The 283179-nt window shown below is 37.6% G+C and overlaps 11 protein-coding genes and 1 long non-coding RNA gene across 20 annotated transcripts; 6 read left to right on the top strand and 6 right to left on the bottom strand.

The window, feature by feature from the left end:
- Positions 1-14166: 14166 nt before the first annotated feature.
- On the bottom strand, positions 14167-24503 carry brms1 (BRMS1 transcriptional repressor and anoikis regulator). 2 transcript variants are annotated; one of them, XM_056756218.1, is made up of 11 exons: positions 24400-24503; positions 20969-21170; positions 20657-20747; positions 20365-20492; positions 20063-20142; positions 18034-18130; positions 17826-17918; positions 16679-16743; positions 16556-16595; positions 15636-15744; positions 14167-15523 (listed from the first exon to the last, which is right to left on the bottom strand). In XM_056756218.1, the coding sequence occupies exons 2-11, from the start codon at positions 21162-21164 to the stop codon at positions 15406-15408; spliced, it is 1017 nt and encodes a 338-aa protein (XP_056612196.1). In that variant the 5' UTR covers positions 21165-21170; positions 24400-24503; the 3' UTR covers positions 14167-15405. The 2 variants fall into 2 exon arrangements, with proteins under 2 accessions (XP_056612196.1, XP_056612207.1); XM_056756229.1 differs by having other exon boundaries at positions 20969-21166.
- Positions 24504-24816: 313 nt separating this feature from the next.
- ppp1r14bb (protein phosphatase 1, regulatory (inhibitor) subunit 14Bb) lies at positions 24817-43191 on the bottom strand. Its single transcript, XM_056751133.1, has 5 exons — positions 43032-43191; positions 42448-42712; positions 27774-27857; positions 27573-27605; positions 24817-27071 (listed from the first exon to the last, which is right to left on the bottom strand). Exons 2-5 carry the CDS (start codon positions 42646-42648, stop codon positions 27003-27005), a joined length of 387 nt encoding a protein of 128 aa, XP_056607111.1. The 5' UTR covers positions 42649-42712; positions 43032-43191; the 3' UTR covers positions 24817-27002.
- A 3329-nt stretch (positions 43192-46520) lies between these two features.
- On the top strand, positions 46521-92758 carry plcb3 (phospholipase C, beta 3 (phosphatidylinositol-specific)). Its single transcript, XM_056744680.1, has 34 exons — positions 46521-47036; positions 56916-56999; positions 68144-68212; positions 68301-68444; positions 68657-68736; positions 69073-69126; positions 69266-69338; positions 70842-70942; positions 71309-71475; positions 71634-71780; positions 71901-72058; positions 72186-72268; positions 72351-72435; positions 73051-73201; positions 73425-73526; positions 73665-73741; positions 73824-73920; positions 74036-74120; positions 78823-78947; positions 79061-79215; positions 79339-79500; positions 79638-79737; positions 79830-79934; positions 84742-84836; positions 85801-85930; positions 86567-86602; positions 86715-86824; positions 86911-86993; positions 87144-87273; positions 87361-87437; positions 87520-87609; positions 88229-88289; positions 89374-89460; positions 89581-92758. The coding sequence occupies exons 1-34, from the start codon at positions 46938-46940 to the stop codon at positions 89869-89871; spliced, it is 3693 nt and encodes a 1230-aa protein (XP_056600658.1). The 5' UTR covers positions 46521-46937; the 3' UTR covers positions 89872-92758.
- A 4603-nt stretch (positions 92759-97361) lies between these two features.
- On the bottom strand, positions 97362-139137 carry slc8a4b (solute carrier family 8 member 4b). The gene is made up of 10 exons (XM_056757627.1): positions 138699-139137; positions 138092-138297; positions 121637-122734; positions 119262-119525; positions 116917-117401; positions 103554-103660; positions 101862-101986; positions 101676-101775; positions 101253-101525; positions 97362-98639 (listed from the first exon to the last, which is right to left on the bottom strand). Exons 3-10 carry the CDS (start codon positions 122675-122677, stop codon positions 98260-98262), a joined length of 2775 nt encoding a protein of 924 aa, XP_056613605.1. The 5' UTR covers positions 122678-122734; positions 138092-138297; positions 138699-139137; the 3' UTR covers positions 97362-98259.
- Positions 139138-142423: 3286 nt separating this feature from the next.
- cct7 (chaperonin containing TCP1, subunit 7 (eta)) lies at positions 142424-147566 on the top strand. Its single transcript, XM_056747025.1, has 11 exons — positions 142424-142498; positions 143161-143314; positions 143468-143574; positions 145024-145202; positions 145295-145466; positions 145570-145734; positions 145891-146079; positions 146182-146279; positions 146365-146497; positions 146596-146802; positions 146990-147566. Exons 1-11 carry the CDS (start codon positions 142493-142495, stop codon positions 147212-147214), a joined length of 1635 nt encoding a protein of 544 aa, XP_056603003.1. The 5' UTR covers positions 142424-142492; the 3' UTR covers positions 147215-147566.
- Positions 147567-147663: 97 nt separating this feature from the next.
- hspa12b (heat shock protein 12B) lies at positions 147664-160000 on the bottom strand. Of its 2 annotated transcripts, XM_056747014.1 has the most exons (13): positions 159682-160000; positions 158271-158341; positions 157397-157491; positions 156786-156910; positions 156051-156237; positions 155738-155842; positions 155138-155254; positions 153536-153713; positions 152163-152249; positions 151131-151235; positions 150615-150873; positions 150420-150523; positions 147664-150353 (listed from the first exon to the last, which is right to left on the bottom strand). In XM_056747014.1, the coding sequence occupies exons 2-13, from the start codon at positions 158314-158316 to the stop codon at positions 149707-149709; spliced, it is 2055 nt and encodes a 684-aa protein (XP_056602992.1). In that variant the 5' UTR covers positions 158317-158341; positions 159682-160000; the 3' UTR covers positions 147664-149706. The 2 variants fall into 2 exon arrangements, with proteins under 2 accessions (XP_056602992.1, XP_056602983.1); XM_056747005.1 differs by having other exon boundaries at positions 147664-150523.
- Positions 160001-162808: 2808 nt separating this feature from the next.
- LOC130422101 (polyadenylate-binding protein-interacting protein 2B-like) lies at positions 162809-170070 on the top strand. 2 transcript variants are annotated; one of them, XM_056749472.1, is made up of 4 exons: positions 162809-163393; positions 167468-167628; positions 168012-168182; positions 169383-170070. In XM_056749472.1, the coding sequence occupies exons 2-4, from the start codon at positions 167479-167481 to the stop codon at positions 169437-169439; spliced, it is 378 nt and encodes a 125-aa protein (XP_056605450.1). In that variant the 5' UTR covers positions 162809-163393; positions 167468-167478; the 3' UTR covers positions 169440-170070. The 2 variants fall into 2 exon arrangements, with proteins under 2 accessions (XP_056605450.1, XP_056605449.1); XM_056749471.1 differs by lacking the exon at positions 162809-163393 and adding an exon at positions 163476-163863.
- A 1220-nt stretch (positions 170071-171290) lies between these two features.
- Positions 171291-174194, bottom strand: nagk (N-acetylglucosamine kinase). Its single transcript, XM_056749469.1, has 10 exons — positions 174156-174194; positions 173831-173915; positions 173629-173727; positions 173406-173547; positions 173198-173308; positions 172504-172616; positions 172316-172403; positions 172141-172238; positions 171975-172053; positions 171291-171784 (listed from the first exon to the last, which is right to left on the bottom strand). Exons 1-10 carry the CDS (start codon positions 174182-174184, stop codon positions 171591-171593), a joined length of 1038 nt encoding a protein of 345 aa, XP_056605447.1. The 5' UTR covers positions 174185-174194; the 3' UTR covers positions 171291-171590.
- Positions 174195-176570: 2376 nt separating this feature from the next.
- Positions 176571-189904, top strand: dok1b (docking protein 1b). The gene is made up of 5 exons (XM_056756050.1): positions 176571-176913; positions 182927-183220; positions 184185-184275; positions 185665-185837; positions 188149-189904. Exons 1-5 carry the CDS (start codon positions 176857-176859, stop codon positions 189313-189315), a joined length of 1782 nt encoding a protein of 593 aa, XP_056612028.1. The 5' UTR covers positions 176571-176856; the 3' UTR covers positions 189316-189904.
- A 1242-nt stretch (positions 189905-191146) lies between these two features.
- m1ap (meiosis 1 associated protein) lies at positions 191147-215005 on the bottom strand. 4 transcript variants are annotated; one of them, XM_056748953.1, is made up of 11 exons: positions 212516-212613; positions 212147-212257; positions 211794-212049; positions 211511-211693; positions 210215-210404; positions 196875-197063; positions 196533-196686; positions 195439-195580; positions 194911-195108; positions 194536-194721; positions 191147-193367 (listed from the first exon to the last, which is right to left on the bottom strand). In XM_056748953.1, exons 3-11 carry the CDS (start codon positions 212040-212042, stop codon positions 193197-193199), a joined length of 1662 nt encoding a protein of 553 aa, XP_056604931.1. In that variant the 5' UTR covers positions 212043-212049; positions 212147-212257; positions 212516-212613; the 3' UTR covers positions 191147-193196. The 4 variants fall into 4 exon arrangements, with proteins under 4 accessions (XP_056604931.1, XP_056605079.1, XP_056605010.1 ...); XM_056749101.1 differs by lacking the exons at positions 212147-212257; positions 212516-212613 and adding an exon at positions 213476-215005; XM_056749032.1 differs by lacking the exons at positions 212147-212257; positions 212516-212613 and adding an exon at positions 213011-213203.
- Positions 212655-213513, top strand: LOC130421343 (uncharacterized). Its single transcript, XR_008906798.1, has 3 exons — positions 212655-212782; positions 213107-213206; positions 213380-213513. It is a non-coding gene; the product is annotated as an uncharacterized LOC130421343 (long non-coding RNA).
- Positions 215006-231316: 16311 nt separating the features above from the next.
- Positions 231317-279059, top strand: sema4f (sema domain, immunoglobulin domain (Ig), transmembrane domain (TM) and short cytoplasmic domain, (semaphorin) 4F). 3 transcript variants are annotated; one of them, XM_056748075.1, is made up of 14 exons: positions 231317-231976; positions 269158-269306; positions 271081-271140; positions 272665-272763; positions 272875-272986; positions 273717-273836; positions 273983-274137; positions 274242-274423; positions 274563-274704; positions 275839-276061; positions 276168-276277; positions 276427-276572; positions 277264-277310; positions 277479-279059. In XM_056748075.1, the coding sequence occupies exons 1-14, from the start codon at positions 231889-231891 to the stop codon at positions 278240-278242; spliced, it is 2397 nt and encodes a 798-aa protein (XP_056604053.1). In that variant the 5' UTR covers positions 231317-231888; the 3' UTR covers positions 278243-279059. The 3 variants fall into 3 exon arrangements, with proteins under 3 accessions (XP_056604053.1, XP_056604061.1, XP_056604069.1); XM_056748091.1 differs by lacking the exon at positions 231317-231976 and adding an exon at positions 257647-257771; XM_056748083.1 differs by lacking the exon at positions 271081-271140.
- The last annotated feature ends 4120 nt before the right edge of the window (positions 279060-283179 follow it).

The raw sequence follows: 283179 nt of genomic DNA, 5'->3' as shown, positions 1-283179 counted from the left end.
AACCTGTAATGAAGTTGACAAATACACATTTGGACCTGCATTTTAAAATACTCATCCCAAATTAAGTAGATGTACTTGTGCAGTTTGTTTAATGTTATAAATCCCACCTAAAGCTCAAACAAGATAAGTCTCTCGCTCAAATACATTTAAATGATGCTGAAAAGGATGCTTTCAATATAATCACAGTATTTTGAGTGTTGCATTTTTAAATACTTAGCCATTTTGTCTCAAATAACAATTTTAATCTTTTATATACTTATTTATTTACATTATCAAGCTATCAAGTACATGTTACATTCATAACACAGGCTGTTAAGATGCAGTAACTGTGCATTTATTGCATCAGTTTACATGTAAACAGCAAAATCTCCCCAAAAAAGTCACATAATGCGTATTACATGCACAATTATATGCAAATTAAGCCCATTATCCACACCAGATTATTTTTATCTGTACTTAATGCTCATCTTTAACACTTTTGTTGTGACAGTAGTAAAACCGCCCTAAAAACATGTATTTCTTGTGTGTTGTATTTTCTATTTCAGGGCTCTTTATAAACATTTTAAATGACTGTACAAAACGATACACACAAGAAAATAATGACACCTATAAGGAACTTTCCATATAAACCCTTTGTATATTGTATTTTAATATTGTATTACGTTTACAGTTTCTACACAAAACGCACAGTAAGAAATTAATATTAATATTAAAACAGTATATTATTTTGTTGATTACCTATTATCAATATTGAAAATATTCAGTCATTTTTACTGATATTGTTATATTAACGGTATGCAGCACACGATATTTCATGCTTGTCATCTTGAAATAAGCCTTAATTTGAGTCATTGTAGATTAAATGTACTGTGACATTTTAAAATGGATTTTAAGGATTCCCTATTGAAAACAGGACTGTAACAATAACAGGTCCAAAAGAAACGTGTTCAAACTGATACAATGCAAAGATAATGGAACCAGGAAATATCAGAGGACAAAGGTGATTGTATAAAGGCATTCGATCTACTTGATATTATGATTCAATTGGAAACAGTTTAATGAAAGTTTCTTTTAAATCATATAATCAACCAATGGTTCTCCCACATATTGAGCGCCTTATGTTCTCCCACATTTGTGTGCTTGTTTAAGGGAGATGAGAAAGAAAATGTTTAAATGTTCAGATTCGTGACCTCTCCTCAAGCCCGTGGAAACCCTCTGTGAATACATGAACATCTGCTGAAAAAGGATTTCGAGTTTGTGTGTAAGGCAAAAGAAAGCCAGAGAACCATAAAGTACATTCACAAACATACAGACACGGACGGTACCAAGGCTACCAGAAAGACACATATGAAATGGACTAGTGTTTTTATGAAGCTGCTTGGTAAAGTTAAACTCATCTATTATGTATTTGCGCATTATAGAAGGAAACTACAATGGTAACTAATGGGACTGTTAAATCTACAAGAAACTCTCATTTTTTTTAACTTTAACAAAGGTTTATAATTTAAAATCAACTACTTGACTATCAACACTTTTTTGAATGAATTATTGTTAAATTTGTATTTGCGGTTTATATATTCATGTACTGTAACTGTATGGTATTTAGCACACATGATGCATTTTTAAATGAAATGGTTTATTCAGTAGACTGTTTTCCTTTGAGGTTTCAATTACAGAAGTTAAAAGAAAATTCTATATAACCATTTAGACAAAAGTTTAAGTAAATTGTGTTTTGTTCAATTGCACATTATATTTTCCATTCAAAGTTTTGTAACGTGATTTTATTCATCTTAATTTTTTCGTTGATGTCTGTATCTTATCCTGCTTATCGATCTTAACATTCCCACTAATGGTCGTGACTTGTTTAATAAAATGGAAAGTAATACAATTAAATTCAAGAAACTGAAGATGTGTTACATTAAAGCCCTGACGCAAGTGAAAGCATCAAGAACATTGTGCATGTAACAAGCTTTCCTCAATAAGACCTTGAACGGGATTTGTGGCTGATTATAAAAGCAAAAGAGCTTTACAGCATTCATATGGAATCAATGAGAATGTGGCAACAACTACGTCATTGCATTCTGCTCACATTCTTTTCACTTAACTGTGCGCTGGCCAGGTCACCCGAGGATAAAACTCTCCTGGATGCTTAAACTCTCTCCATCAACTCTCCATTTCTCCCTTAGATCCTGCTTTCCCCACTTTGTGTGCGTTTCTCCATCTTGTTTGGCAACAACATCCGGAGCAAGGTAGTGATGAAGAGCTTTAGGCTGTACAATGATAGAGAGCGAGGGATTAAAGGACACGTGAAACAGATCTATCCCTGCAGGCCACACGCACTGCGTCTCGCTTCACCTCATTCCTTCATCTATCCAGAAAGAGATGGACGTTATTCCTCTCCTCCCTTTTAAAGGTTAAATTCTCTTTACCTTTCCTCACTGTCTGAGACTGCCTGTCCTCTCCCGGCCGCCCTCTCATTTTTCTTCTTTGCCTTTACCAGGGTCTGTCTTTTACATTCTCCCCCTCTCAAGCTGTCATACAATCCATTTGTTCTCATCATACTGTACAAGACAACCTGTAGTGCACCATGTTCTCCATCTGAACACATTCGGACACAACATTTGCTTGCGGACACAACTGCTTTGTTCTGGCCAGCTTTCTATATAGGTAGCACTTTGAGGAATTAAATTAAAATCTGGTGTGACGTTCTGGCGCCTTCGATTCAATTTTATTTACTGACGAAACCTTTAAAGTTCATCACTGTAAACATTATGTTGTGAGTGACGGAGCATACTAAAGGTTGCATTTATTCAACCTAGAATGGCTGTGGTTTTGGGGGAAGGGACATCATTTTCTGCACATGGTCAAATTTCTTTGTGGAAAAATACAATAACATTTTCATCGAAATATTGTTTCTAATAGTGTCATTAGAATTACTATTTACTTCATTTCGCGTATGGACTATATTTTAATCATTATAATTTTGTGCCGTGTATTCATGCGTATTCAAATATGTTGTTGCCATGGAAACATGCTAACATTTTACACTATGATAATCAATTTATGAGTCAATGCGTGTGCTATTTGTGTGTTGCACGAAGCCTGTAGGTGCTCCAAATTATTTACATGTTCTGTCATAGTTAGGATGTGCCCTAAAAGGCAGTTGCCTACATAGGAAGCATTGCAGATTTTGGAAAAAAGCTGGGCCCGTATTCCTAAAGCATCTAAGAATCCTCTAAGAATGATCTTAATTATACGTAGGAAAACGATTCAGGACCAATCTGAGAGCGACTCTTTGCAAGGAAAAGACAAAACTTTCATCTTTGTGAGAAGGCGGGGCTGACCCCGTTGCTATGTATGAAACAGTCTTTTAAAGAACTGGGATTGGTTGGTTGGCGCTTTTAAGTATATGGTCATTGGATTGAAATTGCACATGGATTTATCCTGTTTTTCCGTACTAACAGACAAACAAGTGCACACACCCTCGCGCCCACGCACTTTATATATATATATATATTTACTGTATATATTTTTTTTGTACCATGCTCTTAATGTCAACTTATTGAAGGAAGATGAACAGTGACACACTAAGTGTCTGTGTGATCACTATAGAAGGTTGTGACAGAAACAAATCATCTCTGCTGCAAAGCTGCATTTCTCCAGTTGCTAAATATGTTTATGTAGTGATTTCTTCTATTTCAGGCATTATGGAATTTCTGCGCTGTCTTGGAGATGTAAGCGTGTCTCTAGGATTGGTCACAAACATGAACCCTGCACAATCTTATGTGTCACTGTCATTCATTTCAATGTAATTTAATTTTATAGCGCTTTTACAATTTGCACTGCATCGAAGCAGCTATACAAGAAAACCAAAACCAAGATAAACAAAAGTTTAACACGCACAAAAAACAATTAAAAAAAGTCTGATAAACCTTCAAAGTAGTATCGAAATTGTCATGCATTGCAACACATTTCTCACTTTTCGTGTTTTGTCCATTTTCTCTGCTGCCAATGAAACTATAGGAAAAGTGCTCAGCGCTACTCCTAAAATGTTGGACATTGAGAGCTCTTTTAAGGGTTAAGATGCTTTATGAATTACTGTTTTCTTTACTCGGATCTTTTGTGTCATTTTAAGGTGAAACGCCCACATTTCTAATAATTTTCTTAGAGTTTTGCTTCTAGGAGCAACTCTTTGCGCTAAGATTGTTCATGAATACAATGCCCTGATGTTTTGTTTCTAAAACTCAGCCAAACTTACATCTAGAAAGCATCAGAACTGCTTAAAAGTATTTAGTGCAGATGAGAAAACATAATGAAGACAATACATGCGCAAACTGCAGTTAGGTTCACTGAAAGGCAGTGCTAAATACATTTGCGGACATGTTGGGGATGTACAGTATGAGTATGAAAGAAAACACAGTAGAATAAAAAAACAAAAACGGACAGCATTGGATAGAGAAGAAAACTCCTTTAATGGAGAAGCAAAAGAAGCATCATCTTTGGAAAGAAATAGGTCGTCTTTGCTGATAAAAGGAACAAAGAGAAAAACTGCAGAAATAGTGGCTTTGGTTTAATGCAGTGTTATAAATGATGGAGGTGGTGGTTCTGGTCTGTAATTTATCGTGGTTAGCTGAAGTGGTTCTACAAAATATAGTGGTTATTCTTTTATTATGGGTTGTCAAAAAAGAACACTCAGATATCCTGAATAAAGCTGACAATCAACAAACATTATTTTGGATCGGATCTTAAAGTAGTATTTATTCTACTCTTAATACAAATGATGATGTGAGGGATATACAGATATTGTTCTTGTGTTGTTCAGCTATTGAAACTCTTGAAATGAGTCTTTAAAATAAATTCCAGAGAAAACTTTGTTAAACTTGATTGTGAAATTAAATGACATTGAATTTTAAATCAGTACAACCTGAATGCAATATTGGTCCCTTATAAGCCATTTGCATGAAATTAAATTCACATTTATTCATCTGGCAGATGCTTTTATCCAATGCAACTTATTTTATTAGTAGGCCTGTATGTGTTCTCTGGGAATTGAAGCCATAACCTAGCACTTGTCAGGAAATATGATGTCATCATCTCTGACTTGAGGTCTATTGTCCTCATAAATGACACAGCAGAGGAGCTAAAAGGCTTGTCCCTCCATCCTTAGACGCTCATTCATCTCTCTGATAATTCATTGCACCAATCTATTCTCATCTAGATTGCATCATTTCCTTAATCTTTCTGGTCTTCATAACTCTTGTCATTCACAGCACAGCTCCTGCATGTGTTCAATCGCCCTTCCATTTCACCTCTCTCTTTCTGTCTCTCTCGCTCACTCACTCTCAATTTTCATTTCTCTTTAAGGCCAAATAACACTTTGCACTTTGTTGCACTTTGAATTATTGTGTTTGAGTTTAGTGCTCCAAAGGTTTTTCATATGATTGTTATGTGCTTTATTATTTTGAACACAGAGAAAGATGTTTAGAAGAATCCTTGTAAATAGTTCTTGGACCCCATTGAATACAATAATGGGAACATTTTCTTTATAAATGTCTCTGTTCTATTGAACACAAAAGAAGATATTTTGAAGAATGTAGGACAGCAAACAGTTCTGAGGTACTTTTGACTACAATTGTCATTTTTCCAACTATGGTAGTCAAAGGTGGCCAAAAACTCGTTGGTCACATTCACTTTGCTTTATTATTTTGGTTGTACTAACACGTTATCAGTTAATTTGAAACATCAGAAATGATTTAGGGGAGGACTGATTTACTCAACTCTTGATTAATATTTACATACTTAGTATATTATATTCAACTAATCCCCCCTACATCCATTATTGTGTGTATCTCTTGGTTGCTTATCATGGTAAATTCGCCCATGAGGCTGTGAGGTAGCAAGGACAGGTGGTCCAGTAGTGTGTGTCTGCGAGTGAGATGTGTAGATGACAGGTGAGTGTGCGTCTGCCGAGTCACGTGTGGATGTTTGTCATCTCAACGGTGCATGCTGGGGTTCTCACGGTGCCCTTTCAATTCCAGGAATGTTCTGTCATTCTGTGTTTGTGTCAGCGGCACTGTCACACTGTCACAACGGGGGGGGGGGGGGGGGGGGGAGAGAAAGGTGACGGAGAGAGAAAGAGAGAGAGGATGTAAGGTTGAACAGGAAGAAGAAATATGACCTTGCCAGTGAAAACCAGGCTAGAGTCTTACAATCTAACATTTCAAGATAATGAGCATCAAAGTTTGATTTCAAGCATTAATGTCGCTATGATTTAAATCTTTGGCCTGGCTTTCCTCGATCGATATTACACATATCAAGGTTATTTTCACTGAAAGTTCTTTACATTATTGTTTATATTGATTTTATGTGGAAAACAGTAAATCATAAAAATGACTGGAGCTAGTTTTTCGAAGGCAGGGTTACAAACAGTTTTCTCCAGCCACACACTGAGCTGAACTCGTGTTAACTGCATTTTATGGGCCTCAGGTAAAACTCTTAATGGCACGGTCATGTGTTTAAGGCATAAAGTTAATCTGCCTTTATTTTCGGAAAATGACCGGCTGTCTGTGAATTATCCTGCTTATTACTTGGCTGCTTAACAATAATGAAAACATGAGCATGAAATATTGACCCGATTTCAGCGCGTGGTGGTTCCCTTAAGGAACAATGTTTTTTTACTTCTTGCTTTTGCGGGGTGCTATAAATAACAATAAATCTGACTATGACAGAACTGAGCATTCCAGATCAACATTGAGCAGGGAACTCCTTCACAGACTCAGATTTTTCTCTCTCCACCTTCACGCCAATGTTTAATAACGTCTTTGTTTGCCCCCATCTTGTAAGGATCACAGACCTTACAGACCTTAGACTCTCTCCCTTAAACACCAAACATGACACAACCTGTGTGTATCTCTCTGACTCATACACACAAGCGCTGACTTATTCAACCGTGAAACCAACACTCACAGATTCGGTTACTTTCTGTCTGGTCGCCAGCGTTTTAATGTTGGAGTGTTAGGATGTATGCGTGTTTGCGGGGGGTTACTTGCCATTGGCGTGTCTACCACTAATGAAATGACGTGCACAAATGCAGATCAGTTATTAACATTAATGCCACCCTACAGACTTTTCTTTCAATTTCTTTTTTTAAATGTCAACTGGATAGCTTTTTAAGAAAATGTCATAGCATGACATTCATGATATGATATGAATTGGAATACCTGTACATTGGGTTGGTGTAGCCAAGGGGATATTTAAATAGATTTTAATTTTGCATTTACCGTGTTTACATGGACAACAATAATCTGATATATACACCATTAAGACAATACTCTGATTAAGAATGGACCATGTAAACAGAAGTTTTAGATTAGCTTAATCCGTCTAAAAACTCATAATTGTAGTAAACACAAATCGATTTTAGACGGGTGAAGGACTCGTATTTTTGTCACATTATCGAAGTTTGAAGACATGTACACATCTTAATCACACAATTACCAGCACGTAGGCACTTTGAGACAGGTTACACACACGCGCGGAAGTGGACAGCCGTTTCGTTTTAAGGCAAACGACATGGCTTCAAAAAAGAAAGCACATTTTTGGTCCGAACGTGAAACAGGAAAGATGCCAACAATTCTAGAAAATAAATGAAAGCCCAAACATTGTATGTGGTACCATGGCGAAGACGAACAGGTTGTTGATACATGAAATTATGGAGGGAACGTCGAACAGCCTCGCTTAGGGACGTAATGACGTATGCCATTAATCGAACTATGTAGTGTAACATGTAAAACGGGAACATGAAAGCTATATTCTTAAAGCAAGTCATGTAAACACCTTAATCGTAATATTAGCTTACTCAGAATAAGGCAAATAATTTGTTACTGACGTCCATGTAAACTTGGTCACTATTACACGTTCTTGTTGATAAAAATGTATAGCTTGAATGCATCTGCCTAATTCGTCAATGTAAATTTTTGTGATTTTTTTATTATCACTGAACAAAAAGGGTGACTATTGTTTAACATCTCAATTTCATCGAGAAAATTAGGTCTCAGGAAAGTTTCTCTATGATTGCGCCCAGAACTATTAAAACTTGTGAAACACAAACAAGCTCATTTCTTTTAAAGAAGCTATTTGATGAGTCCGTCTATTTCTCAGGGTATTGATTGTTTTTAGTTTAAAAGTGAATTGTCACAACAATGTCCACTTATATATAATACTAATGATATTGCAATACAATACCCAGAATAATATAAGTCGTATTGATGGCGCACATCAAAAAGATCTAGTTTGATCTAGTTTTGGAATCTTATACTCTCTGGTCACATTTTATTCCTGATATCCGTCCATTCGATTGCTTATGTTGCATATCTCATCTCGAAGAAAGCATAATTTCTTTCAAATAAAAACCCCAAACTGAAAATTCTGTCACCATTTACTCCTCCATAAGTTGTTCCAAATCTGTATAAATATCTTTGTTCTGATGAACACAGAGAAAGACTAGAAGAATGCTTATTACCAAACAGTTCTCGGCCACCATTTACTACCATATTAGGAAAAATTGCTTTATATAAATTTCTTGGTTCTGTTCAACACAAAAGAAGATATTTTGAGGAATGTAGTAAAGCAAACAGTTCTGGGGCACTTTTGACTACTATTGTAATTATTTCTACTATGGTAGTTAATGGTGGCCAAGAACTGTTTGGTTACAAGCATTCTTCCAAATATCTTTCTCTGTGTTCATCAGAACAAAGAAATTTACACAGATTTGGAAGAATTCAAGGATGAGTAAATAAAGACAGAGTTTTCATTTTTGTGTGGACTATCCCTTCAACAAATGTAGAAGCTGGATTGTCATACCCAGAGTAAATCTAGTCTTTCTAATGTGAGTTAGACCACCTGACAGCCCCCCTGCTCCATCTCTCACTCCTTCTCTGGCGGTGCGTTCCCCCAAGACTTTACATGGGTGCTTGGATTGGCTATGAGAGCATAAGACTCTGATTCTTATTTTAGCTGTTGCTCTGAGGCGGTGGGTGTGAGTTGTTACAGGGGATTAGCAGGTACGCTTGTGTGTTTGAGACCAAGAAGTGTGTCTGAGCTAAATTACTTTGTGTGTGGTTCGGTTATAATACTTGATGGAGAATTTATTTATTCTTAGATTAATAGTAGAAAAATCATCACTGATACTGATATCTGTATAACTGGATGTGTGTGGGTCGGCTTTGGGGTAAAGCGGTTGTAGTACTATAATAAATGCAGTTATTTCAAACCATATAAAAGATCCTCAGTAATACAGATAAAAAGATGTGTGTTAAACTCTTGCCATATGCTGAGGTCAAACTGTACAATGAAATGCCTCCACATGAATTGTAAATGAAGTATATGTGATTAATGTATCACAGGACAAAATTAGAAAATCTGTTGGAGGAACAAAATGCATTTCACAAGACTGTCGCTTATGCACAAACCTTTGGTCCGTAACTGAAGGAGAATCACTGGAGAATAGATGTGTGTGTCTGTGTGTCAATCAAACATTTACTCACGCACCTGATTTAAAGACCACATTAAGCTGCTAAGGGGAAAAAGTCTCTTCCCTCTGGTGAAATTTGTATCTGATTTAGTTAATTACTGTCATCACTGCTTTGTTAGTCCTTTCATATAACACATTTCACACACATGCACACCCCCACTCTCATGTAGCATACAAAATAGGTACAGAAATAACACAAAAACCGTACATGCTGCCAGATATCACACAGTATAATGTCTGTTAGCGTTTTTTTGTTTCATTCCCTAAATCTATATATACAATACATGCATATTTCAGAATCAGAAGGACCTTTATTGCCAAGTATGTTTACACACACAAGGAATTTGACTTGACAACAGGAGCTTAGTGCAGAAGAAAGTGTACACATGGTGCAAACATAGTGCAAATATATATTTAGTGAGAAAAATTTTGAAATTGAATTTCAATTCACAAAAAGTTAATTTAGAAAAAATTGACCAAAAACAACATAATTTTTTTAAAGACTGTATAGATGTGTTATTTACAGGTTTAACCTATTGTTTCTTACAATGTACAGTTTCCAGATGTAATGTGTAATGTGCAAGTGTGCAATATTTATTAAACAATTAAATAATGCATAAAGAATTCATTGTTAATTGTACATCAGCCTATGTTTAGTGTAAAGCTAATATGGGTGAAAATCATAGCAATCACATATAGTAATTTACAGATGTAAAATATTATTTTATTCCAAAGCACGAGAAAGCCAGTTATGAAATGGTGTGATAATGTGATGCAATACTTACTAGCTAAGGCTGGTTTTATTTTTTTAACAACCCTAAAAATTTAAACTATAAAATGTAATTCTGAATGTTTAGCCATCAGCACCAACATTCTTTTCAAATATGTTTTATTATCTGTAAGGATGCAGCCCTCCCCATGTGAGCTGCCCAAATAAAAAGCTATATTTACCTTCCTGAAACATTTGACGCTTTTTAATAAAGTTCTCTTATATGTATAAAATTGTGTATGAGACAGTGAGTTTCTTATAGCATCTTCACCACAGGCTGGTTTATTAAAGCAAATTGAAGAGAAGCACTAAGGAAAATCCAATATTCTCACACCATCTTCCTTATTCCCATGATTCACCTGCGCAGCCTTGGCCAACTGGGACAGACTGCCTATGACACAAACAAACACACACTTACACACACTTTACTGACACAACTGTCTGGATTACACTACCTGTCTGCCAGTGTCTTTCCCAGCCAGATCATAATGCTCCAATCTTTATGCCTCTCTCTATATACAGTATACGGTATCTCTCTCTCTATCTCTCTCTATTTCACTATAAAAACACATCTGTCAGTCTCAATAGATTATAACACATTAAACAGTTTATTTCCCTGAAATCACACAATAGATGGTTTCAAAGCAACAAAATAAACAAAGTTAAATTTTTGTGGTTGAAACTTCCGTGGATTAAGTGGATTACATTAGCTAGCAAGTTAAAAGTATGTCTAGCCAGTATTATTTTGGGTTACCAGCAGAATAACCGTTACTTGTTGACACTACCCATTCTAAAAATGGTTTATTTAATCAAATAAACCTACAATAAAATCAGCAAATTGTTTATTAAATACAATTATTATACAGTTCAATATTCATATAAATAAAATAAAATATAGGTATATTTTTACCCACTAGCCAGACCGATCAACAAACACAGACCTTGAGTTAACTTCAGGCCAAGCGTGTGCGTCCAATGAAACCATCTATAGCTCTTATCTAAAGGCTAGTGCACTCTTTGTTCAAGCTGCATTTTAACACATTGTGTGTGATTTCCCACACACACATGCGGATTCTAAAGGTTGACAGCATCACCATGTAACACTTTTTTTTGGCTTTATTTGGTTCATTTTAGGTCTGAAAAAAAATGACAATAACATAAACACAGTAAGATAGTATAAAAATGTATACATATATGCTATATTTGTTGTAACTAACTTTTTATTAGCACCTATTGTATTATTGCTCCTGTATGACATTTCGTTTGTTGCTCCCTGAACTCTCTGTAAGTCGCTTTGGATAAACGCCTCTGCTAAATGACTTAATGTAAATAGAAATAACATACATATACAACCGTATATATACATCAAATATATACAAATAATAGAACACTAGGCTAGCATAGTTTCACATACAAAGTAAAATATAATCAGATCAATAAATATTAAAAATAATGTTCTGAATATTAATAATAGATGGGTTGCTTCTCTCATTAAATATTGCAGAAAAGGACTCCAGACTTTTCAGAAAAAAATCTTCTCCATCCTAAGAGCGTATGAAAGGTTGAAAACCCATTGGCGATAAGGCGGGGAAACTGCAGTCTTCCAATTTAAAAGGATAAGTCGCCCTGGCCAGTAAAGTTGCAAAGGCTGCAATATCAGCCTGTAATGTATTTTAATTAACAGATTCTGGCAAAATACCAAACAATATTGTTAAGGGGTTTGGGTCTATTGGAATAGAAAAAATAACAGAAAGGCAGTTAAAGACTTTTCCTAAAAGTCAGACAGTTTCGGACAAAACCAGAATGAATGTGATAACGTGACTGGTTCAGCTGTGCAGCGAGAGCTTGGATTGGATAATCAGGGAATATTTTGTAACACATTTATTTAAAGCTGTGTTCCGCTTTTATTTTTACTGTTTCTTTATGAAGTTTACCATGCTGAACACGTACAAATTTACATTTCGGTGTTATTAGTCATACATAGAAATTACAAGGTACTGGGATAACATTGAGCTCAAAACAACAGTTTACCATAACAGTTAGTAAAAATGAGTCATCCGAAAGTGGACATTTGATTGTTTTTGTCTCTTATGACTAATACTGTCCTCACTAACCAAGTTCCAGACATATTCACCCCCATCATCGCTTTATCCCACCATCCCTGGACTACAGAAATTTCTAGAATTTTCTGACAGTGACAATTGGAAAATATTTTTTTTAATATGTGAAAACTTGGTTTGTAATATACTGATATATCGTAATTGATGATATAAGCTCAAAATTGACTTGAGCTAAATATACACTAAAACATTGATGCTACATGAAAATAAACCTTGACACAATGATTACCACCACAGAATTGTACGAGAACTATAAAAAGGTCGGACGAAACAACAATTTGTTACAGTGTGTAATTAAACATGTTGGCCAAAGCAAAGAAAATAGTTATTTTTACGTAACTATACTAGATTACTTACCTTTGCTCATACTACAACACCAGGCTACTGAAATGTTTTGCGAATCAAGTTTTATGTGCACTTCCCATAAGAAGCACAAACAATACGACAGAGTTGCTGCCTATGTAGTGTTGTAGTCACTTGCGATGTCAAAATGTACTTCACCTTGTCAATTTTAAATCATTTGTTTTGGTTCCATATCTACCTTCATTGTATGAGGTCTCATGCTGCCTTAGAAGGTAGCTGCCTACAGTATGTAGGTAGTAGACAGCAAGAGCGTTCAGCAGGTTTTGGAACTCTCTCCATCTTACAGCACATCTTCACACCATCTCTCTCTCTCTCTCTCTCTCTCTCTTTGTCTCCTCCTCACACCCACAAGCTGGGATAATAACGCTGCGTCTGCAGCTTGGCAAGATGGAGAATGTGCAGAGAGAGAGAGACAGAGAGACCATCTCCAGTGATGTGATATTTAGCTCAGCCAAAGCTTTCAGTGAAAAGAGGAGGTCACACAGCAGGAAGAAAATCAGGACAAGAAAGTTGAAATGAAAAGAGCTCAATTTCTTGTCTCCGAAGTATTTAGCGGGTATTTAGCTGTGAAAAAAAATGACACAATGAAGTGATCATGTTAAAACAGAACCGAGTGAGTGAGATGAAAACAAACACAGTTGAAGGAGAGACTGATAATAAATAGACACAGATAAACACAGATTGACTTTGCATTTGTAACAGGTTTTCCTGACTTTGTTTTTTTTACTCTGTTTCTCCTCTGCTTAACTCACTGGAGTGTCTGCTTCCTCTGGTCCTCACACCACAGCACATATGAATGATGGAGAGCACACAACTTGTAAAATGAAGTCCTCAAATATGGATTTCAATAATCTATTTCTTCACAACTTTTAAAGGTCTGTTCACTTAATTCCTCATTTAGAGATGGATCTCAGTTTTTCCACTTCCTTTTTCAAATCTTTTTGTACCTTCCCTCTCTTCAAACTGTAAATCAGGAATAACACACCCTCACACAGACTCTTGAATCTTTAAATTCATTAAAACCCAACGATCCAATAAATTAAATCAGGTGAAAGTTTGTTCTCGGATGCGCATCACGTCTATAGCCTTTCATTTTCAGATTTATAAATTATAACTTCTTGAGGTTTCTAATGCCTGTTGAGCATGCATCAGTTTTACAAAAAACTATTGTTTTCATTCCATAGTGCATCAGCTCCTAAAATGTAAAGACTAAGTGACATCTAGTGGCAATAAAAAAATGCAGAAATTATTTGTCACACCTAATACATGTACTACAGCGCCACATGGTGGACTGACATGGTATCAGTTTAAAACAAACCACGTGTTTTTGAAATAGCCCTGCAAGGCTTTGTTATAAAAATCCCCAGTCCTTACACAACAAATGTAATAAAAGATTAGATTTTAATAATGCTTCTTTTTATAAATACATGGTTATCGCAAACAATTCATAAATACGTCTTAAAAAGCACCCCTCATCATCAGATCCGTTTACAGATGTCTATAAATATTCGAACAACAGTCTTTCAAAATGTACAGAAAAAAACTGTTACAATTTGTATTTTTCTGATGTGCAGTGGTTGTGTGTTTTCTGCATTAAAACAGATCATTTAAAAGGAGCATGTTTTGCAACAAATGTGATCTTTTAAGCGTAGCCATGCTGGACTTTGAATTTCATATTATGCTTTAGGCTTCGACTTCATTTGAAACTATTGTGCTAATGGAGAAGAAAATGCACACTGATGTAAAAGGAACAGTTCACCCAAAAACGAAAATTCTGTCTCATTTACTCTAGTTACTCAAGCTGTTTCAAATCTGAATAAATGCCTTTGTTCTGATGAACAAGAAAGAAGTCAAAATAGATTTATAAATGTATTTGTTCTGTTGAACACATTATAAGATATTTTTAAGATCGTATGAAAGCAAATACTTCTTGGGAAATTTTGACTACCGTTGTCATTTTTCCAACTATGGTAGTCATTGGTAGCCAAGAACTGTTTGGTTACAATTTCTTTTCCCAATATCTTTCTCTGTGTTCATCTGAACAAATCATTTTATACAGATTTGGAACAACTAAGTAAATGATGACAGAATATTTCTGGGGAGGAATTGTCACTTTAAGTGAAACTATGAGGTGAATAATTATGTGCCTACAGCTGTGCTGATATTCAGTAGTTTTGCTCATGTCATATTGCTTAAATTAAGTTAATTATCCGACAAACCTTATGTTATCCTAGTGCATATCAAGACTTCATACAAGGTCATTATTATAAATATACTTGGTTTGGGGAAATCAAATGCAAGTCTAGAAATATATGGTCTGTTATCATTCAAAGCTGTTAAAATATTTGGTCAACAGTATTCACGTGTATTAGTTATTGAACTGCTGCACTAGAAATTTCTGTTGTTTTTTGTGCAGTAATAGTGCATATAATATATAATGTGTTTGTCATAGAGTAACAAATGTAAATTTGGTAATTTGGGACAGTCTCTGGTCTACGTAATACCAGTGCATAGAATCATATTATTCACAATTTTAAAGGTGTCTCTAAATGTGTGCATGTGTGTTATTTGGTAACTATTAAAAGTAGGTACACACGCTCTCCCAATGTCTGTTCTAGGCTCTAAGCCTTTCGTATGGTGTGTTTGCCTTTCTGAAGCTGGGAGACGTAGATTTTGGTTTTGCTGCCATCTGTGTGCTTGAACAAGATCTCTCCTGCGCTGATCCCTGTTATTACAGCCCTGAGAAAAACACACCAGACAGTCATGCGCCTTTCAATAAGAAATCGCGGCACATAGTAAAAGACAAATGAGGAAAGAACAAATAAAAAGTAGAGTCTCAGGCTGTACTGACTGTGCTGGGCTGTCATCGCTGACTTCTATAACGACGCTGCTGCCTTTGGAGAATCTCTCTCCATCATAGAATAGAGCCCCACCTTCACATCTCACTGAAACCTGTCTGTCTGAGAAACAAACACATTCATCCATAATCAGTCCACGTTTTCCTTCTATAAAGTTCTCTCCTCTCGTTCATACACTATTTTACAGGCCATTTAATCTGAACAACGCCAAGAATGTATAATAAAATCAAGAGCAACACTTCTGGTATGTGTGGTAGCAAAAAAATATGTAAAGCTGGCATATTTTATGAAAACCAGTTTCATGCATTTAATACATTTTAATGTTAAAAAAAATTCCAGGACACTTTATTATTTCCTTGTAGGTCAGGGATGAGGTTATACTCGATTCAGCTGTGAAGGCAATACAGTGGAGAACATGCTTTTGATGCCATTTATCCAAGAGCAGAGGTTCTCGACTAGTTTGCTTCAGAACCCGCATTTCGCATTACACAGCTGTTAAATCTCTTTATTCAGAGAATATCCCAATAACTAGTAATACTTATTAATTTACTTTTCAATGGTCCATGAAAACGATAACATAACCCTTAATGTAAGTATACTGTCCCCTTGATGGTATTACAGCGTCACAGAGTGAAATTGAGAGACAGCGGTACAACATCCTTCGTGCCATAAAATCCATCAATAGGTTATTGTAAGAGAAATGATTGGTTAAATATGCTGAACCAAACCTTATTTCGTTTCTACAATAAATTTTAAATATGTTCATGCTTGTAAGCCAACCGTTTTGACATACTGTATATTAACTAGGTTCACAGGACTACCCTTAAGTTCTTGGCCTTCCTGCCTAACTGTCTGAAAAATCAAGAGACGAATATGTTTAAATGAACACACAGACTATTAATAATTCACTTACTCTCTGCCTTCTTTTTCAAGGGAATCAGCGCTGCTTTAGCCTGAAAGACAGAAAGACAAATTGATAAAATGAGTGAGTGAGTGAGTGAGTGAGGGAGGGAGGGAGTGAGTATCCTGACTATACCTTCTTTATGGCCGTCCAGTCCTCCAATATATCAATGTCTCTCAGCATATACACTATGTACGGCCCTAAGAAACATAGAAATAATTAAATAAATAAAACAGATTTTTTTTTAGATAAGCAGTGTTAAAGCTTGAGGGTGAACAATCAACACAACAACAATGGCATAGCTTGATGCCGCTGTGCAGGAGCGCGTAATGATGGGATCTGTTGTCTTCAAATCCACCGCATGAGGTAAGGTAATAAAGTTTATAAATGTTGCGTATAATTGTGGTCTATAAATAAGTGACTGCTCAAAACAAGCTAGTTGCTCGCTAGACTCTAGACACCACTTCCGCATTTGTCCACGACCCTGTTGTCAACGGTTTCTACATCAGTAAAGGCGGTAACAAAGGGGAATTCGGATATGACGCCATTGACAGGCAACTGCACAGCCCTGTGTCACTGTTTAGAAGGGCGATTTTCTCACGATTAACAATTAGTTGGAATACATATGAGATATTGTAAGTACTTAGCTGAACAAAAATATAAACACTGGCCTAGTGGTTTTTGGATACTTTGGATTTTTTTACAAACTGTACCTTTAAGAACTATCTTGGTAACCGTAAGATTCCTGCTGCCCTTGAGTTAAAGTATGAATCTAGGGCAATGTGTGCTGCAAGCATTGTGTAGTCTGGTATTCAATTAAAGTTTAATGAGGTCCAGCCTTGAAATTCCTTTCTAAAACTGTGTAAATATAATAAATATGTTGTCTGGCAATTAAAAAAATATACACTTATTTTGTCGCCTCTGCACCACCATAAAACATGCCAGATGCGACTAGTGCTGTTTAGATAAAAAAAACTGTTCCTAATTCGATTAACTCACCAGAAATAACCAGAGGCAGACAATTAGCGGACAGATATTTAGCTTTGGACCCAAGGTACTTTCTAGACCGCAGCTAATTGTCTAATAAAGCTAATAAACCTCTCTGTAGGTGCACTGTAAGTCACTTCAGATAAAAGTATCAGCTTAATGACTAATTAGCAATTAGCGTGAAGAAGCCTGGTGCTGAAAACAGGATGTAATCAGAAAGGTGAGTCTTAAACGGTGATGGAAGTGTTAATGGAATGAGATGAAGGGACGGATGAATCTGAAGAGGGTCTATTACCTGACACTAGTGCTGCTTTCCTCTTCCTCTCCGGGCGAATCAGGTGACTTCTCCTCTTGCACTTCTTCATCTTCACTTCATCATTCCACCACTCTGATTCATAAAAATGGCGTTGGTGTGAGAATGGATAGTTAAATTTTTTTAATTAAAATCCACAACAAAAACAAAGCATATCCTACTGTTTACTCTCTGATAAACATGTGTTTACCTGATGTAATGTCTACGCTCTGTTTGTCCTCCTCAAGTCTGCGTATCTTCTCCAGCAGTTCTGCTTTTATGGCATCAAACAAGAGTGTCTTCTCACTCTATAGAGAAACAAACATCACATGCACACTGACTTACGCTCACTCCGTGTCACTGCACTGTCAGCGACCGTTTTGGCAAAGACGTCTTTACGGTGCGCACCTATTCATTGTGTGTTTAGTGTACTGACTGTAATTTATGACAGATAAATGCATAATATGACATATTTATTCTTTGGAAGGGATGTAACGATGCACCGTGAGCCGGTTGAAAATCAATTATAATACGTGATGATTTAAGTCGTGATGATTCAAATTTGAGACCCAAAGTTAACTCTCTCCATACTGTACCTTCTCCATTCTCTCTGCATCCTGTTTCTTGGGATGTATTTGAACCCAATACTTTACAATCACTCTGAGACATCACAGGTAATATCAAACCCTCTTTTTGCCCTTATGACTCTATACATCCTACATTTTTGTAGGAAACCTCCCTTCTCAGAGTATTGAATGATATTCTTTTAACCACAGATGCTGCTGATTCTGTGGTCCTGGATCTGTCAGATCTATCAGCAGCATTTGATACCTTTGGACCACTCTATTTTAATATCTCGACTAGAGTCTGATATGGGCATAAAAGCGATGGTCCAAAAGTGGTTTCAGTCGTCAGAAAATTTTCTGTCAAACTAGGCAACTTCCTCCACTGCTTAACTCACATGTGGCCTTCCTCAAGGATCGATATTGGCGCCCTCCCTTTCCTCCCTGTACATGCTTCCTCTTGGCTCCATTTTTAGACGGCATGGGGTGTCCTTTCCTTTTTATGCTGACGATACCCAGATTTATCTACCTATTAACCGGAACGATCCTTCAGCTCTGAGTACCCTTTTAAGATGCATAGATGAGGTTAAAATCTGTCTAGGGCAAAAAAAATTACGTTAAATGAAGATAAAACAGAGGAGATTGGTTTTAGCCCGTCTGCTCATTCTCAGGCTCCCAGCTTAGATTTGGGCAGCTTATCAGTCTTCAGATCTTCTTGTGTGTGCAATTTGGGTGTCCACTTTGATGAGTCATTCAAATTAGACAAGCATATCTCCACTGGCTGCCCATTCATAGCAGAATTTTTTTAATAAATAATTTTATTGGTTTACTAGTCTTTACATAACCAACCCCCTAGATATCTGTCAGAGCTACTGCACTTTTATGCCCCCACTAGAAGCCTACTTTCCTGCTCTCAAAATCTCCTATAGTCCCTCAGTACAGACTTCAATGTAGAGGAGATCGAGATTTTCCAGTGGCTGGCCCTATGATGTGGAACAATCTGCTACTGGATATCAGAGTGGCACCTTCTCTTCCCATTTTTAAATCTAGCTTGAAATAATTGATCTGGCCTTCCAATAACCCACCTTTATTCCATTTTATTTTGTATTTGTATGCTTATTCCTTTTTATTTTCCTGTTTATGTGTTTTTGGTTATTCATCCTAAAGTACAGCACTTTGGTGAGTCTTGAGTCTGTTTTAAATGAGCTCTATAAAAATTAACTTGAAGTTGGTTGAGAAGTTTAATCAATCGCGATACATGTTTTGAACTGCAGGGGCCGCTGTGTTCACTGCAAACTTGGTAAACGTGTTAATATTGATGTTTGTATTATTTATTGTTATTTTATTTGGAATTTGTATTAAAACTGCAATTTAGTTTTCACAAAAATATATTTTTATTTTACAAAGAAATGTGCAGCATTTGAGAAATAATAAAAGGGCAGTTGTTCATTTCTAATTTGCCTCAATTTATTCTGTAAAACCATATCATATCGTAAATCGCATCATGAGCTGAGTGAATCGTTACATCCCTATTCTTTGGACATGATAACTTGTTTTAAATTCTTAGGCGTTACCATAATACAGTAAAAGAAAATCTGAGGTTCAATATAGTCTTATGTACATGGATATGTCTGTATATAGTCTGGATATGTGTGCTAGTTCTGTTATATTTGTTACCTCTAGATGTTGTCTTGCCCCCTGCACCTCACATTCATGTTTGTGTCTGACCACCTGCAGACAGAGATCTCTGTATACACCTAGAGGGGGTGACAGAGAGAGAGTTTGTGTATCAGTAAAACTGCATAACAAATCATCCACTTCCTGCTGTTTAGAGGATGGCTATGAACTGAATTCTGGTCGATGAAGTCTTAACAGAAAAAGAATAGAATAGAATTTGCCTGACACTGTAATAGACACAGAGATACAAGGAAAAGCATGACAAACTCACTCATATTCTCACATATACTCACTCACATTACCTGCAACTTGTGTTCTCTGCTGTAGGTTTTGTTGCAGTGTTGCCAGAGGATCTCTGTACTCTCTTGCCTTCCCTGTTAAAACCTCATCCAGCTTCATTTTGACCTGGTTAAGGCGTTCTAGAAACAGTCTGTGATCAAAGTAATCAATATAAAAAATCATCCACAATTACCAAAACTCCAGAGTTAAGTTCCTGACATTAAACTGTCACTATTCCTCATCTTGTCTTTTATTGTGACAGCCATTGATCAAATTAATGTTACCAACGTTAAATCTGTTAAAGACTTGTCTTACTTGTCCTTTAGCTCCATGAATTGTTTTTCCAAGTCAGACATTTCGTCTAGGCATTGTGTTCGTCTTCTCTCGCAATCTTCATCGTCCATTTCTGACAGAGAAAAACAGACTCATCCTTCAATCTCTTTTCTTATCAGTACCTTTTTCAGACTAACACACAACTACATCATTCTCTAAAGCTTTAGATAATTTCATTCTTGCATTAATTCTGTATATCGCTGTTGTTTAGTGGCAGGACCAGGTCCATTTCATATTCACCGTAACAGTGGTCGGCCAAAACAGTGGTCACAATGTGTGATGATGTGAACAGACCTGAACTTTCTTCCTCTTCTTCTTCTTCCTCCTCTGCCTCAGTCTCCTCCAAATCACTATCCCGGTCTTCTCCACTCTCCTCCATTGTCTCCTCTTCTCTCTCTTGTTCCTCCTCTACCTCACCATTTGTCTGAGGAAACTCCGGTTCAGCCTCCATCTCCTCTTCTGATTCCCTCGCAGTGGGCTGTGCTGGCATGACTATCTAGAACAGTGTAACAAAAGCTGTATGAACTTATGATGCCGCAGTAAATGACATAACACCCATAGTAACCACCAGTAACATCAAATGCTTAAAATAACTCATTCTCAGTCATTAATGAAACATATATTTTTTCCTTAAAAAAAATTCTGGATTCTGTGTTTTCAGTTTTTTTGGATACAATGGTAATATTTTTGCCCACATGAAAAATACTTCAGCATACTATAGCATTTACTGATTTGCTGTACAGTGTTTTTAACTTAACTTAAAAAATATGGCAACAATGTTCATAAACCAGCATTTCTCCTGTGCATTTTCTGTTTTTAACACCTACTTAAATTAAGATTTTTATTTTACTAGTACATTTACCTAATAAAGGAAATAATATTATATATTATTGTTTATTCATATGGGTGTGTCATAGTTAATTTATTTAACAGAAATTTTATTTTGACGGGTTGTCACAAAGAACATTTTAGTGCATGTTTGATAGTAGCTTCACTCAGGCCCTGTCCCAAATGGCGCACTTCATGTGGACTTGCGGTCTCGTGTACTTAAATTGCGCATGTTTGCCAAGTCTACGAGTCCGTAGGGTGTCCCATTTTCTTTTAAGAGCTCAGAAGTCTGCTCACGAGGGCCTCTGTTGGACTCCCAGGACTCCACTGATGTAACCTAGCCAGGAATCCTTGCGATGCCCAATCACAGAACGGATGGGAGGAGCGTCCCGATGTCAGACATACACATAAACATGATGGATAACTTTTTGAATGCATGTTTTCATAAAATTCCATATTAAAATAGTTTCTTATTGAGATTATTGCTTATTTATTTAGCCAGCGTTTCAAGAATAAAAACTTTTAATGCAGTGCATTTTCATACTTAAGGTAATAAGCCTCTGATGAACAACACAGCTTCTTTATTATAGAGAAATTTTAAATAACGACATATATGTATATTGAGAGCACATTATGCACATGAAGTATAGTGTATAAAAATAAATAAATATACATAAGCAGTTACATTACAAACTTAAGTATCTATTGCATAATGCTCGGGTGACATATCAACATATGAAAGACATAACTATAAAAACCCGCAGCTCCTGACCCAAATAACAACAGTGTGGTCGCTTCATGCGGCGCTGCTCAGACTGATCGGCGTATGACAACAAAGTACTGCAAAAGTACTGAGTGATTAGAAAGCACGGTTTGCTCTTTACGGCATGATGACCTCAAGTTTTTGCCAAAATGCACTCCGATGTACCCTTGTGGACTCGCGCCAAGTACCCTATAGGTCTGCACTTCCTGACGTCACCAAGTGTGGACTCAGAGGAGGTCCACAAGACCGGAGTATGCCATTTGGAACAGGGCCTCAAATGAAGCGGTGAAAAACAGTTGCTGCTAGAAGGGATACAGCTACGGCCAGAAGTGGTGCAAAATCTTGCCATATAATTACAATAAATTACATTAGCTTACACCTACCCTAAACCTAACCTTACAATAATAAAAGATATTAATGTTAACTGTTCTCAGTGTGACAAAAATCATGTGGTATTGAAGTGAGCATGCCCAGTGGAGGTAGATGTATCCCTTCTGGTCAAAACCATGAAAAATTCATGATGAAGACTCTTAAAGCGGCTCTGGAGTGAAATGCTCATGATATAAACTCTCAGAGCAGCTCTTTGAGATGTGTTCGCATGTGCATCCGCAACCTTGTCCGCAGAAATCATATGACCCCACATTAGGGATTCAAGTTAACAATTTCATGGTATTGCAACAGCAAAATTGTCTCAATTATAGTGGTAACATCACATGACTATATGATATGATAGGTCTTCCGGGCCTTTAACATAGAGAATGTCAAACAATTTAATTCCAGCTGGTGCAGTTTTTTTATTTTATAAAACTATTTTTTTTCATAGCTGCAAAGCAACAGTTATGATTAGAGGATATGACATGGTTCATTTGTACATCATTGCAATGTTCAATAATTGTTTATCAAACACTTTTTACCAAGTCTTCATTTATCTTTTTAATTATCGCAATAAATATTGTACCACAGGCACCACACCGTGGTATTATCTTTTTGATTTTGATATCGTTACATTCCTAATTCGCGTGTATGTAAAAATATGAATATTCTAAATAACAATATGCACAAGCACAAATGACATCTACGAGATATGATGGAAATTTAACTTAAAGGGATGGTGAAAATTTTAATTTTAATCATTTACACACTTTGAGTTGTTCCAAATTTGTATAAATTTCCTTGTTCTGATGAACACAGAGAAAGATATTTGGAAGAATGCTTATAACAAACAGATCTTTCCCCGCATTGACTACCATAGAAAGAAAATCTAATACCCTTTTCTTTCTGTTGAACACAATTTTCACATTTTGAAGGCTGTAACACAGCAACAAATAAAAAATAATACTATGGTAGTCAATGGGGGGCAAAATCTGTCTTGTTATAAGCATTCATCCAATAATATTACACTGTGTTAATCAGAACAAACACATGTATCCAGATTTGAAACAACTCGAGGTGAGTAAATGATGACAGAATTTTCATTTTTGTGTGTGCTTTTAATGTGCATATAAATACAGCTGACCAGATAAAAGACCTCTAGATGATATAGTTCATAGACAACAAAATGCTGTTGTTAACAAGCTCTTATTAACAAATGTATATTTTAACTAGAGATAAGGTTGGTAATGTAACGCATTAGCACCATTTTCTAGACATATACGAGCACAGGTGTTTCATGTACATCCTCTAAAGGCCTCACTTTACTGTACTTACATTAACGTTACAAGCAAATAACTCCTTCTGCCGTCATATGGCTTATACATTATGTGCAATACGTAATAATAGTTAACACGTAATAATAGTTAACACACGCTCGTGCTGAGATACAATAGCGGATTAACAATGGTTACAACAACTCGCTTTCAATTGAAGTTTCAAACATGAACTTCGCACTTCATCCAGAGACAAAGTGTCCCAATCTATATAAAAGTCGGTACAGTGATGTTTCCTATGTACAAAAGACCTTTTGGGAACGTTACAATTATTATAATGTATTAATAATTCACATGGTAGTTTGTTTTGATGTAATGTATTTCCATCCAGATGCTCGATCTCCTCATGAATGTATCCCCGCAGATGAACCCATAATAATATGTTGCGAACTATATTAACTGCATATACAGTATATAAAATATCTTACCTTATAGACGATTATTGCTTAAGTCTTGAAAATGTGGCATAGTTTCCAATTCATTTGCTTTTCGAGGCAAAGTTGACATCGAGCAAGTCTACTTCCTGAGCATTTGTGCGTTTGAGTCAAAATAATGACGTTTTGAAACGCTGACCAATCAATGAAGAACTCGCTTCCTCAACGGACCAATAAAAAAGAAGAATGAAAAATCGCGGAGTCATCGATGTTAGTACAGTCATTGAACTGGCCAATAGTTGTCCGAGTACATACAACATAGCCTACACTACAAGGCTCCCTAATGCGTATAAAAAAATACAAAAATTACGAAAGATTATTACATTGATTATAAAATATGTTTAAACATTCAGTTACTACTTATTTCACATCCTTTTATTTAACAAGGAAGAACAACTGCCACACAATAAATGTAATTTAACAAATTTTTATTAAAGTTGCATAAAAGTGTAACAAAATTGGGCAAAAAATAACAAGTTAAGTATTGCTACGAGATACTTTTTTCTACAAAAAGGTGACCTTGAGCACAATTGTTTTTACATTTTATCCTAATTCTTACACTTGCGGTTCTTTATTTTTAATCCTCATTAGGGATGTAACGATTCACTCAGCTCCCGATGCGATTCACGATTCTGATCTCACGATGCGATTTATTCACGATTTTCTTACGATTTATTTTTACAAAAGGAGTCAAAACATTTAGAAATGAACAACTTCCCTTGCATTATTTTTTAAATGCTTCCCGTTTCTTCGTATGATAAAATTGTGTTTTATTTCAAATTACAAAACTAAACTGCAATTCTAAAACAAATGAATAATAGAAAAAGTTTCTTTAATATAAACAAACTAATACTATCTGTGCTTTTCTTGGATTTTTTCGCATTTATGAATTATCACCACGTCCACGTTAAGGTTTGCAGTGAACATGGCGACCCCTGCTGTTCAAGAATTGTATTGCGATTCAGCTCAAATCTCAACCGATTTGAATCGTCACACATTATAATCGATTTTCAATCTGCTCACTGTGAATCGTTACGTCCCTAATCCTCATGTTTCGATTGACAATGAAAGAGCAAAAAACATTATCATTACATGACAATGATAAAAACTGACAATTCCACTTCATGTCATCTAAAAATCCCTCTGTGCCCTAAAGCTAACTTTTTCTTCCTAAAAAAACTGAATTGAAAGTACAAGAGGATTTTGTATCCCACACCCTCAAAGAGTTTTCCCAAGTAATGTTTTCGTCATTTTTGTTGTATATTCCTCATACAAATGTTTAAATTCATTTGAATTTCATAACATAAATGTGACTTAAGGCAACATCTGAATGTTGAAAGTGTGATTATCAGGTAAAATAAAATGCTTGAGGAGCAGGTGAAACCAAAAGAGAAAATGAGAAGTGGGGGTAGAAGAAATAATAAGTGAGCAGATGGAAGAAAGATCGACGGTGTTGCAGAGAGAGCCGTGCAATAAAAGTGCTGAATAACTTTCATTGTACCTCCTGTCATGTGTTCCACCAATAAACTAGTTATGAGGATGGACATCTCACATATGATTTAATGTCAGCAAAAACCTTGTGTGTAGTGAGAACATCTCCATTTATACACTTGCTGGAAATGTTTAAATGGTACAAGCACAAAGCGTGAAAATTAGCCCTCTTATTATAGCATTTGAATGGCTGAGACAAAAAGACCAGATGGCTTCCTAAGATGATTTAGCAGAGTCACGTGAGAGGATTAATTCAGAATATACGCTTGGCAGCTTGAATTACGCACTGCCACTTGTCTTTCATGTGCACGTTGTTTCTCTCACCAACGTGCATATCCGAGATGTGTGTAAAGAAACACAGATGATGTGTGCACGTGTGGTTGTTTCTCTTGATCCCTGAGGGTGGTCATTCCCAGGAGTTTCAGAGGGTGGGCGTAGGGAAGAAAAAACAAGAAATTAAAAAGCCTTATATTTCCTTCTGCACAGCTTCCTCCCTCTGTAAAAACCACAAAGTAGCTTCATCCCTTTTACAACAGCGTCATTTGCTCACTTTACAAGAAATGAAAACGTTTCATGAATGTTGGTGCTTAAGCCCTTAACTGCGCAATAATCAATTTTAATAGGAACAGGAGAAGCAAAAACAAACAATAATTTATCAAGGCTCCTCTGACGTCATCAAATACCAAAGATCGTCACAGTTTTACAAACAACAGCAAAATTAAGTCCATGTGTCACTTGTGACATCACAGAGAGCTCTGAAACTAAATAAAAATTCTAAGAAAAAAAAACATTCTATGCATTGATACAAATATGCACAGAGATGCACAACAATATGAAAATATTATGTCTTAAACACTTCAAAACAATTAAATCTTTCCCCCTTTACAAAAAAGTGAAATAGAATAAAATAAAGTTAACAAAATGAGAAAAATAAGCCCTGCTTATAAGGATCCAATTGGCTAGACTTTCTTATAACTTAGCCTCCATATTCTCCCCAAGGGATGAGAAGGAGCGATGGGGTTGGAAGAGCACCTGCTCAGGGGTACTCACACCCCTTAAACTGGGATGAAGGGATGGGTCGGGGAGGACTGGAGGTGAGAGGAGCTTTATTTCTTCTGAGGTGTACTGAGCTTCTGCATGCCACGGATCCGGTCAAGCAATTCAGTTACAAACTCCTACAGTAAAAAAAGCATAGTTAAAAAAGAGTGGCAACAGAGACAATTTAACACCACTATTAGTAAGCGTGGCGTGGTATTAAAACTCACAGATGGATACATCAATACACACATTCTACACATTTTCCACCTCTTGGATGTTTATTTATTTTTTTGTTTTAATTCTTTCAGTTCAAATCAGGTGCGTTTAATTGTTTCAAACTTATAGGCACAAAATCTAATTTTTGCTGCTGGAAGTCGCAAAACAATGACAAAGGCGAGGGATGTTAGGAAGGGATGTTACGCTGGTTGAAACTACAAATTTCTTTGGATTCCAACATTGTTGGAATGTACGTACACAAGTTAATAAAATAACTCTTTGCTAGTGGTTTTAATGCACAAATTGAACATATTATGCATTTATAGTTATCAACAGTAGTGTAAAACTCCCATTTTTTCCTCCAAAATATAAAAAGAAAATTCAAGTTCAATGTGGGCTCTGCTATTATATCATGGACTTACTTCAGTTGGCTTATAACAGTCTACCAGCAGGTCCTGTTGGATAACAAAAGAAAGACTGTCATATAGATATAAAGTATTTGGAAAAACCACACCTTCAAATGTAGGTCATCCAACTGGAACTCGGAGTCGAAACTATAGTTTATAATTAAATGTTGAACAGGTTGTAATCTGTAGTCCTGAAGGTTTTATGTGAAAGGATACCTTGACACAAGCAGCACGGTCTGAATCATTCTCCATGTCCAACAGTTCATCCACATCAATCTCCAGCTCCGGAATCGCTTCCTCCTGTGACACAAACACATACAAATGCCATTATAAAACAGAAAACATCCATTTGGATAAGAAGATGGCTAACTGGTAGTCGCACAACTATTCTTGGAGATCTTCTACAGTATTCCTCTTGGAATATGTTTTAAATATCCTTTGGACATTTCTGCTCCCAGAGGACGCAGAAAACACGGAGGAAAAAGTAGCTAGGCAAAAACAAAGGAATCACAGTGTCATTGGTTACATGCATGAATCTGGAATGTATGTTTAAGTGAAAGGGTGGGTGAGTGTTTTTTTTTTTGCATCTAAAACTGTGGAACCGTCTTTAAAGAGGTTTAGTCTATTTAGAGTAGTTCCTTGTTAAATCACCACCGGGGTTGATGCAAGGTCAGTGCAGTTCTGCCATCTCACCACAAGGGTTCTCTCTTGTGTCACAAACACATTTAAACATCAGCCTTTGAGCACATTAGAGATACCCATAAATTGAGCACACACATGATAAAAAAAGATACAATAAAATGTTTTAACACTTATTTTTACTAGCAGATTAGGAGTGGAAACTTTACAGCCCGTTTCAGTTTTATGGAAGCATGTCTCCATTCGTCTTACTTTCCACTCGAGTGGAATTTATGAATCTCACCGTTCATAGCAATATTTGTTTTGTTACTCACTCGTGTGATGTTGAGATCAGTGTCTCCCCACCCGAGAGTTTATGTTGTTGTATTGAGCTTTCTCAAAAGCATGTGAATAACGCTTGACTAAAATGATTCATGCAACATTGCACATATATCCTGGAAAGGTCAAACTATTTTTTTGAGAACCACTTAAATATACTAATGATAGGAAAACGGGATAGAACATATATTTTTCCCCTAGTCCTACACCATTTTCACCGTTTGGAAAGCCAGGTTTAAAGTTAAATTGTTAGGAGGAAAATAAGTCTGGAATGATGTAGAAGTAAAAAAGTAGATTTAGGTAATAATCCCTTTATTGTCTTCCACAAAGTACTGACTGTTCAGAGCACAAAAGTCACCCTGATACAGCAGCACATCTTTAGGGAACCAAATGTAATTTTGACTTTCAGATAAGCATGTTTGTTTTGAGTAATGCTGCTTTGTTTGCCTATTTTTATCAGTCTATTTCACATATATGGCCTTGAGCCATTGGCACGGCGCTGGACGTGAAACAGATCCATCTGCTTTTCTTACCGCTGGTCTGCCTGTCAGTTTGCATTGTCACCCCGACTGCTCCCTGCTCGCAAGCTTCTACAATTCAAACTGCTTATGTTTCCTTATAAGTTTGAGTTCTATTCTGTATTTAAATGTAAAAATAGGTGGACGCACCAAAGCTCAATTATACGCTGCTGTATTTTTTCTTCATTTCGTCCCTTCAGTCTTTCTTTCAATAAAGTTGTCTCGTTCAATAAAGACTGGTTAGTGTCTCTCCCCACAATCCTCCCCCTCTCCACTCATCTTTCTATAAATGGCCTTCACAACACTTTCATCCCCACTTCACTCTCATGTTCCCTCTTTCTCCCTTCTACAAACATTCAATCCCTCAAGACCTTTTCCAAAACACTCTTTATATTCAACTTGCGCGCACACACACACACGACTTATGTACGCCACAAGCTCATTGTGGCTTTGATGCAGTGATTCATGCACCATATTAAAATACATTCTGTCTGGAGAAACAAGCAGTGCCACAGTGGCAGTGGAACATTAAAACTGGCCAATGTTTTACTATGGAAATCAAATAGCACTAGCCAAAGTAGAGCTGATGCTTTTGTTCATTAAAACACTTTCTCTCTTTTTCCCTGTGCCGCTATAAGCGTTTGAATGCTCTCTTCCTCCCCCTTGGTTTGGGCTGCCCAGACCAGCTGTCACTGCACCTGCCTGACTGCCCCTTGCCCAAATCTCAACACAAACACACATACTGATATTGCTGTGGCACCGTCACATTTGAATGGAGCCTTTAATTGTTCTTTTGAATTGACAAACCTTTAATTTGTGCATGTAACTCAGAAGGATTTATGACTAAAATCTGTGTGTGTGTGTGTGTGTCTGTGTAGGAATGAATGAGCTGTAAAAACCACTTGAGCTGACTGTCAGGAAGTGGAATGTGAGATGTGCATGTGTGAGTGTGTGAGTGTGGACAGTGAGAAAAGAATGCAAGGCACAACATGTGGCAACCATGTGCTACTAGTCATTCACAGAGAGAAAAATAAAGTGTTATGATAAAAAAATCAACATGAGAGCAGGAAATAGACAATAAGAACGAAATATAATCAAAACGTCTTAATACCGTATGATCAAACAGAAATTATTCTAACTCACTCACATAGAGATTAAAATATCCACGGATAAAGTCATATAACAAAGTATATTTACATGCACAGACAAAAATGACTAATAGGCTATGGATACGTCTTAAAACAAGATTGCTAAATCTGGTAAATGCATTAAAACCTCTTAAATATTTAATATCACAGACTACTACATAGTAGTCTGTTCTCATGTAGGGTTTCTTCAAAAGTGTGTGCTTGTATATTGCGGTGACTTTGCTGTTATATAACATTCAAAATGTTAAATTGTGATTCATTCTACATCTACATGAATTCGCAGAAAAATCTCACAGGAATTCATAACTATTTTTCGAGGGATTTCACACGACCTTATTAGTACTTTTTACTTTCGCACCAGTTATGTTAGATTAATGGGTAGGGCATCAGTATGGTCCTTTTTTAGGTTTCTCAGCAGAAGAAGTCTTCATTGTTGGGTACACTTACAGTATTTAGCGGTAAACAGGAGACCACAAATGTAGTTTGGCATTCTCATTTGCTAAAAAAGCAAAGGAAAACGTAACGATAATGTTTTCATCACTATCAACTAAATGACAAAAATGGAGAGAGTCTGATAACGGCACTTAAAAGAGAGAATGACGTTAAATTTTCCGTGTCTTCTATAGATGCTGTATAAAAAAACAAATAAGAAACCCTAGCGATAACTATTTTTTATTTGTTGCAAAGGTAATACAGTGTAATACAACGTATAGTGTTATAAAAGAACAAACGTTAATAAGAAGAGAATATAAAAAACTTTGGAGGTTTTACAATGCTGATGACCATTAACGCACTTTCCTACTAATGATACGTTATTGTACAAATTACATCATACGAATTCATTCGAATGAGCCACCTCATACAATATTAACAAATTCCAAAGAGATCAAGTTGGAAATCAATTTAGCTTGTGTAGTTAGTACAACATGCAGTTATTTGTCAAGACACAGGATAAACACTTTCGACTGTCATTATGTATGGCATAGAAATCATTATGCCAAACACAATTGTCAATATAGCAAACATGACATGAGAATTTTTAGCATTATTTCTGACTTTGCTGAATCACAAACTTTTCATACATTGAGTTTAAAGGTTAAACTGTATCTTTTCATTGTTACTGTTTAGTTCCACCCTGCAGTTTGGGTCTATATAATCTGAACTACCAGCCTATATTCTAAGAGCCTGAAAACCTGACAAAATGATGTTGTATAATACTGAAATGTGTCATTTAAGAACATAATAACTTGCTTTCCAAGCACACGTGTTGTGCTGAAGCTCTCAGACTGAACTTATTATGGATTGTAGTCTCATTGAGTCAGGCTTCTACGTATCATCGCGAAGTTCTATCAATTTTACAGCTTTGTTCTGACCAAAAACTGCCAATGTCCGACCAGCAACAGCAATATGGTTCATTTTATCAACTTAAGGGCACAAAGACAATAAAGACATTCAAACTCAAATAATGTGACAGAATAATTGTCCACAGTTGTTCAGAAAACGGTGAAAAATGTAGAAGTATTATTTCACAGATGTAACATTCAAAGGTGATACCACAAACTTGACAAACACTGGAAAATCTTTGTCTCCGTCTCATCCTAAATGGTGTGTATCAATGTGAGTCAACCTCTCGGTCAACATTCAGGTGTGTTAGTTTGCATTAGCAAGGGCAGACATGTCTACCCTGGATTTGTGGATGACTGCGTTCATGTCTTGAATTTCATGCTGATGCAAGTGTGCAGCATATGTGAGTTTGTGCATCTACATGTGTGTGTTACAGCACTACAGGTCTCAACAGTCAGGGTGAATCTGATGTGACAGTATGGGAGTATGACGGTCTCGGTCACAGCATTTGACCCACATAAACAGATGCCCTCATCACTGAGGATGGTGGCTGTATGACTCCTGACTGGGCCATTGAGGCGCCAGGCATTTCCTGAGCCAAAATGGTATGAATGGTATCTGGGCAATTTCAAAGTTTCAAACACAAAACTACACTTCTGTCATCGCATATTCATCTTAATATTGTTTCAAACTCGTATGACCTTCTTTATTGCATAAAGTGCAAAAATGATGTTTTGAAGACTACACATGGAGACCAAGGACATCAGTATTCTCTTTTTACATAGTATTGAAAAAGCATTCTTTACGCAATATGGAAAGTCATACTGGTCTTAAATGGCATGAGGGTGAGTAAACTATAAACAATTTTACCTTTAAGCTCATGTAATAAATGAGAAGAACAAAAACTGACGTCATGTTATAAAGGGCAAAACTGTCAAGCATCATTCAACAAGCTTTAACCGTAGAGAGATTTACACCTCATTCATCAAGTTATTCCAAACCTGTCCAAGTAAACAAAACTTGCTTAGTTGAGGTTCCAGTAAAGTGTCCTGACTCTCTTAGCATGTACTGTTTTGAGCTTCTCACGGATCGTTGGATGTGTGTATTCGCTCAGCGTTGACAGAGTTGCTTGATATCTGATCACATATTTAAGAGCCAGCTCTTTAACCTGTGGGTGATGGCTGGGGGGATTGCATGTGTTGGTTAATCTTTTCTTACGAAAAGATATGATCGTGGAAAGGAAGAGGACAAAGATAGGGAGAGAGAGAGAAATTTAGACAGGAAGAAGGAAATGAGTCAATAGCGGATTCAAAGATTTTCACCAGAAGCAATAGATCACTGAAACTGTAGAGCTTTACCCACATTTACTCTCTCTTCGGGTTACAACAAATATAATGAAAACCTTACTTTATATACCTTGGCGACAAATAAGGTTTGAGCCCAGGTGTGTGGATTCAACAGCTCTCTAGTGAAGTAATTTGGGTATTACCAACTTTAAACTGATGATAAGAAACCCACATCCTGACCAATAAGCAAAAATAAAATGATTCATATAGTGATTAACTGTTTCTCCGAAATAAGCAGGCACTTGTTTATACACTCAATTGAAAGTAATGGCTAATATGTTTAAACCCACATGGAAATAAAACAGCTCAGACAGATTTTTAGACGGGTAACATGTAACTGAGAACAGTGAACATTGCTGATGTTTTAGGTGTCCGAAACAGAAGCAAGAAGACACGGCTGCCTCTCTTCAGCAGCAGAGATGCATATCAAGAGTTGGCAAATCTAAACCTGGGAAGAATTTATCTTGAAAGATGCTAGACTTTAACACAGTGCAGGCCCTGCATAACTAAAACAGTAAGATGGCAACATGCGGGCACTTTGGACTTCATTCATAAATATCACGGTTTGAATGGAAAAACAGAGTTTGATCTGACTCTAAAAGTTTTGATCCAAGTTGGTCCGATGTCCTGTCCAGACATAATCCTACAAGAAACCCACATATAAATTTTTGATGGACTTTTGAGGCTGTTAAAGGCACAGTTCAATTGTCATCATTTACTTATCCTTAAATTGTTCCAAATCTGTATAAATGACTTCATTCTGCTGAACACAAAGAAAGATATTTGGAATTTTTTTAACAATTTTCAGATCTGGGACATGATTGACTACCATAACAGTTTCTTTTCCTACATTCTTCAAAATACGTCATTTTGTGTTCAACTATTGATAGTGAATTATTTCCCAGAACTTAAAATTGCTAAAATTCTCCCAAATATCTTCCTTCGTGTTTAGCAGAACAAAGAAATGTAGACAAATGTTCAAAAGCTAATAATATGTATAACGAAATGCTCTTTAGAACTGGTCCTTAAATATGCCCTGATCCAGAGTTACTTAAACATAAAATACGCCAAAGGAAATTGTGATTCAGACTTTTTCATGGAGCTTTCAATAATAAAAACATGCATACTGTTGAAAACAGTAAAGCACAAACTTTAACTTTCAGTTTAACTTCCAGTTAAATTAAAATGGGAAGGGACATAAGACATTAAATCATTTCACCTACTTTAAACCTCTCATTACCCTAACTAACCTATGATCTTTCTCATGCACATAATGCCCTAACATTGATTTTTTTTTCTTAGTAATTGCTGCAGTCTGACATTGTGACAGACAAAAGTGCTGGTAACAGAGCCAGTAGACCTGGGCTAGGGACACAAGCTGCCACATGAAAGAATATAGCTGGGGTGTATTGGGCCAGTGAGAGGTGGGGGTGTATCACACCCGCTGTCTCTCAAAATCCCCATGGGGTTATCAGCCATCAGCACACTGACGAATGACAAACAACACACACACAGAAGTGAAGGGGTGTTTTTAGCAATCATGTGTGTCAAAGTATGGGAACACTCACACACAAAACCAACAGGTCACTATGCCATCAACCTCTCACTTCCTTCTCAACAAATACAGCAAAAACTAAAAGGAAGAATGTGACATTTACATTAAGCAGACGCCTTTATCCAAAGCGACTTGCATATGAGGCAAACAATGGAAGCAATTGGAACATCATAAGGACAACAAAAAGCATAAGCGCATTAAAACTGGTCTCATATAGCCTACTACAGTATACACAGCTAAGATTTTTTTAAAGGATAGAAAGAGTAGAAAAGTAATAGAAGTCAGAACTAATCGGTCAGGTGCTGACAGAATCGATGTGTTTTCAACGATTCTGACAGATGGCTACAGAATCTACTGATCTTGTAGCAGCGGGCAGATCATTCCACAAATGTGGAACAGATCCAGAGATTGTACTTGAGAGTGATTTATTCCCTTTTTGGGATGGCACTGAAAGACGTCATTCATTTGCAGAGCGTAGGGATCTGGCCTGGACTAGGACTTGCATAGCATGCTCGGACAGGAAAGGTCTATTTTTCCTAATGTTGTAGACGATGAAACTACAGGACCAAGTGGTACTGGCAACATGATCCGTGAAGTTTAGCTGATCATCGACTACCACTCCCAGGTTTCTGGCCGTTCTGGAAGGTGTGATAGTCGATGAGCCTAGTTGAATGGAGACTCGGTTGTGATGAATCTTTGGGTCAGCCGGGATTACAAGCAGTTCTGTTTTTGCAAGGTTCAGCTGCAGGTGATGGTCCTTCATCCAGAGCGAAATGTCACTCAGGCATGTTGAAATGCATGCAGAAACAGTCAGATCATCAAGCTGAAATAACAGGTGGAGTTGCATACTGTATCATCCGCATAGCAGTGAATGGAAAAGCCATTTTTCTGAATGCCAGAACCTAGGGATGTCATGTATACGGAAAAGAGCAACGGTCCAAGCACTGAGCACTGAGGCACCCCTGTATTGAGATGTTGGGACTCAGAGACCTAACCTCTCCAGGATACTCTAAATGACCTACCTGAGAGGTAAAACTTGAACCATTGTAGCACCATTCCAGAGACACCCATAGCCTTGAGGGTCGACAGGAGGATGTGGTGGTGAGATGTGAGAATGACAAACATACATTAGAGGAAAGCATCTGGAAAAGTATTTAGTCTATAGCAGGAAAGACATATGCGATAGAGTAAGTCAGAAGTGTATTGATTGGAAAGACTGTTGAAAGCAGTCAGTAAAAGGCACACGGGGCTCATTAAGATAAGTGATAATGACCTCACACAATGAAACATTCGACAGTTAGTCTATAAGCTTAATTAACAAAGTCCACATTCTGTCAGTGATTTAAGACTTTGAGAGAAAAAGAGAGCAAGCAATATCCTTTGGCTCTATCTGAATCTCTTCCTCAGAATATCCCTGGCATCATTTTTTTCAATATATCTGCAACATAAGTTAAATGCCCTTTATTGTTTATCATATTGCAAGAATAGGTTGATGAGTTAATGTATGTTTGTATGCAAAGCCCTGAAGCGAGTTAGCACTTTTGCTCTCCCAGGCTCAATTGACTGAAATATGATTTTTTTTACATTCTTTTAATTTCTTTAAAATTTGGTTCTTTTACCTAAATAAAAAAATCTAAACAATCACATGTGAGATATTCAAATGTGTTTGCATTAGTGTGTTTACATGCACAAAATAAACGGATATCTATAAAAATGTTTTCATGTGTTAACATGCATAGTAATAAACTGGCTAGGCATAAAACTGGGTTTACATGGAAGATTGAGACCTGCCGGGTTCCTCGCATGCACTGATGTCAATTGTCCGTTCAGTAATAAAAAATTCAGCTGGAAAATGGTCAGAAGCCTTTTATTTTATATCTCTTCTCAATATTTCTTCATTTTGACGTTTCTACATCAACTGCATGATTCGAGAGCGGAACTTTATGCGTTATTTTACTATTACTTCTGTTTGGGAATTTTACTATTGCGCTGTCAGACATGCGCACATAAACAAAACTGAGAGAAAATTGGTAAAGGCGTTTACATGCAGCGCGAAAACAGAGTAATGGGCAAATAACTACCCCTACCAAGCGGGTTTTGCTTACACCGTATTATGCTGTTTTACGCGTTTACATGAACTATTGGTAATCAGCTTATTAAACATAATTGGAGTAAGATTGTGCATGTTAATGGACTCAATGTTGATAACTTCTTATCTCAATGGTTCTACGTGTTTCTTGACGAAATATCATATGACACTAGAAACTTGAGAACCACTGAGATTTGAAATGATCAATGACATGGCTAAAACTAATATTATGGATTGTTTTAGATGTAATACAATGTGTATACACGATTTAAGGTTCAAAAATGCTGTATTGTCCACATACAATGCATGTTTGTATCTCTTCTTTGCCCCGTTTCTCTGAAACGCACAGATTTTTCACAAAGCTCATCGCTGTGAAAAGCGAGGTGTGCTATAATTGGCCAGTTAACCAGTTTGTAGTGATTGGTCGAATACTGCAAGCGTGTGACGGAAAGGTAATGGCTCTGACCATATTTGGAACATCAGGTTCCAAAGCAATTGTACTGACTGTACTGACTTGCGTATACCTTTGGGCGGTCTAAGGCAACTCCTATCACGAACTGACGTGGATTTGTGGGGATGTGGTTACACAAGGTGTTTCATACTTGTCATATACATGCATGGGCAATTTATAACATGCGCCATATGACCCATTTAAATTTAACGATTCTTTGGTTTCAATTTTGCCTAATGTGCTCACAATACACACCTATTGTTTTAATCCACTGCAGTCATTTGGATTACTTTTATGATTTGTTTGAGGCTGGTATATGTACATAATAAAGTGACAGATAAATTTATGAGCAAATCTATCATAAAAGTTTGAGAGAAGTTTCATATTTTATTGAACCATTCCTTAATCTCCAAACTTCCTCCCCAGTCGAAAAAGACTACAAATCATCAACCTTTAAATGTGACTTTGAAACCGCAAAGCATTACCATACTGGCCCGATTTACACGTCAACAACATCTGTTTGGTGACCACAGACGTTCTCGGCCCAGTAACAGTGAGGAGGAAGAGGAAGTAGGATTAATCAATTAGTAAGAAGTGTAAAAAGTTCATCAAACATTGTACTGTTCCTGGCAGTGGAGCAACTCCTGGCCCTTTGCTATCATTGCAGAGAATCTCAACAAGAGTGGCTTAAGTTTATTTTTAACACAGTCCCAGATTACCTAGTCTGATTTTAACATTTTGTGCAACATTTAAAGTGGATTTTGTGTTATGAACTTCCTATGAAGGCTGTTAAACTGGAGTCAAACGCAAATGTTAAACTAGCATTTGATCTTTATAGGCACTGGAAGCCAGTTGAATACAAAAGGGTCGAAAATAGTCACAAAAACTAAATTACAATGCAGAAACCTTTAAATCTGAGTACAGTGGAGAATATAATTTATATGAAAGCTACAAGAGCATGTCCACTGCCCCCCGTCCGAACATAGAATGGACAAATCAGATCAATCACTGACAAATGAAGACAGACAGTCAATACGAGAGTACGAGACAAATCTACAGTTGCACTGAAACCAGATACAAAGAGATGGTTGATCAATGCCAGTCTTGGGCACTAAATAGATTTGTGATAGAAGACCGTCAGTCATATGAGCCCATTATGAGCATCTGAGAAACATATCAATCAATACTATGTAAGAGATATTGCATGTTCTCCAGTCTTTCACGTCCTGGCTCTGTGGTTCATACTTACTTAAGATAAGACATGTTGAAGGAGAGCGAAAGAGAGCAAAGGTGATAGAGAAAACACTAACAGGGGAACCCCTGCCATTCACAGACACACAATCTCTCTCCCCTGCTCTCGTCTGTTGTTTCTGGAGCGGAAAAAGCAGGCAAGCATTCATCATATTCCCTGGTTTCGAGCACTTTAGGATATTCAGTCTGGCTGCCTGGAAGTCAAGTGTGCATACGCATGTCTGTCCATGAGTGTTTCTATTTGTAGCGGATTCTAGCTCGAGTTATTTCTGAATTACCCAAAATTCTACTTATCCACAACAATATTTCCAAAACAGCGTGCTCACATTTCAAAAGAGCAAAGACGTTATTCACATTTATTTTAAAACATTTCACCTATAATACAGTCAGAAATGATATATGTTCTAGTTTCTGTAATTATAGGCTTCTGCCAGTTATTATTACCACAAAGAAAGCCATTTAGAAGCGTTTTACAATCATTAACGGACAGAAGAGAACATGTTAGTGTGACTACACCCTTTGACCTATTACATGGCTAGTGATGTCACAGGTGGAGTGCAGATGGACTTTCAATGATATGGATAAGACTAAATAGGATTCGACAAGGATGAAACAGAAATGAAGGAGATTGGTAGGCAGAAAACATTACATGTTCAGAACTACTTTATCCATGCATTTCAGAATTCAGATGACACTAAATAGCACTGTTACAAAGTTCACAGGCAAGTAAAACACGCTAAACCTATCTGTCACCTAAACACACCCTACTCCATTGAAAGTGCAGTACAGTTGTGCTACAATTTGTACATCTCTTGGCCTCCGTCTAGTGACTTTCGTAACACAGAAGGACTTAACTGGATTATTTAGCAGCTAAAGTGCCAGACAGTCTGTCTGTATATAGAAGTAGTTCACTTTGCTGAATCCTCTGCTCTTGAATTAGACTGTTTACAAGGGAAGGCTATTTTCATCCTTATTATGTATTCCCAGTGTAATAACTGCCGACTGATTCCCGAACAGGGATTTTCTTATTGCTGCTTGGTTTTAAGAAAGGACATCCTTCAGCCAATATTAAGAACAATCGATCTCCCTCTATCTAACTGGTCACCTTATGGTTCGTGGTTCTCTTTGAGAAAAGATCACAACCATATATTTAGATGATTTATAACATGGAAGATGCTTTAATTGAAGTCACCGAGAGGCTGCTCACTTTAAAGTGAGGATAGTACTCGTGTACACTGAATCAAGGCAAGTATACTTCTGTGATGTACATCTGTGTAAATATACAGATCACTTACGCAAACTGTTGAACATTTAAACGGATATAAAAGATTGAAGTTTTTTACCAAAAAAAAAAACAATGGCTGCGTCTCAACTACAACTAAGTATTTCATGAGTATTTATTTCAATAGGAAATTTTATGCAATAAAATAACATCATGATACTGCGCATGCACTTGTTGCATATTGTTTGCTTATGTTAGCGTTAACACTTAAAGGAATAACCTTAATTTCATTATTACCCTTTTTGCAACCTAATTTTTTTTTATTGAATAGTCACAAGTCCTCCTGTTTTGCTTTGACTCCATTTCTACATATTGTGCTTTTGCAAATCTCTAACAGAAATGCAAAGCTGACCATTTAAATATTACTGACTGCGCTCTCAGCAGTATAGGAGATGCACTGGGAGACAATGGACGCGTTTAAACCTGTTCTTTCCCTGCACACACAGTCACAAGCAAGGAAGTGCTTCATAATCAGTAGAAAGTGAGGAACTGATGTATGTAAATGAGGTTTGTGAGTGTGTTATGTGAAATGATGCATTGGAGATGGAGAAGATCTGAGAACTTCACACAAAGCAAATAGAAGAGTTCAACATCCTGTACACTGTTTATCAAGGCATGTGTGCACATGCAGAGCCAGACTGCTACAAAGCGGTGGTCACAAGACCTTTACTGCCCTCTGAAAACATCAGACAGTCACAACATACACACGCTTCCTGTAGTTTTGCCTGTAACTGGCATTTCCTAAGCACATGACTCACAGCTTAGCAGTCTCCATTGTGTAGCTTCAGCCCAAAGATGCCAGAAACTGAAATTAAGCCTCTCATTCTCTCATGCTATCTGTCCAAGTATGTCGAGAGATTCTGCATTCCCTCTCTTTTACCTTCATCTTCTTTGCTGATTCATTTCAAAGTAAACAAATCCGCAGCGGTTAACAGTTAACAGTCACAATGACATTTAAGTTTTTATAAACATATTATGTGCGAGACAGCACGTGCAGTTGTACGTGGCAAAGTGCAACACACTTTGTGGGTATCAATGAGAGGAAGGGGGAAAAAAACTCAACGCCATCCTTGTGCCTCTAGCCAAAGCCACAGCTGTCCCTCTCTACACTTCCCTCCCTCGATCTCTTTTCACAGACCGTCTGTTGGTCTCCATCAATGATTATCTGTTTCCTTCTCCCTTGATTTTTGCATCCTCATTTTAACTTCGTATATTTCTTTCTATAGTTCTCTATTTTAAACAACTCCACATCACCCATTGATATCTTGGCTAGTTGGCATATACAATGACTTATTACAACCATAATGGCGTAGCTTGATGACATTGTGAAGGAGTGTGGAATGATGGGATCTGTCGTCTTCAACTCCACCGCTGATGGCCACCAATCAGACGGGAACTAGAATTCATGTTAGCGGATGAGTAAAAGTAATAAAGTTTATAAATGTTGCGTATAATTGTGGTCCATATAAAAAAGTGACTGCTCGAAACAAGCTACTGGCTTGCTGGACCCTAGACACTTTTTCCGGAATAGACATGTGGTTTCTGCATCAGTAAAGGCGGTAACAAAGGGTAACCCGGATATGACGCCATTGACGGGCGACTGCACAGAATGCCGATTTTCTCACGATTTACAAGTAGATGGAAACATTTGAGATAATGCAAGTAGTACTTAGCTAAACATAATATATAACACTGGCCTAGAGGTTTTTGGATATTTTACTGCATAAGTGTTAAACACTACACCTTTAACACCCCATGAACTAAGATATCAAATATTTAGATTACATTGTCAGCAGTCTTTAAGAGCGCACTCGCATACAGAGCAAACAGAGGTTGACTTAAAAGCCATTAAACTCAGTTGGTGATTTCATAGGGTTTTAAAAAGTTTTTATGGGCTTCCCTTCCTCTCTGTATGTTTTCTCCTCCCTTTTATTATATGTATCAATTTTCCTTTACCACCAACCCACATCTGTAACATTGTTACTTAAGTGATTTGGACTAGTCTTCATAATAACACACAATCCATATCCAGGGAAACCAAATACTTGCTCTTGCTATTACTCTCTCTCTCTCTCTCTCTCTCTCTCTCTCTGGCACTATGCCACGCTGGCTCCCCGTGTGCCAACACTGTGATATGACGATTTAAGTCGTTTTTTTAATGAATAGGATTATGACTCTCAAGAGTCGCCACATCATTGCTGTTTGCTAAAAAGCTAGTAAATTTTGCCAAGCGGATTTAAAGCGCAGAGATATTGGAAAAGGCAAGGAAGCGAGTGTCTACGTTACTTTCTGTGGTTTGAAGTTTGGGGGAGGGTGCGAGAGACCAGAGTTTATTTTTGGGGTAGTGCTATATTCCCTGGGTATTGCTATATTCCCTTTTTGTTTATGGTCAGGCATCAATTGTCCTACGTAAACGAAAGTTGGGATCTGAATGATTTAATGAGTAAACAAAAGCTACTGAAAGTTGATCATGTAAAGATCACTTAATTGTTTCTTTTTATATATTTTGTTGCTAAACAATTAGACACTAATTTGTATATTGAAGTAAGCAACAACGATACAACAATGGTTAAACAAATATATAAAATAAAAACAACATGTTTGTATCGCTTTTTACGTGGGTGCGTACGTTCTGACGTCACGGCGCATTGTAACCGAATAACACGCAGGTAAAATAAGGGGTTCGAACTTAACTCTTAAAATCTCTGAGAACAAAAAGTGGGTCAATTTCAGATACAAATACATTATGTGCATTGTCTCGAAAAATGTAGCAATACAACTTGAGCAGTAAGGTTGGAAAGCGCACTACTCTTTGGGATCGTAACACACTGACGAAAATAACATGCATGGTTTGCCCTACAACAAGCTAAAACGGACTAAACGGATTGATACGGACTAAAGGTCCTGACACGGCTAATTTATATGTGTAAAGCCTTCACGAACTCTTACCTCACAGTCGTAGAGATCCGTTAGCTGGTCAATAATCCACTCTTCCAAATTAAGTCTCTTTCTCAACTCTTTCCTGTCGTATTTCACCGTGACCCGTCCTGCCTTTCGCACCGGGATTCCGGCTTCTTCAGTCGAGCCGGGTGGCGTCTGGAAATAAACGCGAGCTTGCTGGCTCGACTCTGGGCTTGTTGCCGCCGCCATAGTCCTCAAATATCCTCTGAATCACCGGCTGATAGAAGATCTGATTCTCTCCGTGTCTGATGAGCTGGACAGATCAGCGTGATTTAAAAGCCACTTCTTAATGTGTTATTGTTTTCTTATAGCAAAGCTTAATGGCATTTGGCAAGTATTTGATAGTATTTGTAGAGTCATATAAAGTTATTTCTAAAAACGTTTGTTTGATTCTCTTGTTCTTGTAGGTACAAATAACCGTATCGAGCAAACCGCGTGTCTCCTTTGACTTTCAAAAGTAACATAAATCACGTTAAACTCAAGAGTCCTCCCAGTGGCCTACTATAATCCAAATTAAGATGGAAGCCGTTCGCAAAGATTTATCCGTGCATTTAAATAGAAAGTGTACAGACCTTTAAATGTTATCCAATGTTTAAACAACGACAAAAGACAGTGCAGTGTCCCACGTCTTTCTTTTACTGTCTGTCTTTTTTGTACTTCCTTTCCCCCTCCTCTCTCTTCCCACTCTGCTTCCCTCACCCGAATGATGTGCGTGTGTAACCCCCTCGGAGACACGGCTGTCCTCTCTCTCTCTCTCTCTCTCTCTCTCTCTCTCTCTCTCCCCCGTCTCTCTCTTCCTTTCCCTCCCCCGTCTACGCTGACTTAATAAATTTACTTACCCTCACTGCGGGCTAAATGCAACCAGATAATCCTGTTGTTCTATTCAATAGTTGAAAAGATTGCTCATTTGAAGCTTTTTATTTAATTTTATTTGCTCATTACTCGTTTTATCTTAGATCTCACACACCAGGCCTGTTACATATAGAAATCTAGACGATATAAACTATTTTATTAGTCAATACAATAGCCATGACAAGTAAAACCCTTCCCTTTGTTTTTTGGATTACAAAAGTTAGATTGCAGGTAGTTTTATCCAAAGGTAACTTAAAGGCCATTCAAGCTATAAGTTTATGTACCATCTCTGGGACAGAACCAATGATGTTTTTATTGCTAACACAATTCTCTACTAAACAAATGAACACGTGAGAGTTGTTAGAATGCTTGCTTGATTACAGGGCCCACAGAGAATTCAGAATATGCGTTGTGACGTTTTACAAGTGGTATGAGGAAAAATAAGTTATTAAAAATACTGTCTTGGTCTTACAGTCTGTTTACCTCAATTTTCAGACTCGGACTGTATTATATTCATTCATGCAGTCGGACCTAGCACATGTCCAAATATTTCAACATGTCAAGACATTATTGTGGACCTACAGTTCTCCAGAAGAATGTGACTTGTGTGTTATCAAGTGATAAATGTGCTGAAATAAATGTTAAATGTAAAGAAGATGCGTATTTAGGAACTCTTTGTCTACTTTGGTCCATAATTAGCATTTTATGATCCATAGGTGATGTGCATAGGTTACATATATATATATATATATATATATATATATATATATATGTATTTTATTTGTGACCTAATCATTATGTGAACTGTCATACACTTATATCTTAAGACTTAAAGGGAAAGTTCACCTAGAAATGAATATTCTTTCATCATTTACTCACCATCATTCCAAACATGTAAACTTTATTCTGCAACACACAAAATAATATACCTATAATGTTGTTAAGCAAACAACATTGTAATGAAAATCACCAAAACCTTTATTTTTTTGTTCCACAGAAGAGTCATATATGGGTGAATAAGTGATGACAAAATTTTCAGTTTGGGGTGGACAAAAGGATGCAATTCGATTGACAAAACACTATAAATCGTCAGATCCTTGTCCGGTTACAGATTATTTTAGTGTTTAAAATCTGCTTCCTTGTGTAATAATAAATCTATTAATTTCCCCACATTGTGGGTGTGTTAATAGTTTTTTCATGTTAGATGAAAAGAGTGTGTCAGTTTGAAGAACAAAACTAGGAAGAAGAAATAGTCGAACATAACAAATAGGTTCTTTAACAGGTTCTTGAACTGCATTGTGCCACAGCCATTTACAAGATAAAATCTCCAGAAAAAAGATCAGGCACATGAAGTCCTTAGTAAACACAAATGCTAGGAGTACAAGGTTGAAAATAAATTGTGTGTAAAATATACATTTAATTCAGGAGTCCTAGTTAAAATATATCTAATTGTATGGATATTACATGTACAGTCCTCATGAAGTACTTGTCTGTATTTATCAAAACAAAGCCATTCCTGTCAGTGGACTTTCTGCTACTGCTGCCACCTGCCTGAACTGACAGAAGCGTAAACAACATTTAAGTGAATTACGTGCATTTTGTGAATTTAAAATGCATTATATAAGCAGTAACTTATAAGAACAGTCAGTCAGAAAGTGTTACAAATGTCTCCAGAGGAACCTGGATTGCAAGAGAAGAGAAGATAAACAAAAGATGAAAGGTTAATTTGATTAGAGCACAGCTGTGGCCCTTGAGAGAAACTGACAGAATGATCAGGAAACAGCATTAATAACACAACTGCTTTTATAAGCATTTGTGTTAGTCTACATCACAACATTTAGAGGCTTCTACAAAGGCTATTGAGAACTGATTTGTGCCCAAGTCAAATCATACTTGTTTGCATGCCAGTTTAATTTGATTAATGTGATGTAATATAATAATTATAAATATTACATGCATCCCCTGTTCCTTTTTAGAATTCATATCTGTGAGATATACTGTATCTTGATATAACATGTAGGCCTAGGCCTTTTCGTTTGATCAGTCTTAGTTATTTTAAGGCAATGATGAGCTAGCACCACTAGATGGCAACAGTGGACCGTTGGACTGGAGATAAGACCTTGAGCTAGCTACTCCCTGTAGTTTTAACAAAGAAGCCTTTGAAGAGGTTACAGGGCTCAGCATTTGGCCAAAAATGTGCTATCTAAAAGAAATGTGAGCGGGCTTTGCGGCTACTGTTGATGTGTCAGCGGTTTCACATTAGGTAAAGAATTAGGGTGAAACACAGACCTAAAGAACTGTCTATATAAAGTTCAGATGAAATGTGTTATTTTTAAAGGTTGTGTGTATGTTAAAATATGTCTGTGTGCTGAAAAACAATGTGTCTTTGTGACTGCTTGGCCTTCGTTCAGAAATAGTCTCTCTGATTAGAGTGACTTGGAGAGAGACCTCTCAGTTATCTCAGTTTCGGTCTCTCCTCTCCAGGCCCTAACAGTGTCATCTTTCTCACGCTTGCGGTGGATATTTTCTTCATCACCCTTTCGTTCAAGCCTTGCCAAAGCAATGTGCCCTCCTGAGTCCACAAATCTCATTCTTCACAGTCACAGCTTTAAGACACATTCAGAGCACAGAATGAGAGGCCCAGCTGGGCTTGACATTGAAAGTGTGTGCGTGTGTCCCAAAAAGTAATACAAGTTCTGTCGTACTGTCGAAGGGTCACTGTATTACCACCCCGGTGCTTTTCTTTTTGCCCAAGGCGAGTAGCTGTATATTTAAATCTGGGAAGAGAACACCTGCTCAGGAATGAAGGGAAACAGGGCCAGTATTGCTGGGTGCTGAAAAGCAGGACGTTCCATGTAGCACAAAGACGGGGTCAAGAAGACCCATTCCATCTGAATACCTGTATCACAAAACATTTTACTTATTTAAATATCCCTATAATTAACTCTTCTTGACGTTTATATAACTTTCAAGAAGAAAACAACCTGTGATCCATTTCTATACTCTTACAAGAAAAATCATGCATAGCCTACATTAATTCCCTTAAATCAAGAAACTTTAATTATTTGTATAACTCAAATAGGCTATAACTACAACATTCTGCGAAATCAGTTTGAAACACTGTCATCTCTCAAAGAATGAAAAACATACAAAGAAAAAAAGAGAATAATAAAACACTCCCTCGCCTGTTCGCTTTTTTCTTCACTTCCTTATTCCCTCCTTCTTTCTCTCTCCTGCCCTGTCCTTCTCGCTCTCCCTCTCTCCCGTTTATTTCAGAGAAAACATGAGGGAAAAGAAGAGCGAATTCCAGCAGCGGGGACCAAAGTCAACTGGAAGTTTCTCATGAGCGGGAATCTCATCATTATAGAGCGGATGGAAGAACAGGAAGGAAAATATCAATTCTAGTCGGCGATAAGAGACTAAACGAATAAACAATCGCGAAAGTCATTAACTGCCCTCGTGAATGTGTGACAGTCGGCTTTGCGTGTGCTGAGCCAGCCGGGTCTCGAGGCTTCGGGTCGGGCTCCGGAGATTCTGACCGTCTCATTAAAAGATCCGCTGGCCACTGAAGGTCAGAGACTTCAAGCCGAGAGCAGAGGCGTCGCCTACCGGTCGATTCGGCAGTCATGGCCGGGGCGAAACCTGGAGTACACGCTTTACAGCTGAAACCGGTGTCGGTCCCTGAGGAACTTATAAGGGGGAACAAGTTTATCAAATGGGACGAGGTAAGAAGATCGCGTGTGTCCGGAGAGCGTGTTTGAGATTGTATAAGTCGTGATAGTCGGCTTGTGTTACATGTTTAAGTAATTTGGGGTAACATCTGACACCCGATAGATCATAAACACTCTTTCGGTAGATCTCAGTCGCAGTTGAGAAACGTTAGTTGAACTCCGAAAAGAAGACAAAAAGGTTAAGTTTGCAGTTTGGTTTCATTACTGTGTTTAAATTAAACAATCTAAACAAAAAACGAAGAACTTTTAAGTTGTCCCGGTTGTTGTTTTGTACTTAAAACGCGTTAAACACGTATGGTACAATGTGAGGGCACGAGAGTCTGTCCCTTGCGGAGTTGCGTTTAATGTCAGCATGGGTCCATATGTTTGCAGAAAATCACCATCTCATCTGAATTCTTCCGCGTAGTTGCTCTCCTGGCAACAAGGGCCTGTGTACGTTTCAAATCTCGCATCGGAAAGGCATTACAGTAGTTATTATGTCGAAGGATTATGGGTAGAAAATCTCCTTTTCATTATTATTCGATCAAGTCTTGACTTCCCCACTGGTCCTTACTAGGATTTAAAGAGGCAACACCTCATTACGGATTGAGTAAGAGAAAGTGGGCCTGTAGGACTCGATGCATGCCATGTCTCAACACATTAATAATTAACCAAAGCAAGCTATAAATTTTGAGTGGTTAGTGTGGTGTCAGGTCTACTTACACATCATGAAGATGTGTGCGTTTGTGTTCCCTTACGAAAACTGATCGTGGTATCACTATAGTAACCACGCATTTATCATGTGATTGTATAACTATATAATATAACTAAATAACTATTTGGCAGTGGTACAAAATATGGTACTCAATCGGACACAATGGTTACGTCACATAGGCCTACTGTAATAAAAGCAGGTTTAATTGTATGGGTGCTGCTGTCACAAACTGTCAATATTTGAGAATTGAACTGATTTTTGTTTATTAAAAACCCTCATTTTGAGTGTGTTTGTATGCTGGCAGATGGTGTGTCTTTAAAGGCATCAATAAATAAATATATAGCTTTAATGGGATTTATGTCTTCTGTTAATAAAATGGAGCTTCCATCAAAAAGACAGTCGATGTCATAGTTAGTAGAAGAGCAAAGCAGCGTTTTTTCCTTTGTACCTTCAGAATGAAAAGTGCCTGGTGTTTGTGATGTCAATGGATTCGAAAATAACTTTAAATGACACTTATGTAGATGAAAGCAAAACTCACAATAGATATAATCACGTCATGTTAAGGGCACGTGAGGTGACTTTGTGATGTTGGAGCTTTTCTGTTATGTAAAATGATAACATTGATCATATTTTCTCTTTTGTGCCTTGCATGGTTCTCGTGTCACCAGTTACAACTATGTGTCTGTTTTCCTTATGGCTTTCACTTAAGAAACGAAACTGCAAAAAGGCGTAGTTTTGACATCCACGCAGTGCTGAATGCCAGACATCAATAGAAGAGGTCGATTGGTCTTCGTGTCTCCATCTTTACCCCCTCCTGTTATGTACCGATAACCTCTCTTTAAACAAAGCTGCTGATGTGTTGTACGATCTATAACGCATTACCCAGGTCTCAAAATGAACCTGTGTGAGCTGTGTAATGACTGTAAATTGTGATGCTTCAAAGCGCCTAGCAAGAGTCAACGAGACAGTTCCCAAAACTCCACTTGAATCCCGATTGATCTTTGACTGCAATAAACGTAATCCCTTCCATAAAGACCATGTTCACTCTAGTAAAGGGACATGCTGCAGCTAAATACAATTGTCCTTTCTTTTCCTGATCGCATGGTAGCATTCTGTACACTGATTCTGGTTATTTATGAGTGTGAAAATCACATTTTGAAAAATTAGTTTAGTGACAACAAGTGCCCTTTTTAGTCTGCATAATATGTACAGACACAAACAGATTGTTTGGCTTTTAATTCAATTATTGCTTTTTTAATTTTGTGCATCAAAAGGGGGGGTAGTGGGGTGGGGGCGTGGTAATGTAAACAAAGAGTAGAGACCAAATATTAAAAAAGGAAAAAATTATTTGTATATGTAATATAATATAGTATGTGTGTAGATGCGTATTAATATGAAATTGTTTGTGTGTGTTTATTGCTCTACGAGAGTATAAAATATTTTTCATGAGTAGACAGATTCAAGAAGTAAACGGTATGTATTTAGTTTTTGTCTGTATTTCACCGTATACACCATTACATATGTAATTCACTTCTGCATGAAATTCAGTTGTTACTACTAAACTTTGTCATGTGTCCTCGAGTAGCATTTGTAAATATTAATTGTCAAGCCCCTTATTCTATTTTGCAGAAGACATCATACTGATTCCCTCGATCCCATTAGCCAGCCTGAGCTTTGACTTGCAAATTTATCCCTAGACAGTGTCTACACCGGACGCGACAGGCGTGACATTGCAACCTGCTTGCCGCGTCCAGTGCGGATAAAATGTAAAATTATAATGGGTTCTAATGTGTTTCCAATGTCTTTGTTTGCGTTGCGCCCTGTATACTAGACACGGTGTTAAAGTTCCAGTTTTTGGAGGTCTTGAGTGTCTGCCTTGCAAGTCACCACATAGGGTCATTATGGGATTCGTATGTAGCCTTGGGTGAGATAAATTCATACACACACGACGCGATAGAATGACAGATATTCTGAGATTGAATAAAAGTAGTCGTCTTTCTTGCATAACTATAATGCGAGCCAGAATATAAATGTTGTTCTTCAAACCCCGTAAGGATGGTTTGGAATGAACATGCCCGCTGTCTAAACAAACCGATTTGAGGGAAGATTCACAGGGACTAGAATAGTCATCTCTCTCTCTCTCCCTCTCTCTCTCTGTCATTCTCTGAGGGAATTCCAAAGGAAGCGTTTAGGGTTGTGATTAAGCGTGTGAACTACAAAACCAAGATGTGTGTATTTCTCTCAATGGCTCAGGAGATCAGTGTTGACTGGTGTGAGAAAGAGATCGGCTGGTGTAGAAGGCTGAGAGAAAAACTTGGGATAGGCAACTGTGCGTGAGAGGAGAGAGGTTTCACACACAGTCCAAACAAGGAGATAACACGTGGCGAAAAATACTGAGAAGTGGCGCGAGGGACCCTGAAGCATGAAGGGACTATGACCAAAAAGACAGAAAAACTGACAAACCAAGAGTGCGCTGCTTTTCTGGCAACATTGGGTCCTTGTTCTTGTGCTAACTGTTCTGTTTACCACATTTGTGTGTGTCTAAAATTCTCATATGGAAATATGTCTCAAGGTGCATATTATTTTGACTATATTTATTCTGACGTAAGTGGTGTGTTTTGATTTTGTGTACTGCAGACCTTATTTGACTTTGATGAAGGAGGGAGTTTTGCATGTTTGGTCATGTCTGGTGTGCATGTGTACACAAGGGTACGGCGCTGCTTAACTGTGCGTGTTTGTGTACAAAGACATATCAATTTTGCAAAAAATCTGGAAGCACAGATTCGGTCTGGGCTTGTTCGTGATACCTGTGTGGCTTGTGGAAAAGAGTTTAGCCATTAGTTTTGCGATTCAATCTGACTTATGATTTGTACCAGGCGAAAGATAAACCGTGCTAAAAATCCCTTGCTTACATTGAGAGGACTAGAAAATACCGGAGGATATCCTAGCAACTGCTTAAAAACATGCTAAAACCACTCTGACCACCTTTAACGCATAGCGTTTCCCACTTGTCCCAAGTCATTAATTCCCTCCGTGAGTTTTGCCATTTTGTTTTTCCTCCAGCCAAACCTATCACAATCTTGTGACAAACACCAAATATACGTGTGAGAAAGCAAGAAGTTTGGCTGTTCAGTGTTTGTCATAAGCCCACACACTAACAGAACACATGTGCGTTCACACACACGGACGCACGCACAACAGAAGTGGTTGATGTGGTTTGCAAAACTCGACTGCCAACAGATCATGTTACCCGTCAACTGTCAACACAGCAATTCAGTTTAGTGCCAAAAAACAATTTGGTGATTTGGGAAAACATGTGGCAACGAAGGACTAAGCAGGTTTTGCATTCAGCTTGTGTGTGCCGATTCGCAAGTGTTGTCTGTGCAGTTTTCCTGGAAATGACTGTATGGGAAACACTCATTCAGGTGTCCCTCCGCAGCTGTACCGGGTTTGTTGACTCTTGCCATGCTGCTAATGGAGTCTCACCTCGCTGAGAAACAAGCGCCGGCACGCTTTCAGTATAAGGAGAAGTCAGAAGAGAACACAAGGGAAAGAGATGTCATTGGGCACTTAAGTTGTATGTCTACTGATGACCCACAGTTCACATATGGGTGTGTTTGACCTCTGCTCACTCCCTCCAGCCCTTCCTCTCCTTGTGTTTTGCCCTCTCGTTCAGGAAGGAGACCTTTGTGTGTGTGATTTAGAACCTTCTGAAAGGTTGCTGTTAATCAGTTTTTGTAGAGGTGCAAATCTATTCTAGCATTTATAGCATTATAGCAGTATACAGAACACTTTTAGCATGTAGTGTTTAACATTAAGAATAGACCCCTTGGCCCTTGGTCATTATAAGAGCATTTCAGGTCAGTTGATAGAATTGACTCTTGCCCTGTGGGGCTATGGCTGTCTGTCACGTTAAATCGTAAGTATTTTAACTTTGTGCTGTTTTCATCCCTTGCGGACTTAAACATGAGACTTTAACGTATTGAAAAATGTGGTTCCAATATTGCTGATTTCTGTTTGTTAGGGATGCACCGATCCGATACTCTGGATCGGAATTGAGGCCGATCCGGGTCTTTTTTGCTGGATCGGGTATCGGACTGACGGGTTCTCTTTAGTCCGATCCGTTGCGATACCCGTGGATGTTACTATAAAGCTTCATAAAGGACTTACTATCAGGAAATTACCATAAACGTTGTCATGCACTGTTTTCGATGTCATGTATTTCGATAGCTTTATGCGAGGAATAAACCAATATAGCATAATTATAAAACTCTGACCTCCGCTGGTGCGGTAATCTGTCAATCTCAATCCAGCATGCGTGTGTCCGGGAACAGTCAGGATGTTTCTCGTTCCAATGTTTTCAATATTCTTAATAATCACTAGATAATAGAGGGTGGTTTTGTTTAAAACACATTTTGCCGGAGACGGTACTCGCTGAGTGTAACGTTATTAGATTCAAGCACTGGAAGGGGTCTATGTTATGCGTCATTCATACATAACTTTAAACTTTAGGATGGATTCAATTTTCTATGATTTAAACACATAACATATATATTCTCTTTGTGTTATAACTGTTTTGAACTTGTGAAGCAAAGATCCCCGCGACAACAGGATCATCTCTATCCGGGATGCTCGTGAGTGAAGCGGGTGCTTTAAGCGCATCATTCTGCGTCCAATGCGCATGACTTTAAATAACGTAGAAGCGAATGTATTAAGCGCATCATTTTGTGTCCAGGATGTGCATGAGCGAGTTTGGACACTTTTATAATGTGATAGCTTTGTGTAATAAACAGAGATTTATTTGTTAAATATTTTGTAAGTATCTGTGCTTTATGAGACCACATTTTTGTTTTGTTTGTATTTTTAAGTTTAATACAGCACTTAATTACATACTTTTAAGTAAAAATACTTAAGTAAAGGAAAATGGTAGATTTTAATGTACTTATGGATTTAAAGTAAAAAAAAACAATTTATTTATGGACTGTAGTGGAATAAGTATGATGTGATTCATACTGTAGGAAAGCATTTTTTGTCCAAAGTACTCTGATAAAGTACAGATAGTTTAAAATGTACTTGAAAGTAAACATGCTTAACTATTCATCTCTGGCAATAAAAGTTAAAATATGCAGGTCTACTTTGATCATGAAAAACAGTGCTAGTATCGGATCAGAATCGGAATCGGCCGATACGCAGAATTCAGATATCGAAATCGGATCGGAAAGGAAAAAGTAGTATCGGTGCATCCCTAGTTACATTGTAAAGAAATTACAATAGATAGATGTTTCAATTACAGACCAGTTACTGATGTTTTGCATTGTATTCAGTTATTAAGCAGCTGTGTATTTATGAATGTAGCTAGATATTTGGATATAACGTATGAAGAGTGTTCAGAAAAGTTAAATTTTACTAGTAAACATACAACATTTCCCACTATATATAAATTTTGTACATTTTTGGTGTGGACAGTAAAAGTGTTAAAGGGATAGTTCATCCCAATATGAAAACTCTGTTCATGAATTCTTTGCTCTCTATTTGTTCCACACCTGTATAAATGTCCTTGTTTGGTTCTTTGACCCCATTGACTACCATAGTAGGAAAAATTACAATGGTAGTCAAAAGTGCCGCAGAACTGCAGAGTAAATGATGACAGAATTATTTATTTTGGGTGAACTATCCCTTTAACTAGGCCTGGTCCAGTCTGCATTAAAACAATCCTTATGCTTCTCAAAACAACTTTGTCAACTTTTTAAGCGAGCGTGCTCATACCCTGCTCAGTTCTGGAAGTATGAAAAGGAAAAAATAAACTGCATGTTGATAAAATGGCACAAATGAAAGCTAGAATATTCAGATGTAGTATGCCACAACACAGATTCAGTGGTCATAAATTATCCAGAATCACGAAATGTATTCACTCTTTTTCTGCATTCCTAGACTTTGAGGTGTTAAAGTCCGTTGTGTTGTAGTTTGTGTGTGTATTAAGTAATGCCTGTAAAAGCATGCGAGTACTGCAAGCCAAATGAACTGGCCACTCACGCACTGAAATAGCTGACATTGTTAATGCGTCAAAAGTGTCTTGAGTATTTATTCAACATTTTTACAAATGTGAAGTGTGTAATGGAAGTTACTAGATATAACTGTGTTCATGTGTCAGCGGGAGTCAAAGAAGCTTGAGAGTTTTTATAGGCCTGCTCTGTACACGCGTACACACACACACACACACTAATGAGACCCTTACAGGGTGAAGGTCACTTCATTCCTCCCCACACAAAAACAAACATACACACATTGACTGTAGGTTAATGGGTTCATGAAAGAAAATGTATCTTAATCTAATTAACTGTTGAGTTCTCTATGGAATGTTGATCTCTTGTATGACTACCGGTATGTTAAAATAAATATAGACCACTTCTGAAAACGTTAACAACGCTGGTCCAGAAGTACTTTCTGTTTTTTTTTACATTACACAACAGTTTTAAAAAAATGCAAACAACAGAACATTTGTATATGAATCAGAATGTCAAAGACATTTCTTTAAAGACCACGTTTCACAGGCGGTTTCTGCCAATCTCATTTTAATCTCGAGTGCCTATACAGTAGTAATGCATACTTCGTGTCTTCGAAGAAATATTTATCTAGAAGAATTTAATAGAGAGAGATACAGCTATACGTTTATTTCCGGAAAAACATGAGCTGCTAGAGGTGGGACTATGGGGAGAGTGGGATGGAACTACAGCACGAGCAAGCGACACATAATCACATTAATCCCTTCGTGTTTTGTACATTATGCACTTGAACGCAGATTGGCTTTAAAAATCAGATGTATGACTTAGTTTGCTGTTCATGTCGGGCATCTTTTAGCACCGGGTCCGCACCATCTATCAGTTTCTAATGATCTCCAAATCCAGTGTTATATCCATACAACATCCGTCACTGAAGTGCCGTGAACAAACTGACCCATCTTGATGTAGCACAGATAACCTTGATGGTAAGCGGGTCTCGCTCGTCGGTTGGCTCATGGCAGGGCTTTTTCTTTTGCCTTGCTTTTCTCGGAGAATGGCTAATAAAAGGAATAGGATCCCTGTGACGACACAAGGATCCAGAATTATAAAAAACTTTCCGAAACAAGTTGGAGTGCTGGGGGAGTGTATCAGGTACAGAAATACTATGTCATACGTCCAACTTGTTTTTAAAAAGTTGACCATCTTAAGCGGGGGGGGGCACGGTGGCTTAGTGGTTAGCACGTTCGCCTCACACCTCCAGGGTTGGGGGCTCGATTCCCGCTTCCGACTTGTGTGTGTGGAGTTTGCATGTTCTCCCCGTGCCTCGGGGGTTTCCTCCGGGTACTCCGGTTTCCTCCCCTGGTCCAAAGACATGCATGGTAGGTTGATTGGCATCTCTGGAAAAATTGTCCGTAGGGTGTGAGTGCGTGAGTGAATGAGTGAGTGTGTGTGCCCTGCGATGGGTTGGTACTCCATCCAGGGTGTATCCTGCCTTGATGCCCGATAACTCCTGAGATAGGCGCAGGCTCCCCGTGACCCGAGGTAGTTCGGATAAGCGGTAGAAAATGGATGGATGGACCATCTTAAGCATGAGAAGCCAGCGCGTTAAACCGTGTAAAGAAGTCAGAATGCATGACATAGCATGACACCGGATCTTTAAGTTGTAATTTTGTAAGATTTAAAAAGTTGTAAAAATGAGAACAGATGTGCTTCTGGACCAGAGTTTACATCTTGCAAAGTGGTCTATATCTATTCTGTTACCTTTTCCCCCACCTCTCTCGCTCTGCCTTTATCTTTTCCTCCTTTTAATTTTATATTATATATGCGCACCTGAAGCCACTGTGGCACAAAAATGTTTTCAGTGCGTGTGTTTTTAAATAAAGTTTGTTTAGCATTCGTCTTGCAACACTGTTTTGTTTAGGCAAACATGAAAAGCAGTCAGAATGCAAATGATATGATTGCGTTTCATGACAACCGCGACAGTTACCGTGAACCGGTGTGCCTGTGTATATACCTCCTGACACTGGGTGGAGATTTTACAGAGAAGTTGTAAAGTAAATCTGTGCGTGCAGATTATTTTAATCATTTGCAAACACTCCACAAGACTGTGTCTATAGACTAGCAGCCGCATTTCACTTTATCCTCTCTAAACCTACGTATGAGATTAGCTCTTAACCGGTTGTCTAAACAGATCAGATTAAGTGTTAGGCAAGTGAATTTGAATTAGTGTCTAGTGATTTGTGTACTTTAAAGATCTAGAACAAAGACATTTAAATAGAAATAAAAGCTTATTGTCTTTTTTGCTCTTAGGTGTGCCACAGGTTTGAAACGGGTGTCCATGGTGTCTTGTACCTTCTCTATAATTTAGATTTGACATTTTCATTTAAATTTTGTGCTTACATTTTAATGGTTGGTCAGTGGTCAGTTGCCGTTTTTGTGGTGTACAGCCTTCAACAGAATATAATCTTGTTATAAACAGAATTTTTTGGCACATGCAGCAAGCCATCCTGTTTTTTCATCCCTACAACATGCACGCATGCAAAGTACCTACTCTGCACATAATAGTCATACTGTACAAATATTATGGTTCGCTGCAATTGATGATTCTTATAATATACAGCCATTAAATGTTTTAGAAAGCCTTGTTCTGTGGCTTTTCTGATATGCGATATTATCTCTGTCTCTCTATCTCTCTGGGTCTTGAGGTTTTGGTTTCACTCATTACATTCATTTCTAAATCCCAGTATCCCCCAGGACCATCCACCCATTCCAAACAAATATCATTTATCTGACTTGCTTTCATGTCCTTATGTCAGCGTTTTGACTTCCAATCTGCTTATTCTTGGATTGATGTATGTACTACTGTACAATAATCACTAACATAACATGTCCAGTGGTGTCGGCTTCTGATGTCATCATGTTGCCATGGTTTCAGGTTAAGTCAACTAAATGAGCTGAATTATGTAGTAAAGGTTCTAAAAAGTCATTGTTTCGCAGAGGTTAAGCTTCATTAGAGCTGTTTCATGTCGCAGATGTAGGGAAATTTTATGCAAATCATTTATAGAAGGATCTTGTTTTCAAAACATTCTCCACAGAAATGTTGCACAGATATTGTTTGTTAAAGTGTATGGATTACTTGAATGCACACTGACACTTTTTTAAATTTGTTTATGTGTTTAGGATAGCAGTACCTCACTCACCCTTGTGACCCTTAAAGTGGACCCCGATGGATTCTTCCTGTACTGGTCCGAAGGGACCAAAATGGTCAGTGCTTCCTCTTTTTACATGTCTCCTTTATTAACAGCCATTGCTTGCAAATTCAGTACTTATAATGTGTACATAAAATTGAACAACCAGTGTTTAATAAAGTCAGGTATGGTCACTTGTGTCTTTTTGTATGAAACTTGCATGATGTTTCGGATGCCTTCATGTCCTTGATTAGTTGGACTTTAAAAGACAGACTTCATCCACTTTTTGACTTGGCCACCCAGAACACCCTACATTTAAAAATTAAAAGCTTTAATATCTGATTTTTGTTTCACAAAAGGCTCTTTGTGGCGAAAAAAGGTAAGAAAGAGATGGTTCTTTAAAAAACCCTTTGGCTGAATGGTTGTTTGTGAAACCAAAAATTGCTCTTCTTATATCATCACTGTGAAGAACCTTTTAAGCACCTTTATTTTTATGTATCAACCTCATAGCAATGTGCTAACCACTCAGAACACCTTAACAATTGGATCAAAATTCCCCTGTCAGCCTCGCTCTTTACCCCCAACGATTGTTCACATTTTATGCTACAGGGGTTTTCATCAGTACAAATGCACAAATGTATTTAGCCGCCCTGCCATTTCTTTAACATCTATTGTCATTCGCTCCTGCTTCCTGTCCCCCTGCCGCCCTCCCGTTCAATGAGGGCCACTTGCTTATCATGTGAGCGCCTATGAATCAAATCAAATTTTAGCCCGTGAAATTCAATCAAGGCATGCAGCCATTCTCTCATTCTATTAAGCGTTCAGATACGACGTTCACTTTCATCTCTCTTCTTATGATCGGTGTTGCATGTGTGGTATGAAGGACTCAAGCTGGTTCCATCAAATTTAGAAAAGGGACTTTCCGCGGTCCGGGGACACGCGTATTTGCGTGTCTGTCAGTCTCGCTTAAACATAGCAGTAAATTCACGCCATTTGCCAAGACAAATTATTTACAAGCCATGCGCTTTATTTGGAGAATACTGCATGCGTTAAGGGAGCATGTGCATTTACTTCATAAACAACAGACAGTGAGAAGCCGGGAGTAATTTCTTTTCACTGGCATATTTGAGACGACAAAGAAGTTGGCTGCATGTGTGCGAGAGTGTGTTGCAATACAGTATTAGGACACTAGGCCAGCCTTTGCCGCAGGAAATGCTGTAACCTTGTTTGGCATAGGCAGTAATGGCCCTAGGGAGCCCATCCTCTCCGTTTAATAGTAAAGAGGCCATCTCATCTCGTCTCTTCAGTAACTTACTCGCACATTTATATATCAAACACGCCTTTATTTCTCCTTCTAAGTATTAAAAGATTGTTTAAAGTCAGCCACACTTCCATGTTTTTTTAGAGTTAATTTGGGTGTGAATTTGGCAGATTTTAAGTCTTTCTAGAAGGCATGATCTGCATAAAATTTTGGTTATTGTCATGTTGTATTATGTTTACAAGGGCGTTTGTCATGGACGAACTTTATCACTTTTTCCTCTGGCATAAAAACCGATAAAACTTTGAAATTTGCAGGAACACACTCACACAAACGCTGTGGTAAAACAGGTTTAGCGTTGAGGAAAACACCATTGATCTACTGTCAGAACTAACTCTATTCTAACTCTGCTGCCTACTTAATGGACAGGGCAGGTTTGCATGTGTGTTTCTCACAATGCCCCCCTGTTATACTGTATACAGCGTCTGTGGGTGTATCGGTATGCGTGTCCTATTTTCAAGGCAAATCTAGTATCTGGTTACTAGATCCCACATGCAGCCTTCAGCCATACTGATGGAGAAATTAATAGCAATTCTTCTGTTATGGGATCAAAAGTTTTTTTAGAGCAAGCCACATAGGTAAGATATCTTCTGCACAGTGAGAAAAGTTATATCGGACAGAAACAAAGCTTATCGACTGCTTCACTGAGATGTGTGGTACACTTGAGGCACTTTAATTTCCCTAAGGGCAAAGTAATTTCGCAGGAAAGAAAGTATGAAATAACTTTGTCTGTCTGAACGTGTGTCTGGACTGCTTCCTTATAGACTACAAGTTGGCATTTTGTGTGCTTGTGCGAAAGCTTGTTGAAATGCAAGTCTTCCGTTACACATGAGGCATGTTGTGTAATCTTCACGAACCTGCGCTAGCAAGGCGGAATTCCTGTTTGCAAGAAAGCAAGTTTATTGTAACACCATGTATTTTAAGATGCAAGGCCAATCAAATGTTTACATTTTCTAGACACTAGATCTAAACCCATATACTCCAGTGGCATGAAGATGCATAAGCGTTCGAATAATGTCTATTAGACATATTAATGTATACGCTCTAAAAATGCTGGGTTAGTTTTAACCTATGGTTGGGTCAAAGTTTTATCCAGTAATCCATGGTTTGAAACAACCCAGGATTTTGGGCTGAATGTTTGTGCGAATTGAGTCACTATTGCCTTGGTTGTGTTCTTGCTACATTTTTGCAATCTGACAATTAATTAATTGTATATTCTTGCTACATTTTTGCGGTCTGACACTTAAATCATTTTATAACAACAACTAGTTCAGCAGCACTCTACTGTAAATGTATTATTTACATTTAGTTATTTAGCAGACGCTTATCCAAAGAGACTTACAAATGAGGTGAACAACAGAAGCAATTAGAACAACACAAGGACAGCAATTTATGAACACAATAACACTGATATCAGTAAGCCTATCGCAGTATACAAAGTACCAACAATTTTTTATTTAAAAAAAATCCTGTAGCTCAGTGTTAAGAGCATTGCGCTAACAACGCAAGGTTGTGGGTTCCATCCCCGTGGATTGCACATACCTAAGTATATATGTAAAGGTTTCTGCAATGTAAGTCATTTTGGATAAAAGCATCTGCCTAATGCGTAAATGTAAATGTTATAAGGAAATAAAAAGTAGAAAAGAAATAGAAGTCTGTGTTAATGGGTCAGGTGTTGGAGGAAGAGATGTGTTTTAGCCGATTCCTGAAGATGGCGACAGAAAGATTTTCAAGCATTTTTCTCTTTTTATTGGGTGTTTCAAAATGTAGCATGAACAAATGAAAAGCTGAAGTTTCCAATATCCCCTGTATGATTTGAGTGGAGAGCCATTTTAACATAATAACAGAAGGATTACGGAGAAAGTGAGGTGGTTTTATCAGCATGCAATCATAACGGATAAAGACAATTCGTGCTAGAGTAGCGATGACATTCTGAATAAATGACTTTACCCAAATCGCCAAAAGAAAGTACTCTTACCATAAACCAAAGCCATTATGAGGAATCAATAATAGATGAGCACTGACATTAAAAAGCTCCATCTGATTGGGTTTTAGTAAATTTGCGCTTCGCTAAATGATGTGGGATTGTGTGCATTGGTTTTGTTGCCTCTAATGACAGATTGCGGCGTGTGATGAGAGGGATAGCGACGCTATCGCATTTGCCATTCCCCAATTAGCACAATTGGTTGGTGATAATGCAGGATGAGGTCTCCATCTGCACTGGGGCTAATGGTTAATGATGGGGCACTGAGACTGCATTAGCCTCTCTGCTCTGGTTTACATAGACCACAGACTCATTTTCTCTGGTGAGTCTTCTCTCACCCTCTCCACATGTCTGCTTTCACTCTTCGGCCGTCTTCTCCTATAGCTCACTCTCTTTCATGATTCTTCTCCTGTGCATTTCTTGGTCTCCTTTAGCTCCCTCATGTTCTGTCACGGACAGCTGGCTGTCATCAGCCAGGAACTGAAAGGCGTCAACTCATCCGTTAATGTAAATGGAGAGATGACACTTCCTTTCTGTCTCTCTCTGTAATATCTCTCTTCGTCTCGTTCCTTTCACTTCTTATGGCTTTCCCCCTCTCACTTTCTGCAAGCGTGGGAAAGCGTACAGGAAATCGTTCATACTGTGAGGGTAGCATAACTTGCCCTGTGCCCTGGACCAATAGCGTGCCCTTCGACAGAATCTCTCTCCCCTTCAGCAAATGTCTTTTATCACATTTGTCCCCTTGATGCTCTCCATTCGTTATCAGTCTTAATACTGAATTTGGTAAGGTAAGGTATGGATGAGCATACTTGAGACTAGATGTGTGTTCAAATTTGTGCTACATTAGCGGTGTATAACCAGCACTGTTTTATGTTATGAACATGAATTCTATTTCACGCTATGCAACTTGATAGGAATAGGTGTGCTGTTTGGATATCATTGTTGTCTTCCTCCTAGAATATGCATTTTAGGAGATCTTTTATTTTTGAAAAAATACAATCAGTATATTATTAAATAAAATTATTAAACTATCTGTAAAATATCTGTTTAAAGGTAAAAATATACAGAACAATAAGACACTTTTTGCATGGTTTTACTACAGTTAAAATAAAACAAACAAACAAAAAACATGGTTGCTGAAGTAAAACAATGGTAATCAGTATACCAAAAAACAATGGTTACAACACTTCTACCACAAAAAATAACATGGTTAATGTTGTAAGGGTTGTGTTAGATTATACAGCTCCCTACAGTTGCTGTTGCAGTAGATAGCGATCAGTGTTCCAAATTTTGGAGTCAGCAGGATTGTTTTCTTTACTTACATTTACATTTAGTCATTTAGCAGACGCTTTTATCCAAATCGACTTACAAAGAGTTAGGAAGCAACAAGCGATATGTCATACAGGAGCCATAATACATTAGATTCCAATACAAATTTACTGGTTTCAACAAAAGCTAGACCACTACTTGTAGAAAGGGTTAGTGTTTATTTATTTTTATCATATTAGCTGCAAAATCAACAGAACTCTCCTCGAAGACAGAAAATACAAACCTCTCACACCTACACATCACACAATTACCTGTCTCATCATAATAGACATGCTGTAACTTGATGGGACTAAAAAAGATTATTATTCAATTTATCACAGATGTGACCCTGGACGACAAACCCTTCTTTGGGTCAATTTTCCAAAAGTACGATTTTTACATCACCTGAAAATTGAGTAAACAAGCTTTCTAGGCCAATATCTGGCGGAGATACAGCCATTTAAAACTCTGGAATCTGTGGGTGCAAAAAAATCGAAATATTGAGAAAATTGCCTTGAAGTTGTTAATCAGAGGCACTGTAGCAAGCAGTCCACTCACAAAAATAATGTTTTTATATATTAAGGGTAGGAAATTCACAAAATATCTTCATGGAACATGATCTTTACTTAATATCTAAGTGATTTTTTGGCATAAAAGAAAAATCAATAATTTTGATCCATACGATGTATTTTTGTCTTTTACTAAAAATGTTCCTGTTCTACTTAAGACTGGTTTTGTGATTCAGGGTCACAGATGATGCCCATAATGCAGGAATTCCATCAGTGACATTTCTTAACCTTCACTTCTGAAATTGCTGGCGAGTTGTTGCACTGAAGAAGGGACCCCAACTATATTTAGGTACCACTTTATGGTTTCATCAACCATTCTCGAAAGTTCACACTGGGACATTAGTGATGACCAAATATGACAATGTTGGTAACCCAATAATGGCGGAACCAATTCACTCCTATGAACATGAAACCAATGAAAGTCAATGGTGCCAACATTCTTTAAAAAGTCACACAGGTTTGAAATGACAAGAGGGTGAGTAAATGATGTCAGAATTTTCTTTTTTTGGGTGAATTATCCTGTCAAAGCAACTCTTGAATTGTTTTCAGAAAATGTTTTGAAAAGTTTTGTTTGGAAGAGTGGGAGAAGGCACGTAATAACTCAAAAGATAAAAACGTGGATGTGGAAAGACAAGTAGGCATTTGTGTGTCGTACCTTTCCAGAGTTGCGGTTTTAAACCACCCAGAGACGCAGCATTAACAAAGCCTGTGGACTGAGAAAAGATGAGAGCAAGTTTTCAAAATGCCTCAGAATAAAACAAAGGCCATTAACGAAACCAACCCACATAACCGCACGGACAGTGAGAGAGTATGAGAGATAATGGAGGACAGATATGTCAGAGCTCCTCAGGGCTGTTCGACCTTGTTCGGTTCGTACCGACTCTAATCTCTCCATTTCGTTATGCATTAATCTGAGTTCAGTGGCTTCCAGTCTGTGTTTATTACTAAAACATAGTTCATTCATAAAGAAAGCAGCTATAGTTGGTCAAAACTTCTGGTTATTAACTTATTTCGTTAAAGTGTAACATAGCCTAAAGAATAACTGATACAGTGACCTTAAAACATATTTGGAAACGCTTCCAAATGCATGAATGTTAGATGAGAGGCATTTGTTTACGAACAAATTAAAGACCTTTTCTCAGAACTATCTTTACTTTTATTTCAGACATTTCAATGTCATTTTAGTAGATGTAAGTTTGTTCTACTACTCAAGTTCACTCAGGTTTTATACCAAAATATAGACGGATGCATATATAGTTTGTCATGTTAAATATGGGCATGTTCCACTAAGTTTAAACCTCAGAAAAGTGTCCTCGTACTTTCTGTACAAAAACCTGTCCTCTTTATCTACTCTAAGCATTCCTCCTGCTTTATCTTTACTCTTCTGTCTTACTTCAGGAACTTGGCAGTGTGATATTACAGATACTAGCTGTTGTAGCAGTCTGGTTGTTCCTTGTTTGTGAGTCGCTGTAGATCAAACTCCTGCTGAACACATTTTTAGATGCACATTTCATTATTTTTAAGTTTTAAAGCTATTTTATATTTGTAATCCGTTCCTTTTTGCCTACTTTTACCTCTTTTTGAAACATAAGTTTGCAGCTTTATATATTTACCATAATGTAGTTTGTGGTTTGGTTAGTTCAATTTATCATTAATCTTATCGTTGCAAATCATGGTAAAGGTGACAGATTTGGACAATGTTTTTTTTATGTTTATTATTTTATAACCCATAACCGATTGCTGCTTTTACAAGCAACTTTATGTGGTTTATTATGCTTGGCGTTCGAATTGATTTTGTAATGCATTAATATGAATTAAATTTCACAAGGGCCTTACAGTAAATGCAGTTTGAGGCCACTGAAACGATATCCTCTGAAATTGACACACACATTTAACCACAGAGACAGGAAGTGTGTTGTCTGAATTGATAATGTAAAAGTTTCCTTTTCTTTTGTGTCCTTGTTTTTCTATCTTCCTCGCATAATTGCCTTATATTGCTGACATCTAATTTCCATTGATGGACGGACCTGGACACAAACCTCACACACTCTGTGTTTTCAGGTCTTCTACTAGTAATTTACATTTTTATGTCTCTATCGTCTCCTTCACTCTGTATAAAAATTACATTTACACGACTGCCCAGCTGAAAGAGTGTTTTCACCCTTGTGTGGCAATGGAATGACAAGAATCACAAACTCTTGACCCAGATCTATTCGATTATCTTCATAGAAGTAAGGAAAAGAGAGAGAGAACAATAAAGAGGGAGGCGTCTGGAGGGACTGTGCTTGACAAGGTAACAAAATGATAATGTTAAAGTATTCAAAAATATGTGAACTTGCAGCATGATGTGTTCACAGATATGCTGTATGAATACAATGGTGTACACAATTCTCTAATGTGCATTAGTTTATATTCATTTATCGCAACCTCTTTCACATTGAAGACTATCTGCCGTAAGTAAGGTTACTATTCCGTAAGAAAAAAGAAAGTCAGTCGTCTCTTGGGTGCAGGGGGAGAAAACGGCCCCTAAGGCTTTTGCAGCAGTAAAGTTTAAGTGGCAGTATCTGGCAGGGGACATGTGCATTTATCATGCATAGGGATCTGTGTAGTCACTCTCTTTTTAATTCTCAGAGTCAGTTATGATTATGTCATTTACCCTGTGGAAAGAACCCTCTTTATCTTTCTCACACACAGACAAGAACAGACAGTAAACTATAGGCCAGGGTGTGGTGCCTCGGTCACTATTGTGTTGTGTTGTGTTGTGTTGTGCTGAATTGCTTTGTAATACGTTGAATGACTGTACCCTGGAGATTCCTGCTTGCCTTCTCTCTTTCTGTTTTTCACCTGTCCTTTCTCGCCAAACTCACCTATTTCAAGCTGTCCTCTCAATTTATGTCAATATTCGGAAAAGTTGTGTTCTCAAAACCAACAGTGGTTGTTCACTTCTATTTTTTTACACACATCACTGCCAAAGAAGAAGAATAAACGCAATTAACTTTGTTTTGTCCAGATACTTAGCCTATTGGTTTTGATCGCTTGAGGGTGTGCGGTTCATATTTCAATATTGTCACCTGTTGCTTTACTAATAAAAACAGACAGGGACAATGTCAGTGCCGTTAAAGGAATAGTTCACCCAAACATGAAAATTCTTTCATGAACTACCCACGCTCTAGTGGTTCCAAACCAGTTTACATTTCTTTGTTTGTTTGCACACAAACAAAGATATTTGGATGAATGCTTGTAATCAAAGTTCTTGGAGCCCATTGAGTGCCATAGTGAAAATGACAATGGTAGTCAAAATTGGCCAAGAACTGTTTGCTGTCCTACATTATTCAAAATATTTTCTTTTGTGTTCAACAGAACAAAAATGATAAACATTTTTTTCCTACAATGGTATTCAATGAGGTCCACGATCTGTTTGGTTACAAGCATTCTTCCAAATTTCTCTGTGTTCATCACAACAAGGACATTTATACAGATTTGGAAATACTGGAAGGTGAGTTAATTATGACAGAATTTTTATTTTGGGTGAACTATCCCCTTAAAAGAAAGCAAGGCAGCTATAATCTAAATACCTTAATCCATTACAGAGTGAGTGAATCAAGTGTTAGTTCTATGTCTTTGGGAGTTCTGGATGATGAATAGAGAGCAGGATGTTTGATTTGGACTAAAGACACTATTCACAATGCCAGACACACTTGGGTCTCTAAGTATTTTGTGTATAGGTTATATTGGTGTATTTAGTTTCATTCACAGACCTTTACAAATGACATTATGCCACATACTATGATGATATTAAACTCCGTGTCAACAGTCTTCGTCTGCCAGGAATGAGGGTAATGTATGTATGCTAGGAACAGTGGCCACAGACTGGCATACACCCTTGTGCTAACAGTCTTGCTCAGTTTCAAAAAGATATTTCACAAGTCTAAGCATGTAGCGGTTAGTTGAATGCAACCTGATGATACCGTTGGTGTGTCACTGTTATACTGTAGTAAATGTAGATGTATGTAATCGTTGCATGGGATATACATCAGTGTTCACATCAATGATACTAGCACAGTGTTTAGTGAATGTGAACGGTATGGTTTTTTGTTTTGGTATGTTTGCATTCAGAAATTGTTTTTTTTTCGATTACTCCCATCCAGAGAAGCGAAAGATGATCTGAAACAAGGTTGACCGGTTTTCTCTCTCATCACACCCCTGTTTCCTATTTCTTTCAATTCGTGTTCTAAAATAATTTTCACTTCACATGAGAGTTGAAGGTGTGTGCACAAGAAAGGTTGAAAATTTGTTAAGGTTTGCAATTCGGTTTCATTCATTGACACAAGTTAATGCATTAGCTAACATGAACTAACAATGAGCAATATATTCTTCTTACAGCATTATCTTTGTTAATGTTAGTTAAAGCTAATTGACTTGTTCATCATTTGCTCATGTTAGTTCATTTCTGCATCGTTAACATATACAAGTTTTAAGAAACATAATAAAATGTTAATAGTGCTGTAAACATTGTTCGTGTTAGCTAATGTTGTTAAATTATTAAAGTCAGAGTAACTTTGATTCCCTGATGTTCCTTAGTATATGATTGGGCATATACACTCTATATAGATCCTCCTTACGTTAATTATATTATTATTCATTATCACATCCCTCGTCATCGTGTGACGTAGTTGTGTGTTTGTTTTGTTTGCTTTGGAAGATAAACACAGCAAAACTTGCATAAAACAAAACGACTATTGCATGATTAATAAATATCTCTGGGGGAAGATACCGAGGAGTTTGTATCTGGGCCTGTTTGGACTGGAACCAGTCCCTAGCAGACTTCGACCAGTAAGCCATGACCCCCGCGCACATTCTAGGGAACGTTCAACTCTGCAGCTTCATCTAGATTCTTGCTCGCTGTGGCGGGGGAGAGAGTAACAGTACAGGAAAGCAAAAGATGATAAAGAACGGGGAGGGGTCCCCAGCCACCGAGCAAGTATTTACAGTCCATATCTGCTTTGTTTATTGTGAAAGTTTGCGATCACATTTCTCTACCCACTATGCCAGCTCATGTACTGAGTTTCTCTCTTTACAGGATTAAAATCACGTTCGGTTCTCCTCGAGAAGGCATGGAGCACCAGAACTGAGAAATGCAGAAAGACATTCATCTTGGGGCTTTATCTTAGTTGGTCAAATGCTGAGTGAATCTGTCATAAAAATTAAACTTAGAGTTCCCCTTCGGCTTAGGGGTACTTAACTTCTTCAATGGTGGTGTGTGTCTGTCAGAGACTCGCTGGACCTCTGCTTAGTGTTATTTTAATCCAGATTGCTTTTAAGTGAGGACACAGCGAGAATACATCCTGCTTTTAGTGACTTACTGACAGTCCTCACATCGGTCACATTTGCTGGAATGATTTATTGAGGAAATGGAACTAAATGACATTTTTCCTTCAATGGAAATACGCTTTGTCTTTCGGTTGTGTTCTCATCATAACCATCGCTCAGAGTTGGCTGTTACTTTTACAAGCAGTCGGACAATTCCTTTCATGCTGCCAGATGAAGAAAGCACCTACCTTGACAGAGGAACCCGAACCGAATCTATGAACCGTAATATTGTTGGATGGAGGTTTCTGTAGCTTGGTTTGTAGAGGTTATGGGTGAGGGGTTTTGTATGAGGTATGTGTGTCCCAGGGGACACACATGCTGATAAAAAATGTATAGATTGAATGCACTGTAAATCACTTTTGATTAAAGTATCTGCCAAATGCATGAATGTAGGGGTTGGGTGTAGCAGGCTTTTTTGTCTTGGGCCAGTAGGCCTATAGAAACCATGCATAGAACCCTAGCAACCACAAGATCAGCAACACAGATCAGAACACCTTACCAACACCTTAGCAACGGGTTTCACGGGCAAGCACCACTCTCTCGCTTTACAATATGTCAAAATGCAACGACGTACTTTTTCTTTATTTGAAAGAATGCAAAAATCATATTCGAAGAAATATTTGTAATGTTTTGCATATAGCAATACTCACGAATCGGTCTCTCTTCAACAGGAAGCGGAAGTCCTGGACATCAGTCATATCAGGGACACCAGGACAGGAAAATATGCCAAGATTCCAAAGGTACTTGTGTTTAATGATGCGTTTAAGAGATTTACTATGAAGGTTGTTTATACATGAGGATAATGTGCATGGGTTGTAATGTTTTTAGGACCAGCGAGTTTGTGAACAATTGAAAACTCATAATGTAGAAGGCAAAGGTGAAAACCTAAGGTATCTGACCATTGTCCATGGCAACGACCTGGTCAATATCTCCTTCCACAATTTCCAAGCTGTGCAGGATGACCAAGCCAAGGTAACCACGACGACCACCGGGTCACCTAGATACCACGTCTGTGCTCTCTCTCTCTCTTTTTATGTGTTCACTGAATGAAATAAACATGTTTTTATATATTTTGGTTATATTTTTTTTAAGAATTGACACACAAAGTTATTTTATGTAAAGGTTTGTCGCTTTTTCATAATAAACACATTAATGTATGCAAGTTGACAAATGTGTTTTTGCAGGTGTGGGCAGATGAGCTGTTCAAGCTTGCCACAAACATATTGTCACAGAATTACTCCCGCAACACCTTCTTATTCAAAGCGTGAGTAATTCACGTTGAGTTTCAGTTCAGGGGGTTCATAGCTGAGAAACAACACAAAGAACTTGTCGAACAAGAGCTACACAATCTGTAGATGTATGTGTATGTCTGAATCTATTAAAGATAAAAAATGCTCCTATAAAACTATCAGATACTTTCAAATAAATGTTGTGTAGCTCTGTTCACGTGCTTTAATGACCAACACAGAACTGTGATTAATGTAAATAAAGACAAAACTTATCTTTTAAATACTTTTACATCCCACTGTATGTGCTGATACTGTTATTACAAATTACTCTAATCCGTGCAAATCTCTTACTGTCCTTTATATTTTTACAGTTACACAAAGCTGAAGCTACAGGTAAACCAGGATGGAAAAATCCCAGTTAAGAAGTAAGTAGACTTGAGCTGTTTTACTAAAACACAGTTTTGTTTCCACATCTTGAGGGTTTCATTGCTGATGTGCCACTTCTTCTTTCTTTACTCATTGTTTTCACTTCTCATTGTTTTATTTCTCTTTCACTTCTGTCAGTATCCTGAAGATGTTCTCAGATAGGAAGCGTGTGGAGATGGCGCTGGAAAACTGCGGTCTTGTCAGTACCAGGGTAATAATTTGTGCACCTGTCAACACATTATTACACATAAAAGCCCTATTTAAAATTGGATTGTTTTTAGCTTTAAAGCCATCTAAATGATGATTAATAAATCCACCAAACTAGCAGATTTCCTGTATGTATTTGAAATGTATAATCCTCGCCCTCCGGGAAAAAACTGGAAAAATATCTACGACACATTTTGCGCTGCACAGGTTTTTGTCCAATCAGCTGTTTAGAATAAGAATGTCTCTTAAACATCATCAGGAGTAGAAAATCATGTTTTTGGTTAATACTTTACTCTCAACTAAAACCAAACTGTCTCCTGAATGGATTTGAGTGTGTGAGCTTGGACCTCTCTTTTTATTTTTTATAAAAATAAATTGTTCTCCAAGTAACCCAAACTTCATAAAGCATTTTTCTCTTCATGAGAAAGTCTTGTTTTCTCTCACATGCAGCGTGTTGTTTTTTCTTCATTTTCTTTTCTTTGGAACTTTATATTGATCTTTAATAGTCACCTTCTCCTTTTATGGTTCAGTTTCGAGTTTGGACATATAGAGGCTGTTCTCAGATCAGTACTCTGAAATTGTGTCTCTGCTTAAACCTATGAACTGTATTACACTGCCATCTGCTGATTACTGAGAGAAATGCATGATTGTGGATAGACAGACAGTACCCAGGGGCCAGTCCTTCAAAAGTAATCTGATTGGATTTCGGGTTGGGATTATTCTGAGCAAAAGGGTGGATTTTAAGAAACTAACATTTTTTTTTTACAAAACTTTAAAACTGGTCAAAAATGCAATATTTGTCTCATGTAATACACACACAGACATATTTTTCCAAGATAGCAAAGGCTGGGATTTCCAAATCCTGATTATTCTGATCTAGTAAAAAAAATTAACAACTGGCCCATGATGATTTAAATTTGATGTATTTGTCATCAATTCAGCCATCTTTCTACATATAAACTAAGTACAATCTCACAGGGAATAGTTTTTACAGTTTGTACTACAAATATATATCTCACAAAAAAACGCAGCACTGACTAACACTACGAATAGAACAGCCCAATTCAAATCAAAGACAATTGTTGAGAAATAATAATAATCTGTTTTTATAATAGCATTTTTGTGTTACTACTATCTGTATGTATGTAAAGCATCTTTGCTACAATCCTTAATTGTAAGAAACGCTATAGAAATATACTTGACGTTTAGTGTATTGTGTATCATATAAAACTTTATATTTTTATAAAATTATTTTGTCCCGTCTGAATAAAAAAACATTCAAAATGTAATGATAATTTTCTTGGTGTATTTTAGTTCTATTCATAAAATTTCCAATTAGTATAAATACAATCAAAATGATTTCTTATTGGTATAAGGTCTTGAATAAAGGATACTAAATGTTGGAAACTTTTAATAATGTATCTAGTCTGCATTTCTTTTCACTTTTTATTCACCTGGCAGGTGTTGACTTAAATGAATATAATTGACATTTCATTTAATTCTTAAGGTGGAGAGTTTAAAGCCAGATAACTTCACCTGGGAAGTGTTTCAGAAATTTCTCGACAAACTGAGTACCAGACCAGACGTGGAGCGCATCTTTGTAGAGCTGTAAGAAAACCAATGCCTCAAGCAATTTAAAATATATGGTTCCAGCATTAAGATAATAAAATTAAGTTTCTGTTTTACCAAAAATATGATATTTTGAGAAAATTCTTGGTGGTTTGCAATTAATGCAACCAGAATACAATTTTGTGTTTACATATTATGTCTGTGTACTGTGCATATTTAACTTTGAATAATTTTTTTGGTAAAAAGACATACGCATATATTTAAGTAAAATATAAACATTAATAAACATTATATATTATTATTAGATAATTTAAATTAATGGTAAATGAATACCTAATTATGTATAGATGTAGATATCTTCAAGATAATAAAATTGAGTTTCTGTTTTACTGTGTTTTTCTGCAGTGGTTCTAAAGGGAAGCCCTTCTTGTCTTTGGATCAGTTAACGGGCTTTATAAACAACAAGCAGAGAGATTCACGATTAAATGAGGTTCTTTACCCTCCGCTCAAGCGTGAACAGGTCCGTCAGGTCTTGGAGAAATATGAGACCAACATCAGCCAGCTTGAGAGAGGTACAAATAAATAACACACACAAACTACTGTTTGACGTATTGCCTTCACAAGATCACATAGCTATTTAATGTGTGAAACTGAACAAAGTGATTTTATATATATTTTTTTTATGTTTATGATATAATAATAATGGAAGTTTGTTTGTGTCCATGTGCAGATCAGTTCTCCATGATGGCTTTCATAAAGTATCTTGGTGGCGATGATAATTTTGTGGTTCCTCCTGAGAGACTGGATATCATTGATGACATGAATCAACCCTTGTCTCACTATTTTATCAACTCTTCACACAACACCTACCTTACGGGTACTGTCATCTTTTTCCCTTATGTCTTTTCAAATCTGTGTGGTTTTCTCACACATGATGAGAGGATGAATAATGACAGAATCATTTTCGGGTTAAGAACGGCCTGTTTTTCTCTCACAGTGGGTCAGTTGACGGGTCTGTCGTCAGTAGAGATGTACAGGCAGGTGTTGCTGACAGGGTGCCGCTGTATCGAACTGGATTGCTGGAAGGGCCGCCCAATTGACGAAGAGCCAATCATCACGCATGGGTTCACCATGACAACTGAAATTTCATTTAAGGTGTTTTAAACCTTAAACCTTGTTTTAGAAAGACTTTTCCCTGGAACCGGACCATTTGTATACCCTACGCACAAAAAGTGTGTTTGCTGAGTTTAAAATGTTTTTATTTTATTTTAATTTGTTTTAGGAAGTCATTGATGCCATTGCTGAAAGTGCGTTCAAAACTTCCCAGTACCCTCTTATTCTCTCCTTTGAGAATCACGTGGACTCGTAAGTACACGGCTTGAGTTTAATCTCAGTCTGAGCGTGAGCTTCATTCACACACACAATCTCTATTTCTCTGTCGTCTCAGATCAAGGCAGCAGGAGAAAATGGCCGATTACTGCAGATCAATGTTCGGGGATGCTTTGCTCATCGACCCTCTGGATAAGTACCCGGTGAGTCAGGAATAATGAGAATGGTAGTCAAAAGTGCCCCAGAACTGTTTGCTTATGTCCTACATTCTTCAAATTATCTTCTTAAAATATATTACAAATCAATTTTTACTTTGTTAGTCAATGATGGCCAATAACTGTTTAATTATAAGCATTCTTCCAAATATCTTTCTCTGTGTTCAACCAAACAAAGGTAATTATCCTAACCCCCCAAAATTTTTCATTTACTCACCTTCTTGCCATTCAAAACCTGTACATGTCTCAAAACAATGGAGGTCAATCAATGGGCAGGCACTGTTGTTAAGGTAACAACATTCTTCAAAATATCTTCTTTTGTGTTCCGCAAAAGATAAAGTCACACAGGTTTAGAATGATGCGAGGGTGGTTAAATGGTGAAAGAATTTATATTTTGGGGGGTTTTCTCCAAACCCTTTTATTGAAATAATGGTAACTGAATTTGCCTTGCTTTCTCTGAGGCTTGGCAATCGTTATATAAATCTAGAAATAAAGTATTTGGTTGACCAATCTGAGGTATTTAAGAGAACCGTACCGAATTAGAAAACTACATAATCATATATTTGCGTGTAGACTAGCAGACTTTAAATGCTGTTTTTGCAGCTGGTTCCTGGGCAACCACTGCCAACCCCTAATGAGCTGAAGGGGAAGATTCTCATCAAGAACAAGAAGAAACATCACAAAAGGGACTCAAAAGGAGGAGGGAGCATCAAACGCAAAGATGGGACGGGTGGTCAGTCCTCACCTTTAAATGGTGCGTGGCCATAAAAAAGAGCTTGAAAGATCTGTGTTTAGCCTTTTACTTACCAAAATTGTTGGCTGAACTAATTTAGGTTGTTTACTTACTGTCACTGCCCATTTTATTTGATATATAAATTAATTTTATATATATTTATATATGTGTGTGTCTGTCTGTGTGTCATTTTTGTTATTGCCCATTTCATTTCAAACCCATTCATAATCAGATTTGTGTTTAGATTTATCATTGTCTGATGGGGACGCGGGCCAGAACCTGTCTAATGGGGGCAAGAGGCTTGCAGGGAGGATGACCAAAGACCTTGATATTTGCAAATCGATTGGTGGGTTTGTGCCTAGTTAACATCAGTTCTCAGCCAATCATGGTGAAGACTGATGTCAAATTAGGCACCAGCACGGCGGTTTATGGGGTGTATTCATTTTCGTCTTTCTGTTTGTATTATTGTTTCATGACTTGATAGATCGGGGGGATGGAGAAACTGATGATGAGGAGGAGGAGCTGGGTCCAGATCCAGAACCCCAAAAAGACACTGATGAGGTAAACATTGCGATACTTGATTTCTTACTCTTTCTCCCTTTCTCTCTCTCTCATGAGGCATTAAAGTGTCCCTGTCTTTCAGGGTACTGCATATAGTGAGGTGAACGCTACGGAGGAAATGTCCACATTGGTCAACTACATAGAACCAGTCAAATTCAAATCGTTTGAAGTGGCAAGAAGTGAGTAAAAATGCTGTAATACTGTGCGTGTGTGTCTTTGTTTCTAGGTTTCTATACATTCCCCACAATGTAAATTGATTATTAAACCATAAAAAATCTGTCTTTCTCTTTTTAGAGAGAAACAAGTATTTTGAGATGTCCTCTTTTGTGGAGACCAAAGGCATGGAAACTTTGAAGAACTTTCCCAGCGATTTTGTAGAGTATCCTTTCATGCACTTTCTAGACATCTCTGTATATTCACACGTGGAAAAAAATCCAAAGATTCTAAATTTGTAATTAATCAGCATTTCTTGATGTGTTGTGGCCATCCAGTCAATTTTCTGTTGAATTTCAACGAAATCTAGCCCCAGGAGTGACATAAAGCCATCCAACAGCAATGTGAAAGACTTACAGCATGACAACTGGTCATGTGTCTGGAGGTTATCACATCAAATTTTAATTTCAGAACTTTTCCCAAATACATTTACAAATATTACTGTTGTATTGCTTTAAAGCGAATATGAACTTCAATTCAATTTTATTAATATAGCGCTTTTCACAATGTGCATTGTTCCAAAGCAGCTTTACAGGAGAAAATAAGAAACCAAGAAAAGGTATTAACACAGCGCATGGTGTTTATAGAGCAAGCAAGATCATTTTAATAAATAGTATATAATAAAAGCAGTCTCCCGCTGAGCAAGCCGACACGGCCCTGTGGCGAGGGACCCAAACTCCAATGATAAATGAATGGAGAAAAAAACCTCTGGAGAAACCAGTCTCAGCCGGGAGGGCCAGGTCCCCTCTGACATGTCACATCTGCACTCAGTGATTTTGATTAAAAGTTACTGAGTAAATGTTTATGGAGAAAAAAAAAAAAAAAAATGGAGAGCTTATTAGTTGTGATTTTTTTTTTTTAGCATTTATATGACAAGAAGTCTGTCTTTGCTCTTGGTTGGGGATGCAATTGCCTGAAACTGGAGCGGGGATGGTCTGTCAGTCCGCAGGCTCTCGCTGGAGGATGGCACGGGATGTCCAGCTGGAGCTGGCGTAATCTCTAGTTAGGGATGGGCATGTGATGTTTATCTGGGCCTGCATAATCTCTCTCTACCTCAGGATAGGCTTCCCGAGGCGGTCGAGGAAGGCAGAAAAGACTAATTAAAGTAGTTTCTGTGTGATAGAAGCTCTGTTATGTTGGTAGGGGCTAAACCGTTTAAGGCTTTATAAGTAATGAAAAGAACTTTGTCAATACGATACTTAATGGGTAGCCAGTGAAGGGATGATGAAATTGGGGTAATGTGATCGTATTTTCTGGACCTGGTGAGAACTCTGGCAGCTGCATTCTGAACTAGCTGCTGTTTGTTTATTGATGATGCAGGACAACCACTAAGTAGTGCATTACAATAGTCAAGTCTTGAGGTCACAAATGCATGAATAAGCTTTTCTGCGTCAGCAAGAATATTTCGTAATTAGGCAACATTTCTATGGTTGAAGCAGGCTGTTATTGTGACATTTGAGATGTGATTTCCAAATGACAGGTTGTACTGTACGCCTAGGTCTTTAACTGTATTTGTTGGAGTTACAGTGCAGCCTTCGATTTGCAGGTTATATACAGAAATATACTGCTTACGTGTCTTTGGTCCAATAAGTAATATTTCTGTTTTATTGGAATTTAAAAGAAAATGACTAGTCATACACTGTTTTATATCTTGGATGCACTCTGCCAATTTGGAAAGCTGGAAGGAATCATGTGCTTTTGATGAGATGTATAGCTGATATATATATATATATATATAACTAATTCCATGTTTTCTCATAATGTTGCCAAGAGCAGCATGTATATGGAGTATAGCAAGGTTCCTAAAACCAAACCCTGAGGTAATCCATAATTTACTTGCGTTAGATTTGACGATTCCCCATTTATAACAAATGATATCTATCTGATAAGTAAGATCTGAACCATTGTAGTGCCTGTTCCTGAATACCAGTAAAATTGTGTAAGCGATCTAAAAGTATTTCATGGTAAACAGTATAGAACGCAGCACTCGAGGACAAGGTCAAGCAGGACTAGGAGTGAGATGTTGCCTTTATCTGATGCTCTAAGCAGGTCGTTTGTCATTTTAACAAGTGCAGATCAGTGCTGTGATGCGGTCTAAAGTCTGATTAAAATTTTTCGTGCATGTCATAATTTTGTAAGAATGAGCACAACTGAGTGGACACTACTTTTCCTAGTATTTTAGGAATTGAATTAGGTCTATAGCTTCCTAGTTCACTGGGATATAAGTTTGGTTTCCTGATAAGCGGCTTAATGACGGCCAGCGTAAAGGGTCCTGGTACATGGTCTAGATTGATTGACGAGTTGATAATTTTATAAATGGGCTCAACTGCAACATCTAGTAGTAACTCTTTTAATAATTTGGTGGGTATTGGGTCTAATAAGCATGTTGTCAGGTTTAGATGTTGCAGTTAGTTTAATTAAAACTTCCTGTTTTATAGGTGAAAACACAGTAGCTTTTCTTTTGGGGCGATGGTTGATACTAGTGAGAGATGGTGGTCTAGTGGGTTAAACCACTGAACTGGTAAATCAAAGGTTGCTGGTTCGATCCCAGAAGCCACCACCAGTGTGTCCTTGAGCAAGACACTTTACTCCATGTTGCTCCAGGGGGATTGTCCCTGTAATAAGTGCACTGTAAGTCGCTTTGGATAAAAGCGTCTGCCAAATTACTAAATTATAAATTATTATAAATTATACAAATTCATAGGGCAGATTTGGAGGTTGAGTTTTTACTATTTTGTCTCGTATATGTTTACGATTCTCTCAAGAAAATGAATGAATTCATTGCTACCAAGGTGCGGCGGAATAACCAGGTCATGTTATGTCTGTTTATTTGTTAATTTGGCTACTGTACTAAACAAAAACCTTGGAATGTTTTTGTTAGCTGCTTTAAGTGCCTTTTTATAAACAGTTTGCACTCTCTTTCCACTCAATTTTAAAGCCCTCTAATTGGGTTTTTGTTTCCATCTGCGCTCCAGATTACGGGTTTCTCTTTTAAAGGCATGGTTGGTGCTGTTGTACCATGATGCTATGTTTTTCACACTAATCTTTTTTGACTTCATAGGTGCGACAGTTTCTAGAGTGTTAGAGAAAATAGTGCCAATTTTTCTGGTCATGTCATCTAGCGATTCTGCATTTATTGGTATGGTTATTAAAGGAGTCAGATCTGGCAATCTCTTTGCAAAACAATCTTTAGTAGTCGAGGTAATTGTTCTATCCTGTCAATAAGGAGTTATACGGCTGATTTCTGCAGTGCTCAGTGTTCATGTTATAAGATGGTGATCGGTGACATTGTCGCTTTGAGGTATAATATTTATATTGGTTAGATCGGCTCCATGTAATATAATCAAGTCTAGTGTATGATTAAATCGACGAGTGGGTCTATGAATGTGTTGTGTTACTCCAAAAGATTGTAGTAGCTCTGTTAACGGCAATACGTTAACAAATAGGTCCGATATGTATTTTTGGTGTTTAACAATGGATGTTCATGTTTCTAATTTAAAAAATCGCTTTATATTTTACATATATCTATTGTTCATCGCTGTCCCACTTCTAACAAAATGACTGGATTTCTTGCGGTCTATATAAAGTCCCTCGTTCCGAAACGCTCAAATTGGTTAAGCTGACCAGGTTCTCTCGTGATTGGCTTCTGCTTCTCAGGCTGTTGTGATTGGTCAGTTCCCCTCTCATGTGTGTTCATAAACTTTGGGTTTTAGCAATAAACAGTAACGATGGCGTCAATTTCACTTTATCAGTTAAAAACATGCAGATCGATCGAAGTGTAACGGAGGTCTATTAGTGCATGAGCAAACGTCAATCTATGTTAGAGATCACACATTTTTTCCCTACTATTGTGAGGGGAATGACACCGGGCTGAATGGCGTCACACCGGTTTTATTAAATAACACTAATAACAGAAACATTAGTTTTGCTTTCTTATTTTGGGCCCGAGTTGTATAATAAAACAAGCAGATTGAGCAGGAGACATTTGCAAGCAGGACTTCAAATAATTTTCATAGAATTGTTTAAGAGGTAAGCCACACTTCCCCTTAGGAAGACTTTGCCCCTTTTTTGCCGTATTCCTTTAGACGGAGGTTATTAAAAGCACTCGGAATGGTGACATCGTGTAACTGGGTTCACACCTGATGTTTAAGTTATGGAAGCTGTTATTTGAAAGTTGGTTATCTTAGAATGTGTGTAGCTGAATTCTCTGATAACCGAACACTACTCCAGCGGCTCTTCCACTTCCCTAAGGAAGACTTTGCCCCTTTTTTGCCGTATTCCTTTAGACGGAGGTTATTAAAAGCACTCGGAATGGTGACATTGTGTAACTGGGTAGTAAAGGGCTGTAGTCCGATCCAGTCCTTGAAAAGCGAATTCTGTGAAAGACAATATCTGGCACTGAACTTTGAGCTTTATCATTTTGCAGGTATTCTTTATGCTCTAACAGCAAAATTACACACATACTAAAGGTTGAAAAATTGGATCGCTGGGAACGTGCTATTTAAATTCTCTGTTCTCCTAGTTACATTAAGAAAGTCTTTAAAGATTGTTGCGACACCACCACATCGACCAACCGGACTTGTTTTCCTAGTATTTGAGCTCTGAAAAAAAGAGCATCTTTGCTGTTATTTTAACCTGTTTCTCCAGTTTTCATTTTATGCAAATAAATGCAAATAGAAAAAAAAAAATGAAATTTGGGAGAAATATTCTTGGTAGTTCACAGAATGAAACAAAATGATCATTTTACCTAAACACAGATCTATAAACCAAGTTTAGAAAATTTTTAATGGTCACTTATTTTTTTTTCAGCGGCTTTATGTGTGTGTTTTTGAGTTTTATTGTCTTCCTTAAGGGTTGTGTGTATTCAGATACAATAAGAAGCAGCTGAGTCGAATCTACCCCAAAGGGACTCGAGTTGACTCCAGTAATTACATGCCTCAGCTCTTCTGGAACGTGGGCTGCCAGATGGTGGCACTAAACTTTCAAACTCTAGGTCAGATATTTCAATTCCCGTAACATTTCTTGATTTTTTTATTTATTAATATAATTTAATTTGATTTCAAAGGCACCTTTATTGACACTCTCATGTATCGGTTTGCTTCTCAGACCTGCCAATGCAGTTGAACATGGGGGTGTTTGAATACAATGGGCACTGTGGTTATATGCTTAAACCAGAGTTCATGAGACGCACCGACAAACACTTTGACCCCTTTACTATGGACATTGTAGATGGGATCGTAGCCAATACGGTTAAGATCAAGGTATTGTGTCCATAATGCAACGTATTGTTTTCGGTACTAATGTAGCAATCTTCTGTTATTTTACTATGTAAGTGTAATGTAGCGTATAAGATCAGACCAACATGTGCTCATTCTCATACACAGATAATCTCAGGCCAGTTTCTGAGTGATAAGAAGGTTGGCGTTTATGTGGAGGTGGACATGTTTGGACTTCCCACCGACACTAAAAGGAAATACCGAACGAAAACATCTAACAACAACTCTCTGGACCCGGTGTGGGACGAGGACACCTTTTTGTTCAACAAGGTGACAAATGACAGAAATAGTTCGTCCACAATTACAGTTTTGACAGCAATTGTGTTCGTCTCATCATAAAGGATTTATTGTCATAACTAATAAACCTTTAAGCAAAATAAGTATCCCTCTGACCACTGTCTCTCTAGGTGGTGTTACCCACCCTGGCATCCCTGAGAGTAGCGGTGTATGAGGAAAGTGGAAAGTTTATCGGCCATCGCGTCTTACCAGTTTCAGCATTGCGTCCAGGTTTGAAGATCTATCACTCATCATCCTGCCACTCCGATACTGTAAAGAAGATCTATTGGTTCATCTCATCTGTGTGTGTGAATGTGTTGTAGGATATCACTACATTTGTCTGAAGAATGAGCTTAACCAGCCGCTCATGTTGCCCTCACTCCTGGTGTACACCGATGCAACGGACTACATCCCCAATGAGCACCAAGGTAGGAGAGGAATCTATGATACTACAAATCAGGGATGTGATTTTATCGTATAAATACGGATTTCCATATTTTTGACCTCGCTGGGATCACCCGCGTAAGTTGTATAAATTCGATTTATTTTAATTTCTGGGGGGTTTGGGGATGTACGCGTGATAATCATACAGCTGGCCAACAGAATCCTTTCTATGCTCTACGTCATGCACACGCTTGTTATAAATGCAGAGCGACCGCTTCATTCAGAAGAACATCATTTTGGGAGTTAACTTTATGTTTCCAGAGGGTCCAAACAGACTAATGGAAGCCAAAAACGGCTGTATTGGTACTCAAAAATGTGTGTGGTGTCATGTCATTTTTAATTAAGTGGGGAACTGAAAAGCGTTTTGTAACATATACGGAATGTCCTGAGTCTGGAAGTTGAGGTGTCTATATGATTTAACATTAAAACACGATCTTTCTATAGAGACTAAAATAGGCCATTCCGTGATTCGATGGCTTGAAACTATAGAAATGGCCGATCTAGTCACTGTAATTTAAACGCGTTAAAGTTTCTACTAAAAGCATACAGTTGAATTAACTTAAACCATAAGATGCATAGTTTGCAAAACGCTGTATAAATGACGTAGATTGCGCCATCTAGTGGCTATGTATGGAAGTCTCTTGATGCCACAATATTCTTTACATTGTGTTCAATTATTGTTTAAGGAATTGTTGCTGATTACAATAAAATGTATAGTAGGCCTAGTATTAACTACTCAATTGCCATTTGTAAATGCCATCTTATTTGACATTAGCATAAGATATTTCCACAAACCATCATTTTATTTTATTAAATATTGTTTAGGTGACTGTTAAACTAATAAACATTTGAACTGATATTTCCAAAATTGACAGACGGAATTGGGAAGTTTTAATAGTTTGGTTTTGGGTTGCTAAGTGAAAAATATCTTCTTTTGTCCAACAGGGTCCGTGTACTTTTGCGTCCATTCGTTTTTCTTTTTTTAACCATGACGATAAAAATAAAATATAAACGGTTGTTGTATTTTAAGCAAAAAAAGTTACATTCAAAATTTTGAATTAGAACTGTATTCAGAACATTCTACGAAAAAAATGTATATTGACTTATTTTCAGATTTTTGTTTATGACTTTTTGCACCTTACTTTACATTTATAAAATACACAAATTAATATCGAATAAAAGCGAATTGTACTAGTTTTCTGAGGCCAAATTAGTGACCCGGAAATATTTTTTCCCGCACCATTGAATGCGAAGCACCATGTCTCTGGAACCGTACAGACATGATTTTAAAACATCACACACACAAGGACGTTGCTGAGCATCTGTCTCAAATTGGTGTTGGACGAGGTTGTTCGGCGAGGACTGTTAGAAGATTTAGATTTTTGAAGCCATGATCCCGAGCTATCCGTAGTGCAACTAACACAAATTGCATATACATTACATTAAATATCCAGAAGTTAGACAAGAATTATTTTAAAAAATTGCATTTTTGTAAAACTGAAAAAATAGTTGTATACCAATAATTTGATTTTCATTTATAAAATAATTTTAAATAAGAAAATGTACTTTGTTTGTGGTTAATCTCTCCATTAACTTGAAAACAAATATAAAGAAAAGCACATTTTTTGTTTTTTATATAGTTGTTAAAAAAAGAAAAACGAATGGACGCAAAAGTACACGGACCCAACAGCTTCCAGTTTTTCATCTTGTAACATTTTATTAGTGACATTAAAGACTATTTTTGGGGGGGACTGGTGTTGGGCAAGGGTGCGTGCGGTCTTCCTTCTTTTTTGACCTTGGCTGAACACATGCCTGATAAATGCAATGTTTATTAGACAGTGGTTCCGTGTTTACCCTGCTACATATGTGTAGTCACCAGCTGGAGGATGAGTAGAGCAACGCTGAACCTTTAAGCAAATGTTTAAAGCTATAGCAGTGTTTATTTACGGGAGTAAATTCCCCAGTGTGTACGGAATAAATGAGTCACTTCTGAACTCGGGATGGTTGACGTGGTGATAACCATAGTTAGGTTACCCAGAAACATGGATGCTGAAAGTTTATCCCTTTGAGTGTAGTCTTATTTTTACCTATGGTAGGTCTTACATTTTATAAGAGACCTTTAGTTAAATATTTTAATGCTTCATATAACCTTAAATATAGTTTTCATTTGGTGACGTATTATTTTATTCTTTGCGAATTCGCTCGCTCACGTGACAATCTGCAGGTCGTGTCATTACGACAGTGTTTTGTGTACCGTCTCCTCGTGTGCGCGCAAACAGAAGAGATGGGTTGATGTAAGATGAATGTGATTTCCCTTCTTTGGCTCTAATATATGAAATATAGAGATTGGCGAGCCTTTGGAAGCAATGAGTATGAGGCTACCTGCAAGATTGACAAAAAAACCTTTAAACTCGATGGGAATTACTTTGATTTATTTGTAATATCTTAGCGCTTTTTGTCGCTGAACGCGCTCTTATGAGCTTTTTGTCTGCTAAACCTTTTATTTTGCTTTCTCGTCTTTCACGAAGCGAACTCTAAAAGATTGTTTGTTATTGTTATGTTCGTTTATAATGAGGCAATCCATATTCTGACTAAACCTTTCTTTTTCCCACGTGAGTTTGGGTGACGCGGTGTTGGGTGGAGCTTAAGTAGCAACGCTATTAACTAACTTAACAACATTTTTCAGTAGCTTGATAGTAGCTCAACAAAGAGTAAAAGAATGTAGCTTTTCCAGTAGTTTATAACTTTTTTAAGAAAGTTGCGGTGTAGCGCGACCAAAAGCTACATCCCGTTCTGCTTGTCGCTACCCGATCCGTCCCGGAAACACGATTTGTTCCGCGCATGCGCGAAAGTGCGTCTACTTCCGGTAATTACCATTTTCACGACAGTCGACTCGATGCGTTCTAATTGGCGCCACTTCCTGTTATCTTAGATGTTTTACGACAGTCTGTTAGTGGCGATGTTGGAGAGTACAAAAATGGTTGACAGCGCTATGGATTCGTTTATGAACGACTTCAGAAATTTCTCTTAAAAGGAGAGATTCCTGACTGTCCTTCAGAGCGTCGTTAGGTTGAGTGAGTGAGTGGGTGGGGTTTGGGTGGTTGTTTGGAATAACCAAATGTGTAAATAAATGTAATAAATACATAAATAACTTTTTCTGTGTGTTTCTTAAATGCAGACATTTGTTAAAATATTAGAAAAGTAAGGTCAATGCCCTGTTCCTTAATCTGCAAGTTAAGTAAACGAATAGATGTTTGATTGTGTGACTGAGAGAGGCTGGGTGGGAGGTTGAGATTTAGTGAATGACTAAAGAAAATAAGGAACAAATGTAAAAATAAATTGGATGAATTCTGAAAATCCTGCTTGTCAAGGGCAACCATGTAAGGATTTCAATAATCTTATTAGGTTATCAATTTGTGCCACATATTAACCTTGACATATTTTGCCAAAAAAAGGTTTTAAGAGAATCACTAATAAACATATTCATTTTAAGTTTTATAGTTTTTCTATAAATAAAGAAGTATTTTTATATATAAAAATCAGTTTCTCACTCCTGACATATAATATTTTGTCATATTGTATTTTCTTGGAATCAAAAAATATAATAAAAAGAAACATAAAGATTATTAGAGAAAAACTACTTTCCACTCTTTACAGGATTAATTGCTCTTTTTTTATACAGAGTTTATTTAAAAAAATATTTCCGGTATGGACAAACAACTTTTTTATTAAAACTGCCGTAAATTGTTTCGAACAGAAGTAGACGGAGTTTCACGCATGCGCGGAACAAATCGTGTTTGCCGTAAATTATTTCGGCCGGAAGTAGACGCACTTTCGCGCATGCGCGGAACAAATCGTGTTTCCGGGACGGATCGGGTAGCGACACTGCTTTCAGAGCAGCGCTTCCGTATGACGTCTTCTTCTTCATCGTGTATCACAAACTGAAATAGTTAAATATCGCCATCTAGCGCACTAACTGTATTATGGCATTACCTTTCATTGAGAAGGACGAAAACGAGCGGATAAATATTTAAAGTTCGACACCCCCATCCTTTTAAGTATTAAATATGAATCTTATGTAATGAAAACAATAAATAAACAATACAAAGTATACTGGTATTGAATGACATTATTTTAAACTTCTAATTTAAAACACCTAGTGTGTCACATCACATAAAATACTGTTGTATACTTTAATATACTACATACTACAGTTGTAGAATATTAAGGTAAAGATCACACTCTATTAACATACACTACAGTATTATTCTGTAGGATTAGCTATAGTTAATTTATACACTTCGTAGTATACTTTAATATTGAATGTGGTAAAGTAAAAAAGGGTACAGGAAATTTACTATACATTTTCATTTAATTAATACTAGGCTGTACTTCTGTATTTTAGTAAGTAAGTAGTTTAAAAGAAGCTTGCTAAGTTTTATTGTGTGGCGGAACAAAGTCAAACACACTGAGAAGACACCAGAAGTGCAGGAGCTAGACGAGATGGATGAGGAAATTTAGAAAAGGCTTCTGACAAATATGATGCACCTATTTGGATGTATCTGTTTAGATTATCTCATCTTTTGAGTTAAAATTTGGACATACTGCATGTTAAACGTGTGTCAAAGGTTGTTTGTTCTGCTATAAAAAATCAGGTCTTCCACAGGACTTAAAAAGTCTTACATTTGATTTTACAAAGTGTGCAGTAGATGATTTCAACCAAAAATATTAGTAATAGTAATAGTAATTCAGATGTTTTCCTTACATCTTGTTTGTTTTTTATGCATGTAGAGTACGCTGACGCTCTGGCAAACCCCATCAAACATCTCTCTGATTTGGCTCGGAGGAACGCATTACTTCAGGGACTTATGGTGGACTCCACAGAGGTCAGTCACATTTGTCTCATGTTATATACAGTATACAATACACTCCCGGTCAACATGCCTACTCATTACTATTTCTTACTTTTAGTCTAACAGTAGTGAATTGACAACAGAAATGGAAGTTTGGGAATTATGCAGTGAACAAAATGATAAATTTCAAACGATTAATCAAATCCCAAATAAAATATTGTGTTTATATAGTCTGTGTACTCTGCATATTCATTATGTTTTTATAAACACATAAACATAACATGGGTCGTTGACAGACCAATTAGCAAATTCGTCCTATAATTTAGGAAAAATAAAAATGAAGATAAATCTCTTTATGCTATTTATATGATAAATATGAATAATATAAAACAGTGTGATATTAAATGTTTGTTTTCATACCATAGGACTGTACGATTCATTCATCAACTACCCACATATTTAGGAATCATAAAGGTTTATTCATTTAATAACAATAATAATTGGATATTTTTCTAAGATATATTCTTGTATGTGTATGGTTTTAGTAATACAAATAAAAAATCCACAGTACACAGACACATATTATACATGGGCGGCTCGTCCATTAGTGCGATTGGGGCGACACACCACCAAAGTGCGAAAACGAGGGATTTTTCTGTGACATTCAACCACAGTAATATGCTTGCTCTGACCATTCTGAACTGTAGAAGTACAGCCCAATCAGCAACAACTAGTTTTCTGTACAGTACCGCCCCTTTTTAGAGTCCTCCCAATGACTTTCATTCAAAGAGTTTTTTTCCGAACTTCAGGCCTTTCAATGCAGGTCAGGGAATTTTTAATTGATATTTAGAAACTGTATATCGGCCAATATATTGGTTATCAGCTTCCAATGTTAAAGAATGATTGGCTATCGTTATCGGCCAATATCTACATATCGGTGCATCCCTACTATTAACCCATTGTTTGATTAATAATTATACAATGTGTGTCTGTGCAGGGTGGTGCTGTAAAACCAGAGGAAGGAGTAAAGTCTGATCCTAGTTGTGTGAACTCCTTTGACCCAATCTGCTCTCTGCCTTCTCCAACACTTCCTCCTCCATTGAATGAGATCGTGAGCCCTGCATCAGGTTCGGTGCACCTCTGAAAATAAACTCTCTCCTATCATGTTCTCATTTCCATGTTCTTTACCATATGTGACCCTGGACCACAAAACCAGTCATAAGGGAATGTATAATAACATGTATACATGACCTGAAAGCCGAATAAATAAGCTTTCCATCGATGTACTGTATGGTTTGTTGGGATAGGACAATATTTACCCGAGTAACAACTATTTGAGAATCTGAGGGTGCAAAAGAATCAAAATATTGAGAAAATTGCTTCTAAAGATGTCCATCAGAGGCTGTTGCTGTCATAACGCTCTCTATTGGCTTACCGCTGTAATGACGATGTGGAGAGTATATAAATCCGAATCAAAGCTTAATATAGATGCTAAACTTGAGTGAGTACTGTACTTGAGTAAGCAAAGTTTATAGCCGTGTTTCTGGCTATTTTTGTTCGCGATTTTGCTGCATCCGCTCGCAAAAATAAAGTTTTGATATATTTACGGTAAGAAATTTACAAAATATCTTAATAGAACATAATCTTATGACTGGTTTCGTGGTCCAGGGTCACATGTTACACACATCTGTTCTGTTTTGATGTTTGGTTTCCATATCATGTCCATTTACTTGACCCATATGTCCATGTGCAATATATTTTAGCCCCGAAAGAAGATCTAGTCAACAATATTCTTAAAGGTAAGGTCCACCATCATCTAATTGTCATACCCTCATCTTCAGCACTCACGTGACCCTCACGGAGAACTAAGATGTGTTGTAAATCATGTAAAATGATTTGTGTGTTTTACAGTTATTGAACCTCAGTCTATTGAAGAGCTCAAACAGCACAGTTCCTACCTGAAGTTGTTAAAGAAGCAGTGCAAGGAACTCAAGGAGCTACGAAAGAAACATCTCAAAAAGGTTAAAAATCGTTCAAGCACTTCAACACCGCAGTGTTATATTGAGCTGCGTATGACAGATAACCTCTTTGTTTGTGTGCGTTACAGGTGTGGGCTTTTAGTAAGGAACAGAGGGCACTGAGCAAACAGAGTCAGACAGACAAACGTTTTCGGCCCAGTCTGAAGAAAAAGTGAGGAAATTACATGCAAACTCAAACTGCGCCTTTGGCGACTGTTTTCTAGTTTCGAGTAATCAAAGACTACTTAGGACAATTTGTGTTTCAGGTTTAAAGAATATTGTTAATCACATTAAGTCCATTTTTTTATATTTGTGTATGCAGTGGAGCAGAAGAGCCTGTGCAGAGGGATCACACGGAGCAGTTTAAAGAGGAGCAGATGCAGAAACATCTCAGTCTCAGACAGTCACAATTTCAGATTGAGACTGAGACCAAACAAGCTCATCTATTAGAGGTACCACACGCACACAACTATCACATACGATACACTACACACGCTTTAAAGAAATATTTCTTATTTTGCAAATATTGTCTCTTTCAGACTACTCAGAAGCTGCGGGATATTGCCCTGGATTGTCAAGCTGCCCAGATAAAGAAACTCAAGGACGTGTGTGACAAGTAAGAAATGATTTTGTGACGATTTGAGGTGTAAATTTGTGTATGTGTACTTTGACACATTTTGATATGTTCATACTGACAGAGAAAAGAAAGAGCTTCAGAAGATTCTGGAACGGAAAAGGCTGAACAGCATCACTGAGGCCAGGAAGTCAGAAAAAGATAAGGCCGAAAAGTGAGTGTGTTTCCCCCATCCTTGTGTACTCACATTTACAGTCTAGTCTGCGTGGTCTGTCGATGGGAATAAAACGTTGAAATTTGAATTGAATAATTGTTTTTTTAATTATAAAAATTCATATTATTCGACCTGCTGAGATTCTTTTCTGCACCACCATTTCCCTTTTTTTGTTTAGCAGATGTTAATTGAAAGCACCTCACAGTGAACTCATTTTAGGGACAGTCCCGGTAGCTGTCTGGGGTTAAGTGCTATGCTAAGAAGCCTACTGGTTTTAGGACATCACTGTACTTCTATGTTTCACAGGTTGGCTTGGTGTCAGCCTCTGAGTACACTCCCACAGATAACCCACAGATCCACCGGCACATCGACATGACATACACAAGCAGATATATATGTATAAATATACCAAATTTTATAAGAGAGGGTTCTGTAACGAAAAGGAAATATGCATTTCACTTTCGTCGTTAGAAACTGTGTCTGGTGAAACGCAACGTCAAGTTAGAGACTGAGATAAATGAGACCATTTGTGTCTAGAGTACTTGAATGCTTTCCACATCTAAGTGACGTCCATTGAAAGTAACCTTGTTCTTTTTTTCTCTCGTTCCACCTCTTTCAGCAAGGAGTTGAGTGAGATCAATAGAAAACACATCAACGAGTCTGTCGCCTTAATCCGTATGGTGAGTTGAGCTGTGTGGCAAACACAGTTATTTGGATTTCTGTCTGAATGATCTGCATTCAAGTCACATGAATAAAAAACAGCAGTAGCATTTAGTATTATTTCACTTCATAAACTGTGCATGTACTAAAGCACTCTTTTGGCTCCAGCAGGTTATATTACTGGGCTATACTAATAGTTCAAACTAGATTCTGAGGTTGCAGTTGGTAGTTAGCCGTTAGCGCAATAGCATGCTAGCTACATAGCAGCTTACTTGCTTTGTGTAATGGGTGCAATCAATAACTTACACTAAACTCGCTATGGGAATAGTGCCAAGCACAGTAACTATAGATACCGATTACATTAGTCTACATGCATGGTAAGGAATCAGCAACTTTTAACCTTAAAACATTTATTTTTGTTTGGTAGTCATCATTTACAAGCATAAGAGTAAATTTGTGATGAGGCACGGTCATGCTACGTAAGCTAATGTTAAATTAAGTTAAATTATCTCTATTCTACCTTACGGTTATAAATTGTGAAGCAGTTACGTTAGTGCGCCAGTAAACAACCTGAGCACAGTCAAATTACAATAAACTCAAAAGTACAGGACCCATCCGTTTTGCAACCCATTGCCTCTTGGAGCTGACGTCGTCGATTGTAAGTCCATCAGATATTGAATCGTGTCTGGTCACTCTCTCTCTCCTAGTCTTTGTTTTATTTGCTGGCTCTACCACGGTGATGGTTTGGAGATCTGCGTTGAACTAGATCGTTTCGTCTTATTGTTATCTGTTCGCTAACTTTTCCCAGTATAACGTGAGCAGGGGATAGGCGGGGCTTGTACCGGCCCGAACACCAAAGTTACAAGAGCAATTTCAGCCGATAGGAGGCTGCTTAGGTAGCAACGCCAGTAAAATACGTCCAGTTAAACGTTCTCCTACCACTACCAATCAATTTAGAGACATTCATTTAAGGTCAAAAAGTTGCTCGTTATCGCTTTAACTCAAAGCTTTATGCTGCGTTAACATGTAATGATTATGCGTCTGTTACATTGAAATTATAACGCTGTGTTGTCGTCACACGCATATCGTTTCTCTCTTGGGTAGCTGGAATTGTCTCAAGGGAAGCGTCAGGAGAAGCTGAAAGCCCTTCACAAAGACATCCTCCAGAGGATAGAGGAGGAGATCCCTCTGGTCAGTAAATACACAAATCCCATCATTCATTTTTGAAGAGTTATTTAAAACGGATGTATCTTTTTCTCCCTACTGAATCACTCTTGTCAAATAACCCAACATTTTATTCCATCTGTTCAGAATCAGGCTCGTCTAACATCCGACTGCGAAGCGGAGCTGAAGTGCTTACCGGAGGAAATCTCTCTTTACCTACAGGGGGAGCTTGAGAGAAAAGGCTCTCATAAAGACCTCTTCAGTCAGGTCAATTATGACAGCTCTGGCTCCGGCCCGTCTTCTAACTGCAGCACGCCCCCTTTCTCTTCCCCCAATCGCAGCTGGAGCAACATCGGAAGCATCTCCGCCTCACTGCTGGACTCGCCCCCCTCGGACGGCCCTGTCAAATCAGACACGGACAATACAGGAATATACTAGCGTTACTACGCTTTTCTTTAGCTTTTTTGTTTTTACCACTAATTCTCACCTCTGGAATCTAAGAATAGATATAGTATTACAAGTTGTAAGAATTGAAATGTACCAACGTTTTACGTTTTCATTTTTAAACCAAAGTCTTGTTTTAAATGGTTACAATGGTTTTTATCTAGCTTTACAAACGTGGGCTCTGGTACATATTGATGCCTGTACGGGACACCTGTGGAAACAAGAGGGAGGCGGTACACCTTTGACTAGGTTCTCTATTTATTTCTGTTGTATATTTGTGCACTGTAGAGCTTTAAGTGTAGTGCTTTACATGTAGTGCTTGGAATTGCCCTAAAGGTGGCAGTGTAATTTTGCCAATGGCACATTGATCTGTAAGGCGAATGCTAGGCTAGTGCTTAATCTGAACGGTACGTGTTTACATGAAAATGCACAGATGGACTGTTGCTTGCCCAACTCCCAACAATTAATTTCTCATAATGTGTCTCCATAGAAGTAAAAACATCCTGACGTGTGAATACTTAGACGAGGGCCGGTCATTTATTTTGTGTATACGATAATTGCCTTTTCTCTGTCACCCAGATTACGCTTTCTAAATCCTGTAATCCCCTCCTGTATCTCAATGTTGGTTGGTTTAATCGAATCGATTCTAATCCCGTCTCTGTAATTGGCTGTGATCCCATACATCACACTCTCTCAAATGCACTGATGTCTAGGAAACTTGGACCTTATTCCTGTGCCACGCCACATTTAAATCCGATTGAACCGTGGTCCTGGCACAGTTTCATGATAGACACCGGCACACACCTACGACGTGTGGTTTTATAAAGTCAGATTCCAAGTCACAACATGTTGCATAACATACAACGAGGCTGAGCATAATTTGAGATTGAATGAAGACACGTAAAGCTCCGATCACAGCATTCCAGGCCTTTTTTAATCCATTAGATTGTTGGATTTCTCTTTGTAATCTGATTTGATTCTATCATTTTTCATTCATCTCTGGTTGACCTTCATCTGGGTCCATAACCTCTCCTCGCTCATCCTTTTTTTGATGCTTCTCTCTCTCTGGATTTTGACATGCATACAGTGCTCCCTCGCACCGCCCGCTTGGGCGTTCTAGCTTGACTCGCACCAAAGCTCCCGTCAGCGCGCTGATCTGCTGTAGCGTGCAGCGTCTACATCATTATAATACCGAGGGATGACAGTGTGCTTGGTGCTTAATGATCTTTATCGAAGGACTTTTAAAATAAAATCAATTACAGCACTTATGACTATCAGACAAATACATTGGACGCAGGCCGTGACGTCTACTCTCAGTGCATGGATGAAAAGATAAAGACGAGATGTATAATTTAAGTTTGCTGGGTATATGAATGGATTAGCGCTGTGGAGTCTAGAAAGCCAGAAGGGATAGGTCTGCGATGGACAATTCCATCTTTCTCAATGGGAAACGAGTCTCGAGTTTGTTATGTTTGTCTCGTCTGCATGTCAATTCAACAGCTTTATACCAATATGAGCAGGGATTAATGATATGTGCATGTAAGCATATCCTCTTTTCAGACTTCTTTAGCTTCGAAAAGGACTGTAAGGGCCAATATTGTTGTACTAGGAAATATTAATGTGTGTATTTAAGCAGAAACCAGATTATAGATTGTCTTGTAATTCACTCCTTTTAGGAATTTAAGGAATTCTACTACTGACTTAAGCAGAGTAAAGTCTGTCTTTGTGTTTTGGGCTAAATTCCTAAAAACATATCAAATTGGAGTTGTGTGTTGTTGATGGTGCATTTTTTACTTTATGGCCTGAAGTTTTCGTTTTAATACAAACAATTTTCAAAGATCATTTAAGTACCTTTTTAAACGTGATTGTCACATTACCACTGTTGTTTTGCATGTAGCCCATGGAAACAAGGACATTTCATATGTTCATTGATTTTTCATTTATACCCCACGTTTTTGCGTCTTGAAATGGGATAAAATCCAGGTTGATTACATTTTTTTTAAACCTTTATTTTGAAATACATTGGAAAATCATGTCCTTTAAGTTCAATTCTGCATGGTTGGTAGGTTGAAGTCAGGAAGACATTTGCATGCTAATTCCTGTCTATAATCAGACATCCTCAGGGGAGATCAGAGTCGTGTGAATCAAATCACAGCACTTCTCTCATTAATGCTATTTATCGATGACAGACTGCTCTATAATACAGTATATATGGATCCAGGACCTGACTTAAACCTTATGCAAGCTAATATTGGTGTTTGTACTGAAATGTCTTTAAGGGAGAATATATAGGGCTAACTTCTGCTGCCTCATTTATAGCTTTAACCAAGTACATATGTCATAGTTCTTGAGAACATATTTGTTCACACTTTCTGGATCTGTCTTTTTATCACCTTCCTACTGAAACATTTTTGTTAACACTGTATGTAGATAAAGTACTTGTCTGCCTTGTAAAAGGGAACATTATTACTCTGGATGTAATTTTTATTCGATAAATAATATAACTGTACATTCAATAAATGCAGGACGTTGTCAAAAATGTCCCGTTTCCGCTCCTATTTTTCAGTGCTCTCTTTGAAATGGAAAATGTCTGCGGATTAGGAAATTGTTGTGCAAGTTTTGTCCAGAAAGGCAGAGTATGTGACTTTATGAAGATATTATTTAATACATGTACAGTACATTATCAAATCCATCCTGGTGGCAGATTCCAAACACTGATTTTAAGTAAAAAAAATTGACAGACCTGATGACCTGATGATGTCACCATTTCTTTGTGGGAATTTTCTGGTCTAGAAATTCTTACACGAAAATATATGGGTATACATTATGGAATATAATGCAATAAAAAAATCTTGCTATATAGCACTAAAAGCGGTTCTTGGCACGTAATCATAGGGAACCACTTTACCACACCACTCTTAAACCCCTAGTAAATACATTTTAACCTTATTATATTAGTGTTTGTAACTATTTGTGTTTAAATATGTGGAATTATGAGTGTGGTCTGATTTTGTATATTCAATTTGACTAGGGTATATTATGTGGCCTGCTCCATTATTTTGAGTCCATGAAATATAGTACATATATTGAGTTTATGCACTAGTTTCCATTAAAAACCATTTAATAAATGCTGAATATAAATTTGAGACGTCTTCAGACGTTATTATTATTGATCCCAACAGATAATACTTTACAACATAAAGAACAGATTAAATGAAAAATGAGTGGGTGTAATCCATACACAGCTAAACTTCATGCATTACCATTTTATGGCACAGATGTCGTGACCTAAGGTAAAAGTTACCAAAAACAACATTTAACATTGCTTCACAGAAAATACTTATGTATATTTAAAACAGCTTTGACATGTAGCCAAGTATATTTTCCATTTCTGTCAGAAAGTGGGATTGAAGTACGATTTGTCTCCTTTTAAATGAAACTGAAAGAAAACAGTGATTGCAAAGCTTATGAAACTGTTCAATATGATTCTTATACCATACAAGAGCTTGCAAACACACACACTCTCAATGTGGCTTCAGTGCATTTCTTTGGAGATGGTGGCAAAAATTTTAAAGGATTGCCAAGACTTTTTATCGTCGTGTTGGCATGAAGTCTACACTCAAGATGGAGCTCCGCTTCTGATGTTAAAAAGGACTGAGCAAATATTCAAGATAAGTAAAAAATAAAAGCAAAAACAAACGTTTTGTATACGCTGATCCAATTTTTCACCTTTTCCTTGCTGACCTGTGCAAAGGAGTTAATGTAGTAAATGTCACAATGCATATTAAGCTTCTAGAGGATGTGCAGATTTGTGACTATATGTCTTGTTTTGCATTGTAACATTTCTTTGGTTTAAATTTTAAAGTCCCCATGAACCTGAAGTTTTGTTTAGACTAGAAGGGATACCGCTACCTCCACTGGGCATGCGCACTTCAAATACACATAATTTTTGTCACGCTGAAAACAGTTTATTAATATTTTTTATCATTGTACGATTATGTTTAGGGTTGGGGTAAGTGAAGGCGTTAGCTAATGTAAAATATTGTAATTATATGGCGAGACTTTGCACCACTTCCGGCTGTAGCTGTATCCCTTCTAGCAACAACTCTGAAGATGCGATTGTTTTTTGCATTTCCGAGAAAAACTATGGCCGTGGCTTGTTTTTTAACTACGATTTGATTGGATACATCCATTTTAAAATAAAAATGTGAGCAGACTGACAGTTGAAGGGGAGGGGATGCTCTGCCCAAACCGTCTAAATTACATCATTTGAAATGGATAGCCACTATAGGGCGGAAGCGTATATTAAGATTTTAATTGAGGATTATGAGGGCACATGAATTTTAAAAAGAGAATGACCCACATTGGTAAGCGCTATACTATAAACGCTGTAATATTTCATGAAAAAAATAGGAATTGTCATTTTCTATTTCACTTGGACTTTAAAGTGCAAAAATATAGTCCTTCAATTTAAAGTAAATTATAATTACCATATTTATGGACTGACTATATGAACTTTTGAACCTCATTTCCCTCCATATCTGAGGCAAATAAACCAGCACATTAAAGTACTTTTCAAGTCTTTTCAGCTTCTCAACGGCCGGCCAGTAGTCAGACTTTAACTATTCTTCAATTCATTTGTCTATTCTAAACCTTTCACATTCTCTCTTTTGCCCTCTCTTATCTCCAGGAATTGTATTTCAAGCGCCATACTCTTCTCTTCGTTGTCTTGTTCTCCGGAGCGCCTGCTTTCATTTTCTGTCTTCCTGCTCTCGTTCTGTCGTTTTTTTAGTTGTCAGGGGCATGAGAGAGGGTGAATGACGGCAGGAACAGTCGGTGCCTGACTGTCACGCCAGACATCCATCAACCATCATTTATCAAAACGTCTCTTGCATCCTATCAGATCTTTGATTTTTCCTCTGAACTTCTTTGAGGACTTGTGGAATATTGTCAATAGAATTTGTCAGTTATGTCTAATGACAGTAAGGTAAATTGTCAACTCAATACAATAACATAAAGGCTAGTATTTCATTCTTAAAAATATGTTATTTAGGTCTTCGTTTTAAAGACGGTTGTGGATATCAAAATGGAACGTGAAATGATCATATCCAGTTTTTATTCTGCTGACACCAGTGTTAAACTGAGGACTGAATTCATATACCCACTAAACATAGTGTTGATGAAAATAAATTGCTCTGTTGGTTTAATACATAGTTACTGAATACTGTACGTTGACAAATTGTGGCTGTGTGACATCTGGGTCCTCTGTACAGTATAAAGCTTCTTGTTCGCAGATATGAACTTGAACAAATGAATCACAAAGCTGGGAAAGTCGCCAGACTGTGGACAAAACTGAAAGGAATTATGCGTCTAAGAACTATATAAGATTCAAAGAAACTGATGTTTAGACACAACCTCCTGTGTTTCAATGTCAATGCCAATAACAGATTACATCTGTTCAAATATAAATATGGTGAATAGAAACAACGTCTATTCATGAATGAAATGTGATGAAAAATAAAATGAAATAAAAAAATTGCTGTTTTTGAAATGTAGTGATGTTGCTACTTTTGGGACATGCTCAATTCATGTTCAAAATGAGGGAAAACATTTAAAATAAAATATTTTGACATTATTTGGTTTTGTCAGTAAACACACTTATAAAGCAAAAAATGATCTTCTTCAGAATGAAGGCTGGCTTTGATTTTTCCTGATTTTTAAAAGGTTTTCATAAATATCTAAACTAGGATCACAAGTGTGTCTGAGGACAGTTAGTATGATTGGTAGTGAGTAATAATGTCACGTCATTTTAATAAAACAGAGAGTAAATCAAATAAAATGGAACATTCTAATTATAATCTCTGATAATTTTCAATATACAAATGCTGCTATTTGAAAAACTACTGGCAGGTATATTTGACATTTTGTCCCATGTCTCAGAACATGTCTTTGATATGCCACAAACACTCTTTACACTTAATACGAGATCATCTATACGTGATTGTCTCAAGGTGAAGGTCATCTCAAGGTTCAAGTCAAGTCAGCAGTGATTCTCTCTCGCTCTCTCTCTCTCTCGACAGCTTAATCCAATTACGATAGCTGCTTCTCAGCATGACATTCGGGATTGCACATCAATTGTATGTGCTCCAAGTGTAGCCTGGCACAGAGAGAGAAAAACAGTGACCCTGTAAACCGATGAAATGCACTCTCTCCATCTCGCACCCATGTTTACTCTAATATAAACTAGTATTTGTGTCCTAATGACTTGGCTTCAATATAATTTCTATAAAACCAGTTACTGTACATGGTCATTATTACTAAACTCTTAACACATAAACACTTATTAAATGCAATTGTTAAGTAAAATGGTCACATAATTTACAGCAGGTTAGTATAAGAGGTTAAGTTGGTATAAGATGGTTTGTTGTGTGCTATTTCAAAGCTTTAAATAGACTTGTGGTGAGTGGGTGTAACACATAAGGCAACACCCACATACACACACTCTCGTCATCCGGCCCAGACAAGACAATTACTCTCCGGATGGATCGCCTAGCAACAAGATAATCCTAAAAATACTCTGGGCGCAATCTTTTCACTCCAAACACTGTACCAGACAGAGGGCAGAAGCTACTTCAAAGAGCTAAAAATCAACACAACTGCAAAATCTGTGTCATTCGGTGTTTTTCATTCAGCAACTTCTCTCCACCCACTGCAGTCACAGACAGATGATAACTGACAGCAAACACTGACAACTGATAACAACGGACACTTCATAACTGTGAATCACTGCTTGACAAACAGAAATCATAACTGAACAACAAATTTAATCAATAAAGTACTTTTGTGTGTGTTTAGGCTATACAGTATTTATTAGAAATGCATGGATACAACATTTCTCCACCGATACTGATGGCCGATTATTCAGAGTGATTTCTGCCAATACACCGATTCTGAAGATTAAATTAATATATCTAAACTTACTGAATGTTATGAATTCATATAATGACTATTAATATTCAACACCAAATTGGTGATGTTTCTTAACATTTTCATTTACAAAGTCATAGCATTTTCCTGTCCTCTTTTGATTGACAGGATATATCCGCCCTGATCTTTGGTTGTTTTTAAATCAGCCAATAGTGTGAAAAATTACTTTTATTGAACGATTATTGCCCGATATATCGTGCATCCCCAATATTTATATATAATATATTCATTTTTGATTATACTGCATTTAAAATTGTTTTTTCCAAAGATGAACAATGTGAATATTAAGTTCTTGATGCTGTATTATCGCAAGCTGTGCTTTTTAATGATGATCAACTATGCAACAGTATAAAGTATATCTTTTTAACTACCAACTGTTAACTGTTTACAGTCTTTTTAAGTCTAGATCATGAAATATTCAGGAGCAAGAGCTTCCAATCCCTTTGTCTTATGAGCCACTGTGACTGTAACATCAAATACAGGCAGTTCTATTCTAACATGAGTCAAGTTTATTATTAGTTGAGTGGTCTCCAACACACACAAACACACACAGATACACACTCACACACAACATATACGCGTTTACAAATGTATACATTTATGAATGATATTCAGCACCATCACTTTTGTTTCATTCCTTACTATTCCAGTTGTTCCTCTGTATTCATGATCACTCCAGTTCATGTGTAAGTTCAATTCCGTTTTGTTATTTGACATCCCATTACTGTCAACACTACGTCATTACATATTAGTTATGAGTTCTTCGACATGCTTCAGTCAACAGCCATATTTATTTTTGTCGTGAAACATGCTTCTACTTCCTCCACGAGCAAATTAAATCCATCTTGTTGCTACACCTGGCTCTTAAGGATATAGTTCCAGTAAGGTCATTCAGTTCATTTAAACATATTTTTAAATATTATCATAACAGTAACATGAGAGTAATCCCGACACACACAGTAACAAAAAAAGTAAACCCCTTCATTCAGTAACCGAAGGCTTGGATTGGCTCAAACGGGAATATGAAAAAGACAGGAGTCATTGGTTACTGGTAAGATTTAAGACAGCACTGAGAGACGAGTACAAGTGTAAGGCAAGTAAACAGGGAATGACTGCATTCAAACTAATCTAAAGATGCACTCAGTGATGTTTGCTTTGCATTGCATTGGCTGATCTGGCAGCAGTCTGGTGACATATAGTTTCATCAGAGTATGAGATGATTTTAACATATTTTCAATTCTTCTGGGGTAGACCTTCAATGTATAATGCATTACTGAGTGCACTTTCAAATTATTAAAAGGGCACAGGATAAATATCCTATAAATACTAATAAAAGCTCATTTACTGGCCACGTTCAGATTCCACTTCGAGAAGCTGAAATATGCTCTTTTTTTCTCAGAATCCAGGAATGTGGCAGTACGCTTCCAGTGAGGACAACAAGATGTAGATCAGCCATAAGGAAATAAACAGCAAGGATGTCAATATCTTGCAAGTCCGTGGACCGCCGAGTTCTCCTCCTGCCACTGAGGGGCGCCGGCGAAACAGCAGCACGCTGATACACACCACAGCCATGGCCGTGTAGAGTGTGACGGAGAAAGCCAGAGAGCCTGGATTCACAAGAAACGGTTTGCCCTTAGTGCGCCAGTATATGGCAGCTATGGTCCACGCCACGCCAATACCCAGGAAAACATTTACTGCGTTGCTCCCAGTCACGTTGCCAATGGAGGCGTCTGCATATTGATCTTGGATCGCAGCGACCTTGCTGGCAAAAGTGTCTGTACAGAGGAGAGAGACAGAGAAAAAAAAGAGACAGTGTTTATCACCGAGTGATTGTGGAAGTAAAAATTTGCATAAAAATGTAGCCTACATGAGTCAATGTCCAATGTTGAGGTTGCCAGGTTTATTGCTAGCAGTCACACTGGCCCTCATTTATCAAGCGAACGTAGAAACCAGCTTACATTCAGCGCGAAAAAATCCAGAATGTGATTCTTTAAACTTTCGTATTCGGCCAACTCAGCGTACAAACAATCGTACCGTTATAAATGTGGGGGCTGAAATCGATCGTATTTACATATCACGCCCCTATAAATAGCTTCCCTGTAGCTCAGTGGTAAGAGCATTGCGTTAACAACACAAGGTTGTGGGTTCGATCCCAGGGGATTGCGAATACCTATGTAAAATGTATAGGATAAAGCAATGTAAGTCGCTTTGGATAAAAGCGTCTGCCAAATGCATAAATGTAAATGTAAATTCAGGGTGTAGACACCTCACCCCTAGATATTACGACATGGAGAAACAAAATCTGGGCAAAAAGAGGAACTTTTCCGATTCAGAATTGAAACTTTGACCTTGAAAAGAGGAATTAAAGGATGTTTGGTATGCTTTGTAAATATCACCGCAAATTATTATTCTTTCGCTATTATTTTTACACTGAAAGTTTTGTTGTTTTAAATTACTTTGGTTGTATTGTGCATCTAAACAAAATTATAATCTGACTTAAGTCTTGAACTTTGTTTGAGTTGTCCTATATTAATGCGTTAATGTAAAAACGATTGTAGATAGAAATGAATGATCATTTTTGCGGCACGATTATAGAATAATGTTTATATGTAAAAATAAATAAAAAATTTCTTCACTTAGGTGAAGATAAAATGATATGTGGCAGAGGAGATAGATGCATGTTTCTAAAGAGGATTAAAGTTTCAAATCCAACCCTGCTAATCTTGCATTTCAGGCTGCTTAAATCAAGCACACGCAGTTTTCTGTCTGCTTCATTTATTTTTTTTCTCTTTCAAATCTGTTGGAGGCAAGAACCAGAGGTCTTCAGCCCCCATAAAACTGCCTGGAGCCTGCCAAACAAAGCCAGACAACCTCGAGCGGTGACCCAGTGCACATCTTTCACACACACCCAAGCAGAAATAAACATTGGAAAAAACATAAAAAAAACATTAAAGCATGCGTGCTTGTCAGTTTTCACTAGAATGCCTATTTGTCAAAAAAAAGAGACTTGCACCATGCAAATAAATACTTACCTATTGCTTGTAGGCCTAATTATATTGATTATATTAGTTTGTAATGTTTTACTTTTAATTGTGTATTTTAAATGTTGTAAATTATCTAAGAAGTAGGCTTGACTGTTAACCTTGTTATTTCAAACAATTAAATGTTCATATAATTAAGCTAGAAAAGATAGGCCTACTTTATAAATCGATTTGCAATCTATTTTTACATTTGATACACTAAGCGAAAAAAAAATATATATATATTTGTCATTATTCCTCTTCAGTTATCAAAAGGGTAAAGCTTTCACGGACCTTCACCTTATCTCAAAACTTGCGTACACGAGCCAACCCTTGATCGCACCAACCCGCTCACGTCCATATTGATAAATACAGAGTTTTCTGGCGTACGGTCGTTTGATAAATGAGGGCCATTGTGTTTTAGTGGGTTGCAGTGTGGTTGCCAGGGCAATGCTTACTGGTTGCTAGGTTGTTCTGGGTGAGGTAAATGAACATTTTAAGAGAGACCGAGATAAATAAAATACTTTTAAACTGTGAACAGAAGTGGGGAAGTATAACAAAGGGGGTCACGAAAATGGCAAATGCAAGACAAATCATGAGGAAGTCTGAAGAAGTGTGAGAAAGGAAAAAAGAGGAAGAGAGAAAAGGGTGCACTTAACCCTCAGGACCCTTAATGTACTTTGTGATCCATATGACATTTTAAATGAATATTTTTTCATATTTCTTTTCACAAATAATCCTTTTTAAATAAATGTAACAACAGTCAAATTCTGCTTTATTTTTGTTTAACTTTTTATCCAGTTAACCTTAACAATTATTCCAATACGCCAATCATTTGAATGAAAAATAAGTCCTGGACAAGCAAGCATCATTCACAATTTTTTTCTAAATCAACCATAGAAATCTTTAGTAATTTAACTGCACCTTTTTTATTTATGGGCCTATGAAAATGACTTTAACGACATGAAAAGTCAAGAGAGAAATAAAACCCCTGAGGGGGGAGAAGTGAAACTTATGTCCTCAAGAAGAGCTCCATGTGAGTAGGGAAGCATTTTTTCCCATTAAGTTTTTTACAGAGATGTGAAGAACATCATACAAAACTAAGTAAACCAGCTCAGACATAAATCACAACAATGAAATACAATCCCATGAAGCACTGTGATTAATAATAAAAATAATATCAAAATAGAAAACAATTGATTTCAAGCCGTCTGATTAATTTGATGGATTTAACAACCTCTGAGCTCACGCAAGATCTATTAATAAAAGTATACGTTACTGTGAAAAATCAATCAGACTTACATTATATATTTGTATAATTTGAAATATGTCCACAAGCAATTGCATTTGTATACATTTATCACTAACCTGGAACAGAGGTCCCCAGAGCAACAAATACCACAGCGGTGACTGAATCCTTAAGTCCAACGGTGCAGCCAAAGTGGGAAGCGAGATCACCCGTGATCGCCGTCAACACGCCAATCAGACCGATGGACACGATGAAGCACGCCCATCCGTTCCAATACTCCGTGGGTGGCACGAATGCAAAGAGAACCTTCCAGAAGACGGTGAGGAAGTGCATGATGTAGTCAAAGCAGGATGGAAGACGCTCTTCACCGCTCTCCTCTTCATCGTCATCCCCTGATGGGTCAAAGTGAAACAGACGTGACTTGAAATGAAATAATGCTTGAATGATTGTAGAGTAGATTGTATGTTTAATCAAAAAATATTTCATAGCTATACTGGAACATTGAACAGGGTGTAAGAATGAACAAACAGGAAGTCGCATACCTGCGCTCACAGTAACAGCATTAACAAACTGCTCTCGCCAGCTACTGCTGCCCACAACCAGAGCCAGGTTAGTCTTCTTAAGAAGCTTATCCACTGTATTCTACAACACACACCGAACCAAATAAAGCGTTTGGTTTTCATTATGAACTTTATCAATTATTTTCATCGCACATTTATCTGTTTTACCTTGAACTCATAGGACTCTTCAATCACCACCTCCAGCCTGGTATGCTCTCCCAGACTGGGACATCCCATCTTTGCCACTTCCTCATCCTCCGCCCCAAACTCTGGCTTATTCTCATTTGAGTCTCCTAAAGTACACAAACATAAACCAAAATGGGAAAATATAATAATATATATTATTGTTTGTTAAGCTACATCTAGGGGGCCATATTGGACCACTTTTTCATTTATTAGGGTATCAACTTAAGTTAATTATTAAGTAGTGCTTGGTCATATACTCAAAATGATACTTAAAATAACTCAATATATACAGTATATAGATTTTCACAAGAATTTGGAAAGATGTTATCAAAATGTAATAAATACAGTTGTTTATGCTCTAGAATCTTTGAAACGGGTGATTTTTTGCTGTCCATTTTGATAATGTTGAGTAATGACAAGCGATGTTTTCGCTACTCGTGAGGCGTAAAAAAGGAGCGAAATTGCCTATTCATCTTAATTTTCAGCAATATTCAATATGTACGATATTCTGTCATTGTGAAATCTTCATCACAGTTTCAATAATATCTAATATGCACATACGTAATATATCACCAGGACTTATTATGAATTTGGTCAGAGTGAATAAAAAAACAGAGGAACTGTAACAATGACTAAAGGCAACGAGCAAAATTGCTTGATGGAGAGATACGCTTTCCTCAACCTCTAAAACTGACAGGCAGGAAATTCCATAAATCTTATGAATGTCATTATGATAATTGAATTCTGAAGTAAGGATTTTGAGATGGAGGGGGTCTTTGCCGGAAAAAGGCTGCATAAATAACATAGGGAATAGCGATAGCCTCCGGTCACACTGCTAACGTGAGCTGACACAGAGACGGGCGATTATTTCTGGAGGTCACGTACTTCACAGTTTGCAGGTATTAGTGAATAATGCTTTACTGTAAAAATATAGAGCCACGGAAAAATGTAAGAAACTATTTCCAAATAATTTTCAGTTTTTCTGAATTTATTTGTATAGGCACGTATTTAGGTAAAAGGATCATTTTGTTGATGAAACCACCAACAATATTTTGCCTAAATTGCAATAAAAAAAATATATTTTATTAAATATTAGAAGGTGTGAATGCATGAGATTGATGGGTGGTGATATAAGAAGGCAGCCCTAACACACTAACATCTAACTTACTTAAAAAGAGTCATTTAACCAGTTCTTGTATGTTTACCAAATGTTTCGCATATCTATGCATTTTTGCTGATTCTATATTATTTATTTGAATTGCAGTGATCGATATAAATAAGATTCAGTTGTATTCCTGTAAAATAATAATTGCAACAATACATTTAAATCTTTTTATCTTTTTCTGTACTTTTTCGTGTTTGTAGAAGAGAGTTGAACTGAGAGTTGTGAATTATTTTCCATTAAGTTTCACTCATTGTAATCAATGCTATCTTTCATTATAATTGTATTCATCAACATAAGAATTTCCTAATTTAAAATGATACATGTAATTTATTTTATTTATTTATGAGATGAAGGTGATAAACATCAATAAAATGGAGCATGATTAATTGAATGCATAAGTATTAATTGACAGTGCAATTTTGAAAAGCTCTACAGTACCGTATATAATACATACAAGTACATTTATGCACAAACATAATTCACACAGACATATTCACGTGTCACTTTACCATGTTTTTGTCCAATCTCAAGTAACACCGGCTCTCCTAACTCAATGCTGAAGGTCTTGTTCTTTTCATACTCTTCATCATCTATAATCTTCACCTCGATTATCTTCCTGTAGACAGATAAGCAGTGACAGAGGTTCAAATATACTTCATCAACACTGTGTCATACAATTAATTTGATATCTGAATCCCTTTCAAACTATAAACCCAAACCGTAAACCCAAGTTCATTAACACATGAGAACATGTCATTCTGTAACACACTTACATAATCTCCGTTTTAATTTCTTTTGCACATGCCTGTATCAACCGTGACCGTGAATACCAAAGATTTCTATTTAAGTAACTGTAATTAATGGGAGGATTTGCATAACCCTGACATAACAACACACCCGATGCATCATAACTCGTGCATTATTAATGACGATATGTGGTGCCAATGTAAACAATGCCATTGAAGGTGGAAACTGTAAATACAGGCATTAGTGAAATTGCTTTAATTGAAAAACAAAGTGAGAGAGACGTGCAGCAGTGGTCCTTCAGTACCCATGGTTCAGAGGTCAGGTTCACATAAGGGACAGGGTGGTGCTTGTCCACCCAGATTGAAGAGGTGGTCCAACCAATCATCATTGTAAAAGGTTTTAATAAACATTTACATAATTACTTTATAGTACAAATAAATGTATTGCATTTTGAGATTTTAGTTTCAGGTATAAAAACTTTGAATGTTTATGATGATTTTAAAAGGGTTGCAGACACATGCATTCTGTTTTCTTTCATTAATAACATGGATATAGGTTTAGGTTTATTTCTTATAAAGCACATTTCTACTGCCACTAGGAGAATCCAAAGTGCTGTACGATACATCAAACAACCATAAAACAACAAAAAAGAACACAATACAAAGATAAAAAACAAAATAAAAAAGCTAAATAAAAACATAATAAATATTACAACCCTCTTAATCAGGCTCAAACGCCAACCCAAGGAAATGCTTTGTCACAGCAGATTTAAAAGCAGGTAAAGAGGGGGCGGATCCAATGGCTGGCAGAAGATTATTCCATAATCGTGGCCTGGCTATTGAGAAGGCCAGATGACCTTTTCGCTTAAATCGGGACAACGGAACCTGGAGCAGTAATTTATCAGCAGATCGTAGGTTTCTTACTGGCGTATATAGAGTGACTAGATACTGACAGTATCTGACAGATACTCCGGTGAGAGACCATTTAAGATTTAAAAAATCATTACTAGTGCCTTTAGATCGATCCTATAAAACACTGGTAGCCATTTTCAATTTGCTAATATTGGGGTTATTATATTTCTCCTCCTTCCAGTCAATAATCTGGCAGCTGCATTTTAAACAAGCAGTAATCTATCCACCACTGACTGAGTCCTAAATACAAGACGTTGCAATAGTCCAGCCTGCTTGATACAAATGCACGGATTATCGTCTCCAGATTACTAGGGGACAGCATTGGTTTTATTTGAGCTATTAACCGATTAAAGTAAAATCTGGTTTTCACCACAGTATTGACTTGTTTTGGATCTTTCAACTCGGAGACAAAAAATACACCCAAGTCAAAATGGTTGCTGACGCATGCTTTCTATGTTTTCTTTCTTCAATAACGTGTATATTACAGAGGGCCATTAGTTAAATCCTTGGGGGCGGTTTCCCGGACAGGCTATAAATCTAGTCCCAGACTAATTTAAAAATGTAGAGCTGTCTGGATCAAAAACTATTTACACTGACATATCTTAAAATATTTCAGTGCAATTGTTTTATCTCAAGATGCACACAGTAATTTCTTTGCTGAGTATGTTTTTTTTTTTATTATTTCTTAAACTAAGGCCTATTCCTGATTAAAAATAATCCCTGTCTGGGAAACCACCCATTGATATTCTACTTTTAGGTTAAATTCAGTATGTTATGTAAAATGCCATAAATAAATTGCTGCACAAAAAAGAAGTCCAGGTTTTTGATCAAAACCTAATAGAAGACTTCTGGCCCTTACCATAAGTGTATATATATATATATATATATATATATATTTAAAAAGTGGTTCTTAAAGTTTTTCGTTAGAAGGCCCCCTTTGTTTGGAGTCGTTTGCCCCCCAAAATATATAATTTGAGAATTTTAATTAAACCAGAAACATATTCAGTAATACAATGCTAGAACATAAAATTTTGTTTGGTGGTCTTATGTTTCTGATGTTTGATTGCATAAAATCTATGATCAATTTCCATATTTTATAAAATATCACAAAATCTGTGGTCCCCCAAGATCTTCCTTGGGCCCCCCAGTATGAGAACCACTGTATTAAACTACCACCATGGTACAAAAAGCACAGAAGGGAAAATATTATGTATTACTACCCAACTTAGTCCGCAATATACACACACGCAACGTATCTGTATATGCAAGTCAGTGGTCACAAACGTATAATTCACTTTTATAACGGCTGTAATACCTCACAGTCTCCCTTCTGCTGACTTCATTACCCAGAGAAATTGATTCATCTTTGTTCAATTAAAATTGACAGATACTTTACATTAAAGCAGGTTTGATCAATAGCCTCTCATATTTTTGTATTAAAACCACACTGTGAAAGAGACATACAGAGCAAGAGAAAGTAACAAAAATTTGCAAATACATTTTTAAAGAGGTGGAAAAACCTTCGGTTGACGTTGAGATTTACAAAAAGACATATGTTAAGTCCTCTATGAGAACAAGCAAACATTCACACTTCCATCTCTTTATAAATCATAATCCATAAGTGCTTTTCACAGTTAATCTTCCTCTGCAGCACTTCTGAGTGGTTTTCCTCTCATCGTGTTTCTCTCCATCCAGATCAAGCTTTACTGTACCTCAGGTTATTCATGAGTTGAGATCAGAAATTCTCCAGAGAAAACACACTTCAGTCCCTCACCTTTCCCTGCCCTCTGGAATTGAAAAGTCCGGTTCTCCACTTAACTTCTGCTCCAACTCACTCTTGCTATTCCTCTCGCCATGATTCTGTCACTCCATCTCTCTGTCACCCTCTCATACCGCTAGTAAATTTTCCATGCCCTCCATTTCATTCCATCTCTTTGCTGTGCTCTTACTAGATTTGTTGTGTGTGTTCTTGAACTGAATCCAGACGTTCAATTAAGATCTTGTCAGCTATGTGTTTTATTGCCTTTGCCTCACACAAAGGCACACACACACACACACACACGGAAGAGGAAAGCTAAAGAGAATGTAGAAGAGGAAGGACACAGGAAACATGAGAAATGGGAAATAAACCCACTTTCGTTTATGTACTTTATGTTGTTTAATTAGAAAAACGTTGCAAATTGCGCAACTAATTTTTTATTTAAAACATATTATATTATAGCATCACTGCGATCCAGCCTTCAGAACGGTCTTATTTAAAATACAGAAACACATGCACTGACATGTTCATCATAATGCTCTCCTCCATCATTTGATGGATTACTGCTGCCATGATCAATAGAAAACATACACTTCACCTGAAATTACAAATTAAAGAAGCAACGTGTAGATTTTGCAGCATCTAGTGGTGAGGTTGCGAATTGCAACCAATGGCTCACTCCACCCCTCCCCCTCCCTTTTGATGCGCTACTGTGGCTGACACAGAACTAAGATGTCTTAGTATGTGGATAGAAAAAGCAAATTCTAAGGTAAAAAAACATAACGCTTCATTATATAATGTTTGTATACACTTCTAAGGACCTAATCATGTATATTATATTGCATTTCTGTCAAAAGATCCTCGGAAAAACTCCTCTTTGTTTCATGCTCTCAATACTGGTGTGTTAACCTTCCATGAGTGCAGGGAGAAACACCTTCTCATCACCTGCACAAACACACACACACCTCAATCAGGGTCTAATATAAACTCCACATTTAATGCCCCGTAGCTCTTGCTTATGATGATTAGCAGGTTGTGGATCGTGCTAATTGAAATGAAGCGAGGACCAACGTGTTCAGAATGTTGAACCGGGTACATGGTTTCATTAATGCCACTCGCACACTAACACAGGCTGATTAATAAAGATGAATGCTACATGCCAACATATAATTACACGATCAGAGGGAAGGATGGATGAATTCCATTAATGTTAGCATTTCATTATTTAAGACTTCATTAGTGCTGCTTGTGAAGCAAAGCATCAGTGTTACAATTTCTCATACTACTACAGATTCTTGACAAATCTTTGTATCTTAAGCCCACCCATGTGTCTAGACACTGGAAGAACTTGGAACTGGGATCTTTTCCAATGGGCCAGTAAACAATATTTATTTTTTATTTATTTAACCCATCCAAAATATGTTTTTGCAGGGATTGAAAAGAATAGTTCACCCAAAAATCTATTATCATTACCTTTTGTCAAATTAAACCTTTATTTCTTCTTTAGATCAGAAAAAAACAAATGACAGTGCCCATTGACTTGCATTGGTTTTGTGTCTATACAATAGAAGTGAATGGAGACCACCATTGTTAGGCTACCAACATTTTTCAAAATATCTCCTTTTGTGTTCTGAAGATGAAAGAAAGTCATACAGTTGCTTGAAATGACAAAAGAGTGAGTAAATGAAAGAATTAAAATTTTGGGGTGAAATATCACTTCAATGAACCTAAATTAAGAAAAAAAACTTTGGACCAAAGACCACACACACACCTGTTTGTTTTTGTACATTGAGACGACTTTTCATAGACCTAATGATAACACCATACAAACTGTATATTCTATCCCCTAATCCTCATTCTACCCCTGCCCCAAGCCTTAACAAAAACCTTTTTGCATTTTAATATTTATATTTAAATTCAGTCCCAATACAGACACTTACACACACACACACACACACACACACGAGTTCATGCACCATGGTTTTATATGAAAGTGATAAGCACACCAATGTATTTAAACTTCAGATACTGAGGTCACAGAATACACAAACAAATATATATAATCCATCCCATGTACAGTAATCCTCAAAGCAGTTACGCAATGTTATATCTCATGGCCATCAAATTGAAAACATTTCAATGAGCATTACAACATCAGTAATGCAATCTATATAATCATCCTACACACACTAAATGCACTGAGATTAGACAGCTTTAATTTAATCACAGAAGAGAGATTCCATCTCAGTCTAGAATCTGATATGCCTTCGCCTGTTTATGCACTTGAGTGTAGATTGACTGTTGGTTATTGTCTTGTAAGTGTCTCAAGCATCTGTTTGTTTGTTAGGCTAAACAAACTGTGTGTGAGAGACAGCCGAGGGTGTGCGGCAATATACATCATAGCCGTGATGCATTCAGCAAGGCAACGGTACGAAGACGTTCATCATTTATGAGCTGCTCTTGTTCTCCATATTTCACTACTTGCTCTCTACTCTAAACACACACACACACACGAGACAGTGAAAGCAGAACAGAGCAGCTTGGTGCACAGACATAGGCATGTTGGCTCTCCTCCCTAATGATGAATGGTGACACCAACACATTTTGGGTGGAGTTATCAATCAAATAAGGTCAGGCGTGTAATGCTCAGTCATAATTTTGGCTGTTGAAAAGCAAGCACGTGTTTCGATCTGGCACTCCCTAGACAACAGCTTTCTAATTAAAGAACAATGATGAGCAGCTTATGGGCGGCACGGGCAGCAAATCTGAACGCTGGGCTAATATGAAGAAATTAGCATTGCGGCCTCTCAGACACAAGCAACACATTATGAAAAAATAAAATGACAAGTATGTACTGTAGTAGGCATTGACTTTGTTTAAAAATATGCTCTAACTATTAAGCCTGTGGAATAAGCACTTGATGGGCTTTTGCAAAACTACATATCAGAATCTGTACAAAGACCTTACATAATGAAGCGTGATGTTTTTATTTCCGTAGAATGAGCTATCTACATACACCGCGTGTCCTCTAACTTAAAAATCACCATGTTATTTCTCTACAGAGCGTGTTTTGAAAATACGTCATCTCCTTCAACAAAGAAGGAAAAATGTGACGACATCTTAGTGCTGTGACAGCACAGTAGTGCTTAGAAAGGGAGGGGGAGAGAAAGCCGTCGCTTACAATTCGCAACCTCACTACTAAATGCCGCTAAATTTCATCGACTGGACCTTTAATGTTTTCAAAATAAATCAAAGTTCTCGGAGACGAATGAGGAAGATGGAAGAGGACCTTGAAGTTGAATGAGAAAGTGGAGGATAGCTCGACTGAGAACTGATGTTTTGGCAGATTTGAAGGATCTGGCATGTGTTCAGACAGGGTACAGCAAATTCGTTCTTTTCTCATTTCCTCTCTATTGGAATATCATTATAATGACAGGCTTGTCATAAAGCAACGGATATTATCGACTACTTTGGAGAACACCTCAGATTTTATTGAGAGGGTCGAGTGTAGTACATTAGTACATTATGAGGCCTGATCATTATGAACAGATTATTTATAGAAGGAAGTTACTATAATGATACAACAACACATACAGTACTCATTGCTTAATAACCGTTTGTTTGGTCATTTACATTTTGCAATTTACATAACAAGTATAGTAAGAAATTTGGGATTAAGCACTTTGTTTAAGGGCCCAATAGGAGGCAGATTAAAATTGAGTCATTATTCAAAACCTCACTAATCATAAAACGATACCATACTATACAATAAACTTCCATACTCCCACTTACACTTGAATTTACAGAATTAATGTTGTATGCTATCACTGGATGGAGCTCCCATCAGTGGTTTAGATCAATGGGGTGGAAAACATCTATACTGTTGTTTGCTGAGAAAGTACTTTCTGTCCAAATATATTTACATCTATAACCATTTTGCGGGTTCAGTGCTTGAGAAAAACAGGGTTGGGGAATAATTAAATACCTTTTCTTGGTAGTAAAATGGTGAGTGTTTTGACAATTGAGTGTTATATTAATAAATGGCAATATATAGCCGGGGGGGGGGAAATTAAGAGACCCCTCCTATTTTGATTTATTCTGCGTTTCTGGATGTATTGTGGCAATTCACGTCCAGTGTCTGTTGATTTTCCACAAAATCAATTCTCAGGAGTGACAAAAAGGCATCCAACACTAATGTGAAAGACTGACAGTGTGACAAGACAGATGAAAACTGTGTGAAAAATCAAGAGTGTCACTTAAAAATATATTTTTGTAACGTTTCTTAAATAGATGAACAAATGTTGTATTGATTAAAAGTAAACATTTTTTTTGCAAAAAAACCTTTGCAGTATTTGAGGTCTAATAAAATACAGAACATCTTTACTGTTGTTTTGACTTTTTTCTGCAGTTTTTATTTCCTGCAAATAAACGCAAATAGAAAAAAACAATATTTTTATTTGAAATTTGGGAGAAATAATGAAATAATATTTTTATTTGAAATTTGGGAGAAATAATGAAATAATATTTTTATTTTAAGCGAAGCACATAAACACATAAAATTGTTTGTGAATTTTGAAATGCTCTCTTAATTTTTTTCTGTGGCTGTATAATCTAAATGTAGGAAAAAGATGATATGGTTGCCAGAACATAACTGCATTTGAGTTGTAAGGAAACAAAGAGATAGAGAACAGAATGTCTCAAATATTGTTTTCTATGAAGCACGCTATTGTGTTTTTGTATTCTCAAGCTGTCCCCTTTTTTCTTTCTCCCTTTCTATTTCTTCTGAGATCTTTCTGTCAATTCTAACCTGCGAAAGCTCTAACAGGTCTGATAACCCCATAATCACATCTGCAACCGTTTCTATCACACATATAAACACTAACAGATGGCCTGACTCTTTCAATATCTCAGTAAATATAGAGTAAAAAAATCCCTTTTCCAAACCCAAGGATAAAGATGCATGTTAGACCTGCCACAACATTACATCCACCCTATTCTTCATTAACCATTTAACTCGATTTATCCATCTTTATCACATAAAAAATGTGTTGTCCAACCTCTCATGTACCATGTAAAATCTCCCAGTTCTTTTCTCTACTCATGTATGTTTAAACACCCTTAAATCACTCATTATGCCATTTCTTCATTACCTATTTAGCTTACCGTGCATGTTAAAACTCATGTATTACACTCGTTGTAATGCTTGATTCTGATTGGCCATGCAGTCGCGGCATTTGCAGGTTCATTACTCCCAGATAACTACCTCTCAAAAATAATTTTGACAGATTTTTTTGACTAATTAAATATAAATATATCTTTTAATAACATATATGACATCATATTTACAAATTATTATTAAACCAAATTGCCTGTTCGTGACATCTGAACGTCGTTTCTGACTAAAAACGAAATGGCTTTTAATCGCCGAAGGTCTGCATTCTGTAAAAATTAGCTAATAACATATTTCAAATTCACATTTCATGTCCAATTTTTTTCTAATAAGGAAAGTAGTTGTGTAATAAGCAAGATAATGTACAAGCAACCTGCAGTTATCACGAAATAATCAATCACACTGTCGGGGCTTATTTCTACAATAACAACCTGCTGCCTATACATTATCCCTTACTTACCACCCATGTGCCCTGGAGGACCATTAGCGCTTTCAGAAGTTGAAGGTAAGCATGTGATTGGCTAAAGTCATTACCGTTCCAGGTCCCGGAGCCAAAATGTGGCACCTGAAACCATTCTCTTTGTCTAACATCTCACACAAAATCTAAGTAAATTAAATCTTAAATCACATTCAGCCTTTCATATATTAAAATCTATGACGTAATTTTATGCCAAATAATGACAAAATGAAAAAAAATGTAAACACATTTTGCATCTCCTTCCTAATCTACAGTATCTGGCGAATACTGAAGCTCAACTTGTTTTACGAGCAGACAATTTTTTTCGTCTCTCTCTCTCTCTCTTGCTCTCTCTATCCTGATATTTCTTTGTGTTTCTTTTATTAATTCAACCCTCCACATGTCTGCTGTCTCTTTCAGTCTGATATCTACTTTAAACACAAAAGAGCTCACACAAGAACACACTGTCACTTTAGGTTAATCATTAGGGAAACGGCTCAGTGATCTGTTGTCTCTACAATGCTAGTTAGCCACTTCCAATTTAGAAGTGGAGGATTTAGATGACAAACGAGAAAAAGAGAAACATCCACAAAGGCAGTGAGCAAAGCGGAAATAGATTTTTCGGGGTGTAAGCTTCTTAAGGAAATTTTCAAAGTACAAATCTAGGGACGCTAGACTATGTTTAAGACATACGACATTAAGCTGAGCATGGCGCAAGCAACAAGATTGAAGAATTGATTGCAAGGGAATGCTTTTACAGGTAAAATGCATAACGTAAATGTGCTTAAAGTATCTTTGTACTCGTATGCAAATATGACTCCAGTTAAGCAGGTTTTAGATCACAGATAATAAGGATGAAATTCTCTTGGAGGAAATGAACTTTCAGAAAGAGCCAATACAGAATAATTCATTACACACTGAAACAAAAGAGCAGTGGTGTCAAATGAATATTAACGCTTTGCATTCTGGGAAGGCAAAATAATGTTGCCTTATTGGCTGCATCTTTGGCTGTGATTTATGCCTAGTGCTAAAAGCTTTGTTTTAAGCATCTAATGAAATAATCCCATGATAGCAAAGCGCTTGCTGTGCCATGCTGGAGACCAAGAATGCTGACGAACATTTAGTCTATGAATAAGTAGACAAATGTATGAGCAACAAAGCAGAATACATGAAACAGAAAGTATAGGCAGAGAGAACAGAAGAGATGGGTTGTACATACTGTACCACAGACAGCCTTCAGAGTTTATACTGGTGCAGATATTGAAATACTCTTGAAACCTTTTGTTGTGTGAATGTTAACTGAGTCAAAATTTCAAACTTGTGCATTGGGTTTCAATTTTGTTCTTTGATTCTACATGTTTATTTATGAATACTTAAAGTGATAGTTCACAAAACAAAATCTGTCATCATTTACTCACCCTCATGTCATTTCAAAATTTTGACTTTCTTCCGCAAAACACAAAGATATTTTGAAGAATGTTTCTTATTGGCACCCATTCACTTGCAATGGTTTTGTGTCCATAAAATAGAAGTGAATGGGCGCCAGTGCTGTTTGGTCAACTTTCTTCAGCATATCTTCTTTTTCTTCTGCGTAAAACAACTTGATCAGATTGTGAAGCATTATTTCAGTTCATTGAGAAATGATTTGAGGCTACATGCATTGCATCATTTATTTTATTGCAAATATGTACGACGTATCGAAATTGAACTGAATTGAGTCCTAGATTAGGCTAAACGGTGAATGCATGAATGAGAGAGAAACAAAGATAGTAAGAACGTAAAGGAGACGTAAAAAGCCTGTTCACACTTGCAGCATTTCTTGTCATTCTGAAAGTAAACTTTGCAATACTGGCCTTAACAATTATAATTTCTGTTTCCTTCTAAACATAAACCAGATTGCATTTTGCTTTTGCTTAACAAATTGGCACGGGAGTCATTGTTATGGCAACAGGCCTGGTCCTCTCGTCCCACCATCACCTAAAAGTAAACTCCTCGTACAATGTTTCATATCGGTGTGCAATTTAATTTAGATGCATTTTAATAAAGCAGTCCAATCATGTATAGTAGTTTGAGACACAGAGACATTTCAAAAGCTATGCCAACTCTACTCATAAACGTAATGCAGTAGAGGATGCGATGCTGTCATGAACAGTATAAGAGGCTGAATTTGAGGAGAAGGCTCATGCCCTCAGCGGGGGCTCCTGAGGGCCGAGCGAGCACTGAGCCAGCTGTAAAGCATCTAATCATGGCTTGGACAATTGGCCTCCAGTCTCCCTCTGTTTGGACATCTGCCCTCTAATTAAAACTCTCTATAGCGTATGTGCATGATGGGAGTATCTGCATGAAAGCAGGTGTGTCTGTGAATGTGGGTGTTTATCCTAATAGCACAGAATAAACATACAAGAGGAAGGCAGAAACAACCTTCACATTTCGCCTGAAAGACAAACAGAAATAGAAATACAAATTTAAAGTAATATTTAATTAGTTAAAAATGAAGCCATAAGCACATGAAAATAAAATAAACAGACCTCATACTGTTTTACGTTTTCTGCAAAGCTTTGAAATTACAAACTAGTAGCTAGTAGTTTTTTCAGGCTTAGTCAATTACAGCTTTCGAAATCCTACATTGGTCAGAAACCTAGCAGATGTCAGTTTTTTTGTAATGTGGTTTTACATTTAGAGAACCTGTATTGCAGCATGAGGTTAGGACAGGGTACACCCATAGTAAGATTAGTGATGACAGGCTCTACTGCAGCATAAAATAGAGTAAAACCACAAAATGAACAGGCATACAGGGAGGTAGGAGGCCATGCTGATAAAAAAAGCTATATATTAGACAAATTACATATTAGATCCTGTCCAATATGTGTCCTGTTAAAAAACGTAAACCTATCTATTATGGTCTATATGCAAAATGGTCTATATTAGATTTGTATTGCTGTGCATATCAGTGTGCATGAGTGCATATTATTTTTTAAATATTTACTGTTTTGGCATAAATTCTGTTATAATCCAACTAAATTTTATTTTTCATTTTATTTTATTTTTAACATGAATAAATTGTATGTTATCATTTGAAGCTGTTCTCTTCACACACCCCCTCAGAGCTCAAAAGATAGAATTGGAGAGAAAAACATTTTTATATAGATAAGAGTCTAAATGTTGTGGAGTCTAGAACAGCAGGATTCCCAAAAACCGTGTTCACAGGGGCAGTGATCTACTTTAAACTCACACATACACTTTACACTCTAGAAGACATTTCTAAACATTTAAATGTGCTTCAGTTGGAACGACTGTCGCGAGAGAAAGATGTGTGATATGGATTGCAAAATGATTTAAATTAAATATAACATAGTCATTAGATATATTGTTAAAGAAGAAACAAATCTGAAAACAGAGAAGGTGACTGTAATAGATTCAAAAGGGAAAATGAAATCTACTGTGTGAAATATAGAAACGCGTGCAAGCGAAGCTGCAGAAAATCCTGTTAAAAGACAGATTGAGTGGAAAGTACTGGAATAATACAAAGAGACAGCATGGAGAGACCGTTCAAATGAGAGTGTGCGTAAGTGAGAGCGCTTCTCTGTATCTCATAAATCCTTCAGAAAATATGAGCAATAAATCAGCATGAATACGACAGAACGGCACTAAAGCGGGACCCTTTTCTACAGAGCATCTCCAAAACGACATAAAAACACAAAATATTTGGTGTGAATGATGTAAATAATACCACAAGATTTCATGTTGTGAGGTAAATTTGCATTTGACCTTGAAACAGTGTAAACATCAACTGAAAATAGAAAATGAATTTATATTGAGTCAACGAAAAACAAAAGGCACAGAGGGGACCCAGCCTTCTTATTTCAGACCTCCATCACACACTGCTGCACTAAAGCACAGACCTCGACATATCACATGCATTAAGTTAACAGGCAACGACACAATCAGACATACACAAACGAATCCTCCAGACCTCCTTGTCTTTTCTCATCTCTTCTGTCTTCAGTAACCTCTTCTGACCCCTCTCTGTATTTCATTAACTCTGTCCTGTCACCTATTCACCCGTCCCCTACTCTTTACGTCTACGCCGAGCCCACGGGTCTGCACAGCTCCACACGGCCCAAACCAATATTAACCTACCTAAACCTTTTTCGCATAGTCCCGCACACGAGCATTTATATTTTATGAGGCTGAGGTGTTGCAATATACAAAGCGTGAAAAGCAATATATTCAAAGAGATTAAATCAGTCAGTACTTATGGATGAATGAAAAAGGGAAGTTATTAAACAGGGGAGGATTGAAAAAGTTGGAGTAAACAGGAGTGATTACGGTTGGGTTGGAATGCAGTGTGCATGAGAAGTTTCAGTACAGAAGAGGAGAAATTACACTCTTAAAAACTGAAACCAACAAAAATGTACTGTTCTTTATACAAATTCTGACTTTTGTCTCACCCCAAAAATCACTGCAAAGTAAAACTTCTCACGTTTTAGGCTTTACTCTTCGGGGTGCAGATTAAAGCAATGTCAGAGCATGCCTATCTATCCGACAGGCTTTTTACAAATGACACATTCTGTTTGACAAGTACATAATCTAAAGAAAATGAATACCTTGCAGCGTTTCACTTGCCTTGAAATCAGTCGAGACAGATGCGCAAAACAATCAAATCCCAATCTAACAGCTTTTCTGCAGGCCTAAATGCTGTAATTTTTACTGTGAGGTTTCAATAAAAATTGGACAATCTTTGAACACAAACATCGTTGACAGACCCTGACAGACAGATGCATTATCTCTCTCTATCACACACATAAATAAGACAGAAATCTCTTACGTAGTCTCGTCATTCTTGAACTCCAGTTTTCCAGACACTTCCTGATAGTCCTCTCCTCCGTGAGCGGTCCCGTCCACCGTATTGTACGGTACAGCCACCAGACCACGTGCTCCAGATGTCCTCTGGACCTTCACCTGCATGATTCCGATACTCTCGCTAACTCGCGTCAATTCGCTCTCGAATGTGAAAATTCCAGCATGGTCGTCATCGTAGATTGTGACGGTAGCGGTGTGGGCTTCGCCGAGGGCTGCGATGGGGGCCGCTGCTCCGGTTTCCAAAGCAATAGGATGTCCATCAGACCACCCGACTATGCGGGGGTTGCTCAGGCGGACATGGAAGTATTCATCTTCTTCAAAGATGTCATCATCAATAATACCAACGGTTACCTCTTTAAGGTTTTCGTTGGGTTTGAAAACCAGTGTGCCCTCCGCAAATTCGTAGTCGGAACCAGCGTTGGCTGTGCCATCCTCTGTGCGGTAGTCAACCTGTACGTGAACGAATGTTTAAAAAGCTCAAAAGTTAGTCAAATGTCTTTGATCTTTCTTCTTTGTTATTATAACAAGTTGTATCAAGGTGTTTCAAATCTGTATGAATTTCTTTCTTTCGATTAACAGAGAGAAAATATTTGGAAGAATGCTTGTAACCAAACAGTAACCATTGACTACAATAGTAGTCAAAAAGTGCCCCAGAACTGTTTGCTTTTCCACATTCTTCCAAAGATCTTCTCTTGCGTTCAACAGAACAAACTAATTTATAAAGCAATTTTTCCTACTACGGTAGTCAATAGCCGCCAAGAAATGTTTGGTTACAAGTATTCTTCCAAAGGCATTATCTTCTTTGAGAATTATCTTATTTCAAATTGATGATTTAAGCATGATTAACTCCAACCTTTTCTGATACAGAAAGTAGAGAATAATTCATGGTTTAAAGTCTCTAATGAATGCTTAGACTCTCTCTTCCTGCTAGGTCTGTGTGACTGTGAAAATTAACTTCTTATCATCATCTACCTATGTGTGATTGTATTGTTTCAGGAAAGTGAGAAAGAGTGGAAAATCACGAGACAGACATGACGTCATGTTTTAATTTGTGTTAGAGTACATGGCTGTCATCTTTCATAATCTATAGGACTATATGTACAGTCTCATGATTCCAAAAGTGTTTGAGAGCTTTGTGTTAATGTTTATCTATTGATAATTAATCACGTCAGCTTGATTTACCCAAGTAATGACGTAGTAAGTTGGTTCTGTTAGCTTAAATACTACTGTATTTCAAATGTAAAGCAGGTCGGCCTGTGGAACTCCTTGAGAGTGCTGAAGCTGACTTCTGCTGGCAAAACTACAAACTATTTTTCTTCACAAAATTTTAATCTATTAATTATATTCCTGACTCTGAGTCTTCTTTCATCGTAACTGTTGCACGGGTCTTTTACTGTAAATCCCTTACATCATGTTGACGGAGGAAAGAGAGCACGAGCAATGTCGTATTTATTACATAAAAGTAAAAGGTCTGTGGATTTTAAGTCAGAATGCTTAAAGTCAGGTAGGAGCTAGGCGTGTGTTAATATCATAAAGACTTTCCAGCGAAGAGATAGGATCCAAATACTATGGTGAAGGCCTTTAGTAGAGATACGCTAGAACCCTCTATGCTATCATACTATGGTAAAGGCTTTCCAGCAGAGAGACATTGAAGATCAAGATCGTATAAAAATCACCCCCAAAGCTTTGATTCATATCAGTATGGGAGTAAGATAAGTTTTGTTTTTTGTCAGAACCAGGATATGTAGTTGTTGTTGTAATATTAGCTGTGTAACGGATTAGTTTTGAGTGTCTTTGTTTTTCTGGAACCATTGTGTTGCTTGTACTCATGTCGTCTTCACTTATTAGATTAATTTGCCTTATTATTTGTTTGGTCTAAGCTATGATAAAGCTATGTATTTCATGCCTGCGTTGCGGCTGAGAGCGAAGCAATGCAGGAAGGAGGGTGTTCCTTTCGCGAAGAAGTGGGTTGGTTTTATTGTCGATTTCGAATACTAACAACAGTTTTCAGAAATTAATTACGGCACCTTTAATGAAAACTTTCAATAATTTCCCAAGATCATTCGCCCCTCGCAGTACAGTTTGGCAATAAGCAAATAAATGTGCATCAGGAAATAAATTTAAATAAATATTTTTTTGTACTTAATTGTACATTGGAAATGTTTAAATGCAATTTGTCCACAGTTATATTAATATATTTCAGATATAGCCATGTGCTTTGGTATCAAATTTTGCGTCAAGAATCATAAAATTGAACACCTTCAGTTTCATGACATAACAACAGACAACTAATGCATTGTTGGAACTTACCTTAACAGTACACCCAGCATCTCCTCCATGCCTCTGCACAGTGAGTTTTAAAGAACCGCAGTTTTCAAAGCACTGATATAGAGCAGGTTCGAACTCTATCCGTGTTATATGAGGCTCATAATCCTGCTCTTGAGTTTCCCCGCCGCTGACAACCTTACGAGCCTGATCTGCCGCATGTTTCTTTAAGATGTTTCCTGCACCGATCATCATCCTTGTGGCCTGAATCCGGTAGAAAGCTCTGCTCTTCTGCTGCTGTATAAGAACCTGCAAACGTTAGGTTGAGGAAAGTTAGCTTAGCTGCAGTTAAGTTGCAGACCGATTTCTTTTTTTTTTACGAATCGGCCTAAAAATACTGTAACTTTAAGTAATTTCAGGTTCAATTAGCAGATTCTGGATAAATTAAGAAAAAGTGTCCTGTGAGATATGGTCTTTTACACAATACAACGTAATAATTTCTCATTTACTATATATTAATGCATTTGTCAGACACGTTCGTCCAAAGCGATTTACAGTGCATTTATTGTTTTCCGGTTCAAAACCTATTACAATTGCCATGTTAATGCAATGCTCTTTAAATTGAGCTACAGTAACATTTTAGATCTCGTGGTTTATATAAATCCCATGGTTGCTTTTAAAATGTACTCACTGCAAAAAATATATTCTGACTCTGTTTTTTCACTTGTTTTCACAACTAAAATAATCATCACAACCTCTTCATTCAACTAGGCTCATCGACCATTACAAATTCCAGAAACCTGGGAGTGGTGATTGATGATCAGCTAAACGGATCATGTTGCCAGCACCACTCGGTCCTGTAGATTCATCCTCTACGACATTAGGAAAATAAGACCTTTCCGAGCATGCTACACAATTCGTAGACCAGGCTCTTGTCCTGTCCAGACTGGACTATTGCAATCCGCTACTGGGTAAACTCCCAGATTGCACAACCAAACTATACAGATGATCCAGGATGCAGCGGCAAGAGTGGTCTTTAATGAAGTGAAGAGAGCAAACATCACTCCTCTCTTCATTAAGTTACATTGGCTCCCAATAGTCGCTCGCATCAAATTCAGAGCTCTGCTCTGAGCCTACAAAACCACGACTGGTTTGGCATCCCCATATCTTCACTCGCTAAACAGACTTATGTACCCACAGGATCCCCACGCTCTGCAAACGAACAACGTCTTGTAGTCCCATTCCAAATAGGGAAAAAAAAAAATCACTCTAAGGTCCCTTTTCTGGATCTGCTCCACATTTGTGGAATGATCTGCCCGCTGCTACAAGATCAGTAGATCACCTAGATTTTTTTCGCCACTATATATTATGTGATTTTGCTTCTCATGTACATGTCTTTTGATTTAAGAATCCTTAGATATTTATACTGGAAAACAAGACAAAAATATTAAGTGAGAAATGTGTCTTTTGCAGTGTTGTGACAAGTGCTGGGTAAGTAATAAGTTACTGTAATTTAATTACTTTTCACTTGAAAAGTAATGTAAGGGATTACTGTTATTTTTTTCTGTAATTTAATTACAGATACAGTATTTCTGATGTAATTGAACTAAAATACTGTGTAATATATACAATAGTGGAAATGGCATCAAATTAAATGGACCAGTCAGTGAAATCTAGCGGCAAGGTTGCGAATTGCAACCAACTGCTCACTCCCCCTCTCCCTTTCGAAACACTTTGACGGCTGACAGAACATGGCGAATTACATGCGTATGTAGATAGAAATATCTCATTCAAAGTTAATAAAAAAAACTATTCATTGTATACAGTCTTTATACACCTCTGAAGGCATACCTATGTGTAATATATTGCATTTCTATCAATAAATAATCTCAATTACACACAGGACCTTTAAAAGCTACAGGCTTTCCTGTAGCTCAGTGGTAAGAGCATTGCGTTAACAACGCAAGGTTGTGGGTTCCATCCCAGGGGATTGCAAATACCTATGTAAAATGTATAGGGTAAAGCAATGTAAGTTGCTTTGGATAAAAGCGTCTGCCAAATGCCTAAATGTAAATGTAAAATGCATGCTTTAATGTATCCTATTTGTGATAATTTTTGGTCATTTAATAAGAATAGTGTATGTAGTTTAATATTATTTATTTAAATTAAATTAAATTAAATAAAAGAGCCGTTTTGCCTATATCCTTGAATCACTTTATTAATCAAGGTTAATACAGGATATGGAAAGTAACAAGCAATTCATTTCTTTTTTAGAAAGTTATTTGTACATTGATCTAATTGCACTATTGACTATGTAATTTTTAACTAGTAATTAATTACTTTTTCATAGTAATTTACCCAGCATTAGTTGTGACTATACAATTTAGTCATCGTGATAGTAAATATAGTGATTTTTTTACCTGATAATTCGCCATTTCTATAAGCTGCTCCGTGTCCTTGTCAGGGTGCCTCTGCTTAAGCTCCTTCAGCGTTCTTGCCATATCTCTCCTGGCCTCCTCGTCTTGGTTGCGTCCACCAAGCCGACTTTCCGCTGCCAGCATTCCATCCAGATGTGTTGTTATTCCATCGATTTCCAACATGTCCATCTTTGTGAATCCCGTATCCTTCCCAAGCTCCTCCCCTCCCTCAGACACAATGATTCCACGTCCCTTGTCAGCCCTGTAACGTTTGCGCACGTACTTGTAAAAGAGCAAACGGCGGTCAGCGACCCAGGCCTGGACCACGCAAAGAGGGAAGAAGAGGAACGTCACGACCGCCTCCCACACTTCCACCTCACCGGGAGAGATCACAGAGAGGATCAGATAGAGCCAGACGTAGGCGAACATGCTCCATGCTGCAGTCACGAAAAATACTCGAAGATGTTTGACCTTCCGCGTTTCGTAGTTGGGTACCACATAGACGCAGAGGCCAATGATCACAAACATGTTAAAGGCAGCACTGCCCACGATGGTGCTAGGACCGAGATCACCGGCTTCAAAGTTGTGTCCACAGACCTCAATGACAGAAAGCAGAATCTCAGGTGCCGAGGAACCCAAAGCCATGAGGGTTAGATTGGAGACGGTCTCGTTCCAAATACGAACTGTGGTCGTGACCGTTTCGCCATTGGGTCTCTTTGTAGTGATCTCCTTTTCCTGTGACGTTATGACTTCGATAGCAGTCATAAAGCGGTCGGCAATGATAGACATGCCTAAGAACATGTAGACTAGCGCCACCAGGTACACAATGGCACGGGCTACTTTGTCTCCAACTGATGGATTCTGGGGGTTCCAAACGGGGAGAAGGACTCCGTCTACACAAACCGCTTTTTTGGAACAGTTGGAGGCTGACTGGGGTTCATCATGGGAGTCAGCTTGAGAAGGGATGGAGAAGGAAAGGAGGAGAAGGAGGGGGAGGATCAGGGGAGTGAAGGAGAGATGAGATGGACTGAAGCAAAAAGGCATGGCAAGTTGGCGTTGGTTTTTGGTGATTCGTACTAGAATTTTTTAACTTCACACCACCTGAAGAGAAATACAGAGAAAGAGATTGAGTGAAGGAAAACTATCAGATTACATACGGACACACCTAAAGTCCATGTACACTTACACCACACATTTACTGATACACATTTGTGACAGAAAGCTGAAAATATAATAAATTCAACATAAACAATACTGGAAAGCATGTAGTCTTGACGTTTTGACCCCAAAAGAATTTTAGCTGCCCAAACATGTATACACCACACATACACACACACAGAGAAATGAGGTAATAAATTGTGAATTCTGTGTTAGTAACCTAATGGACTGGCTTGTGTGTGTGTGTGTGTGTGTGTGTGTGCCCACAGGGTGAGACGTCTAAAAAAGTTTATAGGCTTGTGGAGTCAGATCTGGAATATATGTCTGTGTGGGCACTGAGATTTCCAATGCTTATAGCACAATGCTGACTCAGGACACACACACACATACACTGACACATGAGATTAAATAGGCCATTTACAGTGTGTACATGTACTCAAAAGGAAAGGAAAACGGAACCCTTAATATAAGTTTGTTGGGAAATCAACAAAGGAGTATTACTGTATACACATGTAAAATACACAGGCATCAGAGGATTTATTTATTTATGTTTATATTATTTATATCATAATAAAAACATTTCTGCCATATCCCAAATATCCGGTTTGATTAAATTACACTTTGTGGTGGAAATGATGCAGAAGACATTTTTCGACAATTTTCGTGATAAAATGAAAATATATGTACTGAAAAACCACATCATAAATAGACAAGTTAATATTATTTTGAAGAAAAAAAAATGTACAAAGTACAAACTATACAAACAGCTATAAGTGGCACAATTAGTGAAGGTTGTGCTAGAAACTAAGAGACAGTCGTGAAATTTACATACATCAATTTCAAGAACAACTGTCAAAAGTTTATTTTACATTGAGTTTGAAATAAAATATAAAAGATATATATTTTCTACTGTTACAATTACAAAATAAATCCTTAGGGATGCACTGTCTCTTGATCAAACAATAAAACCACAAAAACCTCAAATTTCGAAGACGTTTTATATAACCTTGAAATCTTTTCTTTTTAATAAAAGACAACCCCTGGTAAATATAATGTCTCAGGCTGAAAGAAACATATTACCATTGTATGTGAGTGTATACCTGTAATCTCTGTTCATGCGGAGAAATAATCTAAACACCACACGCTACTTTTATTAATATCAGCATGAAGTCTAGTATTGATTCTACATGTCATCAATAAACACCTACAGTGTAGTTTCTCTGATACCCCACAGACACTTTTACCACCACAGACAACATAAATGGAATTGTTGAATAAGTGTAATCATATAGACCCCTTTTGCGCCGACGTGACGATACTGTCACAACCAGTGCTTGGAGGCAAACCAAGGGGGAAAATGGAGGCTGATAAACCAGCACAGATTATGCTACACAATAAATTAAAAATATCATCTGGCTGTTTTGTTAAATGCAATCTGATATTTTATCACATACCTGTTACCTGCTGCAACTAAACACAATAAAACGAGCGGACCGGTAGAAATGATCATAATAAATGCTGCCGTTTTCACAGTACACTTTATATCACTCAAACTTAAGTAAACTCCTGTCTTTTGTAAATATGGATTATGGTTTGGGTATGTCTCTAAAAACTTCTCATGTTTGCACACCTAATCACAGTTATTTTGAAAGGGGGTATGAAACTACCTCTGTACACTTTTTACAGTGCCACAAAATATGTACCATCACGTACATATTGCTAGTTTTGAGACACAAAAGTCTACTTGGTGAGAACTGCTACTTGGAGAGAACTGTATTAGTCCACTAGAGCAGTGGTTCTCAAACTGGGCCACATATTTTGAGGTGTTATATGAATTTTAAATTATATAATTTTATGCAATTAAACATCGGAAAAATAGACCACCAACCAGTATTGATGTTCCAGCATTGTATAACAGAATTTGGTTTCATTCAAATTGGAAGATTCTACGTTTTTTGGGGGGAGCAGTAAAGCAATGCACTCTACACAAAGAGGGCTTTAAAACGAAAAAGTTTGAGAACCACTGCGCTAGAAAATGCGTGTCAGTGTCACGATATGCCTCTTTAATAGATATTTTAGAGCACCTAACCACACTCCCACCCTAAACCTAAAACCGCCCACATCCCAACCACATAAACATGCAACAAGGAAATAGAAGTCAGATACGGGTATTGACCAAAAACCGTACCAAAGCATTACAAATAGGTTGCTTTGAGTTTCGAGTCTTCTGGACCCGTACGATATTGTTATGTGAAAACAGCAGGTTTTAATCATTGACGATCGCCCGTTAGATCTTGGAATGCCTAGGTAACGTTTTATATGAAAGTATGCGCTCAAGGTTAGCGTGTGATGCAACAGTTTTTGAATTTGTACGCAACTGAAGTTTTATGGCGGACGGAGAAGGGGATCACTTTTAGGTCTGTTCTTTGGCCTCGGAACATTTGAAATAATTGCACTTTTTTAATAAACAGCAAATGTAGCTTTATCTTCCCGTTACGCACTGTGTTTTATATAGTATAATAGTATACAAACGATTTAGGGTTGGCTCGGTTTACATGCTCAAATACTTCTAAATACTTATGAAATAATAAACGTACACAAAACACAACATCTGATTAAATTCAAACTCATTACACCCCAATATAATATTATATGGTGTTGTTAATGTTACAGTTATTAGAAATTGTGATACAGGGTTGCAATATGTACCTGATGGTAGGTGCACCTTCAGCCTCCTCTATAGGCAAGTCTCTTACAACATGACCTGATTGTGGGATTAGAAACAAAGCCAAGATTCACAGAACCTAACCCCCCCCATTAGTTTGAGGGATTTAGCTTGCCACAAGACCAACATACTAATAGGAACTACCATTTATTTTTTAATTGGACAATGTCTGCTACTTTCATGACTTTCAACTAAAGGGATGCTCAATTGTTTGCCACTGAATTCAACCCAAAACAAAATCTTAAAACATGACAATGTTTTGAAACCATATGCACCATAAAACCTCTCACAATGGCAACTCTTGTGAGTAAAGAATGATGGTTTAAACTGAAAACATGACAGGAAAAAAATGGGATTGAGGATTATAAATTGTCTTCACTTAAATATGACTTCACTGAAAACATTGATCATGAGCAAACTGATAAGAGTTCTTATCTTAGATAATCCATTAGTGCTAATCGACAGAAGTTTATTATTAATAGTAAAATGTAGTGTAGAGAAAAAATTAGATTAAGTGAAGTCTTTCTAGCTGATGTGCATCTGGTATTACTTTCATTAGCCTGTAATTTAGTGAAGGTTTTTCAAAGGGCAGCCATCATGGCTGACCTTGAAGAAACAGGGAGAGGAGACTTTTTATTTGTACTTTACTCTCAGCTAACCCAAAATTTCCCTTGCCTATTTGATCTTCTTTCTAGACCAACTGCACTTCCTTCTTTAATAGTTTGCACTGTAAGAGACTGCAGGGTCACACCTGTCCCACACTGGCACTGTTTGATCTGACCCAGGAACAGCCTCTGACAGTACAGTCAGCTAAACCCGAATCATACCAGCTGGCTCATGTTCAGATTCAAGACCTGTCGGCCAGTCACAGCACCTGCTCTTTTCTATACACAGTGTGAGACCTTGAAAAATACGAAAATGATAATTTTTGTGTCTTGTTTACATTATGTAACAAAAGCTGCAGTACTTATAAGCAGTCATATGTTGTAATTTTGCTTGGTAAAACAACATGTTAAGATAAGGATTTATACCTGGATCCATCCAAAATGTATACACCATCAGACTGTCCTTTCCTTACAGAATTAGAAAGCTGTAATAAAAACCTTCGAAAACCTGACTGTTATAAATTCATATTTTGTGGAATAAGCCGCATTATGTCCTCCGGGCAATGCAAAATCATATATCTTTACTTTCTGCAATATTTATTTTATTAGCAAACTTGATAAAGAAAGTATTGCTGTGCAGGGTCTATTTAAAGCTAAAGGATTAAACTCACATTCCCATAGGGGCAACAGAAAACATTAGTGATGCATACATAACATTTTCTGTTACTAAAAAAGCACCAAAACGCATGAGTCATTGCTATCTAAAATGTTAAATACAGCCGCAGGTCAACACAGTGTTTCTTACTGTGATCCCCGCTGACTCCTGAAGGCAAACTCAATGGTGTGTAGAGGAAAAACATAATAGTGAAGAGACCAAATGTACTACATATCTTCAAGCATATCCCTCAAAAATGAAGATAAAGGACTCACCCCATCAGTGTCACAGTAAGACATTGTAAAAGAGACAGGCTATTATATTTCATAATTAATTAATTGCACGCTTGGTAGCTAATGATGAACGCCAATGGTCTTGTGCTGTGCTTGTGGTCGTGCATGTTAATTAGATATAAATGCGTGTGGTTAATTGTTGAGAACCACTGTAACATGAGAATGGACAGGAGATAAATGCCTTCTTGGTCATGACTTTCATTCTCAAAATAAACTCAAAAAAGCAGTTTAAAATGTGAAAATTTGTATGTGTACACCTTGTTTGAAATGCTGGTGAGGCCTCTGGAGCATGGACGGACAGACAGACGAACAAACGGAGAGAAAGAAAGACAGACCGACGGACAAACAGACAGGCCTCTATTCACGATCTTAGATCAGTAAACATGGTGACCTTCAGCAGCTAAATCCAGAGTCTGTTTGGACAGGAACAGCAAGTGTAGAACCAGGCAGTTCACAACTACTGAAACAAGCATCTGGCAGCTCAGCAGGAAGTTGGCTATCTATAGTGTGAAGTTGAACACAAACTTCACACCAATGTATAATCAATGATACCTTTTTGACAATACTTTTATTGTGAGGGACCAAATAAAAACCCTACTAATTCCTAAATAAATGTTGTAGCATCGTTTGACACAAAATACCTCATAAAGAGATGGGTAAGTTCACCCCAAAATTCTGTCATCATTTACCCTGTTGTCATTTCAAACATATATGACTTTATTTTGCAGAACTCAAAAGAAGATATTTTGAGGAAAGTTGGTAATTGAACAGCAATGGTATCCACTCACTTATCGTGAGGATGCAAGTCAATGGGTATCGCTGTTGTTCAGTTACCAACATTCTTTAAAGGGGGAATGCAATAGTGTTTCATGCTTTCTGACTTATTTACAATGTTAAACATGCCGGCTTCTCATCCATAACATAGTTAACTTGTCAAAAATTGAGTTGGACGTATTACGTAGTATTTCTGTGCTCGATGCACTCCCCAGCGTTCATATAGGTGTCTGAAATCTGTTTCGTAAAAAATATTCTTAGTCTCTTATTGCAGCGATTCCCAAACTATTTTATTCCACGACCCACCTAGACAGCTGTAATCTATCTTGAGACCCACCAAAATATCTTTAAATGGAAATATGGGGAGAAAATATACATTCATCCTCCATAAATAGAATAAATGAAATTTAAGCTGCAATACCAAACTATCTAATGGTAAAATATCAAATTTATTGTTATTCCCAGTCATTTATTGGACTAAACTGTATTTTTCTGTGTCATTCAAAAGCCAAGTCCCACAAGTGCGACCCACAGTTTGAAAACCCCTGCCTTATTATACAATTCTTAACTCGCTTTAATATCTGATAAGAACACAGCACAAACACAGCACAAAATTTAAGTGCCATAAAAACTTAAAACACAGACTAAACAGTCAAGGAAGAGCTTGTGCCTTTTGTTAATATTCTGGAAACAAAATTCAACTCAACTGACATACAAAAAAAAATAAGTCTTCTGTAAAGACCACAACTATCAATTTAGGCAAATTATCATCTAAATTAGATTGACAATGGAGATTATAATTCATATAGTAAAAGTTTACACAATGGAATGGCGCTCACATTAACTAAATAGAGAAGTTACCTTCAGCATTAATAGCAGATGACCTGCTTGACTCACTTGTTGTTGCTGTGTCGCCAAGTAGTAGTGTATCAAACACGCGACAGTCCTGCAAATGAATTGCGTGCTGTGTGGCCAGATGTTTCTGCATATTGGAGGTAGTTCCTCCCTTTGCCGAAATTAAACTTTTACAGTTGTTGCAAATGACCGCATTTTCTTCTTTTCTAGCCTCGATGACATGTTTGCTGCGTAACCAAAACAACGCAGCGCGTGTGTGACGTGCAACGAGCGGAACCGATAAGCGGAATCGTTAAGCAGGTAAGCTAACGGTTCCAAGGAATCGATTCACTGGGCACCGGTTTTAAAGAAGAACCGGTTCTCGGTTCTCATCCCTAGCGGTAAGTGAAACGGAGTCTTACGTCTGTGTTTTGTTGGCAATGGATGCACACGTGCTTTAGTTCCGCCCACCCCTTTTTGGGTGAACTATGACTTTAACTAGACAAAAGTCTATGGATATTGTATAAATGTGTTTCAATGCATACCAGCTCAAGCATCTAGGTTTCCGCCATTTCTTGCTAACTGAATATTTATATTCTGAATCTGATATTCCACATGTATCGTAGACTGTTTTTTAGAAAAATTATAATAAGCAGACTTTTAACGCTACAGTTTTAAAATGATCTTAGAGATTGCATTGGGATCAGTCATCCAGCGAATGCTTTCGCCCCTACCGCTGCAATCTCATTATTCTTGCGACGGGGTGAGCCATGCGCAGCCGATAAGAGAATTGATCAGTCCTAGTCTTGCGGTTCCAGCTAATGGCAGGAGCAAGAACAGCCCTGAAGGCATATTACAAGATTGATTAACCATTGTACTTGTAAATTTCGGCACACAACATCACTATGAGGGAGGTGAGGGATTTGTGACTGGATTTGTAGACGATATTATTGATCTCCATTTCCTGAAGGAGATACAAGTTCAGGCTTTAGGCCTTAGACTAGCTTTAGTTTTAGAGATGGGATAATACTTTGAAGCAACTGTCAATAAATTGGATAACACCCAATAAGCAACATGCAATATAAACAGTGCTTATGTGTATTGTGTATGTTGTACTTACGCCTTAGTGTGTAAGAAGGGGAAATGCCGTTTAGTATACAACTACTACCATCAGCTGCTGTAGATTATGAATGAAGAATTGGTGCCAAATTGAGAAAAAACAAACATGCCCAAAGGCTTCCCAGCCATAATTCCATTTTTTTGCCTCACTGTAATTTTGGACAGTATTTATAGCAGAAGCTCACCTCTGAACCGCAGTAGTTCAGCACTCCTCAGACTGATGAGGTGTATGCGCTGCATTCTTAGTGTTTTGGCTCACAAGACATTACTGATGGCCAAACTTCCACATGAATACGAGCTCATCAATTGGCAGCTGTAGGCGGTCTGACAGCTCTGAGATGCCAGCAGTTTATAGCCTTTGCTGTTTTCTTGATTAATTTGCTACAGAAAGGTAAAGGTTATGGCTTTCTAGTGCCCTTCAAAGGAGCATACAAACTATTACTCTCTCCGTCCCTCAACACCACCTATCCGAAACTCAGGTTTTCTTCTAAAGAACAAAAAAGTGCACACTGAAAATGAAATTACTGGTGACCTAACGCAGTAAATCATTCTCACAACAGCAACCACAAAACACAGCTTAACGTTCTGCTCTCACACAGTCATTATTTTAATACAAATCCCACTGACATTTCAAATTGCTCATGGGAGAGCTTAAGGGTAGGATCTGTTACCGCCTAGGAGTAAATATCGCTGTATTTATTCAACCGATACACCAGATTTGATGGACTTCAGATTTATCATTAGATATGCTGCATTTCACCCTAACCATGACATTCACAAGCATGTCATTTCTTAACCTGATGTCCTTCTATATTATTGTCAGCACTGCCATGTTTTTTTGTGTTGATGATCAGGCCTATTTTATTGATGTCACGGTATATCCTATTGATGGATGTCTGTAATGTTATTAAAGTGATACTTCACCCAAAAATGAATGTTCTGTCATCATTTACTCACCTTCAAATTGTTCCAAATGTGTATAAATTTCTTTGTTCTGATGAACACCAAGAAATATATTTGGAATAATGCTAATAACCAAACAGATCTCGACACCCATTGACTCCCATAGAAGGAAAATGTCCTGAACGAGTTACCTCCCGGTCTGTATCCACAGATTGATTGGTGTATGACATCAGTACGACGATCATCAGCACAACGCTGCGAGAAATCAAACATACCAGATGTTATCGGATTTCGCGATGATTCTAAAGTCTGTTATCGTACATTTTTACATTTACATTTTAAGGTGAGTAAATGTTGACCAACTTTTTTATTTGGAACCAATGTTTCCAGCTTTTATTTCGTGTCAGTTCTCATAAGTGTGATCGACTTCAATATTAGGGATTTCGTGTGTCACTTCATATAGGCCAACAGGCCAATATTTATAATTATTATTTTTTGTGTTTGCATCTGTAACCATAACTGTCCATGAGCGAACACACTCCCTCTATAACCCATTTAATGAAATATACCCCAAATCCTAAAACTACACCCCTGCATTAACAAATAAATAAATTGGTAAAATTGTTCACATCGTGAATAGTTATTTTATATTTTCTCTACTATTTGTCATTAATCTCTAAACTGAGTGAAAAATGCTGAAGATTTCACAACCACACACACAAGCTCAAATATTTAAAGGAGAGATTTTTTTCTCCTTTTACACAAATGTAATATAAATCATAGGGGTCCACAGAATGTGTCTGTGAAGTTTTAGCACAAAATACACCACAGATATTTTATTGTATCATGCTCTCTAACTGCCCAGTTTTGCATGCGAGGAGAAACGCTGATTCTCATTTTAAACTCCAAACTCATTGTTTTCTAAAAGCGAACAGACTCCTAACAAAGGCGACACAACAAAAGAACAGTTAGCATGCTTTGCTCTACTTTGCTTACTTTTGCCATTATGTCCCAGAACTAATTCATGTATGTCTCTTGCGAAAATGTCTGCACCGCCATGGTTGGACACTTTCAGGTAAAGGGGCAGTATTATTATACTAAGAATGGCTATCTACGTCAGAAAGGGAGAAAAATCTGAACGGCTCGTTTTCTCACAGGCTTGCAGATATAGACTTACATAAACAAATTTACTGGGTTGTCATTTTTCACGTTTTCTGAGTTGGCAGATGCACCAGAGACTCATTTATAGCCCTTAAACATGGAAAAAGTCTGATTTTCATGAAATAGCCCCTTTAAATATAGACTGCCAGTAGTAATACAAGCAAAAAACAGCCTGCTCACCATGTATGTTCACCATGCTATATCTGTTTCTAAGATTAACATAATCTACATCACAAGAAAATTATCGATTTTCCTTTTATGCCAAAAATCATTAGGATATTAGGTAAAGATCATGTTCCATGAAAATATTTTGTAAATTTCCTACCGTATATATATATATATATATATATATATTTATAAAATAATTTTTGTGAGTGGATGCAAAATGGTGAAAAAAAATGGCCAGAAACACGCCTGCAAACTTCGCTCGCTGCTGCTTGCTCTTTTAGAATAAACCACTCAAGTTTGGTATCTATCTAAAGCTTAGAATTTCCACTTTTGGGCTTATCAACTCCCCACAATGTCACTGCAGCAGTAAGCCAATAGAGAGCAAGAGCACTAAAACAAACCTGCTTCTTCTAAGCAACGGCCTGCTGTGGCTGATGGACAACTTAAAAGGGCGTTATTCTCAATTTATTTATTTTTGCACATCGGGTTCCACATTTCTAAATAGTTGTATCTCGGCCAAATATTGTCCTATCTTAACAACACATATACATCAATGGAAAGCTCATGTGTGTGTATAGATCTCAATTTATGAAATGGCCCCTTTAAAATATAGATTGCCAGGAGTTTAACATGCAAAAAACAGCGTCATCCACAACACACACAGTGGATGTTCACCTTGCTACATCTGTTTCTAAGATTTACATAACCTCTGACATCACAATGCCCAAGACTGACACTATTATGCCGAGGCCAAGAAATCAAATTAGCAAGACTTAATAATTACAAACAGCATCAAAACAACCTCTGGAAAGACTTAAGAGAGGTGTAAGAGAAAGAAAAGAAGACAGAAACAAAATTTGTGGTACTGCTGAAAAAAGAACAGGACACTTTAACAACGGAAAAAAAATCCCATGCGACTTTCTGCCCAATGTGACGTAAAACAAACAAACTTACTATCTGAAGAAAGAAAAAAAGAGAATTTCAGATTCCTTTTCATTTTAATATTTAACCCATTTAATGCTGCAACACATCTTTGTTAGGATTAAGAGTACATTAATCATAGCCGACTGCAGATTTTGCATGGCATTTCTATAAAGGTGTTGATAACTGAAAATTATTGTATTGCTTTTTTGTGACGAAGCAAAATCTGCCAAGTGTCCAGAATGTCCACCGTATGGTGTGCAAAAAAAAAATAAGTCAATGGTTTGTCTCTTTAGATCACTTGTGTCCGTCTCATGTGGTAGGTTCTTATATGCCAGATGACCGAGGGCTGAATGGAGTAAAGGATGATCTCTGTTTATGATGAGGATAGAAGGTCTCTAAAATGTCTGCTTATAAAACGTGATAAAAAACATCATATGAAAAAGCAGTAGAGTGAGACTGAGAGGTGTCAGAAAGAAATCTATTGTAAGGCTATGTTAGACGGTGAGAAAATGGGATCACTAAAGCACTAAGGCTAAGATGCCATTTTTGGATCTCTCTCACAGGTACTTGATGTAAGATGTCACTCTCGCACACTTGAGAGGAACTGGTTTTGAATCGAAGACATACATCTCTCTGACAACTCTTAAACAACGGTAACACACAAACCACTGAGACAATGCAAGTATATAGGATAGGCTTTTTTCAAGAACAGTTGTCAGCAGCAGAGCTTTTCTAGATGTGGTTTCTGCTTCATGTAAACACTTTCATACCTCCAGATTCTAAATGTCACACCTGCAGATTGTATTCAACATAATAAAACAAGACCATTAGATTGAATCCAGATGCTGTAGGATTAAGATAAAAAAATTATATTGAGGATCTATTGACATAAATGCAATATATTTCAAACCGAGCTTTCTTCAGAGCTGTATGAAGACCTTACATAATGAAGCGTTATGTTTTTATTAGCTTAGAATGAGCCATTTCTATCTACATACACCCATTTACATTGAATTCGCCATAATGTTTCTACAGTAGCCCTAAATGGTCAAACTGCTCTACATAGCGCGTTTTGTAAGCATGTTATCTCCTTCAGCAAAGAAGAGAAAACATGAGGACATCTTAGTCCCGTGTCAGTCACCGTTGTGCTTCAAAAGAGAGGTGGGAGTGGTGGTGGGAGCACAACACTGCTAGATGTCGCTAAATTTCATACACTGGACCTTTAATATGAACACATTGTTTTTAATATACTATTCAACACATGATGTGTTATTTTACCACATTTTGTGTGGAATATAAGAAAAGGAACAACACAAGTTGTCTTAAAAGTAACATAATGTGTTGTCCCAAGAAATACCACAAAGATGTGTTGAAAAATGGTTTTGTTAAAACAACACATTTTGCGTTCAAAACGTCTTGTTTTAACACAACCATTTTTAGAGTCTAGTACTTCAAACATACATTATTTCAGCCTTATGCCAAGATGAACATCTGATCAACATCTTTTACATTTATATTCTAAATAAATTATAGAAGATGTGGCTGCTGTGGACTGTGTGTGACGTTGCTGCACATTGATGGTTTACCTCATAAATATGAAGTAAGTCATGCTGACATTCCAGGTAATCTTCCAGAACCTCTCACTCACTTAAAATACTAAATATTAATAAATCAAGATTATTTTACATTTTGCTCATATATGTGTTCATATCTGACAGATGGGAGATTTTAAAATGGAAGCTTAATCAAAAGTGTTGGTTAGCACTGTGTGCTGCTTTAAAATCTCCGTCAGGATCACAATCAGCAGATGCCTTTACATCTTTCAGAGATGAATCTATTCTTTGTTTTTCTTAATTTCTCACATTCTTATTGCTTATTACCCAATGCAATAATGTTACTAAGTGCTACTGTAGGTGAGCTAATAGGTTAGTCACAGACATACAGTTCTCTTCCAAAAATGTATAACCTGTCGGCACCAATAGCCATGTGGTTAGTAGACAAAAACATTTTTTTTATTGCCAACCATAAAACTCTAGATATTCCTATAGCTTAAATAGATACAGTTTTTTTGCTACAACCTGATTTGCTGTCTGAAGAATCAGGTGATGCCCAGATAAACTTATCAATCTATCTTATCAACATTAGTGTATGATCAATATAAAGTTGAAACAAGTCAAAGTATAAAACACTCACAAATCAAAAGTCAAAAGACTAAAAGTCTTGCCAATGAATTCTGCATCCACACAAGATATTACATAACAAATGTTAGCACAACATTTCACATTTACAATAGCCAAATATGGCAAGTCTTTTTAAAGTAACAAACATTTACGCTCAAAGTTTGTTTTTATCATCCACAACTCATTTCCATGATGGCACTGGCAAAAGTTCATAAGAAGCAAATTTATGATTTTGGACTGAACGATCAATAGTAATTCATTGAGTGATAAAGTCTAGACAAGAGTTTCCCAAAAAACTCTAGACTCACACGTATAGACCACTGCCATACAACATAAAGTACAATATGTGACACTGGACCACAAAACAAGTCATAGCCAACAGTCCAGTTTTATGTGTCAAAATTATCGATTTTCCATTTATGCCAAAAATCATTAGGATATTAGGTAAAGATCATGTTCCATGAAAATATTTAGTCCTACCTAAAATATATATATCAAAATAATTTTTGGATGCAAAATCGTGAACAAAAATGACCAGAAACAAACCATACATCAATGGAAAGCTCATGGTGAATAGATAGAAAAAAATTAACCCTTATAATGGTTTTATGGTTTAGGTTCACATATGAAATACATTTTACACTCAAATAAACTATATCTTAGTCCTTATAAAATATTATTTTGAAACTACTAGTACTGATCTAGTCTTGTTGCTGGCTTAGTTTAAACTTTAATATTGTAAATATCTCCAAAATAGTCTATATATACACAATTATATACACTAAATGGAGTTTGTTTGTTAAATGCAGTTTAGCCAATCCAGTCTAGGAAAATCGCCTGTCTCGTTTGATTTAATAATATGCCACATACAGAACAGAACACATAAATTTTTTTAATTCATTATGATGTGACATTCCCAACTCATAAGAGCATTGAATAAGCTTCCGCTTTCTATTATAAACATAACATTCAACACAGTCACAGTGAATGCTACCACACCTAACCTTCTGACTCTCCTTGCAGAAAAAGACTAAAGACAGTGTTAGTTTTGACAAGTGAGTTCATAATGTTAGCTCCTCTTAGAAATCTCAATTTCCTCAACCCATCTATTTTAATTACCACGCTCACTCCAACCACTAATCCAGGAGGTCAAATAAGACATGTTTAACGGAAAAAAGTGAATTGAGAAACTTTAACCCACGTTCATATGAAAAAAATATTTTGCTAATGCTGGTCAATGGCGAATGGAATTTCTAATGTAGTGGGGGGACAGTTTGAAAGTTTAGCAGGGGGGCTACCCCATATCCTTGCCCCTTGCTAACCCCAGGGGATTCTCATTCTGAACAAAAATGTGTGTGCCGCCTGTAGTCTAAAGTTATGTAGTAAGAAAGGCAATATAATTGCTCACTAAAACAGCATGTTTTTTTTGTTCTGCCTATGAATAAGCTGCCAAATTTGTTTAACTTGTGAATTGTTGACAGTTTAGTACTGGTAATCTTATCTAGAATAACTGGACGATTGGCTATGACTAATGACGCTTTCTTAAGTAAGACTATTGTAATAATGATACAGCAATTATGTTCTATTTTCATTCTTAATACATTAACAGTATGGGCCACATCATACAATCAGGTTTTCGTAGAAATGAGACATGAAACAAACCCATGTTGTTGTTTTTCCATTCCTATGATCTGTCATCTAAAATGGGTTTGCTCCACACGCAGGTTGTGTTCATCTAACTACATCATGACCGGCATAACTAATGCGTAACGCGGTTTCAAATTAGGGGTGGGCGGATCGATCTTGAAATATCGATACTTCCGATGCTGAGGTTGTATCGAAAAGGATCGATCCTAACATAAAAACATTGATACTACTGTGTTTTTTCTACAGATTTTATTTTATTTACTAATGTAGCTAATAATTGTATAATTTGTATAATTGTAACTATTTATTTCCCATACACCTAGTTTTGCACACGTTGCTCCTCCCTGCCTTGCTATGTTTTGAAGTCCCCCATCACGTGACTCAGCAGCACCAAGCGCAAGCACGCAGACGCAGCTGCAGTCAGCGAAAAGAATAAAAACACAGCGAACTGCGTTGTATGCCAGTGGGCTTTTGGGGGTAAAAGCCAAAGATTAAAAGTACTTTATTATTAAAACACTTTATTTACTTTATTTCTCAAACAATTGTGTGCACTTTGTTCATGAATTCACTTTAAAATGTAACAAAAGGGAAATGTTATTGTTATATTATTGAGTCTAAACATAACACTGAACAAAACGGAAAAGCAGTTTTAAAAGCTTTGTTCTTCAGTAATAATTTTGTAGACTTTTTTTAAAGCTAAAGAAGTAGTACTAGGATAGGGATAAATAGTTTTGTTGTATATTGATTTTCTGTTCTGTTAATCTGTTATTGTTACTGTTTTCCAGTAATAATTTGGTGTAAAGTTCATGGATGCAAATTTTATTACACAAATAAATAACTAAATAAATATATTTATTTGGCTTAAATTATGTCCCGTGTTTTAACATCTACATGATTAATTAGCCTATAGGCACATTAAGAGCACAAATCACAAAATATTTTAGTGGTCATGAAAATGTATTCAGATTTAGCAAATGAATGATGCATTCATCTGATAAATCATGGCATTTCATCCACTGGAAAGTTAAGTATCGGTATCGATATCGGCAATACTGGCCCTGCATTTACATGGTATCGGGGAGAGAGAGAGAGAGAGAGAGAGAGAGAAATACACGGCTGAACGAGCACATGGAGTAGCCTATTTGACATCGAAATGCATTTATTTGTTATGCGTTGCAATCTATGACATCGCATCCGTCACATTATCATCGCGTTTCGTAGCGTTTATTGAAACACCAATAAACATCAAAGAGACGCATGCATTTCGTCAAGTATTGTGTTTACACTACAATAAATAAACTAAAGCTCTTACCTTCCAATCACTGTGTCAGCTGGAAACAGGTTGTCGCTCACAGGGGTTGTGCTGATTTGCTGGTGTATTGTTGTGTGGCGATAGCGTTACTCGGTCATCTCATATCTCGGATCTGTTTCCCCAACGGGGACGAGCAGTGGCGGTGAATTCGCAAGTTGTCTGTCCGACCACAAGCTCCCATACACAATGTGAGCGTGTATGACACACTGCAACGCAAACAAACAACTTAATGACTCTTACACCTCATACAGGTTGAAGACGTTCAATACGCTGAGCCGCGTGCGCCACGCGCCTTGGACGAGGTGTGTAGCACGCTGAAAGAATCTGTCACCATGCGCCTGTTACATTAATTGTATCAAGATTTATTTTATATTTTTTCCTCAAGATTATCGTGTACATTTGACGTGTAACACATTTCAACAAACACTGTCACATTAGGCTATGCAAGCACAATTTACATTAAGCAAACAGATTTACCAAACTCGTGTCTTGCCAGCGCATAAATGACCAGCAGCAACGCTTAAGTGCCCAAAAATCGACCATTTATAATGACCATTGATCACATAAAACATTACTCGATACACTTAAGTTTAAGTTGACAACTGACCTTCACAATTCAAAGTAGATGACGCTTGTTTTCTTGTTGAATATTGTGGGTAATAAATTGCAAGCGGTCTTCTCCAAGTCCGGTAATAAAGGATTCTCCCAGTGCTGGTATATGGAGAAATATCTGTAGGCTACATGGTCTTCATCCACCACTTCGCTCTCAATGATCTTTATCCCATCAATTCCCGTTTGGCACTGATTTGAACGGGCAGGAATGTCGGGAAATAGAGTCTGCTCAAAACCTCTGTGCCCTCAGCTCAAGCTGATCTATTGTCTACTTCACGTCCTCGTAGCATTTTGCCAAGCCCCCTCGTGAGTGGTAAAAGAGACTTGTGATGTTGTCATGTCTCCAATGACGTCAGGCCATTTAATGGTGTATGAACGCGCTGTTCAAAGTTCAGTGAAAGAATAAGAGGAGCGGATGACAGTGGGTGTCGTCGCTCAGGATGCGAGAGTCAGAGTGGAGAGCAGCTACTCGCATCAGCACCAGCGCGGCTGTGTGGAGAGAAAGAGGGGAGGGGGCGGGTGCCACACATATATGCATTGATTCACATAATTCTCAAGCAGGTAGTCAAAGCCTTGTAGACTACTGTTTAGGGTTGGAACAATTAAGTGTGAATCATTTTCTTATAAGGATGAATGCTTGTGTTTACAGCTAATATTCCATGTGTATTTGGAGGTATTGTTTTTTTAATTTCATGTGAATTAATGTATACACATAACAAAAATACTTTATTATTTAAGAAACTTTCGCATGGCACGTGATGTTTCGAGCACACAAGCTCTTAAAGTATTTTTGATATTTTTGGAGCTCTGGTGTGCCGACTTTTGTTACTACTTGGATTTACTCTCTTGGTGGAGCACCCATTTGAGATTGATGTGCGTGTTTTGTCCTCACTTTAATGTATGACACATACCCATTATGAAATATAATAGACTCATGAATAACTCATTGAATAACATACTTGAAGTGCAGCTTTCAGTCAAGTTACCTGGACAGTTAAGTATTTTCCATTAACCATTTAGGATAAGACGTGACCTTGAATCTGGCATTCAAAAGGAGTTGAAGCTCACTTCTTATCAAAATTGCCAGGATGTTGGTGAGCACTGCTTCATGGGGACAACATGATTTAGACTATCTCAGAAACAAGATAAGGATGTGCGGAACAATTATATTATAGAAATTCTCCGAACCGGAATGTAGAGATAAAAAATGCCATAGGATGTAAATGTAAATTTAAGAGGAATATAAAATATTTGTGTTTATTTAAGCAAGATAAGTGTTTTGCTTATCCTTACACATTCAAATGACCCACAACCCCAATTTTCAAATAAGCAGTCAATTGATTTGACAATGGTCATTTATATTTGATCTGCACTTGATTATTTGGTTACATTACTTGTTGGAACTAAACTTTTTTAATTTATTAAGAATTACTTTGTTGGAGACGATAGCCTTTTTGGCATTGCACCGACATGTTGACCTGAAGCGCATCGGTCGACCCGAGTTCGATTCCCATCTTGTGGTCCTTTCCCGAACCCACCCCCTTCTCTCTCCCACTTCGCTTCCTGTCCTCTCTACAACTGAGCTTTACGATTAAAGGCAAAACTCAAAAAACAAATCTTCTTCATAAGATTTGCTTAGTCTTAAAATATTCCTAGTTGATCTCAAGACTGTTCCATCTGTTATTTCACTTATGTCATGAGACTTCTATGGATCTGCTGATCATGGGACTTTTGTAGATGCATGTTTGCCAGAGTAACTTCCTGTGTGTACAGCTGAGGTTTTTGGAAGAACACTGTAACGTCCTGTTATTCTTTTATGTAGTACAAATAATAAAATAAAGAGTTTGTTTTAACACTCGCACTTACATTTAAACTCTATGTCGATTGTGGAAAGAATAATGACGGCTCCCAAAACTTTTACAAGGACCAGCAACACCCTCACCTGAAGGTGAGATAGTATTGATGAATCTGCTTTTTCAGATGTAAATCTATAGATGAATGGCTCACCTAGTGCTATACATGCAGAACTCTTCTGGTGGTCGTAGATTTTCCTGTTACGAATGTTTATACACTCGTATATACCATTAATTAAATAATGGTTAATGGGAATGTAGAAACACTTTTGTAATTGTAAGGATAAGCAAAACACTTATTGCTAATACAATATTTAATATTCCTCTTAAATTTACATTTACATCCCATGGCCTTTTTATCTCTACATTCCTCTTTGAAGAATTTCTGTAATTGAATTCTTTGTCCCATCCGTATTTGACTTCTGAGATTGTCTTAATCATGTTGTCCCCATGAAGCAAAGCTTGGTGGTCCGAATAATGGACTGGATATGGGGAAGAAATTACAGATGCCAAAAGCCGACAACATTCATGACTTGTGTTTGTGATTACAGCCTGAGCTCTGTCACATAGAGGATACATACAGAGTGTCATGGCCACATTAAAGTCTACAGTAAAGTAGGAAAGATTGGAAAGAGAGGCTAGATAATGACAGAGGAATAGACAGGGAGGAGAGCCGAATGAGATATGTGGTAGATCTCTTTTGAGATCTAGTTCAAACTGTAAAGACTGTCAGGCAGGGTATATCAGAATAGTTGAAAGGGTTTGGGCTCCATGCCCTGAACGACTGACAGTTTGAATCATAATTTCACCTGACCATTCCAGACAAGACTTTGCTCTGGAACATGGCAGGTCGCTCTCTCTATGCCTGGCTGAAGCCTGGACGAGCAAGTAAAAACATCTACAAATTGAAGATTAAAACATACATACTGTATGGAACATGTTTCCTTAAATGATTTCCAAACATACCCTTAAAATATGATTATATAGCACTTTTACAAGAACATGGTTTTCAACTGCAACACAGTCTCGCAAATGGGTGGGTTGACTGCCACAGATGCTGGAAATATCGCAGTTAAAAGGTACCCTCAATAAGGGCGAGGCCGGGTGCATATGTATATATAACCATCTGATAATTACATGTGTCTAAAAGCAGGGAACCCTGAGAGCCTTGAGTTCAACCACAGACTGCAGGCACATCACAGAGGGAGGCACATGCCACCCTTGCTATCCAGAACCACTTGCAAACCACGACAGCACAAGCCTGTAGTTAGACTGGTTTAAAAAAATAACATAAGCATACTCTTACTGATATAGACATCTTAAATATACAGAGTTTTCTTCAGTGCACAAACCAGGTTGTGTTGAACATGATGACTGTGTGGATTTGGTAAAGCATGGCATGGAGACAGAAACAGTACAGACAAGTGTACACATTTTCATTTTATGCATTTATATTATATTTGTATATTTTGTTTGTATCTGTGAAGTCTTCTTGTATCTTGTGTGTTGTGACGTGGACTGCATCTTTCAGCAGAATAATCTCTTTGGCCTCAGAAAATGATAATAACATTTATGCACCTAAACAATAAAATGTGAAAGTGAATAAATCAATTTGTATATCTCAAAAAAGTGTCATCCAAAATGTCATAATTTTAACTTATTGCAATTTATGCATCAAAATGTATATTTTACCCTTCATCCCCCTATACTGTAGCATTCAACTCTGTTAAAGTGTTTTTTATTGTTTAAGCATCCGTTTATAGCTTAAGTTAAATTATATTAAGTTATATTCAAAAACAACTGCCGTTATGAAAACTTTAATAAGAGCGCCCTCTGCTGGCCATCATTAGTCAAGCAGCAGACGCGCCTTGTTCTAGAGAGTTCCAGATGCATTGTGGGTACGTCACCCGGCACGGTCCTCCTCAAGTCTGCAATCATGATGGTGAGTGTTTTCTCGTGTCTGTTTTACCACAAATCCATTGTCATCTGTGTATATAACAGTCTTTCCAATGCTGTGAAATAAACATTCAAAACGCAAAAAACACAATAAACACGTCTGAGGGATTATTTCGCATGTAAATAGAAAGCGGTTCGTAAAGATTTAGAATAATGCTAGTTAGCTCGGAGGCTAACTATTCATTTTACTGACTCGGTGCATTTGAGATTTGTATTACAAAGCGATATATATGTAAGTGTTTTTTTCGTCATGTGTGCATATTTGGCTTTCTTGCTTAGTTTAGTCGGGGTGGTTGCTAATTGATGCTAAAGGCGGAGTTAGCATCTTTATGTCTAAGGACCGGTTAACACCCTTTATTGTTGTTCGTCTCTAAGATAAACAATGTTAACTGCAGTGTTTTCAGTGTGATTTAAAGTGATGTTTGTTAACAACACGGTTATTGGAGAATCATATTAATAAGTCGATCCAAGTACAATCAGAACAGGCGTTAATGCGATTAACACTAGTGTGATCTTTGTTAAAAGGAATGTTATGTTGTTTATATAAAAACATCATTAGATAGCTACTGTCAGCACTGATTTTAATGTATTCAAATACTTTTTATGGCGATTATTATTCTCCTCTAATTTCTGAACATCTCTGCTCAGCCCACACCAGTCATCCTCCTGAAGGAGGGCACAGACTCCTCACAGGGGGTCCCACAGCTTGTCAGTAACATCAATGCCTGCCAGGTTGTGGCAGAGGCTGTGCGGACCACTCTCGGTCCCCGTGGCATGGACAAACTTGTGGTGGATAACAGAGGTAAGCTTGAATTGCACATCTTGGAGAGTGTCAGTTGTTCTTGACTTGGTGTCAAAATAGTCAAGCTAATGCATTTTTGAAAACAAAGTTTAACTGTGATGCATGCTGCGCAGTTTCATGCCGAGTTTCAAATCTGATGATGCGTTTCTCTAGGCAAAGCCACTATTTCCAATGACGGAGCCACTATTTTGAAGCTTTTGGATGTTGTACACCCTGCAGCCAAGACTTTGGTGGACATCGCCCGGTCTCAAGATGCCGAGGTAAAAAAAATTCAACATCTTTAAAGAGATTGTGCATACCAAAATGAAACCCGTAGTAGTATTCACCCTTGTGCCATCTTCATTGAAACTAGGGATGAGTCACGAATTTCGAATATTCGAATAGTATATTTAATTATCGAATTTCGAATAGTGTGTGCATCTTAAAAAAACTCGCCGTGTTTTCACGTGTAACGTGTTCATGTAACCAAAGGGTGGCGCTGCCAATAACGACGCACCTAAAACCTAAAGGCTGTCAATCAAGAGACGGTAGACAAAACATTTTCCCACAAGAATTGGTAACGAAGTTACGCACACTGTAGACCCGCGTGGCATAACGGAAACGGTACATTGATATCAAAAATGTGTTCTTTGTGTGGGGGTCCTTTAATAAAATGAAGGAGAATAAAGTGCAGTTCAAACTCTGCAATGCAAAGCTGACTTATCATGGATCAGCAACTACGATGCACAATCATTTCAGGGCGAAACACCCAGCAGGTCCATCCACAGGTCAGCAATCAGTTGCTAGTTTATGGTCAGACCAACCAATTTGGATCCCAAACGGGCGGAGCAAATAACGGCTCTAACTAGCAAGATGATCGCTAAAGATATGCTTCCGATCGGCTTGTCAAAGGAGAGGGTTTTAAAAGTCTTATGGAGTTTGTACAGCCCGAGTTTACTGCTCGTCTAGAAAAACGATCACTGCCAGACTGCAGAAACTTTTTCAGGACAATAGAAACTGAAGCCTTTTGAACTATTAATGCATGAAATCGCTCCGAACTGTTAATAAATGCCGTCATTCGGTTAATATGTTTTAACGCGTTTTAAGTCTGGTCTTAAATCTTTATGACTTTAATTTATTTTCTTTGATCAATAACAAAGTTTTTTTAGTTGGTATAAATGAGCATGCTCATATTTTACACTGAAATGTCCTAGCATTATGAGCGGTTGATTCTGATCGACGTACTGTTAATAAGTGCCGTCATTCGATTGTTAATATTTTAATGTTTCAGCACGTTATTTTAATGTATTGCTTAATGTTAGATTGCATATTCCATAATGCATAGAGAAGTGTGCCGTCACGTAAACCTAAATGTTCTCTCTCTCTCCGTTTGTGTGTGTGTAATACTGTAAATGCGTCCATGTGAGGGAGGGGTGCAAATTTCGAATAATTTTCGAATAGTTCTCATCGATCTTCGAATATTATTTTTGCTTTAAATGCCCATCCCTAATTCAAACACCGTCATAGTAAATAATGTTCGGACACTTTTAGCATGGTAATGCCATTGAATGAGGGGAGTATGTATGTGTACGGGGATTTTCATCTTTGGGTGAACTATTATTTTAATATTATACTGTGTCATAGTTCGCCTTAAACAAATGGAGAGGGCAGTATTCGAACTTTGAAATATTAAGGTAAAATGTACCCACATTTTGTGTGTGTGTTTTAAGGTTGGTGATGGAACCACCTCTGTGACTCTGCTTGCGGCAGAGTTTTTGAAGCAGTTGAAACCGTATGTGGAGGAGGGGCTTCACCCCCAGACCATCATCAAAGCGTTCCGCATCGCCACCCAGCTTGCTGTCAAAAAGATCAAAGAAATTGCTGTTACGATCAAAAAGGATGACAAGCAGTAAGTCCACCCCTTGTGTACTATTTTATAATCACGTATTAGTATTTTATTAAATCACAGATGCAATCACGCGTCCTCTGTTGCCACCCCAGGGAGCAGAGGAAGTTGTTGGAGAAGTGTGCGGCTACAGCGCTGAACTCTAAGCTGATTGCCGGACAGAAGGATTTCTTCTCCAAGATAGTGGTGGATGCAGTTATGATGCTGGATGAACTGCTGCCTCTGAAGATGATCGGAGTGAAGAAGGTGCAGGGCGGAGCTCTTGAGGTAAGAAACGGTTTAGGGATTTGTAGCTTGGCTTTGTTCACACGGCAAACACAAATCAGATTTGGTTTCCACCACTGAATTCTATCCATTTTTTACTTCTCAGGACTCTCAACTTGTGGCTGGAGTGGCATTCAAAAAGACTTTCTCTTATGCCGGCTTTGAGATGCAGCCCAAGCGCTATGTGGACCTAAAGATTGCCCTGCTCAACATCGAGCTGGAGTTAAAGGCTGAGAAGGATAACGCAGAAGTCCGTGTCAACAACGTGGAGGTCCGTTCCACTGTTTCTATAATAATCCAAGTTTTTATAGAGAGAAGGATGGCTTGTTGCAATTGAAACTGCATTAAATGCCTTTTGAGATTCATTTAGCTGTAAACCTTTGTTGCATAAAGTAGCTGTTCATGTTCTTGTTGTGGTTGTTTTCAGGACTATCAGGCCATTGTAGACGCTGAATGGAACATCCTGTATGATAAGCTGGAGAAGATCTACAAATCTGGGGCTAAAGTTGTGCTGTCCAAGCTGCCCATTGGAGACGTGGCCACACAATATTTTGCAGACAGAGATCTTTTCTGCGCAGGCCGTGTTGTGGAGGAAGACCTTAAGAGAACTATGATGGTACGTTTCTTTTGTAACCATTGATTCTTTTCCATGTCATTCTAAATGTGAAGTGTGACTTTGTGGCGTATATGTGTTAAGCAGCTGTAATGTGTCGTTTAGGCCTGCGGAGGCTCTATTCAGACCAGTGTTAATGCTATGACTGATGATGTACTGGGACGGTGTGAGCTCTTTGAAGAAGTGCAGGTTGGAGGAGAGAGGTATTGTCTTCTTTTTACCTATGTAGGCCACATTTGCATATAAGCAATAAAGCCTTTAAACTTTGAATGTGTTTGTTTCTTCTAGATACAACTTCTTCAAAGGCTGTCCGAAGGCAATGACTTGCACCATCATCCTCAGAGGCGGAGCTGAGCAGTTCATGGAGGAGACAGAGCGCTCGCTGCACGATGCCATCATGATTGTGCGCAGAGCTATTAAGGTGGATGAACTTTTCACTATTTGCGTAATGCTTTTTGGTGTATAGGTAAAGAGATAAACGAAAGTAACATTGTTGCCTTTTTTCTACCAATACCACAGAATGACTCCATTGTGGCTGGAGGTGGCGCTATAGAGATGGAGCTGTCAAAATATCTGAGGGATTATTCCCGAACAATTCCAGGGAAGCAGCAGCTGCTGATCGGAGCCTACGCCAAAGCTCTTGAAATTATTCCCAGACAGCTTTGTGACAACGCAGGCTTTGATGCTACCAATATCTTAAATAAACTGAGGGCCAAGCATGCACAGGTACATGTACACACAACCTTGCCCATTTTGGGAAGTGAAAAGACGTATTAACATTCTAAGTTACATTTATAAAGGACACCTGGAAGGGGGGGGGGTCATCGAGACTTGCATTTTCATATTTATTGTTTAATAGATCACATCTAGATACTATTACGAATGCATAAATCTCTTCGTATTCTTCTCTCAGGGTGGTATGTGGTATGGAGTGGATGTAAACAATGAAGACATTGCCGATAACTTCCAGGCGTGTGTGTGGGAGCCCTCTATTGTGCGTATCAATGCCCTGACCGCTGCGTCTGAGGCCGCATGTCTTATTCTCTCAGTGGATGAGACCATCAAGAACCCTCGCTCTTCTGCTGAGGCACCCGCTGGAAGAGGCAGAGGGCGTGGTAGACCCCAACATGCCCATTAAACAACACCCATCTCCAACAGTGTCTCGGGCAGAGCCTCTGGACTTTAAGATCTAAACAAATGCTGGCTGGTAAGAGCCTTGATTTGTGTCATTGACCGGTTTTGTTATTCAAACATTTCTGTGTGTTTTAATTTGGCTAAAGCAGAATAGCATCTGTTGGATAGTTGGAGATTTGAATGTTGTTCTGTGATAGTCTGAGAACACACACAAACCGTTCATGCTTAAAGTATGATTGGTTTGTAGATCTGTATAAGCACTGATATGCAGGCAGTCTGCTCTGATATGTTCCTGTGTTGATCATTTGGTGGAACTATTTATTGGACCATTAAAAACCAATACTTTTGCTTCTCAATCTTGTGTTGACTTTTTTCTAACTTTGCAATTTAATATTTATGACTGCATACCTTAGGGTAAAGAAGAGGTTAAATGAAAATAACTTAATTTTTCAGCCACATGGATTGGTATACAATATCGTAGTATGTTAAGTATATATTTTGAGAAATTATTAGATTACTGTGAGATATATCATTTACCCCTTCCCTAATGCCAAAATAATGGAATGACTTGTGATTTTTCGGAGAAAAAAAAAATTTCTATATAAAATATACAACAGACAGATTTGAAATTAAAGCCAAAATAAGTTAGGTTTTAGGAGGTAGAGTTAACATGAGAATCTAAATGCAAGAAAACTGAAAACATTTTTTTTAACAAACTAAAATGGATAAAACTGGCGTGTAGCTGGTAAGACCACAATTTAAAAAAACACGCCAAACTTTTAAAAACATTCTTACAGAACATTTCACCACGTAAATACTTGTCATGTACCTGCGAGAAAACAAGAAAGTTAATCGAAGCATTTTTCTGTTTATCTTTAACTAGATATATTCCAACTTATCACTCCTTAATATACCACCAGGTGGCATAACAACCTTCCCATTCTTTAGATAAATCTTTAGTTGTAGAATAATGTTTACAAGAATAATGGCTTTTTTAAGAAATCTGATTAAAGACAACTGTGTATAAAGTTGGAAACTAATATTTTGTATAATGTAACGTTAACCTAACGTTTACTAACCGCATGTGGGGCATTCATCACCAGAAAAAAATAATTCAGTGTCTACAAACAAATCGAAATGCAGAGCTACAGCAAAGTGTTACAGTTTATGTATTTACTCCATCTCTTAAGTTACATACGCCTTAAATCTGTGAGGCTTTTTGGTGGGGACTTCTTCCAATAGGGGCTGGCTGCAGCCTATGGGACGAGTACGTCACCTCCACTCGAAGCTCGAGCGGATATACTTCACCTAATTCTGACCTTAACGCGAAAGTCATTTATGAAATGGCGCTGTTTTTATGTCAAGAAATACTTGTAATGTTTTAATTCTGCAAAATTATTGTTTAAATGTTATTAAATCTAGACATTGCTTCCAGGTTTCTATTTAGAAATTAAACATTATAATAGTTACCAGTGAACAATAAATGAAACATCAAATTCATAAAAATGAAAAATGTGAACACAAATAATTTAGGAATTTTATATTTAAAGCAAAATAACTTAGAAATCAACCACAGTAAATGTTGAATAATTTCCACAAATTAAGTTTTAATTGTGTTGAGTAAAAAACACAAACTATATTTACAAAACACATCAACTGCAAGTAACAGTAAATAGCGATCAACAGACGTCTTCTTCTATCCTTTTAATGGCTCGCAACCAACATGTTTAGGTGTATATCGGCACCAATGGTAATGGGGTGTGTAACATCAGGGTTTTCAGGACTTTGGTGGATTTTATAAAAAAGCAGATTTTCTAAACCTGAATTTTAAAGAAATTCATGCAACATCAGCTAACATTCGCGAGACATCAATATTTTAATGGTTTAAAATATATAAATACATTGTGTTTATTCATCATTTTTGAATAATTTCACCGTAGCCATATGCGTTGTGCTTGCATTGCACGTTAAGACAGCATCAGTCTGCAAGTAGTGTAGGGATACTGAGATAAAATTAAGCCTACGAGTTAAAGTTTGAACTTCGGAGAGCTCAGTGACCCCATTTTACACCACCTTTATTATTGAGTGGAGGTGACATATTTCCTGTTCAAGAGTGGACCTCCACTCGCCCCATCGGCTGCAGCTAGACCTCCCGTTGTGATGTAGGTTTTGTGGGTAGAGTTTGATAGAATTGCTCTACGTAAAAATGTTTGATTCAAAAGTTCACATTTTTTTCTAGTAATTGAAAGCCCAGACATGTACATCTAATATGATAATATTTCCAAAATCCCTTTAGGCAATTTAACCTGTAACCTGCATTGCTAATCATTTTTACTCTTATCCATAGCAATTCAATACAAAGACAGTTCTCATGGAGAAAGTTGGCACCTTGCTTAAAAACAATAGGAAATTTCAGTAACCTTCCAGTTAATGAGTCATTATGAATGTGATATTACATTTTACACAGTTCTCCACAAACAGCTCAGCTCAACAGGTTCAATTGGACAGAAAGTCAATCGACGCCCTCACCAGTTGCCCAGTGGACACATCAACAGCTGTCACTTTAATTTCCGTATCTCCAAACTGCATGGTGGCACGAATCTCTCTGCGTTCTTTATCACCAACGCAAGCTGCTGTCGCCCCCTCGAGGAGATCTAGAGTTATGGCACCACACTTCCTCACCCCAGGGTCAGTAATGTAGATAACATCGTCAGTGTCGCTGCAGTAGATGTTGATGATAATCTTCCTCTGTCCCACTCTTGCTGGAGTGTAGCTCCGCCTCACCATCTCACCCAAAGCCACCGACTGATCGACGCTCACGAAGCGGTCTAGGATGTCAGTGCACCATTCTCGGCCTTCTTTGATGAGTAGCTTATCACGGGGGTGTCGGCGTTCAACGAAACGGTTTAAAACACCAACGCCGTAAGTTAACGGACAACGGCGTACACGGACTACGGTGGGGTCTAGACCAAACAAGACGGCACCCTTCAGGATGGTAAGACCCACATCGTGTGGAATTATGATGCGGCAGGTTCGCCCCAGTGCATTCTGGGCCGCTCGCTGAAGCATGGGCGACTCTGCGAATCCGCCGACCAAGAAGAGAAAGCGCACGCCTTTTACCTCTTCCTTCTGCATCAATTCCTCTGTCGATAAAATGTCAGAAAATGAATCAATAATCCTTGGCTTTATATCACTGTTAACAATCTTACCAATATGTTTGATGATATTGTTGATGGTCGGCTGAAAGAGTTCATTCAATGCCTCTGCTGACAGTCTCAGCATCCCTTGAGATGACCACTTTATGAAATTCATACTGACAGAAATATACAAAGTTAGACACATTCTTATTATAAAAGATGTCTATTATCTTTACCATAACGAAGTAATCAGCGAGTGAGCCATACTTGCTTTTGCGCAGGGCGGTCTCCACACTCTGCCCCCGCTGTCGTTTATAAAAGTCAATAAAGGAGAAGGGCAGCAAGATGTTTAAGGAGTTGGCCCGGCCAGGAGCTGCAGTGCGCTTGCGTGCTTCAAACGCAATTGTGAGGTCCACCCAAGCTGCTGGACGTTTCGCTTTGAAACTCTCAATGAAGTCAGTACCAAAGATCCGGCATAACATGGCCTCAAAAGCAAGATCGACACCAACTGCTCCATAAGGACCCCCTGAAAGACGTGGCATTTAGATAAAAGTCAAACTTAGTCTCACCTCACCTGTGTTTCAAATCTAAATTCAAATACATTGTTGTGGCTCTGATGTGCCCGGAAGGATGCAAAGGGAATTTTTTCACCATCATCATTTTTGTGGTATAAGAAATTAGATTGAGAAAACATTGTGTTATGATTTCCTTTGTCATTTAACTTAATTCCTGAAAAAACGTATCAAGATAGGCAGTTATACAGGAATTTGATTCTCAACTCACCCGAGGCTTTGTAAAGCTCCTTCAAACTGCCCTGCGGCTGCTCGATCTGATGCACAGTAAGATCCACTGTCCCACCGCCACAGTCTACCACAATATACCGATCACCTTAAACAACAAACATGCTTCACTTTAATCTTCACAGATCGCTTATCACAAAATAATTCTTACCAGAAACAACATGACTTGTTTTAATAACACCCCTGTTCTCCTCTCTCTGACCTGTTCCGTTCAGGAAGATTGTCTTTTACCAAACAGCCCTCAGACGTTTACGATACATTCTGAGATAAGAATGGTTTAGCTTGGCTCTTGCCAAACAACTTTACTTAACTACTTAGGAGAGGAAAGTATTTCTTGTTTGTTTACAGTGCAGCAATACTGGCACAATTTCAAAGGGAATGCTTTTTTGGAAGTTTATTGCATGTCTGCACCATTAAGAACAGCAAGAGATCTACCAAATGAGATCTGCAATGGGAGTATTGAATGAGTTAGATCCCAATAAACTCTCTCTCTCTCTCAATCCTTTATTCTACCTCACGTCTCCCTTTCTCTCCAGGAAACATCTGGAGCTAAAGATCTGATTATTTTGACCCTGCACCTTGTCGTTGTGCCAGGCATGCAGAGAGCCTTACACATACACACACTGTAACCACGTTCTTCATAATGAAGATCCTTGTACACACGTGCATAGGAATTAGTGTCAAATAAACAATCTTACATACATTTACATGCGCACAAAGAAAAACAGAGTGAGGCGGCGGGAAAGGTTTCACTTCACTGAGAAAATACAAAGTAATGCATTACAAAACCCAACAAATATGCGCGTGTGGGCTTAAACATGGTGGCTTTGGATTGTGATTTTTGGCCTTCTCTCGCTTGAAATCTCTACCACCATTTTTTGTTTGTTTTTAACATCATCGTGTTTTGTTACAGTGTAAGCGTTTTGCATGTTGGCTCAAATATTACCTGACGTCCGAACATCTCCAGTGAATTGTGTGTGCATGTTACTGTTTACAGTATGTTCCCGACCCTTACCCGTCTGCATCTCAGACCACAACTCTCCAGTACCACTCTCCACCAGAAAGGTTCGGCTATGCCTGGACCTGCGGAGCTGTTCGCGAGCTGAAACACAAAATGACTCCCTTAAATCTCCGAAACACTCACACATGGGAAGCATTCATCAAAATCCCTTCATGTGAGAGTCGAGGAGAGCGAGAGAAACATACAGAGATTGTAAGTACCTGGATCAATCACAAAGCAGCCTGGTTAAATAAACTTAAGGGCTTTGTTTGTAAAACTTGATCTGGATGTAAGCATGCTTTACGCTAAGCCTTGCGTTTATGCCTCATAAAATAAGCTTGTTTCATGGCTGTAGTTTTATAGGGGGTGTTTTTAGTGAATAATTACCTGCTAGCTCATCTAAGAATGATCTTTGCTTTCTTGAGGGGTTCCTTAAGCTATCATATTTCTTGGGGTACTTTTTATGGTCTTTAACATTTCCTCTTAGGTACAGTCTGTACGAAAACACAGGAGGATTTAAGCGCATTACTGAGAAATCATACCGTTTCTAACAAACACTGAAAGAGCAGAAACGTTACAATGCTTTAGGGACAGTCTGGAACCCATTAGAATGTGAAACAGAGAGAGAGAGAGAGAGAGAGAGAGTATAGTAAAAAGAATCAGTCCCAATGTGATCTGATGAGCAATGATGTTTCTATATAAGCTCAATGAGAGACCTGAATTGGCCATTCAAGAATGAAGTTACATTTTAAAAGAAGTTTTGGATACATCTGACTACCATATAGAACAGTGTGTGACCATTAGAAAAAATGAAAGAAAAAAGAATCATCTAAGGGGAAACTAATGTAAACAAGCCTGAGTAGAGAATGAGATCATGGTACACCAGCACCTTGTTCCAATTATAATACGATCCGTGTGTAGAAGTGTGTACGTATATTTTGTTTGAGTACAAAAACAGGAATGAATGATTAGTGTCTACATCCCCCCCCCGTTCTATTTGTATAAAATGTGAAATGTGAGACCCCTATTCTTGCTTTTGACAAGCATTCAAAGCCAAAACAGTGCCATCCTTCAAAGAGGTTGCTTTCTTAGCTCTGTGACCTCAAGGGACAACCTTACCAAGAAAATACCCCAAACCCAGAAAATGTCACGTCGATCTCTTTGTCTTAACCGAAACCACATGCTTTTATACCCAATCCTGCATCTAATGGAGCAATCTGACCCACATCTAACCACATAAAGCCACACATAGCCACACAAAGCAAAAACAGAGTTCCATTTTCAAGGAATGAAAGCAAACTTTATTCCTCAGGATTTAAACATGGTTCTCATTTATTGTTTTTGAAAATGTCATACCAAAAACATGAACCAAAAGAAGGTTTTTTTACCTTGTCTGAAACTAGAATCGAAGGGGCGGGACCCATCTAGATCGAGACCATTAGTCATTGGCCGTAGACTGAGGTCAATGACCTGGTGTAGACGAAGCTTCCTGCAGTAGATGGAGGCAGCCTCTGGTTCAAGGGCTATGAGAAGCTGTTCGGGAGACTCTGAAGTGGCCAGACCTGCCTGCAATGACAAAAATATCATAAATATCAAAAAGATATCATAAACCATTACTATTAAAATTCCTCATTATTAAACATTAAATTTATGACATGTTCAACACATTATATTGTGTTGGGAAAGGTGTGTAGGGAAAGACTTTTCATATGATTGATGATAAAACGGCGGCCGACTTCACCCAAAAATGAATTCATGCTCTTGTCATTCCAAAGCTCCAGAACACAGAAGAAGATATTTTAGATAACATCGGTGACCAAACAATATTAGTACCCACTGACTTTCATTGTATGGACACAAAACCACTGAGACATTTCTCAAAATATCTTCTTTTGTGTTTCAAAAAAGAAAAAGAAATGACAAGCAATTATTTTTATTTGAAATTAAAACTATTTAAATGAAAGCACATTGTCAACATCCAGACCATACTGCACAAACACAACTCACATTTCCTTTTGGAAATATCCAAATTCCACTGTACACCATTCTGTACACCATTTTCACACAATAGACAGTGTACTGTGTACAACAGGTGTGTTCACAAGGTTACCAAGAAAATATCATGACATCTTGGAAAGTAATATTAAACTGGTCCACTTGGTCTGATAAAGTAATGGAGGGAGGTGGGGTGACGGGGTCTCTCTCTCTCTCTCTCTCTCTCGCTGGGACAGGCGTGGTTTTCCTGTGTTTGTGTGCTGCTCTCCTGCATTGTTTAACCTCTGTGACATTGAAAGGAGGAAATTATCCTCAACCTGCCTCACTTCAAGTGAGAGATAGCAGGAGTAGCAATGAGATCCAGAGCTACTGGACAAATACAGTCCTGACCAGGTCATTAATCTAGACCATTGATAGGTATAAAATACAGGGAAATTTCAGTGGTTTTAACAGGCCAAAGCTGAAATTAAAAGAACCATAGAAAATTGTTGATTGTTATACCTTTAAATGTATTTTTTTATTATTACTGAACTATACTTATTTCTATGCAGGAAAAAACATGTAGACATGCATTGCACACACAGACACATATAATTGATATCAGGTTCAGTCATTTCTTGACACACAATCTCTTTTACACACATGCACAAACATCTTTCAACGTTCCTTTTTCCGTGTGCAATGAATGACTTTTAAAATTGTACAATTTTACAGATTTCCTGAATTGCACTTGAAGGCTGCGGCACATTATAAGCATTGCAAGATTGTATGTGTGTGCATTTTGTGCACACTTTTTAAGGTAAGATGTGTCTATGAGGTCCCTACTTATATAACGTCAAAAGTGTGTCAATGTTTTTTGTCCATACTTCAGTGGAGCGTTTAGGTCTATTGAAGACATTGTTGAGTTAAAGGTAAGTAAATTGTGAACTATCCTTTCTCCTTTACTGTGTCAGTGTGTGCTGAATGCACTAAAAAGTGCTTGGTTATGCTGTTACCAGATATGCGGCTTCTCGCATGAACTGCTTGGCCGGTTGCCTCCACACAGCAGGAACTGTGATGACCCATCGTACTTCATTACCTTCCAGCACTGAAGATGACTGGTCCTTCACCTCCTGAAACACACACACTTTACTATTTTTCCAGCTCTTATCTAAACTGCATTCCACAGATAACATTTTTGTATGTGTATTAGCTATTGATATCCTGCACATTCTGTGCACTAATATGTATCTTAAGAATCTGCCCCGAATTAATAACCCACAGGATACATGGCCGGAGGTGTGGGAGAAATCTCCATGCTGGTGTTTTCTCACAAGCCTTTAGGGGCTGGAGGAAGCGAGAGGAAGGGTTTGGATCCGGCCAAGACTGACTAATGATTGGCCCAGAACCATCAGAGTCTAAAGAGTGGATGTGTTCTTGTTTGTATTTTTCTCTTCATGTTCAGAAGGAGCTTTAATCTGGTTAAAATAGTCACCATATCCTTTTCACACAATGGAAAGAATAACCATGCAGACAATAATGGTGAGTGAGATCGAGTTATTTGACTTTATTAGAATATCTGTCCATTAATTTGTGTATATGTAATTTGTCTATACCTTTAAAGCATGTTCTCTGAAGAATTTCAAAGCATGAGCGAACACCTCAATGGCTCGAACTCTTCTTCCACTAACAGAAACCAGCTCTGTCTCCATAGTGAGATCCTGAAGCAAACCAAGAGAAATTACAGCAAAACTGCTCACATAAATAAAATCCTTTTCATCAAGTGTAAAGTAGATCTGGCTTTTCTGACAGTGTTGTGATATGTTATCGCCCCTAAACTGAACAGATCTTAAATCTCAATAATAATAACCTAATAATAATCTATTATAATCAAAATCCTAGAAATGTCAATATAAGTATTGTGTTTACACTGGTGCTGTGGATTTTCATTTTGAATTTGTCAAAGTAGAGCCAGTGCTTGGCTTCCTCGGGGTCGAGGTCGTGGTAGCTGTCTCGGGCTGCAAAGCCAAAACTGTGGAACCGGAGGTCAGGGGTCAGCAGCAGACATGTTGGACTTTTCTGATTGGCTACTCCAGGGTCCCCTCCCTCCCATCGTCTGTTGGAAGAAATAAGTAGATGTCTCAAAGTCAAAGTCATTTTTTCAGACCATGTCCATTAGGGATACCCAAAAATTAAAATATACTGACCCTTGAGTTATTCCAAATCTGTATAAATTTCTTTGTTCTGATGAACACAATGAAAGCTTAACCAAACAGTTTTTGGACCCCATTGACTACCATAGTAGGAAAAATTACAGTGGCAGTCAAAACTGCTTCAGGACTGTTTGCTGTCCTACAATCTTCAAAATATTTTATTTTGTTTTCAACAGAACAAAAACAATTATAAAGTAATTTTCCTACTATGGTAGTTAACGGGGTCCAAGAACTATTTGGTTATAACCATCCTTTAAAAATCTTTCTCTGTGTTCATCAGACCAATGAAATGTATACAGATTTGAAACAATTGAATGTGAGTTAATAATGACAATTTTTTTAGTTTTTTGTGAACTGTCCCTTTTAAGGGATACATATTAGCATCTTGAGGCCAAAATATCTCATTATAATTCCAAGTTAGAATGTGTTGTTATGCTGATATCACAAATACCTCATCATGTGAATGGTCTCAGGATCCTCTGTGAAACTGAAGGCATACCCACTGGAGGTGGTCCCAAAATCTATTGCAACAACTACAGAGAATGGACGAGCCACGCCTGGTCTCACTTCAGTCCTCTGGATAGAAAAAGTTAAATAATGCAAAAAAATTCAGATGAGTGGATTTTGAAGAGAAGGAAAAAAACAATGTCTCCTGGTACAGAGAGTAACTGACTCCTCCCTCTCTCTCTTTTCTCTTTTGAGTGTAATGTTCAGAGATGCAGACCTTTCATCTAAAACCACCTTTTTGTAAACTTTAATAAAACAAATTCAAAGTTTGAGTTTAAGGTTAATAGTCTACTCACTAAAATTGAAATAAAGCTTTAAAAAAAATCAAACTGCCATGAACGTCTCACTTTTTCGTATATCATAAGTTTTTATCCCTGCGGGAGAAAGTCTGCTCTCAAACAAAATATATTTGGCCTGCCACAGAATGCAGAGTGCTTTGATTAAAGATCAGTTCCTTCCTCAGTCACTGTCTAAGCTTCAGGTTTTCTGCACGTCCGAGTAGAGTCTGGATATTTATTGTATACAGGATACATCAAGTCAAGTGTATGACCTTACCGGAGATGGGGAGGGAGTTAAAGGTGCGATACTGCACTCATTCCTGGAAGGAGAAGGGGAACCAGAGGGAGATGTGGATGTTGATCTATCTTCACCTGAAAGAGAATGAGACATGGCATGAACAGCGTACATTGGTAAGCAGCCCACACAAGATCTGGACGCCCTGTGCCTGAAAACTCTGAGACCAATTAATAGATGTCAGAATTTCTGCCAAATTCCATTATTGGTTGCCCAGGCAATTACACCCAGCTGGATGGTTTTGTTGGAAAAACACTGCACTGTAAAACACACTTTGTGCATGTGAAATAACCCAAAACCTTTTGTGGCATTGGTAAGTTTTCAAGGATATTTAAGGCATGGAAATTCATCAACATGACATATAAAGGCTGTTCTGGAGGTCTTTGACTAACATTGGAGATGATATAAGGAGTCAACACTCTCAGCAAACACACTGATAACACTTGCATTGTGGACGTCTCATATCTGCTGCAACACTGGCAAAGAATTTCAGAAGCAAAATTCCAATAACTTCACTATTCATATGCAAAATGTATGCATGAAATTTTCCTAGATAAAAATGATAGCGAATACATCATCAACATGTAGTGATCACATCTCACAAGGTCATTCTAACATGCCTATGAAACTCTTAAACATGGGTGGAATTTACTCAAGGGTATGACAGGAATGTTATCCAAGCGTACAGATATTCTCAAGAGTACAGAGCGTAGATAAGAGAGGGTCACACCCCTGTCCAGTATTGTTGATGGAATTGACAGTATTTCACACGAAATTGTTTCTATTCATCTATAGAATTGAATAGAATAGAACAGAATAGTAATAAAATAAAGAATCAGATGCTATGAAGTGTTACCTTTGATTTGTAGATCATTGGCATTAAGATGCAGGAGGGTGGCCATTGTGATTTGACAGGGCTTTCACAGCCTAATAAAAAAAACATCTTAGAATTAATTTTAAACAGTGTATGATTAATAAAAGAAGAGCAAAAACTAAAGAAATGATCAATGGCATTAGGACAACCTAGCTGCAACAACAAAAACATGACCTAATGGTCAAGATGTGTACAGATCGGTGCGCGCTAAACACATGTTTTACTAGAGCTGAAATTTCTCCAAGCTGTAGTTGGGCTCTGTTGTCCTAGACAAATCTTGTGAAAAGAGACATAATAAACAGAGCTTACAGAGTAAACAGAAACAATACACAAGACTGATATCAAACAAATACTACAGTAATATCAGAAATACAGAAAATCACTTCTCTATGCTGTGTTCTGAAACCCAAACTCCCGTGTCCCCCCAGATTTTCTCTTTTTCTCTCCTACCTCAAACCTTTTGGAGTCTGTCCCAACTTAGTCATTTTTCACTGTTAGTTTAAACATTCTTAGTGTTTGTAAATGTGTAAGCAGGAATAGGCAGCACATCACAGGACTTCATTAGTAGTATATAAACAAGGAACACTTATTGTGCATGTTTCTCAGTAAAAAAGGTTTACAGAAAAAATAGCGAAGGTGGATAGAGAGAGAGAGAGAGAGAGAGAGAGAGGGGGGTGACTTGGGGCCTCCCACAATGCTTGTTTAGTAAAGGGATCTGACTGAAATATATTCTCCAGATGCTTATACTGTATTTGAGCTACGATGGAGAACAGAATACCACATTTGGCTCTGAGTGACTTGCAAACATTTGTGAAACAAAGACCATTTAGTGTATGCTGGCATGTTTTACTGAAACGATCGTAAAAAATGCTTTGTATAGTTATACACATATAAAGATCCATCTTTTTCAGTGAGACAAAGAAATTGGATTGTTTCATTTCAGTTGATTCAGATACAGTTTATCCAGTTTTAGTGCACAGTGTGAAAAGTTTCCAAAAATAACAATATGTTCTTTTTAATCTATGCAGAATTGTTTCAAAATACTTATCCACACACAGTATAACTTTTAAATTAAACGATGATAAAAATGTGAAAAAAATTGGATAATGCATGTCATTACTACTACAGTTGTTTGATTGAGATTATCTATAAAAACACTTAAGTGGGTTAATCAGCAGTTAATCCTCATACCCAACATAAAATATATCTAAAAAAGCAATCTTCTAGACATTCTTGATATTTTAGAGAATGACTAAATATAAAATAACTCATTATTAGTTAAGCAATCATAATTTTATCCCACACAGGTTACAAATGCGATGCTCCATCAATACAGCACAGAAGACAAATCACCACACCTGATCCTTTCAATGTGCATTGTGTTTTAACTCACCCGTTTAAACAGGAAACAATGTTTTAATGTTCAGGGTTGTTTATTCGCTGATCAAAGTCCACAGTCCCAAAAGGAAAATCAGATCCAGCCGTTGCAGTAAACACAGACTTGTAATGATGCCTTTGTAAAGAACTTTCAATCAAGAAAAGTTCTGAAGGATTGATCCAAAGTGTTTCAGATAAAATGTATTCCTTTAACTTTCTCTGTGTCCATAGTCAAGCAGTCAATCCCTCATCTTTTTTGGAATGTTAGGGAGGAATGGTTGAGAGAGGCAATCGTGCACATGGACAGGGGCTGGATGTGCAGGTTTCTGTAATGAACCGATGAAGGGAGGGGGCTCTGACTTAAAGCTGAAATTCAATGACCATGTTTTGGAGTGTGTTGGTTGGCGAGAGAAAGAGAGAGAGAGAGAGAGAGAGAGAGAGAGAGAGTTTAGAATGGCAGTCTGTTCGGATTAAGTCATCTGACCCCCTCCCTCTTTTCCTTCATCCCACCCCCTGCATCCAATTCTTTCTTCCTTCTCACTTCTCTTCTAGCTTAATCTTTTTTCTTTCTTTCCTTCCTGCATTTTCTTTTAATTCATTCTTTCTTTCTAACAAAACAAAACTTCCATAAACTTCCATAAATAGTTATACACGCATACAAATGCACAAAAAAACTTTGTCTTGGAAGAAGATGTTGGCATCATTATTTATCATTATTCTGCAAAATGTTGTGGTTTTAGCATGCCGTATAAGTAGCATGCAATATTGCTGTGCTGTTGTAAAAGGGATAGGAAAAGGACCTTCAAAATGAAAATTTGTCATTATTGAAACGCCTCTTGACATTTCAAACCTGTATGACTTTTTCACCTGCAGAACACAAATGAATTTATTTTGAAAAATGTTGGTAACAGGTAATGGGTTTTTGGTTAACCAACCTTTTCAAAATACCTTCTTTTGTGTTTTTCAGAAGAAAATCACACAGGTTTAAAATAACAACAGAATGACAGAATTTTATTTTGAAGGTGAACTTTTCCTTTAAGGTATTGCTTATGTTGGATGTTCTTGGTGGTTGCTTACTAGCCTGAAAATCAAAAGAGCTGACTTTAAACTTTCCATTATATTGAAAATGTCCCAGTATGGGACATGAGTTTCCCCTTTAATGGTCTTGAATTTTTACCCTTTTTATTATGAGGAATAATTTAACAACTATTAGTCTGATAGCAAAACACAAAGCACATTTCGTTTGGAAGTCTGGGGTATATTAAGAATGGCATTTACATCACTGAGCATTAAGGGCCAGTCTCAAAGTCATAAAAAGGCCGTTTTAAACAGTTTTAATCACCTCACTTTCTTTTGTCCATTCTGCCACTTTTAACTCACTGAATCTTTCCATATAATCCATATTTCACTTTATGTTCATGGACTCAATCCCAATATCCACCGTGTCATGCATCTTTTTACAGATTAAAACTGATACACTTATCAGAAAGAAAAAAAGAAAGAAACATTTTCTGTTTTAAAATGATACAGAAGTTGCAACCTGACTGTCCAAATATGGAAACATTTTAAATATATTTTTTTATAATACGGCAACTAAATTATTAAATAAACTTATTTTCTTAAGAGGATGCCAAAACTATCCATCAAGCTTAAGGGGCTAGTTCACATAAAAACTAAAATACCTTCATCATTTACTCATCCTCATGTCATTTAAAACCTGGATGACTTTCTTTCTTCTGCAGAACACAAAAGATATTCTGAAGAACGTTGATAGCCCAACACCGTTGGAACCCATTGACTTCCACTGTATGAAAACATACAAGTCATATGCAGTGAAATTCAGGTTTTGAATGAAATGACTCAAGAGGATGAAAAATCACTTTTTATTCTGGTTGATTTAACAGTTTGAATAAGCATGCTTCGGCAGCTATCAACCCACCAACTTTGTAGTATTCTTGACAGTCTATGAGTACAAACACAGCAAACCACCCAATGCTTTCTTTGTCAGACAGGAAGTAACCAAGTGAGTTGACAGGAAGTGAACAACCCTAAAACTAAGTTACTCGTGCTGCACACTGAACCAGGAAGTGCTTTGGCGCTGATGGCGAACACACCTCTGAATTTCCCCTTGTAGACACCACCCTTCCCCTTTCGAAAGAGCTGCCCATTACCATGCTACGTGTCGGCCTTTGGCGATGAAGATTGCAAATTGTAACGATTGTACTAACTCCACCAACAGATCTCTCTTATTAAGATAACGAATAGAGATCTGTCTGCTTTGCCATTTTATTTTTTCACCAGTTCTTTGATAGCATGCCCATGCGTGTGTCGCGTGTGTGATAGCGTGCGTGCGTGCGTGCACTATCTACATACGAGAGTAAACCAACCCATGTCTTTCCTGTGACTGTTGTCTGTACTTGAGGAAAAGGTGGGCCCAACTTAATCACATCCAAATTCCTGTATTCAGTGGGACAATTAGAGTATGTTAAGTCTATTAAAACACCAGAAAACTGGACCTCTGGCCTATTTGAGACTGTGACCCAGACTGAAACAGAATCTCTAGATGGAAAGTTTATTAGTGTGAGAGGTTTGGCAATATGATCATATTCATTAACAGCTCTATTACACCACCTACTGGTGTTGTAAAAATAAATATATTCTATCATTTTTCTCTTTATTCAAGCAACACCTTCGCACATGTAATTAGTATACAAAAATGGGTCAAAAAACTATATAGAAAAAAAAGAAGTTTATTAAAATAATATAAGAATTAAGAATAAATTGATATGCAGTTATAAACATAGCAAAAACAAACTTTGTAAAGTTCACAAATATTTGAAGTCTTGATTGCTTTCATATTCAAAGAATCTCTTATACTGTTAATGTACAACCTTAAAAGTACAAATAACCTGATTAACGTAAATAAACAGCACTATTTGATCTTATTTGATCGATTTTCATTAAAGCCAAACAGTACATTTCAAAAGAGAGAACTCGGACATTCGTTCATAAATTTAATAAATATTTTAATTTAATATTTTAAACAAAAAATAATTTATTAAAACAAACATGTTAGTGCTTTTATCCACTAGTACAAAAAAGGACCGGAAGTTTCAGTCAGTGGCTGTGTCTGGGAGGCACGAGCTCGCCCTCGTTTGTCCAGACTGTAGAAACACAGGTGACGTCAAAATGTCGTTCGTGTTAAATACACATTGCTCAAATTAGAGCATGAACTACGAACCTAACACATATTAATAATAATCTCACTTGCGTAAAACGTTCAATTTTGAATGCATGTACGTATACACATTCAACCGAACCGACAAATACGCATCAAACTGAAGTACCAATATCATCCCCGGAAGTTACTAAACAATCTCCCACCATTATTATCCCATGTGTGTCACTGCAGTTTACAAAAACGTGATTTTATCAAATGCAAACATACCAATCAATAAAGTATGAGAGTGGTCAGCTGTTGTCACGTGACGAGCACGTTTGGTGATTTACGCAGCACACTGAAAACATCAGGACAAGCGACACGCGTCTTTCATTTCGACTTTTTCATCTTGCTTTGTAGTTTTTAAAGGTCAAAATACAAAAAGAGTTGGACACGTGTTTTCTACGCTCATTTTGCCCATATAAATATTCCCGTTGGTTCTGGTTTAACTTAACATTACAGGTTTAACAGTTACCTCCCTCTCGACCATCGGAGGAATACGTTGAAAGTAAGTGGCAAATACGTATACATTTTACGAGACTTAATTGCCTTACAAAGTAACGTTAATAGTAAAACGTTTAATGTTACAAACTTTGGCACGTTTGCTGCTTGACATCATAACCATGTGTTTATCGTGAACTTGATAGTATTTTTTAAACAATAACATGAGATGCATAGTAGTGTTACTACGTAACTATCGTCGCGAAAATCTTCCTAAACAATCGTCTTGTTTTAATAAAAAGAAATGTACAGATGCATGTGTTTTGACAAAGAGGGAGGGGGGTGATGCATGTTTGTTTAAACAGGAACCACATGACCAAATCGCTCGTAATGTGTTTTTCTAATGGCAGTCAGCCATCTCATCTTCACACAACTAACGTTCCCTTGCAAATTAAAGATCGCTCGTTCCGCGCGGTGTTAACTTAAACTCTTAGTGAGATCTGACGGATATCACGACACGAGCACCAGCGATGCCAGGTAACGTGACGATGTTTCGAGTCTGTTTCTGTCTTGTGTTTTCATCTCGATGTGTGTTTGTGTACGCACGCCTCGACCAGACTTGCCTGCGTCTGTGTCACACAATCTGTCCGAAAAGCAGCGAAGACCGCAACAAAAATGGCCGTGCAAACGGGGTCTTTGTTGGGTTGCAAATCTATATAAAGTGGTGGCTTGTGTTTGTTTAGGGGGCGTTAGGTTTTCTCCTCTCATGAAGTTTTGTTTTAGATGATCTGAAAACTCGGATGTCACGTCACGGGTGTTTGAGGCCCACTTGAACCGATCACGAACACTAAACGCAAAGGTTGTCATTGCATATATTTGTATGCGCAAAACAAGAATTGAACTCGCGGTGTTTATACGTTTGCGTGTACTTTTAAGTCACTCGGGTCTGTGTAATACTGCAAAAGTAGATTTACACAATTGGCTTAAAGTGGTTATGTTCGGACGTGTCTCCTCGCGGTGCATTCGCGCTTGACGCGTTGAGGACAATGTGTTTAGTTTCGTACATTAAACGAAGGCTTTGTAACAAAAATATATATACATTACCAGTGTTCTGAAATACACACAAAGAGAGGTAACTGTATATCTGCTTTTGTGTTGTTATTTTAGGACTGTTTATCTTAACACATGTATACAGTGACGTAGTCAAACGGGTTTATGTTGTTGCATAAGCTCTGTGGGTTCTTAGTCTGACATGTAGCACATTAGTGCACTTGTCTTACAACTGCTATATTGTTATCAGCTTCTTATCGCCGACGACCGGTTTTATGACATTTGTCTGTTTTTGTGTAGAGTTTATATAGACTAGTTAATAAAGTTAATTTATTTAGCAAGTCTGATGATAATTACGTCTTGGTAAATGTTTTTGATACTGTAGTTTTTTTTTTAACCTGATACTTGTTCTGTATATTGCTTAACATTGGGGCCATAAAATGATTTTATAGTAGGACATTGTATTTATGTGGACTATGATCCGATTATGTTTTGGACTGCTTTGATAATCGGCCTTGGCTGTCCCATAGTTTAAAACGAGGCGATGTAGTTTTTAAAGTACGAATGTTTTTTAAGTGTGTACAGGGATACAGGGATTCATTTGTTGATTTAATCATATTAAATACTTTATGGTGATGGATGTTGTAGTGTATTGTATTGTATGTGTTTGCATATGTGCAATAAAAACATATTTGTAGAGAAATAGTTGATCGTAAAATGATATCATGGTTCATAATCTTCTAACTTTAATCGTGTGTCTGTGCAGTCAAACGTTTGCTGTTTTTCTAAGCACAAACATTTTTATCTGTGGATCTGTCAGACACAAAATAGGCTCCACGCCTCACAAAATGTTTAGTTTAGTTAGAAAGTATACTATCTTTCTGGTCATAACCAGCTTTTTAGTCAAATGCATAAAGGCCCGGTCACGTGTAGGTCATGTACCAAAACAGGTTGTCGGGACACATATCAAGATTTCCAGGTTTGTGTTTCAGGAACAGATTGCAACATTCATTTATAAAGCATTGTCAATTTAAACAATATGCATAACACCAGTAGGGAGTGTGTGAGTTTGAATCCCTTTCCCCTCCCCCTAGGCCTCTCGGTGCCTTTTCACGTCATCAGAGATGAGCGTTATACGCAGGGGTTAAATTGGGCCGGTGTCGTCCAGGGCGCAGGCGGAGCCCCGGCACGCAGGCTGATCATCTCGCTCTGCTCCCCGCCTGTGTGCGACTCATCCGGTGTTATTGAGCGCCACTCAGTCGTGCGTAGGGATGGGTACCGAGAACCGGTCGTTTTTGGACCGGTACATAATTGGGTCGATACCAGAGTATCGATAAGCTTCATGACAAACGATACTGCAATCGATATTTGCGTTGTTTTATCTTTGTGTATTTGGGTGTTAAATGGCGAATTAGAGGCTGCTGCTGCTGGTTGTCATTTTCCATCACTGAATGATGTCCGAATGGCCGAAGTTTGCTCGACGTATGTAGGATGTCTAGTAATTTCCGGGATGTTTTTGTAATCTGCTTGTTTAGCGGGTTTATGAGTGAACGAGTGGCATGGTTGCTCTTGTGGAGCTTTTTATCGTTCGCGTTTCACAACGAGGAAGCTTCCGTCAAACACCCCTTTGCGGCAACCCATCAAAATAAAAGTAATTTTTTTTGAGAACAAGTTATAACATTGTTTTTAATAATTCGGCCACGGAGTACATTTACTTTCTTTTAGTAAATTGAAGTTAATTTGCTAATAAAATTGTAACCATACTAAATATAATTAAAAGAAATACTTGCTTAGAAAAAATTTATGTGGACCTAAAACCAGAATGGAAAAAAGAAATATGGTCTACCAGACAAATTACTATAGTGATGTAACGTAAATATGTTGAATTACATTTTGTTGTGCTCCTATCCACATGCTATTTGCCGTCAGGATTATGCCAAGGTGGAACACACATGTTTTATGTGGCATTTTCTGTTTGGTCAGAAGCATTTGTAAACTGCATTTGTAAAACTCAGGTGTAATAAAGAAACTTAAAATGTTTAACATCTTTTCATGCGTTTTTGCATCAAATTATAGAGCGTAGTATTGATAACATTATTGATAAGTACCGGTATCGATATCGATAAAATCTTAACAATACCCATCCCTAGTCGTGACCCAGTATTAATCTCAAGTTTAAGTAACAAGTTACCTTTTTTTGTCAGTGTATACACTTACATTGATAATAGCGCAAAAAAAGAATTATGTGCGTAACGTAGTAGTAATCCAACTCGCAATCGTAAATTAACCATGTGCCCGCTGAAATGGTTTCATGCGTTCCATTCCAAAGTAACATAGACATGTGCACGATTAATCGGGGTTACAACTAAATCCTGCTTAAATCGAGCTGGCTGCGATTGTGCAAGGTATTGATTATTTTATTTATGCATAGCATGTCCGTGAAGCACGGCTCTGGGATCAGAAGGAAATACTGCTCAATCTAAAAGTAGTGCAAGTTTGAGTCAGTTATGAAGTGCATTTAAAAATTTACACCCGTCAAACATAATTATAAATATACTTTACTATCATGAAAATACCTGAGGTGCTTTGAGGAACAGTGATAAAAACATGTCCTTAGGCATTTCCTAGATTGTTTTTATTCCAAGGTTATGGTCTTCTTCTGTAGTGCGTATTTGGAGTTTCTGCACGAGAGTGCCCTCTTGGCTTTCAGATGCAGCAGCATTTTACCGTACTTCATTCACAAGTTGTGCATAAATCACATGACATATATTTTCGGTGAATTGTCCAGATGTCTATTCCAAAGAGATCGTCTCTATGCCCTACTCTCTTCAAAAAGTAAAGCTCTTGATGTGGAGCTTTGGAGCTTTGTGAATTGCTGGCATCTAGAATGACTTTGATCAGCATTTTATTTTTCATAACGAAGGGCTCTCTCAACTTATATTTTACAGTTTGTCAGTTAACAAGATTATAAACTTGGTATACGCACCCCTCAAAATTCAAATTTAACCCTTATACGTACAAATACATAAAAAAATATCTTTGTATTCTGCTTGCGCACAATAATTAAAATGTGTATATAATTTATTCTTAGAGCCAACAGAAATGAATGGACCTGACCTAGGGAAGATGCCGGTGGGTGGGGCTCCAGGAACTGATGGAAAGGACTCTGTAGCCAATGGGCACAAAGAAAATGAATCCAACCCTTTTGCAGAATATATGTGGATGGAGAATGAAGAGGAGTACAATCAGCAGGTACAGCCCATTTAATATGTAAAAATACCAGCCGCCACACCATCCATGCAAATATGCTGAAAGTCACTAGTTGATCAAGTTGGGTTTCATACCTTTGGCAAAGTATGTGTTAGTAAACAAAAGTCTGTTTTTCTAGGGCAAAACCTAATAAACACTTTAACACACCGCACCCACGTTTTAACACTCATGTTTTTTTTTCCCCTAAACTTTTATTGTCTGACTTGCCTTGGGCCGCAATCACAGATGACATGTTTTTTTTGTGGCATTTGGGTTAATACACGTCAATTATGCATGTACTGTATAGTTCAGTATGGCACCTTCTAAATCAAGACAAATGTGATTTTAATTATTCCTGGAAGTGAACTCTGTTGCTGTTCCCACAGGTGGAGGAGGAATTGCTTGAACAAGAGTTCTTGGAGCGCTGTTTCCAGGAGATGTTGGATGAAGAAGATCAGGATTGGTTTATTCCTGAAAGGGATCTTCCCTCTGTGGGACAAATACAACAACAGCTCAATGGACTTTCTGTCAGCAACGGCAATGGAGACGAAATCTTGGTAAGCTTCAAACCTGAATGGCATGAAATGAAAATTAATCTTATGGCCTTTATTTTTTGTTTTCCCCGTGAATTAAAGCTCAACCAACATCTTTAAAGAGCACGTTCCCCGCGATCCCAATTTTTCAACCTTCAACACCTAGTTAGTATGTAATGTTGCTGTTAGAGCATAAATAATACCTGCGAAATGATAAAGCTCAAAGTTCAGTGCCAAGCAAGACATTGTCTGTAACAGAATTTGCTTTTCAAGGAATACAGAGAACGGCTGTAATTGACTACAGCCCTCTACTTCCCGGGTACATTATGTCACCATTCCGAGTGCTTTTAATAACCTCCGCCCAAAGGAATATGCCTAAAAAGGGTTGGGGCCTTCCTTAGAGAAGAGGAAGAGCTGCTGGAGCAGTGTTCAGTTATCAGAGATTGTAAACATTTGACTGAGCTAAACTACTTTCACTTCAGCTGGTAATAAGATTTCAGCTACACACATTCTAAGATAGCCAACGGTCAAATAACAGCTTCCATAACTTCAACATCGGCTGTGAAAGCTGTTCTGTGTAATACACTGATATTGTGCAGGTGTGCGCATACCTTTGTCTAAAACACTTCTATGAAACGTCCTCTGAAGTCCTGCTTGCAGTCTCCTAGTCTGTCTGCTTGTTTTATTACCCAACTCGGGTCCAATATAAAAAAGCAAAACTAACGCTTCTGTTATTAGTGTTAATTAATATACAAAGATCGATGTTTGCACATGCACTAGCAGACCTCTGTTACACTTCGATCGATCTGCATGTTCTTACCTGATGAAGTTAAACTGACGCCATTGTTACTGTTTATTGCTAAAAGCCCAAACAGCATGAGAAGCGTAAGCCAATCACGAAAGACCTGGTCAGCTTTACCAATCAGAGCGTTTTGGAAGGAGGGACTTTATATAGACTGCAATAAATCCAGTCGTTTTGGTAGAAGTGGGACAGCAATGAACAATAGCCTTGAAATATGTGAAATATAAAGTGTTTTTTTAAATTAGAAACATGAAAATCCATTGTTAAACACCCAAAAAACATAATCAAAGCCTCTAAAACAGGCAAAGACTGGGTTCTTTAAGTCCACTTATACACTCATTTTTATTCTGCTGATCTCCTAATAGAAGTTTTGTGATGTTACATGTTGTCCAATAGCTCACACTGGTTTCTCTTTGTTTCAGCGGAAGAGCATCTTAAACCCCGAGGCAAAGGAGTTTGTGCCAGGGGTGAAATACTGAGGATCATTATTCTCATCTGCATCATTCTTCACCCTCGCACCCGCATTCATTTGACCATATACTCATAGACTGTTGTGGCCATATTTAGTGGTCACATAAATGCACTCTTTACACACTTCTGAAGGGGCCGGAGTACAAATGTGGATAATGTATCGGGTGGGAGGGAAGTTACGGGTGATTGTCTATAAGCTTTATATTTCTGTTGTGTACAAACCAAGGGTATTAAGTTGAAACACTGCCTCTAGGAGGTGCTATCACAAGCTGATATCATTGCAAAGCTGTTTATTTTCCTCTACCCTTACTGAAAGGGCTGTTTTTGTCAGCTTGTTTCACAGTGTGTGCCTGATCAGGTCTTTGCGTTCCTTCCCATTTTGTTTTGTGTTTTTTTTATTGGTCTTTTTTAGAGGGAGGTTTTGATATCTTGTATATATGTTCACATTTCTTGGTTTCAAGGGGTGTGGCCATACTTGATTGGAGCGGCTGTGGGCGGGGCCTCTTGTGTTGGATGCTGAGGAAAGGGGAATTCACATGAATTCAGTTTTTATTTTGAATTGAGATCGTTACATGCAGGACTGAATTTCATTTAAAAATGGAAGGAAAAAGGCAAATAAAGATTAAAAGTTCATACTCATTTTGGTTTTGACTCCACAAATTGATTCAGATCAAAAAGTGTCAGGTCTCCCAAAAAGGAAAATTCTGTCATCACTTACTCTTGTCATTTTTAACCTTTATGACTTTCTTCTGCAGAACTCAAAAAATACATTTTATGAACGTTGGTAACCGATTGACAGAAAGCCATTGAATGACAGAATTATCCTTAAACATGCCCTCAGCTGTGCGTACATTTTAAAGTAAGTGAAAATATAATCTAAAAAAGCCTTTTTAGTATCCAGTCAGTTATTATCTTTGCCATTTTGATCCTTATTTTAAAATGAATTTGATAAATAAAAAAGACTGACAGCTATAAGGGATTGAATGGAGTTGCTTGTTGGTAGCAAACCTCACAACAATGAGCTTTTAAAGCAATATTACAGAAACTCCTAAACCTGAATCCTATTTTAGATTTTGACAAGTTCAGTGATCTCAGTGGGTTCCAAACGAAAATCAATATGTTACCAAACAAATATGACTGGATTCTGAGTTGGAATAATTCTGTAATACAGCCCCAGGAGTATGCATGAAGATGCAGAAATGTTGAAACTTCTACACATGCTTTTAGTTGCAGTTGCACCCATTTCTGCTCTCGCTAGTGAGAAAAACAATGACACATAATCCGTGGTTGACGCTTGACTCCAATTAAATTTGCATTATGCATTGCCACAGATCTTTTTCTGCATACTCTCATGTTCACACTGTTCTGTTATTTCTGAGCCTGTGCTATTTACTGTAGACAGAGGCCATGCACACAATAGGCACATCAGATGAAAAAAGCAGATAGTTCACTCTTACCTCGAGAGGTTCTTTGTAAAGTAGGCTAAATTAACAGACATGAAAAAGAAGTTGATTAAAAGATACACTTATGAGGACTTGATCTTGTCCACTCTTAAGTGGATGGATGCTCTGTGATAATAAATACGTTCCTCCTGCTGTCAATTCTTTCATTAGGCCACATAGTAGTTGTACAGACGGGTCTATGGCAGATGTTATACGGTCACATGCAGGATGTGGGCGAGTGAGGGGTGGAGTGACGAATTTGGGGTTTGGACTGACTGACACAACTGCCTTTAAAATTTCTCACTTCCTTGTTCAGTGTAATGCTATTTTTTCAATGTTGAAACATGAGTCAATTCCAGTCTAATGTAAATTAAAATCTAACCTAAATCATGTCCACACACAGAAACTACAAAAAAGCTCTTTTTGGTTTTTATTTTGTCATGCAAATGATTTTACAAAAATCTAAACATTAAACTACGATCATGAAATAATAAAAAAAAAAAAATTTTGATATTTACTAAGTGTAAACTTTCAACATTTAATGCTTTTGTTACAACATTTAAACCTTATTAAAAAGATACAGCATGTCACTTTTGAAACAGCACCCCAAGGGGAATGTTTGAAAACACCTGTGCCCATCACTAAAAAATCATAGCTCCCACTTGGGTTTTTTATTAAAACAAGAATTTAGTGTCATCTCAGGCCTGTTTCATCTGGTCACTGATTGTTAAAGGTATGGCTATAAAATACATTGACATTTGCGGAGTAGTCCAGTGGGAGGGTGGCGCCAGCGTTCTGCGCCCCCAGTTTGGCTCCTCCAAGAGCAGAAGACTGGCGTAAAATGAGCAGGCTGTACTTACAGAAGTGGCTGTAACCATAAGACTGAGCCTGTGAGATGACCTGAGTGAAACCTGCAGCACAGAAGACCACATTCACACCGCATTCTATACTTAATCTGTTACCGATAATCGAGTAACATTACGGTGGCTACGGAAGATGGGTATACTAAATTGGTCTTTTACAAGCAAGTTCCTGTGTAGGGAGCGTGACTAATAATTTAACGCGGTTGAGACTAAAGCCTTTAAGGATTTTGTTACGTACCAGACATCATGAGCTCCCAGCTGCGCCACACAGAACCGACACACAGGATAGGCAATCCAAGCTCACCGGAAAACAGATCCTGGACAAACAAGAAGCAATAGTAAGAAATGATTATGATATGGGAATAAAATGAGAATTGGATATGTGTGTGTGTTTGTTTTTTTACATGATGCACTTTAGGTAAGACAGCTACAATGTGCTGCGCAAGGGCTTTTCCAGCCTCGGTAAACACGTGTTTGCACAACGCATCCCCAGCTTTAGCCCCTGTTGCAAACATAAACACACAAATAGTGAAAAATGCAACATGTAATGCACACACAATCTCACTGCATTGAACATACCTTCAGCCAGTTTCCTACAGAACCCTGCAAAGTGTGCCTTCTGAAAGTTTCTGTACAAATGAGGAAGCATCCCCATAAGATCAGACACCTGTGAATGAACACACTGAAAATTAAACTCCACTAACACAAATATAACATTTATCTCAAATAATAAACTGATCAAATGAACTGAGAAAGTGTGTTGTAACCTGGAAGTATTCTTCCATGGCCTTCTTAACCAAGGTGACATCATGAGGGGGTCTGACAAGGTTGTCTTTGGCATCAAAAACTGTTTTAACAGCAAGGTGAGAAATCCAGTATGCTAGAGAAAAACGGCAATAGAGAAAATAATGCCTTGTTTACACCTAATCTTTAAAATGTCTTTTATAAATGAACGTTTAAAAATCAATTAACTTCATCATTGTGTTGCTTTTCGTTGCTTACGAGCACATTTTGTACGTTTTTTGGAATGTAGTATATAATATGTAATATGGGCTTTTCAAAATGTTCCTATCAAATGTCTTTCAAAGCTGTATTGAGCAATATTGTAAACAATTTTTTGATGCAATATTATGTGCGCAAAACATTGTGTTGGTACTTTCTGAATTTTTATGCTTTTTAGGAAGGATGGTATGCAAATTGTGTTACCCTTACTGCTCATGGAGCCAAAGATTCTTATGATAAATGTCTAAGATGAGATAAGATAAGAATGCTGTTTGTTGCAAAACAGCCCCATAAAGTCATCAGACTTGTTCAAATTGATGCGCCTCCAGAGCGATTAAAAATATCATAAAAAAGTGTGCTTTCGAATAGCTCTCGCGGTACTTTGATGTCATCCGCCTGTCGGATCTTGCAGCGTCGCATCAAGTCTTACAAGCCTATTAGGTTTCTGTCAAATTTTACCTGAACCCTCATCTCCCAACATGTGACCCCATCCACCACAGCCAACCTGCGTGCCATCAGGATTCACCAGTTTACAGTTGGAACCAGTGCCTGAGATGACCACTATACCACCTACAGAGAGAAAGCGAGTAAGTGCATGTCATATCCATCGGCATAAGGATTTTTTGTCATTAAAATCCATTGCATTTAATGACAAACTATACAGTACCATGATCACCGGCAGTTTCCACCGCACCAATGGCATCAGTGGTAATAAAATAACTTTGGCTCAGGTTAGGATATCTTTCCTTCATATCATCAATAAGCTTCTGTATAGCAGCCTTCTGCTCTCCGCCACTCAAAGACATTCCCTGTGAACAAAAACACACAATGTCAAAGTACTTAAAGCCTTATGTAGGTGAAATGTAATGTGCATGAACGCATCAACTTACCAATGAACAAAGTGGAGTGTTTGGGTCCAGCCCAGCCTTGATTTTAGCTCTCTGGACCATATCGTTGATACCATTGATGCAGTTATCGACACCAACCAACTACAATCAGAATGCACAGGAGACAAAATAACACAACAGAAGACTCCAAACTACACGACTTCAGACGATACTGAGGTTTTGGGTTAAGGATGCTGACTCTCACCCAGTGATTGGTGCATGGTCCTTCTGTTTCAGCAAGGATATGTCCATCAGCAGAAAGCAGGACTGCTTTAGAGTGTGTCCCACCACTGTCGATAATGTCAAGTAAAAACAAATAGTGTCTAAATTCATTTCTCTGGATATGCAAACTTCTCAATGAAAGTCAATAGAAGTTTCACTTTGCAATCATTCGGAAAAACACTGGCTGAATGAACACCGACCGCGTGCTGTTTTAATGCAAGGTTTTGTTTTAAAACGACTGCGACGAAAATGTCTTTCAAAACTGAGCGACTTTGTTTAAATAATAGTGACTTTTGTGAGAAACTCACCCCTCCACTCCGCCGTACACAGCGCTCATCTCTATTCTCTTCCGCCGCTTCCTCTTTGGTCACATGACTCGCGATCAGCTGGTTAACGTTAGTCTTTCAGCGACATAGAATTTGGACTTTGACAAACATCTAAAATACGTTTTATTACTTGAATCAACATAAAATCCCGATCCACACCCATTTTTATTCTTGCACTATTTATGAAAAGATAAGGTAGTGCATTTTTTCTTTCTTGTTTATGCTTTTATTCAGTACATATGTCTGCCCAGGGTTGAGTTAAATACGCTCTAAACACTATAAATATAAATAAATAGATATTTTAAATAGATAGAAAATATAATTTAAAGACATTTTAATTTGCTTAAGTGTTCGGTTATAAACACTCTTGCCAATAGGTGGCAGTATTACAAAAGAAAAGCGGTCAAGTTCATTAACTTACTTTCTTGTAAATAAACTATTCAACATTGAGATTTTTTTTACATGTACGTTTTTTTTTATTCTTAAAATAATATGATAATATATATATACATTAAACCAAACTAATCTGACTCCACAGAACACACAACTACAAAAATATACATATTTAAAAACTGAGAATACAATGAAACTGTCAACAATATCTACAAAAGTAGAACTTTACTAGATACTAGAACTAGTATTGAATGTCAATGTGAAGGTCAAGTTGACATTATAGGGACACGCTTATGTCAAGCAGTGATTGTGTTAACTTCCTTTCCTCCCACTGCATTTGTGATTCAACCTTTTGCAGACCCACAAACTGTCTCACTTACTGATGGAGAGAAAATCATTTTACATCAAGAGTTGATGACACGCACCGAAGGTTAAGCTTTTCTTGTATTGTCTTCTTCAAGTTTCACATGACAGCCACCACTCGTCTGGGAGATTAAAGGGTGAGACAAGGCTGCCACAAACGGTATCACACTATAATTAGATCATGTTAATATTCACATTCATAAATTCACATTCACGATAGTTCATATAGACATAATTATACTATGCCAAATATGAGAGCTGATTATGAGTTCACCTGTTTCCGACCACACCCAATTAGCATATAGATCAGCAGCACCAGACCGCAGAACTATATACAGTAACTAGTTATAGGTCTCCAGGCAGCTATAGCTGGTTTAAAATACATAAATTACCACATAGACACAAAGTTGGGGTCACTGGAAATATCGTGAATGTCTGACTAATGGTCGTTTTTGTTCAGACACCAATATAGACATCTGAGCTGTGGCTTTATGTGACTGTCACTCAAGGTTCCATGTCAGTCTGAAGAAGAAAATAAATGGTCTCCCCCAAAGACTTGAAGTGAAGTAAACCGTTGCTGGACCATGTTACCTTAAGCCAATCCTTCTATATGGTTCAACTCTACATAACTCAATATATAATACAAGTCACCAACAGTCAATGTCATGTATTTTGTTTGTGTTGCTGAGACATTACGCACAATATAAAGAGTTATAAACGTGGTGGATCTACAATGTGCACACATATGGCACCAAGTCCTATGAAGGACAGATCAAATGCTAGACCAAACATTACATTCCACTCTAAAAATAAAAAGACTTATCATGTGAGTCAAAATGTCTCACTAGATGTGGCCTCACCATGAACCTTTAAAATGTTATTGTAGTTTTTAGAAACGCTGAAGAAGCATAATGTTATAAATGCCTATATGCATTGCATTGCATTGTAACTGCATTGCATTGCATTGCATCTGCACTGTAACTTCAATAACTGCACTAACTCATCTACTGCACTGTAACTTCAATAACTGCATTAACTCATCTACTGCACTGTAAATGTATAACTGCATCTACTCATGTATTGCATTATAACTTCAATAACTGCATTAACTCATGTACTGCACCGAACCTTTAATAACCGCATCAACTCATCTACTGCACTGTAACTTTAATAGCTAATGTCTGTAACTAATGCACACTCAAGTCACTTGCACTATTGTATAGTCTATATATTGTTATCTGTTCGTAACCACCTGCACATTAATGTTCACAGTATATAGCCTTCTGTTTATATTGTTCATAGTACATACCGACTGTCATATTTTCATAGTACATGCCCATTGTAAAGTATTTTCCTAATATTGTATTCTGTATTTATTCACACTGTATATCCTGCACTTGCTAATTGCACTTCTGGTTAGACCTAAACTACATTTCGTTACACTGTACTTGGCAAATTGAATCTAATCTAAAATTGCATTAACTAACCAAACTGAAACCCTTTCCACACCTTCGTTCAAATTCTTCACAGACTGTAATAATAATGCATCGAGTCCATAAGTAAAACTGCTCAATAGTTGCACGAGCACGAGCGCTGTTTGACGCGCGTCATGGTTAGGGAGTAGGTGGGAGGAAAGAGAAACACGCTTGTGAGTGCGCCTCCTCTAACGCGGGTAGTTAGAGATGAAACGCACGCCGTCGGGTTTCAAGCTTCAGGACCATAAGTACGCAAACACGCTCCTGTTTAATCGCGTTTTCCCACGAAACCGTTTTTGACTCGCAGACTCATCTTAATGAATTCCCGTCGAAACGCACTTGAAGTAGAAGTTCGGCAAGCGGAAGTTCGTGCGGTTGGAAATCTGAAAAAAAGAGTCGAAATAACACATTTATTGTTGGTCTCGTTCTGGAGCGGTGCAGCGTTTTAAAAAATGGACACGCATGTTAAGGACGGACAACTGTACGTCCAGCACCAGAAGTTTGGAAAGGTAAGACATGCACGCGCTTGATTTGGGTTGTTTGATTTAAAATGATGCGCACTGCACGCGCAGCAGTGGCATCAGTGAAGTCATGCACTGAAGTAAGTTAATATAATCATAGTAGCAAAAAAAAGCATACAACATTCGTAAAAGTGTAATAATGTTTGTAAATAATTTGTTTAAATAGTTTTATGTTTTTAAATGAAAATAATTCGACTTAAAACGGAATAAGATTGTCTTCACTGCGCTGTGATGGGGTGACTCTTATCTCTCCTGTGTGACATGAGATGGTCACATGAATGTGTGTCCTACATCAGCTATATTCAGTTACACAGCACGCACATCATTAGATTTTAACTTATTCAGACAGCTGCGTGTCTAAACCTTTAATATTCACCGGTTACATCTTTGTTTATTCATGCACATAGTCAGCTGTGTCTCTACAAATATTTTCCACTCTCATAACTGTCCATGTGCGATGGAAAATGCTACATCACAGATACTTGACCACAAACGGGTCTATTTGTTTGATTTAATATGCAAGGCATTTATTTTTATCATTCTCCTGATATGAGTCACATGTCTTCTTCAGACGTTTGTGTGATTAAAAATAGCGTTTCTCTTTTAACTGTGGATCTGGAGTTTGTCATTAATTCATTATTCACTTCCTCAGTCTATCTGTGAAACGTCTTTGTGCTTTGGAAGTAGGCAAATTATATGAGCAGATATGTCTTCAGCCCCAGGCAAATGCAGAAATTCAAATCGGACAATTTGGAGTTCAGTAGCCTTCTGTAAGTCATTCAGATCCTGTTTGCAGAATCGGACACAGTTTTTTTCTACAATAAAAAATAAGCGCAACACAAAGGCACCTTGTTAGCTAGAAAACGAATAGTCCAGTACTATAAAAATAATCTTGTGTTCCTTCATGATGACTTCGTTTTATGGTACAGTGATGATAATGTGACCGCTGAATCACCTAGAATAGTTTTTGTTGACAGCCTCACTGAACAGTGCTGTGTACACCAATACAAAGTAAGCAGAAGGTGTATTAGTAAGTACCGCCAACATAACATACAGAAAAAGAAATGAGTACATCTGTGCGTGCAGTATTTTTAGAAAGCATGAAGCTCAAGAAATTAGTTACAATCCCTGGCATCATAAAATCAGCCTTTGGCTGCACTTCTTGTTTTATTAGGTGGCCTTCAGGGGACCTGAACCTCAAACCCAGTGTAATGTGTCTTATTCGTGTGGGGAAAAAAGATAAAGAAAAGAGAAACAGCTTTTTCATCAAATAATATATGCATTTAAATAGATAAAGTTTACATGTCTATTCTATGCCTCCATCCGGGACACTTGGAATGTTTGGCATGCATTGCATGGATTTATTTTATAAAGTTTTCGCAGTCTTTTTTAAGCTTGAGAAGAGGAGGTCACAATCCATTCCCATTGTAAACAGAAAATCAACAATAAAATGTTTGTGTTTCGGGCCTAACCAACAAAGCCATAGGGGGTTTGATCGATGTGTGGGTGAGCGAGTAATAACACTGACATTCAAGGTGACAAAAATGGCATGTGTTCACTGTTAACACAAATTCTGTGTTAGTTGACTTTTGAAGTGTCCAAAATGTGACAGCTGGTGAAAAAACAGTTAAACTATCTTGTTGTGTGATTTCAATTAGGGCTGTGCAATATATTGAAATATCGCAAATGTGCATATCGCAATGGTTTGCAATAAATGAGCTATTTAATTCTTCTAAAGTTGTGTATGGTCAAAGTTTTAGGTCGATGCGGATAGTAGTATCTATCTGGCACTCGGATGTTAGTTGGGATATATGTGCGTCCGAATGCTATGTGCATGTACTCTGACGCAAATCAATCAACAATCCGCGTCGCAAAGCTTCATAGCGAGCAAAGATGAGCCATCCCGAGACAACCGCAGCTGCTGCTGACGATTAAGTATTTTTCAGCAATCTTTCAGAAGTTGTAGTGATACTTCCTTTTCCCTAAAATAATGTGAAACATATGTTGGTTATATCATTTTTTAAATATATTTTAGTACAATTTAAATTGATATTAGAAAAATAAATATCATATCGCATATCGAATTATTTAGCATGCTATCGCATTTTTCCTAATTTCTACATAAAACCATCCTACATACTGCACAGTATGATTTTGGTGATGATTTGGCCAAGCTGGTGAAATGTGACAAGCTCTGTCCCTGCAAGTTCAGTTTGTTTAGGTGAGTGGAGAGATATTGGTTTGGGCCTGGCCCACAACGGCCTTTGATCCTACATTTACTACACCTGAACCTTAACTGTGACTTATGAAACTATTGTTCTCAGCAAACATCTTTAGACACACCTCTCAAGTGTAACTTACATATTTCAAATGAAACTGACACAAACACATTCATAAATGGCTAGTTATGGCACACTTTGACAAATTAATGATCCTCTCCAAGCACTATGTTTGGTTTAGCATTTGTGTCTTGCTTTAATTGTATAACTAAAGGTGCTACAGAATAATACTTACTTTAAATATATGCACCAGGTTTGAGTTTTGTAATGCTGAATAGACAAATTATAGTTTGAAGTTTGACCCAGACTATTCTGATTTGATAAAGTAACTAGAAGTTATTTTCGCTTCCTTATACAATAATATATGATTCAAGATTGTTTTGTCAAACATGCATATATATGTTTCTCTCTTGTTTCTCTGTGGTCCCCGGCACTACATTTAGGAGAATCAAAAAGTTACCCTCTCTCTATTTATATATAGATATACATACACACTGTATTTATATATTTAGTGTGATCAAGTGTCTGGTGGGTTCAAGAGCTGTGTTATTAAGTTGGGAAGTAAAATGCTTGGTGCAGAAAATGTCTGAACTTGACACCAGACATATGTATAAGGAGGTTTCCATATAAATATGAAACCATAAAATAGGCTTGAGAGTTTATTGACAGTTTAACGCGTTTGGGATCTTTTATGAAAAAGCCGAACTGTTTGAACTTTCTGAATTATTGAAATCTTACTGTGACACTGGCTACACATTAACAAAATCAAGTCACTATGGATTATGTGTTTCTGGGTTTACAAAATTTACTTGTGTACTATATATGTCGGCACCTTTGTTTACTGTTTATGTTTTGCATTTATGCTTTGCACTCGATAAGGTTGGACCGTTAAGAAAATGAAATAATGTTTATCTAAACTTCCTTATCATTTTCAGGTCTGCGATCCAATTGAACACTTAACTGCTATAATATTATTGTTATTATTATTATTGCATGTTTTTCTTGTGAACATATACAAGCAAATATACACATTGGGCATAAGTTGAGGAAGTTATCATTCCCTCTCTGTCTCTTTGATTATTTGCATACATTTCCATGCTACACAGTATGTTTATCAAGTGATGCCTTATATGGATGTACAAAGTACTTTACACTCATTACAGTCTCATTTAATTGGTTTTTATTAAATGGAAATTAGCACTAAAGTATTATCAGATGACTTTTCCCTGCAATAAACATGTAATGGGACTACTTTAAATATACTATAATTAGGAGTTCTACATTGAATTGAACAAAAACAACTATGATAACTTTAATTAAACAGGGAACAATTTTAAAGTCCACAGATACATTTGATCGACATGCATTGATTTTGAAGCTTACATTACCTTGTTGGTAATGATCTGATACGAGAAACCTCTCAGCCACACTGCACAGACAAGCAATTTTGGTGACTATCACAGTATAACTAATATAATATATACTATTTAAATATATACTTAAATACCGGGAGAAAGACAAGTCCAGGTGTAGTCTCATAATAATTCATTTTATCCGTACATTGGATGATCAGATTGAATGAAAAGAAAAAGCCAAACGACCACAACACAGATAAAACTCAAATGGTTTTTGCCACGGAACTTCCTGTTTGTCAAGTTATAAATAGCAATTGTTAAAAACATTTTACTGCTTGATAAAAATAGAGCATGGTGGAAAATTTACAACCAAGACTGCCATAGTGACAGATAACGATTTTTTGTGGTGCAGACTATTTAGATGTTATGTTGTGTATGATTGTTAATATTTGTACTTTAAGACATGGTAACTTTTTGATATAATATTTATGAAAATGTTTTATAATTTTTGTATTGTTCAACGTTTTTTAACTACTTTTTACTTATTTATTTTTTACAATCCAATTGCTCTTTGAACATGTTTCATATCTGATAGTCCCACATTGACTATTTTCTTTAAATTTGATGCCAATATACCGTGCCAAAAGCCATTTTTATTACATTTTATATTGAATTCTAAGGTACTTTTTGCTGTAGCTTAATATTTTTCCTTGATGTTATTGTATTATTGAAATATCTTTATCATTATCAAATAATCAATGACTATGTGGTTTTAGAGTCTAGTTTAGTTAAAGCAGGGTTTGTGTATCGGTTGGAGTCATGTGCACCAATTAGTCAAAAGGAAATGGGCAGCTTTACATGGGAGCGAGATACACTCACACATGCACCTGCAGAATGGTGGAGGAAGCAAAGCATGCTGTGTAGTCCCACACATATCCTCCGTGCCACATTGTCATCTGCTCTCTGTACAATAGCCATCATATGTTGTAAATGATCTATATAGTAGTTTGGTGCTTGTCTTTCTGTGATGTGTTTCTGATATTTTCAGTTGTTTTATCTTTTGCTTATCTTTACTTTCTGCATAACAACAACATGATTCACAGTAGTCAACTGACCATGCTCCAGTGCACTCATATTAAAGTTTGTTGAACTGTTGGAATAGGACACGGAGTATTGAACCTTCACTATAGGCATGCTAAGACATGCTATGAACTGAAAGGACAGTATAGTGTACAAAAAGAGATGGATGCTCAAATAGCCCAACCAATCTTCAGTAGAAGTACCAATGAGGAATGTAGTGAATTGTTTGTGAGGGATAGTAAAAGTACATTTGCAACAAAGACACATTACGTTTACAGTAAATGGCTTACAGATACCATTTGAACAGGCCTAGTTCACCCCAAAATGAAAATTATTTTATCATTTACTCACCCTCATGTCTGACTTACTGCTGAATCTTAAGAAGATTTTTTAACAATGCCCCCATTATAACACACTTTTTATTTTAGAGTGAACTACCTCTATAATGTCACAGATCTTACTATGCATTGAACTGGCCATGGGCCTGTGTGTAAATGAATACAAGCTATTATGAAACACAATAGTAGATCAGTTTGGAGGGATCAAGCATTGTTAATCAGCAAATCATCCCAAGTTTTGATTGTTTGGATGGAGTTTTTAAGGAAGGAAGTTATTTTTCTTGTTGCGCTGCAGTGTGAGGAACTGAATCTATCACCCACATACACATCTTTTGTTTGGTCCAGAATCTTGTCTTTGTTGTACATCTGGAGGAAGGGGCTTGATAGTTATTTTTACTGACAGTGGCATTGTCCTGTTCCTCTTGTTGTTATCATTTACTCACCCTCTTGTCATTTCAAACCTGTGACTTTCTTTATTCTGCAGAACACAAAAGAAGATATTTTGAAGAAAGTTGATAACCCAACAGCACTGGACCCCATTCGCTTCTATTGTATGGAGACAAAACCAATGCAAGTGAATGGGGTCCAATTTATAATTTTTTTTTAACATATCCTCTTTTCTGTTCTATGGAAGAATTGAAGTCATGCAGTTTTGAAAAGACCAAAGGGTGAGTAAATGATGACAGAATTTTTATTTTTGGGTGAACTATCCTTTTAAGTTACCTGGTCCCTGCCGTTTCCAGTATTTATCCACATAATTTAATTACACATTTTATATACTGTGTTTATATATATTTGTGTGTGTGTGTTTGTTTTATATATATATATATATATATATATATATATATATATATATATATATATGTGTGTGTTATGTATATACATGTGTTTTAAGTAATACACACTCAGTTCTGTTCACACTGTAAGTCCTCTATCTCTCTCTCTTTAGAAATGGAAGAAGAACTGGTTTGTGTTGTACCCAGCAAGTCAAAACGGCATCGCACGGCTTGAGTTTTATGATTGTTCGGGTAGTGCAAGCGATAAACCTAGCACTAAGAAACTGGACAAGAAGATAATTCGTCTCTCAGAATGCATCAGCATTCTCCCTGCTGTCACCGAAACCTGCCCTAAAGAAAACATGTCCGCTTTCTGTGTTGAGACCAATGACAAGATGTATGTCTTCGCAGCAGACAAATACGTTACCAATGAGTGGGTGGAGAAGATGTGTGAGATTGCTTTTCAGGTAAGACATGGAAACTTGAAAAATAGTACATTAATGAAGCATATTTGAAACAAGGATTTATATTGCTGATGTCCTTCTTATACCCTGTTTCTCCATATTTCGCGATTTTTAGTTTTTGCCATAAATCATTATTATAAGTCACCCTTTATATTTCTCACTGGGTTTTTGCGAATATCTAATCACTACATGAAAAAAGTAACACAGTATTTCCTTTAAAAAAGGCTGTGTTTTTTGAATTTCCTAAAAAAGAACGAATTTGGACATCCAATGTTTTGGAAGGACAGCGACAATATTATTTATTACATTTACATTTAGGCATTTAGCGAGTTACATTGCTTTATCCTATACATTTTACCTAGGTATTTGCAATCCCCTGGGATCGAACCCACAACCTATCTCTTACCACTGAGCTACAGGAAAGCTTATTAGTTTTATTTATATTAGAAGCACTGTATGTATCATAGTATGCTTTGTTGTACTATATTTAATATTTGCGGATTTTATTAACAATAAGTTATAATCATGACTGTATAACATAAACAAAAAATTGTGTTTAATTTCAGTAATGAGAATTTTATGTAAAATGTTCTTAATTGTCAAGAAAATATTGAAAAATATATTTACCCTCGGTCTCTTTTTATGTGGAGTTATATATAACCCAGTCCTTTCTTCATAAAATACAGCCTTTAAAACCCCTTTAGCATCTCTTATCATAACAATGATGAAACTTACAATATTTAAAGTTTTACATAAACCTATGTTGCAAGGATTGTATGTTCCTTTGATGTAACAATAAATGCAAAAAACAACCTTTTTAACATTTCTAATGCGTTAAAGCATTTAAGGAAATTCAACTTTGTTTTTTATAAAAGACATACAGGAATTGGGACTTTTTAAAGATAGTTCAAAGCAGGTGCTCTCCATATTTAAACATTACTCTCTCTCTCTCTCTGTCTCTCCTAAGGGAGGGAGTTTTTCTCTTGGTAGTTCTGACTCAAATGGACAGAAAGAGCTTCAGATGGCAGAGAATCTCATCTATTACTCCAGAGAAGAAGGTAAGAATGGACACATTGCAAAGTGTACAGCAATTTCTCATCCTCTAAACAATTTCAAGCAGTTGTTTGAAAAGACTTAAAGGATGCTTTTCCATAACATTTGGAAAACATTCGCTTTTTTCATAACATTTTTTCCTTCGATCTCATTTTATACCATCGTGCCATTGTGATTTTTCATAAATGTGAGTCACTTATATTTTCCTTCTTAATCATGCAATCTCCCTTAGTCCTTTTATAAACATATCACCAGTAATTTTGTTTGACAAGGCAAATACAGCAACACAAACGCACCAGCTCATGTGCAACACCAAACGGCTGTGCTGGTGCTTTCCATAATAGGTAATGAGTCCTTAAAGTTTAGGCTGTGCAATGTCACTTCCACTGTCAGTTAAATACGTTGTAAAGAATGTTTGTTTGCTAGATAGATGTTGCTATTATACAGATTTATAGACGTCATCCCGTGGCAAAACTCCAACCAACCATGACCAATGTGTCAGACGGAAAAGTCTATTGACATCATCCTGTTAGATGCAAATGGACTGGATGCAAATATTCTCCTTGTGTTAGTCATTTAACTTGTTAATAATGGTAAGGGAAAGATGTTTCCGGATAGATAGTTGGTTGTGTCCATTCATTTTAAAATTAACAGTCACAGAATGAGGCTAACAAGTGAAATGAAAGACAGAAAGTAGAGCAGTATCTCAGGCATTTGCTTTAACCTCTCTTTCATGGCAGGCACTTCCTACTTCATCAAGTGCTATGAGAGATAAACATTCAAGGAGCAACAGCGTACAAGTTCTGATCCTGCTTTGCATTCTCAGTTTCTGAACCCTTTCTTTTTTTAGTAAGGCTAATGCTAACTTCCTCAGAGGGTGGGAGGCGACATTTACAAAAGCTTTGGCATCCGATTCAAATATCTGCTGCATATACCTTTTATTGCATGAAAGCACAGCGGCGGGTAACAGAACAGGGTATAACATTTTGGGGTAATTGTTGGGATTTTGGTTAAAAGCCAATGCAGAGATAGACCGGACAATGAATGTAGATTAGATTCTGGTTGCACGGCAGCATTTAGTATAAAGTAGTCTATTCGCTTACTGTCTCTGATAAGCAGGGAAATACTGTAGCATCAAATGAGATACGTCCCGGTTGTTCTTTTAATGTGTAAATTGTTATATGTGATTTAAAAAAGCCCAGTGTTGGCCAATTTCCTGAGATTTACAGAACTTCCAGTTTTACTTGTGGGCCACAGAAGTTGAAGTACTTAACTGAGAAATATTCATTTATTATATGTATTCAAACATACAAACATACTATTTCAGTCAATGATAAGCTTGGTGCCATGCACACTTGCAGTATTTTAATTTGAATGTGTCCTATATTTTGCAGTTAATGAATTTTGGGTTAGCGTCCAGAGGACAGAAGCATCAGAACGCTGTGGTCTCTCTGGTAACTACTGGCTTAAAGCGAATCTAGACAGTCTTATCCTGAAAGAGCCCAAGACTAAAAAGGATCTACTGGTATGGCCCTACAAGCTTCTCCGTCGCTATGGAAGAGATCGGGTGAGTTAATTTTATTTCTTTAATCTGTTAAACTCCTCTGTAGGTGAATGAGTGATAAATCTTCAATGTTGGTTGTTTGATGTCTTTGGACGTGACTTTGTAGATAGCTCTCAGACACCCACACGTAAACATGGGGACTGTTTGTGCCTAAAATAATCGAATGGCAGTTTGCATTATTACAGAACCGCGCACCACTGAAGCGTATGTTCGGGGCTTTAATGATAAAGAGCAACGAACATTTCGGCTTGTTTTCCAACGCGAGCGCTGAACGTGACAATAGACTATAGATATCATATACAGAAATGTGCGATGCGTGTGCGGTGCAGACAGAGTGGTGTGCTTAGTTGAGTGCATCTCTGGGTCTGCTCTCCCTTCTCTGCATGACATCTACAACAGGCAATACAAAGCCAACGGTGTCAAAATCATTAAAGACCGTGAAAATGATCTTTTCTGTCTATTGCAGTCTGGTTTCCGCAGTCGGTTGGCCAAAACAGAGAGGCTCAAGAAGAGATTTGATGAACATTTCACCGCAAGTTGTGCAATGTTTACAAAGTGTAGGGAGACAGACTTACTTGTGCAGGGATGTTTAAAATTGATGATGGAACGCATCGTGATGCATTGGGATATCGAATCGTTGACATAATAATCGTAATCGAATCGTGAGACCAGTGACCTACCTAACATTGGGTTGAAAATAACCCAGAGTGCAGGGTTAATCAATACCAGTAAACTGTGACACAGTAGTTAAAAAATATTCACAAAATAAAACCAAGCACACTTAAATAACCTTTATAAACCATCATGACCCTAACTCAGTAGTCATCCGCCGCATTAGTCCTGCCTTCCACCCACCCGTAAGGGAGAGAGGAAGGCCAACTTCCTGTAGCAATTCGGTTTCTATGGTAATGACAGGAAGCCTAGTTGGAAACAAGTGGTCTAAGTTCCTGCCTTGCATGTCATGTCTAATATGTGGTTATAACGCTTTTAGACACAGTGTGGAATCTTTAACATGTCGATCGAGTGCTTCACATCTTAAATAACTTTAAACAGCGGTCCAAGTAAAAAAATAGAGAGATAGAGAGAAGCGCGCGCAAGCTCTGGTCGCACAGTCTGAAAGATGTATTTATATGCTTTTTGTCAAAAGCAACGTCAAGATAAGACACATTCTATTTACAATAGATTAACAACAGGCACATATGATGTTTAATTGCCTGTTTTAAAAATCGATTATGTTTGTATGCATCAATGCATAATCGTTCACATCTGCACCGCGCATCGTAAAATCGACAGCGCCACTGTTAGGTCAAAAAGGAACAAACCCAGTCGTTGGGCTAAATTACATTTATGATCCAATAATGGATTAAAATATCCCAGCTTTTTGGGTTGAAACAACCCAGCATATGTTTATTTATATTCCAACGGTTGGGTTCATCTCTTTCTGACCCAGTTTTGGGTTGAATAATCAAGAATTTTTAAAGTTTAATGTAAATAACTGAGATTTTTTATATTGTGTACACATGTGATGATATCAGAAATAATTTAGGGCACCTTCTCATGCTTTCTCATTTTGTCCGATGGCAAAAAATTATACATTGTAGCATATTTCAGCGGCGTCGGTTCCTTTTCACAGCACACAGTTGCTTTGGTCTAGACCAGTTGAAACAGTCTCGTGACGACATCCATATCACTTGTTGGCGAGAGAATATATTTCCTAAACTGCTTTATTTATTTCCTAAACTGCTTTTTTAGATGAGATAACCTCAACATTGTGTGTCAGTTGTGGTAACATTAGCCCGGTCAATTGTGCTTACATCAGTCGCATCATTGTTAGTAGTGATGGCGATCTCAACTACTTGGATGAACTGCTTGCGGAGTTTCTTTAACTTAACCCGGCTTTGTTCCACAGATCTATTAAAGATCTATTAAGATCTATTGAGTTGTTTGCTAAACAATTAAACTTGGGATGTAATATGGTCATCAAGTTTTTGGCGAGCTGCCATACTAGTGCAAACTGTCAACAAATACAACAAACACTGCTCAAAGCAGCTGACTACAGCAGCTTGTTTAGTCCAAAAAAGTGCAATACTTTTTGCATTTGCGTCGGATAAACATCGGTACATTTATTTGGTCTGCTTTTGGTGCACACTCGAGTGCGATTGTTGCATTCACACCTGCCCAAACGAACCGCACCAAGAAGAAAAACAAAAAGCTGTGTCTAGTCTTAAGTAATAAGTCTATTAAATTAAATCGGGCATTATCTGTAAGAAATAGTAAAATATGACTAATATATGATTTCTAATATGTTCCGCAGGTTATGTTCTCTTTTGAAGCCGGACGACGCTGTGAATCTGGCCCAGGAAACTTTACTTTTGAGACAAAGCAGGGGAATGAGCTATTCCACATCATTGAGAAAGCCATTCGGGAGCAGAAAGCCCAAGCTGAAGAAAGACACCAAAGCTGTCCATCATTAGACTCTGACTGCCCAACTCTCCAGCAGATTCGTGCTGCTATCGCAGATGCTACCAGTCGCGAACCAGACGGAGATTCAGGCGGTAGCAAGCCTGGATCGGCGGACGGCATCTTCAGTCGAAGGGATAATGATGGGAAAAATTTAAAGGGACGGAGTCTTCCAGAGCCACCGCCTCCAGTTGAGCCACCGCCGAGATCTGCCATGCCTCGTGGGAACAAAAGTGGACCGCTGTTAGGGGACCAGGGGAGCCTATACTCCGAGCCTGCTGACTCCGTTCGTGCGCCACCCATTTTAGGAGATTCTCTGTATTCTGACCCAGTGGATAGCATCAAAACTGCCATGCCCACTCCCAACCCACGCCTCAGGCCACCTGGGGATGACGGGGTAGGCCGCCACCTAGACCCGTTCTACTCGGACATCTACGATCAGATCAGTCTGGATTTGGTGCAGAGAACCGCAGCGTTGGGAATTGACAGCAGAAGCAGGCATCCTGCAGATGGAGGCCCTAAAGATCACATCTACGATGAACCAGAGGGACGGGCAGGACTTGGACAGCTTAGTTCCACAATTTACGATGACGCACGCTTGGAAACATACCCTTGGAGAACTAGAGGAGTGGTGGAGGCTCAAGGCCACGAGGTACCTTACATTCCCAATATGGATGATACCATCCCTCCATTTGGAAAGTCTCACCAACCCTTGCCTGTGCCCAGACCAAAAGGCCCCAAACCTGTAACGGCACCCAAGCCGGGCAAAGCAGCACTGACTAAAAAAGACACTCCTTTAGTGCCTCAAAATAAGAGCAATGCAAACCTGAATAACAATAATAGCAGCAACAGCCACAACGGCAGGGAAGAAGGAGCAGGTAGACGAAGTGGTGGTGCGGAAAGGGCAGGTCACAAAGGGGAGCTGTACAGTAAAGTATCTAGACACAAGCCTCCAGCGAATGCTTGGCATCCAGCGATGCAAACTCCAGACATTATCTACGACAACTTAGGTGACATTTGACCGCGGCTTCATTTTTGTTTTTTTATGTCCACGTATTTTTTAAGGGAACACTCAATGACAGCTCAGATTGGAAAACGTGAGTGACAACGGTGTACCTGAACATTACATGAGTCATTCAGTCATTGAATGTAGCTAATACCACTATGAGAAACAACTACGAACTGTAGAAACTGTCTTTGCCATAATGGTAGGCTGTGGAACTACAGACATTGTCTTCTGAAATGGCTTGAACTGGAATATGCCACAATTTTGCACTTCTCGCACAAATTTTGTATATCTGAGTCTGTGACTTGCGTAAGAAACTGTAAAGGACTAAGAAGCACTTTTCATAAATCATAATCCCAACATGCAAGGAAGTTTATTGTTAAAGTGTAAATGTATTCTGACTGATCTGATTTGGCTGACATGCAAAGACAAAAATGGTGAATTGTTTTGCATTGAGATTGAAGCAAAAGTTGTACATGTGTTTGTTTGTGTGTGTGTGTGTGTGTGTGTGTTTGTGTGTGTGTGTTTGTGTGTGTGTTGGTGAGAGAGAGTCAGCAGCTGTGCTGTTGTTCAACAAAACGATAATAAAATATTATAGTAAAGAGTCCCAATACTCCACTCACTCATATTTTTCCTCTTGCAAAACTGTACGAGGAATTGCACTTCCAATGAAAATCTGGACTTGGTTTGTTGTCTCTTGAGTCACTACAGGGCAATGAAATCACCCAGAATGCCCTGTCCTTCACCCGCTATGCCTTATTCATCTTGTGCTCTGTCGTCTTGAACCGAGTTTGACAACTGAGGGATAATCCTGATGCACAGTGAATATTAACCAGCTGTGTAAAATAGGGGTCTTACATAAAGTGCGTGAATGTTGGCTGAGTTGATATGTGTCTGGCTGGCAATGTTTAAAGGTACAGACTGTTCCCTGTCCTGCTTTTTCTCACTGGCCCTCTCACTCATTTCCTTTTGTCCTCTTTCTCAGTCTTTTCTGACGCCGCTTAAGTTTTTTTTTTCTTGAGTAGCCGCCAAAATCTGATCTATTCATCACATTCAGCTATATAACGTCTGTGTGCTCTTAAAGAGATAGTTTACCCCAAATTTAAGGTGAATTTATTCACCCTCATGTCATTCAAAATCTGAATATAATTCTTGCTTCTGAGGAACACAAAAGAAGATATTTAGTCTCAGTGGTCCATGTTGTTTGGTTACAAATAACATATCTTTTGTGTTTTGCATAAGTCATACGGGTTTGAAATGACATGATAGTTTATACTTGTTTTATCAGACTGCACATGGACTGGAAGCTTTACATAGTGTTTTTAAAAGAGTTCATGTTATCAAAGTTTCACTTTTAGCATCATGTGCCTAAAAAAAGGTGCACAACGCTTCAGTTTGAATGCACTTTACATGCTAGTTCCTGTTTTCTAGAATGTTCCGTTTGTTTTTGTTCCGCTGGCCACTCAACGCTTGGATAACCAAACGGAAAACAGAACTAAGCTGTCGTTCTCTCAAGTATGAGGCAAATGATGGGGAAGTGCACGTTACTTGAAATTTCTTAGGTTTACTAACAAGGTTCAACCAAATTAATCTTAATATCTTAAAACACCATTATTTCTGTACAGTTTTATTTTTGGCAACTAATTAAATATACAACATCTGGACAAAATAATTCGTACTGTAAATGAATGCATAATTATTAAATGCATTATTATTATGTTAAAATTGAATTATCATCCCTGTCATTCTGAAACCTGGGATGTCAAAAGTCGCTCATTTTCAGGAAATGCTAAAAACAATGTACTTTTGAAATCATCAAATACTGTGTTGTCAAAATTGACAAGGATGTTTTAATACTTTTTATTGGTTTGATTTTTGCAAAATGGTGCAACTTCATAAAATGTGCACATCCAAAAACATTAAGGACAGGTGGACGATCAGCCAAAATACACACTGTGTCATTGCTGCTCCCAAGGTTTTTTCATTTAGATTTTTGTAAACCCCAGTGACATACATAAAGGGTGACTAATAATAATAACATATGGCAAAAATAAAAAATAATTTAATATATGGAGATTCAAGGTTTCAGAATGATAGCAGGGATATGACTATATGTTCATTATACAAAGTGAGTTTTAAATATTGTAAAATAGTACAGTATTAAATGGCCCCGGTTAAATCATGAAAGTTTTATACACCCCAAAAAATCTGATAGATTTTGACACAGAAAATGGATTAGGGCTATTTATTTGGTTAGTTTGTTCCATTGAAAAGGACAACAGTAAACATCAAAAAACATTAATGAATAACGGTAATGAAAAAAAGTCCATCCAAACAACACCAACTGCAGCATTTGCAATAACATTGTGTACAAGAATTTCTCTTTCATTGAATAGTTTATAAAGTATTAAGGAGAACTTAAGAGGAATGCTGTAGTTATTATAAACCCCTGGCCCCTAAGACAACACATGCTTAAGACATTAGTTGGCCAGAGTAAGAAAGACATTTGAAGAACAATATAAACCTACTAATACACAAGTAAGGGAACTGCGAACGTAAAATACGATAGAAGCGATAGAAGATCTGACGTCTGCTTTCTGTCGAGTTTGCACAATGCCAAACCTCAAAATGATGTCATAAGGCGTAGGCAGTGCCAGGTGGGTGGAATGGCGGAGAGCTTAATGAGGCAATACTGATGAGCTTCAGTAAGAGAGCCCCATTGAGTAACATTATAGCTATGACCTCAGTCTGGTTTCAGAATCATTTTTCTCAGCTCTTACAACTCGACCTAAACCAGCGCCTCAAGAGCTGAACCTTGTTCCACAGGGTCGCGGGGGCTACGCAGAGCGACCTCTATTTCATTTCTCCTCTCTGGGTTCCCTGTGGCTCTTTGAAGGCCTTGAATTCTTACTCTGCTGTGTACAGTCTCCAGAGGGGCTTGTAGTGGAGGCTTCCATAAAGGAAGACAATGGCTCTACTTTACTTCCCTCATCCTCCCTAAATCTCCACAGAGTCCTCCAGCTCGAACATTTGCAGAAAGTGGGCAGTGCTCAAAACAGCCTCTCTGGTCTTTTGGTGGTTTTATGTTGAATTATTCCTTTTCAGCAGCCTCGGCAGTTCACAGCGATGTTCTTCCAGTTGCGGTGCAGCCTTTGTTAAATTGCACGGCCCGACGGTTACTTTAATTACTCAACCAAGAATAAAATCACGTAAAAGACGTTTTGATGAGGCCAAGAATTTGGGTAGCTCAACAGATTTTATGGATTCTGGGTGTTTTGCAATGCACGTCTCAAAGTTGCAGAGTTTTTTTTTAGGAATAAGCATATTTGATCTGCGCTCTAATGGTTTTCAGATGTGAGAGGACAAACGGAAGTGCAGTGAACTGTTGCGCTCCTAAATTATCAACACTCATCTCAGTATCAAAGAATGGGTGTAATGTTGTAATGTTTTGTTTTAACACTTTCCTTTTTTAAGTGTCAACCAACATTAGCATAGCAACTTTTTCGATACAGCTAGCTGCAGTTGTGTCCGAGTTTAAAAACATGCTTGTTATCATTTGATGCAAATTGCCACAGCTAAACAGGGCTCCGCATAGCACACCGTATTAAAATTTTGTGATGTTGTCTGTTGTTTCAGTATACTACCCAAAGATAATGCAGTGTGTGCCCTTTCAATAGTAAACCTTGCAGACATCTATAGCGTACACATGTCTGGTAAACTCTATATATCTACATGTAATAGTGGAGATCCGGTCATGTGCAAGTATAATGTGTCACATAACATCCTGTCTAAGGGAGTTCAGAAATGAGTGCGTTTCTGGATGTGCACATCGGTAAGTGTCAGTGCAGTGTGTTAATGTGTGATTTCCTCTCACAGTTAAAGAATTTTGACCCCTCTCACTTTCTCTGGACCATCAGACGATCTTCCTCTTCATAGTCTTGGAAAAAGTGAGCAGAGCCACGGGGTCGGGAGTGGCTGAGGGTGAGCGAGGGGCGGGGTATCTTGTTCGGAGGAGTGGAGGAGAGAGGGGCCACCGTGGCCCGCACACGACTCTGAGACTGTCGAACCTAGCCATCAAAAAGAAAAAAGGGAAAGGAGGCCAAAGAAAAGTGAAAAAGTGTGAAACAAGGACGGCTCTGGCACTATCACAGGATTTTTCACATGTTTTTTCCATGAATACCGTATTGAAGACATAACCCAAGAAATGAGTTTTGAATTCTGTTTGGAAAATGAAAGGGGTGGAAAATGACTTCATATTGCTCCTCCTACAAGTCATAAGTGTCACTGTGACCTGGGAGTTGCTCTACAATGGTCACATGTTCAAAGCCATCCTTTTTAGACACAATATAATTTAAGGGCCCTCTTACTCTTCTCAAAAGAGGTATGGAGCTTTGAAATACCCTCTTTTAGCAAATGCTTTCTTCATAAAGTATGCATCTCAAGACGTGTGAAAATCATGCACTTATTCATTTTTGAAGTAGTCATGTTCTGTGTCAACTAAATGAACAGACATGCTATCAATTACTTTTTCACAAACATGATATATCCTCTTGCCAAATTTGAGCGGTTAAATTTGCATTTTATCTTTAACCTATTAATGCACGTGACATTACAACGTGCCTGTGGTCGGAAAAACAGAAACCAGTCATGTTGAGTCTGATCGTGGACAGTTTCAAAATTACCCCACTGTGTCTCATTATCTCTCTCATTCTCCCTTTTGCTCTTTTCACCTTCCCTTTGTGTTGGTGTTTAAATTGTAGGCCAGTGGCTGGTTTCATTTTTGCTCTCTGGGGCAATAACTTCCCTGATTTAATCTAACATAAACACATACTTTTATTAATTCTGCTTTTGCAGGCAGAAAGTTAATAGAAAGAAAATGTTCTTTACAGATATGGCTCATGTCACATTTCGAGCTCAACTAAAATGTTGTGTAAGTTGTTGATGCTCGACTTTGCATATAATCGGATTACATTCTATCTAATTAGGTCATGATGACTTAAAATTACAGACACAATGTCAACATTCTTCTCATACCACCATTTTGAAGATTTAGATTTGATTAAAAAAATTCTACTACTCTACACTACATCGATAATCATACAATGATAATGCTGACAATAATGCAGACTTTAATAAACCACATTTACCTTGAATAAAGTTTCAAAAATTTACGATCATTTAAATGCTGTTCAACTGTATCTTAGACAGTTTGTCCCTGTCTCCCCCTACTCTAACCTGACGCTGCGTGGAGCCCTCTGGTGGCCGACTAGCATCTCTGCGAAGGCCACGACCCTGACTGTGTCCTCCAGCTTGTTGTGATGTGCGGGTGAGCAAACCTCGCATTCTCAGATGCAGGTAAAAGTTGGTGTCCAGGCAGAGGGGGTTAAAGACAGGGTCTCTCTCAAGCTGCTCCAGGGAGCTCTGGACACAGTGATCACAAGCAAACCTTAGTGCAATAAATGACATCATTACAAAAATATTACAGCGGTGATGTAACCAGTTAAATACCAGACATTAGTTGTTTGCATGCCATTTCGATGTCTTTAATGGCTGTTTGGAGTCTATTAGATCAGGGACATGTGCTGTACATATGTGCTTATGTAATGGTACCTCCACAGTGGCAAGTGCATGGAGTGGGGGTTCCTCCGTTGAAGGAAGTAAAGTGCAGGGAAGCATTAGTTCTCGAGTCAACACTGGTTTCAAAAGCAGAGAGAGTGAATCCGTGGACTGAAGTATGTAGTAGGAGAATACACAAGAACCGGAACCTGAGCTCGACTCTGAACGCACCAACAGGAACCAATCACGTGTCTGACAAACAGACATTTATATAAAGTGTAAAGTGAATGTCATAAAAATATCCCTTTTCACATCCCTCAGGCAACAAAAAATAATGGATAATTGTTATGATTACAACTGCCAATTTTCTTGTTGAACTAATTTCTTTATGATGCACTAATTCTTATTTCATCTACTATGTTTACTTTTTTATTTAAATACTTCACGAGAGTCTATAAGAAGCTAACCAAGTTTACATTTCACTACAAGTTGTACTTTGTATAACTGTATAAACCTTGAATCTCTTAAAACAGCAGTTCATCGGATCTTACAGTACACAGAAAGGCACAGTCAGGCACTGACTTCAAGTGTGTGGCAGAGAGCATGAAACATCTGGTGGTTTGATTCTATCTCATCCCAGTCCAGCTGCCAGCAGGAGGTTGGTCTGATAACAAGAGGCAGTCCATACAGCACAGACTGACACACTCCATCGGCATGAAGAACTCTGCGTGACACACATACAGTAAAAACAACTTTCAGCTCAGACAGCTAGATCTTCATCTAGATCTGTAGGATTGAATGGAACATTTAAAACCATTTGTGGTTTGACTAAAAAAAGGCAAATAATAATGATTAATACAAAATAAATAAAAATTGCAAACTGGCAAAAAGAAAAACATTGACGTGTGAGAAGTGCATTTCAAATTGGCCCGTAATGACTTGGTGAGGAAAAGTGGTACAGTATGAATGTACTGTTTCACATTGCCAGGAAGAATGACCTCATGAGCATGCAAATCATATGCAAAATAGCCAGAGAGGAATACAATGTATGACTGTGTTCTGTCTGAAAGGAGGCCTAAAACATAGAGCTCTCTGTTTGACAGATGAAAACCCGACTCTGTCTTATTGACTTACACATTCTATTTTACTACAAGCGTCTCACTTTTAATTCAGCTTGCTTTTACATTTAGTAAGTTTTAGAGTCTACGTATAACAAAGTCACATGTGTTCATGTTGCGAAGATTAACGTCATGTATACTTGATATTGCAATTGAATGTCTGAACATTATGCAACGTTTTGTTTTACATTGTACAGCACTGTGGACTTAAAACACAATATTGCAATCAGTTTTCAATAGTATTACTTTTGATGATTTATAAATGAAAATTGATAAATGAAAAAAGCCATTTCATGTGTATATGGCTTTCATCAAATTAGGGGTTATGGATATACTGGATTTTCCTAACTTTGTAATGTTACTGAAATGTTATTTAGAGAACATATTTGAATTTTGGCTGAACTATTCCTTTAAGTTTTAAGAACTAGAAATGTCAAGAATTACAAACACAATGTATGGTCAAAATTCCCAAAATTATTCCTTCTCCGCAGCTAACATGCTTTGTTCTAATACTCTCGTTTGATGGCATGTAAGCAATACCTAAGGATGTGACCTTACTTGACAACTTGTAGACGTTTTGGTGAAAGATTCTGGTTGGCCTTATTTGGAGGTTGGTAATCTTGCATGCTTTCTGTTTTCACTCCAAGGTCAGCAGTGCTGGGAAACAGAACCGGGCTTAGAAGCCTCTCCTGCATGTCACACTTTAAACAGACTGCAGAGGGAGACGTAAACATAAGAAATAAATTATCATCACAGATTCAATTGCATAAACATAAGCATCACTGAAATATTTGTTTTGGAGATGTGAACAGAAAGAGTGGTAGTTAATAATAATATTTCACTGAAAAACTGTGATTAGCCCACAAGCTCTCAGTATACTGTATGCATGTGTTTGCATACCAGGGCCCGGTTTGTTGTTGGCAGGGTTGGGTGTGGAACCTTGTGCTGTTAGAGAGGGGGGCAACAACAGGTGGAGGTGCTCCCGGTCTCCACCTTGTTCATGCAGCCACATCTTCAAAGCATTTTCCACAGCCAGAACTGTACCCTCCACCAGCTGCAGGTCCATCTCTGTGCCCAACATCAGGCTCTCTATGAAACAAAGGAAAGCACATGACAAATCAATCATCCATCTGCTTTATAACTACTAAGGCTTCTTAAATGCATGATATTAAACACCATTTTGCTCAGTTTAGCATGCTTTACGTTGCTAGGAAAGCATAGTATTCGCAAATTATCCAAATTGTCCATTTCCTGGAGATGCTGTGACAGTAAACGGTCACTATTGCACTATTGTTGTGATATCCAGCCAGAACAAGTTGCAGTACTCTGAGATCATCAGCAGAGGCTGCTGTAAAACTGATAAAAGAGTAACTTTCTTGAATCCTGAAGTGTCAAAATGTGATTTTTAATTGTGATATTTAATTTAGCTAATGTTATTATACATTTTGGCATTATGGCTCAGAGTACTTTAAATACGACATGTGTGTAAACCAGTTTTCCCTGTATATGGAATTTCTAGTATCAAACAATTACTTATAAAGAATAACAATCATCATTCAAAATGATCAAGTGAATTATAGTCTTTATAGACTTTCATACCTGACTGTATACCATTCAATCAAATGTTTGTATACACGGCAAGAGTTCAAGTGGAAAATGAAACCTATGTGTTCAAACGCGGACGGTCTTTGGACTCCCAGTTCTTCTAAATTATTCATGTTTCTTCAGAACTCTATAGGGTGTTAAGAGGGTAATAGGGGTTATACAAAACATCTTTAATCTTTCATTCCCAAACAAACTCAATAACCGAGAGAAAAGCCCAACAGCTACATTAAGAGAAGGAAAACATTCAAGTCCATCTCAACTATGACAATCTCTGTCATGGGAATGAGAATGGGAAAGCATCTAGGGCATTTCGGGACAGATTTACACAATACAATGTGTGATAATTGCTTTTTGTGGTTCTTAAGGGGGATAATGCACATCATAGTCCATATCCCATCTACATTTCAGATCAATGTTGTAAACATCTACACCACATATATGGTGTCAACATACATTTTGCAAAGTCATTTCTGTGTTTTGAAGGTTAAACATAAATCCTAAGAGTCAAATCCCTTCTTTCAAATCAATCAGATGCAATGTATTAAAGAGTACATAACTAGGGATTTTTAAGGTCCTAATTTGGTTTATGGAGTGTCCAACAACAAGTTAATGTACAGCAAGGGTGTAAAACAGTATTATTTCGTAATAGTAGGTAATTATTTTGACCTTACTTCTTGACTGACTCTCAAATGGTTCGCTGTGCGATTCATCCGTCTTATCCCCTCCTTTCCGCTAGCCTAGTCTGATGTGATTGATCAGATGGTCTAGTCTGCTGTGATTGGTCTACCGCGAATGGGGCTCAAGAGCTACAGTGTTTGGGAGAGGAGATTGAAGTTTTTGCAGGCAGTCCTAGCAAAATGTAGGCCGGGACTATAAAGTGACGTAAATCCGTGGCAGTTTGCGAATCGGAATAGGGACATCTCGTTTGTGTGATTCAGAGTCGACTTCCTTTTTTCCAAGGCAATAACTTTGTTATTAATTCACCTTCAGAGTTGCAACTTGGCAGACTGCTGACATTCACACACAGCAACATTACACACTGCATGAAATGTAATTTCATAAGCTTTCCTGTAGCTCAGTGGTAAGAGCATTGCGTTAACAATGAGAGGTTGTGGGTTTGATCCCAGGGGATAGCAAATACCTATTTAAAATGTTTAGGATAAAGCAATGTAAGTCTCTTTGGATAAAAGCGTCTGCCAAATGCATAAATGTAAATGTAATTTTCATGATCTCGTATTATGTACATTTTTAAAACTAATTGCTTAACACATTTTAACCCATTTTAACTATATGACAGATTCAAATTCTGCACAAATGAAGCGTGTATGAGTTTAGCAACCTTTTAAACTAAAGCCAAAGTGTGCCCAGTACCATGCTGTGATCCAGTAAATGTGGCCCAGATGGAGAGAGTGAGAAAAAGACAAAGTGTGATTGGAGAGTGTGAAAGGCTCATAGAGTAAAAGGCAAATAACACTGACACACACTGTCAACCCCCCGTATCACTCATTTTGACACATAGATTACATCTCATTATGCCACTTCTGTCGCTATCTGCATTCCTTTTTCCTATCAAAACATAAGCCTATTGGGGTAACAATCCAACATTGAGCTTTTCAATTTATCATATAGAGCTATTTAAAAAGTGCTTGTCCCGAATTTATAGTTATAGTTCATACAAAACTGAACATATCTGTTTTACCCTCATATTACTCCAAACTTAGGGTGACCATATGAGCCATTTCCTGGAGTTGCATTTGTCGACCACATACGTCATCCAGGTTTATTATTTCAGGTTTTATTTTATAAAGGCAGCCGTTTTATTTCAAGGTAAAAATGACTACAATGATTATACGTCTTAAGTGATGTAAATGTTAATTTTATAATGCTTTTTTTATTGAAATATTAGAACCTCGATGACGTGTGAGGTTGACAAATGTGACTCGCAGAAGACGCACCCAAATCCTGGCAAGGACGTGTCCCGGAGAAATGGATCATAAGGTCACCCTATCCAAACTGCTTTCTTCCATATAACACAAAAGGTTAAATGTATTTATGACATCTGAGTCACCATGTAGTTAAATTTTGGGGTATAACATGCCTTCAAGTGTCTCTCCCCTTTTGTCCTCATCTTATATCTGAAATCTAGTGAAGTAATGCACTATTAAGATAGTCTATAAGTATGAACTATAAAGTTGTTGACTCCTTCATTACCAGTGCTGCTATGGCTTTGATTTGTTCAAGGGTGCACTGTGGGACCCATTTTTCTCTTTATTGGATAAAACGACACATAAGTTCTGCATAAAACGAAACTGCTGTGCGAACTTGTGTGCAGTCATAACCCAAAATGAAGACATTAACCTACGGCCTCATAATATTTTAGTGGCCTTAAAAAACTATTTTCTTTTGTAGACAACCTGGGGTGTCGACCGTGCCGTGCTAATGATCTCATTAGCATGGCACTGTAAGAGCCTCAGTCACTTTTCTAATTCTGAAACAGACATGCTTGAGGCCTTTGCCAAGTTTATTTAGCTAAATGTCTGATTTCAATATAAAGATTTGAATTCAATGCATACTAATTAGGCTTCTTCTTTCAACTAAATCAATGGGTCAACTCTCAGACAGTGAAACAACCATATTCCAGTATGTTGATGGGTGGACCTCGCTAAAAGCTTTTAGTAATGATAGTGATCAGACAGGCAATGGCCTGCACTGGACATTGCTCCTCTGTGCCATTCATCAATCCACTAATCCTGATTAAAACTAACAGACTGTAGTTGATAATTTTTTCATCAAAATCATGGCAAGTTTGACATGCATCAAACTATAACTAAGTATTACATCATAAATCCTAATAAGCCTTTCTGGAAAAAAATTAGGGGGTACTTGATTTCATTCATCGAGTACTGATTGGATCATTAAAAGTTGGGTGTTGCCAACAAAAAGGAGCAATCTGTCAGTCATTGGAGCTCTGCCCGCGCGCCATTCCTAGTGTATTGAAGAGAGCTATTTGAGGGGGGAAGGAGGTTAACGTTTTTGATTAAAAATTACAAGTGCAAATGAATTTATAAGGAATAATATTAGGCACAGATAAAATTTTTTTAATGAATACTGCTTCACTGTGTAAAACAATTTGAATTGGCATTTTTAACTGCATGCTGATCGGTAATGGCATCAGTAAATATCACTCTGAATGATTGACTATTGGTATCAGTGGAGAAATTTAGAATCGGTGCATTACATCCATTATCACAATCTTGCCAATCAATAAATTTGACTATCATTCACTCATTTTATAAAAATCCTGAAAACAAAAGATTAAAGACTGGAAAACGCCACGCCTGCATGAACAAAACCATTAATAAAAGGTGATGACTGATGATCACCTGTACACACACAACATATTTATGGCACCAGCTGTGACCTGCTGACCTTTTACACTGCTAGCAATGAGAGTAGTTTCCTGAAATACAGACTGCTGAGTTCAGCTTCTGTACAGGATGGAGATTCGTCCACCGTAGCATGTGGAAAAACAACAAAATGGAAAATCAAAACATCTACGATTCCTATGAGCTGAAAAGCTTGGTCACATTCTACAATATTCCATTTTGGAATGTCACATGGACACTCAAAATCCTCCCAGGATGTCTTTAGCCAATCACTTTTACCAAAATGTGTCAAAGAAATATACCTACTGGACAGAAAAAGGTTTATGTGGAGTTTAGGGAGGTAAATCTCGAATTGATGGCACCGCAATAAAAGATGCAAACTGGCAGCCGATTCAGATAATGACAGGGCAGTCATTTACATTTAGCAGACGCTTTTATCCAAAGCGAATCCAGAGAAAATTAGGAAACAATAAAGCGATTTGTCATAAAAAGGGAATCACACAGTAAGTGCTTACGAAGATAATCTTCATAAACAGTTTTTTAAAGCTTTGTCTGCATACTATATTCAGATATAGTGGTCACATTACGAGAACAGACACATCAAACAGCAAGGTCAACAAGCAGAGTCGGTTTGAAACAACTTGTTCTTTCATTGCTGCATTAAACAGGTAAGAACTACACACTCAAAACAGCTCTTCCGTTTGTAAGAGACGGAGTCAAAGAGAGACCAAGATCAAAAGAAAAGAAAGGGAAAAGGAGAGCATTTTACGTTGAAGTCCTCTACAAACAGAATCACAGCCGTAGTCACGTTCTCATGGGAAATGAACGCTTAATGATGAAATGGAGTGTGAGGACTGACCACCGTGCCAGCCAGATACTCCCATGCACACACACACTACCACATACACCTACACGGATCCATAATCTTATTTCAAAGAGCAACATTTTCTCCAGTTTAGAAAGAGACACAGAAGTACAGAGAAAGCAACAATGGCACTTTTGCACAATGTGTTGCTTTTCAAAATGATGCTCATCATAGTGCATAACCACAAAAGGTAAGAGAAACAACTAAGAAGCAATTTGTCAGAGTTTGAATGTCATATATATACATATATAAATACATATATGGCCATCAAATTTCTGTGTGTGAATTTTCATGTTTACATATTCAAATAAGTTTATATATGTGAATATATACAGTTGAAAGAAAAAGTATGTGAACCCTTTGGGCTTACTTGGATTTCTTCATAAATTGGTCATAAAATGTGTTCTGATCTTCATCTAAGTCACAACAATAGAGAAACACAGTCTGCTTAAACTAATACCGCACAAACATTATACGTTTTCATGTTTTTATTAAACACAACATGTAAACATTCATAGTGCAGGGTGGAAAAAGTATGTGAAACCCTAGGCTAATGACTTCTCCAACAGCAAATTGGAGCCAGGAGTCAGCCAACCTGGGGTCCAATCAATGTGATGAGATTGGATGTGTTGATTAAAGCTGGCCTGTCCAATAAAAAACACACACCAGTTTTGAGTTTGCTGTTCTGAAGAAGCGTTGTCTGATGTGAACCATGCCTCGCACAAAAGAGCTCTCAGAAGACCTACTATCAAGAATTGTTGACTTACATAAAGCTGGAAAGGGCTACAAAAGTATATCTAAAAGTCTTGATGTCCATGTGTCCACGGTAAGACAGATTGTCTACAAATGGAGAAAGTTCAGCACTGTTGCTACACTCCCTAGGCGTGGTCGTCCTGTAAAGATGACTGCAAGAGCACATCGCAGAATGCTCAATGAGGTGAAGAAGAATCCTAGAGTGTCAGCTAAACACTTACAGAAATCTCTGGCACATGCTAACATTTTTGTTGCCAAATCTACAATAAGGAAAACATTAAACAAGAATGGACTTCATGGGAGGACACCACGGAGGAAGCCACTGCTGTCCAAAAAAAACATTGCAGCACGTTTGAAGTTTGCAAAAGAGCACCTGGATGTTCCACAGCACTACTGGCAAAACATTCTGTGGACAGATGAAACCAAAATTGAGTTGTTTGGAAAGAACACACAACGCTATGTGTGGAGAACAAAAGGCGCAGCACACCAACATCAAAACCTCATCCCAACTGTGAAATATGGTGGAGGGGGCATCATGGTTTGGGGCTGCTTTGCTGCCTCAGGCCCTGGACGGATTACTGTCATCGATGGAAAAATGAATTCCAAAGTTTATCAAGACATTTTGCAGGAAAACTTAAGACCATCTGTCCGCCAACTGAAGCTTAAGGATGGACGATGCAACAGGACAACGACCCAAAGCATAGAAGTAAATCAACAACAGAATGGCTTCAACAGAAGAAAATACGCCTTCTGGAGTGGCCCAGTCAGAGTCCTGACCTCAACCCGATTGAGATGCTGTGGCATGACCTCAAGAGAGCGATTCACACCAGACATCCCAAGAATATTGCTGAACTGAAACACTTTTGTAAAGAGGAATGGTCAAAAATTTCTCCTGACCGTTGTGAAGGTCTGATCTGCAACTATAGGAAACGTTAGGTTGAGGTTATTGCTGCCAAAGGAGGGTCAACCAGTTATTAAACCCAAAGGTTCACATACTTTTTCCACCCTGCACTATGAATGTTTACATGTTGTGGTCAATAAAAACAGGAAAACGTATAATGTTTGTGCGGTATTAGTTTAAGCAGACTGTGTTTCTCTATTGTTGTGACTTAGATGAAGATCAGAACACATTTTATGACCAATTTATGAAGAAATCCAAGTAAGCCCAAAGGGTTCACATACTTTTTCTTCCAACTGTATATAACATTCCAATAGAGCTTGTTAATCTATGTCACGCCGCGTTAAATATTGCGCCATGTTGGGAGGATGGTTGCCAGAGCGTTCAATGCAGTGTTTTGTTTTTCTTGTTTGATAAGGAAATATAACTATAGTTGGTCGATCTTGCTGTGTTAGAAAATGCAATAGCATTACGCAGAGTCTTTCAGGAAAAGTCCATGGTTCTTTTACTTTCGATTTCACCATATATCAAAGTAACAGTACATTTCAAAACAATGCTAGCAGTGGAGCATTATCCTCCCAAGATGGCGGCGCGACTGCAACATGCAACATAGGGCGTGACGTCAGCATCACATTCTCTATATTTGTTTTGGACATATATTGTAATGTATATGTGCAAACTTTAAGCAGAGAAATATTTTTTTCCTTGTATAATCTAATGCTCTTCTCCTCTGATGTTTCAGGATGTGGGCAGAGGACACTGATTCTCTATGATCTATCTGAAGAGCCAGATGAATGTCTGCATCCTCAGACAAAGAATGCTTCTGATGACTCATAGTAAATCTGTCATGCTACTTTGCATGGATAAATGGAAGTTATGGATATGCTTTGTTTTGCAGATTCCCTTCAGGCAAAAGACGCTTTCGACATCTCCCTGCTTACTACGTTCTGTTTCCTTTTATTGCAAGCCTAAGTTAAGCTCTCAATTTCTATACTCGCTGATTTAGACATCATTCTTTATATATATCCAAACAACAGTTGCACATGCGAGCTTAGCTACTGAAATGCTCAGGTTTACATGAAGATTCAAATTTAAAAGTATACTTGGGTGCTTTTCCGAGCTTATGTGTAAAAAAAACGACAACTACACTCTGTTGCATTAAGTTATATAAGTAGTCATAAAACCACAGATCCTAGGTGAATGCATGTGTATGCACGTGCAAACAAGACACCTTAAAGAAGTAGTTTACCCCAAAATGAACATTCTCTCTTCATTTACTCATCCAAGGATTTTCTTTCCTCACCTAAAGATACACAGACTTATGAGAAAAAAATGGTACCAGCTCTCTTTGTCTTTGTTATGCTATTGGATGGTCTCCAAGTTTCAGAACCTCCAGGTGATCCACACAATAAATATGAGGTTTGTACAAGAAAACGTTTTGAACATTGGCTGTTGCCCATGCATTGACGAGTCTAGTTCTGACTCAAACTTGACCTCTGACCTTTTGCGTACATATTGAAGAGTTCCTGCAAGAAACAATAAATCCTGATTGTGCTAATCAATTAACTTTTATTTGGTTTAGGATAAAATGAAGGAAAAGTAATGTAGAACTGGGATGGCATGAGGGTTAGTAAATGATAAAACACTTCATTTTGGGCTGTATGGTTCCTTTAAACAGACCCTATGTTTCTTTTCCACTTCATGGAAAGTGTTTGCCAACAGGTTAGAGCTTAAAAAGATTTTGTGCACTTATAATCAGTTTTTTTTGTTACCTGATTAATTTATAAACTGCTCTCTGGGACCACAGCTTATAAGGAAAGGCACACATAGAGATATAGTGTAATTAAAGTTCTGATGAATGGGTAGACTTTACCCTGGAGCAATAAAGAGGCAAAATACTGCTGAGTCAACAAGATAGTGGAAGAGCACTAAAGACTGCTAGACACTAACAGCTAAAGAAATCAGATGAGGATATAGTTTAATAGAAAAGCTCAAGCAAGTACATTATATCTAAAAGCATACCCTGAATGTCTGAACAAACAACATCCAGCCCCCCTGGATTGATTACATTTGACTTTCTTCAAGTACTGGAACTAGGTTCTGTTAGAAAAGTGTTTAAAATGGCTTTAGTGAGTCAGAAGTGTCTGTGCATCTGTTTATTTAAGGAGGTTAATGATAAAGACTATTTTCATTAGATATAACTTCACTTATTTCTTATCAATAAATAATAATTAACAACATTCTCTATTGGGCAAAAAATGAAATGAGCCAGATGGTGAAGCAGAAATAATTTTTTCATCCCAATGCAGTCCACTATAGAGTGTAACTGCTTAAAAGTATCCCACAATATACACCCCCCACCAACAATTAATGCAAATATTAAACAAAATTTTTTATAATCAACCATATAGTTTATGTACTACTGCAGTAGTTTATTATAGGTAAATGTTAAATAAACAAATTTATGTTAAATAAAAGTTAATGTGAAAACACATTCTTAAATAAATAGACGTGGCAATGCAGTAATTTTTTTTGAATTTTTCTGCTTTTCATTCTTTGACTATTATTACAGCTAACGTATATTGGCCTTCCAGAAAATATTGAGCAATACACATCAAAATTTCAATGATTTTTAGGTTTATGATTATTTGGCTGTACTGCGGTGAATGACTTGGTATAATTTAAAAAGAACAGCTTAAAACCGAGAATGAGAATTTTCATAGCAATAGCAACAGATGGTTGGTGTACGAACACAGAGAACGCAGCCTTTCAGCACAATTAACAATGAAAAACAGCACATCATTCTGTCTGTTGTAATGGCCGGCAGCAGCATGACGCTAAAGACCTATTTTGCCGCAAGCTACCTAACGACTGCCAACATATCCCAAAAATTCCACACGCTCACACCCACTCGCACTTTATTTTAATAACAAACCGCCTGAGTGACATTAACATATGTCCTGCTTTTCACATCAGCATGTTACCCTAATCACGCCATGCAATTACCATGGCAACACTACAGGCCTAAAGGAGGGTGAGATGGAGATTAAGAGACCTAGGTGGTACAACAGGATTCTTTGCTCCCATGTTTCTCCCAAACCACACAGCTAAATAAGCCACTTTTGAAAATAAATTAAGTATGAGAGGTAAAAAGAAGCAGATATAAGAAAAAGTACAAAATGATTGAGATGTTGAGAGGTAACATAGAGAATGACATGTAGAGATAGAGAGACACCATCAGGATATGCTTTTTTAGCCACGGAATGATGGAGCATGAAGCAAAAATCCATAATGAAAGAGGTGGTAACTTGTTTAAGATTCCTGGTTGGACAAACCTGGAATCATACAGGAATTCATGAACATTTCAGAAAATTGTACCAATTACTAGAAGAATACAGTTTGGAAAATGTAGGCATATTTGTGTAATCCTATAAATGAATAACTAATGCATATACTCAAGTCACTCTCAACTCAATTTTATGTATAGCGCTTTTTACAATTTTCATTGTTACAAAGCAGCTGTGCATGAGACATATTGCCTATTAGCAAATAAATTAAAATGATATACCTGTGAAAACAAGAAAAAAGTTGAAAACACAGAAGACCGAAATACGCTCCACACACACAATATGCACACGCACTAACACACATAGACAGACACACATGCATGCACAGTGAAAGCACACAGTAGCCTGTTAATTGTCACCCATTACGTTTATGGGAAACCTGAGTTTGCTTCAATATTGTGCATGTAATTTCTAATCGAATCATGACAATCTATATATCATTGGAAAGGTCTAAGACTCCAGAATACAGATTTCTTTGGTGATTTTTAAAATAATTTATGTAGAAAGAGAGATTGATTCTTTTTTTATAAAGAGTGTGCTTAGTTTTTTTGTTATCCTTTTTTATTCCCTCATTTTTTTAATGTATTTTTTAATCAAAGAAAAACATAAACATTTTTCTTTTTTATAATAAACCTAACAACATACCTTTATTTTTGTGGGTTTTTTTGTTGCAATGATCAGCTACTTTTCTTTTTTCAAACAAGACCAACAAGAAGTCTGTATTCCAAAGAATTCATGAGTTACCGCCATTTTAGTCCAACATGCGTTTTCATGTGTAGGCTCAAAAAGGGCTCCGACAGTTTTAAAGATTAAAAAAAAGAGAAACACTGGTCAAATATTAAACAGACTATAAATACTATATGCAATACTAATCATGGTAAATTATGTAAACTTACTACAGCTATAGAATTCTATACCCCATCATTTAGATGTGTATATTTATTTTACCTGCAGACTTCTTCCTGCAAATTTATTTATGCATTCAATTTTCTTTTTTTTGGGGACAAATTATTCACTTAAACTACTGTGGAAGCAATCTGAAAGGCAAAGGTCAAATATTCAGAGGTTCAAACAGTCTTATTCTTCACTACATAAACACACTTTAACGTAATGATCATTTGGTCACTTTTGGTAGAAATTGATCTCTCTTCAGGTCAAGAGTTCGACCACATACTGCCAATAGTCTATGATTACAAGAGCTTTTATAATAACAACAACAAAACCCACAGTTCTCCAGCACAGCGTCCTAAAATAGGATTGAAGTAGTGAACCTGAACTACGTGTAGGCCTAACATACAGCATCTGTCCTGGGAAAAGCAACAATTGTTTCAATCTAATTATTATTTTGCCGATCCTTACCATTTGCATATCTAGAAGGATTTATTTTGTAGACTTATTAAAGTATTTTTCTTGTGGGGACCACTCACTGGCCACAACAAAATTACGTCAGATTTTAATAACTTTGTAAGGATGTCTGGTTCCCAAAAAGTTGGCAAACCTGACCCATAAACATGCTTATGGATCTATTTATACAAAGTTGTCCATCCCACAAATATTTCGAACAATAAAACTGCACAGCCGAGTTAAAGGATATTTCAAATTATAATAATTGGTTTGCAATCGCCAAGTTTTGCTTATGATGCTTCAAACTGCCAATTCTCATGAAAATGAATGACTGCTGACTGTAAAGTCCATTTACTGTCACTATTGTGTTTTGACAAAAGGGCAAATATTCAAATCAATTCCAAGTTTAATACAGAAAACAGGAATGAAGTGGTCTACATAGGCTTTGGAAAGCACTGTTTAAAGAACCTGACCCAGAAACTGAAAATCAGTTCAGCCAAATAAACGTACTCTTTCATGCATTTTACGCACCATCTCTCTCACGCAGACCAACTCTAAAGTCTTATTTCCTTCCTCCTCCCTCCCTCCTCCTTACCAAAGTTATTCGGCTGGTTATTTATTCACAACTCCTTCCTGGTGGAACTTTCTTCCTATCTCTGTCCGTTCAAGCACATCTCTCACAACATTTAAAAAACGACTTAAAACCCATCTCTTCTGTGAATACTTCACAAAAAAAAAAAATACACTAACCCTTTCTCTAAATAGGTAGTGGTCTAGCTTTTGTTGAAACCAGTAACTTTGTATTGGCACCTAATGTATTATGGCTCCTGTATGAACTATCGCTTATTGCTCCTAAACTCTTTGCAAGTCGCTTTGGATAAAAGCGTCTGCTAAATGTCTAAATGTAAATGGAAGCTAAAAACAGGATGTCAGAGAGGGAGGGATGCGAGACCTCAGTGTTAGTCTAGCTGCTCACACCTGAAATTATGGGAAATTATCAGTCAGGGTCAAAACTAGGGAGTTGTGCTTACAGTGTTTGTGTACAGTCGACTGACATGAAGCTGTTATCCCATCAGCCTCTCCCCTGAGAACTATCAATAATAAATCTGCTTTGGACTTGATCCAGTCTTACACAATGGACTACATGACCTCAAACTTCCCTTTACTAGACATGCTGCTAGATAAAATTCTGATGTTCAGTGATCCGATGATGACTATACAGTAGTTCAGTTTACATAACTGTTAATTCAAGAATACGATTTACTGTTACTATTCTCTTAAAATATGTCATGTTAACTGCTCTGTTTCATTAAAAAGACGTTTTTCAAGTTTTCGAAGGAACTGTTGTGATTTATTACAAAGCTGAAATGTTTTCCGCTTCCTCAGACATAATACACCGTCCAGCCCATCCTACTTTCCAGGGATGTAACCTCTTTGGGTTCATGGCAGTGGGACAAAAAATCAGTGGTTCCCAAACTTTTTGAAGGCATGGCATCCCTTTCTAGTAATTAGTTTACAAGCATTCTAGTAATTAAACTTAGATGCATACTTACACAAACATATAAATATAAAATCATTTATTTCAGATACCGCACTCAACTCATCACCACCGGTCATCCCTTACGATAATTATCAGATCACATACAGATTCAAGTGTTTGGCTCTGTTTTATAAAATTGACGACTTGTTTGTTCTTTCACCCAGAGAATCACATTTCACTATGATGAGACACCCTGAGACAACTATAAAACCTTAAATAAAATAATTGTGCGGAAAACAAGAAAGGTCTCAGAGTCTTGGCAGAAACCCAAATGCAAAACAATACTTCACACAAAAGCCGTTTCGGACTAAAATTGGTTTGCACATGTCAGCCATGTCTTATAATTTCCTCTTTTGAATACTAAAAGCAAAGTATCCCTGTATCCCTGCTGAACTTTCCATTATTCCACTTTGGTAAATGTTGTATAGGTATAAAAAGCAAAAGGGTTTGTTTAGTTAACATCGACTTCCCTTTCTAATTTTAACTACATGAGTCTCGTTACCTTCATGGTCATTGTGATCTTCTGATGACGTCATCTCTAGGCTACATGTTGGGGATTGGTCGGAGAGGTTCTGCTGTAGGCTGATATGAATAACCAAAAGTCTGCGTAGACTCATCAGATCAAAGCTTTTGAGATCCTTCTCGAGCTGTCTCAGGACCATGTGACCTGATTGGCAAGTCAATACAGTCACCTTATAAAACCAAAATGCATCAATGTTAGTGATTACTAAAGCATGCAGTGAAGCTTAAACAACAGCTAAAAAGGCATGTGTATATACAATACATCAACCTTGTGTACTCTTAATGGATTTAAAATACGATTAGCAACAGAAATTGTGGTTTCCGAGAAAATACGCTTGATTTGTTTTTCAGTAAATCTCAGTTTCCAAACAGTACTTAACACAATGTACCCTACACACCCAAATGTACTATAATGGCTCTGGTTTACGACTGCAAAAATGAAAGCTGCTGATGGTCATTTGCTGTCTATCACGTTGAAATGCATTCCAACTCAAAGTATGGGTGAAATGTTCCTCACAAACAACAGAGAACCTCTCTCTGAAGATTAATTGTATGAAGAATAAGACAAAGCAGATAAGCAGAACTAATGTCATGATAAAAATAACCATCAAAGCCATCCCCTCATCCACAAAAATCTTTCATAAAATGTTACAAATATTTCTTCATGATCTGTTGCCTATTTGAACAAAGACAGTCCCGCAGATCATTTAAGAGACATCTTTCGTATAATGACAAAAGCTTTGTTGTACTCTCGCTGCAAAGTGCAAAGAGAATGAGCCCATAGGCACCATATAATCCCATTTAGGGCACAAAAAATATTCTGTATAATCTGATTAAATGCACTTGTCCTCCGCTCTGCTTCCTGTGGGGAGGACATTAGTGCTAGGTTTAAATGAAGACTGCTGAGAGAAGAGTGGCTGCTGAGGGCCATGTGGTGTCTGCTAGTGCACCAACATCTTCATTTAGTGCTGATAGTGTAGGTTAAATGATCTTTGAATTCAATGGTATAGGAAATCTGAATGTGAATGCCTGTGCGTTTTTTCCTTGTGATGTGAGGTGTAACGAAAGCATCAAGCTCTTAAACGTAGCCGGGGGCAAATGCGTATATCAAAAGAGCACCATCACCAGGCTCAAACACCATTGATTTATAAAAAATAAAGAGTAAACAGGCCAGGTCCTCATTAAGTAACAAGGCCGATTATCATATAGGAATTTAAGATTCAGAAATTCAATAAGCCTCAGATTTTCTTTCAGTATTAGAGATCCAAGCTGTTACCTCCACACAGTTGCTGTTTATGTCCCCAAGAGCTGTATGACACATGTATTGTTTAAACTGCTGCAGGCTGTCCAGTACTGCCTGTTTAAGGAGTGCCCCCCGCTGCCGAATACAGCCCTCCTGAGGCAGAGAACGCAGCTCCTCCACACAGCACAGAAGACGTGTCAAATTCCCTTTCACTTGCTGCAGAAGCAAAAGAGATTAGGGAAGAAATAAGTGAATGGAAGATGATTTATATAGAGGTATGTAGTTGAATGTCCTATTCAATTATGCCTATCCTTACCACGAAGGGTAGAAGGCACTCAAGCTGTGCGCTGATGGCAAAGATGCTGAGCAGAGGCAGGCGGACAGGCCCTGCCAGACTGCTGGCGATGAAAAAGAAGTTTTCCAAGGCCTGACACAGAACAGAGCATATTTCTGACCACCAGGGGGGCGATGCGTCCACTATCAACACACGGGATGGCTGTCTGGTAAAAGCTGAACTGCACGCTTGAAGGATGGAGGAAGAGCAGGATCTGTTTCTCACACTCATGGTTCTTCTACACACAGAGAGGAAGACATTAATGTGTGGATGCAGTTACAGAGATTGGGGAGACGTAGAGAAAAATTACATAAGCTATTCAACTCTCAATTTACAACTTTTCCTGGTCAGTTGTCAGCACTGATTAGTTTTTGTGGGCGTGTCATTGTCTGTCGTGACATGTCAATCTTTCCTCAAAAGAATAACGCCAGATTGCATTTCGAAATCTGTAAAGAGTAAAACCCACGATTTCATGCATCATATGGATAGAAATTAATGTGTTTAACAACCGAGTGATGATATGTTTACTACAACAAAAACAGAACACAATTCCCGCAATTTCACATCAGCATCTTCCGCGAGACACCGGTCGGTGGTGTAATATCACGTGACCAAAAATGCTCTTCTGAGAAAAGAATAAAGATCGGGCAGCATGTTCTTTCCTTTAAGCTGTTAAACACAAAGGGTGATATTGTGGGCCATACCAGGGCAGATGGGGCAAATTGGTTAAATAAGGCATCGGTTCATCAATGCTATCCCACTTGACAAGAGAGCTCTTTGAGGGCACTAATGCTGCGCCTCGGGCTTTCCCTCCGTTTCAAGCACGACACAGGCGACAAAAGACACTTTGTCCGCTCCGTAAACAGCTCCACAGACTCGCTGTCCTGGGACGAGGAGCAGATAGTGCTGCTGATGAGAAAGCTGAGGAAGAACGAGGACCAGAGAAGAAAACAGGGGTCTCTTCAGTATTCGTGAGTCGTGACGTGCGGCCCGTTAGCAGATGTCACTCAGAGACACGCACGCGCTCTAGTGATCTACCTGTTAAAATGTATTTTTGTTCAAATTCAATTTCTGTGTATATATTAGATGACAAATATCAATTTAAATGCAAATTAACCGTATATTAAGAGTATTTAATAAATATTTATACATGGTGTTAAGTGAAATCTCGCGCGATCTGGGCTATTATCGAACGTTACCTTGAAGTGATGCTAAAAATAGTTGTTGCTGTTTCGTTGAGTAGGTGTTGGGTCTTCACAGGCTTTGTATTAATACTTTATGTAATGTTTTAACAGAAAGAAGATTAAGCAAAAGGCTTACTAAATCACACCATAAATATCCGGTTTCACAGTTCACGTGATCTAAAGGAAATTGCACGTGACTCGCCACAAGCAGGTGAATAATAGGCTGTGATACAACTTCATATAATACACAACAATACATTATGGGCAATGAACTTTCTGTATTACTTTAATAAGTTACATCTAGTTTAACAACCATTTCATGCATTTCTTTTACATTTTTATGGTTTAAGGTGGTCACCGAAATTTTGCTTAATTGTTGCCCAGGTGCAGTTTTACAGCTTGTGAAATAAAATCTGAGCTGTTCAGTTTCCTGCATGAATAAAATGATTCCAGCAATGGCACAGTTGCAGACTCACTTACCGGGGTCTTAAGAGGCTTAAGCTGAAGGCTGTGTTGTGAAATCAGACCTGACACATGAAGACGCATCACCTCTGCAGGAATCAGCGTGAAGCTTCCACATCTGTTTCTTAAAGATAAGGGGAGCAGGCCGAAGGCTTCAATCCCAGTAGTGACGCTGCCTGACAAAATTGGCAAAACAGAAATCCAAGCTCTGGAATGCTTGGGGATGTTTCATCTCAAAACAGTGTCTACAAGTTAAGAAGGAAACAGGAACACAAACCAAAAAACACTTATGGTTCACCGAGTTTGTTTAAATGCTTTTCAATCTCGGGCCTGAATGCCTAGACTGAACATGCCAATTGTTGTTACATGTGCATGATAAGTATATTTCACTGGAAAGGTGAAACAATGGAGTTAAAATACATCCATTTGTTTTATGGATTTGTGTGCATTAAGATCCTGAGGAATCTCTGTATTATTTTGCATGACCTATTTTGCATTTCCTTTTCCATTTTCACATTCTGTGAGTTTGATTAGCTCTTTCTCGGTACCCCTAAGCCTCTTAATCTAAAATCTGTTCAGTCATGAACAAAACCGCTATTTATATAACATTCTTGTGCCTGTGAATCAGTGATTAGATCAACACTTCTTATTCTAATGGTGATGTGCATGGAGAACAAATGCAGTTTGATTCTGTGGATTTATCCGTCTTCTAGTTCAATGTTAATGCAATCTGAATTTATTGAAGGTTTTTTGACTGCCTCCGTCCCAGCTTTTTTTAATTTCATTTTGCTGAGATGTTTGACCTTGGGTACATTACACAGGCAAAATCTGAAAGACTGAATGCGACAAAAGTAAAACCTTCAGCTGTGAAATCATGATGGGCAGTGACTTTAGGTCCTTGGTCCAGAATCCCATCCCCCCATTCAATCATGTACTTATCGACCCTTAACTGTGTGATTTACTGTACTTTGACCTCATTTTCCAGCCTATGCTGCATGGCCGCCTGTTTGATTCCAATATTGCAATGTTTTTAAATCAAGGTCTTTCCAAAGATGAGTCATAAGATTATGTCTGGGGACCTATGTACCTAAGTGACATATTTTGCAATAACAGGTCATTCTCAAAAATAATTGTTTGCAGCATGCGTATATGTATGTGTAATAATCAGAACTTACTGTATGAGGCAGAGTCACTTAACTTTCTTTGTGATGTGCTGGTTTGTGAGTTTTCTTTCATTGATTGAATACATTGAATACAGACTGCAGATACAGGTTATATAATTGTATGTTTGACAGCTACATTGAAGCATTATATAGCTCTGTATAGAATGAATGGTAGTGCTAACAAGAATGTCAATTAAATAGCAAGCTTAAGGGGTTCCCTCATTATCCTATTCATGAGTTTATCGCATGCTGCCTTATTATGTCGTTTGAGAATGGAGGTGAGAAGGCAGAACTTAATGGAAGACAGAAAATCTTCACACCTCTTCCGCTGAATAGGATTTTTTTTCTCCAAAATCCTGTCTTTAAGTAGATGGCCTAAATGAGAACTGGGTTTAACAGAGACAAATACAGTGCCCAAATTCTATCCGAAAAATTGACATGAATTTTCCACTATCTAGTTTTCCTTTGTGTTCTTTTTTCAGTCACCCTCTGCTAGCTCCCATCAGAAATCTACAAGTGCCTTTGAGAATCAAAGGTCTTCCCAATTGCAATTGGTGCAAGTATTTTTTTAAACCTAATCCAGTCCTGTTGTCATGGAAATGGTCCTCTCGAATAGAGCTTTTGAAAAGTCTCGCATGAAATACAAATTTTTGAGGGGGCTGGATTTGAGTCGCAATCTTCTTACACATGGAAAAGGAGAGCAAAGGTGGAAAACCGGGACGACAATTTTTCTCACTCAGAATAAAGAAAGTCTCTTCTACAAAGAGTATTTAATTTAGTGAGAGCAACTCAAATTTTGCTTACATATTGAGGTTTATATATTTTATACAGTACATTTCTAGATTTTAGTAACTGTATTTTCACAATGTAGAATCATGAATCTCTTTTCTTGATCCAGAATATACAGACAGGTAAAGATCAGAAGTGCACATGCCAACACAAAACACAACATCAGTCTCAAAATATTTTACATTCATTTACATTATTACATTTTATTGTAATACTCTTTGTTTGATCTCAGTGTCATGTGTTGCCGGTGACCTTTATCATCACATGGAATTGTTTGATATAGTTTTTTTTCCACAGCTGTGTTTTTTCGAAGCTGCTCCAAAACCTGTCACAACATGGAACAATATTCCATATTGGACAGGAAATGATTGGACGGACACAGGAAAAAGTCTGACGGCTTGTTTTTAATATTGCTCATGTTTTTCAGTCGAAATAGAATAGTGCCTTCAATTCAGTGGTCTATGTATTTTTCTTATCTTTAAATTTTATCAGCTTTGGTTGAAAGCAGACATCCCAAAGCAGTGTGTTTCGAATTAAACTGTTGAATCACTGTGCAACACATGTTGATGTTCTCTATAATGTTCTCTATAATTCAACAGCCCTATCTGTTGTGTCCCCTGAAGAGTCTACCGGCCTGTCTCGAGAGAAGATAAGACAATGTTGATTGGGGAATCCTTCCTTTGTTACAACTGTGTTCTTGATTGAAGTATGGAGAATGAGAGCAGCAGGCCATGGCTAATGACTAATTACTGTACTGAAACAGCCCATGACGCGTTGAATGCACTCCGGGTACAAAACACAATACCGAGCACATTTGAAATGAACATCATGCAGATAGTCGATGCGTTCAGAAACTCGAAATGACTTTCATACAGTATTCACTTAGTTTTTTCCCATAAGGCTAAATGGCATTTCTCTCTGTTGCACGCTCACTTACTCACTCACTCTCTTTCTCTCCTTGCATCCTCACCCTGTACTTCTTGAACTGTAACGGTTGGTTTCCGCCATGATGTCTCCTGTTGTTAGCATACAGGAAGCGTAGTGATGCTGTGTGGCCAGAGGTCAGGAAGAACAGGAACAGGACGTAAACCTTGAAAAGAAATCTCAATCTGGTGAAACAGAAAAGAAACCAATAGGCCTATGGCCAGCGGCTAAATGTAGGCTACATATTTAGCTGCTATAAGTTCTGAGACATATGCAAAACATATAAATTATTAAATGATCAACGTTTCCAAAAATGTATTATAAATTACATTGATTTCGAAAGCAGAGATAAAAACTACCAATTGATTGTTTTTTTCCCCAAAATTCTGACACCACATGTCACATTACATATAAGATCATACCATTAAATAATAAGACATTTAAATTACAACATAACAGCTTTCTCCTGACAAAAGTAGGGGGGTCTATGTAAAAAAATGTGTTATATCCACAATATAAAATATAATACACTTGTGTCCCTACTTTTTGTAAGCAGTTTTGACAAAATCATGCTAAGGCTACTTAATTTAAGTCGAAGAATCTTTCACTGAAGCATAAACCTATCAGAGGATTTAAAGCTAAAGATCAGTTCTTGATACATACGCTTTTTATCAATTTTGCATTAAATGCACTGTAAATTGGGTTTTTTTCAAATGTAACCATGTCTATATATGAGATTAAACATGTATCGGTAAACAGGTTCGTTGTCTATGATGGATGGTTTTGCACAACACGTGGATTTCAATGACCCCTGGATTACATATTCACTGAATATAATTTAAATGGATATACATAAATCTGTTGAGATGGTTGAGGCATACCAGAATTACCCTCACAAATGAGAGCTAACAATTTGTTGATGTACGCTTGCAATGAATGGATTAGATGAACATGCTCCTCCCAAACTCACACCACCGCGTCTTCTCGAGACAGATTTCCTCAGACTTCAAACAGCGTTTACGTCATGATCGGATGTAAACAAAACAAGATGACTCAACATGTTAGTAATAAAAACCGTGAAAGTGAATTAAATATCGATATTATATTTCCATAGGCAGATAGATATGGTGCATGGATGGATCTATTAGGCCTATTTCCAATGAATTTCAAATGAATGTTTATATAACTTGGCTTTTTATGCTTATTTTCAAAACTGATACACAGGTACTGTAAATGTGATTATAAATGATCTGCGGGCCTGTGGTTCAGCTATTTCCTAGGAAAACAGATGGCCTTGATGGTTCCCTGCAAAAGAAAACAGTCACCTGGCTTGCTTAGATGTTTTTCATGAAAGCAAGCTTAAAAGAATAGCTCACCCAAAAAAGAAAATATGTCATTGTTTATTCCCTGTGTTGTTCCTGACCAGTATGTTCTTTTGTTGATGCTGCACTTTTTTCGTACAATGAAAGAAGATAGTGGCTGAAGCTGTCAGTTACGTCCTGCCTAATGTCTCAGTTTGTTCTGCAAAGACTCAGACAGGTTTGAAACAACATGAGAGGTGAATAATTACGTTTAATTTATGCGTAAGCCATCTATTTGAAAGCCTGAATAATGCACTTTAAAAGTTATGCCCTCACTTCTGTCATGTGCACTCTCTAAAATGAAATGGCAGGAGAGAGACACTGCCAACTGGTACTAAGCATTCTAATGCAGTGTCGTATCGCACCATTCCGCCCGCAAGCTGTGAGGCCTTATGGTTGTTTCAGAGAGATGCATGCTAGAACTGTGGACTTGTCTGGTCAGGCTTGACTGCACAGATGAGGGAGAGAGTCAAGCTTCCTCTCTGTCCCCTTCATCTTGGAACTCTCACTGGGACGTCACTCTGTAAGGGTCTGTCGGTTTTACCTGCTATATATTTATATTTCGAGAGGCCTGGCCTTATAATATTTCTCCTTTAAGGCTTGAGAGTGAATATGTTGTTTTTGCATAAAAATGCATAATGTTCAAAGTAAAATAAGGTGCTTTGCTTAATCTCCAGTGTTTTATGTGTCTGTAATGTTGCTCCCAGGGGCATTGATGTGTATCTGGTCTGCCGTGGCGATGCTGTGTCATAGATGTCTCTGAATAAGTGGGTTGCATGAATTTGAAAAAATTCATTGTTGATAATTCACCTCAATATTGTTATTGCGATTATTATTGTTGATTCATACATTTTACTTTGAAGCTTTGGAATGTTTTATAACCATCCGTGAGAAAGCTGCATGCAATATTCTTTCTATAAACATCCCAAACTAAAAAATATATTGTAAATAACTAATAATTATGGGAGTTATGTTCTTGGTAAAATATCCAAAACGAATGGCTAAAGGACATGTTAACACATCAATGATCTGATTCGCCAATGTACTCTGTCCCCAAACACAGTGCCGATACGGACAGAAATGAGCGCAAATGGACAGCTGTTATTGAGGCTTTCGGCGATTATGTAAATGTTTCACCTGGTAATTTGAACCCTGATTAGTTTTCCAAATAAATTGAAAGTAGAGTTTTCCAGCTCTACTCTCAATGGTTGTGTTTTGTTTGTTTCGGGATATAGTGATGGTCAGGAGCTTTAGTCCATAAACCAATATTTATCTCTTAGACATTTGTTTTATTGTGTAAAATACCAATAGTTTATCTAACTCAAAGTATAATGGACAAAATACTATCATCTGATCGTTATTGCATTACCCCAAGGCTTTCACAAGTTCACCTCCCAGATAATAAGTACGTATAATAAGGGATGGATGGTATGCGTATTTGGAGTGCTGTCCTGGGGAGAGGGCTCTGAGCTTGAAAGTTTCTCCGAACTCGGAGCGCCCACCCCTTGCCCTGGAGAGGGCCCAGGGTCAGGTATTTGGCAGGTGTCGCTCCCGCCCCATTATATGGCAGTAAAAATGGGCTGATGGTGAGAGGTGGAGGAGGGATGCTGCGAGAATGTAGAGAGAATGAGGGTAAGGCGTCTTGTCTATTTGTTGTGGTCTTCTCCCGAGCTAAAAGGATGATTGGTTATATGAACCCAGCCGGGATAATTATCTGATTGGTGAGATTAGTAATAGCAAGCCAGCCTGGTTAGTTTTCTGCACGTGCTCCTCCCGAACTTTGTTAATAAATCGCTATTTTTTTTAAAATATCATCCCAAATGGGTTAAAGGGTGTGTGATTATGCTCTACTCTTGCCACCGGTCTGATGCACAAAGTTGTCTGTGAAAGCATTTATAATGCCAAGACCCATGCAATCATTTTTGCTTTACCCTGAGGGTCACTGAGTGCAGAACCTCTCTTCTCATTTTCTCTCTGTCTCTCTTTATCTCTCTCTTTTTCCCAGTCTCGCTCAGTCTCACACATAGACCGGCTTAATATGTCCCAAGCGAGACCCAGTGCCACATCAATTAATCATGTTGCACTCTCGCATTAAAGTGGAGTGACAGTTATAATTGAACTCTTTTTATGAGAAACCCAAAAGAGAGACAGACATTTACTGTTGTCCCATCTACCGTAATCCAAATTCACCACTTACACTATTAGAAATATTGAAAGAATATAATTTTGCATCTATTCAATATACTGTCTATGTATATAGAACAAGAAAAGACTAACAGAGGGAGGTTTGGATGAAATTTTGTTTATTCGGTGCCAGAAACAGCAAGAGGGCATTGCATCGCTTGCATCTCGAAGCCCGGTTGGCTGAGAGCCACAGTCTGTGACGTGACTTTATTCAGTGGATCACCACAGCGCTTAAGCTTATGTGTCTGTTCTAGCTATACAGTATGCATGTCATTGGCATTGTCGTCTTGTTTGATTATTTCAGGTGTCCCTGAAGGCTTGGCGTGTTACCATTGACCGTTACACAAGAGGACTAGTCGTTTTATCATTCTTCATCTTTGTTTGTATTGCTTGTTTTGGTTCACTTGTAGTTTGGCCCAATTTATATCACACATTTAAAAGCCCCGGAGAAAAGTTATTACTTAAATGTTGGTCTTCATAGATTTTCATTGTGGATTCGAATCAACTTAGTCTTATACAGTAAGTTTCATCTAAAATTTCTATCGAAAAACAGTGATGAGGAAAGAGGCCTAAATGTTGGCACACTGTAAGTGTATGGAACTATATTATAGCATAGCTCAGAAAAGTTAGTAGAAATATTGCTTTTTATAAGCTTAGTTTACTACATTGTGAGATCATTTTAAAACCTTAAAGTAGACATCAGGTTTGTTTATCAGCAAAAAAGCCACTTTTTCTCTTTAATTTATCTCATTGCTTTCTTAAAGAAACAAATTAGATTATAAAGAGATCTTACTTCAATTTGCCTTCCCATGTCTGGGAATACCTTGATCAAGTTCAAGTTGGGTTTGTTACAGAGCTCTGGGTACTGTCGATGGGCTGTAGCAGATGGTGACAAAGCAGATGCTTTGTCAGAATCTCTCTGTGCCAATTAAAAGCCTAGGTTCCTGTTTAAGGGTCCTGATAGACATGGCATTTACTCAGCGTTGAGTAAGTGGATTAGTTACCTCCCCACTTGGACGAGTAAAAGAAGGGAAATAGAAATCAGGCCATTAATCCTATTGTACGAAAAGAGGAGTGAAAAGAGAGAGGGGAAGAAAGAGGGAGAGCGCCATTGTGTCTCCATCAGATAGAGAAGGTCAGCTTTTCAAGGAAAAAGTGCTGCACTTCTCTGTGCCCTCCCATTCTGAGTTACAGAAGAGTGGGAATGCTTTTGATAACCAGGCAAAGAGCGAGGAAAAGATTTCCATTATTATGCCTCCATGGGTGGTTCAATTATTTCTTCTCTGCAGCAAAGTATGTTTTGGATTCCCGCTAACTTTCTGCATAGCCATTCGACCACAGATGTCTTTCCATTCTTTCAGCCTCTCAGTTTTCATTAAGTTTCATAAATGTAAAAATATATATTCACATCAATGAAATGGAGGGAAGAATTACATCAACATCTTTTTGATATAAAACCCAGTGGAATTTCCCATTTACACAAATGTTGTTTTCATTACATTGCTTTTGTGATATTGACAAGCATTTACCTCTTTTGGTTTTTAACTGAGCTAAAAAAAGTGTAGTTTTTCGGCACTATATTGAGATTGAGTGAACAATATTCGACATTCTGTCCCCTTAATGTAGGCAAAACCTAACCCACTCATAGATATAAACAGCTTTGCTTGGCAACACGCTCATTGATCTTTAATGATTTTCTAATGGCTGTCATTCTTGTGTTGTCCTACTAATCTTTAATGTAACACCCCTCCAAAGAAGGATGGAGTTTAACGCTTTTTATTTTTATCTGAGTGTTCCATATGTGTGTTTATTTTAAGGGAGTTTAGACGGAAAAGTACACATGTGTTTCTAATCCCATAATGTTGGTGGTACACATCCAGTACTTTGGCATCACTTCCTGTTCCCAGCCTGTTTGGAGACAACAAACCACTTTACTTAATGATGATCTCACCTCAAATCGCATCATTTCTCTGTTAAAAGCAAATTCCACCTTTGGGACTGTGTGAGACAGCATAGATTTTAAAAAGATAGTTCACCCCAAGATTTTAATTCTGCCATCATTTACACACTATCACATTATTTCAAAACCTCATGACTTGCACTCTACACCAAAGATGATATTTTTGAAGAATGTTGGTAACCGAACCATATCGACCCCCCTTGACTTCCATTATGTGAACACAAAATGACTGTCACGGTTCACAATATATACCTTTTCTGTTGCACATAAACCCAAACCTGTATTTGACTCTTTTTTAAAATGAAACTAGTGTGAATAAACAATGAGATATTTTATATTTTAGGTTCAATTATACCGTTAAAGGCAACACAACTGCAGATCTTTATGCACAGTATATGTTCACCAAAAACAACATTTTTTCTTGAAGATGCTGCCACATTTCTTATGGATTTAGACTTTATCTGTCCCTTCATGTAATTTAAGACTGACTTGATGATGAGATCAGATATCGGTGTGTGCCATGCCATCTATTGTAGGACAAAAATAACATTTGATCATTACTACACCATCACATATTTTAAAAGGATTGCACAGTACTTTAATTAGATCTTAAATATTTTTTTAAAGTATATATTTTTGAATTCCATGCAAACTAGCTAAAAAGCGAGATTTCTTGTTTTAAACAAACACTTTGACTGTATCCCTCAATAGACTTCCTGTATGAACCTTTTGTATGAATCTTTTTTAGATTTTTGTCCAAATTATGGATCTGGCCTCCATAACATCAGTTGTTTGAATAGGTCACTCAATATTCCACGGCGGCTTTTTCCTACCTCAGTGAAGCCTATCTCTAACACATTTCAGGATGTCTGAATGTGGAAATGCCAACAGGCTTTTTATTTTATGAAAGTTGACAACACCCAGAAGCACTTCTCAGGTTTCGTTTATGTCAGGTAAGGGAATTGGCGAATTGTGAGATTTTCAAAGATATAGATGTACATAAAATGTATTTGTTGTGTGTTGTTTGTTTGACAGCAGAATTCACATCTGAATGTTATGTTGTTTTTCCAGACATACATGAACAAAATGTTGAGTTTTACTGATTGTGAGTGTTCCACGTTTGATTTCTTAATCAAGTTTTAAATTATAATCCAGGATTTACTATCTTTAATCCAACATAGATTGATAATTTATGTCTGGATTTTACATGACCCAGACTGACTTTGTTAATTGTTTATTGTCTTGTATTACGTTTGACACCGAGTGTCCTTTTCATAGGATGCTGGTTAAACCTGCACAAATTGTTTAATTCTGAATTAATTCAGATTGATTGAAATGTTGTTATGCTTTTATAATTGTACTGATATTTGGTATATAGATGCCAATTTTTTGTTAATTTTGTTCACTTACACTTGTCATAGTGATTGTCAGGCAGACGACCCAGTTTATTTTGGATTTTATTTTTATTCATCCAGTGATATCTATTAATTTTTCTAGTACGGATTACTGGAAGATTTTAGTCATAGCTATGTGATTACTAGCAAGATAGAACGTAGAAAATTGTCTAATCTCTGTCTATAAAAAAAGCTTTAGTCAATGCTATAATCCGGTTGTCAGGCAATTCGTTCTTTGTTTACATTTCCCATTAAAAATAAGATTTTTTTGCACTCAATTGTACATTTCACTGTATATCCATTTGTAAGTGCAGACAGAGGTATAGAAATGTAACTAAAGCATTTTTATTATTATGATTCCTTATTTTAAATGTTTGAAGAGAATCACGAAACCTCATTTACCTGAATTCCATTTTGGCATATGAATCTAAAAAGAACATTTAAGAGAAAAACCCAAGGGATATTGTATTCTTCTCTTATGTGGCAGTACAGGGATGTCATGTTCTCATCATAGACTCTCGATGTTGAAGTCTCCCACGATTTTTTCCTTTGATCTGAACAAAGAGGAACAAAGACAAAATGAGGTCAAGTTGATGGGAGAGGAGGCTTGTAAGATCCTTATTTGTATGTAAACATATACTGAAGGAAATTACGTTAGATCTTGAACTGAAGGTATATTATTAGGCCACACACATCTGAGCCTGGTTTTAGTTGCCTTTCTGTAAATCACTTTGAATGGTGCACATTTTAGAGTAAGAAGCTGTAACATGTTGAAGGTCATAAAAAAGATGAGTAATTGGTTTTTCGTTTACTTTCTTGTTTCTTTTTTATCTTGTAAACGGATAGGTTGTCAAACCACAGCACTTCCTTACCAGTTATGCATTTCGCAGGCATTTTTATCAAACAATGCTTTTATTCAAGGTATCATTTTTTTTAATGTATGTGTTCCTTGACAATCGAAACGACAAACTTTGTGTTGCAAGCACAATTTAAATCCTTGCATGTGATCCGTCACGGATAAGAACATATGTTTTAAGGTCACCATTACCAAAAATATTCCCTTCAGATTCAATACATCAGAAGCTACCACATGTGCTCCTAACTAATGCAGTCCGCCCATCACACTGAGTGGCAGCTTGCTTTCCCAGCCCCTCTCACAGCCAGACAGTCTCAGTATGATGCCACATTTGCGCAACACCTGATGCCACCTGAGTATTTGCATTGGCTTTTGTGTGATTCCGCCATCTTGGATCTACAGGGGGTGGACTCCAACATTGGCTTTGAGCCAACATGGTGGCAGATGGATGGACTGCTGTTGGCCCCAGAGTCCTAAAGATCTCTCTCAGTAAAACATGGCCAAGGCCAATCCGCCTCTGGTTAGGCTTACCGTTTACCGTGTGTACATACAGTTGCCATGGCAACCAAGAGACCATTCATAGTAAAGACGATAACAAAAATGATTGTAGTCTTTGGGAAGTGGTGGAGGTTACAGTGGATTTTTATATCTTATATATTATATCATAATAATTTCAAACTCAAGTCTTTTTTTAGTTAATTTATAACTAAACTTGAGCCACTTCGTCTACATTTGCTTCTTTTTTCTAGATGATTAATCTGTAATATTTCTTTATGATTTTTGGTTTACTGGTCTCTGAAAGGCAGGAACTTATTTCTGTAGCTTTATGTAAATCAAATGAACTCAGTTTCGGCTCTCTGAGCAAATATACTTATTTCATTTAATTGCAGGAAGGTAAAAAAGATTTTGTCACTCTTTGTCTTCTGCTTCCTTTTCCCTTTCACACCCTCTACTTTTCCAAAAAATGGCATGGATGTTGTTAGTGGCTGAAATATGATAAGGATGTGGGCCAGTTGGTTTTACTGTGATTTCACTGCCTCCGTGTGATGTGCCTTTGGCAGAATCAGCATACATTATGTGATTTGTTGTTTTTGTACTAATTGATTTGCTATAAGACTGATGAAGAAGGCAATTGATTGAAAAAATGCTTTTTCAGTGAAACACACAAAGAGTGAAGATTTAAAGTATATAAGCATTTTTGTGTCATGCTTGTGGTCTATGACAAGGAGCTTATCTAGTGTCCACAGATGTTTTACTCTGAGTTTGCAATAATTTTGAAACTTCCCAACATATTCCCTATTTTTGGAATATGGTTCCTTCATGATCCTTGTGGCAAAGCCTCAAGTACACCATATTCTATTATCATCCAACATACAAGATTTAACATTAAATCATGTATAAAAACAGTATAGTTTATTGCCTGAGAATTGCAGAACTGTTATAAGTTTGTCCGTGTTAATTTTGCACTATTTGACATTTAATCAAAGAGAAACATTACCAAGAGCATTCCAGGAAAAGTTTTTTTTTCTGAGCGGTTTATCATGTGTGTATAGCATTGGGAAAAGTGTATTTGACGAAACATGATCCCAAAAGCAGCCATCTGCCCAAATCCTTTTTTATGCAAAAAACATTTTTAGTTTTCAAGTGTGACACATAACCACATATACCAAACATTTATTAATTTCATGCTTGCTCTTGCTTTATGAAGATCATATTCCTGAAGTCGAGGCAACTTTAAGAGTCTCATGACCTTGATTCTCTTCATAGAGGCTTAAAAATGTAAAAGCAAAATTTCCAAAAACACATCCACCCTTCTCTCGGGCATCTCTTGCTGTTTTATCTCATGCATATTCATTTCTTAATTAGTGGGGGTGTAAACCGAAAGCATAAGATCTGCCCTCTGTTGGATTTCTCGATTGGGTTTTCATGGTGGATTAGTAATAATGACTCATTGTAGAGACTATATGGTAAACCCAATGATTGACATCTAAATGTGTTCTTTAATATATGCGCACAGCCTGCTCGTATATATTAATAATGATTCCTTAGACCTTATTATTTTAGTGTAAATCAGTTCACATTTATATATTAAACCCTCAGCAGTTCTATTTCTGCAAACTTTTACATAAAATTTATGCGAAAATCTTTTAGCATAGTATTTCTAATGACCCAGATCAGACATAACTGTACAAAATTTCCATCCTCTCTTTAATTATTGTAGGTCAACGTTCCATCTTTAAGGTATGCAGATTAGTCATGAATATTCATTCTTGTTTACTAAAGGGCATGTTTATTCGCTCCCTAGAGATCTGTAAGACCCTGATGTTTGCTCAGTTCTAATCAAGACAGTGATTTGTTGGTGGATGATTTGATATTTTGCGCAGCAGTTGATGCATGAGATTAGAACAATCCCCTTATCTAACCCCCTACTGTGCATGAGTGTCTGTATTCTGAAATAACAAAATAAACATCTTGATGAATTTGATGAGGTCTTAAGGATACAGCGGAAGGGTTTTCCTTTTTTATATTCAAACGAACCATAATTATAAATAATGCTGGCATAATGATCCTTGACATTTTTCGTTTAATAAAGACATTTGACAAGACAAGCAGTGGAATATAATTTGCAACCCACAGTCGTAAAATTTATATTTACTTTTAGCTTTCTCTTTGTTTTTGCTCTTTTACTCCATCACCACCTCACTCTCATCGTCTCAGATTTCACAGCCTCTCATTCTTTTTCTCTGATCCATTATAATCTAATTGAATTAGTAAATGGGGTTGAAATGCAGAAATGTGTGAGTGCACACACATGCATGTGGAGGGAAAGAGGAGAGCATGAACATTATATTTATTGGGTAAAAGGAAATGGAAATGAGTACATGTGTGCATGTGTGTTCTTTTTAAGGTGTGTGCAGGTCTACCTGTCCGATCAATAGGCTAATTAATGTTGAGGGAAAGTTTGTCTAGATAATTGTGCAAATGACTCTTTCATAAGGTGCTTATTAAATCAAATAGAGCCTCCTTAGTCCTAGCGCATACAACAGTAGGCTAATTATATTAAAACAGTATTAGAGGTTATAAAGCAGTGCTGGCACAGAATGGTTTGACATTTTCATTGTTTTCGTATGTGTGTGGGTGGAAGTTAGCCCAAGGTTCTCATTTACAGCAACCCAGAGTAGCTTGACTACTGGTTTTATGGCATACGCTATCTGTTTCTGCTGATTTCTGGATTTATATCATCAGACGTATGAATTGCATTGCATTGGGTGAAAACTTCCATTGCTTTTTCTTATGTCCTTGAATTGGTATCATCATTTATTCAACATAAACAAACCTGCTCAAAATGTCTCACTAGTTTTGTGTCCATACAGGAAAAGGCAGTATGGTTGATTTGGTTATCATCATTCTGTAAATATCTTCTGACACGGCATGAGGATAAATGATGAAAGAATTTTCTTTTCTGGGTGCACTATAACTAGAAATCATATGTCTGGACTTTAAAGAAAGCTAAACCAACATTCACAAAATCTGTAGATCATTGTAAATAGGTTTATTCCTTTATTTTGATAAGTATCAATCTAACAATAAATAAGGTATTTGTTGATTGAAAGATATTTTTTATTAAAGGAGTATTTTACTTTACAATAAGCCCCTAGTTACTTTCCATATTCATTTTATTCCTTCTATGAAAAGATCAATTGGTGCTTATTTGTGTATAAGTGAACTTCTCCTTTAATAATGGATTACTACTATTGCTACTATAGCCTTGTGCATTACTTAATGAGTTTTACAGATCAGAAATCAATCTGCTGTCAGACTTGTTCATGGATGCATTCCTTGAGGTTTTGTAGATGGATAGCAAACCAGAGCATTTAAGCCATTCATGGCTGTTCAGGTGACATCTGTTAACTTTTATCCTCAACAAAAAAGCACCAAAATATTAAACTTGAATTCCACTAAATTCAAACTTACATATAGCCCAGATCCATTCTCTTAAGCATTTTCCACTTAAATTGAGAATATTGCCACAATGTAAATTTTCTTTGTCTTTAACATTTGAAAAAAAGAAAATAATGAATTCCTATGCAGATCATGCTCGGAAATCAAATTTCTTGATGGATCGCATTCTTTAATAAATAATCATTACTAACTTGAATAACTCACAGCTAATATTTACACCCCACACTCCAACATGGAACTGCATTGAATCTCTTCTTTCTTGACATACTTGATGATTCCATTTCTACCCAATGATGGGGGGATGGAAAACATCACTAGTACGTGTAACACCCTCACCATCCCCCTCAATGTAGCACCAGCACAGAGCTAAAAGTCACCCGACGTGTCAGTCTGCCCAAGGACCACTGACCAGATTACGAGATGTTGACCAGAGATAGTGAACAGATATCTTGAAATGCATCCTGTTGGTCCAGTTGCCTGAGATTAACGTGCGAGTTAGACTATTGTTATTCGGGTGGCGACCAAGGGCTGAGTGGCAGAATTGTTCAATGACCTGCAGTTTCGTGTATGATGACTCAACACGCTCCTCCAGCCAGTCAATGAACAGTGCTGGAGTAATGAGGTGGAGGGAGGTGAGGAGTTATTGGAGGTGAGAGGCAAAGATTTGGGGGAGGGGGAGGACTGGTCACAATAAACTGGAATACTCAATGATGGAATGGAAAATTATTCAGCTGGGAAAATGTTCGCCTATTATTGTCGGTGTATGAAAAATTCTGTTGAAGACACATTTATGGTGTCCTGCTCCTGTTTCCATTTCTGTTGATATTACTATTTTATATAGATTTTTGTCTTGCTTTGTACATTTAGTTTGCGTATGGACAGTTAAAACCATCAATGTGTCCAACGTGTGACAGTATAAATTTAGAAAAAAAGTAGCAATGACGATAAATCTATTTTCTGCTATTTTATATTATAAAAATAAAATAATATATTATTTGGAGTTTGTTTTCTACATTTTTGCTGGCACACCATAGGACACATGTATGTATATTTGTAAACTACCCCTGTACATCTGCATATCTTTGTGAATAAATAGCAGTCGGTTTAATATGGTACATGTTTGGTCATCTTGAACATCTTTTGGTTACAGTTTTGTCTTTGGATAGAATTTTGAGAATTAAAAGAAATTTCTGTATAGAGTTAATAAAATTATTTGCATTTGACACTAATTAAAGTGATGTTATGGCTCCTTCTGATCAGATTGTTGAGGAACACTATTGAGCTACAGTGTTCCAATAGCTCAATAGTGTTCCTGTAGCAAAATTGGTGGAGCATTGCATTTGCAGCGCAAAGGTCATGAAGTTTGACTCCCGGAGAACACAAACACTGATAAAATGCATTGTAAATGCACTTTGGATAAAAGTGCCTGCCAAATGCATAGATATAATGTAAACATAATTCCCTTTCTTTATTGTTTTTATTAGTTTATTCTTGTTTACATATTTATACTGTTATATTTTTTCATGGTGTTATCAATCAGTAAATATGGTATTTGACTCAGTAAACTAACGCAAATACATTCTAGCATTTTTTTAATTATTTTCATCAGACACAATAACACATTAACTCATATATTTACATTAAGGACTACAGTATGCCTATTCAGACAAGCGTATAATCCAATCATACTGTGATACTGTGCCTGTTGCTGTTCTCCTGCAAGGTCACCTCTCAGTCTGAAGACCGATGAGGGCTGACAGATACTCACACTTACGCACTCAAATAAATAGGCAAAATTTAATTATAAATCTAATAAATTATAATCTAATAAATATAAATGATGACCAAGCAATTCATTTGATCTGATAAAGCTATATTAATATATGCATTAATTAAATGGTTAACATATATTTAAACAAATAAATATTATTATTATTCCTGGGTCGCACACACATCTTTAACTTCCTCCATTAAGATATTAATTGTGGATGTGAGCCTTTAGAAATGACCCGAGAAGACGTCTCTGTAGGGGTCTCAAAGTACACTGCACCGCGTCTTTTTCTATGCTCAGGGGACATCGAGACCTCACTTCAAGGGTTCAGGCCTCACACTGTGTAAGTCTCTCAGATCAGGGGAAGAATAACAATGTCCTCCACCAGATAAGTTCCATGACAATCCCTTTACGGCTTTCTCAGCATGCCGTAGCTGATTGGTCTTTCCATAAATGATGCCCTTTGGGGGAGACCGGCCTCAAGAGCAGATCCGAGATCGGTTTTTCTGCGCCGTCTGAAATGATGCGGGCATATTTCGGCATGGGAAGCTGACATGAGGACAGTTCTTAAAAGCACACAGCTCCATTGGGCCTCTAGGAATTCACCTATGCCTTCCTATTCACCTATGCTTTCTTCTGTCCTTTTGTCCTCATAAAAGAAGTGTTCGTTTCTGGGGTTCAGTGAGGTTGAGTGGAACTCGTGTCTAGTCAGTTGAGAGGTTAAGAAGGACATAATAAGGGCAGAATCCCCTTAGGCAGATGACACTCTATTATTAGTTGTACAATTGATATATGGAGCTAAAAATATTTTAATGTTGGAATTACAATCATTGGGTAATAATCATCACTCTGGGGTGCACTTGCTTGTACGAATTAAACTGGATGCACCTGTCCAGAGGAGGGCGTCATCTGTCAACATTGATTCCTAATGCTGTCATTTTTTAAAAACAATCCTTAATTTGAATGTGTTTTTATATTTCTTGAATGTTTTTTTTCTCAGTCCCACAACTTGTTCCTCTGTCACCTTTGAACCTGCTGGCCTTTGTACGTCTGCCCCGTGAAATCCCGCGAGTGGTAGAACCCCTCAGATGTCGTTGTTCTTGCCCGGATTAGAGAGAGGCAGATGGACAGCGGGTCGTGAACTGCGCAAATCCGCCCTCCCCGGTGCTTATAAGGGTGGATTTATCCCTCCCTCTATCCCCCTCTCATTTATCATACGCGGTCCCGTCGCAACGACGACTAACATTAATCCTATCTAAAGGTAAAAACAAATGACGGCTCCTATTTGAGACCAATTTTATTTTTACTATTAATATTGAATATATTAATACAAACATAAAGGTTAATGAATCGAACGTTGGAGAATGAGTATTTAAATATTATAATTATTGCCTGAAGTAAGTTGATCTAAGGACTCGAAGCGCGTACCTGTCTTGTGACGTTGAAAACGGGGCGTGGCTTCCGATTTGACTGACTGTAGCGTAGCGTCTGTGGTAGCTGTTGGAGATTGCCGATGCGTATGCGAAGGAAATTCACGCCGTTGGTTTTCTGTCCCAGGCTGCTCAAATTCCATCTTGACCATATCTGAAATACTACATTGGATATATTCCGTTATTGTTTGGTCGGACGGTAATACTCGGTGGTTATATGGGACCGTTGAAATTGTCCTCAAGCCAGTGCACGGACTGGAGGATTTGAAAGCGGAGCTGCACGCGCTTCACGGTCCTGAATGCATCGCACATTGGATTCAACTTCGGAAAAGTTTACCATTTTCTCGGAAGCCAGCGGACTTGGTTTATACCTGTATTGTGAGATGCGCTAAATTGTCCCGGAGGAAAAGGACACCGTTTACGTGCTGACGTGTGATTTCTACTCCAATGCGTACTACAAGAATATGCTGACATTAATTGAAGTAAAACAACACACCGTAGTTATACTAGCTGTAGCTGTCATATCTCTATCTTCCGGTGCGTGTTCAAAATCTACAACCTTTTCGGTATAATGACCTGGAGCTGAGACTGGACATTGAGGATTCCCTCCGAACTAATAGAAGTGCGGTTCGGATCATGAAGTCAGTTAATGATCTTTTTGTTTTAAGTCTGTTGCTGGGCTCAGCCATCGTGTCCTGGAGCGCGACCATCAACAACAATGAAGGTGAGTGCCAACTGATGTAGGAAGTAAACGTTTAAGGGCAGCGCTCTTTGAAATAAAACGTGTTTTAACAAACAGTTAATAAAGTATCATTTAAAGCGTTTCTTTCAACGTTTACATTTACCGAAGTAAAGAAAGTCCGGCAGCTCACGCGCGAGGCAGCTGACCACCTGTGCGCGCTCACGTTATCAAGCTATGTAAATGAATCTCACTATAGGAAAATAAGGCATATTTTCCAATTCTACTATATATTTTAGCTGTGTGTGTTTTTGTAAGGCAGCGTGCAATAATCCTGTATTTCTGTGTGCGTTTTACTGTATGACACTTGATCACTTCTACAATTCATAACTGCTTAATATTTCTTCTAATGAGTTTTTTTTTTAGAAATACCTACTGCTACGATCTTCTGTCTATGTGAGATCACACTTATGCATGAGTTACGTGTTCTCCAGCCTTGTTTTTCTGTACTTGTAAATGTAAATGATGAGGGCGTTGCATTGGGATGTGTTCACTCGCGTCGGCTTGCAGCTCAGCCGAAACTGTCTCGATTTCTCGGCTGTTCAATTCGCCCCTCAGCTACTCTCAAAATTGCGCTTTTTCTTCGCATTTATATGCAGACTACCGTAAAACGAAAGATGACAGTTTGGGACAAACTGCTTTCCCTGGAGTCGATGGTGCTGAAATTACACGAAATGTTACTCCGTGGGCAGGAAGGATGTAGCTCGCTTTACTTTCCATCTTTGAAGCACTACACACACCAGTCCTCCTCGCCTAAGATGACACATTGGCTCTGTGCTTGACATGCAGTGAGAATAAATTTAATCCATCTTTATTTCAGCAGCACACTTCACTCCATTATGTCCCGGCTACTGATGAGACCGTTTGCAATACTATGATCATCCTTATCTTTATTTCTTTGAATCAAAATGGTATACTCCAGGGTTGCTTATCCATGTTGGACCGACCTGTGGTGGATGGAGAAAAATCCTTTAGTTCATATGGGTGCACTTGTGTTTCTAATGCCACTCACATGAAACCGATTAGTAGCTAAATCACAGTGGACCTTTCAGAAATGAATGTGACATTGGGAAGCGTGAATTAAAACCGTCCCAACTGCTATATTTAGAAAACAAGCCTTAGACAATCATAAACTAGGCTATTTATACAATATATTGGTGTGTTTTCTATTTGTAGATCAATGAGCAGATCCATGCTGCCTCACTCTTTTTCACAATTTAAATACTTAAGTTAGCAATATATCTGAACAAAGTATATACAAAATAAAAGTACATTTTTAAAGATATAGAAGATCAAATTAAGTAATAAATTAGTAAAGAGGTTTAGGTGAGTCCCGTGCCCGGTTCTCAAAAATCTCAACGCCACCTACACATGGTCATGACTTCTGCATTCTTCACAAAGCGTACTCCTACAGTGTATGGGCTCTCATGCATCAGCAGAAAACTTCACACATGCCTTCTACATCATTCCAAACAAAGAGACATTGGATTTTTTTGTGGTAAATGTCATAGCTAGCGTAAGCAAACTGACGGTAGCTGGATTAATTTTGTGGTACAACGTTTTAATTCTCTGTCAAGCGTTTGTAATGGGAGTGATTTGTAGTTGAGTTTTTGTGTGGTCTTTATGCTGAGACATTTAGCCAAATTCCTGACCTTTTGCTAAGTCTCTCTCATAAGGAAACCAAATGGTTTGACTTGTGCATGATCCCATTTTGTTAACATAAATTGTGGAAGTAAACATTTTGAATATTTCCGACAATAGAGGGATTGTCTTTGTAATTCTGTTTTAATATAGAAACAGTCTCTTAAAGTTTTTACATTTTAAACACAAGTGTTGTGTTGATTGGACTGTATATACTTTTCTAGGATATAGTGTGCTCATGAAAAATGTTAATTTAATAAAGAAAACAGCAAGCTAGCAGTACACAAGGTCTGATGAAGGTCCTTTCAGACATTAAGGGTAAGATCAGTGTGACAGACAGCTGAGGTCAAATGTCTAAGGTCAATTTGGTTTTGTGAAAAGGTTGTCTAGTACAATTTGACAACATGACCTTTACTTAAACTTTACCTTTTCTCTTCTTGACCTCTCCATTTTTTCTTAGTTTGTTACGTTCATGTTAACATAGTAGTGTTTTTCCATGTAAATACAAATTATTGTTATTTTTCTGTCTTTGGACTTATCTTTCAACCAAATACATTACGCACACAACCTACACACACATCCTCACATCCATGCGATACATGCCATTATACAGTATTTTCAATCCATTTGCACTTAAGTATAACAATCAGATCAATTTTATTTTTGTCACAAATTTTATTTTTATTTTGTCTCCTCTTGTGTAGCAGGATGCTCTAGGTTGATCTTTGTCTTGATATATCAGAATTACAAAGATGTTTTCTCTGCTAACACACACACTCTCCTCTGTATAGAGCAGATATCCAACCTGTCGGCAAACTTATTTAAAAGAGATCGAATGGTATGTGTTATAGAAACAGTTCAGCCACAAATGTTAAATCTTTTGTCATTCTCATGCCCTTTTTGTTAATCCAAAATTGACTTTCTGCAGAACACAATAGAAGATATTTTGAAGAATGTTGGGAAACAAACAACATTGGTCCCTATTGACTTGTAAATACCAAAAAAACAAATTTCTCAGAATATCTTCTCTTAGAAGAAAGAGTAATATTTATTACTTTTTAAATGGCATGATGGTGGATAAATGGTACAACATAATTATTTTGGGGTGTACTATCCCTTTAAATGTTCATCATGACATCATAACTTTTGTCTGTTTATAAAGATTTTGGCATGGACATCAAATTTATTAAGAAAGACTAATAATTAGTAATTATTTATCTCTGATAGGAAAGGTTAGTTCTGGTTAATATCTTAAACAGAAGATGTTAATGCATATACTGTATACTGTATGTCCTAGTGTCCGAAATGATGGACATTTTGAGCAATTGTACAATTTATTAGTCAGTAATTTTGCTAAGTGTAAAGCTTTTCAAACTGTTTAGAAACAAAACAGTTTTCAATAGCTCAAGGCAGCAATACACCGACTGCTGGCTGTTTATACTGCCAAACCTTTGAGCTACTGTATACCACACCTGGAGATATAACTACCTGTTTCCGTGCTGAAGTGTCATAAGTACAGTGTGTGTGTGCTCCCTCCGGGGGAGGTGTAACGGTCCCTACTGTGGCAACCTTTACCAGAAGAGCTGAGTACAGACTACTTCACCCTCAATAAAACTCACACTGCAGGGTTGTAGAAGGCGGCTCTCTGTGTCTCATTACATGTCTCATGTGCTTATTTTAATGAGTGTCTATCTGTTTTATAAGCCTGGATCTGTCTGGTCCATGTGTTTAGTGAATTCCCAGTTTGTATGCACTGAGATGTAGGTTTTGCATTATTTTTTTACATTGTCTTGGGTTTTGGAAAAACTAGAATGGATGTCACAAACTGCACCAGCAGAGCGATGCAGTGGCCATATCTCACAATGGAGTACATTCGTGTCTCTGCTCTCATTGGTCAGTTACTGACTCAGCTCATGAATATGTGATTAGGCGCCGTGATTGATTAATGAGGCTCTGTGGGAGGAGACCAAACTCTAGAGCCTCTGAGCTCTGCACTGATTGGAAAGTATTGATCTGAGGGAAAGATAGGCCATGATAACAGTGTTGGAGGAATATGTGACTTACTGAATGCGTTTTGGATATAGAGATTTGGTTTTGATTTGTATGATGTTCTAAGTAGTTTAACAGTGATAGTTTACCCAAAAAAAATTAAATTCTGTCATCATTTACTCACTCTCTTGTCATTTCAAACCTTTATGAAAATCTTTCTTTCTTCCACAGAACACAAAAAATTGTATTTTGAAGAAAGTTGGTAACTGGCCCCCTTTGACTTGCATTGGTTTTGTGTCCAAGTGAATGATGGCACGTGCTCTTTGGTTACCAACTTTCTTTAAAATATCTTTCTGCAGAAGACAGAAAGTCATACAGGTTTGAAATGATAAGAGGGTGGGTAAATAAATAAAAAACTTTGCAGTGCCTGTTTTCCCCCCAAAATTCTGATGAACACAGAGAAAGATATTTGGAAAAATGCTTGTAACCAAACAGTTGTTGGCCACATTGACTTCCATAGTAGTTAAACCGAAACAGGAAGTTTCATCTGGACCAGCGTTGTTTACATCATCTGAAGTGGTCTATACTAACAACAACACATTAACATCCACCCAAAACACTCTAGCATACTATTGGCGACTTGAATGCAATATTCTAGTCAAAACTCTTTCTTTCACTGTCTCACTTGTAGTTTGATTGATCAATGTTCATTTCTTTTACATCCTTTTTAGCTTCTTTTCTTCATGTTTCTCTCTATATGTCATACCCCCAGCCCGTATTTGTGGCTGCCAGGCTCGATTTGCTTTTGGGGTCCGTTCCAAGCGTGACTTGCCAGCAAGGAAACCCAGCAAATCCATTCAAACCTTAATGGCAGGATGCAGCCTTGAGAGAACAAAGGAAGACTGGAGTTCTTTCTAGACGCATGCACACACATACAGACAAACATGCGTCTGACCCTCCCTGTTAAAATCAGAAAAGGCCTGACTAATGGAAATCAGCGATGTGATGTGTGCATACACGGGGCGGAAGGTAGAGGATGTAAAAATCAAGCCTGTTTAGGTCCCTTCTCGCTTTCATCCCTTTCTTTATTGCTGGCCTGTAATTGGGCACTGGAGGTGGTAATTAAAACAGGATGGTTTGTGAAATACTGATGTAGGTTAAGTTGTCAAGGAGAGGTTAATCCCGACCTGTCTTGTTATGGATGTTTGCACTGTGTTAGGATCAGCGTCCCCAACCCTGAGCCCGATCCTAAACATTAGATATCTGATTTTAGATCGGCATAAAAAGAAAAAGCCTATCAAGTCCATGGCCATATGGAAAGGAGTGGATGCTGGGAAGTCCAAACACAGGCTATAATATAAAAGGGTAAATGAGAAAAAGATGCTGGATGATTTTCTGCATGTGCTTGAGTAGCTGTGCAACAGATGCTGCCCTGTGTCCCTGTGTCTCTTATCAAACTAAAAGGTTGTGCTTCTTGCATCTCTTTTGAAAGAGCAGGAATAAATCCCAGACAAAGGAATTATTTTGATGCATGTCTCTCTTGAGGGACTGTTACACAAATTGAAATTATTTGGGTTGAAGCCAAGCGGGGCAGCGAAGAGTGCTACAGGAAGCCGTGTGTATGTGTGCGTTTACGTTTCTTGATCTCACTGTGGTGGAAAATCATTATTGCCTTGTTCCATTATGATAATTCAAGTGTTGTGTCATAGGAACAAAAAAGGCCTTTCGAATCATGATGCAGAGTAGCCTGAAAAGAGGCTGAAATTCTGAAAGCACACAGCCTTTGATCTAATACTTTACTGAGGGAAGATATTAACCCGCTGAAAGCTTTGTGATAGCATGAGAGAGAGAGAGCAAAGTTAAAGTAGAAAGATGGCGTAATGGAAGGATGAGGCAGATGAATGTAACGGTCTGATCTGAGCGTGACTAGACGTAATAGTGTGGGGTGCAAGCTTTTGTGTATTAGCCACTAATAGGATTGCATTAGATTGCACATGCACGCACACAATCTTTGTCTAATAACCCTTAGTTGTGTCATGAAGGCAGATGAATCTTGTGAAACATATCCAAAATATGTCATGGTCATGTTTCACCAAAACAAAAATGTGTTTGCCAGAATAGAAAATGAAGGCTATTAAAATCGAGTTTGTTTCCATCGTGACTTTGTTATTCATGACAATTAAGAACGAAATGTTACAATAATGAGAATTTGATGAGAATTACCATTGAGAATAAAACGTCTGGACTCATTAAAGCATAAATACTGTAAAATACAATTAACAGGACACCCACAGAAAATGTCTGGATACATTAAAGGTGCCCACACATGTTCCGATGTAGTGCTTGGCAGAAATATGAATGATTCATTTTTAGGGTCTCTCTACACTGCATCATAATGAAATCAGTGAATTGTGTATTTTTCCCTATGAATCTCTTATGCGTTAATGAATGCCCTCATTAGAGTGTATTGCACCCGATCTTTTACACTTCTGGAGAGCGTCACTTGTCTTTTACCCAAGCCAGTGTCTTCGAAATCAGCATATTCCTAGCATGACTGCAAGTGTAGCATGTATTGTGAAGTTGCCCTTAATTTAATTAAAAAAAGTAGTTATTGTATAATTTCTTGTTTTTATGAGGTTCACTTGAGCTAAATAATTGTGAGGTTATGGGTGTCATTTTCATTTTAGTCGGTTTGGGTGGATGGGGTGTCAAATTGAGCAGTATACCACAAAGAAGATTTGGTTTGTTTGTGTGGGTGTGTCTTCGAATCTGCATTATGTTCATGTGTAACATTCAAATGTCTCAGTCAGCATGTAGGTCACTAAATAATGCATTGCTTTCCTCCTGGGGACGGTTTGGAGAGGCTCTTACAGATTCATCTCAACGTCAGATCGGTCGTCTTCTTACTATAAAAAGCTTTATTATTGAGCTATGTATGACTTGCCCCATAAACCACCTGTTGCACTCTTCCTTCTACCTGTGTTTGCCTGTACTTTGATGTGTAAGACTGACACAACGCTTCATTGGTGGAGCGTTTCATGCTGTGCTGCTCTGTTGATCAGAATCAGACTCTGTGTTAGTCATTGAGTGAACATTAGATTTGGATATCAGGTTGAAGATCCTGTAATTTTCTGTAGTTTGAAAACACTAGAAGTTTGAACTTGTAATGAATGACATGCATGTTTGGTTTTAGTCAAACATTTGAAAACATTAGTTCACAGTAGGATGTGATGGAAACAACTCTGAAGGTACACAGAGGCACACATCCAACTCATCCTGCCTTTCGAAGACAGGAAATACAGTCTGTCTGTAGTTTTACAGAGGAAGTTGTCAAACGCTTAAGAGCTTACTCGCTGTTTATGAGCTGTGTTGTTTGTTCTGTGTTTCCATATAAGAAAAATGCAGAATATACACAAAACATTACAGCTCTAAAATTGTACAAAACGTAAAGTTGACTCATTTAAGTATTAAAAAACTACCGTCAAATACAATAAGACTGAGACAAAAGAAAACATTTAAAAATGTTTGGAAGCACTCTAAATCTTAGCATATAGGTCTTTTGTTTTGTTTACCAACCTATTTAATGCGATATCTTGAACTGAATGGCCAAATGATGATGTTAATTTAATGCATACATGAAACCAGTTTTAATCTGTGAATACAGAAACAAAAATTGTGTTAAAGATAAAGATTGAAATTTAATTACTATTGCATTTCCATTGATCATATGTATACAATTGGATCCATTAGTTTCATTATCGACCTAAATGTTAGACTTTGAAAGCATGAAAGCATTCAAAGTGATTTACAGTACTCAAAATGCCATCTCCGTCACTTCAGTGCTATTAATGCTTCTGAATATTCATGGTTTTCTTAAGTGAGAGTAAACTGCTAGTTTCTCTTATAGTTAAGGAAGTGACCTCTCTTACATCCTCACAGTACTTTGACTTTAACTGACACAAAGTAACATTTGGTCAATAAACATTAAACCACATGCTAATGGACTGTAAGTCGAACATGTCATATGCACACAGAGGTCGATCACATCAATTTATAAATATGAGGCAGATCAATTTTCAGATACAAAGCGTGCAAAATACAGTAGAAGTCAAAAGGTTAGACACATTGAGTTTATGTATTGGATTGGTGGGTATAACACGGTATACTTTAGCTAAACACTTTTCACTCTGAGCTAAAGCAGTGACGTACATTATTACAACAATCTGGGATGTGAAATAAGCCATGCAAAAATTATACCGTATCATCTGTTATGACATTAAGTTAGGTAATGCAGTAAAATGTTAACCAGCTAAAGGATATATTTATGTACGCAGTATTTATAATATTTGATTATCTATATTATTTTAACCATGTATAGTATTTTAAGATTAAACTGTTATGAATGAATAAATCTGTTTGTTTTACAGTTTGTTTAGACCTAAAGACAGTGGACACATACAGCTGTTGTACATCATCCCTCCTCTCTCTCTCTCTCTCTCTATCTCTCTCTCTCTCTCTCTCTCTCTCTCATGCTCCCTCTCGCTGATAGTAGTCTCAAGGTTTCTCTGTGTAAGAGCTCCATGTGTCCATAGTTACAAGGCAACCATGCTTAGTGACAGTCAGCTGAGATTTGTTTGTGTTATAAATATAGAATCTGAAAAGTGGTACATAATGTTTACATAAGTGGACAAAAGGAACAACAATTGAAAAGTAACAACAATTTAAACTGGGAATATTTATAGAATACTCAAAAACTATAAGGTTTTGAATCAACAATTATACATTTTTTATCTGACTCTAGTTTTATGTGTTTGTTTCAAACCCTTTTTTTGAGAATTATATACTTCCAAGTAAAATCCCCTTGTTTTTGTAATCGTTGTTGGATAAACAAGGGAATACTATAAATAAACACACTAGCTGTACATGTCAACAACAACAGAGATTAATTTGCGGTTTTAGGATATTTTTTATTTGTTACAATTTCGAGTTGAGACATTTGTGTCATTTATTTTAAATTGTCACATTTATTTCAAGATAATAAGGTATTGCGTCTGAATAAAATTGACTTTTAGAATTAAACATATACTTGGCCATATTCCCTGAAGTAAAAAACAACTTTTCATCAAAACCGCGCTTCAAGGTGTTTTCAGTTTTACTATCATTGTTAAACGACCAGATGCCATTTACAGGAGTTCCTGCACATGTGATGTGCATCTAGATTTCCTGGTGTTTAAAGGATGTGGGGTAGGAGTTAAGTGTTTGTTCATCACATTGTTTCTTTATGACACACACACATAAACTGCGGCAATGGCATTTGAAGGTAAATGCAAAATGAAGTCATACTGTACTGTGTACTGAGAAAAAACAGGCATGATAAATGGATTGAGAGAGGAAGGGAAGAGGATAAGAAGAGAGAGAGAGGAAAAGGGGGAGGTCTGATGTTGATGCGTGGTTAATGGGTTTATCTAAAATATATTTGTGCTGTCAAATGTACGCCATTGTTTTGGTCAAGGACACTCACTGAGAATCTCAGTGCGCTGCTGATAAATGTTCCTCTACTCTTCTACGTTTGAATGAGCCGTGTGTCTGTCAGTAACACTGAAAGCGTCTGAATCTATTCATTCTCCACGGCTACAGAGAGACACATACTGATGCAAAGCGATCTACTCTCTCAAGGGGTTTTGGAGAGAGAAAAACACACAGAGAAAAGCGCAGAGGGAAAGCAGGATCTAAACTGAATTCCAGGCACTCCCTGAGTTAGATAATCATTAATAATGAATGAACGTGTGACTAATCAAACACAGCAATCAGCCTCATTTCTGTTTAAAAAACTGTTTCTTTTAATTGACAAAGAGTTTGTGTCGCTTTGATTAGACTGTGCGATATGGATAAATGTGACCTGTGAACAATACCAGTGTGTGTTTTTGTACCATTGTTATAAGTGGAAGTGAGTTTGGCTTGGCGATATAAGTGTGATAAGGACAAAACACGAACACAGTTAATGTGTAAACATGACTGCTGGTGAGTAAATGAACACTTACAGTAATGGGTAGAGTACATCATTTCTAAATCACGTTACAGTTTAGCCTTGACTGATTGTTTAGGCATTTTAAAGGGATAGTTCAGCCAAAAAATTCTGTCATCATTTACTTACCTTCGAGTTAAGAAAAGTAAAACTATTGTTAGTGGGTCAAAATGTTGTTGATAACCTTAAAGGGATTGTTCACCCAAAAGTAAAAATTCGGTCTTCATTTACTCACCTTCCAGTTGTTCCAAATAGGTATGAATTTCGTTTTTCTGATGAATACAGAGAACAATATTTGGAAGAATGCTTGTAACCAAACAGTTCTTGGACCCCATTGACTACCATAGTATGAAAAAATACTTCTGACTGCCATTGTAATTTTTCCTACTATGATAGTCAAGGGTGGCCAAGAACTTTTTGGTTACAAGCATTCGCCCAAATATCTTTCTCTGTGTGCAATCAAACACATTTACACAGGTTTGGCACAACTAGAGAGTGAGTCATTCATGACAGAATTTTCATTTTTGGGTAAACCATTCCCTTAAAATAATTTTCTACAACATTTTAACCGACTAACAAAAATGTCTTTCTTTGTATCAGTTTTAAGATCAACAGAAAACACTGAAAATGGATAATAAACACTTCCTGATGGCAATATTGATATACATTATGCATTTGGCAGATGCTTTTATTCAAACCACTGAGCCACAGGTCACAGCCATGTTTGCCATTTTTTTTAATATTTTTTTGTTTACGTCATTCATAATCATTAAATTGATTATAATCTTTCAGATATTTGCATTGCCATAAAAAATAAATTGTCGAACACTAGGCTCCTCCTCACACAAATACGTGAAGTCATACCCTTATATTACACGCGTAGAAGAAATTCAATAAATGTGAAACTCAATCCATGAATCATGCACAACCTCTTGCAGACAACACACATTAAACAAGCTATGACCTCATCGTCATTAATACTGTCATAAAAAAGACGCAGTCTACTCTGGGTGTGAACTGGTCTACACACATTATAGTTCTGAAGTACGGTTTTACAATATTATATTCACTTCATTGTCAGACTCTTTATTTTTTCTTCTATTTAATGCATATGTTAGTATTTTTCATCGGAATGAAAACAAATCCTACATTTTTTGTTTCATTTTTATACCTTCATCTGAACATTCTGTACTGTGTAAATAAACTTCCTTCTTTGGTGAAATAAAATAGCATCTTGTAGAGTTACAGGTCTGTTGTTTCTGACAGTCTGTTCATCTTCCACTGGTGATTGCATAATCCTTGTTCTTGCCTCACTGTTTTTACAACACACCTCAGCATTCTCACGTGTCTGTGGAGGACAGTGGGTTTAAGACCACCAACATCCCACCACATATGCACTATTTACAGTAGAGGACTCTAGTAATTAAGGGTTTGATGGATTATTGTAAGAATGGGGTATTAAGAGGTTTGGGGAGGCAAAGAAGATTAGGTACCAAACTACAGGACAACTCTACATCAAATAATGAGAAAGGGTTAGGTCTAATACACCCTCAGATGGGGAAAACATAGGAGTCAGAGAGACGGTTACTAGAATCAAAATTGCACAAATTGTGTATAAGATGCACCATAGTTACTTGGAAGTGTTTGTGGTTTTAGTATTGTTTTCAATCACAGGTTTATGCTACAAAGAAACACAAAACCTGCGGTATACAGGGGACGTGTGGTATTCAATAGGATCTTGGACATGGGCTGTTTTTTCTTGGACCACCTACTGTCATAAAAATGTTATGTGTTAGTAAGATTTGTGATCCTGAATTACAAATAGCAAGATGCTTTAATGAGAAAAAAAATACAAAATTAAATAGTGAGGAAGAGGATTATACGTGAATGATTGTTCTTTCATTCATATGCAAACTCACAGGAACATTTGTGGTGGGCTGGGAGTAATGCTGGGGTATTACGGCCGGTTCAATATGAAAACAACGCAAGGGAGGATTCAGTATCCCTCTGGCCTTTATAACTGGAGTATATTAGTCATTAACATCCAGACCCCCCTCTCACTTCTATTTTTAAATGGACAGATCCGATCTAACGGTGCTGTGGCCAAAGGGAAAGTCATTGTAAGTTGGCAGTGGTTAATATCACACATCTTCATGTGTTTGTGTGTCAAAGCACAAATGACGAATATCTGAGAAGCTGAAGTACAGGTGTGTATTTACATGGGAATGTCATGTGATCTTTCTGCTGATTGGTTCGCTCTTGTTGGGTGTGCTGGCAAAACCAAACAAATGGTCTATCTTTATCAGCCGGTGACACAAATTGCGTTGTGTTGCGTAGCCAAAAAACAAGGAATTACAGATCTCTTTGATGTCTTTGTTCTATCTCAACACGTTGTACAGTTTTCATTTCTTTCCCAGTTGCGCTTTTACATCCTTTTCATAGTCACCTTGGTTTACATTGTTATGTAACGCTCACACACACTCATGGGTGGATGGTTTTGTTTGTGCACCTGCCCCCTTAACACACAATGTCATCACCACCCCATCAAGAAAAAAAGGAACCGAGAATCCATCGTACACATTGTCTCAGTGCACCCACACAGACTCGCTGGTCATCAGTGTGTATTTAAATATTGAGGGGGATACATGTAAAGTGAGAAAACTGGTCTGTCAGGTCTGATGTGTAATGCTCAGGGAATGGAGGTCATCTGTGGCTTGCGGGATGATTCTTTTCTTTTATGCATGGAAAGCCTGCAGATGAGTAAGACTAAACCTGTTCGACCGGTTTTATGGGTCGACTTGACACCAGGAAATGAAGCTCTGATCACGTTTATATGTGTTTGTGTTTGTTTGCGTAGGAGGTTGGCTAGTGCAATTGCGCTTATGTAAAATGTGTGACATGTGCATTAGTCTATGCACTTTTAAAAGGTATTTGGAAAAATATAAATACTCCTATAGATAATAGAAAATGAGTCAGTTATTTTTATTGTGGTTAATTGGGTCATTACTGTGCTAATGTTAAGCTTTTGCTCATACTGTAATTTGTATTTAGAATAAACTGATTCACTGTATAAAGAGCAAGCTGAGAGGAACTCCTACTGTCACACTATTTAAAGGTATCTAGCGGTGATGAGATGTACTACACCTGTGGGGTACTGAGCTAGGACACCTGTGTGAGTTTTCATCTAATTGAATTATGCGTTTATTTATAAAATATCAAAAAACAGGATTTTAGATGGGTATTTATGTTGGGGAGAGAATTTGTGTGACAGATTTTCCTTAGAGCTATAGTATTACTTTTAGTGACATATAGACGTAGTCAGTCACACACATGCACACACAGTCAACTCAACATCTCACCCAAACCTTCCTGTTAATCCTAGTCTATCATCATTTGTGTGCGGCAGTTTCCCAGCGGTGCTCCAGCAGTGTTGTTGTATTTGGGAAACCCTGCCATTGTGCTGGACAGCCAGCCAGGAAGGAAAAAGCCCCGCCCCCTGGCTTCCCATCCCACCACCAAGTGAGTTTATGCCATTGGAGACGGCAAAGAGGGAAATGATTTTTAACCTTTTGCGTGCTTGTGCACAGAGCAAGAGGAAAAATGTTTACATGTGACCACTCCTACTGATAATGGAAAAGGGTATGTGAGGTGACATATATGCTATAGAAACTTAAGACTTAAAAGTCAGACATCAGCTTTTAGTATGTATATGCTTGATGCTTAAAACTATAGGCAAGTCCTTTGGACTGAACCATGGCGCTACAATATCAAAAACTTTCTGTTTGTTCTGACCGGTCAACCTTTGCCTCAACCAGTGGTGTGAGTTTAGGGCGGGACTTCATGTTTCATGTCAATACATTTACATTTAGGCATTTGGCAGACGCTTTTATTCAAAGCGACTTACATTGCTTTATCCTATACATTTTACATGGGTATTTGCAATCCCCTGGGATCGAACCCACAACCTTGCGTTGTGAACGCAATGCTTTTACCACTGAGCTAAAGGAAAGCTGTAGGGTGAGGGTTGTGTTTTGAAAACATTTGGTTTTGGTTGTACTGTCCTGCAGACAACAGTGTTTTATCTGCCTCAGTCATGTATTTTGAAACTTAAAAAAATATAAAAGCCTTAAAAACCTTTGAACTTCAAAGGGACAGTTCATCCAAAAATTTACATTTTGTCAACATTTGCTCAGCCTCAAGTTGTTCCAAAGCTTTATAAATTTCTTTTTTGATTTTTTTTTTTTATAAATTTTCTCTTTTATAAATTTTGTTCTGATGAACACGGAGAAAGATAGTTGGAAGAATACTTTAAACCAAACAGTTTTTTGGCCACCATTGACTGCCATAGTAGGAAAAATATATTTGTTCTGTTGAACACAAAAGAAGATATTTTGAAGAATGTAGGAAAGAACTTTTGACTACCTTTATTATTTGAACAAACAAAACATGACAGCCTTTTCAAGACATGTTATCCAAATCAAAAAACGTTATTCCAGAAACCAATTCAAAATACCAGAGGGATCCACGGCTCAGAAAAACAAACTCTCCTCAGGGGGTTTAGGACTACAATCTGATGTTTTGTAGATCTTATTGGGTTGTATGGCCATTTAGGGCTTTTAGCTGATGCAATGTGAAGTGCCTACACTTGCAAATGTGGTTTCGAGTCAGGAGGCATCTCTTTTCTTCTCTCATTTTGCTGCAGGCAAATGGCTCATTGGCTTCGGTCAGAAGGCCTAATGCATGGACATACATGGTTGCTGGGATGCATTTGGGCTAGGGCGGGCCAGAGGGTGTAAGTGAGAGTACTTTTCTGAAGGATTGGTGTTCAATCATTGCACATCTGCTGTAAGTGGTTTAGGTTGAGCTTTGTCAGCATTTTGCATATATGCCTATACGTATGTGTGTGCGTGATGGGATAATGGCTTGTGTCCCATACGTATGATTGATAACAGGATGGGCTGGAAAACATCACTGCATGCGTGTTTGTGGACATCCATGTATTGTGTGGGTGTGTGTCTGTGAGTGTCTTTATGTAGTTTAATGGATTTTGAGAGTAATGAATTGTGTTTGAGGAGGGTGAGGGTTACTGCAGTCATACAGTCATGTCATTGCCCATAGGCTTGCTCAAATCTCCCACTCTGTAAGGATGGAAATGGTGGTTGTATTGGCTATTTGCCCACTTGACTCTTTTTAATGTTCACTTTTGGTTTTGGGCAATGGAACTGTATGTTTTTAAAGACACACATCCATGACACTACAATAGAGTTCTGCAAAAAGCGAGAGACACACAGATCTGAAATAATTAGGGTTCGAGCCCGTAGGGCTAGAAACCTATTGTATTTGTAGGTTTTATTCTTCTTCTTCTTCTTCTTATTATTATTCTTCCCTAAAAGTGATCGTGCAGCCCAAACCGTAAAGCCGACAGAGCTGTGACTTGGTCAGATGGTAGTAGTCCTTGTCGCTACTCAGATACAGGGAGCCAGCCAAATCGGCCCATAGGTGGCGCTACAGCGATGAAAGGCGCGTTTGCGCACGTAACCCCTAAACCGTTTGTCGCACACCCAAGTGTTTTATATCAGTGTAATCATTGGCTCAAAACTTAAAAAACGTATATCTCCGATTTCATTTCCGGTATGCAAATTTTTTCGCTAATTTGCATTTTATGAAAAAAATTAAAAATGAACTAGTCCCTGGATTTTTGCCCGATCGGAACCAAACCAACGCTGATGAGTTCTGATGAGTGTGAATGTAAATAATTATCAAAAAAAAGTTGAATTTTCAATTCACGGCCGCTATGTGGCGCTAAAACGTCCAAACCGGAAGTAACATATTTAACTAAAATGGCCCTAACTCGTGAACTGTTTGAGATATGTTCATGGGGCTTGGAAAATATGTGTAGACTCTCAGTCCGGGGTCACAATAAAAAAACTGCGGCATTTGGCCACTAGGTGGCGCTATAATTTGAATGAGCTAGAAAATGGCTATAACTACGCAACCCTTTGCCCGATTGACTTGATATGTGGTATGGTGGGTCTTTGTCTCATGCTACATGAATATCTCAAAGGACATTGGCGTATCTCAAAAAACATGGCCGCCATTGGCCAATGAAGTTTGAGCGCTAATTACACCGAGTTAACTGAGGCCGATCAAAACGACACTCGCTGGGATTATTTGTCTCACAGTCCTTAAGGTCTGTAAGAAATATGAACTCATTTGGCCACCGGGGGGCGAAATAACGCTTTAGGAGTGCTTAAACCATTGTGTATCACGTGACATTTGACATATACCCAAACTAATGTTATCATATGATAGCTCTCCTTATTCTGAGCAACTTTGCCTCTTGAACCACTTCTGTCGATTAAACGATTTGTGAGTTATCGCAGATGATGTCTAAAACCTACTTTCGCGAACTAGTCGTTGGTTTTTCGACTTAACGGAACCAAAACAATGCAGATGACTTCTGTGGAGAGTGATTGTAAATAATTATCGAAAAAAAGCAGAAATTTCCTTTCACGGTCCCTTAGGGGCGGCCAAATTTAAAAATGGGAGGAGCCTATCACATTTAAATGGCCATAAATCCAGAACGGCTTAACATATCATCATGGGGCTCGGGAAATATGTGTATACCATCACTCCAAGTTCACCTACAAAATAACGTGGCATTTGCACACTAGGTGGCGCTATAACAGTAAAAATGGTAAAATTGTTGCGTATTTCATTGCTTAAGCAGTTGTGTATCACGTGACATTTGTCATTTACACAAACTAATATAATCATATGATAGTTCTCCTCATTCAGAACAACTTTGCCTCTTGATCCATTGATGTCAATCAAACAGTTCGCAAGTTATTGGTGATGATGTTAAAGACGTACTTTTGCATACTAATTTTAGGTCTTTCAAGCAATTTCCAAATTTTCACCACAGTACAATTCTCTGGACTCTCTAGATAATTTATGATCAAGGACATGTTGAACTTTTTCATAAATGTGACCATAACAGAGTCCTTTATTATATTAACCTCAAAAGTCTACCTGAAAGCTTGCTGCTCCTTAATGAATAATCCAACTGACTTGCCATATAGTACTATTATACATATTATGACACAAAAAAAGCATGCAAAATGTGAAGGTCATCGGAAGAGGCATGCCTTCATAACAGACAAAAAAGTGAAATATAATTAATTTCAATGGCTTTTTTAGAGTCACCAGATCACAATGTGTGTATTTATGGATATTATGTCTCTCTGTATAATAAGAGTGTGCATGTACTGTATAGTTCTGTGTGTCATGTGTGATCGAGACTGTGCATGTGTGTGGAATGAAATGTGTCTCACAGGAAGACAGTGTTAGAAATAAAATGTATTACACATTAAACGTTGCTCCATAATTACACATCTATAAATACAGCACATGTCTGGCTGCTTTTATGATGCTGTGTTGATATATATATATATATATACAACACACCTTTATTAGGTACACCAGTTTAATTGCATGTAAACCCAAATTGCTACTAAGCCAGTCACATGGCAGCAACTCAATGCATTTAGACATGGTAAACATGACTTCCTGAAGTTCAAACCTTACATCAAAATGGGATATACTGTATAATGTGTGTACAAAATAAACACAATTTAAATGGCACGGCATTCTAGACTATTATGAATGGGAATCAATGTATCTATTTAAGATGCTCCTGGCCATAAGCCTTAAGCTTTTTTTATACACGTCTATCATAATGTATGGCAGGTGCCATGCCACATCCATAGCAACTAAACATGTTAACTTAGCAACCATTAAGCTAGACCTATATCTCTGGAACTGAACATCGTAGAGACATGAGAATTGGTTAATTTCACTCGCCCCTCAGGTATTATCGGTTTACACCTGTTTTTGCATATGAGTGTAAGCATGCGTGGTCTCTATTAACCGTTGATGACCATTTCTTTCATTTTTCTGGTTATGGGTAAGTGTCATCCCTTGCGGATGTGTTATGGTCCGATTCCTGACCGTAGTCAGCGAAGGCAGTCGACCTTAGTCCCCTTAGACTGCTCGAACCCGATGATTGCTGCTTGCAGCTATATTATTGTTGTTGATATCTTTGATGGAGAAAATATTTAGATGCAAATCAGATTGCTTATTCTGGTTAAACTTTATTCCCCCAAAAATATTTCAAAAGGTTGTATGGATGTTAGCATGATATTAAAAAATGAACATTAGCATTTTATGGTGCTTTTGAAGCTTTTACCGGCCTGTCTGTACATTCATTTATGTTCATTTATCCTTAAAAGACAAAACCTTCCAAAAAAGCCTCTCTCTTTCTCTCTCCGTCTTGCTCTTTTTCTCTCTTGTGCTCTATTTTTTCCAATTTGTCTGTTTCTCTCTATTCCTCAGTTTTTTCAGATGGATGCTCCACAATACTGAGTCATGTGATCAGAGGTCTTAAGTGGAAGGAAAGCTTTTATTGATCGATGGGACGGATTCCAGAAAACACCCATCTCCTCTCACTCTAGTTTCTGTGTTTACATTGTGTGTTTCAATGAGGAACGAGGTTACAGCTAATACGACTAAATACTGTATTTGATTTCCGATTCCAATTTTCCGCCATTAAGTGTCTAGTCACCATAGCATCAGTGCTCTTACATGGGTAATATAGTTTATTTTTGTTTACTTTACTAATTTCTCTCTCGCGTTTGTGTCCGTCAGCCTTGGTGGTTTTATGGTTCTATCGCTGGAGCTGCCAGGACAGGCTGTTTTGAACCTGTTTAAGTGGAGCATGTTATTTCCCGTTAACTGATAAAGTATCTGCTTAGGCAGTGGGATAAAGCCAGCCCATTACATTTGGAACCGTTATCAGTCCAGACGCTTATCTCCTTCATGTTTAGAAGTTTGTGCCTGAAAACTTGAGGACATAAGCCGTCTGCGTGTATAAGAAAGGTCATTTAAAATGTTCTTGCTCTCAATGTTCGTTGCGTCTTGGCTTCTCTTGTGAGAACCATTGTGTTAAATTGTTAAATTGCGTTGTGTTTTTGTCTTCTCTGATCTCAGAGTAACTCGTCTGCTCATACTGAACAATGGTGAGGTCAATTTATCCCTTTATTTAGATAAAACTTGTCAATTTCACCTACATCATCATCGCTTTGATTCATCTGTTTAGAAATAAACCACATGTCTTTTTTCATTATTTATCTTGCCCTCACTTTTTTTATCTTTATTTATCTTGCTGTCTACCGCTCTCTTTGAATACAGAAGGCTCCTAACTTTTCTTTTAAAGGAGCAAGGATTGAACGATGTTAAAAATCAATCCTTTTTTTGTATTTTGTTGGGTTTTGTTTATTTTAGAACTGACCTAAACTAACAATGAATCTCAACTGTCATTTCCAATAGCCCCTTTTCTTTACAAATGCCTCACATAGATAAACTTTGGGGTCTTTCTAGTGTGATTTCATGTAGTTCTTTTTAAACAGCAAGTTCATAAAAACTGACATTAAAGGGAGAGAAAATTATAACGCCTTCATCAGATTTTCCATTCGGTTCAGAATGAAGTTACACATATAGCCTTGGCTATACTCACATACTATTAACTCTAGTACTGTGGTGTTTTGACCAATAAAAAGTCAATGAATTAGAATCACAGCAGCTCTTATTTCATTAAGGCGTGCAATAAAATCATCTTTATTAAAACAGTGACTGTATTATCCAATATGCTGATGTTGAATCGGCTATTTCAAAAGCTTCATAAAAGGCTTGGATTAAGGCAGTTTTAAGATGGACCTGAATCTATTGTTTTGAAGACTTTTATAACCTCTCATTGTTTTTATAAAAAAAGTATTTACAGGTATATATTTTTCTTCTACTCTCCCTCTCCTTTCTGAGGTCTGTAGGTGGGCCGGTCTCTTTGAACTATGAATCCCTTCCCCTTACTTAAATTGCTCTCTCATGTTGGGCTGGGGGTAGATTTGCCCCGGCACCCACCACCCACCAAATCTCTGGATTCTTCCTCCCATAGCACTGCCTTGATGGCTGCTTCTCTGAAGAACTACATATGACACATGCTTCACATTTGCATCAGATGTAGTCAGAGAGAGGGGAGGACACGGTTGTGAGTGACTTGGAATGCTTGAAAAATAACAAATAGTTTTTGAGGGATTTTAATGAAAGCACTTGACCAAAGCATGCATTTTGTGTGTGTGCATGTGTGTGTGTGTGTTTGTGTGAATGTGTGCATGTATGTGTTTACTGTCAGTGCCTGAGGCCAGGAAAGCCTAAAGTTACCTGTCAAATATCACAATTACAGGAAGGAGAGAAGCTTCCTATCAAACAGGCTTAGGTAGAAAAACACCTGTTAAGAATGCAGGTTTAAGGCACAAACACCCCTCCATACCTGCACGTTGATTTTTCATCCATTAGTTCAGTGCAACACACACACCTGCCTTTATGCATCTCTACAAAAGAAGAGAGGTTGACTCCTTGATCTTTATGTTATAGTGCACAACAATACATAAAGTTATGAGACAGCAACAAAGGATGTTCCACATCGCGCTGATATTTTCACACATACGAGAGAGTCCACCCTTTATCAGAAACTCATTATTATTATGGTGTTGTCTCAACAGATATTGTCTCCCTCTGTTCTTTATTTGAAAAGATTAGTCATTGTAAATGAACTTTTGCATATTAAGGTATGTTGCATGCAAGTTTTCGTTTTTGCAGCCAATGCGACGGGGTCGCTTCTTGTGCGTGTTTTGTTTTTTTGGATAAGGTCTAAATTGAAGGTCCTTTTGGGTTCAAGATGCAGCAAAAATATCACATTCTTAGATTTAGTTATTGGATTTTCTGCATGGGTAATCACAAATGGAAGTTTGCTGTGTCAAAGATCATAAAGTTGATATGGGCAAGGCTTTGATAAATGATCGCTCTGTGGAGGAACTGCTGGATAGGAAAAGCATATGAGTTCTACTTTGATATATTACAAGGCTCTGTTACTGTAAAAACTACATTTCACACATATTAACTGTGAAAATTAATCTGTTCATTAACAGTAAGATGAGTCAGCTATGCTGTCTATGGTTTTTAAGAGAAGTTTGGTTCAATCTTTTCTCTCTCTCTTCCGTCACCATTATGTTCCATGCTTTGATTCTCTTTGATGAGACAGGAAAAGCAGGAATTATTCATTGAAGATGCTTTTATGGCTCTGAGCCGTCTGATGAACTGTATCCGCCTTGATATCTGTGAATTGGTGTGATTGTAATGGGCAGTGCACTGTGAAAGAGGGCTTTGTTGACTAACAATGAACGTTTCCCAAAAGCGTTTGAACTTAGAAGACAAAAAATTATTGTGTTTTTTAGATTGAAGTTGCTACCTTTTTAATGAGAAAGCTACAGTTGGATCTACTGTGTGTAGAGATCATAAGCAATAAGCACACTCTTACGTATATACTGAGTAAATGAGAATCTCTCTCTCTCTCTCTCTCTCTCTCTCTCCATCCTGAGGTTTTCTATCCTTATCATAAGGTTCTATTTGTTTCTCTTTAAGTCTCAGTGAAGGATGAAGATGTTTGGGTGTCTGGAAATCAGTATTATGGGGGTTGGATGACGTGTGTGTATTAATGTGTAGAGACAGAAACAAGAATGGAAGGACACTCTGGCCCTCGAAAAGACTGAGTTAAAGCAGTATCTGATGACAAGACAGATTCAGTGTCTTTGAGGCTGTTGTGTGTGTGTGTGTGTGTGTGTGTGTGGTGTTGTGTTCGTGCATGCTCCGCACCTGTGATCCCTCTCGCACAAAGACTTTTGTGTTTTAACCTCTTTGAGAAAAAAAACTGCCCATGATGTTTAGCATCATGTGATATCAACTCTTTTCTCATGCGGCGGCTCATGACCGTCAGGCATCAGCTGATCACAGTTCATAGTTCATTGTGATGTTGTTGTGAGCTTCAGATACTATGTTTGACCGTATTGTAAGAATAGAGCTCTTTGCACAGAAAAAGCATGTTATTTATAACATGTACTAAACACTTAGTAGTAGTATCATTTGCAGAAGCATCCTGGGTTAAGTATTGTTCAGTCTGTAAAAACGTTCATCTTCTTTTATGTTGGCGTTTGTTTATTATTTTATCTCTTTATTTTGGTTTGAGTTATATTTTTTGTGTCCAGTGGACTGAGCCTGCTCAGCTGGAGAAAAAGATGTTCTACACCTGCTGATGGCTTATTTGCATTCCATCATAAACTGCCTCATGTGGCTTTTAAGGTTGAGTCTCCATTGCCTTTTCCACAACATTTTATATTTGTTTATTTAGTTTGACCTTCTTCAGCATCTGTACTAGCAGTGATGATATGCAAAATATTGTCTCCTGGCCTCTACTTTGTCTGAAAACAGACAGATAATAGAAATAAAGAGATTGTACTTTGAGACCAGAAATAGGATGTTTCAATTTTATTTAATGGGAATCCTAAGCATATTATATGTAAACAAACGTAATTTTTTTTTTGTATGTTTTAAATGACTTTAAATGGAGAGCTAATGAAGCCTTTTGCTTGAGTCTTTTATATTTTCTTCTTAAAAAGCATTAATCTCATGTGTCATAGGGTTTCAAATGAGATTTCTAGAGTGTCTCCACTTCAAAAGTCTGCTATCAAAAGTAAGAAAGCATAACTCAAAGACTCTCATTAAATTCTTTCAAGAACAAATTATATGAACTTTGCCATTTACTCTCATTTGGGGCTGTTCTGGATTTACAAAGGGACAAATTTGATACATGAAACATCTTTGCACTCATTTAGTCTTAAAAAATAACTGTCCAAGCAATAATATTTTTAGGGATTTTTTCTAACGAACCAAGTAAGACAACACAAATGTGTTTTTTTTATTAAGAAAGCATCACTCTTTTGCTATTGCTCCTGTATCTTTCTTTCAAAAGTCACTGCTTCCAACTTTCTTTATTTTTCTTTTCTTCATCCACGCTTGACTTCTCTACCAAGCTGTTCTCCTAAAGGCCTGGCTCGAATTCAGCCTCCTGCGGAGCTAGAAGACAAAAGTTTTTCCTCGCAATTTCTGCATTTTGTTTGTGGGCAGCAGCGAAGTCCTGCAAAGCTCACTAATGTCCTCCAGCTTTTTGTCCCTGGAGTGTGAAACTCTAATGAGGGACAGGGATGAGATTCGCAGGAGAGGCTTCCCGCTGGCATGGGATAGGACAGGGATAATAGCGGCACTCAGATTTGTGCGAACCCAGAAGAGGGAGAAGTGGCGGAAAAGAGAAATGTGGAAGGAAGGACTTGCCAATTGTAAACAACACCGAAATGATGAGGTTGTGTTCCTAAACAGCAGAAGTAAATAGGTGGAAGATAGCAGATGAGTCAAACAGTTGGTTTACAAAACCAACGAGGAACAGAGAAACAGACAAAAAGTTAACAATTAATTTTAGTGGTGAATAGTCAAAGCAGTGGTTTGATTCCATTTACTATGTCTAGTAATCTGAATTGAAAGACGTATGAATTAAAAAGGGACATTTCTGTCATCATCTCCTCACTCGTCTGTCGTTTCAGACATGCGTGACTCTTTCGTCTACAGAGCACAAAAGAAGATATTTTGAAGAACGCATGGGCTCCAGTGCTCAGCGGATGGGAAACAGTCTTGTGTTTTGAACGAAAATGAAACGTTTGATGGTGAACGGGGACACATCATCACTTATATGAGGTTAATATAGTAGTCAAGCTATTCGATGTGGGACAAAATGAACATGCTTTGTTGGACACACACATGCACTTACAGATCTGTCAGTTTGCTCTGGTTGATATGTAGCTAAATGTGGCCGTATTAAACGGAAGATCCGTGAAATCCCTGGAAAATTTCTTCCCATGGGTCACAACACACACACACACACACACACACACACTGGGATGGACAGAGGGGCTCTGTTACCCTCTCCACCATTCTTTATGAGATGAAGAACAATGAGCTACTTCGCTGGCTCTTTGGAAGTGTTGTGTGTGTGTGTTTGTGTGTATTGATAAATCTGTATCCTACAGAAATGTCTCTCCGTCCTGAGTGCGTCTAAGTGCTCCTAAAGACTCTCTCTTCTAGCACACACTCAGCAACACTTCACTTTTGTTTTAAAATAGCTGCCACAAATAGAGTCAGACATGTGCTGTAGTTTCGTCCATCAGGCCTGTTGTTGTCTTCCAGAGCTGCTCTGACTGGGTGCTTTGTGGCCGTCCTGAACCCAGAGCTTCTGGAGAACATGGCATGTGCTTCAAAGATGTTTTGTACCACACACACAGAGGCAGACCAGAAGAAATGAATCGCAGATGTGACTTAAAGATTTTTATTTGAGTTATAAACCTTCTCGTGTGTCTGACTGTATGGTGGGTGTGTTTATAGTCTGAACAGTGGCTTATTTGATAGTTTGATTTTTAAGCATGTGTTACAGGGGGTTTTATGTGTATTAGAGTAAAACAGAAGCAAAGAAGCTGTTATGTCTGACTTTGGGGTTATCAGTGTAGTGTGGCATTGTTATGTTCCAGCTCAAGGTCTCCAGACGTGTCAGCTTGCCACAGGTGGAAAATTGGGTTTTTCACTGACTTTGCTGAATTAATTCTTTATATAATAGGCCCACATATCAGCATAATATTATTGCAAACCCAGTCATCCAAAAATGTCCTTGAGATACATGAATGACCGGCAGTACCTTTTCCCATGTGTTTCCATAGTCTCCATTCTTGACCGTATGAATGTTTAGAATCTGAGATTACACAATAATTGTTAACGTATATTAAGACTGTGCTGCACTGTAAAACTACTGAGGTTTCTTCTGGAAAAGAGGCAAAAGATTTGCAAAGAAGTCTTCATCTGACCTTCGAAGATATGAAGTATGCAATACAACTCTATAGGTACTGAAGATCACTGTGAGATTGGCAGAAACTGCGTGTGTTAGGGCCGCTTTAACTGCTTTAAGCATTTCATGAGGTCTTTGCGAGTTACAGGCTTGCTAAAAATACCCTCATATTTGCAGGCATACACTGAACATGTATGACCCAGCACACAGCATTGTTTTGGATGTCCGGTGATATAAAATTTAAATCAGAAAAAGCCGTCCAATTACGTTGCGACTTTACGCGTAAGCTGTTAGGTTCGACATCTTTAGGTTCGCTGTTAAAATGCCAGTCTGAACACGAAGAACCAAAAGAACTGAACTACAAATATAAACGCACTGTAAGTGTGAAGTGCGTCTTTTAAATAATTCAACCCACTAATTATAATATCTTTTCTCTATTGAGTTCATATCATTGCTGTCCTTCAGAAGCCTCGAATGTCCAAATTTGCAGTTTTTCAGGAAATTGAAAGAAAATACCTCCTAAATGTTTAGTCACTGTGTTGTCAAAGTTTGCACATCCAGTTAAGAGTTGTTCAACCACTGAAATCATTTTAAAGAGATTATTTTAAGGTTAGAAAAACTACAAAGTGTTGCTTTAACTATACATACATGTCACATATAACTTTTCATTTTGCTGTGGCGTGAAAACACACCTCATGCCTCTCTTATCTGTCCTAATGGCACCTCAGCCATAGTGATCCTCTGGGTCCATACTTTGCCACATGAGCTGTTAAGTAATAGTCTTTTTTGAAGTCTACTCCAGTGTGGGCCTGTATCATTACTCCTAACAAGCACAGCTTGTTCTCTCTCTCTCTGGGCGATGCAATCACTTCAAAGTGTGCCAGATCATGACAGACTGCTATATCCTCTATAAGCTACAGTAGCATTCAGATCCAGGGTGCAAGGTTTTGGTGTGTAGATTCAGTCTTTGTTGCGTTTTTGAGAATTTGGTAGATGTGCCCCGGTCCCATGAGACCACCGGTCCATTTAGTGAAGTTAGCACACCCACACGTCATCTGCCTAATTCAATAAAGAGAGGTCAGAGGTTATCTGGTCAATGATTAATGGGTAACTGATTAGACAAGACATAACAGAGAGGTGGAGGTTGATGAGAGAAGCCAAGTTTAGCCAAGTAGAGCACATAAGTATCAGGAAGTAAGAATCCGGTTTTAGCCAAGTGACTTTCAGTATGTCATCCTAAGAGTGAACACTGAGGGAAGCAAGAAGACGTGGTGAGAGAGAGAGAATTTTGGGTAAGGGAGAAGAGAGAAACTGAGTCATCACTGAACCATCTGCTGATATCTAGTGTGTGTCTGTGTGCGTGTGCGTGTGTGTGTGTGTGTGCATGTATTTTTGCCTGTACGTTGAGAATGCTTTCAACATTGATTTTAAGATGGTGGACAGAACACACACAGTACAGATTAATATTTAACACTGATGGAGGAAATGATTATAAAATCCCCTGGTAATTTGTGTTTTTCCTCATGTAAATATGTGTTAACCCTTAGATGGAATCAATGACATAAAGTTTAGTCAAATGTGCATATCTCTGCCTGAATTTCACTTATCTATGTGCACTGTGAGAAACTAGTTGGTGGTTGGTGATGAAAAAAATAAATGTTTAGGTGGTTGCCACCACATGACGTAAAATGAAGAAACAATCTGCACTATATATCTATGCTACAAAATGTTTGCAAATCGTTGACATTTACCTTTTTAACTGCTACGTACAAAAGGTCAGATTTACTAGGTGCTCCTGTAGCGCACAAAATCTCACACAAGAGTTGATTAAACATTTGCAAATCTTGCTGACATTATACTCAATTATCAGGTTTTCCAGAGACCTCTCCAGTCTACGCTTGTTCATATTTAAGTTCATATTAAAATTTTCACTCAAATAGTAATGCTGATAATATAACGTGCAAGTAAAATGTTCTTTATTAAATCAAATTAAATCACCAAATCATTTCATTTGCAGCTCTTTAGGATACGATAACTTACTTAACAAAGATAATTCTCTATAGAATTGAGCCGGCACTCTCGGCTTGCCTGCCTGAGATCTTGACATATGAGAGCTGCAGGATGAAAACCTGTTTTTGAGACTTTCATAAGAGATTATGTGCCGCAAATGGCCCATAGTGATTTTAAACAATGGGTTAGGAAAAGCTATTTTTTAGATGTTCACTACTCTGTGGGTGACGCACATATGATATTATGGCTGTCCCATGGCAGCCTTCTGGCAGAAATATGCAGAAAGTCCAAAGTGCAAAAGTAATTTAAGACTAAAGCCCTTATTGATATGCGGTTCTCTTACTCCGTCTCTCTCTGATGCATTGCAATTCGCATCATATACATAATACATACAATAGTATGCCAAATTACAAACGTTGCTTAAAGAGTTAAAAAGAATAATATTAGGGGTGTAATAATATCAGTTTATCATATTTAATTTTGTGCTTTTACTGCTTTAAGAAATTCTGTCTTTGAATTTAGCTTCCTTATTTCCTTGCCCTAATTTAATGTTGTTAAAACTCAGTTTAACAATTTTATTCATTTACACACAGGAGGTTATACCTTGAATGTTGTCAATTCTTTAATAAAATAACAAATGTTACTGAGAAGGGTTAATGTTGAATTTTGGTGGGTAGTTGACAAATAACCATACATGTGTGTGTCCTATGGTGTGACTGCAAATATTTAAGTTAATAATGTATTGTACAGTTTGCTAAATTGACAACTACCCCAGATTCTTTTTGTTGAAAATATTGTAAAACCATCGTAATCGTGAACTCAGTATTGTTTGTGTTGTCAGTATCATATTGTATTGTGAGTGTATTGATACACTCCTATGACATTTCATAGAATGGTATAAGGATATACTCAATCATATGTAAATGAAGGAATATAAGATGCAATTTGTGTAATTAACTAACCCTAATACCAATACAGTTGTCTCTTGCATATTTACACTAAAGTCAGACATATTTGACTGAATGTTTTAATGATTTTGAAAATCAACATCTAAAACTTATGCTTAAATTGAGACAAATATAAATTGTGAGAAAATATTTTTGGTCGCTATATACTGTAAAAACACTAAGTAGTAGGTGTGCTCAAACTTCTAACTGGTGATCTGTGTAATAATAGCATTAGCAGCTAAGTGTATGAAATGAAATCAGTGTGTTAAGAACCGTAAGGGAGCATGAATCTAAATGTTTAGTTACTTCCATCAGACTGATGCAGTAAGTGTTTACACTGATCATTAGAAGCAGGAAAGTTGATCCCATAGCAACAGCCCTTTGAACCCTGAACTCAACCCAATGGGAAGACGAAACTTAAATTGACATGCTTGGACTGCTCCATCTGGTGTGTGATTATATTATGTTTTTTCCCCTGAAAACCAACCGTCGTTCCACTCTGCCATCTGTATTTAACAGAAAATAGATCTGCGGATAAATAGATACGCAGACAGACGGGCAGACACACGTCCAAGACTAGCTGAAGACTGAGGATTGGGTGCTCAAAGTATTTAGTGAGATTATAAAAGCCTTAGCACAGTTTAAAAGAGATGCTCTGATGACCTACTGCCACAAAGTGCTTCTTATTGGTCCCAAACAGTAAAACTTGGCCTATTTTTGTTGGAAACGTGTCAAGATTATGCGAGCTTACACGGATGGTGAATTCTAATCTTTTGCATCTGATTTTTTATGTGATACCTTCGCAATTAACAAATAGGGCACTAGCATTAACATTAAAGCTTACAAGGATAACATGGTGACACAAATCTGAATAAAGGGAATTACATTTACATGAATTAATGTGTTATTTATCACAGTAGCACTGCATCACAAAAAGTAAAAAGCAACGAAGGCAATATCGTTATTTTTTCACGTTTGCCATTGTAAATACCTGCAAGTACCATGTTCTAGTCCTAATGGCTGCAGTTACTCATTTATTCATGGAGATGGGCATCGCAACCAGGCATACAGTCAAATGAGCCGTGTTTATCAGCCAATTCAGGTGTCTGGCCCGCAGTGCTGGAGTGTTACTGTTTAGTCCAAGTAATGTATGCCAGAACACAGACTGTAGTCTGAAGCAGCTTTGCTCAGTCCTGTAAATTGGGTGCTAAAACAACGCTCTCAGAAGGTGCAGTTTAGTTACTTTCTCCCCCAAGACCTCTAATCTATGAAAAAAACTGATGGTCTATAAAGGTAATTCAGTTCTTACTGCCTGATTTTCCTGCTGAGGTGTGCTGTGAGGTCCCACTCTCTTCGTAATCCTCTTGAGCAGCAGTGTATTTGGGGCAAGTGTGATTAGTGATGATGGCACCACGCTCTCATCATATCTCCTAGAGCAGACCAGCGAGGAGGGAAATAAAGCAAAACCTTCCTGCTCAGGATGCTGCTGTGTTTCTCATGTGTCCGTTTCCCAGTTTTTCTTCTTCTCTCATCCTTTTTCTCACTTTGTCTAAAGCATGGTAATCCTGGCTCTCTGGAGAAGCTGCTAAGCGACTGTTAAGGGCACGTGCAAAAGGAGGGTTTACTTGTAGCTAAAGCATTGAGGCTTTTGAGTCTTCCGTGCATTGATTATTGTAGGCTTAGTGAATGTTTTTGTTGTGTTTTTTGTAAATGTTTATAGGGTTCTTATGGACCTTAAAGTGGGCATGAAATGGAAGTTGCAGTGCTGATACTGTGAGTGAAACGGGTTCTGGAATGAGAAAAAGAGTCCTTCGGGAATTTATCATTTGGAGTTTGAAAATGATGAGGCCACAATTATAAAAAAAGACCCGTCCCGTACAAATGAATATTCTTTAATAATTTACTCACGATCTTGTCATTTCAAACCTGTATTACTTTCTTTCTTCCACGGAAAACAAAAAGTAGGTAACCGAACAGCGCCAGCACCCATTCACTTCTATTGAATGCACACAAAACCAATGGAACAGAATGGGTCCCGGTTAACAACATTCTTCAAAATATCTTCTTTTGTGTTCTGCGGATGATAGAAAGTCATACAGGTTTTAAATGATAAGAGGGTGAATAAATCATGACAGAATTTTCATTTTTGGTGAACTTTTATATTATTTAAATCTAGTATTCTTGCATATTTTTAATGGAGAGTTTGAAATCTTTGGCAAGAACAGACTGGTCCTGCAGTTACTAGACATCACTTTGGATGACAAAAGTGTTTGGAAATTGACACAAACTAGACAAAAACTACAGTGATGAATGGAATCTTAAAAATAAACCAGTCCAACGGAAGCATTTAAAGAATAGAAGGATCACTGGGAGACAATATAACCTTTTGAGGACTTGTTTGAGATGGATACATGGGTTGATTTTCTCTGACGCTGTCACCCGCAGCCACTCTGTTGTGAACAGGATGTTGTTTAGTGGCTGACCTCTGTCATCAATCACCAGATGCACAATGCATTTCATTATAACAATGTGGCCGGTTAGCTGATTACAAACAGAGAGACATACACACATCAAACATACATGGTACACAAGCATATCAAAAGATTAAAGTCTTTCATAATCAGTATGAAAGCAGTCCGTCGAGTACATACATCTGTTAGAATATGTATATGAGTGAATATATGAGACAAGATAAATTTGTGCATTCTGACAGTGGAAATACTTTGTGGCACTGCTGTCTACTGCTGTAGTATTTGTGTATGAGTCTGTGAGTTCCCTGAAATGAGTTAAACGTAGGTCACTCCAAAATAAAAATGATGTAATTGTTTATTTAGCCTCAAATTGACAATGTGTATTTAATCTTTCTTCTGTGGAACACAAAATTAGTGGTTTTATGTCCATGCAATGGAAGTCAATGGGCCCTATGCTGTTTAGTTACCAATGTTCTACAAAATATCTTCTTTTGTGTTCTGCAGAAGAAATTAATACGGGTTTGAAAAGACTATAGAGTGGGAAAATTATGATTTTTCATTTTGAAGTGAACTATCCCTTTAAATCATGAATAATTTAATATCTTAAGTAAATTAAATGGTTCAAAAAGATGATGAATAATGTGTAAGAGACAATGATACCTTTGTAGTATCATTGTGATATTTTAGTTTAGTTTAAACAGTGCATGTCTAAAAGAAACAATGATTAAGTGGACTAGAATAAACCAACATCAAGTCTAATCCAAGCTTTATAGTCGGTCGAGCCAGCTATTGTAAAACTTGCAACACACACACACGCACACACACACTGTATGTGCAGCTGGTACACGTTTATGCACCGGCTATGATCTGTTGTTTTGAGAATATTTGTGTGTGTGGGGGGGACAGGCAGGTTTTTTCAAATGTACAAAGTAAACCTTTATGGTTCTAAAGAATGACAAAGAGCATATGTAAGCTAGAGGAAGGAAGTGAATGAAAGAAGATACTTGCAGTATGAACACATGAGACTACAGCTGTGTTCTCTATAGACAACATCAGATCAGTGTTACACAGATTATTCAGAGTGCAAACTAATTAAACCCATTGTGATTTTAAACTACAGTTTGTCAAGATCACAGCTGTTCATTTCGAGGTGTTTCTGCTGTGAACAGATGTTGAGCATATCTATTTATCACAAATCTTAGGGGTAAATGGACTGTTGACATTTTGCGTCCTGTTTTTGTTAACAGAAAGAGAAATTCATTCTGCGGAGCTGCTAAACATTGGTGTTATAAGCAAACTCACCACGCTTCCGACACTGCAGTCACTTTGAGTTATTCCTGATGTTGTTTACAGTCTAGCCTCCAGCCTGGCTGTCATTATGCATTATGTCAAACAGATCTTTGAATGTGTGGACAAGTATGGAGAAATGTAAGGGTCAATGTCATGACTGCCTCACACTTGACATATAGCGAGAATGGAGACTGATACATTAATAAAGACAGAACTTACAGTATAGATCATAGTGAATAGTTATGTATATATCTACATTTAAAACCGTCTGCATTTTGCAAATGGTTACAGTTAACTACTTTGCTGGTTTACAATAATAGCAACCAGGTTGGAGAAGGAAATATAACATGAGCTGTCATGAAGTAATGCCACAGACATGTGCAGTATCTGTATTGATAAAGGCTGTTTGTAAAATTAAGTGAATCAACGTATAGACTATATGCCACTACCAGACCGCTCCCACAGAACTTGTCCCCAACAATAACGTTCAGTGTCACTGCAGTGGACAAGTAGGTTAGACACATAGACAAAGCCTCAGCCTAAGAATCTTCCACCAAGCTACTGAGAGCTGTGGGAATCACTCTTTAACTCAAAGAAAACTAATGATATTTGTTTGTTGAGTCAATACATTTTTTATATTTCCTGTGACACTGGTGTTGTTGCATTTTGTCTACGAAATGTAATACTTTGTCTATTATGTTTTCAAGTCAACGATGATCTGTGATGTAACCAAATAAGCCCCTCTCCAGATTGTTTTACAGTGATGTTACTTAATATCCTAAAGGCCACATGCAAAGCAGCAAAGCTATAAGCCTCCATTTTACTAGAATAGTTTTACCGTTTGTCATTTTCTGTTAGAAACCGATGAAGGATCTTCATTAGGTTCTGGCGTGGTTAAAGGTCCAATGTGTTTTTTTTTTTGAAGATTTATTGACAGAAATGCAATATAATATACATAACTATGTCTTTAGAGGTGTATAAAGACCTTAAACAATGAAGCTTTATGTTTTTATTACCTTGAAACGAGCTACTTCTATCTACATACACCGCGGGTGCCCTTACATGGAAGTCACCATGTTGTTTCTACAGTAGCCCTAAACATACAAACTGCTCTACAGAGCATGTTTTGTTAATATGTTATCTCCTTCTGCAAAGAAGTGAAAACTTGACGACATCTTTGTTCTGTGACAGCCACCGTAGTGCTTCGAAAGGGAGCGGTGGAGTGAGCTGTTGGTTGCAATACGCAGCGTCACCGCTAGATGCCAGCAAATTTCATACACTGGACCTTTTTGGTTTAGGTATACTTTATTGTCCCAGAGGGAAATGTGTCTTGGGTTCAAAAGATACAGCCACTGCATCACATAAACACATAAATCCCAATAAGTAACTAAATAGCTTATTGTATAACTCAAACTCATTTATAAAACCTTTTCGCAGTTAAACATTGCCTAGGTTGTGAAGTGCAGCAGCGTCTCTTTTCACCTCTCAATATTTTTAAAGATGAGCTAAGCTCTGTTATTAAGATTTTATTTATGAATAAGGTGAGGTATGATCCAGTATGACATCATTTAGAGTCACGTATGGTGTTCTCATTTAACTCAAAATGAATCACGCCGCACTTCTTTATGGTGTATCAAATGCTTGAGGTTTTATTTATTGCATGTGCTTTCCACAGATACTCCTTCTTGCTATCTTCTATATTACTCTTTTCGCACAGACGCTCTGGCTCTATTAATTCAGAAAGTCAGCTGTAATACTGTCTACACGCTGAACCATGAAGTGATTGTGTGGAATAATTCATAAATCATGGATTCAGCGTTTTATCTGTTTCTCTCGAGACAGCAGATAAGGCTTGGAAAATTCCCAATGGGAAAACCACAGTAGGAATGATCATTTTGGATGAGTCAAGGTTGAAGTGTGCCTGGAAAAATAGGCCAGGTGAGTGTGTGTACACTTAGCCTCCAGATCCACCAGGCGCTGGCTGAAATTGCCGGGTGCAGGCGCTTGAAGCCCCTTAGTGTTAGTAATATGCTTGAAAGCAATAAGGAATTTTGTCGTTGACACAACAGTTTTCTTTTATCGAGCCATAGTCTACATTAAATGACCCAATATTATAATATAAAAATAATGTTTTTATTTTTGTTAATATTTTATTTTGCCTTTATCACATTTACATTTATTATGTAAAAAACAGGGCCTTGATGCCCGATGACTCCTGAGATAGGCGCAGGCTCCCCGTGACCCGAGGTAGTTCGGATAAGCGGTAGAAAATGGATGGATGGATGTAAAAAAATAGGAGAATTTTTACATTTTAAGATGATTTATTATAATTAAAAAAAATGTGTTAATTCTTAATTCAGTAACCTGAATGTTTACGAATAAAAAAACCAATAAATGTGTTTAGTTTCACCTACTTTGTTTCTCTGTGACTGACAGCTTCAGTTTTACAGTAAATTCTTTAAAATATACACTGTAAACAAATTCTGTAGAAATTACAGTATTACTGGCAGCAGTTTGCCAGTAACTTACTATAGATTTACATTTATGTAACTTACTGGTGTCATGCGCCGGGCAAGGGAAAACAGATAGGGGAACCAAAATGAGAAAAAAAGAGAAAAAAGCTTGATGAGTGTTTCTGGTTCCCTTAATAATTGCATTTTTGATTTTTTTGCTGAAAAGATAAAGACTTGTTCATGTTTAATATTCATTTATCTTTGAACAAACTGTTTCTAATAAATGAGATAAATATAAATCTACAGTAAGTTTCTGGCAACTAGCTGCATAAATACAGCAAACAATTTTACAGTGTACACTTCAAAACTGCAATTCCCTGCAGCCATAGTGTCAGAGAGAATTTGTGTAGCCCACTTAACACATTGTGTGGTCACAGTAGAGCAGACAGAGGATAAGACAGATAAGGAGAACATTTTGGGTTATTTAAGGAGAGATATTAAGACAGCATCCCCCCAACTCTGGTTCTTCATTCATCATTAATGTCTTGAGACTGAATGAATGATTCATGGATGAAGGTTGGTGTTGGCTCCACTTTCAGCCTATGACAACACATCGCTTGAGCTTTAGTGACATTTTACCATTTCTATTTAAATGCATACTGTAAATGCGGCAGGATTTTTTTGTATCGCATCAGCTCCAATCAAATGCTTACTTTCTGTCTCCCTCATTCACACACACATGCGCACACACACACACACACACACACACACATCAGATGAGCGGTCAGAGGCACAGTTTGGGAATTGGCATTTGGTTTGGGGGATTGGGGGGCAGATGGTCTATCTTTGAGGTAGAACTTTGAGGGACAGGAAGCAGTGTGACATGAGGACATTAAGGGAGGACCTTGCCTGAAGCAAATGTCTCCATCTGTTTTCATCTAGTATTTCTATCTTTTGCTTGTCACTCATTGGAAGTGACAATCAGTAGTGGGTGGGGCTTTTTGGCAGGTTGTAAGGCACAGATTGAGCGGGAAGTACATGGGGAGGGAGAGAGTGAAAATTTGTCTTACTGTATATACAATTTTATGTAAGGCTAGTTTTTATCAAATCAATCCTACATATGAAAGCTATAGGAAGCTTGTTAATTTCATTACTTTGTTTGCTTTTTACAGTTTATTTAGAATCTAAAATGTTATTCCTTAGAAAGCACACAAGTCTGTTGTTTCACAGCAAAGTCTTTGGCACCCAGACAAGCACAGACTCAGATGACTATCCACTCCGGTTCTTTTATGAATTTGTTTAGAAGTAAACAAACAACCTGTCAAATTGTGTGTGTTAGCTTGTGCCCTGAGTCAGAAAAGCAGGTTTGGTGACTGAAGAAAAATGTTGAGGCATTCTTGTGATCTCATCAGATTACGTGCCTGCATACAGCTGGTGATGTGCTACCTTTATAGTGAATGTATGAGGTGGTTCCTGCAGACTGCAGATGCTTAGAAATGCATCAAAGGGATAGTTTAGCCAAAAACTCAAATTTGCCGTTTATTTTCTCACTCTCTGGCCATCCAGTAGGTGACATTTTTTCTTGTGTAGAACCATAAAGAAGATTGTTTGGTAAATCCGCAGCCCACTCTGCCTCATATATTGGGAGTATATGGGGTCTGCCGTTCTAAGAGTTCCTAAAGCACATAATTCCAAAAAGCGTCTCCTGACGACATGTTGACGTTTCGTGAAGTGACTCGCTCGATATTTTCATAAATTTGAACGTCATTTTTAATACTATTAGCCATACTGTGTAGAGGCTCAACACTCCCTTTCTGCAGGTGGCGCTAAATGTACCAGACGCTGGTATGCCATCCGCCACCAAATACTATACTCCGATTATATGAAGCAGAGAGGGCTGCGTATTTACCAAACAATCTTCTTTATGGTTCTACTCAAGAAAAAAATGTCACCTACATCTCGGATGGCCTGATGGCAAATTGGAGTTTTTGGCTGAACTATCCCTTTAAGACTTACAAAGCGCTAAAATGTTACAGCACTATTTTGTAGTTGCGTTTCAAAAGATCGCCCATTTACAGTAATTCATTTAGCAGACCATGTGCCGACATGTGCATACATTCACCTGCTGTAGAATTCTGTCATCATTTACTCTTAGATTACCCCTAGATTGTTGGAAACCAAAATACATTTATTTGTTTTGCCGAACACACAGGAAGAACTTTGGAAGAAGGTCAGATCTCATCCACCATTACTGCCATAGTAGGGGAACAATACTATGGGAGTCAACGGGGGTTGAGATTTGACAATCAACCAGGGGCTTTGGAACAGTCTGAGTGTAAGCAAAGGTGAACTTTAAATGATCAAAGGTTTCATTATCATGTTAAAATACCTTCTATTCTAGTTTGTGCGTGTTTGTCTTGTCACATATGCTAATGTATTTAGTGTTAAAATGTAGACACTTGTGATCTTTATAAGGAACTGATTGTCTTATTGTCTTATTTTTGTTTAGAAAGCTCATTGCATTACAAGATGAAGAAGATATAAACTGTAGTATTAAGAGAATACAAACACATGTGTGCTCTATTTTTGTTGTGTAATGACGCATGAAACCAAACTCTTGACGGATGTTAGCAGGCATGCTTGTTTGTTGTCATCACCTTGGCCACATTTATGTTTAGATTGTGGCCTGCGAGATGTCTGAAGTTGGGTAGCCGCACAACAGGGGTGAAAAGGTGGAAAGAGATTACCTAGAATAAATTAATCTGATCACGTGTGCTCAGTCCCAATTGGCACAGTCAGTACAAACAAGCACGAACTGGCAAACACATCTATGCATGCATGCACACTGTGCAGAAGTCTTGAAGGTCACAGGGCGACTGATCACAGACAGTCACTATCTAATGTCCTCATGAGGCCAGACATTGAACGGGGGGGGACAGACTGAACTGCTAAGGGGCAGCATTCATTTAGAAAATAGTGTCTCTGTGTGTTGCATGAACACACCCACTGATCATTTCTTTGTGTCCTCTAATACACTTTTTTTAGTATCGGTTTTAGTGTTACTTTCGGTTTTAGTGACACCTACATCACCCTACAATATGAATGTGATCTGTCCTTTTTCCATATCTCACCCTCCTACTCATTATTTGTCCGTTTCTCTCTTTCTTTCATGCATTCTTTCTTTGTTAATATAAATATATCTCTTTTAAAGATTTGATCTTACTTATGATAAAAGTGATATTTACATTTTAAATGAACTGCTCAGTTCGGATGGTTTGTTAAATTTGCCCCAGGCTTGTGAGCTATAGCACATCTTAAATGCTATTAAAATGTTATTGCATCAACAATATTACACATATCTGAAGATATTTAATGATCATAATTACTTATACTCTGTGTGAATGCAAGTATGCATCTCTTTTTATATTTTATTTGTGTTACTTGGTTTTTCAGTGACGCTGTCTTTTAATAGGTGAGATAAAATCATATCTTCTGTCTTTCTCCCAGTGGACATGACTAAGCTGGGTTCTAGTGAATTTGGGAGCGTGTATAACTTCAGCACCTTCCTGATGGATACTTCATCTGGGATTCTGTACCTGGGAGCACGGGATGCTGTCGTCGCCGTGGATACTTCTAATCTATCAAAGTGGAAGACGGTGAGCTCTCGTTTCCCTTGTGCTGTAAATGGCTTCTGTTTTTCATTATTCTTTATTGTATACAACCATTGAAGAGGAACAGTATTTGCTATAATCAATAGAAAATAATTAACAAAAAGTAGAAAGCTTAATTCACCTTTGTTGTTCCAATTCAATTTAAAAGGTTTGTGCAATGTGAAAGTATCAAGTTCACACACACACACAGAGTCCTCATAATAGACAGCCTTACAAGATTGAACACACTGCTTTTCATCAAGCTAAGAAGAATGATCTCATTCCTGGTCGCTAGTGCAGTTCGCTAACTAAATTAACCCTTCCCAGCGGCCCTCCCATTTCACCCAGCAGCTCACTGTCTGCTCTTATCAGGCTCAAAATGTATCACACTCTCTAATGTGGCTTCACGTCCATTTGCCCCTAAGCACATCGCACATGTGTCAGAGCCCAGAACATTCTTGCCCCTTCCTCGATCTGCACTTTGCTCATTGTCTAGTAGCCAAATGACTCAGTAATGTGTCATGAAATCTTATATAGAAATTAAATGTGAGCTACTGTGCTGAGATCATTGCACTGATATCTTGAACTCATTTCCTGTGCTGATATGAACAGCCCAATGCATAGAGTTTCTAGATTTTTGACATTTGAATTCAAATCCCCCTCCTGATTAAATGCTGACACTGGTCTTCAGAACGGTAACGGCAAATCCAGCCCCTTACCTTAACTCACTGCTCCAGGTCTACATCCCTTCACGTCATCTTCTGTCTGAAAATGAGTGACGCCTGGTTGTTCCATCACATCGAGGCACCAAATCGCTTGCAAAAACCTTTACTCATTCGGTTCCCCTGTGGTGGAAGGAACTGCTAGCCTACACTCGAACTGCAGCATCCTTCACAACATAAAAAAAACCCTCAAAACATACCTGTTCCGCATTTTTTGACTAAGCAATAACTGTCTTGTGTCTAAAAAGGTATCGTTGTTCATTTTTACCCTTGGTAACTCCACCTTTAATCCTCCTAGTTGCAAGGCATTGTAAACTAATGGTACTGTTTAGCGTGTTCACAGAATGTTTATATGCTCTCCTACTTGTAAGTTGCTTTTGAAAAAATTGTCTGCCAAATGAATAAATGTAATGTTATAAAAAAAATAGACTATATAATTTAAATAAAGAATGTAAATAATTTGCTGTTGGTTTAAAGGTCCAGTGTACTAAATTTAGGGGCATCTTGTGGTGACGTTGCGAATTGCAACCAACGGCTCACTTAACCCCTCCCTTTCAAAACATACAGCGGCTGACACAAGACTAAGATGTCATCAGGTTTTTGCTTCTTTGCCGAAAGAAATAACATATTTACGAAACTCTGTATTTAGAGCAGTTTGTCCATTTAGGTCTACTGTAGAAACAACATGGCGAATTCCATGTTAGGGGACCCGCGGTGTATGTAAATATAAATAACTCATTCTAAGGTGATAAAAACATAACGCTTCATTATGTAAGGTCTTTATACAGCTCTGAAGACATAGTTATGCATATTATTTTGCATTTCTTTCAATAGATCCCCCCAGAAAATGATAAAAGTTATATATTTTGGCAGAATGGATGGATGCATTTGACCATTAAATGACAAAAAGATGAGGGATGTTTTGCACATTTTTATGTTGTTATTCACACTGTATCTACAGGCCAAACAATCTTTAAATATCCAGGCCTGACACCGTTTCTTTTTAACAAGCGTGGAATCTCTCTTTTTTCTCTCTCTCTCCCGCTATATCTATGTAGATTGACTGGAGTGTTGCAAAAGAGAAGAGGAGATCTTGTGTTGCTAAGGGAAAAACCGAGGTGAGCGTGTGTGCTTGAAGATGTTGGTGCAGTGATGTTATTAACTTAATAGAAGAAAATTACAAGAGTTCTGTGAAAAGGTAGCAAATAATGTTTGAATCTGAATTAAGTCTGAACTGTCTTTTGAAGTCATTTGCTTGCCTAGTATTTTTTAAGGAATATTTTTAAGATAGTGGGTATACTTATATTTCAAGACTCTCTGCTGAGGGGGACGCATGGGACAAATGTGAACGAGTGTGAGAATTAATGAGCTCACTTATCTGTGGTTTGCATTCACTGCATGTTGGGGGAGGTACCTGTGTATGATTGACAAGTGGGCTGAGCCTCAGTGGGGGAGGGTCAGAAAGGGCATGATTAGGCAAACAAAAGGTGTGCAGTGAGTGAAAGAATGGAGAAGAAAATGAAGCGAAAGAGAAAGATCTGAAGACGTTAGATAATTGACCCCACAGATATGTTGCTGTTCATTGAAATACACATGTTCTCTTCTATGGCACAAAAAACACTCCATGGAAAAAAGAGAAATATACAGAGGAGTCTCGTATTCACCTTTATTGATTTTGTTCATGTTGTATTTATCCAGAAATGTTTTTTCAGCAAAACATATTCAAGCTTGGTTCTTCTTAACCAAAATGTCCCATCCTTGCCAGAATACATTTGTGGGGGAAAAATATCGTCTGTGCTTTTTTAAATTGCCTTACACTTATTCCAGCTGTGAAATGTCAATCACGATTGATTTACCATGCCTGTTACAGGATAAGGGGGTGGAGGTCTTACTGTAGAAAACGTCTGGGGGTCTCAAGCATGGCTCAGGTTACCAATCACTGTCATAGATACAGAAATACGCACAGTAAAGGTTCAAAGTCACCCTTAAAACATCCGCACGAGCTGTAAAATTATTGTGCTGGAGACAGAATGTTATTTTCAATCCTTGGGCTGTTTTATACATTTACACAGCGTTTTTAATAGACAAAACAAGTAAATGGTCAAACGATGCATGTTACACCAGCAAAATGCAAAAAACAAGACGCTTTATGCATAAACATCATGCCCCTATAGTTTTTAATTCACCAATACAGGTGTTTTGAGTTTCGCTGTTTCATTTATTGCCTGCAAAAGCTGCTATAGTATTTATGGGTAAGAAAGTCCAAACCCATACATTAAAGTAGAGCCCTTTAATTGGGAATAACTGCAAGTTCGGGGATAGAAACAAATTTGTCTTAGTTAAATTTGTTCTTTAAAGAATGTTGTTCGTACTGTTGTTTCTTCTTGAGTCTGGTACTGTATTGTACCCTCACCAAATGTTATTAAAATTATTTTATTTTGTGTGTCAAACATGATAAAGCTACTGTTGAAATAAAACCAGTTATGATTTTCTTGTGCAACTGTATTTTAGAAGTGTCATCATAGCTCTTCTTTACCTTTTCAGGTACAATTACAGAAAAGGAACAAAAGGTCTTGGAGTAGCATGATTTGTACTTTGTGTACTATTTCTGAATATGTTCTTTACTCTGCTGCCCCTCACAGGCCGATTGCAGGAACTACGTCCGTCTGTTAGAGTTTTTGGAAGATGGACGAATATATGCTTGTGGGACCTTTGCCTTCGACCCTCAGTGTGCCTTCATTGTAAGTGCATTTGAGAAACAAACATTTATACTTATTAAGACACATTTGACCAGTTTCTAATGTATTTAGGGCCACATATTTATTACACTTGTCTATGTTTGCCGTTTGTAGAACATCTCTTCATTCTCATTGGAGAAGCATGAGGATGGCAATGTGAAGATGGAGACGGGGAAAGGGAAGTGCCCATTTGAACCTCGCCAGCATTACACTGCCGTCATGGCAGGTGTGGTACACCATAAAAAATATTTTACTAACTGCTGTCTTGTTGTATTGATCAGACTCGTTATCTTGCAAAATAATTTTCTTTAGACAATGTGCAAATTGAAGTCTATTTAATGTACGATATAAATTGTGCACAGAATTTCAAAGGATTTTTTTTTTAAGAATGCATACTAGAATACTATACTTAAAGGTTTTGTATGAAATTTAGCGGCATCTAGTGGTGAGGTTGTGAATTGCAACCAACGACTCACTCCACCCCTCCCTTCTGAAGGGCTAAGATGTTGTCATATTTTCGCTTCTGTGGCCAAACAACATGCCGAATTCCATTTAACTGGACCCGTGTTGTATATAGATAGAAATAGCTCATTCTAAGTTAATAAAAATATAATGCTTGATTATGTTAGGTCTTTATACACCTCTAACGAAATAGTTATGTATATTATATTGCATTTCCATCAATAGATCCTCCAAAAATGGACCTGTAGAATATTATTTACATTAGTATGTTATATTTTTGCAGATCATTTCTTCCATCTTAAATTATTACTACTAACAGATCAATTAAATTGTTTAATTAAATTTGTTTTAATACTGTCTAAATGCTATTGTTTGTGTATTTTTTACCTATTGTAGTAAACAATTAAATATAAGATTTTAATAAATGACAGATTGAGTTACAAATGTAACCTGAGTATCATATTTAATAACGCTCCGACTGTCTCTTCTTTTAGGAGGAATTCTTTACACTGCCGCCACTAGTAATTTCCTTGGCACAATGTTCGATATATCCAGGGCAACGGGCATCGAGCAGGAACGCATCCGGACCGAACAATCCATCAGCTGGCTTAGTGGTAAAACACTCCCCACAACTTTACACGCTATTGTTCCGTGTTCAATGCAAAACAAACTTTTTAATTACTACACATCCACCAAATGTTAAGTTTACTTTCCATTCATTTTATTGGAATACATGGCCGCTGCTTATTTCTTTACACAGATCCAGAGTTTGTCAGTTCTGCCTTCATCCATGAGGATGAGGAGTATAACCCTACCGGTGAGGATGACAAAATTTACTTCTTCTTCACTGAAGTTGCTAAAGAATATGACTTCTACACCAAAGTCAAAGTGCCCAGGGTGGCAAGAGTCTGTAAGGTACTAATCCAATCAGTTTTCTTCTGCATTTGTTTACTTTATTATTATATCAAATATACGTTTTTCTCATATTTGAATGTTTTTTCTCACTCTTTGTCCACCAGTCTGATGTAGGTGGTATGAAGACTCTGCAGAGGAGGTGGACGACATTTTTGAAGGCCCAGCTGGTGTGTGAAGATCGAGCCAGTGGACAGCGTTTTAACGTTCTGACAGATGTCTTTACTATACAGCACAAGCGAGGAGACCCCAGCAGCACACACTTCTATGGAATATTCACCTCACAATGGTACATCTCACCTCTGATCTGACCTTCTCAGAATATCTGGGATGATCTCATCTCTGAGTGTTTGGTTCCTTTGCTTTTCATTTCTCCAAGATTGATTTTGTGTATGACCACCTGACCTTTGTGTTGTATTGATGTGCAGGGAACGCGAGGAGCTTTCTGCCGTGTGTGTGTACAGTTTGGAGGAGATCACTAAGGTCTTGAATGGCCCCTTTAAAGAGCTAAAGAAGAGCTGTGAGAACTGGATTAACCCGGAGCCCATACCAATACCACGACCAGGACAAGTATATAGCTGCACCCTCACTACCACACATTTCTCAATGATATCTTACAAAAAGATGCTTTAAACCATACCATGCCAAACTGGATCATATGATACAGTATTAATATACAGAATACTATATATTATAATAATGCTTTATTACAATAAATAATAAGATATAATATTCTACTCTGTTCTGTAACCTGTTCTGTCCTGTGACGTAACACTGCTTAAAAATCTACTTTTAATATACTGTATCTTAGTCTACTGTACTTAAGTATACTATTCTATACTATATTGTAATGATACTACATGGTACTACACTACGCTGTACAATATTGTACACTATACACGATGTACACTATATTGCGCTAGTTCTATACCACACTGTATTGATATTATAATATACTAATTCTGTACAAAATACTACAATACAGTTATAATTCAAAACACACATATACATATATATATATACACACACACACATATATGTATGTAATTCTATATTATTATGTATATTATTCTATACTAAACTGCAGTACTAATACATTCTAATACGGTTCTAATTATATACTATACTAAGCATGTATTTCTTTACTTTACTGTAATAATTCTACACTGTTCTAAACTATAATGTACTAATTCTATACTATTCCATATATATACGAATATAATTTATAATTGTATATTATTCTGTATGTTATTCTATACTATACTGCAGTTGTATTGTTCTAATGCTGTACAAATTGTATACTTTACTAAGACTATACTGTAATATTTCTACTCTATGCCATGCGTTGATGTACTAATTCTATACTATTCCATATATTCTATATATCATTCTATACCAGTGGTTCTCTGGCATTTTCTGATGTTTCTGCATTGTAAAATGAATTATATGTCTTTGGTTTAATCGAAACCAAAGTTTAAGATCATAAGTCTTTATTTGGGGAGGGTGGCACAAAGCAATTCGCTCCACACTAGGGGAGACCTGCAACAAAAAAGTTTGAGAACCACTGTTCAATACTATACCGCAGTAATATTCTACTACTACACTAATGATATACTTGACTACACTAATACTTCACTTCATGGTACACAAAAATATTACAAGGCTACACTTTGAGTTTTGTTAATGATTTGCCTTCTGTGTCAGTGCTTGAACAGTGCTCTGAGGGAACAGGGCTTTGAGTCCAGCCTGAAGCTGCCTGACAAAGTGCTGACGTTCATGCGGGATCACCCGCTCATGAAGAACAATGTGGTGGCTGCACCGCTAATGATCAGGAAAGGAATCACATACACAAAACTTGCAGTTACCTTGACAACAGCCCCCAGTGGTCCTAATGAACAGACGGTCACGGTTTTGCATCTTGGAACTGGTAGGGGTTTTGTGTAAATAGAATAGAATATGTTCATCTGAGTATGAATTGAAATGTCTTCATCTGGGTTATGTACTGTACATGTGTGTTTGTGTGTGTATTTTAGATCGAGGAGAGCTACACAAAGTTGCCGTGGTTGGACCTAATGCAACTCTGATCGAAGAGGTCCCCCTGTTTTCTGTACAAGAGCCAGTGAATAACATATTGCTACTCGAGGTAATTCACACAAAAAACACATATCTAGTTTTTTAAATGTAATATTGTGATCTGTTTCTTTAATTTGTGATATAAAGCAGTACTGTACTTTTCCTGTTTCCCTCCCTAAAGTCATACAAAAATAAATATCGAATGCATTACTGTTGTAGAACGAGGCTCTGGTCGGTTCCCCTCTCTCTCTGGTGAAGTTACCCATAGGGGGGTGTTCTATGTACACTCCCTGTGAAGTGTGTGCACGTGCCCGGGTCCTCGGCTGTGTGTGGAGGCATAAAGAGCAAGCTTGTGATACGGCAAAGTAATTTACACTCAAACACTCCCTCAAGAGTAAAAACTATTTTAGTTGCTTCCTTACACGTCAAAACATTCATGTTGTTTGTGTCTGTCTCAACTTTTATAACAATGGATAATTAAAATTTAATTAAAATTAAAATGGTGTCATGATTTACTCACCCTCTTGCCTTTTCAAACCTGTATGACTTTCTTCTGCAAAAAAACTTCCTCTGACAAAAGATCATATTTTAAAGAAAGGTGGTAACGGAACAGTGCCGACACCCATTCACTTCTATTATATTGACACAAAACCAATGCGAGTGAATGGGGTGACGGTTAACAACATTCTTAAAAAAATCTTCTTTTGTGTTTTGCCGAAGAATGAAAGTCATACAGGTTTGAAATGCCAAGAGGGTGAATAAATGATGACAGCATTTTCATTTTTGGGTGAACTATCACCTTAAATGTTATTTAAAAAACCTAAAATCAACAAATATTTGAAATGCTCCCTTTGCAATAAACTTGTTGAAGCATAATTGTTTTTACTTGAAATAAAAAAAACTCAGCTAAAACTGAAATAAATAAAAATAAAACCCTCATGGAATAAAAAGTTAAATGTTAATGTAAAATGACAAAAACTAAGTAACACATTTGCTCCAATCTTTACTAAAATTAACGTTACAAAAAAATTATATTAAGTTACATTTCTGTTTCAGGCATGGTAAAGACGAAGATTTGGTCAGCCAATGCAACAAAGGTGAAGGTAGGTCTAACAGAACAAATGATATACTCCTTACCGCAAACTTAAACAAATGGCTAAATTGTGTATTTTTGCTATTTTTTCGAAGAATCTGCTTAATGTAAACGTAATTCTATGCTTTTTTTTGTTATTAATATCTTTTTTTTTTCAAATCTCTCTCACATTCTGTAGGTCTTTGCTCCCCACCAGTGACTGAATTGCGTGTCGAAGAGGGTCTGCGTGTTTTGCTTTCTTGCGTGCAACTGTCCCCTCGTCCCTGCCGCTGGGTCTCTCCTACCTTGAGCCAAACCCGCTTGCACAACTATGACCTGGAGGTTAAGGTCACACCGGACAGCCTAGGCAACTACATCTGTTTTTGCGACGAAGTTGGCAGAGATCAGCCGCCCTGTCGCAAAGCCGAGTACCAGCTCACCCATAAGAGCCCTAGCATTGGGGGGAACATGGCCGTCGCTGGTGGCCGTCACTTCTTGGCCTCGAACGTCATATTTCTCGTGGTTGGTTTTGTTATAGGTGTCATCTTATTATTTGTGATTTACAAACGGCAAGGAGGGATGCGGGGTGGCGGGCACTCTTCCTCCACGTTAGAAAAGGGGCGGGACTTGCTCACTTCCACAGAAACTCCCCAGTCTCCGAGCAGTGCCAGTTTCCTGTCGGAGGCCGTGCCATTAACAGAGAAAAGGAACGGAACTCTGAACGGACACGGCATGCCTTCGGGTGGTCTTAATGGAAGGCATATTTATACCAACTCAGGTGGACTGAAACTGCAGGACTCAGCTGTTAACCTGGCAGAAGAACTGGATGGTAGAGAAAGGGCGGGGCCAGATGGAGAAGAGGAGGGGCTTGGGGATGTGCTCAGTGAGATGGAGGAGGAGTTTTCCAAGCTGCCTTGTCTGAGAGGAGCACCGCTGGCACTATGTGAGGAGAGCTCTATCTGAAGACCGGCACGCCCTTTTCTGTAAAAGGCCGAGTATGCATGCTGACAAACACAGACAACACAATTTTGTGTGTTTTCCAAGTGTTGAGGTGTGGAAGGAGGAAGAAGCAGACAATCAGAGAAACTGACAACATACATTCCAAATATGTAAGAAACGCAAGCGGTCACACAAAGAAGCACACACACAATCATGTGCGTACACAAAATACGTGCGCTAGAAGTTCCTCTACTATTGTACTCCATTACGTTGTCATCTAGTCCATTCACTCCAGTGTACATTTAGTGCTGCGTCTAGTTCTGTGTGTATTCTTCGGTTTCTGCATGTGTTGGATCAGGTCGATGGTAAGATAAAGAGCAAGTGTTTTTTATAGCCAGCTATCAGCACTTTGACACGCCGTCCTCAAAGCCGTGCACACATGCATACACAGTCTGTGTAGTTCAGTACGCTCTGGTCTGTTTCCTGTTCCACAATTCTTTCAAAGGGGAAATTACCTTTATCCGTCTGTAGACCAGAGAAGCACAGAGCCGTGTAACATTTGCCCATTCTACACAGCCAGATTTAATACCATATGAAGGGCTTTTCAGCAAAAAAAAAACCACTGTGTGATGCTTGTCAGCAGAAGATAATCTATTCATGAGGGATAATAGAACCATGATGACATTTTTGCTATACTGACAAAGTGGTAATCTCTGTACTGTCAGGCACTGTGGCATATGTAAGACTTCCAGGTCACTCTGTGCAATATGAAAACACTTACTTAGGTAAAATGTCTGCATCTTTTGGATGTCTGATTGGAAGAGCACGACTGAATAGAAAATAAAGAGGAAAAGAGAAACTTCTCCTTGTATGCGAGTCCACGTCAGTCCTGACGGTAGATGGTGGATTGGATTTGTCACTGCCAGATGATTCAGCCACAGTTATACGTGTTTGAAAGAATTCTGGGAATGTTTTGTGGTATCAATTCGAAAGCAGTCGTACCACTGCCCATACGGAACCAAATGTAGCATGTATTAATAAAAATGCAGTTTAATGAAGACAACGAGGACCAGAAAATGTTGGACATGTAGCACGAATGCATAAATACAAATGAAGAAAGTGAAGGAAATCAGCGATTGTTTAGAGTTTCCCTTTAAGGACAGAGAATGTGCCTATTTGAAGGTATATGTATCCCCAATAAAGTGCATGAGACACGTAGCTCATGGGACAGAGCTACAAACGTGTACAGTTATAATCGGGGCTACAGAGTAATGTAAACACTCCTAATACATGAGTGTTATATTTATGTAGCCATAATGATGTCTGTTTCAGGATTATGTAAATATCTATGAATATACAAGAAAATGGGAGAAAGATCTTTTAACTGTTTTTTTTCTCTCTCTGTGGTTTTAACCACTAGAGGGAGTCTTCCTAACTGCGATAAACGGTTCTTCTTCATCCTTGATGTTGCCATTTCCTGCCATTGAAACACAAATACGGATCTGTCTTACTTTCCCTATTTATTTATTTTGTAAATCTTTTTTTAAATAAAATATTTTGTAACATTATGTCGAAATGAAGGTAACCCCTGAATTATGTATAATATATTTCATTTCTTCTGGACAAATATCTTTTTGTCTATTCACACTTTAATCCTCAAAATCGTTTTTCTGATCCTCTATTTGTGGTGGTTATTGGCAGACCCCCACCTTCTGAATCAGTTTTTTGGCACGTTCTTGTACAGACACAACAAATCATTTAGTGTTATGTGCTCTTCTTCTCTGTTTTCTTTTTTTAATAATGAAATATGTTACTTGATGTACAGATATGTTGTATTCTGAGTTTCTATTTTTATAATTTATATATGATGGAGATAAATGTACATTTTTGTTTTGAAACATTTATTGGAGGGGTTTGTATGTGAATGGCTGTAGGTGTGAATGCCTCGTGACGCTCTTTGGAAAATAAAATAAAAACTACCTCTCAAAATAAGAGTTTTTTATGTATACACTTAAAGGCCTTGAGGAATGTAAAGAAATACATTATGAAAAAAATATTTACAGCATGAAATTGCATATATTCTTTGAAAGGATTATATATCACATAATCTGAATTCAAGTGCACAGTCTCTCTCTCCAGTTCCTCACTGCGCCCGTTACGCAAACGGCGTGCTGAGCGCGGGCTCGTGCTCGTTACACTAGTGTTTGTTATTCGGGTTCATAACGGGGCGGGACACATTCCAAAACAGAGACAAAACGGTGAAGTTCAGGCCAAGAAGTCTTTTTAAGCATCTGAAGTACTTTCCTAAAATATTAGTTTGATGACTGGTGGGTCCACACGATGGCAGGCAAGTTTAATCATAGATATGGGTTAAATACTTACATTACTTCTATCCGCTTATTTATTTTTTGTCCGATTGATAACAATGCATGGAAGTGCGCTTACGTCAACCATGAATTGTTACTCGACAGATGAACCCCAAATCGAGATCAGAGAAGAACCGAACCCGAGAGGAACCGTAAACATCAGCTTTCAGAAAAACTCCACCAGAAGACTCAAATACTTAGAGGCAGAGCCCAAAATATTAGGGGTGCGTTTTCCTGAGGTTTATATTACTTTTTTAGTTCAAATTTCGAGTACACTTTTTTACGCACGTGTTTCATTTATTACAGACGACGCAAATTGTTCTGGCTTTCTTTCTCACGTCAATTGTAGTTGCGCTGTTTAACGTTGCAGAAGTAGAAGCCCCCGCCGTGACTACGCCAATGAACATAGTCGTAAGTATAGTTGATGTTTTTATGATTGTTTTTCTACAGATCTATTAAATATACTTAGATGTTAATACGAGGCTGAATCCAGCTTCTTATTCGCAGTTTCTTATTGACGCTATCCGTTCCTCCTTAAAAACGCGAAGCATCCGCTTTTCCAGTTTCTTATTCACGCTTAGCTTAGGGACCGTCTCGCGTTTCTCTTCTTTTACGTTTTAAAAAAAAAACTTTTTGTGTGTGAGTGTGTGTGTGTGGGCGTGTGTGTGTGTGTGTGCGTGCGTGCACGCGCGCGTGTGTGTGTGTGTGTGCACGGAGGATGGGCTGCTTGCTGTCTAAGTCATGACATGCTCAATGGCCCTTGAGATGAACGTGAACTTCATGTGGAACCTCCATCACCCACTCCCCTTACCATCTTCAATATAACTTTGATAGAACAGTTTTTAGGCAGCCTGTCTCCACCATGAATATTAATCACATTCAAAAGTACCTACATGTTTGAATGTGCAATATTCTAGTGCAGAGCATGAATACGGTTTATGCATAATTAAGTAAATTACGTGTATATTTGTAAAAAGCATAGTATACACAGTTTTGTTATACTTTGCATATATATAATTAACTGTCCCTCTTACCTCTTATGTAAATTAATAATTTTCTTCATTGATGTATTTTATTTTTATTCTATATATTATTATTTTTCTATTTCCTTTGTTTATCTATACTGTATTTTTTTCATTCTGAGCTCCTGAAACCACAACATGTTGCTTGTCTTTGTGTGCACAATTGGAAAATAAAGCTTATTCGAATTTTTTTCGGATCAATTGCTCTTATACAATTTATTATACTCTTTTTTTGGTCTTAGCCAGTGCGTTATACACACATTATATTACAATATCTATTACATGTATATAGATTTATGTAAACTTTGTCACTTGTTTTATGTACAGAAAATGTCTAATGTCAGAACTGTGTTTCCGTACAGGTATGTCTTAGATGGTGCGTTAAAAGTTCCACAGCTAGGTTTTACCTTGTCTTGATGTCATGCACGAAAACAGACAGATTTACTGTAGCATTTCGGGAATCGGCATATGTCACAAAACAGTACGATGGCCAATAAACTTTTGGGACATTTTGGGGTGCCATATCTCGACTTTCTTTGGAGTTATACCCAGTATTCCTGACTACCATCTTGCCAAAAAGCAGACATTTTTACTGTAGCATTTTTAAGTTATTGACCCCTGAATTTGGGATATTTTACAGTACTGTTCAATGAACCAATGGTATATTTTGAGGTGCTACATCTCGAAAACTTTTAAGGGTGCGTTAAAATTTACACATAGGAGTTATTGCCAGTATGCTTGACTACCATCTAGCCAAAAAGATGAACATTTTTACTGTAGAATTTTTAAGTTATGGACCCCTGAAGTTGGCATATCTCATAGTACTGATCAAAGGGGCAATGGGACATTTTGAGGTGCTACATCTCGAAAACTTGTAAGGGTGCGTTGAAAGTTCCACAAAGGGGTTATACCCAGTATGCTTGACTACCATCTAGCCAAAACGCAGACATTTTTACTGTAGCATTTTTAAGTTATGGACCCCTGAAGTTGGCATATCTCATAGTACTGTTCAAAGGGGCAATGGGACATCTTGAGGTGCTACACAAAAGGGATATACCCAGTATCACTGAATACCATCTAGCCAAAAAATTAGAATGCCTCAAAAAAATGCAATATCAATAAAATTTATTCTGGTATTATCATTATCCACAAATAAAGTTTTTCTGCCAGATATTGTCCTATCCCAACAACCATACATTAATTCAAGGCGAAATTTGTAAAATAAAAAATTTACCCATGAGACTGATTTTGTTGTCTAGGGTCACAATTAAGTTCTTAAACACTTTACAGTCTTTATTTCTAAATATATGAAATGCAGTAGAATCCTCTTTAAGCATCTAAATCACATTGATTTTTTTATATTAACATTAGTGACTTTACAGTAGGTTTAACAACGCGGCCCCTTTAAGAACTGCCGCCCTTAGCAGGTCTGGTTACTCACTCTTTTTCATCTACAACTATAGTGTGACTGTAATTGCGTTGGTAAATTAGTACATTTAAACTGACTAACTAAATAAACTTAGACGTATGCCAACTTCAGGGGTCCATAACTTAAAAATGCTACAGTAAAAAT

Source organism: Triplophysa dalaica, chromosome 1 (assembly GCF_015846415.1).
Source record: "Triplophysa dalaica isolate WHDGS20190420 chromosome 1, ASM1584641v1, whole genome shotgun sequence".
Lineage (NCBI taxonomy): Eukaryota > Metazoa > Chordata > Actinopteri > Cypriniformes > Nemacheilidae > Triplophysa > Triplophysa dalaica.
The sequence above is the reverse complement of the archived record's forward strand: the minus strand, read 5'-3'. Positions and strand labels throughout refer to the sequence as shown.

Excerpts from the sequence above, each read along its gene's own strand:
- brms1 (XM_056756218.1), bottom strand. The coding sequence starts at position 21,164 with ATGCCAGCACAGCCCACTGCGAGGGAATCAGAAGAGGAGATGGAGGCT. Across the intron at positions 16,744-17,825 it reads GAAAGCAGCACTAGTGTCAG|GGCCGTACATAGTGTATATG; the intron begins GTAATAGACCCT and ends TATGTTTCTTAG. Across the intron at positions 16,596-16,678 it reads ACTGGACGGCCATAAAGAAG|GCTAAAGCAGCGCTGATTCC; the intron begins GTATAGTCAGGA and ends TCTGTCTTTCAG.
- ppp1r14bb (XM_056751133.1), bottom strand. The coding sequence starts at position 42,648 with ATGGCGGCGGCAACAAGCCCAGAGTCGAGCCAGCAAGCTCGCGTTTAT. Across the intron at positions 27,606-27,773 it reads ACCGTGCTGCTTGTGTCAAG|GACCTGCTGGTAGACTGTTA; the intron begins GTATCCTTTCAC and ends GTTATCCAACAG. Across the intron at positions 27,072-27,572 it reads ACTGTTATAAGCCAACTGAA|GAGTTTGTAACTGAATTGCT; the intron begins GTAAGTCCATGA and ends TTTTTACTGTAG.
- plcb3 (XM_056744680.1), top strand. The coding sequence starts at position 46,938 with ATGGCCGGGGCGAAACCTGGAGTACACGCTTTACAGCTGAAACCGGTG. Across the intron at positions 69,339-70,841 it reads GCGGTCTTGTCAGTACCAGG|GTGGAGAGTTTAAAGCCAGA; the intron begins GTAATAATTTGT and ends TTAATTCTTAAG. Across the intron at positions 89,461-89,580 it reads TAGAGGAGGAGATCCCTCTG|AATCAGGCTCGTCTAACATC; the intron begins GTCAGTAAATAC and ends CCATCTGTTCAG.
- slc8a4b (XM_056757627.1), bottom strand. The coding sequence starts at position 122,677 with ATGCCTTTTTGCTTCAGTCCATCTCATCTCTCCTTCACTCCCCTGATC. Across the intron at positions 101,987-103,553 it reads TGAGATTGGACAAAAACATG|GAGACTCAAATGAGAATAAG; the intron begins GTAAAGTGACAC and ends TGTGTACTTTAG. Across the intron at positions 101,776-101,861 it reads AAGAGTCCTATGAGTTCAAG|AATACAGTGGATAAGCTTCT; the intron begins GTAAAACAGATA and ends TGTGTGTTGTAG.
- cct7 (XM_056747025.1), top strand. Across the intron at positions 145,203-145,294 it reads ATCAAAAAGGATGACAAGCA|GGAGCAGAGGAAGTTGTTGG; the intron begins GTAAGTCCACCC and ends TTGCCACCCCAG. Across the intron at positions 145,735-145,890 it reads TCCGTGTCAACAACGTGGAG|GACTATCAGGCCATTGTAGA; the intron begins GTCCGTTCCACT and ends GGTTGTTTTCAG.
- hspa12b (XM_056747005.1), bottom strand. The coding sequence starts at position 158,316 with ATGGCCACCCTCCTGCATCTTAATGCCAATGATCTACAAATCAAAG. Across the intron at positions 155,255-155,737 it reads TCAGAGAACATGCTTTAAAG|GAGGTGAAGGACCAGTCATC; the intron begins GTATAGACAAAT and ends TGTGTGTTTCAG. Across the intron at positions 152,250-153,535 it reads CGATTCTAGTTTCAGACAAG|CTCGCGAACAGCTCCGCAGG; the intron begins GTAAAAAAACCT and ends TTTGTGTTTCAG.
- LOC130422101 (XM_056749471.1), top strand. Across the intron at positions 167,629-168,011 it reads AAGAGGAGTACAATCAGCAG|GTGGAGGAGGAATTGCTTGA; the intron begins GTACAGCCCATT and ends CTGTTCCCACAG. Across the intron at positions 168,183-169,382 it reads GCAATGGAGACGAAATCTTG|CGGAAGAGCATCTTAAACCC; the intron begins GTAAGCTTCAAA and ends TCTTTGTTTCAG.
- nagk (XM_056749469.1), bottom strand. The coding sequence starts at position 174,184 with ATGAGCGCTGTGTACGGCGGAGTGGAGGG. Across the intron at positions 172,404-172,503 it reads CCATGGAAGAATACTTCCAG|GTGTCTGATCTTATGGGGAT; the intron begins GTTACAACACAC and ends GTTCATTCACAG. Across the intron at positions 172,054-172,140 it reads TCTTACCTAAAGTGCATCAT|GATCTGTTTTCCGGTGAGCT; the intron begins GTAAAAAAACAA and ends TTGTTTGTCCAG.
- dok1b (XM_056756050.1), top strand. The coding sequence starts at position 176,857 with ATGGACACGCATGTTAAGGACGGACAACTGTACGTCCAGCACCAGAAG. Across the intron at positions 176,914-182,926 it reads AGCACCAGAAGTTTGGAAAG|AAATGGAAGAAGAACTGGTT; the intron begins GTAAGACATGCA and ends CTCTCTCTTTAG. Across the intron at positions 184,276-185,664 it reads CTATTACTCCAGAGAAGAAG|TTAATGAATTTTGGGTTAGC; the intron begins GTAAGAATGGAC and ends TATATTTTGCAG.
- m1ap (XM_056749101.1), bottom strand. The coding sequence starts at position 212,042 with ATGAGTGTGAGAAACAGATCCTGCTCTTCCTCCATCCTTCAAGCGTGC. Across the intron at positions 210,405-211,510 it reads TAAACAGCAACTGTGTGGAG|GTGACTGTATTGACTTGCCA; the intron begins GTAACAGCTTGG and ends TGGTTTTATAAG. Across the intron at positions 196,687-196,874 it reads CAACAACAAACCGGGCCCTG|TCTGTTTAAAGTGTGACATG; the intron begins GTATGCAAACAC and ends CTCCCTCTGCAG.
- sema4f (XM_056748075.1), top strand. The coding sequence starts at position 231,889 with ATGAAGTCAGTTAATGATCTTTTTGTTTTAAGTCTGTTGCTGGGCTCA. Across the intron at positions 274,138-274,241 it reads GGGTGGCAAGAGTCTGTAAG|TCTGATGTAGGTGGTATGAA; the intron begins GTACTAATCCAA and ends TTTGTCCACCAG. Across the intron at positions 276,062-276,167 it reads GGTTTTGCATCTTGGAACTG|ATCGAGGAGAGCTACACAAA; the intron begins GTAGGGGTTTTG and ends TGTGTATTTTAG.